Raw genomic sequence first — 271657 nt, 5'->3', positions numbered from 1 at the left:
GTAAAGGTATCTAACTTTTAAATTTTTAAACATTTTCTGGCTGTGTTGGGTCTTCATTGCTGGGTCTTCACTGCTGCTCCCTAGTCGCTCTAGCGCATGCGCGCTTCACTAGCTGCGACACATGGGCTGCACAGGTAGGATCTTCCTGAACCAGGGATCGAACCCATTTCCCCTGCACTGGCAAGCGGATTCTTAACCACTGCCCCTCCAGGGAAGTCCCCAAGGTATCTACGTCAAAGTGCATAAACAATCCAGCTTGATTGATATTTACACATGGATATACCTGTATGATCACCACCCAGGTGTAGGTGAGCAACATTTTCCAGCCCTCTAGGAAGCGCTGCCAGTCAATAATCACCGGAGATAATCACCATGCTGCCTCTATTAACCAGAGATTTATTTTGCCTGTTTTTGGCCTCCATAGAAATGGAAGGTACTTTCTGGGTCTGGCTTCTTTTGTTCAGCCTTATGCATGTGAGCTTCATCATGCTGTTGTGTGTGGCAGTGGCTTATTCTTTTCATTGCCTTGCAGCAGGGTTTCATTGTATGAATATTCTACAATTGATATATTCTGTTGATAGATGTTTGGGTCATTTCCAGTTTTTAGCTTCATGCATCAAGCTGTGCAGCACTGTTTTAAATGAATTGGGAGAGACAGTGAAGAGAGCTAACATTTACTCAGGCATTAACTGTCCTGAACAATGGGCTATGAACTAGAGATAAGAAATGACAAAACTCCCATATTTTTCTCCCCAAAGCTCACAGCTTAGGAAGGGAGAGAGATGAGTGTGCAAACATGGGACAGCATGACCAGCATGGAGATGGAGACCCATGTATGTGGCTGAGGGGACAATGAGCAAGTCAGGGAGGACTTGCCAGAGGAGGGGGTTATGTGAGTGGAGGCATGAAGGGTAGGAGGAACTCGTGGCTTGAGTGAGTGGGCTTCTTGAACAGATCATATTGCCTGGAACACAGGGCTCATGTGACAAGCAATGAGGGCAGTGGTGAGCAGAATGGTAGGATCCTGACCTTCTTGTTCATGTGTGTGTGTGTTGTGTGTGTGTGTGTTGCGTGTGTGTGAAAGAGACCAATCATGAATAATCATGCAGCTGAGACAAGTGTGAAGGAGATTAGTATAAGAGGCCGTGTCAGGAGGGCTTGCCCTGGTCAGGGAGGCAGAAGAGGCTTCTCTGGGGGAAATGAAGCTTGAGATGAGGTTGGAATGATGGCTAGAGGTTAACAACAAGGAGAAGGAAGGAAGAGTGTTCCAGGCAGAGGGAACAGAATGGACAATTGTCCTGGGGCTGGAGCGGGGAGCAAGGGTCATCAAAGAGCCAGGTATAGCCAGGGCCGAGTCAGGGGAGAGGCTGGGCAGAGGCAGGTATGGTCTTGGAGGCCAAGGTGAGGATCCTGGCCTGTTCCGCCAACACCAGGAAGATAGAGATGGGTTTTAAGTAGGGCTGTGACAATCAGATTTATGGTGTTTGGAGAGGATCACTGTGGCGTTGGTGGGGACAAAGGGGGACAAAGGCAGGTGTAGGAAGGCTGGTGCAGAGGCCACTGTCAGAGTCCAGACAAGAGATAATGGTGGGCAGCCTTGGGAGGACGGATGTGGGGGGATGTAGATGTGGTACAACTGACTGGATGGAGTGAGGGTTAGACCCGGGGGATGAGGGAGAGGGAGGCGACAAGAGCAAATCCTGGGACTGTGGCTTTAGATGCTGGGTTGACAGTGAGACAGGAAACGCTGTGCTGGGTGAGAGTGGAGGGAAACCTCCTGAGTTCAGGTTTGGGCATGTAGAGTCCAAGGTGCCTTTGAGCCATACAAGTGGCTAGGTGGGTCTGCGGTCAGAGAAGCGGGCAGGGCCAGAGATGCACTCGTGTGAGTCACTTGGGTGTCCTTGGGAATGGAGGCTGGGAGGCTGGATGGGAGCTCCGGGAAAGACTAATAAGTGGGAGAGAAGAGGGCTCAGGACTGGGAGCCTCACGTGGCACTGGAGAGTGCTGTGAAGTGGGCAGAGGCAGGGAGATGAGTTTGGAGCCTGTGAGAGAAAACGAGGGAGTTTGCGAGGAGAAGGAGAGGAGAGGCCTTTATAAAGCAGAACTGTAGGCCTTGGTGATGGGTGAAGTGTGGGGTGAAGGCGGGAGGAGTCTAGCTTGAATCTCAACTTTTGGCCCTGGTGCCCAGGTGGGTCTGCTGTTCAAGAGAGAGGTTTGGGTTAGGGATAGAAGTGTTTGGAGTCATCAGTGTATGACTGAACAGGAATGATCAGGAAATGTGTGTCCAGTGGAAAGATCCAAGAATAGAACCCTGAGGGGCGTTAACTAAGATGACAGAAAGGATGGGGAGGGGCGCCACGGAAGCTTTGGCGACCCCTGCTGGTCATCCACCGAAGTCTGCGCCCGGAGGCTGCCCAGGTGGACTTGCTTCCCAGTTCCCCCCTGCCAAGCCTGGCTGTGTGATTTCACCCGACCAGTGGGAGGCCAAGGGAGGCAGTGTGAGCCCTTCTCTGCCTGGGCTGTAAGACTCTAGGTATATCCTCCCTACATTCGCTTTCTTCTTCCTGAAGCTGCAGCCCCACAGGGCGGTCACCCAGCTTTGGTCTTGAGTCACTGGTAAGCCCTAGGGGGCAGTGCAGGAACACCACAGGAAGAACCTGGGTCTCCAAATGACTATGTGAGGGGGGCTCCTCACTGACCAGGAACATTCACTCAGACTGTGAGCGAGACTGACAATTTCTATTAGGCTAACCAGTTACAGTAGCTGAGTTAGGCTAAATTGTATTAGCCTATTTAAGTTGTATTAGTTAGGCTAAACTCCTAGAACAGAGAGACCCAAATAAGACAGCAGCTCAAAGAATGTACGGTTTCTTTCTTTCTCTGGTGGCTCAGCCAGTAAAGAATCCGCCTGCCAACGCAGGAGACCCCAGTTTGATCCCTAGGTCAGGAATGTCCCCTGGAGAAGGGAATGGCTACCCACTCCAGTATTCTTGTCTGGAGACTTCCATGGACAGAGGAGCCTGATGGGCTACAGTCCACAGAGTTGCAAAGAGTCAGACACCACTGAGCTACTAATGTTTTCACTTTTTCTTTTCTCACTTTTCAACCTGACTAGTACAACAGAAAAAATAGAAAGCCTAGCGAATACAGTATAACTTATCCTATCTAACAAGAGAACCAAGTGGAAAGCGCATCAAGAACGAGAAAGTGGGAAACCGTGCTGAGTGCTGCCTGTGCGTGTGCGCTCCGTTGCTTCAGTCATGTCCAGCTCTGCGTTCACCACTTTGTGACTAGCCTGCAAAGTTCCTCTGTCCATGGGGTTCTCCAGAAAAGAATAATGGAGTGGGTTGCCATGTCCTCCTCCAGGAGTGAGCTTGCACCTCCTGTGGCTCCTGCATTGCAGGCAGATTCTTCACTGCTGAGCCACAGGGGAAGCCTCACCAGGATCAGCTAAAATAATGGATGAAGATCATCTGCCAGCTTTGGCAACCAGGAAGTGACTGATGACTCTAGTGGCCCCTTCCAGTGCAGCCCTGGGGGGCGGGCTGGGGGATGGACGGATGGATGAAATAGGCAGTAAAGAAGTAGATTCACCAAGTTCAGACATCTCTTTGGAGGAAGCTGGATGTGAAGGAAAGAGATGGGGAAGGATCTAAAGGGGACTCAGGATCAAGCAAGATTACAGTGGAGCTGGGGGAGAGGGTAGGGTTAAAGATGCTGGAAAAACGATGAGTGAGGGAGTGGGGCCTCTGCTGACGGGGAGGAGCTGGGACCCAGAACTCGGTGACAGGGCAGGAAATGTGGGTTCTCAAACACGTGCGTGCGTGTGTGTGTGTGTGCACATGCACATACACATGTACATTCAAGGCATGTTGGCAGCTGTGGGAGAGGGAGGGAGTACTTTCTGGAGAGCTTCCATTTTCTCTGAGAAGCAGGACTAAGTTAAGGAGTACAGTGTGGGGCGGGGAAGGGCTGGGTGGAGGATTGAAGGGACCAGAAGAAGTAAAGTTGAGAGAAGGGATCTGCTTACAATGCAGAGACAGTTGGAAACTGGGAATTGGTGGAGACACCGAACTTCCCAGATGAGGGTGCTCTTTCTGCAGCTGAGTTGGGGTCTGGGGCTGGGGTCCAGGATTGCAGCCGGCAGGCGGTGGACCCAGCGCAGAGGAAGTGCAGGACCAGAAGCAATGCCTTCAGGGGATGGACGGGACAAGGTTGAAGGCCAAGTAGGGGCAAGATCTCAGTAGGAAATGGAGAAGTGTGAGAGGGTTAGGGTACCCAGAGGGCACAGGGCAGCTACCGAGGAAGCAGGGAGGCTGAGGGCCGGAAGGAGGGGAGGGTGGCCAGAGGAGGCTGCCTACTTTTGGGGTTCTGCAGGAACCCCATGGCTGCCCAGGATGACAGCAGAACTTGAATTGGAGAGGCATTCTGGGAATTAAAAGCCAGAGTCTTTGAAATTAGAGGGATATGGGCAAGGTGGCTGATGGCCTGAGCCTTCCTTTGGCCCACCACACAGACATCACATCAGCAGGCAGAATAAACAGTGACTTCTCGCATTTGTGTCATGGAGCCTAACCATTTACAGAGGCTTTCATTTTCCTACCTGCGCAATTTGGCATTTAACAGAGGAACAGCTGAGAGGGATTAAGAGTCTAAAGGCCCCACAGTGCAGCTGCCTCACTCCACTTCCTGTGATCGCCACAGACCCAGGTCACAGGACCTTGTCCATTGCTATGAAAACAGATGGGAAGCGTCCGCCACCTTTGGTTCTTCCCATGGAGGTACAGGGTCTTGTTGTAGGAAAATAAGGTATTACTGCCTACAGTTCTAAAAGGTGGGCACCCTGGAGAGAAGAGAGGAGACTGGAGAGAGGAGGATACATTCCCAGGTTGGGAGTGATTGGATCTCATGGCTCGAGAAACCCTGAGCCTCCTTTGGTGTTATTTTGGCTAAGAGGATGGGGACTCAGAAGCAGGCTCTGGAGACAGTAAGGGCTGCGGGGAGGCCCCTTGGTGCCCCCGTGGGGAATTACCTATGGCTTATGGGGACCTGTATGCCTGTCCGCAGGTCTGTTGGTCCTGTGTGTGTCTGTGAGCGGGTCCCTCACAAGTTCCTGAGTTGCGGAGGTGTCTCTGGAGGTGCGCACGGGTACGCGTTGAATCTCGGTATGTTTCAAGGAACAACGTAAGTTCCTGCGTCAGGCTATCCTGAACGCATGGAGCATGCATTTCTCGGCCAAGCACGGCTCTACGTGTAAGGACGTGTCCCTTCTGCACTGAGGCAGAAACTAGGTCAGTGTGCGGCGAAGTGGAACTAGGAATCGATTCTCCAGTAGTAACAGGCTGAGTGGGGAAAGAGGGCAGGGTGGAGGAAGGGGAGAGGGCAGAGAAAGGTACCCTTGGAACCTGGGAGCCTCCTAGCCTCTTTGGAACACCTGCCCTTGGGGGAGGGCACCAAAGAAGGGAGTGTGAGCCGTGGAGAACCTAACCACCCAGGGACCAGGACTCGGGGTTGGGAGGCAGGCCCAGAGGCAGAGATGGTGAGCATCTCTTGGCCTGGGGCTGGTGGGATTCGGGGGAGGGTGCAGATGTTGCATGGAATAGCCAGCTGTCTGGGGCTTTGGTTAAGAAAAATGTCTTTTTCCCTGGTGTTCCTCCTGCCTGACACCACCAGGTCTGCTGTAGCAAGAACCCATAGCAACACACCTCCCTCCATCCCTTCCTCCTCTGCCTCCCCCTGGGCATAAAGAGAAGCTGCAGGTGGACCCGGAGTAGCCCCTCACCTGGCTGGAGAAGGGGGCTGAGGGCCGTCTGATCAGTGGGAGGGTGAGGGTTAGATTTGGTTAAGAAAAAGATGGTCAGCATCTGCCTCCAGATGTTGTTGGGGGGTCTTTGGGGACCTGGGGAGGCAGAAGTTCCATTTTTTCCCCTGGGGAAGGGCACGATAGTGTAGGGCACCCTGCCCGGGGCCTGGTTGCATGGGAAAGGTCTCTTACCCCAGGGAGGGAGAATCTTTGCTCCTCTGGGACCTGAGTCCCCCGCCCCAACCAAGGGAGATGCTCTTTTGTTGGCTCCCATAGTGCTAGACACCCCTTGATCTGGGATCCCTAAGCCCATGACTCCCCACGTCCTTGTGTATAATGGGATCAGGGAGTGTGAATACCAGGGCCCTGGAGAGGTCAGTGGGCCCTTTAAATGCCAAGCGTTTCTAGGAGGATGTGCTCGCCCCGTGTCAGGGCCCCGTGCCTGCCCTGCCTCCAGCTTCCCACTTCCTCCTCCATCTGAGCTGTTGCAGCAGCAGCAGCAACTTCTCTCTCAACACCTTCCAACCCGGGGCCCAGCCAAGTACCACCCAGCCCACGGCAAGCAGGCACACAGCAGCCCCAGAGCTGGCACGTTCCTTGGCTCCTGCCCCTCCCCTCTGCAGGCTCCTCCAGCCCCTCCCTTCCTCCCTTCTGCATCTTGGAGGGGCCGTGAAGAGCCCCCTGCTCTGTCAGGACTCCACTTCAGGTCTCTTTAGAGCTGGAGCTTTGTTTCCAAGGCCATGCCAACCCTTGTGAGCTCCGTGTCAACTTGGGCGCCAGTGTGGCATCACCTTCGTCCTTAATGGTTCCAAGTCAGTGCAGACCCCTGTAACTACTGTAGGCTCCATCTCACTCTGGGCCGAAGCAGGCTCCACTTGGATCTACTTCCTTGTGGGCTTCATGATATTCTGAAAAAACATAGGCCCTGTATTAGTTAGTTCAAGACCACCCTCCATCAATGCTCACTGCCCGCCCCCCCCGCCCCCCCGCAAGCTCCATGTCACTCCAGGTCCCGTGGGTGCCTTAGTGTGGACTGCTGTGGGCTCTTTGACGTTCTGGACTAGGAGTTCAGTGTTAGCTTGGGCCCAGGCAGGTGCCATATTATTCTAATTCCTTGATCCACTGGACACCATGGATATGCACCATCTTTATCAGCACCCTAGGCCTCTCAGGACTACTGTGGGTTCTTTGTCCATTGAGCCAAAGTGAGCTCCGTGTCCTTCCTTGCAGATCATGCTTGCGCAGTTTGACCAGCAACACTGGCATCACCTAAGACTTGCTGAAAATGCAGAATCTCAGGCCCCACGCAGATCATCTGAATCAGAACCTGCACTGTTAACAAGACCTTTGATGCATATGCACATTAAAGTTTGAGCAGCACCGTCGTCAAGTTCATGTCAATCTGGATCAAAGTGGAAGCACACTGACCCCACGCTATGTGAGCTCCATAACCCCCCGGGCCAATGTGGGTGCCGTATTAAAGAGCCCCCGTGCCACATGGGAGTTAAGGTGTTCTCCCTGTGGTCCCCCAGGCCTCTGTTTCCTCCATCTCTCACCTTTCTTTACTTACTCCTTGAGACCTCATCTCTAACCAACATCCTTCTTCAAAACCAAATGCTCTTCCCTCTGTCCTGAGTCTCTGGCCTCCTCCGCACAGAACCCAAGCACAGAGGGCTTTTGTCATCCTTCTCTGAGCTGGGCTTTGGGGATACTCCTGACCCTCCCTCCCCACCAGCCTCCTGCCGACCTCAGGCCACCCGAGCTGGAGGCTGCTGCTGTAGTTTTCCATCCCTGCTGTTCTCTGCCTTATACACACGTTGCACGGATAGATCCAAAGTCTATATCTATATATACTTCTCACCCCCCCACCCCCGGACGGCGTGCGTCTCCTTTGCCAGGCTGTGGTCGTGCAGTCTGTCGCTCGTTAAGGCACTGTCTCAGATTTGCATCTTTAATATTTTATCCAGGAAGCGCTCCTGGCTGGGGCCCTGGGAGCTGGTGTGAAGCCGACAGAATGTCAGGCCCCGGAATGGTTGCTCACGGGTGGTGGCGGTGGGACGAGCGTCTGGGGGACAGGAGAATGGTGACGCCAGTTCTTGGCTGCCGGTCTAGACGTCAGTATTAAGGTGGGGGTGGGGAGAACACATCAGAGATCAGCAGCTCCAGCCTGCACAGAGAGCCCCCTTCCTGGGGCAGAGCCATCGACCTCTGATGTGAGCGTGCTGTTTAGGTTCAGTGACTCCTCCAGGTCTTGGTCAATTTCAGTGTCTGGGGATTTTCCAGAGGAGAGAAGCCCTTACTCCATGGGGAAGCTGCGAAAAACTCATCCTCTTATCTGGCTTCCCCCAGACCCAGGGTAAACCATGGAGGACAGAGGACGACAGAGTGGGAGGGAGGAGCCAGCAGGAGAATGGCAGGTCTGGCTGGTGCTGTGTGACCTTGAGGTGTCATTGAGCTAGCTGGTTTCTGTGAGTGACAGGGACCAATCATCAGCATCTTCCCTCCCTGGCATGTTGGAGATCTGAGTTAGTAGCAAGCAGTGCAGAATATTGACAGCGATCCCTTCTGTTCCCAGATATTTGTTAAGAATTTAGCTGGCAGGAGGGGGAGAGGAGGGAGAAAGATGAGGCTCTGGCCCTAGGGCAGATGGAAAAATCTGAAGATGGAAGAGGGGGAGGGGAGAGCAGACAGACACAGGGCTTTCATTCTGACCCTTACAGGCATGAAATGCCTGATTGTGCCTGTGTCCTGAGGGTTCAGGGAGGCCTGGAGGTCGGGAGGCGGGGGGCAGGGGAAGGAGAGCCTGCTCCATCCCCTAAGCCTCTGGGGAACAAGATCCCCACTCTTTCTGCTACAGTCTGGCAAGACAGGGCTTCTCAGAGAAGGAGGATGGGGCGTGGTCCCAGGCCCTGCTCCCCGACCCCTTGCCAAGTTTCCAGGCCTTGAGGTTTGTCTGTGCCGGACTCAGCCCTGGTTGGGGGCAGGGCTCAGTGTGTGTGAGAGGGTGTGTGTGATTATCCCTCAGCCTGCAGCTGGGACACCCCTCTGCCCCAGAGCTGGCTGTTCCACCCCCAGGGGCTACATGGGAAAGTTCTTCCTGGTGTCTTGCCTCAGTTTTTTGTGCTGCCACTTCAGAGCAATTACTCTCTATTTTGCTCTCTGGGGGGATTAGAGCCCTCATTTCCTGAGGTTTATTCTGCCTCCTCTACTCAGGAAGAGGCATCATGATTTAACAGGGAAGCCTGAAGGCCTGGTCTGCTTCTCCAGTCCATACCTACATACCTAGAGGGCTTGGCCTCTGTGTAAAGTGATAGCCTCCAGTGAGCATCTCCAGCATCCACTCACTAATAAGGAGCTCAGACACCCATGAAGGACAGCACTGAGCTGCACACCAGAACACAGACATTGTACATGTTAGGGAGCCCTCCACTTCTGCAATGTTCCCTATCTCCATCAACAGTTTGCAAATGCCTTTTACCTTGGATTTTTGGTCCAAAGGATATTGCATAAAAGCAGAGAGAAACTAAACCGAGAAAAGTACAGCTGCTGTGGCAGAAGTCAGGGGTGGAGGGCCAGGGAGACCTGCCTGCCCTGCTCCTTGGAAACCTTTCCAACCGCTCCCACCATCCCCTAGGGGCTCCTGAGAGGCCCTGCAGGACTCCCAGCACTTGGCAGAGCACAGTTAGAAAAACACTGATCTGCAAATCTAGTTTCTTAACTCTTGGAAGCTGCCAATCAAAGGGAATGGGGGCCGGCAGAGATAGGAGTGTGTGTGACAGTCCCACAGGTGACAACTTGATGACAAAGGAAAATGAGGCAGAATAATGCTAAAAAGCAGACATGCAAAGCCTGAAGGGCTAAAGGCTGAGGCCATTTAGTTTTGGGGCGATCTTGATTGCTCAAGAATCTCTGGGGCCTGGACTTATGCTCAGAGTAGGGGCCTGGTACATCTGGGAGCCTGCATGTTTGGTGGAAAGGAATTAGATGAGAAATTTGAGAAACTGCTCTCCACAATGGTTAAAATATAAAAATATGGAACAATGTGGATCCTTGAAGGTGAGTCCTGAGCTCAGTGAGTATGTTAACTCATTCAAAGAGCTCATGACAGTGGTTCTCAGCTGGGGTAATTTTGGTCCCCCACCCCCAACCCAGGAGAAATTTGACACTGTCTGGGGACAGCTTTGGTTTTCACAACTGGAAAGAGGGTGCTACTGGCATCTAAGGGATAGAGAGAAACCAGGGATGCTGCTAAACATCCTATGATGCATAGGACAGTCCCCCTCAATAACGAATTGCCCAGCACATAGAAACCTTGGTCTAGACTCAAGATGATACCAGACTCTTTACTGTATCTATTTATCCCCCAACCAGACTATGTTCCCAGAAGCTGGAAATAATGCCTTCTATTTGTCGAGAGCATCTGCCTCTGGACTTTATGCAGAGAAGGCATGTTGTGCTGTGCTTAGTTGCTCAGTTGTGTTTGACTCTTTGCGACCCCATGGACTGTAGCCCACCAGGGTCCTCTGTCCATGGGGATTCTCCAGACAAGAATACTAGAGTGGGTTGCTGCGCCTTCCTCTAGGGGATCTTCCCAACTCAGGGATCGAACCCAGGTCTCCCGCACTGCAGGTGGATTCTTTACCGTCTGAGCCACCAGGGAAGCCCAAGAATACTGGAGTGGGTAGCCTATCCTTTCCTCAGGGGAATCTTCCTGACCCAGGAATCGAACTGGGGTCTCAAGTACTGCAGGCGGATTCTTTACCAGCTGAGCTACCAGGAAGCCCCAGGCATAGTAGGTGCTTTACAAGTATTTATTAGGTGAATGTGTGAATAAATGACCTTCCTGGACATGGTGAGCAGTCCTCTTCTTCCAATCCAGAGCCCAGTTTGCCTTGGAGAAGGCATATGCTACTTCTTCACTTTAGTTAATAGATCTTGGAAAGGATCTTGACCCTGGGCAACCCTGGGAGAAAGCTGGGGAGGGCTCACCCAAAAGTGCCTGAGCTGTTGACTCAAAAAGAGCAGATGCTCATTTGTAATGCAATTTACATATCATCTGCATATTGCTTTGAATATAATTTACATGCTGCTCCTTTAAAGTCAAAAGGCACAGATTTGGCCTGGGACTGCCTTTTCCACCTCTGTCCCTCCACTCTTTTTTGCTCACTCTCTGGGGAAACATTCACCTGTTGGGTCCATATTTGCTTAGATTCCCCAGGGCCTGGCACAAAAATCTTAGGAAACCCATTCATGGTGAGGTGCAAAAAAAAAAAGAGAAGAAAACCAGCAGACCCATTGCATTTTGCCCATTTCTTGTGGTCCAGATTCTGGCCTTTGGTGTCCCACATGTTTGAGTTTCAACTCAGCCTCTGCTGCTCCACAAACTGCATGATTTTGAGCAAATTATTTACTCTCGGGCCCTCAATTCCCTCATCTGTGAAATGGGAATAATGATGGAGTTAATGGGATGATTCAATGAGAGAATCTATTATTAAAGTGCCAAGCATCTGGTAGGCACACAAGAAATTGTGACTGTTGTCCTTACTATTAAACCTGGGTTCTTTGAAGCAGCTGTCACCAGGAGAAGTTGCTTTTCTGAACTTCTTGCTCTGCTGCTGGTCCCTTAGCTGATCTCTTTTTCCTTTTTGAAACTCTCCTTGCTCTTGGCTTTGTATTCTGGATTTCCTCCCACCTTGCTGGCCACTTTTTCTTATTCTGAGTCCTTCTTCCCTGTCTACCTCTAAGGTTTGGAGGGTCCTAGGGCCCCTCACCTTTTCTCCCTGGGTGTCCCTGGCTTCAAGCACTGACTCCATGGCAGGAACTCTCAATTATTTTTCCAGCCTGGAGACTTATAATCCACACCTACACGGCATCTCCACTTGATGTCTGAAAGGCATCTTAAAATCAACATTGTGATTTCTAATCCTTTTCCTTTCTCAGGCATCCCTACTTAGGAAAACGATACTGTCATCTCCCCAGTTGCTCAAGCCCAGAAGCCCAGAATAAGTCTTTGATTCCTTTCTCCCTCATCCCCTGTTTTAGTTATCTCTTGCTATGGAACACATTATTCCCAAATTTAGTGGCTTAAAGTAATAAGCATTTGCTATCTCAAATAATACATGCTTCTGTGAGTCAGGAATCCAGAAATAACTTAGCTGGGTTCAGGGTCTCTCATGATGTTGCACTCAAGGTGTTAGTGAAGGGGACTTCCCTGGTGGTCCAGAGGTTGAGAGTCTGCCTGCCAATGCAAGGGACATGGAATCAGCTCAGTTGGTAAAGAATCCACCTGCAATAAAGGAGACCCCAGTTCAATTCTTGGGTTGGGAAGATCTGCTGGAGAAGGGATAGGCTACCCACTTCAGTATTCTTGGGCTTCCCTTGTGACTCAGCTGGTAAAGAATCTGCCTGCAATTCGGAAGACCTGGGCTCAATCCCTGGGTTGGGAAGATCCCCTGGAGTAGGGAATGGCTACCCACTACAGTATTCAGGCCTGGAGAATTCCATGGACTGTACAGTCCATGGGGTTGCAAAAAGTTGGACACAGCTGAGCAACTTTCCCTTCCCTTCACTTCCGAGAAGATTTCACATGCTGTGGAGCAGCTAAGCCTGTGCACCGCAACTACTGAAGCCTGTGTGCTCTGGAGCCCATGCTCTGCAATAAGAGAAGCCACCACAGTGAGAAATCGGCACGCGGCAACTAGAGAAAGCCCTCACATGGCAACGGAGACCGATGCAAAGAAAAGCAAATCAATAATAAATAAAATTTAAAAAGATGTCGTTCAGGATGCAGTCATTAAAAGGCTTGCCTGGGCTGGAGGATCTGCTTCCAAAGGGACTCACTCACATGCCTGTTAAGTTGATGCTGATTGTTGGCAGGAAGCCTACATTCCTTGCCATGCGGACATCACAGAGGCGCTTGAGTGTCCTCATACCACAGTGGCTGACTTTCTCAGAACAAGTGATCTAAGAGGGAGCAGAGAGCAAGATGCAGTCCCTTCTCTGATCTTGTCTTGAAAGTCTCACACTGTTAACTTCTGTCATGTTCTATTCATTAGATATGAGTCACTAAGTCCAGCTCGCATTCAAGTGGAGGAGAATTAAGTTCTGTTTCTTGAAGGAAGGCATGTCAAAGAATTCATGGGCATATTTTAAAACTCTACCTAAGTGTATCCTGGAAAGATATAGGCATCTAAATGCAGAGTTCCAAAGAATAGCAAGAAGAGATAAGAAAGCCTTCTTCAGCGATCGATGCAAAGAAATCGAGGAAAACAACAGATTGGGAAAGACTAGAGATCTCTTCAAGAAAATTAGAGATACCAAGGGAACATTTCATGCAAAGATGGGCTCGATAAAGGACAGAAATGGTATGGACCTAATAGAAACAGAAGATATTAAGAAGAGGTGGCAAGAATACACGGAAGAACTGTACAAAAAAGATCTTCATGACCCAGATAGTCATGATGATGTGATCACTAATCTAGAACCAGTCATCTTGGAATGTGAAGTCAAGTGGGCCTTAGAAAGCCTCACTACGAACAAAGCTAGTGGAGGTGATGGAATTCCAGCTGAGCTGTTTCAAATCCTGAAAGATGATGCTGTGAAAGTGCTGCACTCAGTATGCCAACAAATTTGGAAAACTCAGCAGTGGCCACAGGACTGGAAAAGGTCAGTTTTCATTCCAATCCCAAAGAAAGGCAATGCCAAAGAATGCTCAAACTACCTCACAATTGCACTCATCTCACATGCTAGTAAAGTAATGCTCAAAATTCTCCAAGCCAGGCTTCAGCAATACGTGAACCATGAACTCCCTGACGTTCAAGCAGGTTTTGGAAAAGGCATAGGAACCAGAGATCAAATTGCCAACATCTGCTGGATCATGGAAAAAGCAAGAGAGTTCCAGAAAAAACATCTATTTCTGCTTTATTGACTATTCCAAAGCCTTTGACTGTGGATCACAATAAACTGTGGAGAATTCTGAAAGAGATGGGAATAGCAGACCACCTGACCTGCCCCTTGAGAAATCTGTATGCAGGTCAGGAAGCAACAGTTAGAACTGGACATGGAACAACAGACTGGTTCCAAATAGGAAAAGGAGTACGGCAAGGCTGTATATTGTCACCCTGCTTATTTAACTTATATGCAGAGTACATCATGAGAAATGCTGGACTGGAAGAAACACAAGCTGGAATCAAGATTGCTGGGAGAAATATCAATAACCTCAGATATGCAGATGATACCACCCTTATGGCAGAAAGTGAAGAGGAGCTAAAAAGCCTCTTGATGAAAGTGAAAGAGGAGAGTGAAAAAGTTGGCTTAAAGCTCAACATTCAGAAAATGAAGATCATGGCATCTGGTCCCATCACTTCATGGGAAATAGATGGGGAAACAGTGGAAACAGTGTCAGGCTTTGTTTTGGGGGGCTCCAGAATCACTGCAGATGGTGACTGCAGCCATGAAATTAAAAGACGCTTACTCCTTGGAAGAAAAGTTATGACCAACCTAGATAGCATATTCAAAAGCAGGGACATTACTTTGCCGACTAAGGTCCGTCTAGTCAAGGCTATGGTTTTTCCTATGGTCATGTATGGATGTGAGAGTTGGACTGTGAAGAAAGCTGAGCGCTGAAGAATTGATGCTTTTGAACTGTGGTGTTGGAGAAGACTCTTGAGAGTCCCTTGGACTGCAAGGAGATCCAACCAGTCCATTCTGAAGGAGATCAAACCTGGGATTTCTTTGGAAGGAATGATGCTAAAGCTGAAACTCCAATACTTTGACCACCTCATGGGAAGAGTTGACTCATTGGAAAAGACTCTGATGCTGGGAGGGATTGGGGGCAGGAGGAGAAGGGGACGACCGAGGATGGGATGGCTGGGTGGCATCACGGACTTGATGGACATGAGTCTGAGTGAACTCCGGGAGATGGTGATGAACAGGGAGGCCTGGCGTGCTGCGATTCATGGGGTCGCAAAGAGTCGGACACGACTGAGCGACTGAACTGACCTGAACTGAACTGAAGTGTATCCTGAATTATCTACTCTGCCACCACCATTCCAGTCTTAATCACCGTCATCACTCACCTCTGCTATGGCAGTGGCCTCCAGACTGACTTTTTTTTGAAAAATATTTTAAAACTTTTAATTTTATATTGGAGTATAGCCGATGAACAATGTCGTGATAGTTTTAAGTGCACAGCAGAGCAACTCAGCCACACATATACACGTATCCATTCTCCCTCAAACTCCCCTCTCACTCATGCTGCCACATAACATTGAGCAGAGTTCCTAGTGATAGACAGTAAGCCCTTGTTGGCTGTCCATTTTAAATATAGCAGCGTGGATATGCTGATTGACTTTCTTGCTACTACTCATGCCCCTCTACAATCCGTTCTCCACAAAGCAGCAGGATGACTGTGCGGCCGTGGCACTCCCATGTGGGGGCTCTAGTTACCGATGATGAATTGCATCTCCTTTCCCTTTTCAGATCCCACGAAGATGGTAGCAAAGAAAGAAGGGAGGTGTAAATCCATAAGGACAGAGAAAACGGTATCTCAGCAGATAAAGGATTTTAGCAAGGTTTTGGAAGATTAGAAGTGGATTGAGGAATAGTCATAGATTTAGTGATGAGGACAGAGGAAGACAGATGATAATAAGGGGTAAGGGGATTCAGAAGTATCAGTGTAGGCAGAGGTGCAGAGGTGAGTCATGGGATGGACGAAGTTGACCTTCTGCACAGCTGCTCTGCACAGAAAGGCAGAAGATTAGAATTTTCTCACCTGGAGAAACTGAAAGGCTCTGAAGAAAAATTCCATAGAGGAATATTTGGAGGGTTTCCAGCGAAACAGTTGGCTCTTTGCCCAATCACTAAAAACCAAAATCCACCAGTAAAAAAAAAACCCTTACCCCGCCTGTGGAACTTCCACTCTGCTTTTTAAAGCTTTTCATTAAATAGAAATGGTTGAGCAAAGATCACCTGACGAATAAAGAAAACTCTTGTGTCCTAGGAAAGACATCAAGTGGAGTTAGAAGTGCACCAAATTTATTGTGGGTAATGCTGGTGGAAAATCTTCAGAGTGTGATGCAGGACCGACATGTGAGAAAGAAGTGGAGGAAGGAGAGAGGACTGGGGAGGGTGTGTTTCAGTCTGTGGTGGGAAGCAGAGTCTCAGCCAGAGCTTCAGAGTGACAATTGCCCACTAGGGGAGACCCTGCTGGGCCCACTAGGGGAGACCCTGCTGGGCTGAAATGTCCGGGTGGTAAAACCCCACTGTGCTGGGTAATTGGCTGGAGTTGCCTGAGGAGAGTATGTCCTCAGTTCAAACACTACAGTTGATTCAGAAATCATGGAAGCTGACGTTTGTCAGCTGACAGCCTTTGTCAAGGATGGCTTTCTTGAAGTGAGATCTGAGTGGTGCATTTCCATGGCTGCTACAATCCCAGCATGAAAGAGAAAGACAAAAAAGGAAAAGCTGAGGAAATAGGGAAAAAAACCAAGCCAACTTAAGCACACCCCTCCCGATAATTAGTATCCTCTTCATGGCTAGATGGAGAAACAGTGGAAACAATGTCAGACTTTGTTTTTTTGGGCTCCAAAATCACTGCAGATGGTGACTGCAGCCATGAAATTAAAAGACGCTTACTCCTTGGAAGAAAAGTTATGACCAACCTAGATAGCATATTCAAAAGCAGAGACATTACTTTGCTAACAAAGGTCCATCTAGTCAAGGCTATGGTTTTTCCAGTGGTCATGTATGGATGTGAGAGTTGGATGGTGAAGAAAGCTGAGCGCTGAAAAATTGATGCTTTTGAACTGTGGTGTTGGAGAAGACTCTTGAGAGTCCCTTGGACTGCAAGGAGATCCAACCAGTCCATTCTGAAGGAGATCAAACCTGGGATTTCTTTGGAGGGAATGATGCTAAAGCTGAAACTCCAGTACTTTGGCCACCTCATACGAAGAGTTGACTCATTGGAAAAGACTCTGATGCTGGGAGGGATTGGGGGCAGGAGGAGAAGGGGACGACAGAGGATGAGATGGCTGGATGGCATCACGGACTCGATGGACATGAGTCTGAGTGAACTCCGGGAGATGGTGATGGACAGGGAGGCCTGGAGTGCTGCGATTCATGGGGTCACAAAGAGTCGGACACAACTGAGCGACTGAACTGAACTGAACTGAATAATTATTCTAAAAAGAATAAAATGCAGTAAAAAAGAGCTATAAAGAATGAGGGAGAGAGAGAGAGAGAATGGTTGGAGAAGTAAAATAAACAAAAATCACTTGGAGAGTAGCAGAACAAAAAGACAGAGATGAGATTCATTGAGCGCTGCTATGTTCTAGTCTCTGATGATAAACAGCAGACAGAATCCAAAGGGCTTGCACTTGAGAGACTCCCAAGAAGAGAAACAGGTGGGGAAGAAGGTACAGAATACTTGGGTGGACCAGTCCAGTAGGTTCAATGTTCGACTGATAGGGGTTTCAGAAAAAGAAGGCCGAAATGAAGAGGGAAGGAAATAGACAAAAAGTTAATACAAGAAAATTTCACAGACTTGAGGGACATGAATGTCTGAAATAAATGATCTGAACTTCTGCATTGGCCCAAGATGGAGCAACAGGGAATAGGTTTACTCTCCCATCTGTAACACCTGAAAAGCCAGGCAAAACATGTGAGACAATAAAGCTCAGATGTTAGGAATCAGGCAGCACAGGGCAATGATCCCTGAGAGAAGAGGAAGCTATAAGCTCTGCAGTTGTCCCCGCCTACTGCCTGGAGTGAGTTTCCAGGCCACAGGACAGGGAAGGGTAACTCAAGTAGAGTTAAATTTTAGTAAATTCATACAGTTGTGTACCTGAGATGGCAGGTTTAAACTCAACCATTTCAATGATTACAACCAGCATACACGGTCCAGGGCTTCCCTGGCAGCTCCGTGGTCAAGAATCTGCCTGCCAATACCAGAGACATGGTTCTATCCCTGGGTTGGGAAGATCCCCTGGAGAAGGAAATGGCAACCCATGACAGTATTCTCGCCTGGGAAATCCCATGGACAGAGGAGCTTGGCTGGTTAAGGCCCATGGAGTTGCAAAAGGGTAGGACACAACTTAGTGACTAAACAACAGCAGATAAAAGGAAAGACTCAACTATATGCTGTCTATAGGAAGCCCACTTAAAGACACAAGCAGATAAAAAGTAAGAAGATATACCATGCTAACACTAATCAAAAGAATGTTGAAATGGCTATATTAATATAGGATATGTCATGCTAATACTAATCAAAAGGGCTATATTAACATCTGATAAAATAAATTGCAGAACAAAGATCATCACAAAGGATTAAGAGGGCCATTTCATAACGATAATAGGGTCATTTCAATGAGAGGACGTGTTAGTTGCTCAGTTGTGTCCGACTCTGTATGACTCCATGGACTGTAGCCCATCAGGCTCCTCTCTCTATGAGATTCTCCCAGCAAGAATACTGGAGTAGGTCGCCATTCTCTTCTCCAGCAGATCTTCCAGACCCAGGAATCGAAGCCAAGTTTCCTGCGTCGTAAGCAGATAATTTTTTAATTTAACTATAGTTGATTTACAATATTATGTTAGTTTCGGATGTTCGACTTCAGGTTCTTTTCCATTATAGGTTTTTACAAGATATTAAATATTGTTTATACAGTGAATCCTTGTTGTTTATTTTACATGTAGTGGTATGTACCTATTAATCCCATATTCCTAATTTATCTCTCTGCCTCCTCTTTCCCCTTGGTAACCATAAGTTTGTTTTCTGTATTTGTGAGTTTGTTTCTGTTTTGTAACTAAGTTGATTTGTATTACTTTTTCAGATTCTACATATCAGTGATATCACACAATATCTGTCCTTCTCTGTTTGACCATCTCAAGGTCTGTTCAGGTGCTACAAACGGCAATGTTTCATCCTCTTTCATGGCTGGGCAATATTCCATTGTGTATGTATCCACTCTGTCTTCTTTATCAGTTCACCCGTTTATGGACATTTAGATTGCTTCCATGTCTGGGCTGTTGTAAGCAGTGCTGCTATGAACATTGGGGTATATGTATCTTTTTAAAAAATATTTATTCATTTTCCTTGACTGCGCTGGGTCTTGATTGCAGTACACGGTATCTTCACTGAGGAGCGTGGACTTCTGTCTAGTTGTGGCACACAGGCTCCAGAGCGCGTGGCCTCTGTGGTTGGCGGCAGGCAGGCTTAGTTGTCCCACGGCATGTGAGATCTTAGTTCCCCAACCAGGGATAGGACCTGAGTCCCTTGGGAGGTGGATTCTGAACCACTGAACCACGGTGGATATCCCTGAGGTATATGTATCTTTTTAAATTAGAGTCTTCATCTTTTCTGGATATATGCCCAGGAGTGGGATTGCTGGATCATACGGTAATTCTATTTTTAGTTTTGAAAGGAACTTCCATACTGCTTTCCATAGTGGCTACACCAACTTACTTTCCCACAAGTAGTTTCGGAGGGTTCCCTTTTTCTCACACTCTCTCCAGCATTTTTTATTTGTAGACTTTTTGATGATGATCCTGACTGGTGTTAGGTGATACCTCATTGTAGTTTTGATTTTCATTTCTCTAATAATTAGTGATGTGGAGCATATTTACATATGCCTATTAGCCATCTGTATGCCTTCTTTGGAGAAATGTCTATTTAGGTCTTCCGAAGAGGACATAATTCTAAAGGTTTATTTGCAAAGCTTCAAAATACATAAAACAAATACTGATAGAAATAGACATTTATAAGTACAGTCAGAGATTTAAACATTCTTCTCTCAACAAGTGATGAAATGAGAGAAAATCAGTAAGAATATAGAAGGTTTGACCAGTACTGTTAACTAATTTGACATATATACATAATACATATTTATATTATGCTTGGGCTTCCTGGGTGTCTCAGTTGGTAAAGAATTTTTCTGCAGTGCAGGAGACCTGGGTTCAGTCCTTAAATTGGGAAGATCCCCTGGAGAAGGAAATGACAACCCACTCCAGTATTCTTGCCTAGAGAATTCCATGGACAGAGGAGCCTGGCTGGCTATAAAACATGTGGTCACAAAGAGTTGGACACCACTAAGTGACTACCACTTTCTTCATATTTATATTATATAGTTTTCTATGTGAGTATTAAAAGACGCTTGCTCCTTGGAAGAAAAGCTGTGACAAACTAACTAGACAGGACATTAAAAAGCAGAGACATTACTTTGCCAACAAAGGTCCATATAGTCAAAGCTATGATTTTTCCGGTAATCATATATGAATGTGAGAATTGGACCATAAAGAAAGCTGAGCGCTGAAGAATTGATGCTTTTGAACTGTGGTGTTGGAGAAGATTCTTGAGAGTCCTTAAGGCTACAAGAAGATCAAACCAATCAATCCTAAAGGAAATCAATCCTGAATCATTGGAAGGACTGATGCTGAAGCTGAAGCGCCAGTACTTTGGCCACCTGACGTGAAGAGCTGACTCATTAGAAAAGACCCTGATGCTGGGAAAGATTGAAGGCAGGAGGAGAAGGGGACGACAGAGGATGAGATGGTTGGATGGCATCACTGACTCAGTGGACATGAATTTGAGCAAGCTCCAAGAGATGGTGAAGGCAGGGAGACATGGTGTGCTGCAGTCCATGGGGTCACAAAGAGCTGGACATGACTGAGCCACTGAAAAGCAACAGCGTGCGCACTGTTATGTTATCTGTGGAAATGATTCTTTCTTCCTTTTTAATCCTTATACCTGTTATATAATTTTCTTGGGTTATTGTGTTGACTAGAATTTCCAGTACAATATTAAGTAGTGGTGATAGAGACATCCTTGTCGTGTTTCTTATCTCAGAAGTAGGCTTTTGATAGTTTGGCATTTATCAGATTAAGGAAATTTTCTTTTCCTACTTGCGAAGAGTTTTTTTTTTTTTTTTTAAAGATCATGTAGAATTTTTTCAAGTTCTTCTGCATCTACTGAGATAATCAGATGGGTTTTGTACTTTATTCTGATAAAGAGATAAGTAACTATTTGATTTTCTAATATTAAATAAGTCTTGTACTCCTGGAATAAACCCAATTTGGTAGGTATGTATTATTCTTTTATGTATTATTATATTGGCTATGCTAATATTTGGTTTAAATTTTTCCCATTTCTGTTCAACAGAGAGACTGATTTGTATTTTTCTTTTCTTTGTAATATCTTTATCATGTTTCAATATCAAGGTTATAATAGCCTTATATAATGGATTGAGAACTGCCTCTTTTCTTTCTCATTTTGGAAGAGTTTCTTGAATAAGTTTTATATCTCTCCTTTAAATATTTGGAAGAATTTACTAGTGAAGCCATCTGGGCCTGGGGTTTTCTTTGTGACTAGGCTTTCAATTACTGATTCAATTTCCTTCATGGATATGGAACTAGGCAGATTTTAAAATTTATTCTTGTTTCAGTTTAGGTAAGTTGTGCTTTTTAAAGAATTTTCTCAGTTTTTCCAAAATTACAAATTTAGTCATATAGTAATTAATAACATCCTCATTATCTTTTTAAAACTTTTTAGTGGAGGCACAACATGCAAAGTGGACACATCTTACAGCTTGATGAACTTTTCCCTTGGTATATGGTGTAATTACTCCCAGATAAAGATGTAGAACTTTTAAATTTATTTATTTTTTTGGCCACATGCTGCGCAGTGTGTGAGATTTTAGTTCCCTGACCAGGGATTGAACCTGGGCCCTCTGCAGTGAGAGGATGATGTCCTAATCACTGGATAACCTGGGAATTCCCTTCTTTTTCGTTATATCCACTAGTTCATTTTATTATTTCAGTTCAGTTCAGTTCAGTTGCTCAGTCATGATCGACTCTGTGATCCCATGGACTGCAGCACGCCAGGCTTCCCTGTCCATCACCAGCTCTTGGAGCATGCTCAAACTCATGTACATCAAGTCGGTGATGCCATCCAACCATCTCATCCTCTGTTGTCCCTTTCTCCTCCCGCCTTCAATCCTTCCTAGCATCAGGGTCTTTTCCAATGAGTCAGTTCTTCGCATTAGGTGGCCAAAGTATTGGAGTTTCATTAGCATCAGTCCTTCCAACGAATATTCAGGACTGATTTTCTTTAGGGTGGACTAGTTGGATCTCCTTGCAGTCCAAGGAACTCTCAAGAGTCTTCAACACCACAGTTCAAAAGCATCAGTTCTTCTGCGCTCAGTTTTCTTTATAGTCCAACTCTCACATCCATACATGACTACTGGAAAAACCATAGCTTTGACCAGATGGACCTTTGCTGGTAAAGTAATATCTCTGGTTTTTAATATGCTGTCTAGGTTGGTCATAGCTTTTCTTTCAAGGAGCAAGTGTCTTTTAACTTCATGGCTGCAATCACCATCTGCAGTGATTTTGGAGCCCCCCAAAATAAAGTATCTCACAGTTTCCATTGTTTCCCCATATTTGCCATGAAGAGATGGGCCTGGATGCCATGATCTTAGTTTTCTGAATGTTGAGTTTTAAGCCAACTTTTTCACTCTCCTCTTTCAGTTTCATCAAGAGGCTCTTTAGTTCTTCTTAACTTTCTGCCATAAGGGTGATGTCATCTGCATATCTGAGGTTATTGATATTTCTCCCGGCAATCTTGATTCCAGCTTGTGCTTCATCCAGCCCAGCATTTCTCATGATGTACTCTGCATATAAGTTAAATAGCAGGGTGACAATATACAGCCTTGACATACTCCTTTCCCGATTTGGAACCAGTCTGTTGTTCTATGTCTAGTTCTAACTGTTGCTTCTTGACCTGCATACAAATTTTTCAGGAAGCAGGTCAGGTAGTTTGGTATTCCCATCTCTTGAAGAATTTTCCACAGTTTGTTGTGATCCACACAGTCAAAGGCTTTGGTGTAGTCAATAAAGCAAAATGTTTTTCTGGAACTCTCTTGCATTTTCAATGATCCAGTGGATGTTGGCCATTTGATCTCTGGTTCCTCTGCCTTTTCTAAATCTAGCTTGAACATCTGGAATTTCATGGTTCATGCACTGTTGAAGCCTGGCTTGGAGAATTTTGAGCATTACTTTACTAGCGTGTGAGATGAGTGCAATTGTGCAGTAGTTTGAACATCCTTTGGCATTGCCTTTCTTTGGGATTGGAATGAAAACCGATCTTTTCCAGTCCTGTGGCCACTGCTGAGTTTTCCAGATTTTCTGGCATATTGAGTGCAGCACTTTCACAGCATCATCTTTTAGGATTTGAAATAGCTCAGCTGGAATTTGGTCACCTCCACTAGCTTTGTTTGTAGGGATGCTTCCTAAGGCCCACTTGACTTTGCATTCCAGGATGTCTGTCTCTAGATGAGTGATCAAACCATCATGGTTATCTGGGTCATGAAGATCTCTTTTGTTCAGTTCTTCTGTGTATTCTTGCCACCTCTTAATATCTTCTGTTTCTGTTAGGTCCCTACCATTTCTGTCCTTTATTGTGCTCATCTTTGCATGAAATGTTCCCTTGGTATCTCTCATTTTTCCTGAAGAGATCTCTAGTCTTTCCCATTCTGTTGTTTTCCTCTATTTCTTTGCAGTGATTACTGAGGAAGGCTTTCTTATCTCTCCTTGCTGTTCTTTGGAACTCTACATTTAAATGGGTATCTTTCCTTTTCTCCTTTGCCTTTAGCTTCCCTTCTTTTCTCAGCTGTTTGTAAGGCCTTGTCAGACAACCATTTTGCCTTTTTGCATTTCTTTTTCTTGGGAATGGTCTTGATCATTGCCTCCTGTACAATGTCATGAGCCTTCATCCATAGTTTTACAGGCACTCTGCCTATCAGATCTAATCCCTTGAATCTATTTCTCACTTCCATTGTATAATTGTAAGGGATTTGATTGAGGTCATACCTGAATGGTCTAGTGGTTTTCCCTATTTTCTCCAATTTAAGTCTGAATTTGGCAATAAGGAATTCATGATCTGAGCCACAGACAGCTCCCGGTCTTGTTTTTGCTGACTGTATAGAGCTTCTCCATCTTCGGCTGCAAAGAGTATAATCAGTCTAATTTTGGTATTGACCATCTGGTGATGTCCATGTGTAGAGTCTTCTCTTGTGTTGTTGGAAGAGGGTGTTTGCTATGACCAGTGCATTTATTATTTAGATTCCACATATTGATGATACCATACAGTATTTGTCTTTCTTTGTCTGACATTTCATTTAACATAACACCCTCCAAGGCCATCCATCTTGCTGCAAATGGCAAAATTTCATTCTTTTTTTATGGCTGAGTAGTAATCCATTGTATATATATCCCACAGCTTTTTTATTTGTTCATCTGTTGATGGACACTTTCATAGCTTCCATATCTTGACAGTTGTAAATAATGGTGCTATGAACACTGAAGTATGTATATCTTTTCAAATTAGAGTTTTTGTATTTTCTGGAAATATGCCCAGGAGTGAAATTGCTGAGTCATATATTAGGTCTATTTTTAGTTTTTTTGAGAAACCTCCATTTTGTTTTCCACAGTGGTTGCACCAATTTACATTCTCACCAATAGTAAATGAGGGTTGGTCCATATTCTTTTGAATCTAGTTTCTTTCATTTAACATTATGTTTGTGAGATTCACCCGTTTTATTATATGCAGCAAAATTTCATTCATTTTCATTGTTGTATAACATTTCATTGCATGAGTGTTATACATTTATCCATTCTACTGTTGATGGACACTTGTCTTTTTTTCCCCAGTTTTTGGCTCTACATTTTTTTTACTAGAAATATACATTCATATTTCTCATATATCTAGGAGTGGAGTTGCTACATCATAGGGTAAGCTATGTTTATCTTTCACGAAAGTCGTCAAGTAGATTTCCAGAGTGATTATGTCAATTCACACTCCCATCATAAATTCTAAGTTTTAAAAATTTTAGCCATGCTTGCAAATGTGCATTGGTATCTCACTGTGGTTGTAACTTGCATTTTCCTGATGCCTAGTGATTTGAGCACTTTTCCATATGTATCTGTTGATATTTGAATATTCTCTTTTTAAAATGTATTCAGGTGTTTTTTTTTTTAATTGGCTTGCTTGATTTTTAAAAGTAATTAGTAAGAATTGTTCATGTGTTCTGGGGTTTGCGTTTTCAGCTTTCTTTATGGGGTCTTTTTATTTTTCAAATGTATTTATTTATTTATGACTACACTGGGCCTTCATAGCTGCTTGAGGGCTTTCTCTAACTGCAGTGAGCGGGGGCTACTCTCTAGGTGAGGTGCACAGGCTCCTCATTAAGATGACTTCTTTCGTTGTGGAGCATGGGCCCTAGGCACACAGGCTTCAGTTGTTGTGGGTCGTGGACTGCAGCGTGCTGGCTCAGTAGTTGTAGTTCACGGATTTAGTTGCTCTGTGGCATGTAGGATCTTCCTGGACCAGGGATCGAACCTGTGTCTTCTACATTAGCAGGTGGATTCTTAACCACTGGACCACCGGGGAAATCCTGTGATATCTTTTGATGCACAGAGTTAAAAATTTATTTTTATTAACTTTGTTTTGGCTGCACCATGCAGCATGTAGGATCCTAAGGTCCTTGACTAAAGATTGAACCCACACATCCAGCACTGGAAATGTGGTATCTTAACCTCTGGACCATCGGAGAATTCCCGAGGTTTTTAATTTTAGTGACGTCAAACACATCAATGCTTCATTTGATCTCTAGTGTTTATTGTGCCTTGATTAAGAAATATTTGCCTTCCCCAAAGCCATGTAAATTCCTTTCTAAAATCTTTTTTTTTTTTCAGAAGCTTTATTTGTTTTCTCTTCTGCGTGCATATCTATGATCCATCTCAAGTAAAATTTTGGATATGTTAGATGTAGGAGCCAAAGTTTCATTTTTCCTGTGTGGATATTCTATTACACTAGCACCATTTATTGAAAAGTACCATCTTTTCTCCCACTGAATTGCAGCTGTGCCTTTGCTGTATATTAGATAATGGTATATGTGTTGGTCTGTTTCTGGGCTATATTCTGTACCAATGGTCTATTTGCCTACCCTTGTGCTCATATATTACTGTAGATTTATCTATCATCTATCTTTTTTTTTTTAATTAATTTTGGTCATGCTGGGTCTTCGCTGTCATGCGCAGGCTTTCTCTAGTTTTGGTGAGCGGGACTCCTCTTCGCTGGGGTGCACAGGCTCCCCATTGCGGTGGCTTCTCTTGTCACAGAGTCTGGGGGCTCTTGGCACTCGGGCTTCAGCAGCTGTGACTCTTGGGCCCTAGCACACAGGCTCAGCAGTTGTGGCACACCGGCTTCAGTTGCCCGCAGCATGTGACATCTTCCCAGACCAGGGGTGGAAGCTGTGCCCCCTGTATGGGCAGGCGGATTCTTAGGCAGAGGACCACCAGGGAAGTTGTCTTTATCGCTTATAATAAGTGCTGCTACCCGATCCTGTAAGTCTTTCAACTTTGCACTTCAAGATTTCCTTGGTTAATCTAGTGCCTTTGCATTTCCATGTAAATTTTAGAATCAATTTGTCAATATCTTCAAGAGGAAGTCCTTTCAGGATTTTGATTGGTATTTCATTCAATTTACTCAAAATTAAGAAAATAATTGACATCTTTACAATATTGAATCTCCTGATTGTTAACATGGTATTGCTAGTTAGGTCTTCTTTCATTTCTCAGACCAGTTACTACTTTTCATCAGTATTTTGCACATCTTTTGTTATGTTTATTCCTACATATTTGATTTTTATGTTGTACTTTCTGTTAAACTCTATTTTCTAATTATTTATTGTTAGTATATAGAAAATTAATTGATTGGATATTGATCTTATTAATTCTACTTATCAGTTCTAATAGTTTATCTACAGGTTTGGTTAGATTTTCTACATACAAAGTTATATCATCTATTAATTACAGTTTTGCTTTTTTCATTCCTTCATATCCTTTCCTTGCCTAATTGCACTGGCTAAAATCCAATGTCATGTGGAATAAATGCCTTGTTCTTAAATTAAGAGAAGAACTTTCAATATTTTTCATTAAGTATGAAGCTAATTGTAATTTTTTTAACCAATGGTTTTAAGCTCCTTGAGTGAGTGGAAGTCGCTCAGTCATGTCCGACTCTTTGTGACCTCATTGACTATTCAGTCCACGGAATTCTCCAGGCCAGAGTACTGGAGTGAGTAGCTTTTTCCTTCTCCAGGGGATCTTCCCAACCCAGGGATCGAACCCAGGTCTCCCACATTGCAGGCAGATCCTTTACCAGCTGAGCCACCAGGGAAACCTAAGAATACTGCAGTGGGCAGCCTATCCCTTCTCCAGGGCATCTTCCCAACCCAGGAACCAAACCCGGGTCTCCTGCATTGCAGGTGGATTCTTCACCAAATGAGCTATCGTATCCTAAAACAATTTGTACATAATTGACATGCTACTTATATATATGATTAAACTTTTATTGAAGCCTAATTTGTAATAAAATGCAGATTTTCAAGTATATAGTTTTGATAAAAGTATATATCTCTCATATGTATATCACTACCTCCAATTAAAAAGTAGAACATTTCCATCACCCTAGTAAGTTCCCTTATGCCCCATTTCCAGTTGATCTCCAGGGGAGGACTTTGCTGGTGATCCAGTGGTTAAGAATCTACCTTGTAATACAGGGGACACCAGTTCAATCCCTGGTCAGGAAATTTCCCACTTGCTGCGGGGCAAGTAGGGGGCCAGTGTGCGACAACTACTGAAGCCTGTGCGCCCTAGACCCTGCGCTCTGCAACAAGAGAAATCCGCAAACTGTGGCTGGAGAGTAGTCCCTGCTCACCGCAACTGGAGAAAGCCTGCATGCAGCAACAAAGACCCCAAAATAAATAAGTAAATGAAATAAAACAATAAAAAGAACTAAAAAATGTTCAAAAGAAACTGCTCTTCTTATCCTTCTCCCCACAGGTTGAAACTTGCCTATTTTAGAACCTCATATAAATGGAATCATTCAATATGTACTCTCTGTGTCCGGCCTTTTTACTAATCATAATATTTAGAAATTGATCATATTCTTGCATGCAACAGTAATTAATTCCTTTTTATTGATGAGTACTGTTACATCTTATGAATTTCTCACAGTTTATTCACTTACCTGTTGATGAACCTTGAGTTGATTCCAGTTTGGGGCTATTCTGAATACAGGTGCTATGAACATTCTTGTACAAGTCTTTGTGTCGACATATGTTTTCAGTCCTCTTGGATAAGACCTAGACATGCTGGGTTATAGAGCTGACATATGTTTATTTCCCCAACTATTTTCCAAACTGGTTGTACTATTTTACGTGTAGGAGAGTTCTAATCGTTTGCATCTTCTCAATATGTGGTATTTTTAGACTTTAATTTTAGTTATTTTGATATGCATACTGTTGTGCTTTCAGTTTGAATTTCACTGGTGACTGAGGACCTTGAACATTTTTTCATTTGCTTATTAGCAATTCCAGTATCTTTCATGAAGTGCTTCTTCTTTTGCCTATTTGAAAAATGGATTGTTTGTCTTTCTATTACTGAGTTATGCAACTTATTTACTTATTCTGTATGTAAATTTTAGATCAGATATATGTTATGATTATTTTCATAATCATTTCATCACTCAGTGGCTTAGTTTTTATTTGGATGATATCCTTATTTGGTGAACAGAAATTAAAATTTTTTAAAAATATTTTTTTATTTGGCTGTGCCAGGTCTTAGTGTGGCACACAGAATCTTCGATCTTGGTTGTGGAATGTGGGATCTTTAGTTGTGGTAGGCGAACTCTTAGTTGCGGCATGTGGGGTCCAGTTCCCTGACCAGGGATGGAACCCAGGCTCAGTGCATTGGGAATGTGCAGTCTTAGCCACTGGACCACCAAGGAAGTCCCAGAAATTTTAATGAAATCCACTTTATAATTTTTTTTCTCTTTTATGGTTAGGACTTTTTGTCCTAAGAAAATTTGTCCTACTCTGAGGCTTCAAAAATATTTTTCTCTGTCTTTCTGTAGAAGCTTTATAGTTTTAGCTTTTGATATTTTGGTTTATGACCTATTTTGATTTCGTGCATGGTGTGAGGTGAGGGCTGGGGCTTATTTCATTGTTTCAGCATCAGAACTTTCGTTTTCCCATTGAATTCCCTTTATGGCTTGTCAAAAACTGATTTTCATCATATGTCTATGAACATGCTGTTCCACTGATCTATCTGTCTATCCTACACTACTATTACACTATCTTAATTGTTATAACTTCGTGGTAAGTCTTAAAATTTGATAGTGTAAGTTTTCTAAGTTTGTTCTTCAAAATTGTTTTGATTATTTTAGGTCCTTTGCATTTCCCTACACATGATAGAATCAGTTTGTCAATTTCTATTTTAAAAAATCTGCCAAGATTTTGTTTATGATGGCACTGAATTTATCGATCAACATAGGAATCATGACACCTTAACAATGTATCTTCCAGTCTATGAACATGAGGTGTCTCTTTATTTGTCTTTTATTTCTTTAAGTAATATTTTGTATTTTTGGTGTAGAGATCTCACACATTTTCCATGAAATTTGTTTATTAGTATTTTATGTTTTTTTTTAATATTGTCAATGGTATTTTTAAATTTTAATTTTCCTGCTGTCAGCTTGTAGAAAGACAACTGATTTTTGTATGTTGACAATGTTGTTGCTAAGTTCACTCATCAGCTCTAATAGTTTTTGCAGATGCCTTAGCATTTTGTGTGTACACAATCATGATGTATACAAGTCCAGATTTATTTCCTCTCCAACCATTTCTTCAAGTTGTTTTCCTTCTTTATTGAGCTAGCTAGGATAATGTTGAGATAGAAGAAATAAAAGGAGATCTCTTCATTTCTTCCAAATATTAGGGAAAAAGCACTCAATATTGCGCTATTTAATATGATCTCAACTATAGGGGTTTTCCTGAGACAATGGTTGTCAAATTGAGGAAATTTCCTTTTATTTCAGTTATCTAGGAGTTTTAAAGTTCATGAATGGGTATGACATTTTGTCAAGTGCTTTTTCTGAGTCTATCGAAAATGGTCAGGTAGTTTTTCTACTTTATTTTGTTAATATGATGAGTTACATAGGTTGATTTTGGAATAACAAACCAACTTTCATTGCTGGACAAAACTGCATTTGGTCATTACTCTGAATAATGATAATAAATAAAAACGAATTTGATTTGGTATTTTTGTGTAGGATTTTTGTGTCTCTGTTTATTAGAGATATTGGCCATAACTTGCCTGTCTTGAAAGAAGCTTATCAGATTTTGGTACCAAGGTTATTCAAGTCTCAGAATATGAGATGAGAAATGTTCCTTTTTTCTCTATTTTCTGAGTTTGGGTAAGGTGGTGTATGTCTTGCTTAAATGCTTGGAAGAATTCTCCAGAAAAGCCATCTGGCCCTGGAGTTATCTCTGTGGGAAGAGTTTAAATGAAGAATTCAGTTTCTTTATTAGATGTAGGCCTCTTGTAACCTCAAAATTCAGAGTATTCTTTTGATATTTTTGGATATTCCTGTGACAGTTTTGGTAAGTTGTGGCTTTTTCTTTTGGAGGAATTTTCCCATGTTACTAAAATGTTAAAATGTTGACATGAGGTTGTTTTTAATATCCTTATATTATTTTTTAACATCTGTAGGGTCAATAGTAATATTTTCATTTTTATTCCTAATATTACTTATTTGTGATACTCCCCCCACCACAGTTTTTTTTTTTAATCAGTTTTAGTGGTCTTTTCAAAGAACCAAATATTTGATTTTTTTTGACTTTTTTATTGCATTTTTTTTTTCTATTTTGTTGATTTATACTCTTGTCTTTACCATTTTCTTTCTTCTGCTTTTTTCTGAAAGGGTGGTTAATTGCTGTTTGGTTTTTTTTTTCTAAAGGTTTTTTAAATAGAAGCTTGTCATTGATTTTTATCTTTTATGCTTTTCTAATATATAAATTTAAGTCTATACATTTCTCTTTAAGCATGGTTTTAGCTGTATCCCATTATGGTTCAGTTAAAAATATTTTGTAATTTTCATTGTGGTTTCTTCTTTGGCTCCATTGGTTAGAGGCTTGTTAATTAGTTTCTAAACTTTGGTAGAGGGAGGTTTCTAGTTATCTTTCAGTTACTAATTTCAATTTCACTGAGTTCAAAGAATACACTACATAACTTGAAATTTGTTAAGACTTGTTTTACGGCCCAGAATATAGGCAATTTCGTTAAGTGTGAAAGTTGATATTTGAGAAGAATGTGCCTTCTGTAGTTGGTGAGTGAGTGAGTGAGTGAAGTCGCTCAGTCGTGTCCGACTCTTTTCGACCCCATGGACTGTAGCCTACCAGGCTCCTCGGCCCGTGGAATTCTCCAGGCAAGAATACTGAAGTGGGTTGCCATTTCCTTCTCCAGGGGATCTTCCCCACCCAGGGATCGAACCCGGGTCTCCTGCATTGTAGGCAGATGCTTTACTATAGCTTCCTCTTTTTTTCATCAGCTCAGTTCAGTTCAGTCACTCAGTCATGTCCGACTCTTTGTGACCCCACGAACCGCAGCACGCCAGGCTTCCCTGTCCATCACCAACTCCCGGAGTCTACCCAAACCTATGTGCATTGAGTTGGTGATGCCATCCAACCATCTCATCCTCTGCCATCCCCTTCTCCTCCTGCCCTCAATCTTTCCTAGCATCAGGGTCTTTTCCAATGAGTCAGCTCTTCGCTGACTCAGGTGGCCAAAGTATTGGAGTTTCAGCTTCAACATCAGTCCTTCCAATGAACACCCAGGACTGATCTCCTTTAGGATGGACTAGTTGGATTTCCTTGCAGTCCAAGGGACTCTCAAGTGTCTTCTCCAACACCACAGTTCAAAATTCTTCTGTGCTCAGCTTTCTTTTGAAAAGAAACTGACTCTCACATCCATACATGACCACTGGAAAAACCACAGCCTTGACTAGACGAACCTTTGTTGACAAAGTAACGTCTCTGCTTTTTAATATGCTGTCTAGGCTGGTCATAACTTTCCTTCCAAGGAGTAAGCGTCTTTTAATTTCATGGCTGGAATCACCATCTCCAGCGGTTTTGGAGCCCAGAAAAATAAAGTCACCCACTGTTTCCCCTGTTTCCCCATCTATCTTTTTTTAATAGTAGTCTATAAATGTCAGGGAAATTCATTAATTATGTTGTTCAAATCATCCATTTCTCTACCAATTAAAGAAATCTGTTTGTTCTATCAGTTGCTGAGAGAAAGATGTCAAAAATATAAACTAAAATGGAAGGGTTAGCCATTTCTCCTTTAATTCTGTCAGATTTTGCTTTATGTATTTTGAAATTATATTGTTAGGTGCATATAAATTTAGGACTGTCAGATATTTCTGTTGCATTAACGCTTTTATCATCATAAAATGTACGTTTGTTTTTAGTAGTACTACATGGTGATGGACAGGGAGGCCTGGCGTGCTGCAATTCATGGAGTCGCAAAGAGTCGGACACGACTGAGGGACTGAACTGAACTGGACTAGTCATAAAATTTACTTTGTCTGATATATAAAAATATCTTAATCAAAATAAACACCAACTTTATTTTGGTTGGTGCTTGCATTGTATCTTTTTTCATCCTTTAACCTTTCTGTATTTTTATATTTAAGATATGTCTCTTGTAAGTAGCATATAATTGGATTACTTGTTATAGTTTCATATCTGTCTCTTTTAACTGGAGTATTTAGCCCACTTACATTTCACGTAAGTACTAATATGTGTGTGTGTGTTGCTCAGTCATGTTCAGTTCTTTGTGATTCCATGGACTGTAGCCTGCCAGGCTCCTCTCTCCATGGATTTCCCAGGCAAGAATACTGGAGTGGGTTGCCATTTCCTACTGCAGGGGATCTTCCCAACCCAGGGATCAAACCCGAGTCTCTAGTGTCTCCTGCATTGACAGATGGATTCTGCACCACCTGGGAAACCCAAGTACTAATATAGTGAGGTTAAATCTATCATAATCTATTTGTCTCCTACTTGGTCCTATATTCCCACTGGCAAAGGTCACAGATTGAAGTGTGAGGATTTGATTGGAGAAACACTTGAACAGAAACAGGAATACCAGTTAAGAGATTGTAGCAGTTGTTTGGGTGAATAAAAAGGGCAGCTTGGATTAGATTCATGGCAATAAGTTTAGAAGAGATGTGGACAAATTAGTTTTTTTTTTTTTTTTGACAAATTAGTTTTTACAGGTAAGAAATACAGAACTTAGTGATTGGATTTAGGTGTGGGGTGAAAGAGAATAAAGAATCAAAGAAGACTCTTAGATTTCTGGTATAAGCAGATTGGCAGATGATAACTACCATTTAATTTAAAGATTCAGGAGGAGAGAGAGGATTAAGGGAAAAGATGATGAGATTGGTTTTAAGAGAGGCCTGGTGTGCAGTTGAATATGGGCTTCCCTGGTAGCTTAGACGGCAAAGAATCTACCTGCACTGGAGGAGATCTGGGTTCGATCCCTGGGTCAGGAAGATCCCCTGGAGAAGGGAATGGCAACCCACTCTAGTATTCTTGCCTGGAGAATTCCATGGACAGAGGGGCCTGGTGGGTACAGTCCATGGGGTTACAAAGAGTCAGTCGCGACTGAGTGACTAACATTTTCACTTTCATGTAGGACTGGAGGTAACATCTGAGCTGGAGATATTTTTAAAATAGTTATTTATTTATTTGGCTGCATAGAGTCTTAGTTGTGGCATGTGGATCTTTCAGCTGCAGCATCTGGGACCTGGGCCCCCTTCATTGGGAATGCGGAGTCTTAGCCACCAGGGAAGTCCTGGAGCTGGAGATATTAAATTGGGAACTACGAGACTATGTGGTGGGCTTCCCTGGTGGCTCAGAGGTAAAAGCGTCTGCCTCCAATGCGGGAGACCCGGCTTCGATCCCTGGGTCGGAAAGATCCCCTGGAGAAGGAAATGGCAACCCACTCCACTATTCTTGCATGGAGAATCCCATGGACTGAGGAGTCTGGTGGGCTGCAATCCATGGGGTCGCAAAGAGTCGGACACGACGGAGTGACTTTACTTACTAGACTAGGTGATAATTAAAGCCACAGAATGTTAGGGAATGAGGATAGAAGCAGGAACTTGGAACAAAAACTTGAGGAACATCTAATATTCGAGTTGAGCCAAGGAAACTAAGAAAAAGTGGTCAAAGAGATAATAAAAGGAGAACCAAGAAAGTATAGTGTACAGGAGGCTGGGATGAGAGTATGTTTTAAGAAGAGCACAATAGGGACTTCCCTGGCAATCCAGTGCTTGGGAATTCGCCTTCCAGTGCAGGGGGCACGGTTTGATCCCTGGTCAGGGAACTAAGATCCCACAGGCCTCAGGGCGCAGCCATAAGGTAAAGAAAAATAGAACTGGGCAATAGGTAATTGCTGTATGCTGCTGAGAGTTCAAATGAGACAGGAACTAGAACAACGGGGAATTCCCTGGTGGTTCAGTAGTTAGGACTCTGAAATTCCCGTGCAGGGAGCATAGGTTTGATCCCGACTTAGGGGAACTAAGATCCTGTATACTGCAGGGCACAGTCAAAAAAAACAAACAAAAACGACTAAAACAGGTATTCTACAGCATTAGAAAGAGTAGTTTGATTGGAGTCGAGGGGAGGGGGAGGTGTGGCACAAGGCTGGAGTAGGTGGTGGAAGGGGAGGTGAGGAAAGAAGATACACTGAGATCACTACACCAGTCAGAACAGTCAGAATAGGCTAGGTTTTACTATGGCAAGAAACAACCCTCAAATTGCAGTAGGTTAAAGCAGAAACTGGCAACCTTTCCTGCCAAGGGTCACCTAGTAAATATTTTAAGATCTGCAAGCTGCAACGATTATCACAGGCTACAGAGACTATAATCTCTGTCACAACTTCTCAACTTGGCCATTGTAATGTAAGAGTAGCCAAAGTGTTAGCAAAAGGGTGTGGCTATGTCCCAACAAACCTATGTTTAGGGAAAACGGCAGCAGGGTGGACTTGGCCAGTGGGCTGTAGTTTGCTGACCCCTGGATTAAAGAACTCTGCTGCTGCTGCTGCTGCTGAGTCACTTCAGTCATGTCCAACTCTGTGAGACCCCATAGACAGCAGCCAAACAGGCTCCCCCGTCCCTGGGATTCTCCAGGCGAGAACACTGGAGTGGCTTGCCATTTCCTTCTCCAATGCATGAAAGTGAAAAGTGAAAGTGAAGTCATTCAGTCGGCTCTGACTCTTAGTGACCCCACGGACTGCAGCCTACCAGGCTCCCCCGTCCCTGGGATTCTCCAGGCGAGAACACTGGAGTGGGTTGCCATTTCCTTCTCCAATGCATGAAAGTGAAAAGTGAAAGTGAAGTCGTTCAGTCGGCTCTGACTCTTAGTGACCCCACGGACTGCAGCCTACCAGGCTCCTCCGTCCATGGGATTTTCCAGGCAAGAGTACTGGAGTGGGGTGCCACTTTCGCCTTCTCCGAAAGAACTCTGAGGATCACTGAAAAGTGCTGCTCAGATTTCCTTCAGGTAAACCTGCCATGTGGAGCATAGTTGATGGACAGCCCCAGCTGCCACCCCTATGAATCCTTTGCTTTGTATTTAGATTGTGTCTCCCCTCTGCTTCTCAGTCACTGGGGTACTAGTGCTGGCCGATTCCTGTGGGGTTTGGGACTCTTCTAATGGGTAATCCCTCCATCATATTTCTGAAAGCTTCTCTTTCTGCCCAATCTTTCTTGCCTCTCGACGTGTCAGATTTTCCTTGTGGTCTGATGACTCTCCACGCCTACTGTGGCTCCTAACCCTTTCTCCTTCACAGGCATTTGCCCAGATAAATGTCTTACACATCTAACCCTGTCAAGAATTCTGCTTTTTAGAGAATCTATCACAGCATCTTGGCTTGTTTCCTGCTTGGGCTTCGTGGCCATCATGGGTTGACACGAGGCTCTGATTCACAGCATTCTCACATCAACCCTGGTTGGATGGAGCCTCCATCAGCTAGATTACTGATGTTCACTCTGGCAGGGGGAATGGAACATGGCAAATTGTGCATTAGTTCTTAAAAGCATCCACCTGCAAAGTGTTAGTTGCTCAGTTGTGTCCACTGTTTGCAACCCATGGACTGCATGTAGCCTGCCAGTCTCCTCTGTCCATGGAATTCTCCGGGCAAGAATGCTGGAGTAGATAGCCATTCTCTTCTCCAGGGTATCATCCCAACTCAGGGATCAAACCCAGGTTTCCTGAATTTCAGGTAGATTCTTTACCACTGAGCCACCAGGGAAGCCCAAAGAATCCACTTGGGAGTAACACATGTAACTTCCATCCACCTTTCATTGGCCAAGGCAGGCGACATGGCGATCCCTAACTTCAAAGACTGGTGCGGTGGAATCTTACCATGTGCCAGGAAAAAAGAGACACTGTCCTCGTGACAACTGCAATCAGTCTTCTAAAAGTATCAGAAGTGGGAGACATGGAAAGTGCTTTAGAGATCAAGAGACCATCAAACATAGGAAGATTGTCAAACCATGTTCAGGCTCCATGTAACATCAAGAACCGTCCTTTCCTTTGGTCCCTGTCTTTTCAGCTGTGAGTTTTTGTCTACTAATACTCAGGTGCTTGGATGCAGGCATAGTGAAAGCAGAGAGTTGGATTCATTCATTTTTTTGATACTTTTTTTTTTAATGATGCCTCCACCTACTATCGGAGAAGGCAATGGCACCCCACTCCAATACTCTTGCCTGGAAAATCCCATGGACAGAGGAGCCTGGAAGGCTGCAGTCCATGGGGTCGCTGAGGGTTGGACATGACTGAGGGACTACACTTTCACTTTTCACTTTCATACATTGGAGAAGGAAATGGCAACCCACTCCAGTGTTCTTGCCTGGAGAATCCCAGGGACGGGGGAGCCTGTTGGGCTGCCATCTTGGGGTCGCACAGAGTCGAACACGACTGAAGTGACTTAGCAGCCACCTACTAAGAAAGTGGGGGTTTTGTTTCTTTTGTTTACTTTTATGCCCCAAGCCTAGAACAATGATTGGTCAGTAAAGGTACTTAAGGGTTAAAAGTGGATTCCCTCTCATTGCCACTTTCTTCAGTTCAGTTCAGTTCAGTCGCTCAGTCGTGTCCGACTCTGCGACCCCATGAATCGCAGCACTCCAGGCCTCCCTGTCCATCACCATCTCCCGGAGTTCACTCAGACTCATGTCCATCGAGTCCATGATGCCATCCAGCCATCTCATCCTCTGTCGTCCCCTTCTCCTCCTGCTCCCAATCCCTCCCAGCATCAGAGTCTTTTCCAATGAGTCAACTCTTCGTATGAGGTGGCCAAAGTACTGGAGTTTCAGCTTTAGCATCATTCCCTCCAAAGAAATCCCAGGTTTGATCTCCTTCAGAATGGACTGGTTGGATCTCCTTGCAGTCCAAGGGACTCTCAAGAGTCTTCTCCAATACCACAGTTCAAAAGCATCAATTCTTCAGTGCTCAGCCTTCTTCACAGTCCAACTCTCACATCCATACATGACCACAGGAAAAACCATAGCCTTGACTAGACGGAACTTAGTCGGCAAAGTAATGTCTCTGCTTTTGAATATGCTGTCTAGGTTGGTCATAACTTTTCTTCCAAGGAGTAAGCGTCTTTTAATTTCATGACTGCAGTCACCATCTGTGGTGATTTTAGAGCCCCCAAAAATAAAGTCTGACACTGTTTCCACTGTTTCCCCATCTATTTCCCATGAAGTGATGGGACCAGATGCCATGATCTTCATTTTCTGAATGTTGAGCTTTAAGCCAACTTTTTCACTCTCCTCTTTCACTTTCATCAAGAGGCTTTTTAGCTCCTCTTCACTTTCTGTCATAAGGGTGGTGTCATCTGCATATCTGAGGTTATTGATATTTCTCCCGGCAATCTTGATTCCAGCTTGTGTTTCTTCCAGTCCAGCGTTTCTCATGATGTACTCTGCATAGAAGTTAAATAAGCAGGGTGACAATATACAGCCTTGACGTACCCTTTTTCCTATTTGGAACCAGTCTGTTGTTCCATGTCCAGTTCTAACTGTTGCTTCCTGACCTGCATACAGATTTCTCAAGAGGAATGTTAGGTGGTCTGGTATTCCCATCTCTTTCAGAATTTTCCACAGTTTATTGTGATCCACACAGTCAAAGGCTTTGGCATAGTCAATAAAGCAGAAATAGATGTTTTTCTGGAACTCTCTTGCTTTTTCCATGATCCAGCGGATGTTGGCAATTTGATCTCTGGTTCTTCTGCCTTTTCTAAAACCAGCTTGAACATCAGGGAGTTCATGGTTCACGTATTGCTGAAGCCTGGCTTGGAGAATTTTGAGCATTACTTTACTAGCATGTGAGATGAGTGCAATTGTGAGGTAGTTTGAGCATTCTTTGGCATTGCCTTTCTTTGGGATTGGAATGAAAACTGACCTTTTCCAGTCCTGTGGCCACTGCTGAGTTTTCCAAATTTGTTGGCATATTGAGTGCAGCACTTTCACAGCATCATCTTTCAGGATTTGAAATAGCTCAACTGGAATTCCATCACCTCCACTAGCTTTGTTTGTAGTGATGCTTCCTAAGGCCCACTTGACTTCACATTCCAGGATGTCTGGCTCTAGATGAGTGATCACATCATCATGATTATCTGGGTCGTGAAGATCTTTTTTGTACAGTTCTTCTGTGTATTCTTGCCACCTCTTCTTAATATCTTCTGCTTCTGTTAGGTCCATACAATGTCTGTCCTTTATCGAGCCCATCTTTGCATGAAATGTTCCCTTGGTATCTCTAATTTTCTTGAAGAGATCTCTAGTCTTTCCCAATCTGTTGTTTTCCTCGATTTCTTTGCATTGATCGCTGAAGAAGGCTTTCTTATCTCTTCTTGCTATTCTTTGGAACTCTGCATTCAGATGCTTCTATCTTTCCTTTTCTCCTTTGCTTTTTGCCTCTCTCCTTTTCACAGCTATTTTCAAGGCCTCCCCAACAGCCATTTTGCTTTTTTGCATTTCTTTTCCATGGGGATGGTCTTGATCCCTGTCTCCTGTACAATGTCACGAACCTCATTCCATAGTTCATCAGGCACTCTATCTATCAGATCTAGGTCCTTAAATCTATTTCTCACTTCCACTGTATAATCATAAGGGATTTGATTTAGGTCATACCTGAATGGTCTAGCGGTTTTCCCTACTTTCTTCACTTTCAGTCTGAATTTGGTAATAAGGAGTTCATGATCTGAGCCACAGTCAGCTCCTGGTCTTGTTTTTGTTGACTGTATAGAGCTTCTCCATCTTTGGCTGCAGAGAATATAATCAATCTGATTTCAGTGTTGACCATCTGGTGATGTCCATGTGTAGAGTCTTCTCTTGTGTTGTCGGAAGAGGGTGTTTGCTATGACCAGTGCGTTTTGTTGGCAAAACTCTATTAGTCTTTGCCCTGCTTCATTCTGCATTCCAAGGCCAAATTTGCCTGTTACTCCGGGTGTTTCTTGACTTCCTACTTTGGCATTCCAGTCCCCTATAATGAAAAGGACATCTTTTTTGGGTGTTAGTTCTAAAAGGTCTTGTAGGTCTTCATAAAACCGTTCAACTTCAGCTTCTTTAGCATTACTGGTTGGGGCATAGACTTGGATAACTGTGATATTGAATGGTTTGCCTTGGAGACGAACAGAGATCATTCTGTCGTTTTTTAGATTGCATCCAAGTACTGCATTTTGGACTCTTTTGTTGACCATGATGGCTACCCCATTTCTTCTGAGAGATTCCTGCCCGCAGTAGTAGATATAATGGTCATCTGAGTTAAATTCACCCATTCCAGTCCATTTTAGTTCGCTGATTCCTAGAATGTTGACGTTCACCCTTGCCATCTCTTGTTTGACCACTTCCAATTTGCCTTGATTCATGGACCTGACATTCCAGGTTCCTATGCAATATTGCTCTTTACAGCACTGAGCGCAGGCGCCACTTTCTTAGGGATTACAAATTGTGTGGTGTATGAGTCCTTCCAAACCTTTTTATATGCATAGACATATATTTAAAAATTAAAAACAGAACTTTATAGTTTTCTGAAACCCCTTCTTCAAAAAAAACTGAGTAAATATATATATTTTTTGTTTTTTACATGCATGCATTGCTTTATTTACTTATTTCATTTATTTGGTTGAGCTGGGTCTTTGTTGCTGCACGTGGGCTCTCTCTAGTTGCAGAGAGCAGGGGCTACTCTCTAGGTACAGTGCAAAGGCTTCTCCTTGTGGTTGCATGGACTTCAGTAGTTGCAGTACAGTGGCTCATTAGCTGTGGCTCGCAGACCCTAGAGTATGCAGGTTTCAGTAATTGCGACTTGAGGGCTCTAGAGCATGGGCTCCGTTGTTTCAAGGCATGTGGAATCATCCCCGACCAGGGATCGAACTTGTGTCTCCTGCCAATGCAGGGGATTCCTATCCACTGTGCCACCAGGGAAGTCCCTGAGTAAATATTTTAAAGGATCGATTCAATATTAGAATCCTTTGGTTTGCAAGGGACAGAAATGTAATTTAAATTGGCTTCAGCAGAAAAAAACATGGGCGGAAAGGCTTTATTTATTCACATACTAAATTCCTATGGACAGCTGACTTTAGGCCCAATTGGGTCCAGCTGCCCAAACTTTATCTTCATGAATTTTTCACCAGTTCATGGCTTTGAGTTCCTTTGTTTGGCTTCTTGGATCAACTGTTCTATGTGAAGTCAAGATGGCCATTGACGTTCCAGACGCACTCCACTGGCTCTTCTTTCTGGAAGACTGGAAAAGTCACAGGGTGTTCTCTAATTTGATCCTCATTCTGACCACATGCCCTCCCCTAAACCATTCAGTTTGCTTGAAGGAGGATGACTACACTGATTGATGAGGCTGAAGTTGCATTTCTGGGGCTGGGAGATGGAGCCGGCCCCACCTAAGGGGTCTGTGAATAGGAGAGGGGGGGTTCTCCAGAGAATGTTGGGTGGAGGGGGGCTGTTTCTAGCAGGAAGGGAAACAAGTGCCAGAAAGCTGAAACAAGAGATTTCCATTAAAAGTGAAGTTGTTTTTCTCAAAGGATTTATTTCACATTTTGATGAGTACTAATAAATTGCCTCCAAAAGTGTTATGCCAGTTCATATTCCCACCAACAGCAATGTATGTATTCTTTTTTTATCCTTACTCATGTGAGCACTGAACATTATCAGCTGCATTAATTTTTTGCCAATTTAATGGACAAAAATGGTAGTTCATTATTGTCTTAATTTGCACTTCCCTGACCCTAGTGAATATGAGCAACTTTTCTTATGTTTATTAGCCTTTTGTATTTAGTCTATAATTTGTCTTATTACTTTTGCCCTTCTTTTCAATTGGGTTTTCTAACTTTTTCTTACTGACTTACAGGAGCTTGTTGTATATTAAGGGTGGTAATTAACCTTATCTATGTCTTAAATGTTGCCAACACTCCCAGCTTAGCATTCAGTTTTTAACTTTGTGGGGCTTCTCACTGTAATCAAATCTGTTATATTTTTCCTTATGGTTTATGAATTTTATGTCTCATAGAAGTCCTTCCCATCCCCAAATTATAAAAAAAAAATCCTTCTATATTTCTTTTTGGTGCTTTTAAGTTTGACTCTTCATACTTGGATATTTAATCCATCTGGAATTCATTTTTATGTATGGATTTCACTTTTTTTTTTCCATAGATAGATAGCCACTTGTTCTAGCACAGTCTCCTTTCCTTGTTGGTTTGAAATGCTGTTTTTATCCTGTGCTAAATTCCCATGTGGTGGGAGGGGGAGACTGAGGGACAACTCAGAAGATAAACTGAATGAGAGTGAGGGGGAGAGGGGGGTACAGGGTGAGCACAGGGCAAAGGTGTGAAACTGTGAAGCAGGGAGAGGAACATGATAGGGAAAGGGAGTCAGGTGTTTAGGTCAGTTGGGGGCACGTTACCTTGAAGCGTTCGTGGACATGAAGGACTTTTTAATAGAAAAACATAATAGAGGTTTATCTTATTATACAATATTCACCATACACAGACTGCTTCTGGATCTTTCTGTTGACCTATTTGCCTATTCAGGTACTTGGTCATTCTGAGACAGGCTGGCCCCTGAGCCCTTTTGCTGCAGAGCTACAGTACTTGCGCCTGGACAAACGTCTCCTTGAGCAACAAAATACAAAGAAATTATAAGGGACTAAAAATAACTGCATGCATACGCAGATGGGGCAAATTCTGGATAACAAGATACAAAAAGCTAAAAAAAAAAAAACAACAAAAAAACAACCAACCCAACCACCACTTCTGAAGAGCTAGGAACAAAAGCAGAGTACTGTGAATGCCCCTTGCTCTCAACACCACCCAAGGGGTGGGCAAACCACCCAAGTAACCCCTCTGCGCCAACCCCTAGACACACCCCAACCCCCTCCCCATATAGGGAACCAGCCTGCCCCCCTCCTTGGGGAGCGAGCAAGGGAAATTTTCTCTTGCTTTTGCTCCCCGCTGCTAGAGCAGGGGCCCCAATAAAGCCTTGCCTGAATTTCTTGTCTGGCCTCTAATAAATTTCTATTGACTGAGGAAGGCTTAAGACCCCTGGTCGGTGTCAATTCTACAAATGTTTGGATCTACTATGGTTGAAGATAAATCTTGTTCTTACGGTAATAGCAACTGTTTGATGGTACATTTCGATTAGTGGTAATGCAAGCAATCTGCACCCAGTCCATTATCCACATTTTTAAAAAACATTTTTTCCTCTTGGTACTCATTTATCCTTCCAGATGAATTTTAGAGTTATCTTTCTAGTTTTCATCAAAGGAATTGGAATTTTCATCTGAAGTGCACTGGATTTATAGAGTAATTTGGAGAGAATTGACAGCTTTACCAAAGTTTTCTTCCGTTGTAAGAAAGTGGCATACATCTCTCCATTTATTCAGGTCTTCTTGTATGTCCTCAGTAAAATTTATTCCTCTGTATTTCGGCTTTAATTGCTGTTATGAATAAAATCATTTTTCTAACATTTTAAAATTGGTTTTTGTCGGTAAAAAAGAAAGCTATTGATTTTTCTATATTTTTCTCTTAACTGGCCATTTTATTGAACTTGCTGATTAGATCTACAAGGCTTCAGTTGAATCATTGACTTTTCTAAGTAGATGATAATATAATCAGCTTGTAGTGATTATTTTACTCTTTTTCCAATATCTATATCTCATTTCTTTTTTCAGATTAACTCTTTTGTTTTGATTATTTCTTTTTATTGACCTTTGTATAGCTTTATTGATGAATAATTGATAATACAAGGAACTGCTTGTATTTAAAATGTACACTTTGATAAGTTTTCATATATGAGTATACCTGTGAAGGGGCTTCTCTGATGTCTTAGTGATAAAGAATCCACCTGCCAATGCAGAAGTCTCGGGTTCGATCCCTGGGTCTGGAAGATCCCCTGGAGAAGAAAATAGCAACCCACTCCGGTATTCTTGCCTGGGAAATCCCAAGGACAGAGGAGACTGGCTGGCTACTGTCCATGGGGGTCACAGAGAGTCAGACATAACTAAGAGACTAAATAGCAACACCACCTATAAAGCTATCACCAAGTCAAGATAATGAGCGTATCCATTGCCCCAAGAAGATTCCTTGTTTCCCCTTTTAATCTCTTGCTCTTACTGTCCTCTACCTTTTCCTCGCATCTGTAGGTAACCACAGATGTGTTATCTGTCCCTATAGATTAGTTTGCATTTTCCAGATATTATTAATTCATGGAATCATACAGGACATACTGTTTGTTGCCTGGCTTCTTTCGTGTAGCATAATCATTTTGAGATTCATCTATGTTGTTGTGTGTATCAACAGTCCATTGCTTCTTGTTGCTGAGTAGTATTCCATGGTATGGATATTATAATTTGTTTATTCATTCACTTGTTGATGGGCATTTGGGTTTCCAGTGTTGGCTATTACAAACAAAGCTGCTGTGAATGTTTCCATAGAAGTCTTTGTGTGGTTATATGCTTTCATTTCTCTTGGGTTGATAACTTGTGAGTGGAATTGCTGGTCATAGGGTAGGTATCTGTTTAACGTTTTAAGACACTGGCAAACTGGTTTCCACAGTGATTGTACCACTTTACATTTTTGCCAGCAGTGTATGAGAGTTCCATTTGCTCCACATTCTAACCAACACTTGGTACTGTCATTAAAAAAAATGTTTAAAGCTATTCCAGTATTGATATATCACTGTAGTTTTCATGTGCATTTCCCTAATGACTGATAATGAACATCCTTCCATATGCTTATTTGCCATCTGTATATCTTCATGGTTTAAGTGTTTGTTCAAATCTTCTGCCCTTTAAAAAAAAATTCAGTTATTTGTTTTCTAATGAAGTTTTAGCGTTCTTTATATATTCTGAATGAAACTCCTATATCACATACATACTTTGCAAATACTCTCTCCTAGTCTGAGACCTGTCTTTTTATTCCTATAACAGTGTCTTTCAGATAGCAGACAGCTTTAATTTTTATAAAGTCCAATTTTTCAACTTTTTCTTTTAAAGTGTTTTATCTGAGAAATCCTTGCCTAACTGAAGGTGGCAAAGATTTTCTCCTATGTTTTCTAGAAATTTTATACTTTTGGGCTTATGTTTAGGTCTTAGATGAACTTTGAATTAATTTTTATATTTGATGTGAGGTATTTTATTTTGAATGTGGATATCTACTTCTCCCAGAACCATTTGTTGAAAAGATTATCCTTCTTCCCCTTAGACTGCCTTTGCATCTGTGTTAAAAATCAATTAATCATACGTGTGTGAGTCTACTTATAGACTTTCTACTCTCTTTCTTTGGTCTATTTGTCTATCTTGATGCCAACATGCAATAGCTTCCTGATAACCTTGAGTTTATGTAGTGTAAGTCTTCCAACTTGTTTTCCTTTTTATTTATTTATTTGGCTGCATCAGGTCTTAGTTTCAGCTCCAGTTGAGGTACGTGGCCTCAGCAGCCCTGCAGCATGTGGGATCTTGGTTCTTTTGTAGGGAATCAAACCCACGTCCCTTGCACCAAAAGGCAGATTCTTAACCACTGGACTACCAAGGAAGTCCCAACTTGTTTTCTTTTTAAGTGAGGCAGTTTATTAACCCAGCATTTGTTCTGGAAATGTTTTTTAAATTTTTATTTATTTATTTATTTTGGCTGTCCTGGGGCTTCATTGCTTCTTGGGTTTTGCTCTAGTTGCAGTGAGTGGGGGGAAATCTCTAGTTAAGATGTGCAGGCTTCTCACCGAAATGGCTTCTCTTGTTGTGAAGCAAGGGCTCTAGGGCACATGGGCTTCAGTAGTTGTGGTTCCCGGGCTCTAGACCACAGGATCAACAGTTACGGCCCATGGGCTTGGTTGCTCTGAGGCATGTGGGATCTTCCCTGATCAGGGATGGAACCCCTGTCTCCTGCATTGGCAGGTGGATTCTCTACCACTGAGCCACCAGGGAAGCCCCCAAGCATTTGTTCTAATGCTTCTCATTGGCAGCTGCCCTGTCTGGCATTCTGTCCATATCTCTCTATCTTTGAGGTACCAGCTTGTGACCCCCATTTGCTCCTTGTCCACCATTTTCAGCCCTTCTAGGGCTTGGAGGAATTGGCAGGCCACACTCTTGGAGCCCCAGTGAAGTTGCTGGATGTGAGGTGGCTGCTCTGATGTCCCCATAGATCTTGGTCATGGAACCTATCTTGCACATCTCCAGAGACAGAGGTGCAGCACCGTGGAAGCCATTCCACAGCTCTCGCTGTAGTTAGTAAGGTCTTTATGCTTGGCCATCTTGATGGTGTCTGCCCATCCAAGGGCTTTCAGCTTCCTGGAAAAAGGCTGCCAAAGCCCTGATGAACTCCTGCTGGTTCACCTCTTTTACAGTAACTCCAGGCACTGTGGCTTCCTTGCTGCCAACCATAGGGAAGGGCTCTCCAATGTTCCCCTCCTCCTTCCTTTTTGAGGCTGTTTTGTCTATTCTAAGTCCCTTGTGTTTCCCTTAGAATTTTAGAATCAGCTTTCCAGTTTCTAAAAAAAAATCCTGCTGGGAATTTGACTGGGGTTTTATTGAATTTATAGGCTAACTGGGGGGAAATTGATATTTTAACAATATCAAGTCTTCTGATCCATGAGCATGGTATATCTCCATCTTATTGAGTCTCTTGATTTTTCTAAGCAGTGTTTTGTAGTTTTCAGTGTACAGGTCTTCTGTATTCTTTGTCAAACTTATCTCTAAGTAGTTCATATTTTTTGATGCTAACTTCCAGATGTTCAAGCTGGTTTTAGAAAAGGCAGAAGAACCAGAGATCAAATTGCCAACATCCGCTGGATCATGGAAAAAGCAAGAGAGTTCCAGAAAAACATCTATTTCTGCTTTATTGACTATGCCAAAGCCTTTGACTGCGTGGATCACAATAAACTGTGGAAAATTCTTCAAGAGATGGGAATACCAGACCACCTGATCTGCCTTTTGAGAAACCTATATGCAGGTCAGGAAGCAACAGTTAGAACTGGACATGAAACAACAGACTGGTTCCAAATAGGAAAAGGACTACGTCAAGGCTGTATATTGTCACCGTGCTTATTTAACTTATATGCAGAGTACATCATGAGAAATGCTGGGCTGGAAGAAGCACAAGCTGGAATCAAGATTGCTGGGAGAAATATCAATAACCTCAGATATGCAGATGACACCACCCTTATGGCAGAAAGCAAAGAAGAACTAGAAAGCCTCTTGATGAAAGTGAAAGAGGAGAGTGAAAAAGTTGGCTTAAAGCTCAACATTCAGAAAACGAAGATCATGGCATCTGATCCCATCACTTCATGGGAAATAGATGGGAAAACAGTGGAAACAGTGTCAGACTTTATTTCTGGGGGTTCCAAAATCACCACAGATGGTGATTGCAGCCATGAAATTAAAAGACGCTTACTCCTTGGAAGAAAAGTTATGACCAACCTAGATAGCATATTGAAAAGCAGAGACATTACTTTGCCAACAAAGGTCCATTTAGTCAAGGCTATGGTTTTTCCTGTGGTCATGTATGGGTGTGAGAGTTGGACTGTGAAGAAGGCTGAGCGCCGAAGAATGGATGCTTTTGAACTGTGGCGTTGGAGAAGACTCTTGCGACTGCAAGGAGATCCAACCAGTCCATTCTAAAGGAGATCAGCCCTGGGATTTCTTTGGAGGGAATGATGCTGAAGCTGAAACTCCAGTACTTTGGCCACCTCATGCAAAGAGTTAACTCATTGGAAAAGACCCTGATGCTGGGAGGGATTGGGGGCAGGAGGAGAAGGGGACGACAGGGGATGAGATGGCTGGATGGCATCACTGACTGGATGGACGTGAGTCTGAGTGAACTCTGGGAATTGGTGATGGACAGGGAGGCCTGGTGTGCTGATTCACGGGGTTGCAAAGAGTCGGACATGACTGAGCGACTGAACTGAACTGAACTGTACATATTTTTTTAATTTAAAATTTTTTATTATTATTTTTTGGCTGCATCACATGGCATTCAGGATGTTAGGTCCCCCATCAGGGATTGAACCCACACCCCGTGCAGTGAAAGCATGAAGTCTTAACCACTGAACCACCAGGGAAGTCCTGGGTTGTTTTTTTTTTTAATTGCAATTTCCACATGTTCATTGCTAGACTATAGCATTGCTAGACTATTGATTTTGTAGACTGGTCTTACATCTCACATGCATGTGTGCTAAGTCGCTTGAGTTGTGTCCAACTCTCTGAGACCCTATGAACTATAGCCCCCAAGGCTCCTCTGTCCATGGGGATTCTCCAGGCAAGAATACTGGAGTGGGTTGCCATGCCCTCCTCCAGGGGCTCTTCCTGACCCGGGGATAGAACCCGAGTCTCTTATGTCTCCTGCATTGACAGGTGGGTTCTTTACCACTAGCGCCTCCTGGGAAGCCCCATCTCAGTCTTGCTAAACTCATCTATTAGTTCTAGTATCTAATTTTTTTAGGTTCCATCAGATTTTGTACATGGACATTCACACTGTCTTCACATAAAGACAGTTTTAAGTCTTCTTTTCAATTCTAGACGCTTTTCCCCCTTGCCTTAGCACACTGGCTAGAACCTCCAGAACACTGAATTATGATAATGGGAATAACATCTTTGCTTTATTCTTGATGTTAGCAGGAAATCTGAGGTCCTGTTAGGAAAATTCACACTTTGGGTAGCTCCCTCTATGGGGTCTTGGATTCCTCTTCTCTGTTGAGTCTTCCTATTAGTACAATGCAATGTGCTTTAAAACTCCAGTATATTTTTTCTCCATCATTTTCAAACAGATTTTTGAAGATGGTGTGGTAAACATATATAGCCTTCCTGAATCAGAAGTCCAGGGCTTTGTCAGGCAAATGTAAACACAAAAGACTGAAGGTAGAGAGTTAGATGATCTTATAAAATAAGAGACTTTGGGCTGAAAAAGGAAGAGAATGAAGACAGAAGGGAGCTGATGGATGGGGAAAACATCTCCGGGTGAATTGTCAGGGGGTTGAAGAACAGTTGTCCAAAGAATAAGTGAACAAAAGGAGCAGAAATGAGGTCAGAGAAGAAAATGTGAGCGCTTACAGGTTGGTGAAAATGTCCAGGATATGAACAAGGGTGTAGGCAGAGGAGAAAGTGATTAGACATGTGAGGGTTGTAGAATGCAGAGGCTGGGACTTTAGAGTTACCCAGGATGCACTAGGGGGTGCAATGCCAAAATACTTCAATAAACTGAAAAGGCAAGGTCGGTAGAGAGCACCAGTGAAAAGGGTAGAGGGTGGCACAGGGCTTTTACAGAAAGTGACAGAGTGATGGAAGCAGCAATGGGGAGCCAGGAAGGACCTGACCTCACCTTCCAACCCTGGCCCTACTTTCTGACCCTGAGGTTGGGGATGAGATTGAGTGGGTGGCTGCCCCCAAGAGTGGGTGACAGGACCAGCAATACCTAGGGAGGTTGCAAGACTTTTTCCCCATTTCTTGGGTCCCAGCTCCCCTGTCTTTGGTTATACTTGAAGATTAGAGTCCAGCCCTGACTCAGAGCCCAGGGAAAGCAGGGCTGAGCTCAGCTGGCCAGCAGCTAAAAGCAGAGAAGAGCAGGCTCTTTTGTTTCCCTCAGGGGCTCACTTCACTTTCCTGAGCCTCAGTTTCATCAGCTCTAAAATGGAAAGGTTTTAGGGAACTCCTTGGCAGTCCAGCGGTTGGGACTCCACCCTTCCATTGCAGAGGGCAGGGTTCAATTCCTGGGTGGTGCGGGGGGCGCTCTGCAGAAAGAGAGAGGCAGTGGAACTTCCCTCAACAAAGCCAAGGGGTCCCGAGGAGAGGTGAGCCTGCTGTCCACCAACCCAGCCCCTACCGCTATCGAGAAACAACCAGACGCGACACGGGTTCTGCCTAAGCAGTTCTGCTTTATTGCCACAAACTCTTGGTTTATATAGGCAAGCAAGGGGCGGGGGGGTGGGGGGGTGGGGGGGGTGGGGGGGTGGGGGGGGTGGGGGGTGGGGGGGGTGGGGGGGTTTACGAGGGACTTTCTATAGTTGCACCAATCACGTTAAAGTTCAAATCTTAATATGCCATAGTTGCACCAATCACGTTAAAGGTCAAGTCATGTGCTTCATTGTAACGGGTCTATGGTGATCACGTGCTGTCCACGTGCACGGAAATCAAGAGAGCCAATCAAAAGTTTTAACAAACAACTTAGGCCGCGCCCTCATCTCTTCCGGAAAAAAAAAATAAACTGTTGTTAATAAATAGGATTTTATACACAGAGGATTAAATAAAAGTGTCCTAAGTGCTTAGGAATGGCCCCGACTATGATTATGTTATATTCCTTAGGTTAGACTCTAATTTCCTTGTTTCCCTACAAAGAGCTCTCTGATTTTGACCAGAAGCCCATCCACCCCTGACTCAGGCTGAATCCACCTCACCTCTTGACAGTAAAAAGCTGGGGCCCATTCCTCAGGGCTGCTTCTGAGCCTTGAAGGTCATCCCTGAACCACCAGCTGTCACAACCTCTAAGATACTAGCATCAGATTTTGGGCTGGACCTGGATGGAATCCACCACAGGACCAGGAGCGAGGGCTGCACGTCCTGTGAGGAGAGGAACCAGGAAGCAAAGTGACCATCCAGGCCACAGGGGTAGTCTAGGCCGGTGTGGTGGATGAGGAGGGAGCTTTGCTGGTCCCGCAGCCGGTGGAGGAGGGCTGCTCTCCTAGGGGACTGGCAGTGACAGAGTTCAGGGCTGGTTACTCTGTGTGAAGCGCCTCCTCTCTGCGATCCTCCTGTGTTCTATATCCACAAGCACAGAAGTCCAGAGAGAATTGCCCAAGAACTCAGTGGGAGCAGTGATGGAGCCTGGCCTCTGTGCCTACGGCTCACTCCCCTCTCAATCCTTGCCTTCGTATCCACCTCGAGACAGCAGAGGCTGGCTTCTTTTCCTCTTACCTCCCAATGGCTAGAAGAGGGGTCCTGCTTCTCGTAGATGCTCAGAAAACATTTCTTGGTCACTGAAGGACTGTTGGGCACTGTACCAAATGGCTTATACCTGCGTGCTCTCTCTCTAATCTTTCCTCATTTTACAGATGAGGAAACTGGGGAACAAAGAAGCTAAGTGCTTAGAAAGGTGAGTAGGTGTGAGAAGAGATCTGGGTTTAAATCCTGCCTCTGCCACTAATTAGCTTTGTGTCCTTGGGCAAGTCACTTCACTTCTCTGAGCCTTGGTTTTCTCATCTGAAAGTGGCTCATCTCATGGGATTGGTGTGGGGCCCAAGAGTCCTGGCTCAGGGTGGAGACAGAGAGGGCTGAAGACTGGGGCTTGAATCATTTCTTTGGGAGGGAGCCTTGCTTCTTTCCTGGGAGGTGGTGAAAGGTAAAGGAAACGGGTTTGGGGAATGGACAGACCTGAATTCTTATCCCATGCACACGTTGTGGGACCTTAGGGAAGGGACTTACACTTCTTTTTACTTTCCTATTGAAATTTAAATTCAGTTTCCACATCAGTAAAAAGGGGGAAAGCCTCTTAGGTTTATTGTGAGGATTAAATGAGGCCATCTTGCGAGTGCCCATAGTAGGTGATTAATAAACACAGTTTCCAGGTGTCCCCTCTACCAACCTTCCAGAAGAATCTCTCCAATGCAGCCTCTGTCCTGACCTTGTCTCCTTTAAACCTGGCAAGTCTCTAACAGCTCTATAAAGAGTTCATTTCTTGCTTTGGTCTCCCCTTCCCCAATCTTGTCTGCTCCCCCAGCCAGCCAGCTGGAAGAGGACATGCTCTAGGTGGCTGGCAGCTCGAAGAGAATGCCCGCGTGCTCACTCACTCCCCTGCCCCCCAGCCCCTCCTTGGGCGACTCCTCCCTGTCCACTGCTATGGGTTCTTTCTGAATCGTGGCACTTAAAAGCCACATGAGCATATGCAGGGCGCACCCCAAGCTTCTTATCTGGGCATTTACCATTAACAGCCCCTTCTCCAATGTTAACCTACCCCCATCCAGTCTCTCTTGCTGCCATTCCTGCTCAGCCTTCTATACCCCTCATCTCCCACTTCAGGCATGCCCCTTGGCTGAGAACACCCTCCTCCATCTTCTCCACCCAGTGAAGTCCTGCTCTCCTTTCAAGGCCCACCTCCAGTATCAATTCTCTCTCTAATAAAGCTTTTCAGACCCATTTCCCTGTAGGAAATTGCTCAACCTCCGGGCTGGCCATCCACACTGTTCACAAGGGCAGCGGGATGGAGTCCAGGGTGACAGCTGCTCAGCTCTAGCTTCTCTGGGAGGAGGACAGGTACGACTGGCCTCCTGTCCATTCCCCTTCACCCCTACCCCGTCCAGGCAGCTGAAACTGGCGCAGAGCCCTGCATGGTCCCCTGTGTTTGTCCTAACCCCCCATGTGGGCTCTGAGCCCCAGAGGTAGCAGGTGTACCTTTCATCCGGCAGGGAGGCTCCGACTCCACCCCACTTGGCTGAGTGCAAAGCTGTGTAGTACAGATGGGGATGTTGAAAATATCCGTGACATATTCCAAACTGGCCTACTTTCCTATCACGAGAGTCTGAGATGGAGACGGGCGAGGATGAGTGAGATGGGAGCTTGGGACCTGTTCCCACCTCCTTCCTCTCTTGGCTCAGTTGTTAGATAGGAGAGGGGTTTGCAACCTTTTCCAGCCATCTCAGCCTCATTCTGGGGCCGTGTGGTTGGGGTGTGGTGGGGAGGCAGGCTTGGAGGAGTGAGGCTGCAGTGGGCCTGGGGAGGAGGGTAGAGGAACCAAGGCCTGGGTCCTCTCTTGGGAAGCTTCTAGCCTCGGAGGTAGGACAGTGGAGGCCATCTCATTGGACTTGGGGGCTGAAGGCTTGGGTTCTAGTCCTGGTTCACATGTGAAGACTCAGGCAATTTTCTTAACTTCTCTGGGCTTTGCTTTTCTAATCAGCAAAATGAGCTACTCAATCCTTGCTTTCCCTCCTTGAACCCTTGAGTATGGGGTTGCTTTGAAGACTGTTAAGGGCCCTGCCTTAATTAATCCACTTCTCCGCCTTTCCACCTTGGCTAGGCTGTGCCCCGACATAGTGGTTTAAGGGGTCACCAGTTCCAGCCTTCGGCCTCCCAGCAGGCCTGGCAAGGCCTCCACCCTTAATCCTGGCTTAATGATCCCTGAGTAGGGAGTCACCCACTGTCCCTGCCTAGTGCCAGGACTGTGCCTTGGACAAGAAGTTCACAATGGGAGCTGACTTCAGTCTCTCTTGCTGACATGGAACCCTTTGGATGTCCTCTGGCTTGTCTCCTTCATGTACGAGGTGATCATTATTTTAGGTTTTCTCTTTTGAGGCTAGAAAGTGAAAGTGAAGCCGCTCAGTCATGTTTGACTCTTTGCTACCCAATGGACTGTAGCCTGCCAGGCTCCTCCATCCATGGGATTCTCCAAGCAAGAATACTGGAGTGGGTTGTCATTTTCTTACATCCCCTTTTTCCCTGTTTCTCAAGATAGGCAGGATCCTTGGGGCATTTTTCTGACTCTGAGAAGCTGAATGTCTTCTTGCTTACAGATTCCTTGCACAACTTTGGATTCTCCCAGGAGCAGGGTGAGGAGGTTGTTTGCGTCTCTGCCTCAGTTTTTCCAGCTCACACACCACAAGAGAAATAAGTGGCCAAATTAGGAAAAACTGGTTGCTATGGGGCCACTTCCCTAACCCGGGTTCAATCCCTGGGTTGGGAAGATCTCCTGGAGAAGGAAATGGCAACCCACTCTAGTATTCTTGCCTGGAAAATCCCATGGATGGAAGAGCCTGGTAGGCTACAGTCCATGGGATCGCAAAGAGTCGGACATGACTGAACCACTTCACCTGTGCCATTAGTCAGGGGAAAACATACCCCTTATCCAGCTATTCTGCTTCTAGGAATTTATTGTACATATAAACTCACATTGTGTAAAATAAGGTAGCAGGGTATCTCTTGCACCACAGCCTAAACACCTGTCAACAGGGCCCCTTCATATGTGCTTGTGCAGAACAATCTCTAGTTTGTGTTGTTGAGTGTGTATTGTCTGCTGCCATTGGGATAAAACAACACAAAAGAAATGCTTGTGAACATATAGGCAAGCCCTGAAAGACCAAAGAAGCTGGGACTGATGTTTGTTTCTGGGCCTGGAGCTGGGTGACTGGGAACAGAGGCAGTGACAGGGAAATTGACTTTTCCTTTTGCACCTGTTGAATTTTGCATCACATACAAATAGAATTTCCTATTAAGCAACAAATCAAGGACTTCCATGGTGGTATACTGGATAAGAATCTGCCTGCCAATGCAGGGGACACAGGTTCCATCCCTGGTCTGGGAAGATTCCATGTGCCGCGGGGCAACTAAGCCTGTGCCTTGCAACTACTGAGCCCGTGTACCTAGAGCCTGTGCTCCTTAACAAGAGAAGCCACCGCAGTGAGAAGCCCGTGCACAGCAGTGAAGACCCAGGGCAACAAGAACCCATACAAAACAAAACAAGAAAACCAGTCAAATTAATTTTCCCAGCCCTTAAAGTCTTGTATGTATTAATATTTGGCCCCAGTCATATACCAGTGGTTTTTGCTGAGAAAGTCTGACCTCTAATAAGGCGAGTGAAGTCAGGGATGGATGGTGCAGGGAGTGGTATATGGGCCTGGATCCTATCTTGGGAAGATGCCCAAAGCTCCCCCAGCATGGAAGGGGGACACATGGAGGCGCAGCCACAGGAGGACCCCAGAGAATCAGGGCAGCAGTTTGCCCTGAATCCATAAGCACAGAAGCTCTGGAGGGTGGAGAAGACAGGGGGACCAAGAGGACGAAAGCTCTGCCCCCAGAGAAGCAAACCAGATGGTCACAAATAAAGCTAAGTGAGTGTAAAGAAAACCCAGGGGACAGGGACTGTCAACTAGAATGTGTTTGTGTCCATGTGCCTGTGTGTGAGGAGGGCAGGGCTGGAATTGGGAAGGCTTTATTGAAGACGTGGAACTTGAGCTGGGCCTGGAAGTGGATGTCAGATGTCCACAGGTGCAAAGGAAGGAAAGGACAACCCCAAGGTGGGGAACAGTATGGACAAGGGCATGGAGTGTAAAGGGAAGACACAGGACGTGCGTGTAAGTGAGTATTATTGCTGGAGGTAGCCAGAGATGAGGCTGCAAAGACTGGGGCTAGAGCAAAACATTTCCAGCTGTGAACTCAGGTTGTTTTTTATAAAACACCGCAAAAATGATCATGCCCTAGGTTGTGTGGCAACGTCAAGTCATGATAAAGGTTTCTCAAAGATGAGCCTTCATTTCTGTACTCATCTTGTGGACCACACTTTGAGAAGCCCTGCCCTAGGGGTCCTAGGATGGGCTGCAGAGCTCAGGGAGGCCCACAGATTTCTTGCAGCTGGTCATGTATATTCATTTGTTTAGGGAAGGGGGCAAAACTCTTGTCAGGACCTCAAAAGTTTCAAGATCTCCAAAGGACACAACCCTCTGCTCTAGGGAGTGGTCACTGAAGGTCTTTGAGCAGAATGATCTAGTGAGGCTTTAGAGCTGAGGGGAGCAGAAAATGTGCCTGATTCAGCCTGAGACCCCTCCCTTCCCTGCCCATACCCAGAGAGGCTAGCCCGGGCCAAGCTCAAGGGAAAAGGATTTGGGGGGGAGTGAAAGATGCCAGAGAACAAGGGGCCCATTTAGGGGGTAATTAAAATAATCTGTGGGAAAGAAAACTGGAGGACTTTTTCAAGCTATGCTTGGAGCAAGATGATCAGGGAGCGGGGGGCCAGCCTCGAGGGCAGATGGCACGATGTTAGCAGAAGATGGGAAGCTGAGCTCCTCAACACTTGATCAGGCATCTGCTGCCTGCCTGGGAAGCAGGAACCTGAAAGGGAGGCTCCCTTGGGATGGGAGCCAGGCAGAGCAGGAGGCTGTCAAGATGCAGTCTGGGTCCAAAACAACTGCATCTTGGGGTCCTGTGAGCATCTTCCAAGTGTTCAGAGTGGATGCCTGGTGCCCCAAACCCTGGGGAGTGGCTGTAACTTACGTGGGCACGAGCTTCTGTTTCCAAAAAAAGTAGACTCTGAAATCTGCAGATGGGTCTACTTAATGAACTCCCTGAAAAATGCCTACTACATTTTTTTTTTTTTGAGGTGAAATTCACATAACATGAAATTCACCATTATAAAATGAGCGACTCAGTGGCGTTTAGTGCATTCACCCTGTTGAGCAACCACCACCTCCACCTGGCTCCAAAACATTTTCCCAAAAGGAAACCCCATATCCATTAGGCAATTGCACCCCATTTCTTCCTTCTCCAGACAAATCTCTATGGATTTACCTATTCTGAATATTTCCTATAAATGGAATCATACAATACCTGACCTTTTGCATATGGCTTCTTTCACTTGGCACAATGTTGAGGTTCATCCACATTGAATCGTGTATTAATACTTTATTCCTTTTTATGAAAGAATAGTACTCCATTCTATGGATACATCACAAATTGTTTATTCATCCATTGAAGGACATTTGGGCTGTTGGGTCATATAGTAATTATATGTTTATCTTTTTCAGGAATTGCCAAACAGTTTCCTATAGCTACTGAGCCATTTTATATTCCCACCAGCAATAGATGAGTTTCATTATTAAATAGGTAATTCTGTGACCCTGGAAGGTGGAGAGGGTTTCCAGGTGCTACCATGGATAAAATAAGTGAGGATGGATCCAGTGCCCACCATAGGCTTATAAGGCTGGTTGGCAAGTCTGGGAAGGATGCTGGCTAGAGTTGGAAGGCTGTCTTTCCTTTCTTTCCCAAAGCAGGTAGATCAGGTGGTGAAGTCTAGAGCCTAAAAGCCAGCTGGGTATGGCCCTGCAGGAGTTGGGCTTGTGGTCCGCCTGGGCCCCAGTGGCTCACAATATGTCCTCTCAAGGAGAGATGCAGAGTGCCTTCTTTCTCCCTGCTCTAGTCTGGTCTTATCTTTCTTCTCTCTTTGCTTTCTGTGTCTAGACAGCTGAGTAGGAAGGAAGGAGATGGGATGCTACATGCATGTTCATGGACTCCATCCACAAGCCCCTCTGTCTACTTAGGCCCCAGGAGGTCATCCCAAAGTGAGATGGGGTGCTGGGACCCCTCTCCCTCACCTTTATTCCCTCCTCCCACGAGAGGGGACCCACTGGCTTCTGCAGCACCAGCATTGCGCATGCCGCTGGGGAGCAGGAGATCCAGCTCTGGCCATCTCCAGCCCTCAAAGGTCAAGGTTGGGGGAGGAAGGAGTCACCAGGGGCACTTATGGAGACTGGGGTTGGCTTTGGTGTTGGTTTAAGGAAAGGAGGGGGAGGTACATTCATCTGTGTTACAGAGTTCTCCTGGACATTCCCTGTGCACCAGGCCCTGCGGTGGCTTGCCAGGTGAGCTCCACTAGCAGGCAAAGCCTGAAACTGGGCAAGCAAGAAGGTGGTCTCGACCCCACTGGTTCTCAAAGTGTGGTTCCCCCACAGCAGCAGTAGCATCAGCAGTAGCCACACTAGAGAACTTTGTCAAAATGCAAATTCTCAGGCCTCTCCTCAGACTTATTGAATCAGGAACTTTGTCACAAGTCCTCCAGGTGATTCTTATTCTTGCTTTGATTTAAGAACTGCTGCCCTGCCCTGAGAGAGAGTCCTAGTTAACAGAGAGGGACTCAATGCTCCCAGTCTGATGGGAGAGATAGGACACTCACTGACCATCTGACAGGGAAGACAGAGTCTTGTGCTCAGAAAATTCTCAATCGGAAGGGGACATCTAGGTTTCTCAGTGCAAGTCTCTCTAGTGGGGTCCCTCCCTGCTGGAAGCACCACCATGAGTTTCTTTGGAGGGAGCTGGCTACAGTTAGGACCCCAGAGAAACCCCCTCTCTTCCACTTTTTCTCTCCATTCTTCAGAAAGCGGGTTTGATGTGCTAATGAGGACATCAATTATTGAGCTTCATTAGCATTCATTACAATAACAAGCAAGGGAGAGGGGACCGCAGGGAACAGAGGAGGGTCTTTTAAAACTTCCTGCCATTTACTCCTTTCCTTGGGGTGGGAGGGGGGATGGGAGAGTGAGGCACACTGGAGGAGAGGCTTGGGGTTCCTGGAGACTTGGCTGTGGTCAGAAGTCGGCAGCCTTCACCTCCTCGGCTCCCCAACCCAAACCAGAGGCCAGCTTACTGCCCTGGTCATTCTTTCCTGGGAAGAGGGCTCTTCACAGCCCCCTCACTGCCTTTGGGCCACCCTGGTGGAGTCTGGATGATCCAAATGGGGCTTATGATGTGCCCTAGCCAGACAGTCACCCTCCTGGCAGGGGGCTTTCTCAGGGATCTGAGCTGGGGGCCTCCAAGGTGGCTGAATGAGCAGTTTGGGGTTTCCCACTATCATTTTTCACATCACCTTTTCCCTTGTGGCTTTCCCTAGAGGCCCGTGTGCCCCTCAGCCCACACCAGTCCCCTTCTCTCTCTTCCTGCCCAGATGTTTGTCCAGGTGCAACCCTGGCTCTGAACACCCTTGGGGAAGGAGAAGTGATGCTGAGAATTTTCACTTCTAGGGTGCTCCCTCTTAACTTTGCTCCCTTGGTCTGGGTGGAGTGAGAAGGGCCAGGTAGGTGGTTAACGATCTGCTGCTGATCTGCTGATCTGCTGTTCCAACATCTCAAACAAGCCAGCAGCCCCCTTTCAACCAAGAGGTAGTCAGAGATGCAGGGGAGGAAGGCCAGAGAGAAGTTACCTGTTGAGGAATGAGGGTAGGGGTGGGGTGGCACCTGAAGCATCTCAGGTGGAGGCAGCTGGCACATTTCTTGTGCCTGGGCACCACGCCAGCTTCCAGGAGCAATTCTGGTTTCTCAGCTGGAGAAATAATACCTGTGTTTCTCTCACTCTGATCAGAGGCGATGGCTTCCTCCAGACTTCTCCCTAGGAGAAGGAACCTTGGCTTTTGAGATTGGATAGGAAGGGGAGCAGGCACCTATCTTCCCTGGGGGGTGGGGACGGAGAATTTGTTGCTGCTATTGTTCAGTTGCTAAGTCATGTCTGACTCTGTGACCCCTTGGACTGCAGCACACCAGGCTTCCCAGTCCTTCACCATCTCCCAGCAGTTTGCTCAAAGTCCTGTCCAGTGAGTCGGTGATATTAGAGGATTGGGTGGGGTCAATGAGGGTGGCTGGTGTCAGGCCATCTGCTCTCTGGCTCAACTCGGGCCTCAAGGGTCTGTGTTTCCATTCACAGCTGCATTCCTTCTCACCTCTCAACGGGACCCATGGAGTCCTGGATTAAGTGGAGGAAATCCTGGATTGAGAGAAGAAGGGGTTCAAATGAGCTCACAGCTATGAAGATGATCAGAAATGTTTAGGATCCATCTGTAACAAGTGAGCCACACAAAAAATGATACCTGAATCTGATTTAAGCCCCTCACTATGGAGTGGCTTTCATGTGGGAGGTCACCTTAGGGTGATGACTGATGGATGCATTGTCCTGCTAACACGCTTGAAATTATTCCCAATTTCTGGGGGCTAATTCACAGAGTCCCCCTCCCCAAGTCCCCAAGCCCGTGGCTTATTGCAATGTAGTGTAAAGGCCAGAAAATCCTCCATGTGACAAGACAAGCATCTTTCCAGTCTTCATACAGGAGATAATGCCCAGTTCCTCAACTCTGACATAAATAACTAGTTTTAAGCTTCAGTCATGTTCCTGCGCCCAGTTCTCTTCCTTTCCTTTAAGGTCATGAGAGTGTGTCAGATGTTAGGCCTCACCTTCAGGCAGCCCACCGGCTAAGGAGATGGTGGTGGTGATATAAAATGAGGCTGGGAGCTTTGGAGTCAGGCATGTCGGGATTTGAATTTCACCTTTGCTACTCTTAGATTAGGCAAGCGGTTATGCCTCTCTGATCCTCGACTCCTTTCTCTCTGAAATGGGGCTGAAAACAGCCACTTTTGCAGGGTTGTTGAGATGCTTAAATTAGAGAACATGAATAAAGCATATTAGGTGGCACGGGAAGGGGGGTGCTTCCCCTTTGGCTCAACAGGTAAAGAATCCACCTGCAATGCAGGAGCCACAGAAGACACAGGTTTGATCCTTGGGTCAGGAAGATGTCCTGGAGGAGAGCATGGCAACCCACTCCAGTATTCTTGCCTGGAGTATCCCATGGACAGAGGAACCTGGCAGGCCACAGTCCACGGAGTTGCAAAGAGTTGGACAAGACTGAATTGACTTAGCATGCACGCATATTAGGTGGGCACAATATGGAGGAGAGGAGACCTTGTCTCATGGTGTGGCGGGGTAACCTGAGGGGGAAGGGAGGGGCAGCATCCTGTGTGGTTGAGTTGGGGGCCTGGATGGAGGAGGAGGAGCAGCAGCATCAGTCCCTAGCCTCTGGGCTCTGAGAGGCTTGGGAGGTGGTGTCCATGCAGCTGAAGGGAAGCCATCCCTCCCCTTGCCGACCCTGCCTCTACACAGGGCCTGCTGCCTGCCATGCCCATCCTGGGCAGGCAGCCAACCCGAGAGCTGGATGAGTGCCCGCAGCATGCTCAAAGGCAAAAAGATGGGCACCGTCCAGTTGGCAGAGGGAGAGGCAGCTGGCCCAGGAGGGGAGAAGTCAGGGAGCCGACTGCTGGGGTCGTGTGCCCCGACGGTGTGTCCAGGACGCACTTGGCTGCCCTCCTGAGCTGTCTGTCTGGAGCCCCTCCTCTTCCTACCCTGGCCCGGCCACCTAAGTTACTGTAGCTGGAGAGAAATTTCTAAGGGGCATCAGAGTTGCCCTGAGCCAGGCAGTGTGCTTGGCTCAGGGCAGGCCTGGGGGCGGGAAGGAAAGTGGAAGAGAGAGTCTGGATTAAGGCTGCAACTGGGTAGACCAGGAAGTGGGGAAACCGGTTTGTCATTCGGCCACTTGGGGTGGGGTCTCCTCTTCTGTCTCTCGCCAGCCGGCCTGCCACTCTGCCTGGTGGCCTGCAGCGAAGAGAGCCACTGTGTATCTTCCTTGCTCATCTAAGCTGGCTTTGCGAATGCCAGGAGGAAGCAAAAGGGCCAGGGGTCTTGGCCCACTTTCCCCTCCCCAAGAGAAGTTTGGGAGAGAGGGGACAGGACAGAGAATCAGAGAGAGAGAGGTAGCAAGCAACCAGGACGGGAGGAGGGGACAGAGTCACCTGGAGAAGTCTGTGGAACCAACAGGTAGGCTATGGTGGGACAGGGAGGGGGTGGGAGTACGGCAGGGGTGGGGTAGAGCTGGCGCTTTGCAGGTTTCCTGGAGGTGACTACGACGTCGCCAAGTGAGGTGTGAGAGGGGCGGGAGCTGGAGCGCCCTCTTTTGGGGTCCTACTTGGCAGATGGGCGGAGACTCCCCTCACTCACAGCGCCGGCCCCTGCAGTTTCAGCAGACGCCTGCAGGAGGGGCCGCAACCCGAGCTGGGGGGAGGGGGGAGGAGACAGCCCAGCAGGGGGCGCCGGGGGACTGGGTCCCCTTGGCCGAGCCAGGTCTAAGGAGGGGACAAGGGGAGCGTCCCGGCAGAGGAAGATCCAGACTCTGTCTGCATAGGGAGCTGTGGCTTTCGGAGGTCACCTTGGCTGAAGAGTAACCCCTGGTCCCTCCCTGCCCCGTACCTCCCCCAATGTTTCTTCATCCCACGGCGCGCCAGGGCTTGGAGAACAAGTTCCCACACCCTCGAGATGCACCCCCCTCCTTCGAGGCCGGCTCCCGGCTTTAGGCAATTGTCTCTATCATGGCTTGAGGACTGCTCAGGGTATGAGAAGCAGGTGCAGCGGCGGGGAGGCCTGAGCGCGCCCCGCATCCGCGGCCAGGCCGCGAGCCGCGGGATCCAGCCGCACAACTGGAGGGCTGGAGGCTCCGGCCCCCTCCCCTCCCAGCTCCCTGCCACCCCAGAGGCCCTTTGTACGTTCCAGCCACACGCGCGTGCTCGCGCCGCGCGCGCTCCCGCCCGCAGTGACACACCCGCACCGGCCCCCGCGCGCGCGCGCGCACACACACACACATACACACTCGCTCTCGCACACTCGGTGACACGCCCGCGCGCGCGCGCGCGTACCCACACGCCCGGCCGCCGGCGCCCTCCCAGCTGGTCCACCCCGGCGGGGCCCGCGCCCCCGGCCCGCCCGCCTGGCACCGCGCCCCGGGGCTGGGGCCCAGCGAGGAGCCCGCGAGGCGGCGAGAGGGCAAGCGCCAGGCAGGCCGGCCCGGGGCCCCCGCCCCCCGCGCCCCCGCCCGATGGGGAACGCTCCGTCCCAAGGCATGTCCCTGTCTCTCTCCTTCCTAATGTGCCTCCATGCTTAAGTGGAAGGTATTTCTGTTTTCTTTGTGTGTTTTCCCCTCGGCCGGGGGCGGGGGCGGCGACCGGGCCGGGGAGGCGGCGGCCGGCGGGGCAAGGGGTGCTCGGGTCGCAGGTGTGTAGGGGGGCAGGGGACCGCGGCGTGCCGGGCTCCGGAGAAGGACCGGGCGAGAAGAGTGCTGGGTCCAGAGAAGGGGTCCGGCGTTGGCGAGGCTGGAGACCGGGTGGGGAGGGCCTCGTGAGGCCCGGGGAAGGGAGCCCCGGAGAGGTGGGGGGTTCAATTTTAAAGAGGTTTGCGCGGGGCAGGGAAGGAAGGAGAGAAGAGAAAGGGGAATGGATGGTGAAGGGAGTGGGGGAGGGAGTGGTCCATCCGAGGTGGATGAAGAGGAGGATGCCGAGAGGCGAAGGGGATGGAGAGGTGGTGGGAGCATCAAGGGCCTCTCTTTCCCCCCAGGTCCCAGAATGGGGTGCACGCCCTTGGATGGTGGTGGTAGGCGCTTTGCGCCAGCCCCCCAGGGAAGGAAGGGGATGAATGTATTCTGGGATTGGCTGTGTTGCCAGGATACCAGCCTGTGTTCCCGCCCCCTTCCCCTTTCCTTCCCCCCAACACCTCCCCACCCTCCCGTCACCTCGAGGCCCTAGCCCTGGAGACCTGGGAGCCTAGGTAGCAAGGTAGCAGCTGCAGAAACTGGGGACCCGCTCCCATCTCGACTGGCGGGTAGGGAGGGGCCCCGAGAGGGAGGGACTGGGGGAGGGGCCATGTGCTCTTAAGTCGGGGTGAAGAGGCCAGAGGGCGGGAGACGGCGCCCCCAGCTGGGGAGAGTGTCTAGGGTGAATGAGGAGGTAGGGACTGAGGGAAGCTGAGCGGCAGAGGGCGGGGCTGGGGAGGGGCCGCGCTAAGCTCCCCCCTCCCCTCCCACGCACCCCCTTGCTACGTCAGAAGCTCCTGGGCCAGCTCCGAGTCCTGTCGGTGGGGGCAGCAGGATGCTGGTGGAAGCAGAGGGGGCCGGCCGGGTGCCTCCGCAGCTCGGCTGGCAGGGCCCGGCGGGGCGTGTGCGGCTGCTGGTGCAAGCCCCCCCGCCCCACCCCTCCCCATGCAGCCCTGGCAGTGCCTCCGGCGCTTTGCCCTGGCCTGGTGGGAGAGGACAGCGGAGGGCAGAGCCCGATCTCCCAGGGAGGAGGCCGGACCGAGGGACCCCGGGGGCCGAGGGGAGCCAGGTGAGCAAGAACAGGGAATGTGCGAGGACATCCCGGCCTGGCAGTCCCTCTTCTCCAATACTAGGGAACCAGCAGGTCTTGTAGCCCCCAACTTGAAGGGAAGTGGGTTCCTGCCTGGAGCCTTACAGAAGATGTTCGAACTCCTGTTGTTTTGGGAAGGGAAAAACAGATGAGGGCTGGGAGAGGGGATAGGTAATCAGACTTCCAGGCTTGTGAGTCTGAATATTAATTGGTGCTGAGTTTGAGCACTTTGGGGCGGGGATAGGATGCCTTCTTTCCAACTCTGAATATCTTGGTCTGGGTGACCTTGAGCCAGCTGCTTTGCTGTCTAACTCAGTGCCTCAGTTTCTCATATTCCTTTCCCTGTCCCTCTTGCTATCTTAAAGAACTGATGAGGGATTTGATGGACACTGTCACTGTGAAAATGTGGGGCTCCGTCGTCACTGGTGGCAGCTGTGGTGGTGGTGGTTTCTGGCATGGCTGTGCATGTGTACGAATGTGGGGGGCAGTTGTGGTTTCTGTGTGAGGTCTTCTGCTGGCTGGGGCCACTGTGGGCAAGTGTCAGGGTCCTGCATTCATACAGGAAGGAAGGCTCTGGGCAAGCTGGGAGTTGTTGAGGCAGAGACTTAACTGGTGGCCTAGTGTAGAAGCAAGGGATAAGGCATAAGGGGAGGGTGTTCCAAGAATAAGATTCCCCCTCCACCCAGACTGCCTGGCACCCAGGCACCGTTGGCAGCGAGTGCAAAGGCTTTGCCCTGGCTTCCTGCCACCGTGCCTTGGGGACAAGAGGGTCTTTGTCCAGTGTCGCCCCCCACCCCAGCCCTGCTCCTTCCGCCCTTACCACGATGGCCAGGTCTCTGTGTTGACCCTCAGGGCTGGGATGGAGATGCAAGTGTGCTCTGGAGATCTGGAAGAAGCAGCTGTGGTCTTCAGGCAGTGCTGAATGGAGACCGGGAGCCCTCCTAGGGGAAAGTCCCTGGGAATTGGGAGGCTTGTCCCCTGCTCCATTCTTTCTGCTTGCCTCCTTTTCTCCTTGCCTAATGAAGAGGGGATGGTGTCTGGGGTCTTCATGGCCTGATTCCTGCTGGGAATCCAGGGTTCCAGGTCTCTTAAATATATACAGGGTACAGAGTTGGGTGCTGTGATGCAAAGCCTCAGGTGATCTCTCTTTTTCTCTCTCTGGCCAGGGACCCACCCTGGAAAAAAGGTTTAATTAGAACCATTGATTTCTTCTTTGGCTGTGGGCATCGATCTCACCGGTGTGGTCAGAGCCGGGGCTAATGGTGGCACGGCTGCCCAGTTCGAACAGGGAGGGGGCTGGGCTCTTGGAGGTATCACATCTGTTTTAGTCCCGTGTCTACTCCAGGTTAGGTCTTGGGGAAGGAAAGGAGACGGGGTTTTGACCTTAGGGAGCTGTGTTTGGAGTCCGAGAATCATCCCGAGTAGTGGGGCCAGGCTCTAGAAGGGAGGGGCTGCTCCGTTGGAAGGGAGACAGTAGGCCCTTGAGGGGGCAGGCAGAGAGTTCAGGGATGGATCTGGAGCTTGCCATGAAAGCTTTGCTTTCGAGGAATCCCAAGCACTTATCTCCTCCAACCCCTGGCAAGGAGATCCGATTTCTTCCTTCGTCTGTGTCTTCAAGGTCCAGAGAGGGACAGAGACTGCCTCCGAGGCCCAGTGGGCCGGCATCTGGCCTCTGAGCCTGGCAGTCTGACCTAACAGCCCCTGACTAGGCACAGGGAGCTGAGGGTGAGGCTCCTGGCAGCCTCCCACTGGCCTCTGGGTTTGGTGGGAGGTGGGGGACAGGTTGTGCCCCCCTAGGCCCTGGCTGCCTGTCGTGGGTGGGCTGGTGCAGGTGCAGGCTTCAATGAGCCACTCAGATGCTCTTTGAAGAATCCCTTGTTGGCTTCCTAGGGCCCATTCGAGCAAAGATAATAAAAATCTGGCCGTCAGCGGGTTTGAGGGCTGCATTTGCTTCCCCTTCTTTCATTCCCAGCTCTGAAAAGCGGAGATGAAGGCTTTGGATTTGGCTGGGAAGCTGCGCTTGCCTGCCCCGAGGGAGGGAGGGGAGGAGAGCGGAGGGAGGCAGAGAAGGGAGGACCGATTTCCTGGCAGCCGAGGGATTTGCTGGGGAGATGGGCAGAGGGGCAGGGACATGGTCCCAGACTCCCTCGGGCCTCGATGGGGCTCCCATGACCCTCAGCCGGGCTCCAGCCTTGCCCATCAGGTCTGGAGACTGGGGGCCCCTCAGCTTCACCGTTCCTACATTCAGGAACAGCTCTGCTTCTCAGACTCTCCGCTTTCTTCCCCCGTCCCCTCCGCCCCTCCATCTCTCCCGCTCTGCCCTTCCTGCGCTCTCTCCTCTTTGTCTCCTTCACTCGACTCCCGAGTCTCCCCTTTTCTCCCCGTCTGCCCCCTCCGATCTGTCTGTCTTCTTTCCATAGCATCTGTCCTGCTTTCTAGGACCGACTGGAAGGCTGAGAAGCCAAGTTGGTGGGGAGGGGTGGGGAAGGGGAGTTGCAGCCACAGAAGGGATGGGCTTGAATGGACTATTATGGTCTGTCAGGTGTCATAGTTACCAGAGGCCAGGCGGAAGGGGGCTGCAGAGCACTTAGAGATGTGTGTGTGGTGAGGGCGCTGTCCCCCTCCCCGAACACAGCGGGCACCTTGCCCTGACATTGGGCTTTAGACACTCAACTTCTCCTGCCACCTACTGCTGTCTGGCTGACGGGAAACCAGCGCTTCGGCCTCTGGCCCTGTCACCCCTCTGGTCACCCACTGCCCCAGGCATCATTGCCGCCCTGGCCCACGGTTCCCCCACACCCACTACCCAGGCTAAGATGGGGAAGGGAGGCGGCCAAGGGAACCCTGTACAGACCCTGAGACCCCTGCACCATCCTGTAAGCCCCCCATATGGAAAACAAGACTGTCATGGAAAGAGCACCGGGCTGAGTAAAGAGACCTTCTTAGGATCCTTCGTTCATTAGCGCCCAAATGTCCGCGTGACCTTGAGCAAGTCCCTTCCTGGCAAGGGCCTCTCCTCACCTGTGAAAAAAGGGGGCGGGCTGGCTCCTCTCCAAGGTCTCTTCTGTCATTCCACCGATGTTGTGTCTCTCTTCTGGGTGATTTGCATATGCTTTGCATACATTAATGGTGCCTGCTTGAAAGGGGAGGGTGCCGCCCACAGGGACCAGAGCCCAACCCACCACTCAGACTCCCCTTGCCCATTGGCCCAGGCTGTCACTGCGGGAATCTCCCAGAGGGATGGAAGCTGGGGTCTGAGAATTCCCTAGGGAGGTGGCTCCTGTGTTCCAGCCCTGCTAGAGGCAGAATAAGGGGGTAGCCCTAGTGGAGGGGACCCCTGCCCTTGTCAGTCCTGCTCCGAGAAGTCCAACAGGAAAGCCAAGTGGTGTGAATTCACTGCAGTTGCTTGTGGCTACCACTAGTTGTATGAAACCCCAGTGAGATGGGCAGAGGGGCTTGGAGGTCTCCATCCTCTGTTCTCAGGGCCTAAGTACCCTCTACATGCCAGGAGCTTAGCTAGGTGTAACAGTACCTCTTTCTGGCTTCAGCTGCCTCCCACAGCCCAGGACAGGTCCTGCCATCTTATGCCCCTACTCACTTCTGCTCAGGCACCTGGGCTCTAAGTATATGTGGGTAGGAACTTGGACCTGAGAGATGGTCACCGAGACCAGGATCATTGCATGTCGGGCGCTGCCCAGTCAGCACACTGCCTGACCTCACGGGCCTCCTCCCCTGCCACCTGCTAAGTGCTGTGTTTGGTACAGGCCAGTGTCCTGCTTCTCAACCCTCAACCTGCCTCAGTTTCTTTCACCCATCCCCTCATAATGCCCATCACATGGGGCAATACTGGGGTAAAGGTTGGCAGCCTGGGCAAGATAAGGTGGGCCACTGAGTAAGATGGGATTTCTGAAGACAGGAGCAAAAATCACCTCTCCACCGCCATGGAGGACAGACCAGAGGAAATGCAGCAAGAGGGATCCAGGTTAGATTTAGTCTCAGGGAGGAACTGGCCCAGCAGGCAAATTAGTTTCTGACTACAGAATTGTTGTGAAGCTTAAGTGGAACAACGGATGAAAATGTCCAGCACAGTGCCTGTCACGTAAGAAACAATGAACGGTATGGGGAGGGGATGGCTATCTCTGAACGCAGTGGAGACCCTCCCCTAACGCGAGATGCAGGAGTTTGCAGGGAATGAGAAGCTGGAAGGACAATTCCAAGAAGAGCTGTTTCTCCCACATTCAAGCTGCCACCGCAGCCCTCCTGCCCCTCGCACAGCGCACTGGGCTCAGGGCCCAGCCACCCTGGGACACTCTGCCCTCATCCTCTCTGCTGTAGGTGGGCAGACAGAGGGTTTGGAGGCTGGGAATCCTGTTCTTCTTCCCCTCCCCCTGTCTTTGCTCAGGACAGCTTGAGAAGAAACAGGCCCACGCTGCAGCAGGAGGAATCGAGGTTAGATGGGAAGGAAATCTCCCGGTGCATGAAGGGTGGCTTCTCTGAGGTGCTGTGTGTGCATCTTTCCCTCGATGATAGGCATATATGAACGCAAGTAGGCTAGTGTTGTACCTAGGTGGAGGGGACTGGTTAATATGACCTTTGAGATGACCTTTGGGCTATTGAAAGGAGCTTGGTAGGTCCAGTTCAATCTCGTGTGGCCGTGACGGCTGGCAGAGTGCAGGGGGCCATGATGGAGGGGGGTTCAGAGCTGCTGGGGACGAGAAGGGACAGGGAAATCCGGCTTTGACCCCCCAGGGCAGAGAGGTCAAGTGCACGGTGAAGAACACGCATTGCATGGTGCCAGGTTGCCTGCCTCCCTACTGCTGTGTGACATCGGGCAAGTTAGTTGCCTCCTCTGGTCTTCAGTGTCCCTGGTGTGAGAAAGAGGATGGAACTAGAAAATCCAAGGTCCCTTCAAGCTGTCACAGGTTCTACCCATCTCCTCTCTCCTGAGATAATACAGGCCTTGCCATACAGAGAGTGGGAATAATACTTCCCAGCTCCAGAAAAACCAGGAAAAATGGAGATTTGGCCCAAGAGAATACGGGTGCTTTTGTGTGCCTGCACATGTCTTACAAACAGTCCTTCCTGTTCCAAAGGCACACCTTGTCTAAATCTGTCCATTGGGCCCAGAGGATGGGTAAGGGAGAGGCTATAGGATTCCGCTACGTCCATTTTCCTCCCACCCCAGAAAGGCTTTGCTCCACTCCATTCCAACCAGGGACTATAATCCAGTCCATATTTTCTTCTGCGGAGGCACTTCCAGCTGGTGGCTCATCTCCCCCACAACCTTTTCCTGGTTCCTGGTAGCCTCAGCCACCTGGCCCAGTTGCTTGCATATCCCGGAGTGGAGTGGCGTTAAGACTGGGAAGGAGCTGGGTTTTTCACGTGCCTGCCTGCCACACCTTGGCAAACATCATTATCCCAGCACGCTGGCCTCTTTTCCACCCTAGCCACAGAGCGTGCTGGAGACCTCAGACCCAGGGGCCCACATCAGGGGCAGGGGGCCCAGAGCCAGAGACCCCCATGTAGCGGCCCTAGCTGGAGATGTTTGTGCAAAGCCTAGGAGGCAGAGAAGGTGTGCGTCCTGCCTTCTTCCACCCCAGGGCAACTGATAATTGCAGGCACAGCAGGCATCTGTGGCATCACCCCAGGCCCAGCATCTGCCTCATTGGGGAAGAATTAACGATCCCAGTTCACTGGGAAGGCATGCCACGGCTCACTGAAGCCCTTGCAGATACATCCGGGCCTCTCTGCCTCCTCTCCTGGGCTGTCCCCATGCCAGTCCAGCCCCTCCCCATGGTCAGGCTGGCCTGAATGAGTCCCCATTCTTGCCTCAGCCTCCTTCTAAGTTGAAAACTGGAACTCTGAGGAAAAGCCAGGGCTACTAGGACTGACAGTGACTCTCGCTTTGCTGCCCCTGACTTTATAGACACTCCCTAGTCTGGGTGCTCAGGAGGATTTCTGGATGTTAAAATGAGAAGAGACCTTTGAGGGGCTTCCTGGAGCTTCTTCCATCGTGGCGACTGGAAAGTAGGAAAGGGCTCCTGGAAAGCCAGAAGTCATTTAATGATGAAGCTTGGGAGATCCTGAACCCGCTTCTGAACCCAACAGCTCATCCCCTTCCCCTGATCCCTGGTCCATCTGCAGCCGAAAGTTAGAGTACTGAATGGGAGACAGACAAATCCTGGGGGAGGATGGATGGGAAGCAGTTCAGATCTACAGTCAAGAGCTCAGGCTCTGGATTCGGACAGATCTGGGCTGGCATTCCAGCCCTGACACTCACTGTGTGTCTTGGGGCAAGTCACCTCACCTCTCTGAAGTTCAGTTTCCTCGTCTGTAAATTCGGGCTGATCGCGGTGGTTTCCTCACAGGGTGGACCAGGATTAAATGAGGTAATTTAGGCAGAGTTCCTGGCACATTGTGAACTTTCAGTAAATAGTAATCTTTGTTCTCATCCTCCTCCTTACTGTCCAATTGAGAGTGAAAAGTGGGTGGCTGTTCCCCCAGGAAGAAGGGGCATATATGAGAAAGTCTCTTTAGTCTTCCTTAAAACCCAGATTCTCACCTCAGCCTGGTTGGGGCTGGGCCCCTGGAGCTGCCACTTAAGGCTAGCGGTAAGGAGGGAGCTAGGGCTCTTGAGCCTTCGTGCCCCAGCTGGTGCCCCTCTGTGCCCCACCCCTAACCCCACTGCCTGTCCAGGAAGCCCTCTGGGGTTAGATATGTTAGTGAACATTTTTGATTTCTTCACCCAGCCAAGGTCCCAACATCTGGGTACAACAGTTGCTTCTCCCCAGGGTGCCTGCATCTTGGGTAATCAGTGGGAAAATTGGAACCATGAGATTGGCAGGGGGCTCTGAGGATGCTTGCAGCCAGACGTGATGTGGGCGTGGATGGGTCTGAACCAGCCCAGTGAGAGCTGGGCCCAAGAGGACGTCCAGGCCACAGTGTCTCCAGGCAGGCAGGTCGTAGTGCTGCGCACCCCCAGATGCAAGGCAGAAGATGGGCAGCGTGGCCTGGGGGGCAGGCAGTGCAGTTAGAAGGGCTTCCAGCGAGTGAGAGGGAGGCAGCAGGATGCGCAGCTGAGAGGGACCCTGCTCTGGCAGGCTGAGGGTTGGGCGAGCGTGGAAGCAGGAGCTGGGCACAGGGCTTTGGGCGGTATGGGCAGGGGTGCCATTCTCCGGCACGGTCCCCATCACAGCGAGCGTGCGCGCGCTTGTCGGGTATGAAGAACCTCTGCTTCCTCTGCTACAGACAGAGGAGGGGGCCTTCCTCAAGGTTAGTTGGTGAGTGGAGCCGATGGGGGTCTCTTGGGCTGGGAGGGGGTTTCAGCAGAGCAATGAAGGGAGGCCCTCAGACTCTGAACCCACCAACCTTCCTGAATGGGGTGGCCTTGGCTGGGGGAGGCAGATGGGCCCTCCAAGGTGCTCTCATCTGGGGTCTTGTGTGGGCCCCCAGTAAAGAGGCTGTCCTCGTTTCTGGGAGGAGAACCAGGCCTGGCTTGTTGGCTGTCTGTCCTGGGGACCCCACTCTGAGGAACCCCATGTTTTTTGTGTTGTCCTGCTGTCTGTCTCCTGTCTGTCTCCCACCAATGTTTCTGTCCCTTCAGCCCCAGCTCTTGACCCAGCACCCCATCTCTGTCCTGCCTGCCCCCCAGCCCTCAGGGACCCCCAAAGGGGCAGCTCTGAAGGCTCTGCCTTGCTCTGTCCCTGTCCCCTCCTGCCCCACGGCCAAGGCCCCTGTCCGGCTGGCCCATCCCGATGTGGGAGCCCGGCCCCCGCCCCCGCCCCCGCCCCATCCTTTCTCCAGCTCCTGTCCTCCGGCTCTGGGCCTTCGTTCACACTTTCCTCCTTTCCTGTCCCTCGCCCAGGGCTCCAGCGTGCAGCGGGAGGGAAGGCTCCAGGACTCTGCTCCCTCTGTTTAAAGTCTCCAGGTTGGTAAGCCAGGAGGGGGGACCTCTCCCTACCATCCTGCCTCCCACTGCTCCCCAGCGAAATGGGGGAGGGGGCTATCCCTGGTGGGCCCAGGCCTTTGCCTGGGGAGAGGGCAGCAGAGACTTGACTCTGGGGAGGGCACCTTGCCTGGCAGAGAATGTGTCTATGTGTGCACGTGTGTGCATGTGAGTTAGTATGTGCGAGCAAACGTGTGCACGTATATGTGTGTGCTCGCTGCAAAGCTCCGTGCAGTGGGGGCTGGGCAGGGGGAGGAGGAGGGAACCCTCTGTCGAGGGAACTGGAGCCCTGGGGAGAGGGGTCAGGAGCAAGGGGCCTTTCTTATGGGGGACAACCCGTGTTCCACCATCAGCCAGCAGAGGGGGATGGGAGAAGATGGGACCATGTAGACCTCAGTACAGCTTTGTTGCGTTTATAGGTACTTGTAAATCTGTGATCTCATTTCATTTACTTAATCGTTTATTCGTTTATCCATCCATTTCTTCATTCAATATGGACTTATCGAACACCTTCTCTGTGCCAGGCGCTGGGCTAGGCTCAGAGGCCAACAGTGACGAAGACAGTGAAAGTTCTTCTGTTGCTCAAGTGGTGTGGGGATAGAGGTTAAGGGGTTGGCAGAGTTCACTGGCTTTGGGGCCTGAGGCTGTGGCCTGGCCCCCTGACTCTAAAGGGCAGTGACCGTCTGTCCACTGATGCCCATCCGCCCCTGCTCCCCCTGCTGGCGGCTGCTCCTCACTGCATGTCTCCGTTGAGCATCCTAATGGCACTCCTCTCCTAATGTGTTCCCGCCAAGCAGGCAGTGACTGGACGTCTCAATCCATGCAACCTGGGGACTGTGAGCAGCACTGCTGGGCCAGAGCAGAGGCCACTTCAGAGGGCCTCTGGGAGCCCACCTCCCACTTCTGTGCCCGGGACCAGCAGCCTAGAGCACTGGACTTGAGAGTCAGCCTGATCTGGGTTCAAATGCTCACTTAAGCCATGTTTGAGCTGCTGGCCTTGGACAAGCCACTTTCCCTCTCTGAGCCTCAATATCTTTGCCTATAAAATGGCAGGCTTGTTGAGAAGAGTATAGGAAAAGCAGCAGCCAGACCAGAGCCTGGCCCATAGCAGGGGCTGCCCCATTGTGGTTCCCTTTCTGTACCTCCCCCAGCCCCTCCCTAGGGTGGGGCAGCTCCAGCCGGGTAGTGTCTGAGTGCTGCGCCTGTCTCACCTTGAAGAGGGGTTGCAGAGTCCCTGTCTTGGCTGTTTGCAGGCTCCGTGTCCCCCAGCCCTTCTCCACTCTCTGAGGGATGCTTCGGCCCCGGGCGGGCAGATGGGGCAGGCAGCCCTCCTTGCCACTGTGGCTGCTGCCGCCTTGATGGCTTTTTAATAACTTTGCTCGGAGACAATCTGCAGAGCGCTCGTTTGTCTGCCTCTTAATTAAAATTACCGTTTTCCTAAAAGAGCAACGACGCTGCTCCCCTCCCTCCCCTATCAGTGGCTGCTGCCAGGAGAAGGCAGAAGTGACTTGAAATTGCTGCCTTTCCCCTCGGCCCCTGTCCTGGTCACACAAGCCACCCCCCACCCCCGCCGCCCCACTTCTGCACACAAACAGATGGGCCAAGGCTGAGGGTCAGGAACTAGGAAAAGAGGAAAGACTGAATGTCTTCCTCTTTCACTTACCCTCTTCCAGAATACTCCCAGAGACAGCTAGCTCAGTCCCTCCCAAGACTTACTTTCTACATCTGTAAAGAACCAGGGCAACCCCTATCTGGCTTTACCACCCAGAGTGGAATAACATGTGGGGAGGGGGGTTGAAAATGTGCTGTGAAGGGTTATTAGATTGTTTGTGGTGGGGCAGGCATCATCCGGGTCCAGAGGCCTCCTTGGAAGTGGGCCCTGTGGGGTCAGCTCCTCTCTGCCGACTCTGGTTAGAAGATACCTCCACGCTCCCTCTGTGGCTCAGCGAGAGCAAGGGAGTGCAGGGCTGGAGAGGTATGGGGGGTTCATTTAGTCATTACTGAGTTTGGGGGGGAAAGTATTCCTGGTGATAATAAAAATACAAATGACCAATATTTACTGAATTTTGCTCAAAACTGTATGAGCCATATGCTGGATCAGGCCCTGTACCTCTGTCCCTTCATTTCATCCTCATAGCTGTCATGTGAGCTCCGTGCTGTAGTCTCTGTTTTACAAAGGCGGTGACAGACGAGAGAGGTTAAGTAACATGCCCAGGGTCACCGTGGTGACTTCAGCCCCGCTCCCCCTCCTGCCGTTGTGCCTTCCACCTGAAGTCCAGCCTCTGTCCCTCATGCTGCATGTACAGGGCTGTGCCTTTTGCCTCACTCTCTGCACCCCCGCAAGCACGGTTCCCTGTGATTCAAGCCACTGGGAATCCACTTCCCTCCCCCTACTGCATTCCTGGGTCCACCCCTGGGGAAGTCTCGGCAGGGCGGGGGCGGAGGGGGGGGTGGTTTCCTGACCCTGAAGTCAGGGGTCAGAAGTGGATTGGAGGTTAGAGAATTCTCATGTGCATACCTCCTTTCGATTCTAGCCAGAGTCCTTTTCCACTCTAGTGAGGGTGGGCTGCGTGGGGCCAGGGAAGAGACCCAGTGACGAGGCTGGGGCAGCAGATGCTGCTCCTGGGGCGAGGGGATGTGTTCGTATGTCATAGCTCCACCAGCAGGACCCACCTGGGAAACTAGCGGAGGCGCTGCAGCCAGGCGGAAATCCGGCACCAGGAAAGACCCCTTGAGATGCCTATGTCTCCTTCAGCTCCGAGTGGGCTTCGCCTTTCCCTCTGGGACCCTCTGCTCCTGCGCCTCCTCTTCCAGGAAGGCCCTGCCTTTGTCACCTCCCACCTCTGCTCCTCCCTGAAGTGTCCCTCCCTGACCACCTCCAGGCTTGCTCCTCTGAGCACTGCAAGATGTTTGGTGCCTTAAATGCAATGAGCTTTCTGTTTCTGGAGGTATCCAAGTCCTGGCTGGGTGGCGTTCTGGAATAGGGAGGACTTGCAGTTTGCTGTCGCCCCTCTGAGTTCACACTCGCTCCTGGGGCAGGAAATCCAGTTCTTTCAGGGGCCGGAAATGAGTGAAGCAGTGGATAAGGACCGTAGAGAAACGTGCTTATGTTCCTTAAAGGCATTAAAATCAAAGAAACAAAATAAAACACTACCAGCCAAACAGAATGCCTACACCCCAGTGTGGCCAGGACCCATGCCTAGACCCAGCGTGCTCTTTGCTAAACTGCGATTCACTTACCTTGGCATCTTCATATTCCCCAGCACACAGTAGGTGTGTTTATTAATTTATTATTATGCATTGTTTATTAATGAATACATGATCATCTGTGTGCCAGCCACTGGGCTAGACACTCTACATATTTATTTCTTCCCCTCTGCTCAAGGTGGGCACTATTTTCCCCATTAGAGAAACTGATCTCCAGTGAAGTCAAACAACTTGTTCCGTGTCACACTTATGGGAAGGGGCATTTTTTGATTTGAACCTCGGCATGCTGTGTCCTTCCTCGACACACCTGTGTGTGACCCAGAGCACGTGCATTCCATACCTGGCCTGGCTAACAGGGAGCTCTGGAGTGGCCACTGGCCACCTGGTTGACATGCGCTGCACACCTGTGGGGAGGTAGGGTTGAAGGAAGTGAGGGCTGCGGAGGCGAGGAGGGAGCAGATGCCCCTCAGCCCAGTAAACCCTTCCTCCCTCAGCTTCCGGTCCCAGCCCAGCAGCCTGGGGATGGTGGCGTGGTGACAGGTGCCGAGCTGCAGAGATGACAGTGCTGCTGATTCCCCCATAATTACTGTCTGATGAGATGCCAGAATTAGCCACCGTGCGAGCGTGGCATGCAGATACAGGGCAGAATGCTGGGAGAAGCGGGGGGTGAGGGAGCCTCTCCTTCCAATCCAGGGCCCTCTGGCAGTAGGGCAGAGTCTGGTGAGGAGGAAGTAGGTTAACAAGGAGGAAGCACTGTGTGGTTAACATGCTTCAGATGTTATCGTGTGGGCTGTGGTTTTCCAGTCCTTAGAGTGGCTGGACACACCCCTGCAATGGCTGGCTGCTCAGCAGGGTATCAAGGGCCTCAGGCCACTAACCAGAGAATTATGGGCAGAGCAGGCTGCCCACTCAAACTCCTGGGCAAAGGCTTTGGTGTTTGGAGCTGGAATACGCCTGGCTGCGGCTGACAGGGCCATAGTTGCTAGGAAGGGGCTAAGACCCCAAGCAGACTCCTGGAACCGCATTAGTGAGGCCAGGCATCAGAAGGCAGAGGGAGGTGCCTCGAAGGAGCCAGCAGGTTGAACTCACTTAGCCAGGAATCATCTATCCCCGGCAGGAAGAGTCAAGCTGGCCCTGAGGCCCGAGGGCAGGGGAGGCCTGAAAGTTAGGAGCAGGGGACAAGGAAGGTCTGTCTTGGTCCCAGAGCAGGGCTGGGTCTGCCCTGGCATTGATTTCTCCTGGCACACAGGCTGGGGCCAGGAGGAGGGCTGGCGAGTGCAGACGCAGTGGGGTCACCTGGGCTGCTCAGACCTCGTCTGGACAATTGGAGCCATTCTGAAGGCCACCAGCTAACAGGAAAGGTGACAACATGAGGCTGACCCAGCAGAGGGCAGTGCTGGTAGCCCAGGGCTGAAGCCAGGCCACAGACGGAGGGACTTGAGGTGTCGGGCTGGGGAGAGAAGATTTGGGTTCAGGAGCCTTCATTCTGGCCCCAAGGGAAAAGTCGTGACCCACCCCAGGTCCCTCTGAGGGCCGTGGGCACAGACTCTGGCTCACTTTAAGGAAGGAGGGATTCCACAAGGTATCTGGTGCCTTAGACACAATGAGCTCTCTGTTTCTGGAGGTATCCAAGCCCCTGCTGGATGGCATTCCTGAAATATGGAGGACTTGCAGTTTGGTGTTGGCACAGCCTGTGGCAGGGCCTGGGGGGGAGAGGCTCTGCACCAAATTGAGGTATGGGGGAGGGTTGTGGAAAAGTGGGACCTCCTTCCCATCCTGGGCTTCGGGGGCCCTGGGGCTGCCCTGCTCCCTGCCCCTCATCCTCTCTCAGCCCTGCCCTAGGGAAGGGTCCCTGCTCTTCTGGTGTGTGGTCTCCCCAGAAAGGATGGTGCTGAGGGTCTCTGTGCTTCACTAGGGAGGGGGCTGTTCGAAGCTTCCTCCTTCTTAGGAAGCTAGATAGACTGAGGGGATATAAGGAGCTCTGGCCCAGGGGCTGAGACGAAGATTCAGGGATGAATCAGCAGGGCATCGAGGAGGGAAGGGGTATCCTGGCTGAGAACCCCAGAGTTGAGACCAGGTCTTCTCCACTTACCAGCTCTGACCGTGGGCAAGTCACCCCTTCCTGAGTCTCTGCTTTCTCATCTGTAAAATGGGGGAGAACCTCACAAGGTGTATCTGAGAACTGAATGAAGAGTGGCTCTCAGAGCTCCTTGGGGACCGTCCTGAGTGTATGCCTGGTGGGAGGGAGGGAATCAGGAGTGCTGTCTTTCACGGTTGGTCCGTCTCCCCCAGAGCACCCAGCAAGCCTGGTGCTGAGTTCACATCTCGTCACTCCACACAGATGGGTGGATTTAACTGAGATGGGAGGCTGGAGTTTTCAAGTCTTTTGCAGATGGAAGGCGAGACTGTGCATTTCTCCCCTCCCTTCCAGCTCATGCGCCACCTTCCCAGATGCTGCTCTGGTGGGACGGTTCAGTCTAGACACCAGGGAGAACTGAAAGATGCCCCTGGAATCTGAGCAGGCTTCCAGGTCAGTGTGGACCCAGCAGTCAGGCAGGAAACCCTGAGTCTCCTCCTGCCTTCTCAGGCTTCGCCTCTTCCACCCTCCAGAGTCTCTCCCGGTACTAACCTCAGCATCCCTAGGGAGGGAACCTGATGGGATGCACATTTGCTGTTTGTTCTCAGTCGGCTTGCAGGGCAGTAGAGTAATTACCTTGTGAGGTGAGGGCTGAAACTCGCAGTCCTGTCCACCCTCCGGCAGCAGGTGGAAGTGGGTCCAAGGCCCGCCAGCTCCTTGCAGGAGGCTGAGAACCTGTACAGGGAGACAGGGCTGGGCATACCAGGTCTTGAACCGGCCTCCTTGGCATTGCCTGGCTGGGTAAACATTGGTGAGAGTGGAGTGGCTTTTATGTCAAGACGAAGTGTAAACACTTTCAGAGACCCTGAACTTGGCAAAGCAAGAGAGGGGCCACGGAAATCGCGTCTCTGAGAAGGCGTGGCTGGATTCAGGATGGCCAATGGGGTTCCCAGTGTCTCTCAGTCCAAACTGGAGATGCCTGAGACTAACACTCGAGGGAGCTCCCACGTGCAGTGACTCTGTCAGGGGATGGTAAATGTACGCAATGTGTGTCCGGGCACCGTGCCCTGTCTGTCTGCATGGCATCCAAGATGGCACAGTGGTGGGTCAGGGTGGCGGCTCTGGGGTGACCCAGTCCCGGCGGGGCCAGGTGTGCCCTTCTGTGTGTGGATGCCTGTGGTAGGTGCAGGGGAGCCCCTCGTGACTGGGCACGGGTCTGTGAGCCTGTGCTGGGCATGTCGACCTGCACCACGGGGCTCAGGCGTTGACGAGCGGAAGCGTGGCCTGTGGTTGCAGACTGCAGACACCAGGACCCCGTCGTCCTGGTGGCTGAGGGAGCTGTCTGGGTGTTGGGGTGTGGGGCTGGGAAAAGCTCCCTGAGAGAACTTGACCCCACAAAGGGCGGTGTCTTAGAGGAGGATGTGGAAGGATCCAGCTGGGCTGGGGCTCGTGTCCAACATTTGTGAGACCCTCGAGGAAGCCTGGGTGTTGATGACACTTCCCTCTGGGGAGCTGGGGTGCATGGTGAGGCTTCCACTCCCTCGCGTCCAGCGGATTGGGGTCCCTCTTCCTGGGAACAGGATGCCTCCCTCTGGGCTTGCTTTCAGCCCAAGGCAGCTTCAGGGGTATGGTAAAGTTCCCCTCGCCCACACCAGCTGCCCAGGCCTTAGCACCCCGAGGCTCAAGATCCCGCCGCCCTCAGGGGATGGAAGGTGCTCTGGCAGCCTCCCCAGAGCAGTGGCAGAGCTGGAGCACAGGCGTCTGCTTTCCCGCCTCCCCCCACCTCCCTCCCTTCCTCCCTGCCTATGTTCCTCTCCGCTGCCTCTCCAAGGAGATGTGGGGCTGACAGGACACCTTCCCTGGGCGCGTGATGGTGGTGGAGATGCCAGGCAGGAGTTAGCTTGTTAGCGCGGGCTGTGTGGGCACACGCCAGGGCTGTTCCCAGCTTCTCCAGCGAGGGCCTGAGGGCTTCAGACTAGGGGTGACGTGCTCCCCTCTGCATCCCCGCCCCCGCCCTTCCTGGGGAAACCAATTAGCCAGACCTTCATCAGTCACTGAAAATGCAACCCCCTACCATCCTGGTTGTGATGACTGTAGAGTGAAAGGAGATCAAGGGATTGGGCAGATCAGGAAGAGCCTGTCCCCCACCCACGCCCCTAGCCGGTGCCTTTGTGCAGTGTGCAACCTGCACACCCGTCTGAGTGTTAATAGCTTTTTTAAAAAAAAACAAAAACAAATGAAATGACTGAGGCTCCAAGAGGCTGCTAACATTCTCAAGGTTACACAGCCAGACAGTGGCAGAGCTGGGTTTGAACAGAGCTCTTTCTCCCCTCCTAGTTGAGTGATTTTTGGTCATGCCATAGCTTCACCTGCAGTGGGGGAGGGTTGCATATCTGAAATTCTGAGCAGGAGGCTGGCTTGTCAGCTCTTTCGCCAGGAGGGGGTCTTGTCTGAGGAGTATGATTCAGGTGCCACATGGGGACCCTGGTTTCTGTGCGGTGAGCAGCTGCTGGGCCGGGATGGGCACCTGAGGGGGTGGCTGGACTGTGCCTCATGGCCCGTCTCTCTCTGGGGCCCAGGGTGCCATGGCGTTTGCCTCCTTGCTGCTGATCTCTCCTAAGGAGCTTGTTAGTCTTGCCCTCCTGGGGTCTGGGGCCTGGAGAAGGGATCCCCTGGCAATTGCTTTCTGGGAAGTGGCAGAGAGGGCTGGGACAGTCCTTGTCCCCGGGGGCCAGGACACTCAGGTTCCAGTCCCAGCTCTGCTTCCAGCTCCTGTGTGACTCGGGTTCACTCTCCGTGCCTCGGTTCCCTTCCCCGTGAGAGGCATTTGGCTGGAGTGAAAGCAGACGCAGGCCGGGCTTAGCTGAACAGTCTGGAGACATCACTCTGCTTTGCTAAGAGAGAAGAGCCGTCACCTCACCAGAGAGAGGGCTGTCCTATGGTTGTGGGGAGTCATGGAGAGAGGGCAGCAGGTCGAAGGGGACAAGGACTCCACTGCCACGCAGAGCCAGGGCACTGGCAGAGATGGCACTGAGGTCAAGCTTGGCATCTTTTTCTGTCCCTGGGCCCCACCCCACTCCTGAGGTGGCCTGTGAGTCTCTTCACCCCACCTAATTCTGTCCTGCAAGACCACCCAGTCTGGGTAGGGGAGGGGGTACCTCTGCCTTCAAGGAGGCCCCAGTCTAAGGGGGGAGACAAGGGCCTTTCCCTGAGGGAGCTTCTAATCCAAAGGGGTAAATGGGGGCCCTATCTAGTGCCCCCACAGAGGAGGCCCAGGTCTTGCCCAGTCTAAGGGGAGACAAGGCTCTGTCCTAGGCGAGCCCCTAGTCTGATGGGGGAGACAGGGGCCCTGCTCTGGGGTGTCCCCAGTCTAAGGGGGGGACACAAAGGCTCTCAGTCTGAGGGAGGAGGCATGGGCCCTGTCCTGCGATGTGCCCAGTTGGAGGGAAGAAGCCCTGCCCTACGGCGCTCCCGGGCTGAGCAAGTGGACAGGGTCACAGGGCAGAGTCGGCCTGTGGAACAGTGGGAGGGAAGAGTTGGCTCAGGAAGCCTCTGGCTGGGGCAGTGCCCGCCCCACCCCCAGGGAGCCTGACACCCTCCCTCTCTCAGATACCCTCTCCCTAGGGAAAGCTCCAGAAGCCCTGCTGGGAGCAGCTGAGACCCAGGCAGGTGAGCTCTCCCTCCCCCAGGCCTGACAGGTCCTTTAATTAGATTCCGACTCGTTTACCAACTAAGTGGCCTTTGGTGGGTTTTAAATCTGTGCAAATTGGTTCGTGTTTTTCTGCCTGCATGAAGCTGTGACTGACAGTGCCCTAGCCCCGCCCCGTCTCCTGGCTCCCTCCCTGGCAGACTCTCATCCCCACCCCACGCCCCCCTAGAGTCTAGATGCCCTCAGGGCTGGGGAGCAGGGGAGCAGGGTTCCCTGAGCAAGGAGTTAGAAGAGTCCAGAGGGGTCACAGTCCTCTTCCTCCTCTTCCCTCAGCCCGGGGAAGGGAGTCCACACAGTTAACTCACTCAGCCTCCCCCGTCCTCGATTTCCCTGCTGTACTGCCAGGAGAATCGACCCAACCCAGGCCCTTCTCTAGGGTGGCTCTGTAGATCAGTGCTGGGGGTTGGGGAGGGGACATCCGTGTCTCCAGCCAAGGACCATCCTGCCTCTGATACCCTCTCGCCTTGCACCTGTCCCCCAGCACTGCCCTGCCTTGGGGAAATGGTCCATCATGGGGATGGTCTCCCCCTGGCCTCTTCCCACATCTGTGTCTTCCTTCTCAACACCTCAGGAACAAGGGAACTGCCTTCCCTGGGGGCCCAGCGATGACAGCTTGCTTGTGCTTCCAGGTCCCAGGGAGTCACCTTTGTTGTCTGACCATCGCCCGCGTGCTTTCAAGCCCTCTCCCTTTCCTCCCAGGCCTCTCTGCCATAGGATCCCCTCCCCTTTCTTCTTTGTCATGCCTCCTGGCCCAGGCAGAGTCTCCTGAGGAGGCCTGACCTTCAGGGGAGTGGGGCTGGGTTGGTGGGGAATGGGGGAACACGGTGGGGGCAGGTGTGAGGGTTCCTGCCAGGAGCTGGACGTGAAGCCCTGTCCTTAATCCTCTCCCCCTGATGCCTGTTCCTCCCTCCGCCCGCCCCCACCTCGGAGGCTTTGGTTGGAGTGACGGGGAGACTCAACAGGGTGCTGGGCATTAGCAATTTGGGGGGATATTACACAGGAATGTTTACAGAAAGGCAATTGCCCGGAAAATGACTTTGGTTGCTGTGGTATGGGGCGGAAAAGATGGTTTTAGAAAACAGACACAGATGGGCTTCTGCTCCAAGGACCCACAGGCAGAGGGCCTGGGCACACAGGGGGCCAGAGCCAGGGGTGCCTGGAGACTGAGGGGTCAGCTTCTTCACTGAGGGAGGGGTGGGAAGGGATGATCCCTTCGCCTCATCCAGGTTCTTGAAGCCTCTGCCAAGCTTGACCTTTGTCCTCTGGCCTCTGACCTCCCAGCACAGTGCGCTTCCTGACTGCGCAGCCAGCCACCCAGCAGGATGGAATTGTCAGGCACAATCGATGGTGGCAGTCGCCTCAGGGCTCCTCAGGGTGACTTGGGCTCCTCTTGCTTTGGCTGAAGATGGTGGGACTTGTGCCGCACGCATTCAAGTGTGTGTGTGGACGCGGACGGGGCACTTCGGGGTCTGAGCCAGGCCCTCCACCTTTCTGGCAGTCTCCATGCACCGCCTTCCCCACTGCTTGCCCTGACTGCCGACCTCACTGGGATCTAGCCCCAGGCCCTCTGGACTCCCTGAGCTGGTGCCCAGGCCCCAGTTGGGGTCACGCCTGTGAGACCTCAGGTCCCCACGGGAGGGGCCTTGTCCAGCCCTCCCAATCTCTGGGGAGAAGGACCCAGAGACCTAAACTCTGGTCCTCCCAGCAGGGGCCCCAGTGAGACCCTTCTCTTTTTTGTAGCTCCTGGCTTTGTTCTTCCATTTCCTCCCCTTCCTCTTTCTTCTTCCCTCTCCCTCCCCCCTCCCCTTCTCCACACTCTCCTCCTCGGAAGATGATGTCATGTGTAACTGTTGCCCAGTGGCAGCCAGAGGACAGAGGGTGGTGACATCTGGGGTAAAGATGCAAGGTGGGGAGGGGCTGGATGGCTTATGAGACAGTGTCACTGAAACCTTGGGATCCTAATTCTCATCATGAGTTACAGTGATCTCATGTGAAAGAATGCAGTGAGGATAAAAATAAATTGGGCTCATAAATAAACGTGGAATTTGGAATTGGTGGAGCAAATAACAATGTCGCTCTCTTCCCAAGCACCTGCGCCTTTATCCGCAGCTGGCCACTTGGGGGCGCCCACTGCTCCCTGGTCATCCCAGCCTCCAGACAGGTTCGCTTCCCCATTGCCCAGGCAGGGAAGGCAGAGCTAAGGGAGGCGACAGCACCCCCTTCTCCACCTTCCCTTTCCCCTCATTCTGAGCTGGATTCCGCTAGTCCTGGGCATCTCTCCTGTAGCTTGAACCTCTGACTCAAAAATTATAGCCGGCCTTGCACACGGAGGATTCTTGGAGAGATAGCAAGACCTCCAACTTGTCTCTCCGACTCCTCCCACCCCCACGCTTCAGGGGCTGTCTGTCCCAAGGCCCCTTCCAGCTGTACTCCAGCTCTGCTTCTCCATCCAGGGTCTCCCACTTTTCCCCTGCATCCCCTGTCTCTCCACCCTGCCCCAGCAGAATCCAGTCTGCTTACCGCCTTCAGGCCTCCCTGTCCCATCTGCCTCCCCAGGTCCCCCTACCCACAAGACTCCTGCCCAGATAGATCCCTCAGCAGCCTCTGCCGGTGAACAGAAGCATCGATCTGCTCAGGGCCGCTGCCACCCAGAGCCACTGCTTGCTAGATTGGAATTGATCTCCTTGGCTTTTCACCGAGCTGCTCTGTCTGGGGAGGGTCAGGGCCACTTGAGGCCTTGGTGGTGGCTGGACCAGGCCCGGGGCAATGGGAAGGCTGTCCTGCTGTCTCACAGCCCACATGCCAGGAATGTCTTTAGTTCAAAATGTGCTTTCTCCTCATTGTCTTGCTAGCTTCTCACCCACTGCCCAGGAGAGGGGTTTAGAGATGTTGTCCCCATTTTACAGATCAGTACCCTCAGGCTCTGAGAGAGAAGAGGCTTTTAGGGTGGAGAACTGAAAGAATGGCTAACCTGGGACCCCGCAGAGGAAGAGCTGACTCTAAACCCAGGAGGTCTCTGGTCTGGGCTTTTGTTCTCCCAGTGTTCTGGCTCAGATAAATTCTTGCCTGAGCCCTCCGAGCCCCCAAGGGCCCTTTATCCCCAGGCAACAGGATGGTGCCCTGACCAAGAATCCCAGGCCAGTTGTCTCAGCCTACTGGGGCCCCACAGAGAGGAAAGAGCTCTGCACAGAGCAGGGAGCTAGGACTCCTGGGTCAGGCAGGTACCTCACCTCTTTCCCTGAGTTTCTTTGTTAAAGAAAGCCAAGGATCTTGAAGGTTCTTAGTTTTCAAAAGAGCCTAAAGATTTCAAATCAAAGCCCCACGTCCCCTCAGAGACAGCCCATTGTCTCTCCTACTTCCTCCTCTCTCCCTGCCACCCCCTAGAATCCAGGTCCTGCCTCACCCATGGCCCTGCGTGCACCTGCCAGTGTCCGGGCACCTGAGGCTGAGCCCTGTCATGGAGGAGGCAGGGAGGAGTTGGTCCTTGCTCCACCGTCTCTGGGCCTGCTCAGCGGCCTCCTCCCTACCCTCAGTGCCATCCACTCCTGAGGTTTACGGGCTGTAGTCATCAATAGGGCTGTGGGCACACATTCACTGTCTGGAGCCTCTGCCTCTCTGCTGCCTGCTCTGGCAGCCTGGACCCCTCCCTGCCAGCCCCACCTCGGCCCCTTTAATCGACCTGGGAGAGCCTGGGTGACCCTGGGCCTCCCCACCCTCCCTGCTTCTCTCAGGCTGGCATACCACCTGCCCCACCCCCAGGAGCCAGGCAAGGACACTGGCATAGAAGCCAGGGAAGGACGCTGGCACAGCTCCCCAGCAGCTGGCACAGAGGGTGCAGGTGGGCATGAGGAGCTCTTCTGAGTCCAGGGGCGTGGAAGGGCAGGAAGGCAGATGAGAACTGACCTTTCCCAGTGCGCCTAGGTATCCAGAGCCCTAGGCGGCACAGTGAGCCTGGCTGGCTGGCACAGGCAGGGGGTGGGGGGGTACCCTCTGGCTCAGGCAGGGCTCAAACTGAGCTTGAAAGCTGGGCTTCCAGCAGTGAGGCTGTGGGCAGAGTCCACCCCACACTGGGCAAAGGAAGATAACAAAGTATCCAGGGCGCTCCGCCATGGAGGGTCTCTTCCAGCTCAGTTGGTCCCGTGAGGTAGCAGTCCTCCAGCTGGTGGTGAGGGTGAGTGGAAGACAGAATTTAAGGGTCATGGGAGGCAATCCCCTGACTCCAGTTGGGGCTATTTTCCGGCACCCAGAGCAGCCCCTCATCCCGGGCATCCTTCTTCTGGATGATTTTCAGGTCACTTCTTTTCAGCCATATTCACTGGCCACCATGGCTGCCACTGGCGCCTTAAGAGCAAGGGCTGGATCCCCATCAGGATGGCCCTGGGGCTCCCAGCCTCAGGCAGGTGCCAGCTTCAGAAATTTCCTCACTACCAGGGAACCTTCATACTGTATTAATGCAAACTCAATTTGTTCTTTGCTAACTAACTTTGAACTTAATGCATTCACTTAAAAGGAAACCTTAGCTCACTGCCATCCCAAGGAATGATACCCCTGAAATCAGGAGTTGGGCCTTGTTGTTTTTTCTTTTTTAATCCTTGAAAATTAAAGTATAACTATTAAGCTCTGAAACAGCACTCCTCCCATAGTCATCTCTTGAGTGTCTGGACCTCACTTTGGGGAGTACAACCAAGGGACAGATGTCTAGGGGAGGGAAGGACCCCAGACCCAGTGCCAGGGTGGGGAGACAGCAGGTAAACAAGGAGTGCCAATGGTATTATTGTTCCATCAGCAAACAGTTTTCCTCTGGCCAGGAAGGTGTGGTGAGAAGGGGTGAGGTGAATCTAATAAATATTGGAGTCAGCTCTGGCCTCTGCCACTTACTGCAGCTTTGGGCATGTCACTGCACTTCACTGACCTCAATTGTCCCATCTCTGAAGTGGGATTACAGTAATACCCCCACAGCAGTGCAGCGAGGTTTGAAGGCTATGATAAGTGATCAGTCAGACCCTTGGAAATTTCAGAACTCTGGGTCTATGGGAGCCATTCTTCCCTTGGTTTTGGGGGGAGGTGCTGAGTCGACTGGGGCTGCCAGAGAACTCATGCCTCGGCCACATCCCGGGAGGAGTGTATGTGTGTGTTGGGCGAGGGGCGGCTTTCTCTGGAATGTGGCTGAATGTCCTCTTGCCTCCTGTGGTGGACAGGAGGGGCCTGAGGAACAGTGGGTGTGTGGAGGGAGGGGCCCAAGAGAGTTGCACTGGAGGGAACCTGGTCGGGTCCCAGAACCCTCAGCGCCCCCGACTTGTGCCCCCTTCGGTTTCTGGGAGTTAGCCCCTGCGTTGGGCTGCCTGTGTCTGCTACGGTGCTTGATGCTTCCAGACCGAGGCTACCCTGAGGATTTCACCTTTGAGACTAGTGGATTGTGAGGCTGGGGGTATGCCGGGAAAACCGTGTTTGTCTGCTAAGTGGGTGATTTCTGGAAACGAGGGAGGGCAAATGCGTGTTATGACCAGGAATATGGCTCAAGTAAGCCCCAGCAGTCCCTCCCATCCCTGGTGTGGGTGGCACCTTGGAACCACCGTCCCTGCTGGGCTATGGGAAGGTCAGCATGGAGGCTGGAGGGTGCGAGACTGCAGAACTGGGCCCGGGGAGGCCAGGGGAGGGCTTAGGGCTGGTGGGCAAGTGGGGACGGGCTTCAGAGTTCTGCATGGAGACCTCAACCCCCGGCCTTCTCTTTTTTTCGCTTCTGTACTGTCCTTTGTCCCCTGTGCGTCCCTTACAGGTCTTGAACTTGTGTACGTTGGGAGGGAGACTGAAGGAAGGGCGGGAGGAGGGTCCCAGCGGGGAAAGCTTGAGCTGTTCTGTCTGCTTTCTTTCAGTTTGTCCCCAGTCCATCTCTCACTGTCTTCTCTGTGCCCAGCCTCTCCTGTCTGTCTGTCTGTCTGTCTCGGGGGGTGGGGGAGGGGTGGAGAGGGGAAAGGGGGTCCCAAGCCCCAGACCCTGGACCTGCATCTTCTTGGAAGGGTGATTTTTGCCCTCACTCCCCCCACCCCCATTGTTCCCTAGTCCTGGCCCTTTTCCAAGCCAACCCCCAGCCTAAACACGTGTGTCCTAGACGTGCTAGTCTGAGGGAGGAGGTTAGCCTCCACCCCACTCCCAGGAGGATGCTCTTGAAAGAAAGACAGTGCAGGCTCCTTTCCACAGTTTGCAGGAAGCATCTAACAGGAACCCCGCTTCCCTCCCCTGTTCACCCCAGCTTAAGGAAGGAGGAAGGGGATGTGCGGCTGGAGAGGTGCCTGGGACACCTGCTCTCAACCCCTCCTTGGCTCCTAAGGCCAGCGCCTAACCCGCATCATTATCCTCCAAACCCTGCAGAAGAGCAGGAAGCTGGACACTGCCTTTGCCCCCTAGCCTTCTTGGAGCCCCCGTTCTACCTCTTCTGTTCCTAGTGCCCGTCGGGCAGCCCCTGCTTCACCCCAGGTGCCTCTTGCCGCCCCCCTTAGGCCAGCCCCTCCTCGCAGCGACCACAGTGGGGGATGGGCAGTCCCAGGCCGAGCACGCACCGTGACCCCGCCGAACCCCCTCTCCCCTCTCGCAGATCCGGAGCGGAGCAGCCCCCCCATGCTGTCTGCAGACGATGCCGAGTACCCGCGGGAGTACCGGACCCTGGGGGGCGGGGGCGGCGGGGGCAGCGGGGGCCGGCGCTTCTCCAACGTGGGGCTGGTGCATACGTCCGAGCGGCGGCACACGGTGATCGCAGCCCAGAGCCTGGAGGCGCTCAGCGGGCTCCAGAAGGCCGATGCCGACCGCAAGCGCGATGCCTTCATGGACCACCTGAAGAGCAAGTACCCGCAGCATGCCCTAGCCCTGCGGGGTCAGCAAGACAGGATGCGGGAGCAGGTGAGTGGGGCCGGCCGCGGGCTGGGGAGGGGGTCTGCCTTGTGCGGCCCTGCCGCCAGGCTCATCCTGATTCTGAGACGCCTCTGGGGAAGAGGAGGGGACGCCGAAATCTGCTAGTTGGCTCTTGGGAACCTGAGGAGGAAAGAGATGGGGGCTCAGAGCCCAGACCTCTGCCTGCAGTCTTGGAATTTGGAGCGTGGGACTGGGCAGAGAAAGCTCAGCCTCCACCTGGGGCTGGTAGGCTGAGCAGAGGGAAGGCTGTCTGGGAGGTCAAGAGAGTGGTGGGGAGGAAGAGGGGACAGCCTCCAGGACTGACTGTTCTGAGGGTCCATCTGGCGCTGGAGTACCTTGGGGTGGGCACCTCTGTGATGTGGCCCCTAAGGGAAGGTCAGACCTTGGGAGGAGCTTCAGAAGGCTGGGTGGGCTGTGCCCCAACAGAGCCCAGCATTCCTGGCGCCTTTCCCTCCTCCCCCATTCTTCACCCTGTTCCTTCCCCCAAGACTTGCTGTGTGAGTTTGAGCTAGAGGACTCCCCACTCTGTGCCTGGTTTCGTTCGGTCCTGTCTTCAGTAAGCCTTAGAGGGGAGTCAGGACTCCAGCTTCCCTGGTCCAGGACTTGTCTCCTTCTACATGAGGTGCGATGCTTCCTTTGTAAAGCTCTCCCAGCCCCTTGGTTCCTGGATGCACCTCTGCATCTGAGTAAGGCCTTCTTGTCTACAAGTAAGGCCTGTCTTGTCTTGGCCTTCTACTTACAGTCCCACATCGGTGTGGGGCCTTGACAGCTGCTGCATGCTGGTTGTTGAGACTCAGCTGGGAAAGAGTGGAGGGGAAGGGAGTTGTTCCCATCAGCACGCCAGCATCCTTTCAGTCAAGCCTTGGGGTGTCAGTCCCTGCTCCCACAGTTGTCTGGCTCTGTCCCCCTTTCCAAGTACTGCTGGGTGTGGCTGGGTAGGAGGAAGACTGTGCCCACCTCCATCTTCACTGCAGGGAACAAGGATACATTGGAACATATCTGGTACTTTATCTGCCTCTCATATCACCTCCAGTTCTGTCCAGCTCTTACCTTTTCCCCTCTCCGGAGCCCTCCCAGGAGCAGAGTTCCAACTGGGATAAGGGAGAGTTGCGGATGAAAGACATCAGGCCCTCCCCCTCAGGGGTCCCTCTCAGTGGATTCCTTCTGCTGCTCTGGCTTAGGAGGAGGGGGCAAGGCCCTTTGTGATCTAGATGGGGTGAGACTTAAATATAGGGAGCACAGTGAGTCGAAGGGGGTTTGGAGGAAGAGAGATCAGGTGGACAGCCCTGGTCAGGGAAGGCTTCATGGAGGAAGAGGTAGTTAAACTAGACTTAGAAGGATGAAAGGGGTCTGAATGGTCATGGAGGAAGAGAACAGTTTTAGGAGGTAAGAAGATGGGAGGTGGGTATAGATCTGAGTTGCTTTGCGGACTGGCATAGAGGTCCAACAGGCTGATGCAGAAAGCTCAGGGTGGGAGGCCGTGGGAGGTGTGGGAGCCAGATGGTGGAGACTAGGAGGGCCATGGTTGTTTTTAGATGGTGAATAGGAGGGGACGGGGGAGTGGCTGGAGCCAGGGGCAGGAAAGGAGGAAGAGAGTGTGTTAGGGAGGATGAAGGGAAAGGGATGGGGTGGGGGTGGGGTGGAAGGAAGATGAGCAAGGCTTGTTTGCTGTCTGGATCCAGAAGGCAAAGACAGAAGAACCTGGGTGACAGGGAGATGTTGGTGCTTCAGGGGAAATAAGATGGTTGGGAGGGAAACATTTGGGAGGGTGAGGGACTGGAAGAGGGGAGATGAGTTAGAGGGGACATAGGGGTGTTTCACGGGGATGTCTGCTAGGCACTGAATATACAACTCAAGACTCTAGAAAGGGGGTTGAGCACGAGGTGGGCAGAAATGGAAGTGGGACCTGGGGTAAGTGTAGTCACCAAGGCAGAATGGAGTCTGAGAAGAGAGAGGGCCCAGGATGAATGGGGAGAGGGGACCAGGAATGTCCTATATCCCTGAGGAAGGGGCAGAAGGCCCAGCAGGAGGGCCCTCTGCACTTCTGAAGTCTGGAAACAGCCACTGGCACCATCCAGGATCTGTGGATCCATAGGGTATAGAGAACTCCTTTCTCAAGCCAGGATAATGTAATGGTTAGTGTCAGGGGTTGGAGGTGGTGAGGGAACAGGACTCCTGGGCTGCAGACCTGTCTGGGGAGGTCTGGCCAGAAAAAAAAACATGGAGACAGACTGGATGGCAGCCTCAAGGGGCAGCAGGCCTGGGAGAGAGGATGTGGGCATGTCTGAGGGCCTCCTATGTGCCTGGCATGGTCACTGGCACAGGGCAGGCACTCAGTAAATACTTAGTGAATCAATCAGAGCACAGCCACTCACAGATTCAGGCCTTTATTCCTTCACTCTCATTCCCTGCCATGCACGCAAGTGGGTAGGACCTACAGACGTTTCATTTGTATCTAAGGCGCAGAGGCTAAGCCTAGCTGGGGCTCTGTACATGTTTGTGGGGTGACCAAATGAGAGATGGACGACTTTGAGGATGCTGAGGGGAAAGAGGGCCTGGAGGAACCAGGGGGGGATGGGTTTCCAGTCTCCGGTGTGGTGTGGGAGAGGAAAGCAGCCTCCCTGAGATGGCAGGGAGGAAAGCCGTGCTGCAGGGCCAGAGGTACACTGGGGTGAGGCCCCCTCCTTCCCGTGTCTGGCTTCAGCCAGGAGGGAGTGAAGAGCTGGAAGAGGGAAGAGGTGAGGGGCAGCTCCCATGCAGAATGTCCAGAAAGGCAGTGAAGAATTGACGAACAGGACTTCAGGAGTATCTGCTGGGGAAGGCTTTGACCTGGGCTCAGAGAGCCCCCAGCCTGACCCGGAAACAGATGGAGGGGACCTAGACTTGGTAAGGGACTAGCCACCGTTGCAGGGTCCCTCTGCAGTGTGAGCTCAGTGCCAAACTTGCCCCAGGACCTCCCCTCCCCGCCCTGTCACAGTCCTCCAGCGGCTCCTGCCCGCTCCCCCTAATGGGGTGTCCCCCCCTTCGCACACACAGGTTGGCGGCTGGACCGTGGACCCCGTGTGCCTCCTCAGCTCCCTCTGCTCCCACCTCCATGGCGACTCCGCCCCCTCCGGGGCTGGCCAGCCGGCCCAGGTGAGTCACCCGCCTCCTCTCACCCCCCAAACCCATAGCAGACTTGGGCTTTGGGGAGAATATTTTTTTGGAAAGGGGAGATCCAGGATTTTAGTTTTGCACCCCTTTCTCTTATGTGGAGCCTGCATTTTCAGAAGACTCCAATGCCCTGTACTCGACCCTGATAGTCTAATTCCTAGCGTACCCTCCCTAAAGGGAAAGGGAAAGTGTTAGTCACTCAGTTGTGAGTGATTCTTTGCGACCCCATGGACTGTAGCCCACCAGGCTTCTCTGTCCGTGGAATTTTCCAGGCAAGAATACTGGAGTGGGTTGCCATTTCCTTCTCCAATTACCTCCCCGAACCTGTGCCAAAGCTTGGCTCTGGGGAAGGAATTTTTTTGAGGGGGAATAGGTTAAAAAAAATTTTTTTTTTAATTCTTCTCTCTTTTAAACAGAAGTATGTCTCTCCTACCCTCCCCCACTGGTTTTCAGGAATCTCTTGTGCCCGATTCCCGCCCCCACTGCAGACCATCTCATTTCGCTATCCCGACCCACCCTCCATCTCTGAGCAGACCTAGCCTTTCCCTGATGTCTCATCAGCAGGAAGTCCTTCATGATGTCTCTCTCTCACCCCTCTCGCTATGTCCGATGCTTAATTTCAAAATTTGAAGACAACCTTGGCATCTAGCCACTTGTTCTAAACTGATTGCCTGGTTCTTCATCAAGCCTCAGTTTCCCTGATGGGAAGATGGACAGGGACACCCTGAGACAGTATCTTAAGGGCTCAGCCTCCCAGCTCAGGCCTGGACATTTCTGTGGGAGAAAAACAGGCATCTGAAGCCCCAGAGGGGAGGAGGGACCAGAGAGTCAGAGTTGGAACAGGCCAGGGGCAGCCCTGAGGAGGCCTTGATGTGAGGGTGGCAGAGGAGGTTCTGTGGCAGAGAATCTAAGAGGGAACCATTTCTCTTCCTTGTGCATCCTGCTTCCTTCCCCTAGAGAAGGGCAGGAAGTCTTGAGTTTTTCAATGAGAATGAGGAGAAGGAAAAATGTGACAGCCTAGGAACCGGCTCCAGAGCAGGGACTCTTAGCTGTGTGTGACTCAAGTCTAGCGTGAGATTGGCATGCTCGGCATCATTCACAGGGCACCCAGCTCACTGCCCTTCCCAGCTCTTGGCCCAGTATTGACTGAACTTAGGGACCAGAGATGTGTCTACCCCCAAGGCTAGACAGCAAGTGGAATGGGCTCATCTAGAGTGGTCACATGTGCGATGGAGGTCAGACTGGGACAGGGATGGGGAGGAGGTGTGAGCCCCAAGTGGAGCAGATGGAATGTCTTGAGTTGGAGTGATGGAGGGAAGTGAGGCTGGATTTGGTGAACTTGATGTCCCAGGTTATGGGGCCCCAGGCCTGTCCACATCTGGAATCTACTCTGTTGGAAGGAAGGGGAGAGCTTGAAGGGGTCTTCACCCCAGGGTTCTGAAGTCAGAGAACAGGGGCTGTGAACGGGGTCTCGTCATCACTTTATACCTAGCCCTCATCGAACTTTTTCCGGATGGCTGTGTCTGGGGCCCCTTTTTGTGAAGTGCAGGACCAGAGACGTTCAGCAAATGCCAGAGTCACACAGTCGGGCAGGATCAGATGTCACCGAGGACATTGAGGCATCCTAGGTCGCCCAGGCTTGGCTGGGAATTGAATCACTGGAGAGCTAGAAGGGTCACGGTGCACCGCGGAGACCCTGGTGGGGAGAGGCTGTAAGCTCAGAGGGTGGCTGGTCCAGAGAGGGGCCACTCTTCTCCCCGCCACCCTAGGCCAGATCGTTAGGGATGGAGGCCTGAAGAAGACCCTGGGAGGGGACCGAAGGCCAGACTCCCAAGTCACAGCCCCTCCCCCGCTTCCACTAAGCTGTCTAACCTCCCTCTCTCCTGCTGCAACCCGAGTCCCGGGCGGCGGGCCGGCGTATCGGGTGACCGCGGCGACGCAGCCACCAGCCTCCGTTCCTCGGCGGGGCTGCGCCGGCGGGGCCGCGCCGGGGAGGGGGCCGGAGAGAGGATGTGCACGGCGGCGCGCCGTGCCGCGCCAGGTGGAGTCGCGGTTACCGGGGCGACCGGGGCCCGGGCCGGCTCGGCGGCGGCGGCTCTCGCATTGCAGCAAAGGGCACCGGCGGCGGCGGCTGCGGAGGCGGCCGGGGGAGGGGAGAGCCCGGGTGGGTGGGAGTAGGGGGCCGCCCTCTCTCGCCTCGCCCGACGCGCGACCGGGGGCTGGGGGCCCCCGCATATACACCTGTGGCCGCAGGTAAGGGGGAGCGGCTGCGGGGGCCGGGGTCGCCGCCTCGGGTTCCGCGGGGCGGGGGCGCGGAGACGGGAGGCCCTCCCACCCGGTTCGGAGGGGCGGTCTGGGGCTGGGGGCGCGCAGGCCGCTGAGGTTCCCGATCCCTGAGAAACGCCCCCTCCCCTCCGCCATCGCGTTCGCAGCTTTCCGCAGGGGACCGGCCCCTACCCCGAAATGCGGCTGGCGCCCCCTCCCCCAGCCTCAGAAAGTCATGACCTTTTCGGGGTGCGCCCTCGCCTCCGGCTCAGCGCCGGGCCCGCAGCACCACCTCCCCCGCCCCCCACCCACACTCTGCATGGGGAAGGGGTAGGAGGCCGCCGGGTTCACAGGGGAGTCGGGCACGTGCGTCGCGGTGAGAGGCTGGAGCCCTCGGAGGGTGTTAAAGAGCCTCAGCCTGGGGCAGGGTGGCGGGGGCGAGTGTTTACGTGGACGCGTGTTCACTGGAGTTGAGAGGTGGGTGTGTGCGCTGCACGAGGATCCAAGGGACTGGAACTTGGGTGCGACCCATAGGGTCCCATCCCTCTCCGGAGGCTGCGTCGTCGTCGGGGCTTGAGGTCAGGGAGGGGTCATGTACTCACCTAGCCTGCAGGGGACGTCTGCCCAGGGGAGGGGAGAGACCTCAGCTGGCAGGGCTGAGGCTCCCAGGGGACACGCCCCGCCCTCCCAGGGCAAGAGATGGGGAGAAAGGACCAGCTGCAGGGGGAGGGAAGAACCACTCCCCCACAAGGGTGCCTCGGGTGGAGGAGGCAGGGTGTTAACTCCTTAGCCCCACCCCCAGCCCCACCCCCCGCAGGAAAGAAGTTGGTTCCTCTTCTCACCTGAGAGTTTGAGGATCCCCTGGCACTGCTTCTTTGGATCTCCAGGAAGCTCCCATCCCATATTACTGAAAGCCTGGTCCCTTCCATAGTATCCTCTTAGAAGCCATCTCACTTTGCCCCTGCTCCCCTCTGACTCTTCCCTACACGTGATGACCCTCAAGTAGCTTTGCTATGCAACCCTTCCTTTTCCCCACAGTCTCACTGTCCTCTGGAAAGATGAGACACCCCCTTTCTGAGTCTGGGGGGAGGGAGACAACTTTACCCTTGGGTTGGGGAGCCAGATCTCTCTGGGCCCTTCCTGCCCGCTGTCCTCATTCCAGGGGTTTCTGGTGCTGGGCAATTCCCAGGGAAAAGACCTAGAAGGCTGAGCAGTGCGGAGTGCCAGGAGATGGAGAGTGGTGCCAGGGAAGAGTACGCAGAGATATACCACCCCACCCCCTGCCCATGGCTGGTCCTGAGTTCTTGGCAATGGTTTGTGGCCAAATATTTGTTGAGAGGCCCTCTTATACCAGGCACCGTGTGGGCCAGGGCGGGAGGAGCTGACAGCCAGGAAGAGGGTGAAGAGGAAAAGGTGCTGGTGACTGGACAAGGAGAGCCCTGCCTTAGCAAAGGAGGAGCCTCTGCTCCTCTCAGTCACCCAAGGCTGTCCCAGGGGTTTAATACCCTGGAAAGAGCCAGACAGGGATGCACGGCATCCCCAAGGCCCTCTCCCTACCACGGTTTTCCTCTCCAAGGACACTGAGTTGCCAGGAGACTGTGTCTCACCCTGGTGGGGACAACCTGAGAGGACCATCCTTCCCACTTTCCAGAGGTGACGGAGGGGCAGCATTCTGCGTGTCCTACCAGCCAGTGCCCCAAGTCCCGGGACTCTGGTCCCAGCCTCACTCCAAGTTCACCAAGCACAAAGACAGCAACTCTGCCCTCTACCCGCTTGTGGGGCTTGGCTGGCCCGTCCTGTGGCACTGGTGCCACCCAGTCCTCTCCCGTGGCCCCAGCTAGTGATCTCCCCAGGTCTCAGTGCCCCAGGGATGTGCCTAGTGTTGCCCGAGGCAGGCCCACGCTGGGGGTACAGCTAGCATGGCTGTAGCCAGGACCCATCCCTCTTCCGCTCCCAGAGATGTGAGGTGGGCACCAGTCACATACTGAGCCTGGTATGTTGACTTTGGGGGCTGGGGGGGGAGGGGCATTTTCTGCTTCTTTTGAATCAGGACACATGATTGTCCTACCTGACACATGACGTCTGGGACATCACAGGCCTGGTACAGTGGCTGAAGTGGTCAGAGACACCGTGACCCAGCTAGTCGGGGGGGGGAGGGAGGCATGCGACTCTCTCTTTGTGTGTGTGCATAGTATGTGTGTGTGTGTGTGTGTGTGAGCACACGTTGCTTTGTGTGTCTCTGCAGTTGTTGTGTATGCGTATGCATATGTGTTAGTGGGCATCCATGTCTCTGTGTGTTTCCGTCACTCCCTAGGGGCTAAGGCTGGTGGGGGGTGGGGGTGCCTCTGTGATTCTGCTTGTAGAAGTGTGTGTGAGCAGGTCAGTGTCTGGTGTGGGGTGGGGGTGGGAATGGGCGGTGCATGTTTGTATGGATGGGGTTGGTCCACCTATGGGTATCTCTGTCTCTGAGTTTCTGTTTGTTTCTGACCGGGGCCGGCTCTTCTCCAAGTGTTTGTGTCCCTTTGTGGGTGTGTCTGTTGCTCTGGGTGTGTTTGTGGTGATGTCCTCATGGGAGGTTGTCTGAGAGTCTGTGCGCAGCTCTGTGGGTGGTCTGCACACCGGGGACGTTGCAGCTGGATGAGGGACGGCGGCCTTCTCTGCAGAGCCGTCCATCACCACTGGGGCTGCAGACATGACTCTCATCATAAACCTTCCCCTGCCCTCTGCCTGGCTCTGCCTCCCCGCCCCAATCTTGATCACATGTCCACTCCCTCTGCTCCCCCTTCCTTCCCCAGGCCACAGGCAGTTGTGGCTAGAGCCTGGTACTCCAGCCCCTCGCCCCACCCTCCACTCAGCCCCCATGGGTGGCATGTGTCCATAGATGGTTCTAGATACTGGCTAGGGCACAGACTTCATTGTCCCTTTCCTCTGCCAGGCATGTGATTATTTTTTTGCATCTCTTGGATGCAATGCTGGGGGGAGGGGTGAGGCTGTGGCCCAAATGGGATGGTCCTGGTGAGTAATCCTCTTCATCCCAGCCCTAGTGGCATCTTCCCCACCCTAAAGGTCTGAAGCCTCCTCCCAGCAGGATCCCTCTCTGGCTCCTCCCTGCCATAAAGTATTCAGGTCCACAGGACACCCCACCGTGGTGCCCTCTGCCATCAGGGACCCTTGGTGTCCCTCTCCTCTGCCAGCGGCTCTGAGGCCTAGGGAATCTCATCTGCTGGTGCCAGGCACCCCAGGGCCAGGCCATCTGCTGCCTCTGTCTCCCTGCTGAGGCTGGCACCGGTCAGCAGGGTGCCCTCAGCTTTGCCAAGAACCAGCCCAGCCTCCGGGCCACTCCTCCCTTGTCCTTAGCCATCTGGAGGGGCCTTCTGGTCTCTGGAGAAGGGTGACTCTAGGTTATTGTGAATGAGGAGAAACCTAACACACCCATTCTGGGGGAGCAAGGAGCCCTACTCTCTCATCTGTCTGCCCACAGGACATCGTTGACGATCCCTTGCTGCCTGTGGCTTCCCATCCATTGCCCAGGGCTATGGGGTGACGGGCATCTGTCCACTTTCTCTGAAACCTGGGTCCATCATGTCACACAGGCCTCCTTGCCCTGGCCTTGGCTCCCTGCCTCCCTCTTCCACTCCCTGCCCTGTCAACCTTCCTGTGGTCCACTTCCCACCCCACCTGGGTTCACTGAAATACTTTCTGCTTGTCCACCTCGTTTAGTTAAGTCTAAATTCTTTCACTCAGCATTTAAGGGTGCCTCTCTAGCCCAAGCCCCTCTGTAGCTTAATATGCTACTTTCCCAGGTTCTGCCCCAACCAAACTGGACTGTCCCCTCAACACACCCAGCACATGCCTACCCCAGGCCCTCTGCCCATGCCCTTCCTCCCAACCTCCAGCTGCTCATTTGTTTAAGCCCCAGCTCCAATGCCACCTCTTTCGGGAAGTTTCTCTCAGCTGGCACAAGCAGATGTCGTTTCATCCCGCAGCTCTGATTCATCCCTGCCAGCATCTCACGTGTTCTCATATCATGGTCATCTGCCTCTTTTTCTGCCTGTAACTCTCCGAGGACTGTTACCGTGACTAGATTGCGTGACTTAGAAACATCTGGAATGGTTCTCCCCTCCCCCACTAGCACGCCTGGAGCCTGCTCAGGGCCATCCCCGGTCTCCAAAGAGAGTGGGATGTACCAGGCATGGCTTCCTTCCTGTTCCTGGGAGGGTGGAGGGCCCAGGGCTGAAAGCTGAGTGCCAAGGGTCTCTTAACCTACCCCTGGCCCTACTCTCCTCTCCCAGCCCCCACATAACCATCTCTTCTCTTATTTCCATCAGCAGCCAAACTACTGGAGTTTCAAGGTCAGTGGTGGTGCTTCTGCTTCCGTGACAACTGCATGTGCTGCCCCGCCCTCCCCCCTCCCTGCACATGCTTTCACAGGGGTGTGCGTCTGCAGGGGACCATCTGGTGTGGGTGGTGGGCCTTGGGGCTGCAGGCTGAGGCTGCTGCTTTGAGAGAGCCTGGGTTCGCCTGCCAGGGGCTTGTGGAGCCAGTGTGGCAGTTTGGGCCATCCCTACTGGGAATCTGGGTCGGGGATGCTCAGGCTTACCCTGAGACACAAGGGCATTTAGGAATGAGAGAGGTATTTTCCCCTGCTTGGAGAGATAGCTGGCTCAGAGGGAGGGACTTGGATCCTATGATCTTACTGAGGGCCTTGTCCTCTGAACTCAGACTTCATTTTCCAAGCCTGGAGGAGGAAGGCCCCTCCAGATGGGAGGCCCCGTGACTACAATAGGTCCCTCATCCCTTTCTTACTTTCCACTGTGGAGAGAGCTGGTCATGCCAGGCAAGAGACTCGCGGCCCTGTACCCCCCAAACCTGTTGCCCAAGTGGAGGACTGAGCTCAAGGATGGTGCTCTCCTGCCTCCTCTGGAGAGTTCGGACCATGCACAGCTGGAGATCGGTCTGTGCCCTTCAAGGACATCCTGCTGACCCCTGGGGGAGCACACTCTGGGACCTCCGCATCTTCTTTGGCACCAGAGTTAGAACTGAACCATGTTAGCCTGCTGCTTGCATCCTGGAGTTCCCGGTTCCTCCAATCCTGGGGATCATGACAGGGGGTGGGAGGTATACATTCCACTCTGCCAGTGCCATCTTGCCCCAAACATCTTGTTTGCATGCATCCTCCCAAAGAGAAGTTCTTGAATCAGAGAACCACAGAATTGTAGATTCATGGTGTCAGGCATTATAGGCTTTTTGTAGGAAGCAGTACCACATAGTGGTTCAATGCATGTGGCCGAAGGCCAAACTGCCGGGTGGTGAATTCCAGTCAGCTACTAACTAGCTGAGTGACTTGGGCAAGTTACATAAATTCCCTAAGCCTTGGTTTCTCTTCCATAAAATGGAGCAGTATCTACATCATAGAGTTGATATAAAGTGAAGGGACAAGAGACTGCATGTTCTAAATACAATGCCTGGCTCATGGGGAGCCTTACCTCGTTAGCTGTTAGCATCATGGATGCTGACATGATTCTCCACTCAGAATCACCTTGGGAACTGTCAAAAACCTTGAACCCCAGGCTCTAACCTCCAGAGATTCAGATTCAGTGAATGTGAGCCCTGGAGAGAGTGTTTTTAAAAGCTCCCAGGTGATTCTGCCCCGATCTGTGGACAGCCTTTGGGAACCTCAGATCCTAGTCTGACCACCCCTACTCAAGGTTCCCTCCGTCTGATGTCTGACTAGGAGTCATCAGCTCCTCCCTGGAGCATCTCCAAGGACCAGTGCTCACTGCTTCCCATCTTTGGGAAGCCTTTTCCTATCTTTGTGGAGCTCTGTTTGAATTACTGTTTTGTTCTCTTCCCATCTCCCTTGTAGTCAGGAAGTCCTTCTGAATGTCTCACTTTTTCTCTGCACTGTTGTCCCAGCTCAGGGCTGGAGAGAAGCGCTATTGCACTGTCTCTCTTCTCAAGAGGGTTTTCTACAAAGGCTGTGAGAATGGAATAAGAGCCCAGAAGACCAGGATGGAGACTGGAACTGGTGGGGCAGCGAAAGAGGGTGTGTCTTCTCCCAGGGTTCCCTGGGCAAGGGGCTGCCTTCTCAGTCCCTAGGATCCCTACTCCCCTTCATTCTGGCTCCTGTTCCATCTTCTTATTGGCAACTCATTTGTGTCCCCCTGAGGCGCTGTGGCCACCCCCTGCTCTTCATCCCCGATAGCTGCCTCATCTTGCCCTGAATTCTGTAGCCCCTCATCCACACTAGCCTGGCAACCACTGACCTTCCAGTTGCCTGGCAACCTCATGACCACCAGACCAGGCCTGGTTCCCCACACTGTGAGGAAAGAGAAGGGCACAGGCCAGCCCTGGTGATCAGCCTAGAACTGAACTGCAGGCTCCAAAGTCTGGGGCCCAGGCATCCCCCAAGTGGGCCCAGTTCCTACGCAGCCTCCCTTCTCCCCAGATCCACGCCCACCTACTGATCAAAGCATTATGCTTGAAGCTGGATGCCCACTAATGTCCGCAAATCTGACCTGCAGCATCCCCAAGCTCTGAGGCCACTTTGGGGACCACTGGGCACATTGCTCGTCAGAAGATGCTTTCTCTTTTGAGAGTGCTAATCCGATTGGAACATTAAATTGAGTTAATAGGAAGATGGAGCTGAATTAGGGGTTAATCAGGATTTACGGAAGGAGGGAGCTGAGGAGAATAATTCCTTTTTAGAGATATTTTTACTGTTTGTTTGTTTGTTTTAATTATAAAAATGAGGACTTCCCTGGTGGTACAGTGGTTGAGAATCCACCTTCCATTGCAGGGGACGCAGGTCTGATCCCTAGTTGGGGAACTAAGATCCCGCCTGCTGTAGGGCAAGTAAGCGGGCATGCCGCAACTACTGAGCCCAAGAGCTGTAACTAGAGAGCTCCAAGCGCAGCAGTGAGAAATCCCCCATGCTGCAAAGACCCAACGCAGCCAAATAAATAAATATTTTTAAAAGACACTAGCATTATAAAAAACAAAAAATATAAAAATTATAATTCTAATTGTATAAAGTTGACACAGCCAGGCAATGTATAAAGAGAAAGGTGTGTCTCAGCCCCAAGATAGCCAGTGTTAATGGTTTTGAATGATTTGTGGTCATTAAAAATAGGCAATTTATTTTATTAAAAAAATACAACTGGGCAACATGGTCTTTTTCTTGATAACATATATATGTGATACATCTCATATATATATAATGTTGCATAACAGAATGATGTAGATCTGATTCATTATCTTTCTCCCTTAAATAAATGAGTTTCTGACAGCAACCAGGTTTGAGGGGAGGAGCTGGGGCAGACTGGAAGGAACTGTGGCTGAATGAGAGCTCCAGCCCTTCAGCCAAAAGTAGATTCTTGAAGTGCAATTGAAATCAGGGTGTCCCCTCTCCTAAAGAGAGGGTAATCGAACTGTCCCTGGGGCAGGGGATGGTCATTGGGTGACACCCTTCCCTAGCCCCAGGCAGATATATAGCTTCAGGACAAGGGCTGCTATGATGAACTGGAGGAGGCCTTTCTGGGCGGCTAGCCAGGCACGTTGGCCATGTGGCAGCACGTTCCATGCAGGGAGGGGCTGAGGCCTGGCACTTAGGCCATGTGCTTGTGTGGGCTGTGATGTGGGCTGCATGTACTAGGCAGGTAGTCTGAAACTGGGGTCCAACTGGTTTGGGGGGTTTTGAGGTGGTTCTTCCAGTCACCGTAGGTCCAGAACATTGTGCCCAGCTCTGTGAGGCACCATGCCTCCCAGAACTGGGATCCTGGGGTCCCTAGCTCTCTGCTTCCTTCCTGGACCCTGTTTCCCACCCCTCCCCACCCCTCTGAACTCCATGAAGGATAAATTCATCACTCACAAAACCGCCGCTTAATTAATGTCTGGAACTAATGCCCCAATTTGCTCAACGATTCTGCTGCTCACCTCGGTGACAAATTTGTGTTGTTGTTCTTTGGCAGCTTAAAATAGCAGGCGTGCCCATGGCTCCCTGCTCAGATGGTTTCTTATCTGGCTTCCCAGGGTGCCTGAGTCCTCTGCCCAGTCCTTACCTGCTGGGTGTCCTGGGGAGACCAAGGCCCCAAGAGTTTGGGGAACTCTCCTGCAGCCACACAAGTCTGAAATCCAGGAGACCCTCCTGTGCGTGTGTGTGTGTGTGTGTGTGTGTGTGTGTGTGTTTCTCGCTGGCTGGTTGGGGCTCCCCAGGCTGGGATGGGGGCAGTGGGCAGAGCAAAAGGGGCTCATGCCTGGTTTCTCTCGCCCCACCCCATCCCTGCAGACCCGCAGCTCACGCCACACTCAGGGAGCCCAGCCTGGGCTGGCCGACCAAGCGGCCAAGCTGTCTTACGCCTCAGCCGAGTCACTGGAGACCATGTCAGAGGCCGAGCTCCCCCTAGGCTTCAGTAGGATGAACCGCTTCCGACAAAGCCTGCCCCTCTCCCGCTCAGCCAGCCAGACCAAGCTGCGCTCACCAGGTACTGCCTGTCCATCCTCCCTCCTGGCCACTGGCTCCTCCCTCTGCTCTGCTCATCCCGGCATCCTCCCCCTCTCCTTGACCGCCTCGTCTCTCCTCAACCACCTTTCTAGGAAGACTCTGGCTCGCCTCCCCCAGCCCATCTTCCCGCCCACCCCTCCTCCTCCAGTCTCCCTTCAGGGCCTCTCCCTCCTCAGCTGCTCTCTCACCGCCTTCTCCACCTCTCTTCCCTCACTTCTCTCTGCCTCCGCACCCCCTTCCCTGTCCCTCTCTCCCTCTCTAAGCCTCCCCTCTCCCACCCCCTTCAGCGGCCCCCCTTTCCTTCATTCCCCGCTTCCTTCATCTCTCCCCCTCACTCTCAGTTTCTGCCCCAACTGCTCCGGCCCGCAATTCCATTTCCTCGTCTGGACTCCAACCTGCCTGGGGTGCCTTGAGAGGCCAGCAGCATGAGGAGTGCCTGGGTGCACCTGCACTCCGGGGCGGCGTCCGGCCTCAGACCCTGCCTCTGCGGGACCAGCGGGACTCCCGAAGGCTCCCCGAGCCGCCGGCGTGGTGGCGGTGGCGGCCCCGACACCGAGGGTGGCGTCTCCTTTGCAGGGGTGCTGTTCCTGCAATTCGGGGAGGAGACTCGGCGCGTGCACATCACGCACGAGGTTAGCAGCCTGGACACGCTGCACGCACTCATCGCGCACATGTTCCCGCAGAAGCTCACCATGGGCATGCTGAAGTCGCCCAACACAGCCATCCTTATCAAAGATGAGGCTCGCAACGTCTTCTACGAGCTGGAGGACGTCCGGTGGGCGTGGCCCCGGGGGGAATGGGGTGGGCTCCCCGTTACTCCTCCTCCGATGGGGGCTCGAAGCCACAGGTCATTCCCCAGCCGCCTCCTCACCTAGCCTCAGCCCTTTTCCCCTCTTCTCCCGGAGCCCTACCGCCCCGCCCCTTCTTCGGTCATCTCGGGCCCCACCGCCTCCCCTTTAGTTCATCCACTCCTGCTGGTTGGCCTTGGCTTGAGCTAAACTGAAAACAGTTCGTGAGGCCGAGGTAAACGGGGTAGAAGATGCTGGTTGTGTGTTGATGGCAGGCAGCCTGAGATCCGCTGAGTAAGGAGTTAAGGGGTTGGAGCTCGCGGCCCCTCTTGCCACCCCTCTCCCTTTTGCCTGGAGGTGCCCCCTTCTCATCGCAGGGCTGGGGGATGATGACCCTCTGCACCCCTTCCTCCCCCTAGGGACATCCAGGATCGCAGTATTATCAAAATCTATAGGAAGGAGCCACTCTACGCCGCTTTCCCTGGCTCACACCTCACCAACGGGGACCTTCGGGTATGGCTGGGGTGGCCCAGGGCCTGGGGGAGGCTGGGCAGATGGGTCCAGGAGCAGAGTCTAGCCACTTGTCACCAGGGACCAGGGACAGCTTTGGAGAAGGGAACGTGGAGGCAGAGGATGGGCTTCGTTAATTGTGGAGTCCTGGAGGTGTCCCTCGCCTCATCTGCCACTTTTCCCTCTGGTCAGATCAGGATTTCTGAAATCTGCCTCTAAATATCCTAGGAGACAGCTCTCAGGAACCGCCCTTTCCTTCTTTGCTTTCCATCCCCCACCATGGGGTGAGCTGGAGGTTGCTCTTCTCTCTGGTGCCTGGCCCTCTACCACTTCTTCTTCCGTCCTGGGAGCCCAGATGGGAAAGGGGTCGAAGATGCAGCAGGAGGGTGGGAAGGCAGAGAACAGAAGGGACTTCCTCAGCGTCTGGTTGGGGCGGGGAGCTGCTGACTCCTTAAGCAGGAGGCAAGGGATCCCCTTTGTGACCGGCTCGTGGGGTTCTGGGATTGTCTTCTGCACAGAGAGAGATGGTGTATGCGTCGCGGGAGTCGTCGCCCACTCGGCGCCTCAACAACCTGTCGCCGGCGCCACACCTGGCCTCAGGCTCGCCGCCGCCGGGGCTACCATCGGGGCTGCCGTCGGGCTCGCCGTCGCGCTCGCGCCTCTCGTACGCCGGGGGGCGCCCGCCCTCCTATGCCGGCAGCCCGGTGCACCACGCGGCTGAACGGCTGGGAGGCGCCCCCGCCGCCCCGGGCGTCAGCCCGAGCCCCAGCGCCATCCTGGAGCGGCGCGATGTGAAGCCGGACGAGGACCTGGCGGGCAAGGCGGGTGGCATGGTGCTGGTGAAGGGCGAGGGCCTCTACGCCGACCCCTACGGGCTGCTCCACGAAGGCCGCCTGAGCCTGGCCGCGGCCGCCGGCGACCCGTTCGCCTACCCGGGCGCCGGTGGCCTGTACAAGCGCGGCTCGGTACGCTCGCTCAGCACCTACTCGGCCGCCGCGCTGCAGTCCGACCTGGAGGACTCGCTGTACAAGGCGGCGGGCGGCGGCCCGCTCTACGGCGACGGCTACGGCTTCCGCCTGCCGCCCTCGTCGCCGCAGAAGCTGGCCGACGTGACCGCGCCCCCCGGTGGGCCCCCGCCGCCGCACAGCCCCTACTCGGGGCCGCCCAGCCGCGGCTCACCGGTGCGCCAGTCCTTCCGCAAAGACTCGGGCTCCTCGTCGGTCTTCGCCGAGAGCCCTGGAGGCAAGACCCGCAGCACCGGGGGCTCCTCGACGGCCGGAGCGCCCCCTCCCGAGCTCTTCCCCGGGCCTGGGGAGCGCCCGCTTGTTGGGTTCGGGCCGCCTGCGCCAGCCAAGGACACAGAAACCAGGTGAGGGAGGGAGCTAGCGAGGCTCGGGGCTGCGCGGCGGGGAGAGGGGGCACGGCAGAGTCCGTGGCAGACGGGGCTGTGTCTAAGATCCGGGAGTCCTAGACCCGGAGTATCCTTGCGGGGTCACCAGAGTATCTTGGCTGCGGCAGGGCAAGCACAGGACAGACATTTCATCTGCCAGCCCCAAGGGATGGATGAGAGGGCCCCAGACAAGGGGCCTGGAGACCTGGATTTGCGTCTGGTCCCTGAGCCTTAGTTTCCCCAATTAGAGTTGAGGCTGAAGCAGAACTCTTTTATTTAATGCCTTTCCTGCTCAGGCACGAAACGTGCCGCCATGAGAGCTGTCCAGCACAAGGCCGGCTGAAGTCCACTGGGGAGGGGGTGCTTTTAAGAAGTGGGGATGAGAGGGGCACATTTCTTTAAGTAGCCTCTGAGTTGGGGAACTCTTGCCTATCATCCAGCTTATTGCTAAGGGTGCAAGGCTGGAGGAGGTAACCATGGCACTGACCTGCCCCCCTCTGCCCTCAAGCAGCACCACTGAGAGGTGAGGAGAAATGATACATTCACATAGCTTTCTTGTGGCCTGTGTGCCAGGCACTGCACTGGGCACTGTTTATGCCAAGTTGGGCAAACCCAGCTCCTGCCCTGTCTAGTGGGGGAGACACAGTAAAAAAAAAAAAGTTCTTCCCTTGGTAGGTTGTACTTCTAAGGCAGTTGGGTACTCTGGGATGACTTCAGAGAAGAGGTAGGGAGAAGGGCGTGCCTAGCAGGAGGCATACATGTGCAGAGGTCCAGAGAGGCCTGGGTGGGGTCCATTAGGGAGCTAGTGATGAGAGATGAGTCTGGAGAGGGAGAGGGTGACTGTCAAATGGGGAAGGGCATTTCCATTGTTATGTGTGTGGGAGGGCTGTGGACTTGATCCTTAGGTGTTGAGGCCCTTTGAATTGTCTGTGTGCTGGTGGCTGTCTAATTATCAATCTTAGGAGAGGGGGGCTGGGCAGGAGGGACCCCATGCCCAGAGATGGGGTTGATCAAGGCTACCGTCTTCCCTAGGGAGCGCATGGAGGCCATGGAGAAGCAAATTGCCAGCCTCACAGGCCTGGTGCAGAGTGCCCTACTGCGAGGTTCGGAGCCTGAGACCCCCAGGTGAGGTTCTGTTCCCAACACCACTGCCAAAGGCCTGTGGTTGGGGCAAGAGGAAGGGAAAGTGAGCACCAAGAGCCCTGGACTCAGCTCTCCCCATGTCTCATCATGGTGCCCGGGGTGAATCCTTCCCTTCTCGGGGACTCCATCCTGAGACCAGGGGACTGGAGGAGTTTACATTGAAGTCTTACCCAGCTTTGACGGTCTGGGGCCAGCCTGGACCCCGTGATGGCCATCTTTTCCCTGTACCACAGTGAGAAGATTGAAGGCTCCAATGGAGCAGCCACCCCCTCAGCACGTGAGTGGCCCTTTCTCCCTCCCCCAGAGGTCCTTGCCCTCTCTTAGCCTCTCTGGTCTTCTAGTCGGTAAAGGGGCTATGTCACCAGGCTTCAATGGGTAAATGAGTAGTCACCTTAGCCCAAGATGTCTCACCTGGTGCTTTGCTCCCCTCAGAAAGCCTGGCCACTGGTTGGGGCAGGGAGCCAGAGCCATGCTTCTCCCTGGCTACTGTGTGGGGCCACGAGTGGGAAAGAACTTACCCCGATCTCTCCCAGCTCACGGTTTATTTCCTTTCTCCCATCTTTGTGGTCCCTGTCTGCAGCCTGCGGGTCAGGCAGCCGGAGCAGCGGGGCCACCCCAGTGTCCGGCCCTCCCCCGCCTCCGGCCAGCAGCACCCCTGCGGGGCAGCCCACTGCCATCAACCGTTTGCAGATGCAGCTGCACCTGCGTGGCCTGCAAAACAGCACGAATGACCTGCGCAGCCAGCTTCAGCAATTGCGAAAGCTCCAGGTACCACCACCTCTCCGGGGCCCCGCCCCCTCCAACCCTGCCCTACCAGAACCCACCTACTTGCCGAAACTCCTTCCCAAGTCTGCCCCGTCCCGAGTCCCCTTTACTGGGCTGCTCTCCGAAACCTTCCTCGAACTCCCGTCACCTCGCTGAATCTCTATTCCCTCACCAAGCCACCACCCCTGGCCCGTGTCCCCCTCGGCGTGCCCTCTTTCCCTTTCCCTGAATCCTTCCCGCCCTCCTGGAGCCCTAGCCTACCCCACTGAGCCCCCTCCTCCTGTCAGTATCCCTCAGGGCAGTCCCAGCCCCTTCCCTTCTCCCATTCTTTCCCCCTTCCCCTCCCTTGGGCGGAAGCCTTTCCCCCAGATCCCCTCAGCGCTACCTTCCTAAGCCCACACAGCCTTCCCCAGCCTACTCTGCTTGGCAGATGGTCCTACCAGTCAGGAGCCTGGCATCCGTGTGCCCGCTCCTCGAGAGTGCCCCGGGGCCCATCAGGTGAGAATAATGAATAGAGACAGGTTGGAGAAGGGGCAGAGAGTTGCCATCTGGGCAATGGGTAAGATGTCGGCTACCCCCCCACCGCTGCCTCAACTCGGCCTTAGAACTAGGTTCAAGTGTTAGAGTTATGTTCCGGTCCCAGCCAAGGAAACTCTGTCAAACCACAGTGCTTGAGTCCTTCATCGAAGCCACAGCCATGCAGTCCCAAGGTGGGCAGGGCCCTGTTAGGGTCATCTCTTGCCCTCAAATATCCCTTACCCCATTCCCCGGCCTCTATATTTCCCCAGAAACCTTGTCCTCTTCCCCCGACCCCTTCGCTGCAGCTAACTGCCACAGCGAAGCAGCCGCACCTTCTGCACTGCCCAACTTGGCACTCCTGTCTCCCTCCACCATCCCCAAGCCATTCGCCTCCTGCCTCTATGCTTCCCCAGAAAGTAACCCTCGGCCTGTAACCCCTACCACCCCACCCTTTCGCTGCTGCTCACGGCCACAGCCGAGCAGCAGTATCGTCCGTGGAGTTCGCCCCGCGGTCGGGCTGTCCTCTGCCCGCCTCCTGCCAGCCCTCTCCCCGCAGCGCGCCTCCATTCTTTCACACCCCCATCCACCGGCCCATCTGCGTCCCGCAGCTACAGAACCTGGAGTCTCTGCGCGCGCTGTTGAAGGGCACGGAGGCGGAGCTGAGCATGCGCGTGTCGGAGGCGGCGCGGCGGCAGGAGGACCCGCTGCAGCGGCAGCGCACCCTGGTGGAGGAGGAGCGGCTGCGCTACCTCAACGACGAGGAGCTCATTACCCAGCAGCTCAAGTGAGGCTGGGCGCAGCGGCTGCGGGGAGGGCTGGGAGTGCCGCCTCGCTGGCCCGCAACCTGGGATCACGGGGAGGCGCAACTCCCTTCTTTCTGACTCCCAGGTGACGTGGCTCTGTTCTGAAGCCTGGTTTTCATCTCCTCTGTGGTCTGATGTCTCTGTGACCCACAAACCTTTGACCATCTGGCAGGAGTCCTATTTTCTTTTGTTCTGGCTTGATGCCTGCTTTTGCTGTGGTCTTACTCCCTAATGGTCCAAGGTCCGGCTTCCCCATGGCCTGCAGCCTTACTCTCATGTTTCCAGATGCCCGATTTCACTTCTGTCCTCCGCCTGCTTTCATTCTGGCCTGTGATCCTTGCATACTGATCCTCGAGTAGAGTGTTCCGGTGGGCCAGCTTGGTCACTGTAGCCACTCTCACCAGCTCTTAGACCAGATGTAGCCAAGGAGAACCCTCCTCCCATCCCACTGCCGCTGAAACAGGGCTCCAGGAATAGAGAACACCCCGCCCCCAAAGACTTAGACATGCAAGGGTTAACAGAAGACAGTCCTCTGATCCAAATTTAGTAAATAGCTGTCTGGCCAAGATTCCATTGTCTGGCACCGATGCAAGGAGAGGCTGCCTTCCGCTGTCCGCTGTCCGTCCACTGAGTGAGCAGTCCCAGCCCCCTGCAGCTTTCCCTGGTCAGTCCCTGGGTCTGAGACAGAGGCCCTGCTCCTTCGCCTGGTCTCCCTCTTGGCAGCACAGGGCATGAGGGGCCGAGCTCCAGCTCCAGCTCTGAGCAGCTGGGCCATCAGAGCAGTTTCTGCCCTTCTCTGTGCTTCAGCTTCATCACCTGTGCCCAAGGTTAAGCTTTTCACAATTCTTTCCAGAGGGGGCTTTGGCTTCTACGGGTCAATGACTCAGAACCAAAGAAGACTGCTCAGAGGAACCCAGCTTCCTCACCAAAGTCATAATTGGCTGTATCACTTGCAAGGGGCTCCTTGAGAAGGGTCCCTGCTCCTCAGCCTCGAGCCCATACAGCCTGGAGGTCCATGTTCATTTCAGTGACGCACAGGGCAAGATTCCCATGACCCCTTGTGGTTGAAATGAAAGAAGGGGACATCTCACTTGGAAATAAGCTGGTGTGGCAGTCAACTGCATCACCCCTGCTGTGAAAGCTGAGTGACAGCTCCGGTCAGATCTCCAAGTAGACGGATGGCTACCACCACCTCCCCCGCCCTCACCCAGGGAATTCCATTGACCTAACGTACCTGTCCTCTTTTCCCCCTTTTTTATTCAGCACAGAGGAACTGGATTGGAATTTTCAAAGGGAACTTTACTGAGACATTAAAGGAAAATAAAAGGAAATATAAAAGTACAGAGGAGGCAGGAAGGATGAAAGAATGTATTTATGCTCTTGTCATATGGGTGTCTGGTCCTCAGCTTCCTGGGGCCTCAGTTCTCCAGGAATACACAGTCTCCCTATGGGTTGCCCTGCTATCAAACCCATTGCTCTGACTGCTCACTTTAGAGAGCTTGGGGGCTGATACATTGCTTCCGGCAGGATTCTCCATCTACTTCGAAGGTGGCTTTTGGGGTGGAATCTGGACTGGGCTGCACACCGGTGCTGCAGTGGCTTTGGCTTGACCAGGAGGGGCCTCCTTGCCTAGTTTCCATAGCCTCCCCAGGCACTGGATGGCCTGCTGGCCCATCCTTTCCCCTGCCCTAGCTTACCAGCCTCTGTCCACTTCCTCGGCTTCACTCTACCCCTTCCTTTTGCCCTGGCATCTTGCTGGAAGTTACAGCTGGTTCTGTGCTCCACTCAGCTTGGTTTATTCACCTGTAGCTCTAGCCAAGCGCATTGTTTAGATGTTGCCCTTAGAGGCAGCCTCCGCTGACTGAGACTTTTGGCCTTTGCAGTGTAACATGGCCCAGCCCAGCACCAACTTTATAGGCATGTGACCTGTTATTCACACGGGGCCCCATGCTTGTGAGGGTCCGTACTTGGTTCAGTGGTCTGCGGTCATTATCTTGAAATTCTTAATTTTTATATCAGGGGCAAAATCTTTATTTTGCTTTGGGCCATCTCACATTTTGTAGCTGGTTCTGCCCTGGTCCTCACCTCTCAACTGTTCCAGAACTAAACCTGGGTCTGGAAAACCCCACCACTTTCTGATCCCAATGTCTAGACTTGCTCTGATTTGGATTTTCTTGCAGAGCCTGCTCAGGTTATGGGCCCCCAAACTTTTGCAGATTGTATGATAGGAAGACTGAGGTGCTAATTGAGCCTAAGGGGGGCCTAATGGCTTTCCTCCCTGCAGTCACTCAGGGACCCAGCCTGATGCCTTCCAATAAGGCACGTCTTCAATATGTGCCTTCCAAGATTACCCACAGGGTCTCTGTCTTTCAGCCAACAGGAAGGGGAAGTGAGTGTGGAGGAGCCTACATGGGAGGATTTTAGGGAGCCAGACTTGGAAACAGCATGTACCATTTCCATTCATATTCCATTGGCTAGACCTTATTTGAATGGCACTTCTACATGCAAAGGAGGCTGGGGAATGTAGTTTAGTATCCGAGCTACTTGTTGTTTAGTTGCTAAGTTGTGTCTGACTCTTTGTGACCCCATATGCAGTACATCAGGTTTCTCTGTCTTTCACCATCTCCTGGAGTTTGCGCAAACTCATTTCCACTGAGTCGGTGATGCCATCCAACCATCTCATCCTCTGTTGTCCCCTTCTCCTCCTGACCTCAGTCTTCCCCAGCATCAGGGCCTCTTCCATTGAGTAGGCTCTTTGCATCAGGTGGCCAAAAGATTGGAGCTTCAACTTCAGCATCAGTCCTTCCAATGAATATTCAGGATTGATTTCCTTTAGGATTGACTGGTTTGATCTCCTTGCAGTCTAAAGGACTCTCAAGAGTCTTCTCCAACACCACAGTTCAAAAGCATCAATTCTTCCATGCTTAGCCTTCTTTATGGTTCAACTCTCACATCCATATGTGACTACTGGAAAAACCATAGCTTTGAGAATATGGACCTTTGTTGGCAAAGTAATGTCTCTGTTTTTAAATATGCTGTCTAGGTTTGTCAGAGCTTTTCTTCCAAGGAGCAAGTATCTTTTAATTTTGTGGCTGCAGTCACCATCCACAGTGATTTTGGAGCCAAGAAAATAAAGTCTGTCACTGTTTCCACTTTTTCTCCGTCTATTTGCCATGAAGTGATGGGACCAGGTGCCATGATCTTAGTTTTATGAATGTTGAGTTTTAAACCAGCTTTTTCACTCTCTATCAAGAGATTCCCTGATAGCTCAGCTGGTAAAGAATCCGCCTTCAATGTGGAAAACCTAGATTTGGTCCCTGGGTTGGGAAGATACTCTGGAGAAAGGAAAGGCTACCCACTCCAGTATTCTTCCCTGGAGAATTCTATGGACTGTATAGTCCATGGGGTCGCAGAGAGTCGGACGCGACTGAGTTGACTTTCACCTTTCACGGTCCTCTTTTAACCTCATCAAGAGGCTCTTCACTTTCTGCCATTAGTGTGGTGTCATCTGCATACCTGAGGTTGTTGATATTTCTCTCAGAAATCTTGATTCCAGCTTGTGATTCACCCAGCCCAGCATTTTACATGATGTATACTCTGCAAGTAAGTTAAATAATAAGTGGGGTGACAGTATACAGCCTGATGTACTCCTTTCCCGATGTTGAACAAATCCATTGTTTCATGTCCAGTTCTAACTGTTGCTTCTTGGCCTGCATACAGGTTTCTCAGGAGACAGGTCAGGTGGTCTGGTATTCCCATCCCTTTAAGAATTTTCCACAGTTTGTTGTGATCCACACAGTCAAAGGCTTTAGTGTAGTTAATGAAGTAGAAGTAGATTTTTTTTTTGAAATTCCTTTGCTTTTTCTATAATGCAGTGGATGCTGGCAGTTTGATCTCTGGTTCCTCTACCTTTTTTCTGGAAGTTCTCGGTTCATATACTGTTGAAGCCTAGCTTGAAGGATTTTGAGCATAACTTTGCTAGCATGTGAAATGAACTCAATCATACAGCAGTTTGAACATTCTTTGGCATTGTCTTTCTTTGGAATTAGAGTGAAAACTGACCTTTCCCAGTCCTGTGGCCACTGCTGAGTTTTCCAAATTTGCTGGCATATTGAGTGCAGCACTTTAACAGCATCATCTTTTAGAATTTGAAATAGTTCAGCTGGAGCTATTTGTTCCACTAGCTTTGTTCATAGTAATGCTTCCTGAGACCCACTTGACTTTGCACTCCAGGGTGTCTGGCTCTAGGTGAGTGCCGACACTATCGTGGTAATCTGGGTCATTAAGCCTTTTATGTATAATTCTTCTGTGTATTCTCGCCACCTCTTGTTAATCTCTTTTACTTCTGTTAGGTCTTTGCTGTTTCTGTCTTTTATTGTGTCCATCTTTGTATGAAATGTTCCTTTGGTATCTCCAGTTTTCTTGAAGAGATCTCTAGTCTTTCCCATTCTATTGTTTTCCTCTATTTCTTACTCTGAGCTACTATTTGTATGTAAACTGGAGGTAACAATGGTTCCCACTCCCAGGATTTGTTGTGAGGATAAAGTGAGGGGCTGAATGTGCGCCTGGCATGCTGTAGGCACTTAGTACAAGATACCTCTTTAACTGGTAGTGCTGACACACAGGATTTTGGCCTTGGCTCCAGTGTGGTCTGTTTTTTCACCCACTAGTTGGATGAAGATATATAAAGCATGCTGATAAGATTTGCTGATGACACAGAGCTTTGAGGGGGAGCAAATCTGTTGGATGGTAGAAATGAGATTCAAAAGTTGTTCCTTCCTGGACTGTTGAGCTGAAATCCAGCAGATGGGATTTGACAGGAATGTATGTGATGTCCTGCATGTGGATCAGGGATATCAGTGACTCAGATGCAGGACTGGGATGACCTACCTGGGCAGTAATTCCTTCTTCCACTTATTCATTCCTTCCATAATTACTTACCAGACCTCTGTTCTGCTCCAGGCACCCTGCCAGGTGCTGGGAATCAGAGAGGAATCAGAAAGACAGGGTATCTTATTTTCTGCCTAGAACTGCTTAGCCCAGCAAACAGGAGCTCCAGGCAGGAAGCAGACCCCCAACACCAAGTGTAAGGGGAGAGTTTCCCACTGGGACCAGAGGATGAGTGGGAGTTAGTCACACGTGTGTGTGGGGGGGGTGGGGAGGTGGTGGTAATGGAGTGTTCTGGGCAGACGAAATGGCATCATAGAAGTCCAGGGAGAGGGACTTTCCTGGTGGTCCAGTGGATAAGGTCCACGCTCCCAATGGAGGGGGCCTGGGTTTGATCCTTGGTCAAGGCAACTAAGCCTGCGTGCCGCAATGGAGACCTAGCGTGGCAAACAACAAGAATGACCAACAGGGAGAGCAGCACATACAAGGACCTCAGAGAAATTCTGGATGGTTCGAAACAGAAGCAAACCAGATGGGGAGGAAATGGTTGTGGCTAGAGAGGAAATAAGAGCAGCTCCCAGGGACTGACCCCATGCATTAGCTCATTTAATTGCTTTTCAGCTCATTTAATCCTCATAGTGGCCCCAGGAGGGAGGAACTCTTACCATCCCCATTTTGGGGGGATAAGGAAGCTGAGATCTGGAGACAGTCGGTAACTTCTCCAAGATCTCTTCTGGGTCACGCAGAGTGCAGGTTGGAATGTGGATCTGTCTGACTCCAGACCCAAATTTTCAGCTACTACCCCCATGCCCTTTGTGGCTGCACTTAAAGAGTTTGGATTTTACCCTCAGAATGTCGGGATCCATTTCGGGTTCAACACAGGCGGTGGTGACTTGGTCTGATTTACATTTCAGAAAGATGTAGGGTGTTAAAATGACACAAGCTCAGCATAAGCCATCTGAAAATAGGAAGCAGCTTTGTCATTGAGGAAAGAGGCTGTGTCTGGATCATTTGAGAAAAGGTGGACGCCTCCCCAAAAAGCACACACACCTGTCTCCAGTTCTTTGAAAAGCTGCCAATTTCTCTGCTGTGTCCTTGGCTAATGAGAATCAGAGGGTGTGAGTCCTAGGGAGGGAGATTCTGGCTGATACTGCCAAAGATGAGAACTTCAACACGAGGACCTGGGGCACCTGTTACGGAGTGCTTCTGAAGTCTCATCTCTGAGGTCTGGCTTTCTGATTTTACCTGGGCTTGTGGCCTGGTGGATGGCTTTTAATTTTGATCTGAGCAGTGGCCTGATTTGTTTCCAGCTATTCAGTTTCAAGGGGCTGGGCTGGGGCCTGAGGGGCTGAAAAGGTCTTTCTGTGACTGCAGTGACCTGGAGAAGTCGGTGGAGAAGATCCAGAGGGATGTGTCCCACAACCACCGACTGGTGCCCGGGCCCGAGCTGGAAGAGAAGGCACTGGTGCTGAAGCAGCTCGGGGAGACGCTGACCGAACTCAAGGGTGAGCCTGGGGGCACCCCCAGCCCCACCCCAGGCATTGCACCCCCACCCCACTGCCTGTCCTCCCCACTGTCCAGAGCTGCTCCCTCCTCCCGCTCACTCCTTCCCTTCGCCTCAGCTCACTTCCCAGGCCTGCAGAGCAAGATGCGGGTAGTGCTGCGTGTGGAGGTGGAGGCGGTGAAGTTCCTGAAGGAGGAGCCCCAGCGCCTGGATGGGCTACTCAAGCGGTGCCGGGGGGTCACGGACACCCTGGCCCAGATCCGAAGGTCATTCTATCCCTGACCTCCTATCTCTGACCTGCGATTTCCCATGGGGTCACACACCGGGCCCAGATCCCTTATCCCGACTCACCACAGAGGTCAGCGGTGTGCTGACTGGCTCTGCACTTTGACCTGTGACCCCTTGCATGTTGCAGGCTTGGCGCTCCCATTTCCCAGATGCAGTCACCCCTCCCCAGGCCCTTCCATCTGTCCTGCAAGATCCCAGAGCCCCCCTCACACCTTGCCTCCCCCATGCCAGGCTTCCCTCCCAGGGAGCCACGACCCTGCTGACCTCACAGCTGTCCCCAACTCTCCCACCCCAGGCAAGTGGACGAGGGTGTGTGGCCACCCCCCAGCAACCTCCTGAGTCAGTCCCCCAAGAAGATGACGGCTGAGACGGACTTCAACAAGAGCTTAGACTTCGAAATGCCACCCCCTAGCCCTCCGCTGAACCTCCACGAGCTGAGTGGGCCAACTGAGGGGGCCCCTCCAGCCCCCAAGGCGGGCAACCCCTCCAAAGGCCTGGACGCTCCTGGCAAGAGAAGCGTGGACAAGGCTGTGTCTGTTGAGGTGCTGGGCCCGGGATGGGGGGGCCGGAGCTAGGCTCACACATTCTCACCACCGACCTACGCTGGCCAGTGCCGACACATGGGGACTTGTTCCTGGGGGACAAGGGAATCTGAGAAGCATACTGAGGGTGACATCAGTCCTCCTAGGCAGGAAAGCATATCATAAACCTATGATAATCAAGGCAGTACGGGGTTAGCACAAGAAAAGATTATGTGCTCAGTGAAACAGAATAGAATGTCTAAGAGCAGGTCTAAATTTCTCCTGGGAGTACTTGGTTATGAAGTGGCATTCCAGGCTCGCAGCAAAGGCATGTAATACTCAAGAGAAGCCCGAGGCTCGGATCAAATGGGAGGCTTCCTTTGCATTCCTTGCATGTGTGACTGAGGCCCCAGAAGTCCAGGAGCAGGGCAGCTGCTTCAGTGCTGACTGTTGGCCCTCCTCTCAAGGCTGCTGAGCGGGACTGGGAGGAGAAGCGGGCAGCCCTGACCCAGTACAGCGCCAAGGACATCAACCGGCTGCTGGAGGAGACCCAGGCGGAGCTGCTGAAGGCCATCCCTGACCTAGACTGTGCGAGCAAGGCCCACCCAGGCCAAGCCCCCACCCCGGACCACAAACCCCCCAAGACCCCCCATGGCCAGAAGGCAGCCCCCCGGACGGAGCCCAGTGGGAGGAGAGGTTCAGGTATGGGGCAGGTAGGGGGTTGCAAAGAGCCCAGAGGAGGGGAGCCCCAGCCTCAGGAACTGTCAGGTTGATGAGGGAGGTGCTTGGGAGTGAAAATCTTTGTGGGTGGGCTATTAGAGAAGGACGGTGCTGGCCTGACCCTTGGTCACTCAGGGAAGACCGAGATGGATGGGATAGTGCTGGACTGCATTCAGGGATTTTCCCACAACTGCTGAGAGGACCACACTGGGAGGATGAGAAAGTTCAGCCAGAGGGTCATCCCCCTGCACGTTTTGTCCGAGCATGTGTGCCAGGAGCCAGGCTGTGCTGAGATGGGGTGCAGCCCTGAGTGATGTGGACGGGGTTCCTGTGCTCCCCAAGCCTGTGAGCTCACAGGGGAAGCAGAAACCCAAATAGGAAATGGCAGTTGTCACTCATTCATTTATTCGTTCTTGCCACCTGTATATTTGTTAAGTGTCCACTGTGTGCTAGGGCTTTCCAGGTGGCGCTAGTGGTAAAGAACCTGCCTGCCAGTGCAGAAGACATAAGAGGTACAGGTTCTATCCCTGGGTCGAGAAGATCCCCTGGAGAAGGGCATGGCAACCTACTCCAGTATTCTTACCTGGAGAATCCCACAGATAGAGGAGCTTGGCGGGCTACCATCTGTAGGGTTGCAAAGAGTCAGACACGATTGAAGTGACTTAGTATGCACACACACATGGGCTAGGTGCTGGGGATAAGGAGATGACTGCTTTCAAGGAGCTTAAAATGTAGTAGAATAATACTAACATCTGTGTTTCAGGCACTTACTGTGTGGCAAAAACAGCCCGAAATGCTTTCTATGTATTAATGTTTATAATTTTGCAACAAGTCCAGGAGGTGGATACAGTAATTATTCCCATTTTACAGATGAGGACGCTAAGGCTCCATGTGGTTAAGTAATCTGTCCCAGGCCATACCCAGTGTGTAAACCAGAAATAGGAGGCAGCTGCTAAATGCTGTTCTACAGGAGACCCTGAGAGGGCAGGAAGTCCTTCCCATGGGAGGGGGCTTTTCACTGGAGTCTTGCATTTCCCTGGCCAGTGAGAGAGGGCATTCCAGGGAGAAACATCATGTACCAATGCCTGGAGGTATGTGTTTGGTGTTGCTCAGCTGGGTCCAGGCCCGAGAGTAGCAAGCAGAGCTGAAGCTGAAAGTTTGGCAGGCACAGAGGTTGGGGGTTGTGGGGAATCACTGGGGGATCAAAGGGCGAGGAATGTCAGGCTTGAGTGACTTTTCTGCAGATTGCCCAGGAAATAGCCCCAAGGAAGAACTGGGGGCAGGGAGAGCCTGGTGGGCAGGGTCAGGCTCTTGCAATAGTACTAACTACTCTCTCTTAATGGAGGAAGGATGAAGATCTGTGCCAGGGCAGAGCTGAGGGGTGGGCGGGAAAGTGGTGGATTAGAGTAGCGATTCTCAGACTTGAATGTTCATGTGAAATCACCCAGGATCTGCTGGCATGTGGATTCTGACTCAGCAGCTCGGGGTGGGGCCTGAGCTTCTGCATTTCCAACAAGCTCCAGGTGCTGCCAGTGCTCTTGTTCCCTGGACCAGGCTTTGAGTAGAAGGGATGAGTGCTGTAAGCGGAAGAGTGACAGGGCTTGGGGCTGGATTGCACGGGGACGTAGGAGAGGAGGAGAGGGCCTGTGTCCTTTCCCTGAGATTTCCCCTCTCCTCCTCCCTGGAGGAGGAAGCCAGGTTTACCCTAACCTTGGAGTCAGATGTGGTGCACAGACTCCAGAGCTGACCCCAGCCCCTTGGCTGCCCACAGATGAGCTGACAGTGCCCCGATACCGCACCGAGAAGCCCTCCAAGTCCCCACCACCACCCCCTCCCCGCCGGAGCTTCCCCTCCTCCCATGGCCTGACCACCACACGCACTGGAGAGGTCGTGGTCACCAGCAAGAAGGATTCGGCCTTCATCAAGGTACCACCCCCGACCTTGGGTAGGGGACAGGTACGTGGGGTTGAGTGGGAGGGATGCCTGAGAGGACCTCTGGAGACCCTCTGGAGTGGTCCCCTCTCTCAGAGGAAGCGGAAGGAAAGAAAGGAGGCTGGCTGGTGGCGACTCTGCTTCTGGCTTGTGCTTCCTCCATGGGAAGGGGCCAGGCAGATAATGCCGAGCTAGGTGGGCAGGTGGGAGATGGTCTGGAAGGGATAGGACCTAAGAGGTGAGCTGGCTGGAGGCAGACAGAGCCTGGTCTAATGAGACCCGGGCCTTGCAGAAGGCCGAGTCCGAGGAGCTGGAGGTGCAGAAGCCCCAGGTGAAGCTGCGCCGGACTGTGTCCGAGGTGGCCCGCCCGGCCTCCACGCCCCCAATCATGGCCTCTGCCATCAAGGATGAGGACGATGAGGACCGCATCATCGCAGAGCTGGAGGTGGGTCAGGAGTCCCCATGTCATCAGCCAGGCTTCCCCCCTTTCCCTACCATGTGGATCTCAGGGTGGGGTGCTCAGGCTAGGATGAGGGGCTGGATTCCCGACTCCCCACTGAGGCTGGTTCTGGATTCTGTCCTTCTTGCCCCAGTTTCTTCTCCACTGTACAATGAGGGAGGGGGTGTAAGTTCCTCCCTGCATGTTTGAGTTTTTTATTGCAATCTCTGAGACCCTCTACTGCCCAGACACCACCTCTGCTCTGCAACCCCACTCCCTAGTATTCTGAGAACGAAGCTCTAACAATCTCCATCCGTGTGCCTTGAGCCCCTCTCAGTGCTGTGAGTCCCCCAGGCTCAAGTGTTCTCAGCGCCCCTCCCCGAGAGGCTGGAGACCTGGACCACCAGGGCCTCTGGGAAGAGGTGAATCGCAGGGCAGAGTGACCAGTGGCCGTGATGAGGGGCCAAGGAGTGAGGCTAGGGTCCCCGTGCCCGCCCAGGCCACCCCTCCTTCCTGTACCCCCTCCTCCAAACCTGCCCCCACCTTCTGCTCCCCAGGTGTTTGAAAGAAGCTCAGTGTCTCCCCTCCCCCCCACGCCCCGCCGCCAGCCGATCCCCACCTTGCTGTCCCCCCCGGACCTGGGCCCCCCCAGGGGCTCAGCCCCAGGCCCCACGTGGAAGGTAACGGGCTGCCCCCCACCTCTCACAGCGCTCTCTCTGCCTGTGCCTCCACGCTTCCTCTCCTCACTTCTCACGCTAACCCGCCAGAATGTGTCACGTGCCCAAGTCCCGCCACTGCCACAGCCTCACCCCGTGGACCACCCCTCCCCGCTCCCAGGACAGGAGCATCACCCTTCCTTCCCTCTCGAGACTCCAGCAGCCTGGCATCTGGTGGCCCCTTGGGTCTGCATTTCCTTACAGGCTTGATTCCGAGCCTGGTCCCTGGTGGCTTGGGTATTTCATTCCGATCTACAGCCAGAGTTTTAGGTCTGGATCGAAGCCCAGGTTCTGCCTGGGTCCAAGATTGGAGTTTGGATCTTGCTTGCTACATGACTTTAGGCCCAACTCAAAACCTGACTTCATCTTGAACTCTTGCCTAGTCCCTGCCCCCATCTCCCCACTCTGCTGCCTGTGCCAGGCGGGGGCTCTGTTTCTCCCCCTAGAATCTATGCCTTGTGCCCGGGGCCAGGACACCCAGGAGGAAGGCTCATTTACAGCCTCTCTCCCCACCCCATGGCCCCACCTGGTCAGAGAGCTTGGAATGGAAGAAATCCATGTGCTTCCTTGGCTGCTGGTTCTGTCTTTCAGCATTGGGAAGTTCTACCTTCACTCTAACTTCAGTCCTTGCTGCTGTCCTGCTGCACTTATTTCCTTTTTATTCCTTGTTGGGAATTTGCGGGTAACCTACTGTCTGCACCCCAGGGGACTTGCTTGGGGAGGGGGAGTCGGGGGGCAGTGGTCTGAGCATCTCTCCTTCTGCCCAGTCAGGTTGGAGCAGGAGGGCCTCTGGTCTGGGGAGGCACACACCTGGTCACCTGTCTTGTGTGGCTCTCTGGGCCCACAGTGCTGGCTTTCACCTGATCGCTAGCCTGGCTTGAGGCCTGGTTGTGCTTTGGTTCCCTGTTGGGGGGAGCAGATGGGCAGTGAACAGGTAGACAGGCTGTCTGCTGGGCAGAGGATGGGCATGGAGCAGCCCAAGGAGCCGTCTGGGGGTGAGTGGTGTGGCAGGGCTGCACTGGGCCGGCTGTGCCCTCAGCACCTGGGCATGCTGCACCCAGCCATTACTCCTTTCTGGCCCTGGAAGCTCCTGAAGGGGCCCAGCGGGCAGAGCCCCTCCACTGGCCCTTCGGGCTGGCTGCCCCCTGCATCCGGCGCCGGCAGGCAGTGGAGCCGGGTGGGCGTGGGCCGCCCTCACTGACTTCCCACTCTGCACCTCCCACATCCAGGTAAGCAGGCGGCAGAGTTGGGTGGGTTCCCTTGGGAGGGGGACTGGGGGTCCCTGCTGCCCCCCACATATCTCCCCATGGCTCATTTTATTGGCAAGAGTACTGGACTTGGAGTCAGACTTCCTGGGTTCAAGTCCTGGCTCTGCCACTAGCTAGCTGTGGGTAAGTGACCTTGAGTAAATTACAGGACACCCCCTCACACACCTGTTTGCTCATCTGTAAAGTGGTGAAATTAGTAGCCATTTCATGGGGAACAGAAAGGATTAAAGATGAAGGCATATGTGGCAGTTCCTGGTATAAGACTCCGCTCAGAGTTAGATCAGAGTTTACTCAGCTGTGGTAGGGGTGACTGGGGGCCTCTCTCTGTGCCCCCGTAAAAGCCAGAGCCAGGGACGCTCATACAGAGGCGGGTGCTCTAGCTTTGCCCAACCTGGAGCAGCAGAGGACTTGGCCGAGCCCTGCCCACTGTGGCTGTGAAGCCCTCAGAGAAAGCTCCAGAAGCAGGGTGGGGGAACGAGGAATCTCTGGCCTAAGATGAGGATGTCAGACCTGTTCTCTGAGGTCAGAGGCCAACACCTGGTCTCCACCCTCAAGGGGCTGTGGGTCTTGGACATTCAGTTCTATGTAACGAATAGTTAACATCTATCAAACACTTACACCGTGCCAGGCACTGTTCCAAGCACATGCCCACGTGAGCTCATTTCATCCTCCACCAGCCCTCTGTCATTGTTACCCCATCGCACAGATGGGCAAACTCCTGGCAGTAACCATGAGACCTGCTCCCAGAATTTAACATGGCTGCTGAGAAGTAAACATGTATAGTGGGACTTCCCAGGTGGTGCTAGTGGTAAAGAACCCACCTACCAATGCAGGAAACGTGAGAAGCTCAGGTTCAGTCCCTGGGTCGGGAAGATCCCCTGGAGGAGGGCATGACAACCCACTCCAGTGTTCTCGCCTGGAGAATCCTCACGGACAGAGAAGCCTGGCGGGCTGCCAGTCCATAGGGCCATAAAGAGTCGAACGCAACTGAAGTGACTTAGCACGCACGCATCTGTGCTTCTAAGTAAATTGGCATCTTTGCCAGGGGGTGGAGACGATAGGGTGTGGTGAAAAGAGGCCTGAGTTCTAGTCCAGCGTTGCCTCTAACTTGCTGGGTGAACTCAGTCAGGACCCTCCCCTGCCTCAGTTTCCCCATCTGCAACAGGAAGGGACTGGGCTCACCCACATGCACCCCCCTCCCAGCGCGGGGGTGTTTGGTTACAGGAATCACACCCTTCCTCATCTCTCTTCTCCCTTCAGGCTGCTGCAGACCCGAGGCCCTTCTCTGTCCCCCGGATCATCTTGACGGAATGTGCCCCCAACCCTCCTTCCCCACCAGAGACCAGGCTTGAGGAACCCGGGCTTAGAACAACCCCCACCCCACGACCCCGGACCCTGGCCAGCGGCCTCCTGGGCCGGGATAATCCACCGGCCCCGCCAGGGATGGTGGCTGTGGTTTCCCAGGCCTGGAACAGCCCGATGCTAGAGAAGAAAGGGGCGGCCCTGAAGACACCGGTGACAGGGGACTGCAGCCCAGAAAGGGGAGGAGCCGGGATCCCCAGTCCTTTGGGACCTGCCTCAGAGCGGACCCAAGAACCCTCCACTGCAGAGATGCCCCCAGAGGAGACCCGCAAGGACTCTGGCCGCCACACCCCACCCTGCAGTGGGGAGTGCAAGGCTCAGCGCGCTGCCATCACCCAGCGGACAGACAGCCTGCAGGAGACACTCCGGGAGCTAGAAGCCACTCTGAGCCAGATGGGCCTGGCCTCTGCCACGGGGCCCCCTGGCAGCCCCCCACCTCTGCCCCCTGGTCCCCAGGTGGCTGCCTGCCGCTCCAGTCTCTCTGTCTTCAGAGCTGGAGGGAGTTGGGGGCTGCAGGAGCACCACGCCAGCCCCCCTCCTCCTTCTAGCCTCTCTCAGCCCCGCCGCCCTCCGGGAGCCTGGTGCCAGGCTGAGTTTGCAAGCAGAGCCCCTGGCAGGCTGGGAAGCTGGCTTGCCCGGGGATCAGCCTAACCAGCTCTGGTGGGGACCAGGGCCTCTCCCCTTTGCTCTGTATCTGTAAACCAACAAATAAAGTTCTTTCCCCCTTTTCTATCCCCACACTCCCCTCCTCCTCTCCTGTCTGACTTTCTCTGTCTCTGGTTTCTCTGCCTGCGCTTCTGGATCCCCAAAGCCCTTCTGGGCGGGCCTGGTCCCTGGAGTTGTTCAAGGGGTCTGGACTGGTCCATCTCTAGGGAGACTTCGCCCCTATCCTCCCATTCAAAGGAAAATGTGGGCCTGGGGCTACCAATCCTACTTTGTTGGCAATTATAAAGACCCCTGGGCTTTCCTAATAGCGCAGTTGGTAAAGAATCCACCTGCAACGCAAGAGACCTGGGTTCGATTCCTTGGTCGGGAAGATCTGCTGGCCAAGGGATAGGCTACCCATTCCTGTATTCTTAGGCTTCCGTTGTGGCTCAGCTGGTAAAGAATCTGCCTGCAATGCAGGAGACCTGGATTCAATCCCTGGGTTGGGAAGATCCCCTAGAGAAGGGAAAGGCTACCCACTCCAGTATTCTGGCCTGGGGAATTCCATGGACAGTATAGTCCTTGGGGTCGCAAAGAGTCGGCCACAACTGAGCGACTTTCACTTTCACTTTCACTTTCACTTTCATAAAGACCTGTCTCCCAAATTTCGGCTATGTTCTCCAGGGCCCAGGATGGAGCCCCTTGCCAGGAGTGGGAATGATGCCAGGGACCCTTACTTTAAAAACCATTTCCCCAGAAGGGCACCAGCTGCTGCTGGGCCACTCAAGGAAACCACAAAAGAACTCTCACTTGGGAGTTCTGGGAATCTGACTGGGGTTCTGACCTCTCCCCTGCGGGGAAGCCTTAACCCTGGCCTCAGAGAGTGGGCCTGAGTCCTGGGTGGGGGTATGAAGCCGGGGAGGGTTCTCCAGGTCTCAGAGGGCCTACTGTACCTAGGGGGCCTGTGTGATCCCATCTCCAGCTCTGACCCTTTTCCTTTCCGTGCAGAGCGGCGGTGGCAGCGTGCCCCCCATGAAGGTGGTGACTCCAGGGGCCTCTCGGCTGAAGGCGGCCCAGGGCCAGGCAGGCAGCCCCGACAAAGGCAAGCATGGCAAGCAGAGGGCCGAGTACATGAGGATCCAGGCCCAGCAGCAGGTAAGCCTGGGCGCCTCAGGGGCAGGGCCGCGGCCCCACGCAGTCCCCACCCCCGACCTCACCTCCAGCCTCCAGCAGTGCTGTGCACTCCTGCTGGGCGCTGGCTGTCTCCTGCCAGTATTCCTGTGCCCACCATCCTGCGGCTGTCCAGGGAGGTCCTGCCGGTCAGGACTACCCCACTGGTCCCTCAAACCTTTTTCTCCTTCCTCTCTCCAGTACCCGTGCTCAGGATCTGGTTGAGAACATAGCCAGATCACTGATCACTCCTCTTGCAGAAGGCCCCTCACTCAGGGCCAGAGAGGACCACCTCCCCAGCTGCTCCTGGACAAGGCGGAGTGAGCGGACCCCAATGCCTGGGCCCTTCTAAGGCCGGTGCCCTGGGGTGGGGGAGGGGCCTTTGTTCCTGGTCTTCCTGCCACTCCTCCCCCTCCTCTGCCTCCTTCCTTCTGCGCTCAGGTCCCACCTGCTCCTTGGCCCTCTCAGCTCAGCCTCCCTCTTGGTTTTTCAGGCTACCTCCCAGCTGAGGGAGAAGCCAGTTTTGCATCTCCTTTTCAGTCCTGTGCTTGGGTTTAGCGGGGTGCATAGGAGTGGGGAGGGTCCTGCACCCTCTTTCAGATTAAAGGATGGTATGTAGAGGTGGCAGCCTCACCCATGGCCCACCTGTGGCCTGATCAGAAGATGCAGGGTGGTCCCCGGGCCTAGATGTCAGGAAAGACCTTTAGTTCACTCATGTGGTTCAGTATTTCCAAGCACCTCCTGTATTCTAAGTGCTGGGTGGGAGTGGGGGAAGGAAATGTCCAGATGCTATGACTTGAAGAAGGTTCTAGGCTCAGAGGCAGGAGGTTAGAGATGGGTGAATCCAGTCACCTCCTTGTCAGACCAGGGGACAGCTCAGGAAAGGAAGGGAACTTCCCAAGAGCCCACAGCAAGGTGGCAGCAGAGCCAGGACTGGGACCCCAGAATCTCAAAGCTCTTCCCACCACACAGCTCTGCAGCCACCTTGGGCACACAGGCCCACTGGTTCTCTCAGAGTCCAGTGGAGACGGGCCAGCCAGGCCCCTCACTAGCTCCCCGCTGGCCCGCTGTCTTCCTCGCGGGTCCGCAGACACACCCCAGCTCTTCTTGGTGTCACCACCGTGTTCCCTTGCCCTGTCCAGGCTGGTCTCTCCTCAGGGTCTAGAACAGCAGCTGACATTCTGCCAGACACACGTTGGTTAGCCCGCGGCACTCTCCCCACTCTGAGGAAGGGCCTTGTTATCCCCACTTGACAGATGAGGAAACTGAGGCTTTACCCAAGGTCACACAGCTGACACACGGTGGAGGGGGTTTCAAATCCAGCCTGCCTGACACCTCCGCCTCTCACCCTCCACCCCCCACCCCCCACCCCTCTACCCTGGCACACACTGCCTCAGTCTCTTCAGCGGGCCTCTCTCTCCTCTGTAATTAGGATCCCCATCTCTACCCCCGACTCCCGACTCCCCTGGCACCCAGCTCCTCTGCCTGCTGCCCTCTCTCCTGCCCCTCCAGTCACTTCCATCGCCCCTCCTCCGTTCATTCCTTGGCCGGGCCCACTCCGAGCTTCACGCCTGGGCTCGGCTAGGTCTCCGGTGGCCTCTTCACACCGCAGTCTGCTCACCTCTCTGCAGCGTGTTGAGCATAACAATCTGCCCCCCACACACTGGGGGCCATGGGACCCTCCTCCCCTTAGCATCCCCCTCCCTTGTCAGCCCTCACCCGCCTCCTGGCTCCTTTCTGGGAGACTCTCCTGTGCCCACCTCTTCACTCCTCTGCGCCCACCTTCCTCCTCAGCTTCTTCTCACACCACACACTCCTCTCCTTGGGCACCAGCTGCCATCTCTTCTGGCCCAGGTCTCTCTTCTGAGCTCAAGCCTGCCCCCTTGCTCTCCCCTCGGGAAAGTCACCTGCCCCAGGCATCCACCCATGCCCTGATTGAGCGGGGGGGCGGGTCTCCTGAGCTACCCCCTCCCTCAGGGATGCCGTGTTCTCTCTTCCCACATGACTGGTCTGGCTGTATCTCTCTCCCTTTCACTTCTCTAGTAAATGCTTTCTCTTTAAGAAAAAGCATCTTCTCTCTAATGAAGTATTGCATTTCTTGCAGAGATGTTTTAGTAAAGAGACATCATAAAGAGGCAGAGAAACAAAGCAGCCAGTGCGTCAGTACCCAGTGCAAGCCTTCCTGAGGTTTCCCTGCAAATTCGGTGACCTCTCTCCTATCCTCCCAGACCCGCGCGGTGGGGAGGGCTATTTTTAAATGCTGATTGGGTTGTATCACTGCCCCAGCTTGCCACCTGTGCCCTGCAGCCCCAGCTGGATTTAAAAAAAAATCAAAACTGCCTCACTGACTGCCCTGACGCTTCACCTCCATTCATTCCAGCCGCCCTGCATCACCTGGCCTTCCGTCCTCCATCTGGGGCACTGCTCCTCCCAGCTCTGTTTGTGACCCTGGTCAAAGTCCTCTGCCTTCTGCAGGCTCTTTTCTCATCTGTACAATGGGGACAAGAACCCAGGGGCAGGCTTCTGAGCTCCTGTAATACTGGGTGTGGAAAATAGCTTCGAAAGCCACAGAGTGCTCTCCAAAGAGGAGTCACCGCTGTGCTCGACTGCACGGTCCCTTTGGCAGGGCCAGGGGCTGGGCAGAGGCCTCTCCCTCACTTCTTGGCTTTGACACTAGGAGCTCCAAACTGCCTTGGCAGTGATGAAAGGGAGAAGAATAGAAGCGCCAGGGCCACAGAAACTGGGGTAGAAGAGTGGAGAAAGGGGTACAACTGTGCCTGGAATTACAGAGAAATCAGGGGAAATGACTGAGGAAAAGTGTTTGGATGTTGTGCTCAAGGAAGTGGGATAGACTTTCCTGATGGTCTGGTGGTTAAGAATCTGCCTGCCAATACGGGGGATATGGGTTCGATCCCTGGTCTGGGAAGATTCCACATGCCTCAGGGCGACTGAGCCCATGCTCCACAGCTGTTGATCGTGCACTCTAGAGCCCGTGTTCCACAACGAGAGAAACCATCTCAGTGAGAAGTCCACACACTGCAACTAGAGAGTAGCCCTCACTCGCTGCAACTGGGGAAAGCTAGTGTGCAGCAACAAAGACCCAGCGCTGTCTAAAATGAACAAATAACTACATTAAAAAAGATTCGGGGGTGGGATAAGAACCAGATTCCCAGGGGACAAGGATCAAGGGCTTGGTGCAGGCATGAAAACTGAACACCCCCTCTTCTACTTGGGCTAAGCAATCTGCTGAATACTTAGTGTGTCTCCTTGGATGACTCTAGTGATGAGGCTACAATGAAGTGAACAACAGGAGATGCTGAGGCACTCAGGGACCAGTGAGAGCTGGAAGCTGGACCTCCCTGGGGAGAGGGACCTCGGGTGTACAGTTTAGGGAGTCCTGTGAGAGCTAACCAGTAGGCGCTATAGTTACAGAGGGCACAACATGCCTGCAACACACACCGAGTGGGGAGGGAGTAGAGAAGAAACGTTCCCCCTTCTCTCTTCCCACCCCGTCCTAACCCCCATTGGCCAAACTCAACAAGAGGCCAGTCAGCCAAGGGATGGCGGGGTTGACCAACCTGGCCTCAGAGCAGAAATCAGTTGGGAATGTGAGGAAAAATAGAAAATAGCACTCCTTTTCTGTACCAATTTTAAGCATATATGTCTTATTTAATGCTCAGAACAACTTTATATCTTCATATGGGCATTAACCACTTTGTCACTGCAACATGCCTACAGCACCTAGAACAGTTCTCAGCACATGCAGGCACTCAGTAAATATTTGTTGGCTAGGTGAATGAGTGGTTGGATGAATGAATGAATTTGCCAGTGATCAGGCCCAATCCAAGTGGAAGTAGACAATGCAGACTTGAAATATTAATATACTAATGATATACTAACAGCTACCATTTATTGCCTGCATCCTGAGTGCAGGCACTGGGTCTTGGGCTCTGTGAACAGCATCTCAACCTGATTCTGATGCTGTAGGGTCTGTTATTCCTTGCTTAGAGGGTGAGAACATGAAGGTCCAGGGAGATACCTGCCACAGGTCGCACAGTTAGGAAGTGGCAGAGCTGGGACTTAAAGCCAGATTTGGCGGGTGCAACTCTTGCTGTCCTAATGCTGGATTCTGCTGCTTTGGCGGGAAGCATAACTTCGTGGGCGCCACCAAGCCTTGGGGGAGCTGCCACTCATGATGGGGATGCTGTTGACGAGAACATCAAGGGAGCAATTTTGGCCTCACTTGTGGCAGTGTGAGTCGTTTTAGCCACAAATAATAGAAACTCCAATTCACAATGGCTTAAACAGCAAGGAAAAGTTTTATCAGAAGCATCAGGTAAGGCTCCAGGGTTGGGGAATTCATATACTCAAGGACATCAGGACCTGGGTTCCTTCTCTATTTTGGTTCTGTTGGCCCATCCTCCCACCCGCCCCCCAGTACGGCTGCCTTCATTTCAGGGCTGTAAGCATACAGATCGTTTCTTTTTTAAAGCTTGACTTTAACTGACTTATTTAATTTTTCTGACTGCTGGGTCCTGGTTGTTGCCAGGGCTTCTGGTTGTAGCGAGTCAGGGCTTCTCTCTAATTGCGGCACACGGGCTTCTCACTGTGGCGGCTTCTCTTGTTGCAGAACGCAGGCTCTAGACACACAGGCTTCAGTAGTTGTGGCACACGGGTTTACTTGCCCTGTGTCTTGTGGGATCCTCCCAGACCAGGGATTGAACTGGTGTCCCCTGTGTTACAAGGCAGATTCTCAACCATCAGACTACCAGGGAAGCCCCACAGATCATTTTAGAAGCAGGAGAACCTTCCCCAGAGACTCCCAACTGATGTCCCCTCTCTTCTTATTGCCCATCCACAGATCAGTCACTGGCTAGAAGGGAACAGCCTGAAGGGCCATTGGTTCTATTCCCCCCCGGGCTAGAGGAAGCCCTGCCTCTTCTGGCAACCCAGTGCCTGATTCAGGCAAATAATAAGGAAGAAGGGCATGTGGGCTGGGGACAGTGGCCCTGGGAATGACCCTTGGGGAGGCACCAACCGGGTTGGCAGCATCAAGATGATCTATTATTACATGAGTAATGGTATTCTGTCATGTCTGACTCTTTGCCCCCGTGGACTGTAGCCTATCAGGCTCCTCTGTCCATGGAATTTTCCAGGCAAGAATACTGGAGTGGGTTGCCATATCCTACTCCAGGGGTTCTTCCCAACCCAGGGATCGAACCCGAGTCTTTTGTATCTCCTGCATTGGCAGGCAGAATTTTTACTCTTCAGCTACCTGGGAAGCCCCAAGATAACCTATACTTGCATGGGAATCTGTGTCTCATAGCCTGGAGGGACAGGTCAGCACACTCAGGGTGCCTGGAGAGGGCTAGACTGGCCCACAGGAAGAGGAGGGGTGTGGGGTTCAACCCTTTGGGTGGGTCTGGCTAATGATTCCTGTTTCCCCCAGCTAAAAGCTGACCATCTGTGTATGAGGTTTCTGCCTGTCACAAAGGTGGCAAAGCTCTTTCTCTGGACATAATTAAGAGCAACGGGGGGGGGGACTGGCTGGTGACAGGGAAGCAATGAAAACCTTCAGAGGCAGCAGCTGTATCAGTTGGGAACTCTGAGCAGCACAGGACAGGGTCACTGGGCACAGTTGGACACGTTCCCTCAGTTTCAGAAAAGTGGTGGGCACTCTCCTGGAAGGGAAGATGGCCTGAGAGGATGTTGCAAAACATGCTCACAGAGCAAGTAGAAGAGGTGTCCATGAAAAGCAGGGGTGTCCATGTAAGCTGGTGACCGCTGCTGCTCCATGAAGCTTAAAGGCCTTGCACCAGCTATGGGAAAGCAGGGAGGGGGCATCTTCCCAATGAGGACACCTCGCTTGAGTGAACGCAGGAGTCAGGGGGCAGCACAAGCTGGGAGGGAGGTGTTCGAGAGACCAAAGTTTGGGACAGAGTGAGGCTCTTGACAAATGCTAAAGGGAAGGAATGGGAAAAGCTCGTAACTAGAGAGGCAAGCTGAGATCAAAGAAGACCAACAGGAGGGAACCAACAGCTGACTTGGGACACAGAGGGATGTGAAGAGACTCAGGAGGAAGGGGACATGCCCCCTTGCCCCCCTGGGTTTGGGAGAAAAGACTCTAAATGGGAAATGCTGGGAGGGGAGGGGCGGGACTGGAGCCCACAGTTAAGTGACAAGGGAGTAAGAGAGCTCCTAGTTGTCTTTAAATGAGTCTGTCTCCAGGCCAGGGTCCCGGGACCCCTCCAGCACAGGCCATGCCAGGCACATGGGTTCCACAAAGGGCTGGATGATTCGAAGGATGTGGGGACTGTGGGCCTGGAACCCCTCTGAGAAAGGGGTGAGCAGCCACAGTCAGGATGAGAGGAGTTAGAAAACCCAAACAGTGAACTCATGCCTGGATTTTCATAAAGGGGAAAATGTAGACCGCAGACCACAGTGTGGTGAGCAAAATCCAGAGATAGTTCGCTGTGCCCATGTGGTAGAAGAAATGTGATCAGCAACCTCAAGGGCAGGCTGTTCACTGTCAGCCAGTCAGATGCCTGTGGTCACTTCCCTTCCTGGTGGCGGGGGGCACCTTGCTCTCCACCTCCCCACCCCGCTGCAAGGCATCTGATAGAGGCTGCCAAGCAGCCAGATAATTATGTAGGTCGAGGAGAAGTGGCGTGGCCATGCCCAGGCAGGACCTGCAGGACGTCTCTGGCAGTGTGCCACAGCACTCGGCTTCCAGTCCTCGTCCCTCTTTAATCAGGGCAGTTTGGTTATCACACTAGTAGTAGCTAAGCAAGGCAGGGAGGGACAGTGGGTGCAGCTACAGGGAGAAAACCTGGTCTATGTTACCCTAACCCAAGTGATCTCAGAGTTAACTGTGCGGCAGGATCACGTGGCGCGCTGGCCTAAAACCCAGATGCCTGAGCTCACAGGACAGATGGATCCTGGGGCAGGGTCCAGGAATCTGCATTTGTAAGAGGTCGTCCCCTCTAGGAGATGCAGACAGGTCTAGAACCCTCCCACATCTCCAGGACCAGTGTAGGTGCCAGGGGTCTGCCGGAGGTGGGGAAGGGGCACGGCTGTTTCTGACTCTCAGAGGTGACCTGTGAGTGCCAGACACGTCATGAGGGGTTGGCCCCCCATTACCCACAAGGCACAGCTCAAAGTTGGAGGGACACTTGTGGGGCAGGAGGTGGGGGTGGGCATGGGCATCCTGAGGGTCCAGGAGGACAAGTTCACTCTTCAGCTTCCACCAGAAGACCTCCTGCTGAAGTTGGAGGGGGCCCTGGTCGGGCTGCTTCTCCCCTCCTGCCTCCCCTTCGGCAGCTAATGTTTCATCCCTTCCTTCCCTTCCTTGCCCTCTCCCCCTCCCGACCTGGTCTGGTTCTGCTTCCAGTCCTACTCCCCCTTCTGGTCCTGGGCTGGCCTTCCTTGTGCTTCTCCGGTCTCTCTCCTGCCTTCTGTCTTTCCTGTCAGTAACCGTGGACTTACCACCCACCCTGGGCCCTTTGTTCCAACCCTGTGTTCCCCTTTCTACCCCTGCTCTGGCACCTTCTTCCCCTGTCTCAGAGGACCACTCTCTCCAGCTGCTCCTCTCGTTTCTGGTTTTTGCAGTTAATTTTCTCTTGGATTTGTGGAGATTTTTCATTTTTTAAAACTGTAGGGTAGGATAAATTGGGAGATTGGGCCTGACATGTAAATACTACTATGTATTAAAGATTGGGATTCCTTGGTGGCTCAGATGGTAAAGCATCTGCCTGCAATGCGGGAGACCCGGGTTCAATCCCTGGGTCGGGAAGAAACCCTGGAGAAGGAAATGGCAGTCCACTCCAGTACTCTTGCCTAGAAAATTCCATGGATAGACAAGCCTGGTGGGGCTACAGTCCATGGAATTGAGTCGCAAAGAGTCGGACACGACTGAGCGACTTCACTTTCTTTCACTTTCTATGTGTAAAACAGATAACTGAGAACCTAAAAAAAACTAACTGGGGGCCAGCACAAAGGCTCCCCTTCTTCCCTCTGACCCCAACCTCTGCTTTTGTTCTAGGCCACTAAACCGTCTAAAGAGATGAGTGGTTCGAATGAGACCTCAAGCCCAGTCTCAGAAAAGCCTTCGGCTTCCAGAACCTCCATCCCCGTATTGACTTCCTTTGGAGCGAGAAATTCTTCCATCTCCTTCTAGAAGCTTCCTTATAACCCCACCCCAGCCTGCCCTCCTCCCCTTTCCCTGCCATGTCTCTCTCTCCTCTGTTTCCCTTCATTTCCACCTCATTGTCCAGAATCTCTGAAGGGTTTGCCATGGATGTTGGCCCTCTCAGCTCTCTCTGCCCATCCCCTGTTGGTGTTTTTGGTTTTTTGAATGATTCACTTTCGTGTTTTTTTTCTTAAGGAAAGAAAAAAAAGCAAACCAGTAACACTAAAGACCAAAACACACCACCTTCCCTTGATTTCCGATTCCAAAATGGCGCACTTCCTGCCATCGCCCTTCCCTTGTCTCTTTGCCCACACTACCTCCCGGGTTCATCCTGAAGTTCCTGCACCCCTGCCCTCCCTTCTCACTTTCTCCCACCCTTCCCAAGAGCACTCCAAACAAACTCTGAGCCACGGAGACTTGGAGCAGCAAGACACCCCCTTTTCCCCTTCCTCAGAAACCTTCCTGGAGGAAAACCTGGACATTGGACCAACCCCAAAACCAGGCTAGAAAACTGGACGTAAGGAGACTCTGGCCCTGGAGGCGCCCCACCTGCCCACCCTCGGGACACGACTGAATTCTGCTGCTTCTCTGCTCCCATCCACTCATGCCCGGGTGGGCCTGGAGTCAAGACAGGTGGGCTGGAGAGGGAGGCCAGAGTCAGAGGGGCCTCAGGGTGGTGTGACGCCACTGAATCTGTGTGTCCCTGGAGAGGAGCTAGCTTCCCGGAACCACCTCCCTGCGGTGAGGAGCTGCCTGGCCCGTGCCAATGGGAGGAATGGGGCACCTTTGGACTGCTGGCTGTGGACGGTGGGTTGAGCAGACAGCCTGATGCTGGGGACACTGCCTTGGGAGAGGGCAGCCCCGAGGAGGGGTATCTGGTACTTTTAGTTTCCTAATTTAGCACTTTAAATGACATTAACTTATTTAATGGGGTGGGATGGACAAGAATGAAGGGCCTAGCAAATTAGACTTGGAGGCCTAGAGGGTGGGAAGGGTCTGGTTGTGAGGGAAGTGGGGGGCAATAGAGAGGGGGTTGATGGGGGGCAGCAAGGACAGCTCTGACCCCACAGGTGGGCTGACTTGACCTTTAACCATTCTCTCTGAGATTTGAGGGTTTTCAGGGAAGGCGTTAGAGATGGTTTTTAAAATGGGGAGCTGGTGACCCTGGTGAGATTCTCAAGGGTCCTCGAGGCCTGACCAGCCAGCCAGTGCCCCCAACCTCTGGCCCATGGGCACCCACCTTGCAGAGGCTGTGGGCAGTGAGGCTTTTGGTGGGGGTCCTGAGAAGGGGAGGGAGAGATCAGTTTTGGCTCTCAGCAACCCCCCCGCCACCCGCAGGGCACAGTGAGGGGCCAGCAGGGAGATTCTGTGGGTGGGGGAGGAGGAGGATGGAGAGAGGTCCCCAGGGAGCAGGATTCCTGTTTGGAGCACAAAGTGGACGAAGCACAGGGGAGGAGGGGGTTGGAATTAATCACCCCCTGCAGGAAGCACAGAGGGAAGGAGCCACTGGAGGAGCAGAACCTTCTGGGGCCTGGCACCTGAGGAGAGCCGGGGGAGCTGTTGAGGCTTGGGGAGGGAGGGGACACTGGGTTGTGTTACTTCATTTTCTTTTTTTGTTGTTGTTTTTGTTGGTTCATCCTTGTTTTCTAGCTTTGGATCATTTTTGTACAAAGGCAAGCAAGCCTTTTTGAAAAATAACAAAAGAAGAGGAAAAAAAAAATCCCTCCCCCTCAAAAAAAAAAACCCTGGAAAATAGGAAAAAAAAAAAAAAAAAGGACCTCATAAATGATGCAATTACTTTTAATTGCAGGCAACTCTTTACATTTAAGTGAAGTGTCTTAACATTTTATATTGTTTTAAAAATATATTTACATATTATATATATATAATATACGTAATATAAATATATATAAATATTTAAAAAAGAAAAAAAAAAAAGAAAACCACAGCACTCTCCCTGGCCGCTGTTTTGGCGGGGGAGGGGGCTGGAGGGTGGGCGCATCGGCCTGGTTTCTGTGGTCCAGTGAAATGGTTTGGTTTGATTCGGCTGTACAGAGACCCCCTGACCTGGGAGGGGAGGGGGGAGTGGTGCCCCCTCCTCCCTCCACTCCATTACTCTTTGCTTGCTACTTTTCCCTTGCCCCACCTCCCACCCTCAGCCCTGTGCCCTGAATGTTTGCCCCACCGTCATTGTCCTGAGTTGAATGTCCCTTTGTGGGGGAGGGGAAGGGGGGGCGTGTCCATCCATTAGGGGGCAAATGGAGGGAGTCATGTGCCCCACCCCACCCACTGCTAATGTGGAGCCCAGTGGAATCTGTACCTTTCACTTTGGTGCCAGCACATTTATAGGAGGAGTTGTGCGCAACTTCTGTGTGTGTGTGTATGTGTGTGTGTATCCACTGGCACTAGTCCATTTATCGGTGTGCAGAGGAAAGGAAGCATGAGCATGCACAGACATGACCTTCCACGTGTGTGCAGGGAGGCATGCCCACAGTGGTGCATGTGACCAGCCTGGGCATTGGCTGCACCTTGGCGTGGAGAAGCTTGGTGTGTAAGAACGTGTGTAGTATGTGTGTGCAGACATGGCAGCTGTGAGACCTGTATGTGTACATGGAGGGGTGTACATGGAGGTGCGTGCATGCACATGTGTGTAGACCCCAAGTGTAGAAGCGCCTGAGTGTGTGTTCCCTCATCCCTGCACCACTGGTTCTGGCTCCCCTCTCAAGCCCCCAGCCCCTGGGCCCTCTCAAAGTCCCCAGCACGTCAAAGCCCCCCCAGCTGCATGCGCCTCACTGCTCTGTCCATCAATGTGTGCTTGACCAAGAGAAAACCAAGACGTCTGGGGGGACCCCTGTACCTGGTCCCCCCAGCCCCTGCCCACTGTGCTGTGTTACTCGCATGGGGGGCTTCTCTCCCACCCCTTCCACAATATGCTGTTTCCCCAGGAGCCTCAGGCCTGAGGCTCTGCGAAGGGTCCCAGGTGGGACCCCCCAGGGCAAGCCCGGCTCACACCCACCCTGTCCCCCGTAGGGCCCATGTCGGTGTAGCAGTGATGGCTTCTGTGGGTATTCTGTGACCTCTGTCAGTGTAACTTGACAACTTCTAAATGGAAAAGGGTTGCTGTGTTTTCTCTGTCTCTTTTTTAATGTCCCTTTTCTTCCCCCACTTTCCTGCACTTTCCTTTTTGGTTTTTCTAGCTGAGTGTTTGGGGCTTAAATAAAACTTGTTTCTTTTTCCTCTCCTGGATCTCCTTCCTAGAGGCTGCTGTCTCATTATTTCTCATCTTCACCCTGGAAGGTGCTGGGGCGGGTGGCGGGGAGGGGGAGTTCCTGGCAGCCAACTGCCTTACAACTTAGCGGGCAGAAGACTTAGCAGGCAGAGCACGAAGTGGGAGAGGTGGAATCAGGGCCTGGGGGGGCTGTTGCTGCCCTCAAGGGCCCTTGAGAGCCAACATCATCTGGACGCTGGAGAGGAACACCACTAAGTCATGGGGTGCCAACTCCACCGTCAGCGAGGATGCTCCTGGCATCACTGACTCCTGCCAGTGACAAAGCCGGGCGTGGCAGGTGTCTTACCGACTATCACACAGCTAGTCAGATGCACAGTCAGCATTGGTGTCCAGCTCTGCCTGACTCCAAAACCAATGCCTTCCCCCCAAAACTAAATCCAGTCTGCTTACCTCCAGCTGTTCCCTGGAGCGGGCCTCAGCCTCCTGCCCTTTGGGTGAGCTGACCCTTTAATGGTCTCCATCCATCCTATCAAGAACATCAGCTTTCAAACTGATTTTCTCAGCTGTATCTCAGTAAGAAATCCATTTTTCATCTCAGTGATTTAGACATGTCCACACGTACACAAACACCCACATATTTAGCGAAATAGCACCTGCTGTATACTATGAACTCCACTATTTTCGGTTAAATTGTAAACATTTGGTCACAGCCCACTCTGGATTTCATGACCCTTGAAAGGGTCAGAACCCACAGTTTGCAAAATACTAGTCTGAAGATTTAGCTCCAGTCACATTGCATTTCTGCTTTGTCCTCCTCAGAGGCCTACTGGTTCCTCTTACACCATGGTTGCCTCTGAAATTGGAAGACCCCTGACAGGAGATTTACCCTAGATGCTGTTTGGGTGGGGCCCTGAGCCCTGACCCTATAGCCAGCAAGCTGCCTGAACCCTTCCAGGCTACCACATCTGAGTCTAGCCTGGCCTGCTGTCAAGTGGGCCAGCTGACCCGCTTGGGTTTCTCAGGTTTCCCTGGAGTCCTGAGGGCTGTGCCCCTGTCCCGGTGTGTTCTAATCATCCTTGAGGCTGCGTTGCTAGGCATTCTCCAGCGTGGCCGAGACCTGGGGTATTATTGGGTCTCCTCTACCTCCTCCTGTAAAACCATCCCTTCCATCCCATGAGATGATGGCAGTGGCCTAGAACCACCCTTTTCCAGGCCTCGCTGGAACCCAGTCACACTTAGGTTGAGGATGTGCTTGCTGTCCGCAGGGAATGCCCCCTCCCTGGGTCATCCACCTGCCAAGTAGCCCTTGAGATCTGACTGAAAGTCAGACCCCACCCCTTTTGTCCTTTTTAAAAGGCAGCAGATCTTGCCTTCTGTCTCCCATCCTATTTCCAGCAAGCTGGGCAAGTAGCCAAAACCCCTTCATCTTCCAGAATCACCCCATTCACCAACAGTTCAAGATCAAGTCATAAGTGAGACCATCCGTGCATGGCAGGAGTTAGGCCAGGCACTTCATTCGTCCTTCAAATACCTCCCAGCTGTCTACTCCTGGCTGGGTGCTGCTTATTGATTCACTGGGACTATGGCTCAGCGCCTAGGAGGAGACCCAGCCAAAACAGAAGTTCCTGAGCAAAATCATGACAGACAGTGAGCCATGCCCCAGGAAGGCAAGCAGGCCTGCAAAGGTGGTGGCTGAGTAAAGAAGACCACCTCAGAGAGTATGACCAGAGGCCCTGAGGTCACATGAGGGAAGGTCTTCAGAATCGACAAGGGAGCTGGTGGCTGGGTGTCCCCCACAGAAGGCCCTGAGGTAGGAAGTTATCTGTGGGTTCTAGAAAATGAATGAAAACCAAGTAGACTGAGAATTGGCAAGGGGGCACAGCGTCGCAGGAGGTCTTGGTCTTGGGCAAATGTAGCAAGGAAGGTATATTTCTTCTCAGGCCATTGAACCAATAGAAGGGTCGAGTCAGAAGGCGACATGATCTGATGCTGTTTTCAGAGTTTACCTATGGCTGTGGTGTGATGAGGTAGGGTGAGGGTGGGGTGCAGATGACGGCCAAACTCATTCACAGTGAACGATCCGATGGCTGAGGGAGGGGAACCTGAGTCTTAGAGACTTTGTAGCTACAGAGTGATGGAGCTAAGACTCAGACCCACGGCCCATCTCTCCTGTTAGCCATGCTTTCTTGGTGCTTTTAATACTCATCATTACACATATTAAGGACTTCCCAGGTGGCTCAGTGGGTAAAGAATCCACCTGCAATGCAGAAGACGCAGGAGACACAGGTTCAATCCCTGGGAGATCTCCAGGAAGATCCCCTGGAGATGGACACGGCAACCCTGTCCAGTATATATGCCTGGAGAATCCTATGGGCAGAGGAGCCTGGCAGGCTACAGTCCATGATTGCAAAGAGTTGGACACGATTAAAGCAACTGAGCACACAAACACACGTATTAAGTGTTCATTTAATCCTTACCATATGGGCTATTGGTATCATTACCTCCTGTCTACTGATGGGGAGAGTGACTGAGCAAAGGATTTGACTGACCTCAGGTTGGTCTCAGAGCCAGCTTCTAATTGCTAGTAGAAAGGGGGCTTCTTTACCAATAGGAACCTGGGAGGTCCACATATTTTCTCCCTCAGCATCTGCACATCTCTGAGTCCCCTGGCAGTGTTCTTCCTCTTTGATCTCTGAATGGCTTAAGTGACCCTAAACTCACAGGGCAGCAAAGCATCCTTTACCGCGCCAGGGCCTTGGGCCCAAGGCCACTGTACCCATTAGCTGACATAGGCTCCCTCAACATTCCCTAATGCCGACTGGTTGACAGCACTCTTAATGACATCTGGCAGGAAGCTCCACCCCATACCCCTGGCCACGTGCCAGGAATTTCACTCAAATCCACAGACTCTCTGCTTCAGCTCAGACCCACCACTGTAGTCCTTCCACCTGCCCATGTCAGAGAAAAATCCTTATTCCTTGAGTTCAACCCAAACAGATCTGGAGTTTTCCTATGAAGTATATGTCTAGCCTCATGCCTGTAGCACAATGTCTTGATTGGTGGTAAGTTTTGAAATTGGGAACTTTCTTTTTCACGATTGTTTTGATTGTTCTACGTCCCTCACATTTCCATAGGAATTTTAGGATCAGTTTGTCAATTTCTGCCGAAAAAGACCCCAAAAATGGGGATTTTAATAGGGATTGTGTTAAATCTGCCAACTTAACAACATAAGATCTTCTAAAACATGGAATATCCATTTATTAAGATCTTTTAAAATTTCTTTCACGATATTTTCATTTTCTTGGTACAAGTTTTGCACTTTTATTAAATCTATTCCTACATGTTTTATTATTTTTGATGCTATTATAAATAGAATGGTTTCCTTAATTTCATTTTTAGATTGTTCATCCTTATAGAAATAAGTGGGGTGAGTGATAAAGACTTCTTTATTGAGGTACAACTGACACACAACATTGTATCAGTTTCAGGTATACAACATAATGATGGAATATTGGGGTATATTCTAAAATGATCATCACAGTAAGTCTAGTTAACATCTCTCACCATCCATAGAGAAAATTTTGTTCTTGTGATGAGAATTCTTAAGATTTTCTCTCTTAGTAAAGATTTACTCTTTTGCTTTCAACTATGCAGTACAACAGTATAATTAACTATAGTTGCCACACTGTACATTACATCCCCAGGACTGACTTAAAGTATAACTGAAAGCTTGTGCCTTTCGACTCCCTTCTCCCATTTCACCCCATTCCCACCCCCACTTCTGTCAACCACCATTGGTTCTCTGTAAGATTTTTTTTTTTATTCCATATGTAATGAGAGCATATGGTATTTGTCCTTTCTATCTGACTTGTCTCCTGCAGCCTAATGTCCTCAAGATCTATCCATGTTGTCGCAAGTGGCAAGATTTCTTTCTTTCTATGGCTGAATACTATTTCATTTTATGTATATACAATGATTTGTTTATCTATTTATGGTATTTGAGCTATTTCCACCTTTTGGTTATGATGAACAATGCTGCTATAAATACTCAGGCACCAGTTTCTGCTGGGACATATGTTTTCATTTCTATTGGGTATGAAGCTGGATGTGGAGTTGCTGGATCATATGGTAATTTTATGTTTAATTTTTTGAGGAACCATCAAACTACTTTTCATAGTAGCTGTACTATTTTGCACTGCCTCCAGCAATATTCCAGGGTCCCTATTTCTCCATATCTTCAGCAACACTTGTTATTTTCTATTTTCTTGATTTAATCTATCCTGGTGAGTGTGAAATGGTATCTCATTGTGGTTGTGATTTGCATTTTTTTAAATGACAAATGAAAATAGAAAAAAAAGAAAATTAATTAAAAATTATAAAACTAAAAGTTAGTTATTGGAAAAGATTGACAAAACTGATGAATACCTAGTTAGACTGACCAAGAAAAAAAACTAAATATCTGTCAGTTTCGTTGACCTTCTCCAAGAACCAACTTTTAGATTAATCAGTTTTCTCTATTTTTTTGTATTTTCTGCTTCATTTATTTCCATTCTTTATTATTTCCATCCTTTGGCTTGTTTTGGGTTTAGTTTGCTTTTCTTTTTCTAGTTTCTTAAGATGCAAGGTTACGGTGTTGATTTGAAATCTCATTGCCAGTGACATTTACAGCTATAAAGTTCCCTCTCAGAGCTAATGTAGCTGCATCCCGTAAGCTTTGACATGCTGTGCTCTTGCTTTCGTTTATCTTAAAGTATTTCTAATTTTCCCTGTGATTTCTTTTTTGACTCATTAGATATTTAAGAGTGTACTTTTATATTGCCACATTTGTGAACTTCCCAAAACCTTCTGTTGCTAACTTCTAACTTAATTCCCTTGTGTTTGGAGAGCAAACTCTGTGTGATTTCAATCCTTTTAAATTTATTAAAATTTTAATTGTAATGTAAGTGTTCTGGGCATGTTTTATGGCCTAGCTTTTGGTCTATCCTGAAGAATGTTCCATGTACACTTGAGGAAAATGTATATTCTGTTGTTGTTGGGTGGAAGCTTCTTTGGAGATTGTTAGATCTAGTTGGCTCATAGTATTGTTCACACTTTCTACTTCCTTACTGATCTTCTGTCCAGTTGTTCTAGTCATTATTGAAAGTGACAATGTCCAACTATTGTTTTGATTTTTGTTTGCTTGTTGGCCACACCACACAACTTGAGGGGCCAAGGATTGAACCTGTGCCCTTGGCAGTGAAAGCATGGAGCTCTAACCACTGGAATTTTCTCCAACTATTGCTTCAAATTGTCTACTTTCCTTTCAATTCTGTTAGTTTCTGCTTCAGGTTTTGTTGTTAGAAAAATATATTGTTGTTGTTCAGTCACTCAGTCATGTCTGACTCTTTGTGACCCCAGGGCCTGCAGCATCCCAGGCTTCCCTGTCCTTCACCATCTCCCAGAGCTTGCTCAAACTCATGTCCATTGAGTCGGTGATGCCATCCAACCATCTCACCCTCTGTTGTCCCCTTCTCCTCCCACCTTCAATCTTTTCCAGCATCAGGGTCTTTTCTAATGAGTCAGCTCTTTGCCTCAGGTGGCCAAAGTATTGGAGCTTCAGCTTCAGTATCAGTCCTTCAAATGAATATTCAGGATTGATTTCCTTTAGGACTGACTGATTGAATCTCCTTGCAGTCCAAGCGACTCTCAAGAGTCTTCTCCAACACCACAGTTCAAAAGCATTAATTCTTCGGCACTCAGCTTTCTTCACAGTCCAACTCTCACATCCATACATGCTACTGGAAAAACCATAGATTGACTATACAGACCTTTGTTGGTAAAGTAATGTCTCTGCTTTTTAATACGCTGCCTATGTTTGTCATAGCTTTTCTTTTAAGGAGCATGCATCTTATAATTTCATGGCTGCAGTCACCATCTGCAGTGATTTGGGAACCCAAGAAAATAAAGTCTTTCACTGTTCCCATTGTTATCACATCTACTTGCCACGAAGTGATGGGACCAGATGCCATGATCTTCGTTTTTTGAAGATCTTTTTTTGAAGCATATATATTTATAATCATTTTATCTTGGTAGACTGACCCTTTTACTCTTATAAAACATCCTTCCTGTCTCTAGTAATGATTTTTTTTTAATCTTTAAAGCCTATTTTATCTCATACCTGTATAACCATTCAGGCTCTCTTTCATAACTCTTTCATCATTTTGTATCTTTTTCCATTCTTTCACTTTCAATTATTTTGTGTCTTTGAATCTAAAGTAGAGGTTTTGTGAACAGCATGTAGTTGGAGCATGTTTTTTAATCAATTCTTCCAGTCTCTGTCTTTTGATTAGGGTGTTTACTCCATTTACATTCAATATAATTACTGATAAGGTAGGATTTATGCCTGCCAGTTTGCTGTTTTTCATATGTCTTATGTTTTTGTTATTTTTCTAGTCCTTGACTCCTTCCCTTTTTTGTGTGAAACAGATATTTTCTACTGTACCTTTAAATTTGCTGTTTTTTCATTTATAATATTTTGAGAGAGTTATTTTCTTAGTGGTTGCCCTGGGGGTTACAATAAGTTTAGATTAATACTAACTTAATTTTCATAACATACAAAAGCTTTGCTTCATTATAACTCCATTCTCTCCTGACTCCTTTATGCTCTTATTGTCATAAAAATTTGATCTTCATACATTATAAGCCTGTCAACAGTTTTGTAATTATCATCTTATGCAACTACTTTTAAAAAACAGGGAGTTAAGGACAAAAAAATAGAAGAATTACAAATAAAGATGTTTATGGGAATTCCCTGGCAGTCCAGTGGTTAGGACTCTCTGCGGAGTCCTCCAGTGGAAACTGTAGAGGGCATAAATTCGATCCCTAGCTGGGGAACTAAAATGCCACAAACCATGTGATGTGGCCAATAAATAAATATATAAAAATGTTTATACTGTCTTTTATAATGCCTACATGTTCCTCTTAACGGTGTCCTTTATGTTTTCCTATGGATTCAAGTTACCATCTAGTGTATTTCATTTCAGCTCACCGGACTCCATTATTTCCTATAGGGCAGGCCTGCTGATGACAAATTGCCTGCTTTTCGTTACTGGGGATGTCTTCATTTCTGTTTAGTTTTGGAGGAAAGCACAGGGTTTTGATCTGTCGTTGTTTAGTTGCTACGTCGTGTCTGACACTTTTGTGACCCCGTGGACTATAAGCCTGCCAGGCTCCTCTGCTCGTGGGATTTTCCAGGCAAGAATCCTGGAGTGGGTTGCCATTTCCTTTTCCAGGGGATCCTCCTGGCCCAGTGCCCAAAGCTGTCTCCTGCATTGGCAGGCGGATTCTTTACCACTGAGCCACCAGAGAAACCTGGTTTTTGATCTATTCTCACGCAAAGCCTACTATAGCATGAAGGAAGCCCAGTGGGCAGCAACCCTGTCCTTATGTCTTTCTGGGCTTAGATTTATCCTGCCTTTACTGCTTATTAGCTGTGTGACCCTGGACAAGTATGTCATCTCTCTCTGCTTAAAATTTCCTCACATATAAAAATGGAGACAGCAATATTGTGACCATAGCTCCAAAGAGTTTTGGAGGATTAATTAAGGACATACAAAGCCGTTGGGGGCTGGTGTGAGCCCACAATAACAGTAGCTCTTAGCCCATGTGCCAATCAAAAACAACCTCCGGGACAGAGGTAGAAGAAGGAAGCAGATTTCAGTGAGCCACTAAGCTCTTCCCAGCTCCAAGGCTCCTCCCTAGGTTCTCTTTGATGACTGTCATCTGTTTTTCCTACAGATGGCTACTAGCGTCATCAGAGACAGCCTGAAGCTGGCAGGAGCGACTATAGAGACATGACGTGGAAGAAAGCCCATCCCAGGTTGTAAGCTTATGTATGTGAATAAGACAAAGGGCAAAATCCACACTGTCCTCTTTCTTGTCTGGATCCGGAGTGCCTGTGATGACAGCTGGCCAGGAGGGAGGGCCCTGGGCTTTCCCAAAGCCTCCTCTCTGCTGGCCAGCACCTCTGGACCATTCTGAAGGTCCAGACAGCCCTGAGAAGGAAGGTGCCTGTGCCCTTCCTGGTCTCTGCAGGAAAACAGAGCGGGTGCGTGAAAATCTTCTGCAGTGATGAGGGTCAGCACCCTTCCATCTTATCTTCTGTGCCCTAGTTATTGCTCAAGCCAGTCTCCCAGGACACCTCCAAGCTACCAGGAAGCAGAGGTTTGTCTTCTAAGTCACCACCTGGCCCAGCCCCACTGCCCCTGCTCCGTGGGCCAGGTACCTCACTTTCAACCCCTCCCAGCCCCACTCTGCCCCTCTCCTCCCTCCCAAACAAGTGAGACAGCTGACTCGTGCCTCAAGGAAGGCCATTTATTTCCAAGGTATAGACTATACTGTTCAGACAGGACTTTTCAGAAGCAGGAAATCTTAGTTGTCGCCTAGAGAGGTGTGTCAAGGACACAGTGAGAGGAGACATGCGGACGTCGGGCAGAGGCTTATTCAACACTGTTACAACACTTTTAAATGAGCAAAACATCTTTAAAAATCCTTATAAATTCTTTATAATATGTTACACATTTAGAGACAATATTTACAATAAAGGATGAGGGAGGGAGGATCAAGAAATCTACTTTACAGCAAATCTTTGCATAAAACAAGGGGACCGATCGACGTGGCAGTGGGTTCACAAGCCCCTGGGCTTCCCTGGGATGAGTGAGGACGTGGGTGGAGAGGCCTGTGATCTGAGATCTATTTACAACTGTGGGGGCAAGAGGGCGCTGGGTCCTGCCCTTCCTGAAGGAGCAGCCCAGCGCAGATCCCATCCATCTGTGTGTGTGTGTGAGAGAGAGAGTGAGTGAATGAGAGTGTGAGAGACAGACACTTAGACACCAAGGATGTTTTCTACCCTCCCTCTTAAGGGGAAGAAGGTGGGGCCCGTGTGCCTTAGCTGTGGAAGGAGCAGGCACAGCTGGAAGAACAAGAAGAGGGGCAAGAGGTCTAGCAGGGGGGACTCTGGACCCTCCCCAGACGGTCTGGGGCACAGGCAGCTCCCCATGGTCGTAATGTAAAGATTGGAAAAAGGTCGGTGAGTAACCCTGGTCAGTGTCAGTCCTGCCTCTGTGGAGGGGCCCCACCCCTCTTCTCTGGCTCTGACAAGCAGCAGGGGAGCAGGACCCCTGTGTGCGCGGAAGACAGGGAGCCCTGATGGGGGCGGGGCAGGAAAGGGGCAGGAGTGGCAGGAGTTGCTACGGAGACACTTGGACAGTGAGAACACACACTCGCGCACACACGCACACACACCCGCCCCCCACGGACACTATCGCCCTACCTCCTCTCCCCCAACATACACACACACACACCCCCACCTGAGCTGGCAGCTAGGGGCTAATGCGCGCGGCGAGGGCAGAGGAAAGGCGTGAGGAGCCAGCATCACCCAGTGTCTTCTTGGTCTGAGCCTTAGGGGCTCCCTATCCACACCCCATGGGCCGATAAGGGTCCCTAAGTGCAGACACAAGAGCCCAGAAGGGCAGACTTATCCAGGGGACAGAGACCCTCGCAGCCCTGCACGGAGCCGCAGTAGCCTAACCCTTCTCGGCCTCCTCAGCCTCGGAGTCCCTGCCTTCCACTCCCACTCCGTGTCCAGCCCCGGCTTCTTCCGACCAATTCCAGCGCACAAACCAGAGGCGCGGCCTCAGCGCCCCCCACTTGCACCCGGATGCTCCCATGGGCGACCAGAGAAGGGGTGCAGGCAAAGACGACTCCTGGGAAACCGGGGCGGGGGCGGGGTGACCGGCGCGGGCGGTGTCACAGACACTGATGGAGGCGGGAGGCGGCCGAGCGGCGCGGCGGCTGGCTCTGCGGGGCTCCCGGGTCCCCGGGCGCGGGGGGCAGAGAGGCGGCGGTCGACGGGGCCCGCGCCTTGGTGGACTCCAGGCTGCTGAGGCCCGAGTCCTTGTTGTCGCTGTGCGCCCGAGGGCCCGCGGACTCCGGGGGACCCCCGCCTCCCAGCTCCTTCCACTCGTTGAAGTTGAGGTCGGTCAGCGGGCTCTGCACAACCACTGTGTGGCGGCGCCAGCTGCTCCGGCGCCGCCGCGTCTCGGGGGACAGCGGCCGCCGCAGCCGCACGGCCAGCATGTCGTCGGCGGTGCCGCGGAGGCGCAGCCGCAGCGCCTCGAGGCGCGAGGGCCGCGAGCTCAGCGCCGCCGCCGCCGCCGCCACGGCCGCCGGGGGGCGCAGCGACTCCTGGCTGCTAGACGAGGCCGAGCCCGGCAGCCCGGCGGCCGCGCCCGCGCCCTCGCCGTCCGCGCGGCTCCGGGCCAGGCGGCGCCGCGCCAGGGTGTCGCCGGGCATCAGGTGGTGCGAGCTGAACGAGGGCCGGCGCGCCGGGCGCCCCCCGGACCCAGCGCCGCCCTCCGTGTCCGTCTCCACGTGGCTCAGCTCGCTGCGCTCGTCGTCCGCCTCGTCCCCCGCGCCCGCCCGCCGGCCCCCGGCGCCCGAGCACACGCTGCGGTCCATGGTGGACAGGGTGGAGTAGCCCGAGACGATCGAGCGCGTGTCCGCAGCCGGCCGCTCCTCCGGCGCCGCTGGGGGGCTGAGGCGTCCGGGGGCCTCGGGGGCGGCGGCTCCCGGCCGCTGCCCCTCCGGCCGGTCCTGGGCCCGCGGCGCCGGCGCCCCCGCCTCAGGCTTGTGCGCTTCCTGCTCCGAGTCGTCGTCTGTGCTGCTGCCCAGTCCCCGCGCCTCCCGCCGCTTCTTCCGCTTGCGGTTGACCGCCGAGATGAAGGAGATCGCCAGCATCTCCCGGGTGTACGGCTCCTTCTTGGGGGCCCATGAGCCCTGTGCGGGAGACAGGTCAGTGGGCCGGGGGCGCCCTCCAAGCTCCAGCCCCTACACCCCCCACACCACAGCACCTAATCTTGACAGGGCCAAGCCAAGCCCAGCACCCCCACCGGCACCGTCCGCTGTTTCCCCCCGGACGGCTGTCCCAAGCAGATCCTCTCTAGAGCCTACCACCCCCGCCCCCTCAATTCTGAAGCCTCCTTGGCGCCTCCTCTGGTCTTAATCCAGACTCTCAGCTTTTTCCTGCGAGCTGGGGGCTGGTTTCTCACCTCGCCCCAATTTTCATTCCATTCTCCACATCCAGTGTCGCATAAATCCTTTTAGACTCAAGCTCTACTAATTGGAGAAGGCACTGGCGACCCACTCCAGTACTCTTGCCTGGAAACTCCCATGGACGGAGGAACCTGGTAGGCTGCAGTCCATGGGATCGCTAAGAGTCAGTTGCGACTGAGCGACTTCACTTTCACTTTTCACTTTCATGCATTGGAGAAGGAAATGGCAACCCACTAAACAGACTCTAAACAGCGAAATGACACTTGACAGTTTGAACCCATTTCGCCTATACTATCCTGGGTTATGATACCAGAGCCTGCACCTTTCTCTGACCATAACTTCCTTCCCTTCCTCTCCACTCAGTCTCACCAGGAAACCTGCCTTTCTACTTATTCAGTAGGGACAGCCTCTCTGTGGCAACCCACCCAAACTCAGGTCCCTTCCCATAACACCCTAAGCATTTCTGTGGTCCCACCAGCACCCCACTGGTGGCTCAGATGGTAAAGAATCTGCCTGTCACACAGGAGACCAAGGTTGGATCCCTGGGTCAGAAAGATCCCCTGGAAAAGGGAATGGCACCCACTCTAGTATTCTTGCCTGGAGAATTCCACGAACAGAGGGCTACAGTCCATGGGGTCGCAAAGAGTCGGACAGGACTGAGTGACTAACATTTTCACTTTTTTTTTTTCCACCAGCTCTCCACCTCCACAGTCCCCAACTCCAGATCAATCCAACCACCAGTTCTGCTGCCAAAAGTGGCTTAAGAATCCTGCACAACCTGATGGTTTGGATTGAAGCCACTCCCAAATTGTGATCTACAGCTGCAACGTGGGCAGCTTTCTGCCACTGTTCTCACTGCTGAGCCCGTGGGTGTTTTTTGGTCCTGGCCTTCCATGATCCTCTAGCAGAGCCCAAGCTGCCCATCACTGCCTCCTCCACCTGGTTTTTAATCCTGCCTTTCTGGCCTCTCCTCTGTCTCCTGCGAGGCTCGTTTTCCTCTTCTTACCCCTTAAGAAGCCATGTTCTCAGGCCTCTGTTCTCAGCCCCTTTTTTCTTCTCTCTCCCTGGGAATATCCTGCCCCCGAGGTCTCCCTCTCCAACACCAAATTCTTTATTTCTCGAGCTCCATCCAGAACTCCTCTTCCAACTGCAAATCTGCCTCTACCAAGGGGTCTGCTAGCACCTGAAACTCACTACCTGGAGCCTCATTACGTTCCCTACCCCTGCCCTAGACTGCCAAGATTCACGTCCTCACCTCAGGTGACTCTGATTCCTCCCTCTCCCCTCCTTCCTCTAGATTCTCCAGAAATGACTCCCCAAGTGGTTCATCCCCATTATCCTATGTTCAGACCCTCACTCTGCCTTTTCTAGACCTTTCTGCCCTCTCCAAATAGGACTCCCTGCCTCCACCCTTGCCTCATCCTAGCCCCTCCTCCTCAAGAGCAGTCAGTCCTTCTAAGGCAAGAATCTGACTGCCTCCGGCCTCTGCAGGACGAGACCCCCATGAGGATAAAGCACAGACACAGGGCCCTCACAACCTGCCTGGGGCCCCTCTGCCCTGACCCCAACTGAACACAGCTGTCACTCAGGCGATTCAGACCCTTCCCTTGATAGGCCTTGCACCTTAACACTGGCAGCCCTTAGTCGCGCCCCCCTCCCCACCCTATTTATGGGATGAACTCTTAAGTCCACCTACTGGGCGCAGTGCAAACACAGCATCCTCTGTACAGCAGCCTCCCACCCAGCTCTCCCTTTGGCTGAGCTGGGAAATCCCTTCTCTCCCTGTTCCACAGACCTTTGAAAATACACATACAGCAGCTCTTTCTCACATCAGAATAGCTTTGTTTCCACATCATCTGTACCAAACCCCGAGTCCTTTGAGAGCAAGGTCGCATGGCTCGTGTTTGCATCCGTGACTCCCAGTACAGTGCCTGTCACATAACAGGCACTGGAGAAATGTTAAGTGATTAAACAAACAGGTGAATGAACGTAGGAGGCTCAGTAGAAGCAGATGCTGGGACTGGTCCCCTGCTGGGCTGGAATGAATGACCTGCCCTGCCACCCCTCTCACAGGCCACCTCCTGCTGCAGCGACAGTGTAACAGGCACACCTCAGAGACACCGCAGGCTCAGTTCCAGACTACAGCAATAAGGCAAATCTCACAATAAAGCGAGTCACATGAACTTTTTGGTTTCCCAAAGCATATGAAAGTTATGTTCACACAGCAGTCTATTAAGTGTGCACTAGCTCTGTGTCTAAAAGTGTACGTACCTTAATTTAAAAATACTTCATTGCTGAAAAACACTAAACAATACCTGTGCCTTCAGGGAGTCGTAATCTTTTTGGAAAAGTAACATCAAAGATCACTGATCACAGAACACCATAACGAATATAATTATCATGAAAAAGTTTGAAACAGCACAAGAAGTATGAACAGCAACACAAAGTGAGCAAATATTGTTGGAAAAAATGGTGTCAATAGACTTGCTCAACATAGTGTTGCCACAAACGTTCAATTTGTGTTTTTTTTTTAAAAAGCACAATAGCCGTAAAGCACAAAGGAAAGTGTAAGAAAACGAGGTCTGCCTGCAGGGGACGGAGACACAGCGCTGCCTCCCAGGACCGCAGCCCTCTCTCATACCAGTTAGCTCTGAGAAAACCGGAGTCTGCCAGGGATTCGGGATTCACAGGCCTGCAGCTCCTGGGCCACGGCTGCCCACATTGTGTGAGTCTAGAAGGCACTGCCTGAAGCTGCGTGACCTGCAGCACTGCTACAACCAGCGTGAGGCGCATGGGGGCCTCTTCCCTGGCCTTCCTTCCTGGCCTGTGCTCTCTGGGAGACTTGAGAGACCACTGGGCTCATCTGATCAAACTACACTCTCATCCTGGCAAGTTACAGAAGCAATGAGGTCAGAATGGTCACTTCTAGGGAATACAGAGGTCAGCAGGTTCACATAAAGGTTGAGGGGTCAGTCCAGAAGAGGCTACAGGAAACCAGGGGTCTGGCATGAGCAAGGGGTGGAGGGGACAAGGAACTAAATTCAGGTCACTATAATTAATTTGCTCCCTGCCAAAGAAGTCTTGTGCTGGAGTGAGCTCCCTGTCACCAGAGGTGTGCAAGCAGAGGCTCTATGGAGAGGTTACAGTGGACTTCTGCACTAGACTAGAGCAGGCTTCCTTCCTTCTGGGCTTTCATCTGACATATAATGAACTAATGAATATATATTATAAATAACAAATATATAATATATGTATATATATGTTAATATATAATGAATATAATGACTAGATAATATAATGCGCTTGGTGTCAGACACACTGATTTTGCTGGGACTCAGCCAGTGCTTAGAGATCCAAAAAGAAATAAGCCCAGTTTGACCAGACATTTAGCTGATTTCACTGATTACTATGGACAGAACTGTTCCCCCCACCAAATTCATGTGTTGAAGCCCTAAGCCCCCAGTGTTATGGTACTTGGGGCATTTGGGAGGTAATTTGGTTCATATGAGGTCATGAGTGTGGGGCCCTTATGGCTGCATTAGTGCCCTTATAAGCAGAGAAACCAGAGAGCTTGCTCTTTGTCTCACACACACACCTGTTCACTTTCTCTTTCTCACATGGTGAGAAGGCAGCCATCTACAAGCCAGGAAGACAGTTCTTACCAGAAACTGACCATGCTAACACCTTGATCTTGGACTTCTAGTCTCCAGAACCATGAGAAAATAAATTTCTGTTTAAGCCACCCAGTAGGTAGTATTTTGTTATGGCAGCCAGAGCTGATTAAGACACACCCCTGGCCTGCAAGCTCTAAACTAACAGTCAGGCAGGGCTCATCTGGGGCAGGCATCCTTGCCCTACTGGGCAGGCTCTGGAACAGGCAACTAGCTGCCTATGAGACCTGGTTCAGAGAACCAGCTTAGGCTTCGTTGTTTTCAGTTTCATTTATTTCTGTTCTTATCTTTATTATTTCCCTTCCATTGCTTTGGGCTCTGCAAAGACCTTAAAAACAATCATTATATCACTCATAGTTGTTGTTAACCCCATTTATGAGGGTAGATATTATCCTCATAAATAGTATGAGGAAGCTGAGGATCTTAAAGAAGTTAAATAACTTGCCTAACGTCCCAAAGCTACTAAGTGGTGGAGCCAGGACACGGGCCCACAACTGTCTGTGCTCCTAACCAGTAGGCATCACTGCCTCGGGCCACCAAACTCCCAAGCCAGAGCCTCTACTTCATCAGTTATCTCCCCAAGCACTGCCAAGGTGAGTGACCTCAGCTTACCTTGGACACTCAGGTGTTTCCCACCTTCCTTCCCAGTGACTAACAATCTTTAAGGTTCTAATCACAACTCTTCCAACTGTTGTGACCAAAAAGCAAATGGGCTGGCTTGTCCAGGGACATAACTTTCAGAATCGCCGTGGCACTCACCTTAGACTTGGCTGAACTACAGGTGGTGGAATCTGTTGGTAAGAAACAAAAGAAAAATGAAAGTTGGATTGGGCAAGAGAAGGCTGATTCTTGCGAACACAATTCCCTCTCCTCAAAGGCTTCAGAAACCAGGGAGTTCAGAAACCTGAGCTCTCCCCAGGTCCTGGGAGCGTAGTGGACTTCTGATGTCATTTCCTGGGGGATAAGGATGGAGCGGAGAAGGATGTCAATCACCACTTCCTTTTGAGGCAGGAAGTGACATCAGGCCCCTGGACCTGCATTTGCCCAGGGTTAAGGGCAAGGCGGACTTTTCTTTGGCCTCTCCCCTCCCCTCCTGTCCCTGTTACTCTGAAGCACTAGAGAGAAAACGCCAAACATCAGATGCAGTTCACAGAAACCACCACAACACACAGCAAATCACAGATGCTCTGGAGAAATGGAGACCACACAGTGCACAGGGAGGGGCACTCTACACCTACCCTCACCCCCCGACTTCAGGGACACGAGAGGGTAGAGGGACCACGTGAACGATGGGGTACAGGGCAGGCAGGAAATGAGTGGGGCAGGAGGTAGTCAGGGCTGGTGATTACAGCCTGGAAAGCGTCTACCTCCAGACCAGAGATCAGGCTGTCCTCAGGGGCAAAGCCCCTGTTTATTATCAGAGTTATGAAGGAATGCGGGTTCCACTCCCTTATTAACACTGGGGTAGGGAAGGACCCAGAAATAAGTCTTGCAGTGCTGTCCCCAGGACTGGGGAGGGAGCAGGCCCACCCAAGGATCTCTGGGGGTCTGAAGGGGGGCAGGTGCGGTTAATCCACACTCTCCAGCAAGCAAGTTAGGTGCCTCCCCCCCAGCCCTCCCCCGCACACAGTGAGAAGAGCAGACGGGCTGACCACACAGCGACGCACACGGGCAGGAGAGTGGCAGCAGGTGATTAGAAGAGACGGGGGGCTCCTCTCGGCCATGCCCACCCCCACATCCTCTGGCCCCCTCCCCAGCCTGCCTCTTGCAACTAGGGGTGCTGTGCTATGCCTCTGTCAGAGACACAAGGGGGGAGGTCACCCACAGAGTGGGAGGAGTTAGTGGCTAGAGCCAGAAGGTACCCTCTTGGCCCTGGACTCCTCTACTATGACAGCCAGAGGCCTGGGAGCAGGACTTAGGGGCTGAGTGACCAGGGGCTCTGGTTTCGGGAACAGGAAGAGCCAGCCTTCAGAGGCGGCTGACTCAGGGGCTATCGACGTACACAGGCTTCTGGGGCGGCATCACTGAAATCTGGAGAAGCTGGGTCCCACTACCAGCCAAGCCTCCTCCACCCAGATAATCAGAAGTGGCCGAGCTCAGCACAGAGAGAAAGTCATAGAGTGGGGGGGCGGCGGGGGGGGGATGTGGGGGGCAGCCATGTGGTGCCCAGGCTTCCTGGCAAGGGGCCCCGACTTGGCTCTAGCAAGTGCTTCCTTCCTCCTGAGAAGGGGCTTTCAGATGGGAGGCCGGTACGCTGTTAACAAGCGTGGGGAGCTGGACTGTCAGGGAGAGGTCCTCAACGCCCCGGATGGCTCTGCCTGCCCCGCGCCCCGTGCCTGCCCAGCCTTCTTATAATCACCCGCCACTGTTAGTGACCGAGGTCGCAATGCCACACTGTACCCTTTAAATCTCCAACAGGTCCGCTGGAGGAGGGAAGGGAGGAGAAGAGAAGAGCAGGATCCAGGGGATGGGAGGAGAGCAAGGGAGAAGAGGGAGGAGGGGGGAGGGGTGCAAGGAGAAAAGGAAGAAAAATTAAAAAGAGGCACGTGCCCAGGACACAGCCCTCGAGAAACAAAAAGCTCAGGAAAGAAACCGGTGAAAACAAAGCTCCTACCCAGCCCAGGGCAGCCGAGGGGGCAGAAGCCCCCACTACAGCCCAGCCCAGTGGTGGGGGCAGGGAGGGGCCCCGTGGGGCAGGAGCAGGGCAGCTGGGCGCCTGGCCAGGCATCTGGGGCCCCCAGGAATGCAGATCCCACGGCCTCTCCACCCCTTCCTGGGCCCGTGCTCTCACCTGAGCCCGGCTCTCCAGGCGGCACTGTCCTGCCAATGTTAGGCAGGAGGTACTCGATGTTTGGCACTGACTGAGGCTCCTTGTCATCCACGGGGGTCTGCAAACAGGAGGAGGGTCAGGCCCCACAGCCTCAGATGGGTGACTGCAGACCCCTCGGAACGGGAAACCCCGAAGACAGGGCGCAGGTCCCCTCCATCAGACGGGCTCCCCAGCTCAGGGAGTGTCCCCCTCATCAGCCAGGGACTCCAGGGCAGTCCTCCATGTCCCTGCCTTCCCCAGCACCTTGGCGGAACCCTAAAGGCCGCGCTGCTCCCTCCGCTGAGGGTAGGATCTGTGTCTCCTCCATCATCTGGACCTTCCTAAGCCCTCTATCCCCATAAGATTGGAGGGCATGGTCTGCCTTTGCCCTGGGCTCAGATTCCTTAGGGCACGGCCTCCAAATCCCCCTCAGACTTGGGGTTCACGAAAGCGAGGACTTTATCTGCCATCAGACTGGAGGCTCCTGAGGAGAGGGCCTATGCTTCCTCCATCAGCCTGGGATGTCCCAAGGGCAGGAACCTTCTCCCGCTTCAGACTTGCTGCCCACCCCACCCACCTGGGATGAGGGCCCACCACCAACCTGAGCCCACCCCCACGGCCCCTCTGCGTCACTCACTCTCTCTCCCTTGTCCTCGCTGTCGCTGAAGAACCAGTCTGACTGCAGGGGAGACAAAAGGAAGTGATGGAATCAGCGTGGGAAGGAGCTAAGGGAAGACAGGGAGACAAGAGCTCCCAAACTGCTGGGTTCAGAGGACCCACTCAGGCACCTGATGGAAACGTTGGGACCCAGTGTGGAAAGGAAACACAGCCTGGAGTGGGAGAGGGTCCGAGTACAGAGAGATGCCCGGCTCAGGACAGCTTCTCTCTGCCTGTTTTTCACCAGGCACAGTCCCTGCGCATCACCACAGCCACTCCCTATTGCAAACCAGAAGAAGGGGTGCAGCAGCGCCATCTAGTGCCAGCGAGTTCCGCTGCAGGGAGAAGGCCAGCCCCTGCGGCCGTGTGTATTCCACCCCAGGCTGGGCTCCACACTAACAGGGTTGGTGCCCCCAACCCCAGATAAGGCAAGCGCCTACAGCGAGGTGTCAGGAGGTTCCCTGAGGCTCAGGCAGGCAAGGGTGTTCTCATACATGCCAAACAGAATAGAAAATAAAAATCCCACTCAAATATATTTTGTGAAACTTGAGAATCTTGATGAAAACACCCTAAAAGTTTTCTGAAAAACAAAAACATTGCTTACATGTGAACAGGTATCAGCCTTAACTAGAACTTTTGGCAGCAACAGATACAAGATGACATGAAAGTAATATTTTTGATGTGTTTCTGAACTAAAATTTAAGAGATTTTGAATCTAGAATTTTATATCTTGCTAAACTCTCATTTAAATTTGAGTGTGAAATAAAGCTATTCTAACACATCAGAAAGTTTGCTACATGAAGATTCTCTTAGTTGAACACATGAGCAAATAAAGAAATAAATCCAGGAAAGAACAGGAAGTCCTAGTCAAGTGTTATCAAACTAAGCAATGATTGCACACATACAGATACAAACAGACACCAAGTATACCCATGACAATGTGGACCTCAAATTCATAAGGAGGAAGCAGTGACAGGTGAAAATATAGTAAGGTACGTGACTCTTAGATGTGGTGGAAGGAAGACGTGGATAGTGATAAACTTTAGAAATTGATAATAAAAATTAAACATGACTATAGGCTTTTTGCAATTGCATCATTCAACTTAAGTATGGGTTTTATAAATTGTGTAAGTTTTATATCAGGAAAATAAAATCAACCCATACAAAGGTAGGAAAGACCCAAAAAAGCAAATGAAATGAAAATATACTAGACAGGAGATGCCATTTAAGATGGCAGGAATAAGTCCTAACAGTACAGGAATTTAAACAAGTAAATGAGCTAAGCTCACTAACTGAAAGTTAAAACACACGGAGTCTTATTTATATTTATACTTAAAATTAGCATGTAGAAGGTAGATTGAAAAGACACACGTTAGCCTATTAGAGTGGTAATTATTGGGGGCTGCAGAGTGGGCTTTGGAATGAAGGGAGGAAACAAGGAGACTTGCAAAGTTGATTATGATCTTGGGTCATGAACCTCAGTTATTATTCATCATAATCGGGAATATGATTAACTCAAATAAGCAGCGCAGAACAGGAACAAGGAAGAGACAGAGGAAAAAAGAGAGAGGACGAGGGGGAAATGCAAACTCTGGAGTCAGTCACTCCGGGCTCCAGTTCCTCAGGTGAACCACCTCTCTGAGTCTACTTACTTATCTTTAAAATGGGCATGATACATGAGTATCTATTGAGAACTGTGCTGAGGATTAAAATAAAATACTGTATGGCCATTATCAAAATGACAAGAAATAAGTGTTGGCGAGGATGTGGCAAAAAGGGAACCCTTGCGCGGTGTTGGTGGGAATGTAAAGTGGTGCAGCCACTATGGAAAGCAGTACGGAGGCTTCTCAAAAAATTAAAAATAGAATTACCATATGATCCAGAAAATCCACTTCTGGGTATTTATCTGAAGGAAATGAAAACATATATGCACCTCCCTGTTTGTTGCAGCCTTATTTACCATAGCTAAGACACGGACGCAGCCTAAGTGTCCATCAGTGGATGGATGGATAAAGAAAATGCAGTATATATACACAGTGGAGTATTATCCAACAATAACAAAGAAGGAAACCTTGCCATTTGAAGCAACACGGATGGACCCTCAGGGCACTATGCTAAGTGAAATTCAAAGTCAGGCAGAGAAAGACCAATACTGTAAGATCTCACTTACACGTGGAATTTGAAAAAAAATAATCCAGGCTCATAGATACAGACAACAGATTGTTGGCTGCCAGAGGAAAAGGGATGGGGAGGTGACTGAAATGGGCAAAGGCGGTCAAAAGGCATAAATTTCCAATTGTAAAATGAATAAATGAGTCATAAAGATGTAATCATGGTGACTATAGCTAATAATACTATATTGTATATTTCAAAGATGCTAAGAGAGTAGATCTTAAAAGACTTCATCAAAGAAAAAATTTTCTACCTATGGTGTTGGATGTTAACTAGACTTATCATGCTGATCATTTCACAATCTATACAAATACTGAATCATCATTTTGTATACTTGAAACTAATACGTCAATACATCTTAATTTTTAAAAAAGCAAAAAAGAAATACTGTGTGTAAAGCACTTAAATGTTAGCTATTACTAAAAGGTGCAGTCCCTAGAGACAGACGGTCCAGAAGGAGCCCTAAAAACCCAGCCTCTAACTCAGGTTTAAGAGTACCTGAAAGTGCTCTGAGAACCCGGAAGGCCACAGGAAGCTTCTGGAAGTCTATGGGAAGCTTCCGGATGGCCCGCGGTTCTCTGGAAGAATTCACACCAGCTCAGGCCGCCCTGCTTTTGCACACGCTGTTCCCTCTGCCTGGAATGCTCATTCTCCCTTCTCTGCCTGGCTAACCCTAGTGTCTTTCAGGAACCCCCTGACTCTGGTCACAGCCCTGCACCCAGGGCTGGGCTGGGTCCTTCCATGTGGCTTCCCTGGACAGAGCCCAGAGCATGGAGGAGTGCTGCCCTCACTGGGCAGCGTGCCTTCAGAGGAGGGTCTGAGTTCCATTCCTCTCCGTGTTGCCAGCACCTGCATTTGTATCTGGTATGGAACAATGATAATGATGGTGATGAGGACAATGGTGATCAATAAGCTCACCCTTATATAATACTTACTACCTGCCAGGCACCATTTTAAGTGCTTTACAGATAATAACTCACGCAACCCTCACAATAACACTGTGAAACAAACAGGTGAGGAAACAGAGGCACAAAAAGGGTAACTAACTTGTCCAAGGCCCCACAGCATGTAAGGGGCAGAGCCAGGGTGCAGCCTCAGGCAGACTGGCTCCAGGGGCTGTATCCTGAGCCCCTGCATCAGTACTTCTCAACTGGGGTGACCGTGCCCTTCCAAGGGGGCATTTGGTGACATCTGGAGACATTTTCAATTGTCACAAGTGGAGGGAGGCTCCTGGCATCTGGCCAAGAGATGCCACGAAACATATTATCAGCCACAGGACAGCCCCCAACAAATAATGATCTGGCCCCAAAGGTCACTAGTGCTGGGTTGAGAAGTTCCAGTGCACGCACAGTGGGAATCACCACGTTTGCTGAGTGAATAAATGAACAAATGCCTCGGCATGGTCTTTGTTTCGGTTTCAGCCGGCTTAGTAACCATGGGTATGAGCTGGCTGGTGACTTGCTGCCGGGTGGCTAAACACTCAGGTTTGCTTATAACTCGGCCATATCTTGCTGTGGGACCCTGAGCAAGTCACCATTCCTCTTCAAGCCTCGGTTTCCACCCTCTGTACAATGCAAGGTCAGGTCTCATACCCTAAGGCCCCTTCCAGCTCTGCTGTCCAAAAATTCCATGGAACACAGGAGCCCCAGGCAGGGAGGCAGGGGTGGTCATAGCTGAAACTCCCAGTGGGATAGGAGGTCATGTCACCCACGAACTCCAACCACCCACTCACTGGCCAGGAGCTCAGAGCCAGAGCAACTGCTGCCACAAGTTCTGCCCTGCCTGGGCTCGGGACTCTAGTGGGATTACCCTGGCTCAAGAGTCTCTGTGCTAGACAGACCCTGGCCAACTTGGGTGGGTGAGCTCAGTGTGAATGAACAGGCAGCTCAATCTCTTGACAGCTGACAATCATCCAGGGCTGGTTACTTTAATGCCAACGGGGCAGAAAATGGAGAGGTGCATGTTTAGTCATTCCCCAGAAATGATTTCCTCAGTGGGAATGCCCAGACTGGCATACCTCAACAACAATTCATTCATTCATTCATTCATTCATTCAACCAATACTGAGGGTTCACTCTATGCAAGGCACAGGGTCAGTGCTGGGATTACACCTATGAAGGAGACCAGTGTACTCTACTTCTCCCACCCCACCCAGAAAAGATGCTGCCACTGACTGGGGATGTCCCCCTGAGACCCTAGGGTAGGGGAAATGGACACACTTTGGGCCTCCCATCTCCCTGAAGGTCCTGACACTCCAGCTGACCAAGGCTTTGGGCTTCTTTGGACTTTGCTAGGAGTCAGGGGGCCACTCTCCCTCTCTTCCTCACGACCTTCCCCACCAAGCATACACTCATGGGGGCTCCATGGGTTCCTTGTTTGTGGGGCTGAACTTTTCCAAGGGAGGAAAGCTTCTCTAGACCAAGGCCTCATCAGGATCCCTGACACTGCCCAGCAGCCTTGGCCTCCCCAGCAGCTCTGGCGTGGGCCTCTGGGCTGGTGGTTCCAATATTAGAGTGAGAACAGGCCTCAACATACCCTCCTATGGCTCAGAGCTCTGACACGCAGTCAAGGAAGGAAAGAAGCAGGCAAGGCCAGCCAGTGTGACCAAAGTCTACCTATGGCCTCGCTCAGCTAACTCTGACTACCTCAGTCACTCAAAAGCCAGCTCCAGGATGGAACCAGGAGTCAGCCCCCCAATTCGGTGGGGAGTAAAGCAGAGGAGTTGGTCAGACAGACCTGCCTTCAAATCCTGAGGCTGCTACTTAATAGCTGTGTGATCTTAAAGAAATCACTTTGCCCCTCTGAGCCCCAGTTTCCTCATCTGTAAAACAGGAGTAACATGACCTGGCTTATTCCCTTCCCTAAAGTGTCTACGAGGCGGGGGAGCTGCGGTTCCTTCCCTTGTCTGTTCTTGTTTGTTATGTATATGTGCTCAGCTGTGCCCGACTCTTTGCAGCCCCGTGGACTGTAGCCTTCCAGGCTCCTCTGTCTGTCGGATTTTCCAGGCAAGTATACTGGAGTGGGTTGCCATTTCCTACTGCAGGGGATCTTCCTAACCCAGGAATCGAAACCACATCTCCTGCATTAGCAGCTGGATTCTTTACTACTGAGCCACCAGGGAAGCAAACCCTTTTTTTGACCAGTTGCCCATCTTATTTCTCCTGGCAGGAGGATTCTGATTCCATTCTTTGTGGGTTAAACCACAGGTCCCACCAAGATTTGGAAATGGAAAAATCAATGATTCATAGAAACATCTCTTAGTACCCCCACAAGGGGGCAGTGCTGCCCTGGGTTTGGCGCTTACGAAAGTTTTTTTTTTTTTTTTTTTTTTTAAAAAAAGCCTCCTGCGCCTTCTGCTGGCCATTCTGGGTTCTCATCCTGTGGTGGATAATAATAAGACTCCTTAGAAACCACAGGCTCTTGTGGAGTCTCCAGGCAGCCTTAAGGAGGAAGGTGACCACGCAGCCAGGATCCTGCCCCAGCCCATCATCCGCCCTGCCCTATCTGCCTCCCCTTCCCCCAGGGAATTGCCATTTTCCCCTAAAGTCTCAGTGGGCCTGCAAGGAGAGTGCTGTCCCACCTGTCTGCCCGGTTCTGCTTGGACACCTCTCCCGCGGGTCACCTTCTGACGGCACCCCCCTTCTTTCACCCCTTCTGCCTCCAAACCAGCAGCACCTCTCCCTGACCTTCCTCCTCCCTCTGACCCACACACACATCCTGGAAACTCAGCGGCCTCCTGGTTGTCCCGCTGGGGACAGGCATTCAGGATTCATACCTGCCTGGCTCTAAAATGCAGGCTACTGCTTCTGAAGGGCTTCCTGCACCCCCGGAGCATTTTCCACATCCTTCTCTGGGCACACCCACCCGGTGAGCAGAAGCCAGCACCCAGGGAGGCCGCTTACGTGCTGGATCAGCGTCTCCACAATCTTGTAGCGGTCAGGCATGTGGGTCACCATATCTGCCATGTTGTCCTCAGACGTCCTCACCAGCGTCGGCCCGAAGACCAGGGCTAAGTTCCGGGGCTCCATCTGGGCAGGGGAGGGAAGAGGATCGGTGTTAGTATCCCTGTGAACTTTGACCTCCAGGCCCCTGGGCCCCTCTGGCCCCCAGCCTGACCACATCCTGAGCTGGTCCTGGCCTGGGGCCATGTGCCTCCTTGCTGGACATGGAGGTGCCTGGTAAGTAGAGAATAGGCCGGATTTCAGCCCCACTCAACCCCAGGCCCAGCTCTCATGGGCAGTTCCCCACCTGCACACCCACACTGTCTAGCAGTGGACGAGGCCAGAGTGAAGCCCCTCTGGACGTCCCAAGGGTGTTCTGGACTGGCAGGAGTCCTGTGTGTCCCCTCATTCTCCCCTCCTGCAGAACTAGAAGATATAGGGGTTTGCTTACGAAAACGCAACGCGAGGGACCCAAGCTCAGAGGGTAGATTCCACCAGACGCAGAGTCTGAGGCTCTCCGCCTCTGAAGACCCTCAGAAATTCAGGAGCCAGCTCAGGAAGAAGTACTGGCCAGTATGTGGGGACAGTGGGACAGAAGGACCCACTAGGTCGGAGGGCAGACCCTGTGAAGCTTGAGGTTATCTGACCTGGAGGAGCTTATTGAATAGAATATGCTGAGGCGACCCCAGTAGGCTTCCCTCCCCGACAATTCAAACTGGAGCTGGACCCACCTTGTTTTTCTCTGAGTGGTCGGCAATGGTCTTCAGATGACTCACGAGGAATTTGAGTGTTTCATAGTAGTGTCCCGGGAGATCCCGAATCTGGGTGGGAGAAAGCGGGGGCATGGGACCAGACCATGAGGGCTTCTGCCTCCCCACCGCCCCCCAAAGGGGCTCCACTGCCATGTCTCAGGGGGTCTGGAGCCCACTCTCTAACTGTCCCCCGTGAATAGATGGAGAAATTGAGGCCCAGTGGAGAGGGGCTTGCCAAGGTCACAGGGGAAGCTGGTGGCACTGGGCTTGGGCTCCTGGGGCCTCGGCGCTCGCCTGTCCAGTCTGCCCTTGGCCCAGGAGCAACCCCTCTCCTTACCAGCTTCCGCAGGGTCTTCAAGCGCTCCCTCGAGTCTTCAATGCGATTGGCCTCGATGAAGTCGTTGTATTTGTCTAGAACAGTGAGGATTCTTTAGAGAGGGGGGCCTCCAGGCTGAGGCGGCCCTGCGGGGAGGCCACGTTTGTGCTGAGGCTGTTCAGCTGGTGGCAGGGGGGGCTCCAGGACCCTGTGTTTATGTGACCAAGCCCGCCGCAGCTGCCCTCAGGGGTGCGCCTGACCTGGAGTAGCCCAGGGGTGCTTGTTTGGGAAGAAATGAGACCTCAGCTGCCTGTTGACCCTGGAGAGGGGTCCCTGCCCCAGGCTCCAGGACAAGGACACCACGAGGTTAGAAGAGAGGTTAGCTAGAAAGAGGGAGGGCCCTTTCAGCCTCCAAACACCCCTCCCCATCTGTATCAGGGTTCCCCCACCTCCCCTCAGAAGAAGTCCACGGGGAACTTTAAAAAAGGGAGCTGAAGTTCATCCTGAAACACACCTGGATGAGAGAATGTGCAAAGACAGCCAAGAATATTCTCCAAGGGAAGAATGATGAGGGAGGACCTGCCCTGTGAGAAACTGAGATGTACTAAAAAGATCGCACAGCTCAGGCAACGTGACGCTGACAGGGAAAGGGGACGAAGGGCCACGACTGAAAGCAGGATCTACATGAAAAAGTGTGTCCGACTCTTTGCGGCCCTCTGGACTGCAGCCCGCCAGGCTCCTCTGTCCATGGGATTCTCCTGGCAAGAACACTGGAGTGGCTTGCCATTCCCTTCTCCAGGGGATCTTCCCGATAGCACGTCAAGTCAGTAGGCAAGGATAGTGGTGTCAATAATGTCCCGGGGACTATTAGCTATCTTGTTGGGAAAATGAATCCATTTCTAGCTCACGTAATACAAACAAACTTAATTGCATTACAGAGTCAAAAATAATACTTATTCAAGTATTGGGAAAAATAAGAAAATATTTTCATAATCATAAGGTCTTCCTAAACACTCATGTGTATGTATGTATCTTAGTAGAGAATCCATTAAAGGTTAATCTCCCAGTAATGACAGAAATGAAAATGAAAACAATAGTGAGACGCATTTCCTCTCTCTGATCAGCAAAACTTTAAAATATTAATAACATCATCCAGTGTGATGGGGACATGGGAAGGTAAAGTATCTCACACTGCTAGTGGCAGTGGGAACTTGGGTCAGCTCCCCCGCATGCAACCTGACTTTAGCTTTCAAAAATGCTTTCCAGGACTCTGACCCAGCAAGTCCATGTCTAGGAATCTACCTCTGGGACCCTGGTCCAGGCATGCAGGGACACAATCAAGGAAAGTCATTATAACATGTACTGAAATAGCAAAAATGTGAAGACAATCTAAATATCCATCAGTAGGAGTGATTGAGCTTCCTAGGTGGCTCCGTGGTAAAGAATCTGCCTGCCAAGCAGGAGACATGGGTTCGATCCCTGGGTTGGGAAGAGCCCCTGAAGAAGGAAATAGCAACCCACTGCAGAATCCTTGGCTAGGAAATCCCATGGACAGAGGAGCTTGGTGGGCCACAGTCCATGGGGTACCAAACAGTCAGACACGACTCAGCAACTAAACAACAAGGGGAGGGATTAGACAACTCATTGTCTATTCAGGCTGGGAAACACTATGTGGTTGATTTAAAAGGAAAACAAGGTCGAGCTCTTTGTACTGACACGAATGAATCACATTAACGAGCCTCCTTCTGCTGAGAACCACTGAGCAGTGGAGCCACTCGCTCACAGGACTGACAGCTGGCTGTGTCTGTCTTGTCCCAGCTCGTGTGGGTGACAGCAGATTGGGATCCTGAAGCCGGCCATGGCAGGAGTTTCTATACTATAGAAACGGGAAAGTGCTACCGTCACAGCTTTACTCCTTTCAGAGCCAGATAAAACTGCCACCAGCACGCCGCTCGACTCACCCAGCTGCAAGCCCTATGGAGGCATGTGTGTCTTACATGCGTCTCACATGTGTAAGAGGAAAAAGGAAAGTGGAAGTCACTCAGCCATGTCCAACTCTTTGCGACCCAGGCCAGAATACTGAAGTGGGTAGCCTTTCCCTTCTCTAGGAGATCTTCCCAACCCAGGGATCGAACCCAGGTCTCCCACATTGCAGGAGGATTCTTTATCAGCTGAGTCACAAGACAAGCCCCGTGTAACAGGGTCTGGAAGCAAACACACTGCACTGTTAACAAGGAGCTCAGCAAACGGCCAGGAGCTAGGCGCTGGGGACAGACGCCTGGGGTCGAATTCTGGCTCTGACACTTACAACCACTGTGACCTTGGGCAAGTCACTTAACCTCTCTGCGCATCAGCTCCCTTGTCTATGGGGTGGAAATAATAGTACCTACTCATGGATTTGTAGGGAGTAGTGCATGGCACACAGTAAATGCCCAGAAAGTGTTAGGATAACCTCTGTGGACAGGAAATGGGAAGATGACTGTGTTCACTTTATTTATATCAGTACTGATGAAGTTTTTTTACAAGCATGTGTTTCTTTTGTATTAAACCCCCAAAGTAAAACCACACACTCAATTTAAAAAGCAGTCAGGATGCAGCATAGACAGGTATTCCCTCCCCCTTCCATCCTCCACGTCTGCCCCCAACTCACCATCGGTGAAAAGAGGCTCAGGTAGCTTTCGGAAGAAGGACTTGAGCAGGCTGCTGATCACATTGAGGTCTTGCCAGCGCTGGGGAGGGGGCAAAGACAAAAGGCTGCAGTCAGGCCCTGCCCTGGTGCCCATGCCTCCATGCTGGTCCAGCCCTAGAGCCCAGTCCAGCCTGGTTCTGGCCTTCTCCGGGATCTACTGATACCATACCCAGCTCTGCCCAGACCAGGGGTCACTGGGCTAAGAATATCCACTAAGCAGAACAGAGTCCCCAGCTAGGTCTAAGCCCCTTGAGCCCCTAGCCCCAGAGGCCCCTGGTCCAGTCAGCCCAGTGGGCTTGGACATTCATCCCTCCACAGAAAGAACATACCTTCCCTGGTGCAGGCACTGTGGGGGACAGAAGTGAGCAAAACCCACCCCCAACATGAGCCTGCCCATTGGACCTGCTGGTGCCAACTCCTGCTGGTCTAAATCACGAATTCTCAAGAAGGGATGTTGGAACTGTTTGGTTTTCACAACTGGGGCACGCCACTGGAATCGAGTGGACAGAAGCCTGGGATGCTGCTAAACTTCCTCCAGTACACAAGACAACCTCCCACAAAAAAAGAGTTATTCTGCCCAAAGTGTTAAGGTTGAGAAACTGGGCTAAACAAACGGTTGTTGAACTCAAGAATCAACAGCCGGGTCAGTGTCCCTTCTGTGCACCAGGGGGCACCATCACCCAATGCAAAGGCCTCCCTGGATAGGAGCTGCTCAGAATAACGCATGTTCAGAAAGCAACAGAATCCTCCAGCAAAGACACACAACTCAGCAATATAGTACTCATTACAATGGGTCCATAGCTCAAAGCTTTTTCCTTCTTAACTGATAGTTAATTGAATTTCCATCGACAAGCCCAAGTGCAACAGGTCGCTACATGGCATCCTCTTTCCTGTCCTACACCCCAGGTCTGCCAGGGACAGATACCACCAGTCTGCAGCTCAAATTTCTGGCTCCTTTCCTACCCTTCCTTCTTCCCTCTCATGCAGCCAAGTCCTAGAGCTGCTCCCATCCTCCTTATCCCCCTGGGACCACTGAGTCCTCCTGACCCCCTCTCCCACAAGATGGGTAATTTCTTCCCTAGACATCCTGCTCTGGGCCTCCTTAGTTTACATCCACTGAAGTTAAGTGAAAGGTGCTTAGTCGTGTCCAACTGTTTGCGACCGCAAACTCTTTGCGACCCCATGGACTATACAGTCCATGGAATTCTCATTGGAATTCTCCAGGCCAGAATACTGGAGTGGGTAGCCCTTCCCTTCTCCAGGGGATCTTCCCAACCCAGGGATCGAACCGGGGTCTCCCACATTGCAGGCCGATGCTTTATCAGCTGAGCCACCAGGGAAGCCCACACACCCATTAGGCATACGCTAAAGCCCTACTTCTCAAACCCTACTCTCATTTATGCCTTCCCAACTGAAGAACCATCCAAGGCTCCCCACTGTCCATTAGCTCAAGGTCAAAGGCTTTAGTGAAGCCACTAAAAGCCCTCTGTCCTCGGCCCTCGGCCTCACCCTCCCCACTGCCAAGCCCAAGAGGGGGGTCCGCTCTCTGTCCTGACACTCAGACCCTTCTCTGGGATACACAGTCTGGTCCCTGATAAGAACCAGTCTTTTCTCTTGTCCTTTATCTCACATGTGCTCATCTTGTCTCCTGAGCTCCTTCCCAAGGGCAGGAAGACTGTCTTATGTCTTCACATACAGCTTCAGAGTATGTGACTCAGGACTTTACTGCCCAAATTCATGGTTTTCTGAAACATCTTTTCCAGCAGAGTCTCTTTTGTCCAGTAAAATGATCCAAGAAAACCCAATGTGAAAAACATGGACATCGAAAAAAACAGACAGAAGGACTTCCCTGGTGGTCCGGGGTGAAGAGTCCGCCTGCCCCTTCAGGGGAGAGCAGGTTTGATCCCTGGCCTAGGAGGATTCCACATGATATGGGGCAACGAAGCCTGTGTGCCGTGGCTGCTGAGCCCACGCGCTGCAACCGCGGAAGCAATGCTAGTAAAGCCTGAGTTCCCGGGAGTTCCTGCTCCGCACCGAGAGAAGCCACTGCAATGAGAAGCCTGCACACGACAGGAAGAGGAGCCCCTGCTGGCGGCAACCAGAGAAAGCTCACCCAAAGCAACGAAGATGCAGCACCGCCAAAGATAAATAAACAAAAAGTAGACAGAGCAAAGCAGGTTACTCTAGTTCAGGCAGGGATGCAGGTCCTGACCTGCCCTCAGCCTCCCACAGCACCTCTAAGGAACCTTAGGATTCTGGGAAACACTGGCCCTACTGCAAACTCTTTTTTCAAATGGAAATGTTTATTTGGATATTTCCCCCAGTTTTATTGTGATAAAATTGACATTTAACCTGCTGCAAACTCTTTTTTTTTTTTTTTTTTTTGGCTTAAACAACAGAAATTTCTTTTCTCACAACTCTGGAGGCTGGGAAATCTAAGATCCAGGTGCTGGCCCATTCAGTTTTTGGTGAGGGCTCTCTTCCTGGTTTGCAGGCAGTCACCTTCTTGCTGTGTCCTCATGAGGTGGAGAGGGTGAAGACAGGAGCTCTTCGGTGTCTCCTTCCACAAGGACACTCACCCTATCATATTGCAGCCTGACTATTTCACCATAATTACCTCCCAATAGGCCCTACTCCCAAATACAGTCATGTTGGCAGTTTGGGTTTCAATGTATGAATTTTGGGAGGACATGATTGAGCTCACAGCACAAGAGAAAGGGGAGATGATACAGTAGAATTCTGGAGGAAATACCAAAACAGGATTATGAGCACAGAGACATTAACGTTTCTCTCTATAGCTGATGAGGACAAGTTGTAATGAAAGCACAGAAACATTTTTAGACAGGACACACATTTTGGGAGTTTGCATAAGATGGCCTTGACCTCTGGAAGGCTGCACTCTTCCTCCCCAGTCTGCTGCTACCCACCTTTCAGAGTTATTTGACATTTACTTTATATACCCTGTCCAGGAATTTTAGATGTAATCACTAGGAAAAACTGGTCAGAATGTGCTTTCTCTATCTTAACTGAACCAGAGTCCTTCTATGTAATTTTATTCCTGCTTTAAACAGGTCTTATCGTGAAAATTGAGGTATAATTGATGCTCAGTATTATATAAGTTTCAGGTGTATAGCATGTGTGTGCCAAGTTGCTTCAGTCATGTCCAACTCTTTGTGACCGCATGGACTGTAGCCCACCAGGCTCCTCTGTCCATGGGATTCTCCAGGCAAGAAAACTAGAGTGGGTTGCCATGCCCTCCTCCAGGGGATCTTCCGGACCCAGGGATCAAACTTGTATCTCTTACATCTCCTGCATTGGCAGGTGGGTTCTTTACCACTAGCACCCCCTGGGAAGCCCCCAGTGTAGAGCATAGTGATTCACAATTTTTAAAGGTTATATTCCATTGCTATTATAACATGTTTCAAACTCTTAAGTGTGGTTGTCAGATCCCTTCACAAGCTAGTCTTGTCTCATCTGATCAGCCACCCACATTGCTGGCCAGTCCAGCAAACACGATATACGCCCTTTCTTTTAACCAGGGGTCTGCAAACCATGGCCCGTAGGTCAAATCCAGCCAATGACCTGTTTTTGTGTGGCCCTCCAGGTAAGAATGGGTTTTGCATTTTCAAAATGTTGTGAAGAAGGGCTTCCCTGGTGGCTCAGTGGTAAAGAATCCACCTGCCAACGCAGGAGACGTGGGTTCAACCCCTGATCCGGGACGATGCCACATGCTGTGGTGCAAATAAACCCGTGTGCCACAACTACTGAGCCTATGCTCTAGAGCCCAGGAGCTGCAACTACTGAGCCCACGAGTCCTAGAGCCCGTGGGACGCAGCAAGAGAAGTCACGGCACTAAGAAGACCCCACACTGCAACTGGAAAGCAGCCCCCATGTGCTGCAACTGGAGAAGAGCCTGGGCAGTGACGAAACCCAACATAGCCAAAAACAAGTCAGTAAACAAACATTGTGAAGCTGAAGAAGGAAGAGAACAAGGGAGGAGGAGAGAGTACAGCAGACCACATAACCAAAGCCTGGAACACGTGCCACCTGGCCCTTTACAGAGAAGGCATGGTGACTGCCAGCAAGCCTTCAGGGCCACGCCTTTCCCCAGGCCATTTCCCTGCCAGCAGGGCCCTTTCCTGGCTTTCCCTGGCTTTCATGAACTCTACTCATCCTCCAGGCCCAAAAACCTGTCATCCGCCAGCCTCTGCTTCAGGGCTCCCAGGCCCTGACCGCATCCACCTGTTGGGCTGCAGCCGGGTGAGGCCCAGCCCTGCAGCTGGTCTGCAAAGGCAAGTCCCATCTTGCCCATCTTGGTGTCTTGGCCCAGTGCCGGGCACATCACAGGGTACAATGAACACACCACATTGGCCCCCTCCCATGGACCAACCTCCGAGTCAGACTCACCTCATCCTGCAGGTTGATGTCTCCGGGGCCACGGTTGAGCTGTTCCTGCAGGCTGGATACCACTGCATTGTTGCCTGGGACTCGGTAAATGCCCGTGGACTCCAGCCCCCGTGCCTCCACAATTCGACAGCATGCAGCCACGATCAAGGGGACACGCTGGAGACACAGGCAGGGCAGGGGTGTTAGGGAGGGTAAGAACAGCATTCTCCGGGAAAGGATACTTGCAAATGATATGACTGATCAATGAGGGATTAATAGCCAAAATACATAAACAGCTCATACAACTCAACATCAAAAATACAAACCACCTGAGAATTCCCTAGTGGTCCAGTAGTTAGGACTCCATGCATCCACTGCTGGGGACCCAGGTTTGGTCCCTGGTTGGGGAACTAAGATCCTGCAAGCCACAGGTCAAGGCCAAAAACAACACAGATGACCCAATTAAAAAATGGGCAGAAAAATTGAACAGACATTTTTCTAGAAATGCAAATGGCCAACAGGCACATGAAAAGATGCTCAACACCGCCAGCCATCAAGGAAATGCAAATCAAAACCACAGTGAGATATCACCTCAGACCTGTCAGAACGATTGTCATCAAAAAGACCACAAATAACAAAAGTTGGCGAGGATGAGAAGAAAAGGGAACCCTTGTACACTCTTGGTAATGTAAATTGATGCAGCCGTTGTGGAAAACAGCATGGCGATTTCTCAAAACACTAAAAACAGAGTTACTATACGACCCAGCGCCGAAGAACTGATGCTTTTGAACTGTGGTGTTGGAGAAGACTCTTGAGATTCCCTTGGACTGCAACGGGATCCAACCAGTCCATCCTAAAGGAAATCAGTCCTGAATAGTCATTGGAAGGACTGATGCTGAAGCTGAAACTCCAATACTTTGGCCACCTAATGCAAAGAACTGACTCATTGGAAAAGACCCTGATGCTGGGAAAGATTGAAGGTGGGAGGAGAAGGGGATAACAGAGGATGAGATGGTTGGATGGTATCACCAACTCAGTGGACATGAGTTTGAGTAAACTCTGGGAGTTGGTGATGGACAGGGAGCCTTGGCGTGCTGCAGTCCATGGGGTCGCAGAGAGTCAAAGATGACTGAGCGACTGAACTGAACTGAACTGACTGATGACCCAGCAATTCCGCTCCTGGATGTATATCCGGAAAACACAAAGCACACTAATTTGAAAAGATACATGCGCCCAGTGTTCATAGCAGCATTATTTAAAGCTTCCAAGATATGGAAGCAACCTAAATGTCCATCAACAGATGAATGGATATCGAAGCTGTGTTACATGTATACAATGTAATACTACACAGTCCCAACAAAGAACAAAATTTTGCCATTTGCAGCAACATGGATGGACTTGGAAAGCATTATGCTCTGAAATAAGTCAGAGAAAGGCAAATACTGTATATCACGTATATGTGGAATCTAAACATAAAATAGTGAATAGAACAACAGCAAAAAAGCAGACTCAGAGATGTAGAGAACAAAGCAGTGGTTATCAGTAGGGAGAGCGAGGCGGGCAGAGGCGAGACAGGGGTAGGGGATTCGAGGTACAAACTAGTGCGTAGAAAACAAGCTACAAGGATAGATTGTACGACACAGGGAGCATAGCCAATATTCCATAGTAATGATAAATGGAGCATGACCTTAAAAAATAGCGAATCACTACATTGTTCACCTATAACTTTCATAATATTGTACAACAACTATACTTCAATGAAATACAGTTTAAAAAAGAACAGTATTCTCCACCAGTGGGGCAGAGAAAGGCCAGAACCCCATGGAGGGTAGTTACTAAAGGCTCTCACTGCCTCCAGTCTGGGAGCCAGAAATCACAGCAAAGCCTTGCCATGATCTGGGGAGGAGCACCAGCTGGGAATCAGGGACTCTGACTCAGCTTTGTGCTCCCTCCTTGGGCGGCTTCCCCAGCTGTGTCCATAAGATGAGGTGGAGAGCTGGTTCCAAGGGCCCTGGCAGCTCTGACCCTCTGTGCCTCAGTCACCCCACTCCCCTCTGGCCCTGGAGTATGGCAGGAACCCACCTGGTTCTCCGTGGCTGGCTGGCACTCCTCCAGTCGGACCCCAAATGCCCTGGGAGCTGCCTTCTTGTTCTTCTTGATGATGTTGATGCCCCAGGGGGTTTTGGAGGTGGAGACACTGTCATCTGGGGTTGGAGGAGGCAGAGAGAGCCAGGGTGAGCTAGGGGCCCAGAGAGGGGCAGCAACCACACTTGGTCACAGACACTTGTACATCACATTCACACACTGGGGACTCCTTCAGAAAGGCAACCAGGATGCTGAGGGCCGATGGGAAATTATACTATCCAGAGAAGGCCAAAGTCATGAGGGTATTCACCCTGGGGAAGGAAGGCCTCAGAGTAATAAGGGGACTTCTGTATGGGCTCAGGGACTGACAACAAGGTGGGCGCCACAGATTCTGGTACAACCAAAGAAAGAACTTTCTAATGGTCAAAAGTGTGTGAAGTTGGAAAAGGCTGCCTCCTGCTCCTGAAAGGACACAAGCAGACTGGAGAACTACCCAGCTGGGATGTCCTGGAGGGAAATCAGGCTCCAGGCCCTTCCACCCCTGAGACCCTCAGAGCCCCCAGACCCTCACAGGCATACACACATGGGCAGATTACATGAGGATAACCACAGTACACACCCACATGCACACCACCCCCTTAGCAGCCACCTTCCTACCCTTGCTCCCTGCAGGCTGGTCCTGAGTTCTGAAGCCACGTGCTGTACTCTGTTTGAGGAACTCAGACTTGAGTCCCCCCAGGCCACGAGAGCCTTTGGGGGAAGAATCAGCTTTGGGCCCAGAGCTATGGCTGTGTAGGAAGAGGGGAGAGGTCTTCACTGGGGTGGCCCAGCATGCCACCTGCCCTGGCCTCCCATCTCTTCAGACCTCTCCTCCATCCCCAAGCCCATTCCCCCCATGCCCTTCTGGGGACTGGAGACCTCAATGCCCCTCTGCCCTCCCTGCCCCAAAGAGAGGGCGATTCAGGGGCTGCCCTCAGGTCTGGAGGTGGGCCAGGAGAATGACCTCTGCCTGGGGTGTCCCCCACCCCGTGGCCAGGACAAGGACTGGGCCTTACCTCACTTTGCGATAATCATTAAGCTTCTTGCTGATCAGAGCTTGGTTGGCACAGCCGGGGTCCTGGAGAAAGGAAAGAGAAAGTAGACTCCATCAGTGCCCATGGCCAACCCACCAGGACTTCTCCCTGGCCCCTGCCTCAGCTTTGCCTCCCCGTCTCCTCCATCTGCCAGCTGGAGGGGACAGACCCCGGAGCAAGAAAGACCAGGGCCGGACTCCCGAGCACCCCCTCACCAGCCGTGTGACCTTGGGTAATCCACTTAACCTCTCTGAGCCTCAATCTCCTCCTTGGAGAGATAATATGGCAACCTCAGGATTGGGGTGCAGAATTATGCATGTGGCATTCATCATAGTTCTGGCAAGGCACAGCCCAGCTGCCCCAGGAGGGGCAGCTGTTGCAATAATGCAGGTGACTTGGGGCCCCCAGCTCATACCCTGTTGGGGACAGCCCAGCCAGTCCCCGCAGAGAAGGGCCCCATATTTCAGGTGCTTTTCTCCCTGCAGCGAGGACAGACAATGTCCTGGGGCAGCAGAGCCTGGATCAGTGAGATGGTGGGCCTCAGTGGACTCTAGGACCCCCTCCTGTGGTCAGAGCAGGTCAACGCCTGGACCAGGGCCCAAGCCCACCATCCTCTTGGCAGAGGCCAGCCCCCAGCTCTCAGCCCAGGACCCCCACATAACTGCAGGTGTGCAGAGGCACCTTTGTGCAGCCACCTGGCAGCTGGAGTAAGTGGAGGCAGATACTCCAGCAGGAGCCCCTGGCATGCAGTGCCACCATGGAGGGGGCGCCATTTAAAACTTCTCCTGGATTCCCTGCCAAAGCCCTTGGCTCAGCCCTTGCTGCCTGCTGCCAAAGGCCAATCCTCTTGGCCTCCTCCCAAGGTCAATGTGTTTTTGCCCCTGCAGAAAGGCCAGCTCTGGCAGGGGCGTCCCCTACAGCTCTGGCCCAGGGGGACTTCTTTCTGTAATACATTTCACAGGAGATCCCCCTGCCTCCTGAAGCTCCACCAAGAGGCTGAGGTTTGGCCTGGACCTGACTCTCTGTGCCAGAGCCTGCCCAAGGCAGTCATAACAACGATGATAATAATAATAATTACTGTCACTCTGACAGCTATTATTGTTACTGCCTGTCGTGGAATACTAAGGACGCCAGGCTCTCTGTGAGCCACTGGCCCATGCATCGTCCCTTCACATCAAACCCTGGGCGGGCAGAGTCGCCAGGTATACTCCTGTTGGCCCATTTTATGCAAGAGGGGACTGAGGCTCCTAGCGGCGAAGGGAGGAGCCCGGCCGGTGAGAGGGGCCCGGAGCCTGCCCTGCCCTCCCTGGCCCGCCTGGGGCCGGGCCGGGCCCTCACCTCGCCCTCGGCCCTGCTGTTCTCTCGGATCGCTCTGATCCAGCCCAGCATGTCATCCCGGTCCTCAGCCTGAAAGAGATATTCACAGAAGTCAGCGGTGGTCAGCCGGAACACGTGCCTCCTCTTGGTCTCGCTGTAGGAGATGTCCACCAGGCAGGAGCCGATGCAGACGGGCGCCGCCTCGTCCTCACCTGCGACGGCCGCCGCCGCCCCCGCCGCCGCCGGCCCGGGCTCCCGCCGCTCCTTGCTCAGCGAGAGCGAGCGCGCCCGCAGCGCGGCGTACACCCGCTTCCACTGGCGCAGGCCGCCGCCCGCTTTCTGCAGGGAGACACGGGGAGGGGGAGAGAGGGGAGGGGGGCGGGGTGAGAGGCTGGGCCTGCCCTCCCCGCCCCCAGAGCCCGAGGGGGCCCTAAGAGCTGCAGGCGGTGGACAGCGGTGGGCACCCCACCCCACTGCCCGCCGGGAGCCCCCTGCTCTGCGCCACTCCCGCGGGCACCTGGGGCGGCCTTCTGCCCGCAGTCCCCACCTCTCTCAGCCCCGCAGCGGCCGGGACACCCCTACCCACTGTTCTCAGTGCCCTCAGGGGGTCCCCCCCTTCTCTTCAAGCACTAGCATCCACGCTCCTGCGGCATCGGCAATGCCCCCGGAGAACCGGCAGGGGGCTCCAGAGGGCAATCAGGCCCCCCACCAAGCAGGACCCACCTTCCGTAAAATCCTCCTGAAGCCATTCGGGGGCCACGTTCTGCTCCCCTTTGCGGGCAAAGCTAGTCAGAAGCTGTCAGCCACGCTTGCTCTCCCTGCTTCTCTGCCTCTCACTCAAGACTCCACTCCGTCTCCTCTTCCTGGGAAGCTGCCCACCAGGCCACCTGGGCCCGGTATTGCCAAAGCTTATGGCAGCGTCCAGGCCCTTCTCAGCCCTTTGCTTGGCCTCTTGGTGGTATAGGACCCAGCCAGCAGTCATTCCTTCCCTCCCCAAACTCTCTCTTGGCACCCAGGATCCTACGGTTTCTGGTTTTCCTCCTAATTTCACTGACTCCTTTTCTACCCCTCCACCCCGGCCCCCATCAACCAACCCTACACCAGCAGTTCTCAACCAGGAGATGTTTGTCTGGAGACATTTTCAATTGTCACACCTGGGGAAGTGCTATGGCACGTAGTGGGCAGAGTCAGGCCGAGGATGCTGCTAAACATGATGATGCCAGGCCAACACCACACCAAAAAGTCATCTGACCCAACGATGCTGAGCTGAGAGTCCTTCCCCTAAAGGAGGGGGCGCTCCAGAACGTTGTCCTGGGCCCCCACCCCCTGCACACCTCCCCAATGACACCATCCATGCCCGTTTTTAGAAAATCGTGTCTGTCTGCTGGTGCTGATGCCCAGACGTAGCCGTGGCCCAGCATCTCCCCAGAGCCACGTCCGGTGCCTCCCACCATCTGCTCAGCGTCTCCACCTGCATGTCCCACAGGCCCTGCAGATGCCGCTTGCTCACTATGGGGCACTTGATTTTTACCGTTCCCCTTCCATCCATCTTTTCCAGCTCAGTAAATCCACCTAGTTGTCTGTCCAGAAACCTGGGGATTGCTCTTGACTCCTCCTTGTTCCTCAACCTTGACTCCAACCCATCAGGAAACCACAACTGTTCTGCTTCCAGAATATCACCCCTCTCCATCTTTCCTGCCACCGCATCAACACCTCCTGCCTGGACCACTGCACAAACCTTCCCAGTCTCCACTCTCCCTCCTGCAGCCCACTCTGCAAGCAGCAGCTGCAGCCATCATTTCAAATGTAGGTGAGGTCCTGGCTCCCCCTGCTTGGTGCCCTCTCATGGCTTCCCATCACTGCTGGAATCAAATCTAAGGTCTTTCGTGATCAGGTCCCTGCTTCTCCTAACCCATCCCTCTTTTTTTCTCTTGACGCCGAGCCATAGGGGCCTTTTCTAGCGAACAAGCCAAGCCTTTCCTTTCTCCAGATCTTTGCACATGCTATTTTCCTTCTGCCCAGAGCCCCTGGTCTTTCTTCTTCATGTGGTTGTCTCCTTTTCACCCTTACGGTCTAAGCTCAAGTGTTACCAACATCACCTCCTTAGTGAAACCACCTCTAAGCACTTCTCCCCTAACGGCAGCTCCTCCTTCTTCCCCACTTGAAGGCAATCACATCGCCCTGTTCATCTTCTCTGAATGCCCACCGCAGCCTCAGGTTACCGGCTATGGGCAGCTTTCTCCGTATCGGGAAAGCTCGGAAAAGCTCCTGAGCCAGGGAACTCGTCTGCCCTCTTGCCTCCACACTCCAGAGCCTAGAGCCGTGCTGGCACAGGGGAAGCGCTCGTCGATACTTACTGAGTAAATGAATTAGTCGTTCTCGGAACGACACCCTGCGGGCTGGAGCTCCATCTCCCCCATTAGACAGAGGGCACCTTTCCTCTGGCTCATGGCCTACCTACGACTCTTCAGCCAGCATGAGCCTCTGTCCTCAGAACAAACCAGAGGAGGAGACTTCAAGGCTGGCAGGTGAACACAGCCACGTCTGGCCATGAGCCCTGCCCATCATCCCATACCTACTGGACCCAGGCAGGGATGTTCAAAGCAGGAAACAGCAGAGCCCTCCAAGAGAAGTTCAATGTCAGAGTGAGATTAAAGGAGCCCCTTTGGGACTAAACCACCTAGGTGACCTTGGACAAGTCAGGCCCCTGCCCCTAGCATCAGTATGCCATATTGGAAAAATAAGAGGTAACCCAGCTGGGTCACCAGCTGTGACCCAGCTCCAAGGTCACATCCAGCTCCAGTGCTGGGTCTGGCTCCAGGGACATGTCACACCCACCCATCCCATCCTCTGACCGATAGTCAGTGGCCTCCGAAAGGGCTGGGGGCCGGGGGAAGGCTGGACTTGGCTGGAGCAGACAACATCTGCCTGGCAATCTGGATCCTGGACAGACTGAAGCGCCCGGGAGGGGCCAGGTCCTTTCCTTGCCCAGGAGATCCTATGGCTGGGCTGCCAGAGGCCTCCCAGAGCGGGGGACAGCCTACTGTCAGGCAGGAGTCAGCAGCTATCACCTCAAGCCTTGGGCTGGACCATTCGTCCACACCTGCCTACTCCTCCTTGATCTCCATCCTCCACTTCCTCCTGAGGCCCAGCCGTTTCTTGTTTTCTCCCTCAATGTTCCTGTGCCTGTGGCTGCAGACACTCATGTCCTCTCTGATGGACAAGCACCCTCCCCAGGTGGATCGCCCTCCTGATACCACACCCTCAGAGTCTCTGTCACCAGGACACCTCCACTGGGGGATGCGCCAGGGCCTTCGGACGCCATAGGTCCCCAAAGAACCTCTTGGCTGCCTCTCCCCAGACCTGCCCCTCCAGCTGGGGGAAGGGTCCCACCATTCACTGACCCTCCAGCCCAAGCTGGGACCCCAGGAACCAACACTGCCTCCTCCACCCTCCCTCACCTCCCAGCCTGCAGCCCACCCAGCTTTCCTTCCCCCTCGCATCTCTCTAAATTGTCCCCTCTCCTCCACCCTGCTCCCCTCGCTCACCTGGACAACAGCAATGGCCTTGCCTCCGCCTGTCACAGATGCAACACTTACCTCCTGGGCTCCCACCTCCACCCCACCCCCTCACCTGCAAAGGCTTACCCCAAGGGATGGGCATGTGAGCGAGCGGGCACCCACCTCCACACCTGCCTTCCATCTCTCATCCTGGCTCCCAGACGCCCAGCACCCCCTGCCACCTTTCCCCCAGACTGCCCAGGAGGGCGTCTCCCCTGTCAGATCACACCCTTCCGGCTTCATGGATCCCTAAATACCCTTCACAGCTTTCCAGACACCCCCTCCCATCCCACTGAGGTCAGGGTCATAGGTTGCTACACGCTGCTCCCCTGAGCGCCCCCATCACAGCAGTCAAGCACTGTGCTTTCTCCACCCAGCATGAACCCCGGCAGGGCAGGACTGGCCTGGCTCCTTCACCCCTGAATCTGTAGAACCTCAGCAGAGAATTGGAGCCGAGCAGGCTGTCCAGCATCATGAACAGGCCAGACAAGGGTACGGAGGAGTGCCAGCCCTGCCTGGACTACACTCTCACTTCACTTTCACACGAGCCTTTGGAATAGAATAACACTGTCCCCATCTCACAGATTAGAAAAGTGAGATTCGGACATTAAGGGGGTTACCAGCTGCCTTGTGCCTGATAAGTGGCTGGGCAGGAATTCCAAGTGTGTCTGACTTTGAAGCTTAAGTTCCCACCAAGTACAAGACACCCTAGAAGGCAGGATAGAAAATTCAAACAATAGCAATAAGCAGAAGAGCAGCTCCCGAGGGCCAGGCACCCAGGTAAACTCTTGCTTAGATCATCTCATTTAATCTTCAGCAAAGATGCACGATCTGGGGATTAGCATTCACTCCACTTACAGACGAGGAAACTGGATCATAGGTCAGCGAGCAGCCTGAGCTTCACCAGCACAGTTAAGAGCCCAGCCCAGGTTCACACTAACCGCTCTGCTCGTCTCTGCCTGTGCTGCTGGGAGGCACAGCAGTGGGGCGGCTCCTCCTCCTGCTTCTGCAGCCCGCGGTGCTGCCTGGAGCCAGGGTTCATACTCCACAGATCCAGGGACTCCACCTTTGCCCCATGGGATCCTGCTTGTTCCCCCGCCGAGGCCCAGGCCCCCTTCATCTCTCACCTGAATCTGTTACTTGGCCTTCTTAGCTCCCTTTGACCCTGTCTAATTCATTCCCCCCAAGAAGCCCAGTGGAAGAGGCCCCAGGGGCTTTTAGTTGCCCCTTGTTGTTGTTGTTCAGTCGCTAAGTTATGTCTGATTCTTTGCAACCCCGTGAACTACAGCTCTTAGTATAAAGACTTCCATGGAGGCTCAGTCGGTAAAGAGCCAGCTTGCAGTGCAGGAGACCTGGGTTTGATCCCTGGGTAGGGAAGATCCCCTGGAGAAGGGAATGGCAACCCACTCCAGTATTCTTGCCTGGAGAATCCCATGGATAAAGGAGCCTGGCAGGCTACAGTCCATGGGATCTCAAAGAGTCAGACCCAACTGAGCTACTAACACTTTTCAGGATAAAGACTAACACCTCTGATGGTCTTGAAAAGGCTACACTCTGCTTTCTTCTGGGGCTTCAGCTCCCCTAAAAGAATCAACCTGGCTTTGTTCTGTCATTTTCCATGAGCCGCAGTGGCCATTTTGGGTGTGATCTGCCAGCCAAGGATCAACCATGGGGTAGTATTGTCAGAATTCCAAGCACAACTTGATCAGATCCACCCACAGCAAAGACCCGCTCTCTGATTAACTCTTTTTCATGAGTTCTTTAGGATCCCTGGGAAGTTCTTCCTGGCATCTAACCTCTACCCCTCACGTGGCAGTCTTAGCTCCAGAGGCAGTGGGGTGGGTGTAGGAAAAACTGGAGAGTTCTGCTGGAGCCAGCTTCCATCCACCTCCAGCTCATTCCTCCAGCCATCTTACCTTCCCTTTCTTGGTGAGGACCTGCTTATAATATAACCAGCCTTCTCTCCTGATGTCGCTGAAGGTCGCATCTGAGAGGTCAGAGGTTGAGTGTCGCTTGGAAGGAGCGTCAGCATCTTCGGAAGTGCCCCAGCTATCCAAGGACTGCAGAGAGACAACAGAGAGCAATTTAGGGTGGCTCCCACAGTACCAGCATCTCAGAAACCCCATGGACCACTTGCAGCCCCACGGGCCTGCTGTGTGCTACACTCCTCTGTGCTGTGTGGTCTCAGAGGCCTTGCTTGCCTTCTCTGATCTATCTGTGTTGCTGTCATGAGACATATGTGGTGGGGAAGCCAGAAAGGAGGAAAGGCTATGTGACCTGCAGGCCACCAGCCTCAGCACATTTAACTTTAGCACATTTAACTTTTTGAAGGAATTAAGGAAACAGGGGAAGTGATTGTGTCTGCATGGAGTTACATAAACAGGGGAAGTAGGAACATCAACAAAGGCTGAGTTAGTGGGGCAGGTGGTCATGCCCACAAGGAGTTAACAGAGGAAGTGACAGTGTCAGCAGGACTCCAGCAATAGCAGTGACAGGTTAAGGGAGGGTAAAGTAAGCAGAGGAAGTGATAAGGAGGAAGCCAGGTGACAGAACCATCAAGGTGTTAATGAAATCAAGATGCCAGGAATTCCCTGGTGGTTCAGTGGTCAGGACTACTCGCTTTCATTGCTGAGGGTGCAGGTTCAACTAAGATCCTACTTAGGGTCCTGAAATCAAGATGCCTTTTCCAGCCCATCTATAATCAAAAAGATTTAAGCCTGGACTTCCCTAGTGGTCCAGTGGTTGATAATCTGCCTGCCCTGTATAATACAGGGAGTCCAGCCCTGTGCTCTGACAACCTAGAGGGGTGCGATAGGGGTGGTAGGCGGGAGAGAGGCTCAAGAGGGAGGGAATATATATACATATATATAGTTATGACTGATTTGCCTTGTTGTACAGCAGAAACCAACACAACATTGTAAATTAAAAATAAAAAAAAGAATCTGCCTGCCAATGCAGGGGACATGGGTTCAATCCCTGGTCTGGGAAGATTCCACGTGCCAAAGGGCAATTAAACCTGTGCGCCACAACTACTGAAACCCGAGTTCCCTACAGCCCAAGCTCCATCACAACAGAGGCCACTGCAATGAGAAGCCTGCGCACCACAGTAAAGAGAAGCCCCCGCCCAGCACAACTAGAGAAAGCCCTCACACAGCAACAAAAGCCCCAGAGCTGCCAAAATAAAGAAATAAATCAAAATAAATAAATAAAATATTACCTCCAATTAAAATAAACATATTAAAAATAAATAAATAAATAGACACACTAAGAATAAATAAACAAATATTTTTTTAAAAAGACACTTAAGGCCATTTCAGAATTGATCCTGTGTCTCCCGAGGCCCTGAGGCTGGAAACTTTGGCCTCTCCATCACTCTCAACCCTGTGTCCCCGCCCCCCTTTCCAGGGTGTTCGCTGTCCCCTGAAGACACCACACAAATACGGACCCAGTGCCTCCCAGTGTGGGGACTGTGTTAGATACTCAGCAAGGTCAAACAGTGAATAAGACAAATGAAAGCCCTGTCCTCCTGGAGCTTACATTCTAGCTGGGGAGGCAGGCAAGAAAGGAGATGAGTGCATAAAGTGCTTAACAGAAGTGCTCAGAGGAGAGCACGGTGGTGGAGGGAGGCATGAAAGTCAGGGCTAGGCTGAAATCTGATGGAAGGCCTAAAAAAAAATCTAGAGAAAAAAAGTAAATCTAGAGAAAGTGAAAAAGTGAGTCCTGCGGCTATGGAGGTGGGCATGGAGAGGACCTTCTAGATGAGAGGTGGGAGCTTGGCAGGACAGTGCCAAGGCCTTGGGAGGGGGGCTCATGGTGTCTTTAGGGGAGACAGAGCCCCCAGAGAGGGTGGGTCTCATGGCTGGCACAAAGTGAGTGTGGGGAGAGCCAAGGTAGGAAGGAGACAGGAACCCGGGTGACCCATTTGGGATCGCAGGAGTCCCAGGCCAGGCCCTGCTGCTGAGGCTAGGCTCCAGAGCTGAGGGGTGGGACACCCCAGCCCTCCGACACCCTCACCAGCTCACACGTGCCACTCACCCCATCAGTGAAGAAGCTTCGAAGCATCCGCAGGCTGGGCACGCGGTTCGGCAGGCGCCTACGGGGTGAGGATCAAGGATGAGGCGTATGAGAGGCACCGCTTGGACCTCCCACAAGTCCCAAGGCTCAAAGGTCCTACAGGGGGAAGCCCACTGCCCCCGTGTGTAGAAGATCCCAGGGCCAAGAGCCCTGCCACACCCGGTCCTCACCGCAGAGCCCGGCCCTCGTCCCGGAAGGTGTTGAGCCCGTCGTCGCAGGACTTGGAGCGCTCGGTGGTGATGGCCAACAAGTAGGAAGAACGGCGGCCGGCCTTGATGCTGCCTGCAAAGCCACCCAGATCAGCAGGGCAGCGGAGCCGGCTTCCCTAGAGCCCTCCCATCCAGGCAGGGCCCGGGGACCTGGTCCCCAGGGGACCCCAGGAGGAGCAGAAGCCAGTCGGGGGAGGCCAGCCATCAGGCAGTGGGCCCAACAGGGACCAGTGGGGGCAGGCAGCAAGGGAGCGGCTGGGGCTGGGGTTGCGGGAAGCACTCACTGCAGTCCTGGGAGTAATGGCGGCCGAGGGCAAAGGTGAAGGTTGGGGAGGATGGGCTGGTGCCCAGGACAGGGGCGGAGTTCATGGCGCTGGAGACCACAGCAGAAGCAGGGACGTGCTTGGCTTGGAGGTCAATGCTGGGGCTGGTGGGCTCGTCTGCGAGAGCAGAGGGAGCGGTGGATGAAGGTCCCAGAAGCCTGAACCTGCCTGCCACCCCGGGGCCCCAACCTCACAGCCAGGCTGGGACCATATCCCCAGACTCCAAAAGCCCTCCAGGGCCCTCCTGGCAACACGCCCACTGCCAAGGGAACTGATCCACCACTGTGGTCACGCAAGCTCAGCTTCTGCCTCCTCCATCACACTGAGGGCACCGAGGAGTGGGGGCAAGTCACCCCTGGCTCCTAGAGGCAGGAACTGTGTCTGCCCCACCAGACTGATGGCTCTCTGAGGCCATGGTGTATGTCTCCCCCATCAGACTGGGAGCTTCTTGAGGATAAGGACCATCTATCTCCTCCACCAACTGGGGACTCCTTGAAGTGGGTGCCACGTCACCCCCTCAGACTGGAAGTACCTCCTACCTTCAGATTGGGAGCTTACTGAGATGAGAGGCTGCGTCTGCCCTGTTAGACAAGGCTGGCTCAGCGGACTTGGGGGCTGGGGTGCAGGGGGCAGGTCGTGCCTCCTCACCTGCCATGGCTGCCCTTGGGTGAGCTCACCACCCTCAGGTCTGGTTACCACCTCTGGGCTCCAGTTCCACGATCTTGCAGCCCAGTCTTCCCAAGCCCCCAGACCCAGCCCAGCTCATCCTGCTCCCTCATGAGCACCTCTTATTCAGCAAACCCGAAACCTTTCCCCGTCTCGCTCCTTTTCTTTCCCGATACGGAGGTGAGGCTCTACCGTCCAGCAAGGCCAGAAACCTGGGAATCACTGACCCTTCCACTGTCCCGTCTCTTCTTTACGCATCTATTCCTAACGAGTTTTCAGTAATCCCACTGCTCTCAAAGTAAAGTCCAAACTCCTCATCAACTAACGAGGCCCCTCGCGACCCACGTGGTGACCTGGAAGGACATCGTGACTCACGCTTCGGGGTCTTTGCACATTCTCGTCTCTCTCCTTGAACTTTCTTCCCCTGACTAACTCGTCCGTCTTAGCCAAAATCTCTTTTCTCTCCTTGGCCACTGTGCCCCAGCCCAGCCCTTCTCTGTCTCTCAGAGCTCCCCGACTCCTATCACACACCCGTTCACCTGGATCGTTCTCGTCTGATCGTATATTCCCATGGACCATGCGCTCCAGGAGAAGACAGAGCCTAGCACAGTACCTGGCACAACTCTGTGCTGGATGCGTGGAAGGATGGAGGATGGATGAAAGAAGAAAGAGTGAACGGAACAAAGGAAAGATAAAGAGTGGAAGGAAGAGTGAAAAGAAAGAAGGGAAGAACAGGACAAAGGAGGCAGGAGAGGGGGAGGGAAAGAACGAAGGGAGGGAGGGAGGGAGGGAGAGGGGAAGTAAAGGTGGATGGAAAGAGACTGGATGCGTCAACGAGTGGAGGAGGGATGACGGGATGATGGGAGAAAGATGGATGGACGAATGGATGGATGGCCACAGAAACGAGCTGATCCCATCAGCACCCACCCCAGAGTTTTGCCCGGGTGGCAGGTAGGTGGAGTACAACCGGGACACGGAAAAGCAAGTCTCCCAAGACAAGCCACCCGCACCATCACTCACCGATGAAGGGAATGGAAGCCAGAGAGTCTTCAGTAGTGGCCAAAGGGGCCACCTTCCTTGCCGAGCGTTCCCCTCGCCCACTGGCCTCTGGCTCTGGGGACTCGTCACCAAACCCAAGGTTCATCTGTCTTGCAGGGGGCAGCTGGACCTTGCGGCCCGTGGGAGGCTTCTGCCTCAGGATCACTTCATCACGGCGATCCTCGGAGGGAGGCTCCGAGGCCCGGGCGGTGGGTTCTGGTCGGACAACTCTTGGTGGTTCAGAGGCCTCCGGTGGGAACGGTGCCGGGGACTGGGCCAAGTTGAAGGTGGGCAGCCCCCCAAAGGGGGAGTCCCGGAAGGAGAGCGCCTGCAGGAGGCCAGTCCGGCGCTGGAATGATGGGCTATAGCTCCGGTACCCGATGTACCCGAGGTCGTCCAGGCCCTGCAGGCCAGGCGGGGCTGGGGCCTGGGGCCCGGGCAGGTCCCTGGGTGCGCAGGCAGGGGTACGGGCAGACGGTCGCTGGGAAGCCCAGCCACAGCGCTCGAAGCGGGGTGACACCAGCGCTCCTGGCCCCAGCGCCTCGGCAGAGCGGGTGGCCCGGCTCAGGTAGTCGTCTGAGCGTGCTCGGTGCCAGCCCTCCTGGCCCAGCTGGCTCAAGGCACCCTGGGAGGTGGAGCAGGGCCAAGGGCGATGGGCAGTCACCTCCTCCAGTCGGTCCTGGGAGGCACTGCGGGCCCGGGGGGGCATGGCGGGGCACCGTCTCTCCCCCGGCCTGCGGGGTACCTGGTTTGACAGCCAGTGTGACAAGGCCTGCTGGCACTCCAGTCTGCTGGGGGGTGCCCGGCTGCCAGGCTCCGGGAAGGCACGAGGCGTCCGGGGCTCTGGGGGGAGGCGGGGGAAGGCACCAGGGCTGGGGCGGGGCTGGCTCATCCCCAAGGAAGGGTGGTCCGGATGGGAGCGGGTGGTAGACGGAATGCGGGGCCCCGGGTCACTCCAGGCAGCAGGACTCCGGGGGTCACCGGGCAGTGCTGAGAGCGGCTCAGGAACCATAGTGGCCCAGGTGGAGACCCGGGCTGGCGGGGCGTAGGTCTTTCGGGGGTAGCAGATCGGGGGTGGCTCTGGGATGCTCCGGGCCTCTCCAGAATACGGCTCGTTCCCCTTCAGGTAGGCGTCCTGGGAGTAGGCCTGCCCGGGGACACAAAGGCAGGTGAGCAGGGCTGAACAAGCCCCACAGGGCAGGGTTACAGCAGCCCCTAGAGGTCAAGGCCCCCCAGAAAGGGGCCTGAAGGAAGGGGACCAAGCTGCGGGGGGGCGGTCCTGAGAGGGTGGGGGTGAGAAGGCGTGCTCCAAAGAGAGTCAAGGGGAGGACAAAGAAATAAGAGGCCTTTGAGTCTTACACACACACACACACACACACACACACACACACATTCACTCGAGAAAGAGCCAGGATTTTTCTAAGGCTTATGACAAGGACTGCCTTTAGCCACAAACATTCCAACATCTGTTTCCTGGGGTCCTCCTCTCATGCTGGCCTCAGCCGCCTCCCTGCCTCCTTGTGTCCCATGGTGCCCACAGACCCTCGGGCGGAGCTGGGAAACCCCACCAGAGACCAGTCAAGGTGGCAGATGCCAGGGGAGGGAGCCGCCTAAGGGGTGTGTCCAGGGTGGGGTGGCTGGGGGCTGGGAGAGCCCAGCTGTCCCTCCATCCCCCTGGATGGGAAGCTGAGGGCCTGGCTCCTGGGCCACTGGGGGGCAGGGGAGGGACTTGCTCACCCCCTGCTTCTCTGGACCAGGCTTGAGGGAGAGGCCAGACTGGTTGAGGGACCTTGCGCCACCTTCTGCCACCCCAGGCCTGGAATTTGGCGCTGGGAGCTGAGGCTGACGCTGCATTGCTGAGGAGTGGCAGGGCCAGCGCCCAGGCCCGGCCAAAAAAGGAGGCAGCCCCCAGGGACAGCGGCCTTGTGGCCCTGGCCTCGCCTGGCCCCTGAGGGGCTACCCAGGGGCCTAGCTCAGGGTGAAGTATCAAAGAGGGAGGGCGAAACCAAACACACACACACACACACACACACACACACATCACAAGGAGACATAGGAAAATACACACCCAGAGACACATACACACACAGAGAAGCACAATGAGACACACACACACACACACACAAATAACTACAGCTCCAGTCCTGGGCACACACATCACGTGACGAGGGTGAGTAAACCACACCCCGTACTCAGCCCCCTGAGGACCCACACACCAGCCAGGACACTCACGTACCTCTCCCTCCTGCCATCCTGCCGGCTCCCCGGACTCCCTGCATCACAGCGGCTGCGGCTGCGGCTGCGGTGGCATCCCGGCCCACCTCCACCCTCCCCGCCCCCACTAGCCCCCACTGATCACTGTGCCGGCCCTGGCCTGGGGCCCCCCAGCCTGCCCTCCCGGCGGCTGCCCTCGGCCCCCACCGACTCTCTCGCAGGCGGGAGGAGGAGGGAGGGGAGGATGGGTGTGGAGGGGCCTCGCCGCGTCGGCGGTGGCGTCAGCAGCTGCCGCAGCCCCATTGGCCTCCAGCCTTGGCTCCCAACCACAGGAATGCCTGGGCCCCACCCTCCAGCTAGCCAGGGAGAGGGGGGCCGGCGGAGGCCCCCAGATGCTGACAGCTGGGGCTGCTTGCCCACCCGAGCTGGGGCAGCAGAGCTCAAAGCTGTTGCCCCACCCTGCCCAGAGGAGAGAGCAACGCCCTAGGTCCCGCCCAGTCACACACAGTGCCCCACCCCACCACAGCCCGCCTCCCTCTGCCTGGAAAAGGTGCACATGGGCAGGACCTTTGAGACTTGGGAAGAGCCGACCACCTACCTCTCTGGGCCCCCATCCATCCCTGCCTCCCCCTCCCCAGAAAGGGCAAGGGGACGATCGAGGTCATGGGGTGGAGGTTCCCAGAGGGGCATGGTGCCAAGCATGGCACTGAGATTACAGTGATTATGAGCGCACATCCAGGGCAGAAGCCAGCACGGCGGCTCCCAAGGCCTCCAGGCTTGGCCCGCACCCCTCTCCCGGGGGACAGTGACCTTGGGGGCAAGCAAGCTGGCTTCTGGCTGGCACCCATGAGACGAGGGAACTGGGCACTGGGCAGAGAGGACTGCTCTGGGCTCTGGGTCAGAGCTGGGAGGGAACAGAGAGGCAGCATGTGTGTTGTGTGTGTGCACACATCAGGCATGGAGTGCATGGCATAAATGGGTACACACGTGAGTGCAGGGCACACTGTGTGCCACATCTGTGGTGCCTGCTTCTGTGAGGAGTGGGCTGAAGGAAGGGGCGTCTGCACTGCGTTTCATGATTGTGGACATTCGTGTGGTTGTTGCGCTGCTGAGCACACACATGCCGGTGCCGGGATGGAGCAGGCTGGGATGTCTGTGGGCACGTGTGTTGTGACAGCAGCAAGCATTTGTGATGTCCTAAATATTCGTGCTGCAGTGGTGAGAAGCCCGAGTGTGTGCTGTGACACACTGGTGGCGTGGCGTGGGGATCCGAGATGCTGAGGAGTGTGTGGTATGCTGTGATGCCTGTGGTCGTGAGTGTGGGGTAGTGGGTGCCTACGTACTGAGGGGTTGTGTGTGTGGTGTGTTGTGTCTGGGGTGCGTTATCACATAGGACAGGCTGGATAAAGGGTGGGCTACGGGCTGTGTGGTGTGGCTGTGTGCAGAGTGTGTCTGCTTGAGCATGGGGTGGTCCGTGGTATGCTGTGTGAATGGGAGCACACAACAGTATTTCATGTGTGTGTGTGTGTGTGTGTGTGTGTGTGTATCTACAGGAGACATGCTCACACGAGGCCAGGCGGGGAGGGGGCAGGGATCAGACATCTTACAGGAGCCACAGGAACGTGCCAGTCTGGCAGGGCCTGGTGGGCCACCTTCCTCCAGATACCCTGGCAGGAATCCTGCTGGTCAAAGCCAGTGCCCTCCTCCCTCAACACAACACAGCCCTGAATGAATCAGCCAGCAGCCCCAGCCCGGCGATGGGCCTGGCATTCCCAGTGGGGCAGTGCCAGGCTGGTGGTGCCCCCACACTCTCTCCTCTGCCTCCTAGAGGGGCCAACGTGGGAGAGAGGCCAAGGAGAAGGGCTGTATCCCGCCCTGCACCCAGGGACCTCCACCTCAGACAGCGGGGAGGACTCACCAGCTGGAGGATGTCCTCGTCCTTGGGCATGATGGAGAGTTCCAGGGTGTCATCGCTATGGAGACAGGGCAGGGGGTCAGGCCAGGCTGAGGCAACAGGGTCTGGGAGAACAGGGATCCTGGTCGCCAGGGCACCACCAGGGCCGAGGGGGAGGGTGTGGAGGGATTCGGGGAGTGGGCTGGGGGCTCTGATGGGAGAAGGGAGGCAAGGGCGCTCACCTATTCTGGATCAGAGCTATGACCTGGGAGTAGGTCTTCCCAATGACGCTCTCCCCATTCACCTTCACCAGCCGGTCTCCTGGGGACCAGGGGCAGGGTCACAGGTGAGCAGGTCAAAGGGTGTCAGTAGCCCCACCTGAAACCCCCTGCATCACATATGGATGACAATGAGCCAGGTAACTGAGACAGCTCACCTGTGCGAAGGCCCGCCCTATGGGCGGGGCCATCATCCTTCACATTCTTGACAAAGATGGTGTCCATGGGCTCCAGGCGGTGCCGGGGGGAGGGTCCTGCTGAGCAGCAGTCAGGTTAGCTGGGGATGGCTACTGAAGGTCACACCCATGCACAGCTACACACACAGGGGACACACACTCAGAGAATGAGCACACTCACACGGACACAAAACAGAGCCGCACTTCCACAGGGACACGGACACACAGGATCAGACAAAACACACTGCTGGGAGGATGGAAAGTTACACGGACGCACGGAGTCGCTCCTTAACTGGCTCCTGTGTCCTAGCACCATGCTAGAGACTAGACCTCAGAGGAAGGACAGACGTGGCCCCTGCCCTTCCCGAGCTCATTGTCTAGTGGGGCAGGCAGACAGGCATGCACACACATACACACACAAACATCACAAGACAAAAGAAGGGTGCCGTAAAAGTCCAGTAGGCAGAGACACCCGCATGCTCAGAGAGTGTCCACATCCAGACCCAGGGAGAGCTGAGCAAAGGCCCTGAGGCTCACAGACACCCTGACCTCCCACCCCACTCCCTTCCCCAGGGTCAGGGATGCAGAGGCCCGCAATCCCAGGACTGGCACTTGCTCCTTGATGACATCACGCTACATCCCAGCATTACTCCTCTGCTAAGTGCTGGATCCATCAGAGAAACAGGCCTGCACTAGGCCGGGTGGCTCCTCCCCCATCACAGGCCTCTGCAGTGGGGATTCAGAAAGACAGAGTCCCCACGCGCGCCCAGTAGAAGCCTCAGCGGCAGACAGGGAAGCCTGCCTATTCAAGGAGTTCTGCCTTGAACACCCTGGGAAGCCATTTGGGAGAGCAAGGGTGACAGCCAGGGGAGTTAGTCTCACATCTGGAAACAGAAGGACTTCAGGGCCGCCCTTATACCCCGAGAACCCTAGTGTCTCTGCCTCCAAGGACAGGCCTCAATCAGCCTTCCCACCCCCAGGGCCCTGCAGGTCCCACCTGAGCCTCCATCTAGGCTGGGAGTAACTCTAGGGCAGGGGCCAGGGCTTAGAAACCCATCTGGTCCCCAGAACACCACCCGCAGTATGAAATGGACAGGTCTGAGGAAGACAAATGTACAAAGAGTAAGCATATGTGCAAGTGGATACACAGGAAAGAGCAGACAGCGGCCGCAGTCAAGGGCGAGGGTGCAGCAGAATCCACGCCGACCCGCAGGAGAGGGCCAGACACAGAGCGGGACCCCAGCCCAGCCAGCCCAGCCCACTCCTTACCTCCTCCTCGGCCTCCATTCTCTTCCTCCTGCAGGGGACAGAGGCGGGTGTGGGCCCTCGGCAGCACAGGGGGAAGCCCAGCTTCGACGGGGTGGGCCCCTTCAAGCTCCCCCACCCATCAGCCTCCCCTCTTATCATTCTTCAACTAGCCCAGAAGCTAGAGGGGGAGGGAAGGGTGTCCATGGGGAGGTCACATCCCAGGCAGTGTCCCCCAGTCACAGGAGCCCTCTCTCATGCCTGCTAGTCCTACCACATCAGCCCATCTGAAAGCCCCCAACCTAGTGGGGGACTCAGGACCCCTTCCCTTGGAGAGCTCGAAGCCCAGTGGAGGAGGGGTCATACCCACTGAACACAGACAGGACCCAGGCGGACACAGATAAGCAGGCATGACAAGTGCAAACAGTGGCTATCAGCTCTCAGAGAATGGGGAGGAGAGGCCTGATTAGTCCCTCTGGGAGGGGGTGGTTTAAGGCAAGTTTCAGGCCGGTTGAAAGAAGGCATTAGGGTGAGGTGAGCACAGTACGCAGGCACTCAGTGGCAGAAATAGGACTCGGTCAGCTGAGCTGAAGCAGAAAGAGAGTCAACACCCGCAAGTGACAAGAGTCAGACTCAAGCTTTCAGGTCCGAAAGGAAAGAACGAGGGAGCCAGTGAAGCTCTTGAGTGGGGGAGAGTAGATATGAAAATGTTTCTAGCATCTAGGTGCAGAGCTAAGAAACGGCCTCAAGGAGACCCACGAGGGAGGTCTCTGGGCTCATCCTCGTGAGTGAGGAGGGAAGGGCACTGCATTTGGGGAGAAATCAGAAAAAGGCAAGAAGAAATCAGAGAGACAGGCCAGGCCAGCGGGGTGCAGCATCTTCCGACTGGATAGGACCTTTGGGGTCATCTTGTCTAATCTGTTCCACAGATCACCCACTTTACAGACGACAGGGTGTGATTTGTCCAGGGCCACTCGGGAGACAACAGAGCAGCCAGTGCTGGACCCCAGGAGTCTGGGGCACCTCAGCCAGGACAGGAAGCCGCGGGGCTCTGCTGGAGAGCAGTCCCTCGGCGCCCGCCTTCCCGAGCGGGGTGAGTGCCCGCTGATATGAGCTGACAGCACTATGAGCGGGCGGCAGCGGCAGATGGATGCATCTAGACGGGTGAGTGCCCTGCAGGCTCCCGGCCCTGGGCATGTTCTGGAAAGGGACGGAGCCCGTCCCTGGCTTGCCCTGCCCTGGGGTCTTCCACGTGAGCAAGGTCTCTCTGAGACATAGGCCGACCACCCAGCCTAGACCACTTGAGCTGCATCTGCAGGGCCACCCTCCGGAGGTCCCCGGAAAGAAGGAGGAAGGTCCAGAAAGGGGGGACATTCTGGGGAAGGAAGGACCCGAGGTTCCAGGGAACTGGGAGGCTGGTGTCCCTGGGCATAAGGAGTGAGGCAGTGCTCCTACCACACACCATCAGCCCCTCTTACAGCCAATGAGAAGATCTGGCTCACACCCAGACTCAAACACGGGTGCGAGAGCTATGCAGCGACACGCACACATGAAGCATATATATACACATGTCTAGATATACACACATGCGTGTACATGACTAGCATACCATGCACGCATGTGTGCATACAAAGAAACACGAGCAGGCACACGGACCCAGGCAGAGAAATCCAATGCCTTGATTCTCTGGCAGGTGGGACTAAGCTCCCTGTCCCTCAACAGCTGTGCAGGCTGGTCCCAGCCCTGGGGGAGGGGAGAAACAGGTTCATGGGCCCCAAAATAAATTGTTCTCCCCTCCTGCTGGGAGAGAGGAGGGGAAGGGAATTGGGCCCTCCTGGGGAGTCCTGGTTCCTGCCTAGGCCCCCCTCAAGCCTTCCTGTTAGGGACCACCCCCTGCCCCCAGCCCATACCGTGGCTCGGTTTGAGTAGCCCCAGTTCCTGGACTCAGAGAACCTGATATTTATATTAGGCCTGGAAGGGTTCCTAGGGGTCAAATAGATAAATACCCTCAGGTGACAGCAGCAGACATGGAGCCCAGAGAGGGTGAGACTACCCAAGATCCACCGTGAGTTAGAAGCTGTACCAGCACTGGGGCCCAGGTCCCCAGCCCAGCACAGGGCTCTTTCTAGGCCCAGAGCTGAGGCCAGCAAGGGCCGGGGGGCGCTCTGGGAGGGGCCCCGGAGGTCTGTGAGGACGACTGCCCTAGAGCTCAGGCCGCGGAGGGTCAACTAACCCAGCTCAGAAGTGGCCAGTAGGCAAAGGGTCCTTGGAAGCCCATCTCCTGAGAAGCTGTTCACCTTCCAGAGGCCGCGAGTCCCGGGGTTAGGGCAGCATCCTGACTGCCCTACGTCTAGCTCCTTGCCCCAAGCCAACCACCCATTCTCCTCAGAAGACTGAGCCCAGAGCAGATCGGGGGCTTGTCAGGTCACACAGGCGACCCAGCCAGGGCCGCCCCTGCCTCTCAGTGCCCCGCTTTCCCAGGCACAGAAGCACCTGGAGGAGAGCACAGAGGAGTCACTCTGAAAGCGCCCTCAGGGCAGGCAGCGGCACGGGCCTACCTTCAGGCTGCAGTGCACGGCGGACTCGGGTGGGTACACGATGAAGTGGCGCAGGGTGAAGCCGAAGCCATCCTGGAGGTTTTTGTGCAGGAGCAGCGTCCGTGGGCCCTGCCAGGGGAGGGAGCGCGCGGGAGAGCACCCATCCCTCGGGCCTGGAGGCAGCTGTGGGAGCAGAGCGAGCAAGGGTGAGATGCCAGTCCACACACAGCCTCCTGCAGCCTGGGGGACCTGGGGGGACCTGGGGGGACGGCCGGGGCCCACCGACCCGGCTGTGCCCAGACCCCTGCTCTCCTCTCCCTTCCTCTCCTACACTCATCAGCCCAACAGTTTCCTTTTCCTTTTTTTCCTCAGTCCCCTCAAGACACCTATGCATCCAGGGAAATGCCAGTGCAGCAAGTCAGGTGTCCGTTCTGTTCAGTTCAGCCAAAGTTCACTGACTCTGGACACACAGCCTTCCTGCCTGGGAAGTGCCCGCTGCACAATCTCACACACACACACGTGCACGCAGACACGGGCACAGACACACCCACACGCACTCACGTAGACAGGACACACCACAAACACCCAGACAAGAACGCTCATGTGCAAAGGTGCAGACACACCAATGAGCACACACGTGCTCACGGAGACACAGACATGTGCACACAACACACACAGGCACAGAAAGACTGACACACACACGCATCCTTCAAGAGCAGCAGTAAGAAGATGCGAAGAACCATGAGTCACAAGGGACAGTCCGCTGAAGGGGCCGAGCCCAGTTCCGGTTGGCTCACCAGAACTGAGTGGAGAGCCGGGTTGGGGAGACACTCCACTACCCTCTGGCCACCCCACTGGAGTACTTGGGATTCCCCAAGATGGCAGGGCAGAGGGTGTCTGAAGAGGGTTTGGGGGCACATGGGTGTGTTTCTGGGGCAAGAGACAGAGGAGGTTAGTGCCTGAGAGGAGGTTCCCTTCAGGTACCCTGCTCAGACACAGCGTTAAAGTGAAGGGCAGGTTTGCCTGCTGAACAGCCAGGACAGCTCCCTCAGGGGTTCACTAACCCCTGATCTCGGGCAGCCTAACCTACCTGGTGCCCCTAATCCAAACCCCTCGGAGAGCGAGAAGCCCCTCCCCTCCCTCAACAGTCCTCATCCCCTCGCTCTTCCTTGGCACCAGGCAGGAGGAGCCTTCAGCTGCAGAAGAAAGGCGCAGCTGGGTGCAGAGGGAAGAAGATTCCGGGGTGAGGAATTCACCCGGCAGGAATTTCACTACGAAATCCCCCTCATTCCCCACCTCTAATGTACTGCAACTCTAATGCACTCATCCTAAGCCCCTGCCTGCAGCCAGCCACCCTCCAAGATACACATATGGCAGAAGGCGTGGATCCTGTGCTCAGCCCGAAGCTAGGGATTTCTGTGTGGGGTAGGGGCTGGGCTCCACGGGGCAGGAGGTTTGAGGAGGGAATATCCTCAAATCTCAGAAGATTAAAGTACCACAGAAGTAACAGGCTTGCTTCATACAGTTCCAGAAGACACAGCCAGGTGGAAGATTTGACAAGGCCAAGCGAAGCTCCTAGCCAGGGAGATCATTCTAATATATACATCTGGAAAGTGACCCAGATGGGGCTGTGAGCGCTCTGTCCTCACAAGGGCCTAAGTGAAAGCTGGACGACCCCCATCAGGGAGGCCGTAGGAGGCCTCCGCCTTTTCTGGCATCAGGCGGAAGGTCTAATGATGCCCTCTCAGCTCCTTCCACTTGTGGCTATAGCCTGGACACTCCCACTGAGTCCCACACACCCATGGGGGTCTGAGGAGCCCAGAAGAGAAAATTCTCTGGGAATTCTGCTGAGATCTGAAATCCCCTGGATTTCCTATCTCTGCTGATCTGGCAAGGAACAGATGAGGAAGAGAAGAGGGCCTCTGGGGACCCTCCACTGCCCTTTCCTACCAAAACCCCTGCTCCTGCCTAGCGTGGAGTGCCTCCGCTGCACGTCCTCCACCAGGCTCTGAGCTGAGGCTGTGTGCAGGGCCTATTGTTTTGCTGGTGTCCTGGATTAAGGTTTAAGCCACCAGCTGCCCCAGTGATGAGAAGTGGCTGGGACAGGTCCCCGCACGCCCCCCGCCCCTCCCCCAGCATACATCCTGCCTGGAGCTGCCAGCTGCCTGGGGGTACCACTCCCCGGGGAGGAGGGGCCTGTAATCAAGGGCAGTGGGCATGCCTTTCTCTCTCGGGTCCTCTCCTCACCCAGGCACCACTGGCGCTCCCTCCCTTATCTCTGCCTCTCTTTCCTCTTTTCCTTCCTTCCAAGGCCCCTTCCCCCATCCCTGCCAACCAGGCGCCTGAGAATGTCAGTGTGGTAATCCCCCTGACACAGTAACCACAGCCCTGCCTGAAGAGGAGACACTGCAGCCCCCATCAATGACCAGATTTGGCAGCCCTTCTGTGGGAAGTTCTTCCTTAGGTTTAACCTCAGTCCTTCATGCTATGTAACCTCAGTACACATGCATGTTTCCTCTGCTCTCCTCCCATCTGGGACAGTGCTGGGTCTTGCTCTCATCTTGCCGGGGAGGGAGGTGACAGATGAAGAAACAGAGAAGGGACCAGCAGTGGAAAGTCATTAGACTGGGAAGAGGTACAGCTCACACACACATCCCCATTTGTGCTATCTGAGGTAGGTACAGAGACAAGAGGAAGGAGCGAGGCAGGCTCAGGGGACACAGGGACATCACCAAGTAATGCCCCCTAGTCCAGATCCACTTCCAAACGCTCCCACCCTCAGGTCAGGAGAGACATCCAGAAATTCCCACTGATGGTGGGAGAAGGGCAGGTGGCCCCAGGGCCACAAATAAGACAGAACTGGACATGTGATGGGCTGGCAACACCAGGAGCTAGAACCCAGGAGTCCAGCTCCTCCCCTCCCCCAGGAGCATAAAGAGGTCATTGCGGGGAGCACAGCATTCACGCTGGGCATGGTGCCCACTGTGACTCACACCCTGCCAGCCTGGTCGATCTCGGACCTCAGAAACACTGTCCCCACCCCAACCCCCCCCACCCCAGCCATGTCAGTCCTCACCCTGAGGTCACTCATTACCTCCTTGGCCCGCTTGAAAACCCTGTGTGTCTCTGTGCCCAGGTCCCCTCCCAGGGAGACGGCAGAGTTCTGACTCAGGGTCACTGTCAGCCCAAACTCTCCAGGATTCCATGCCCTGGCATCTCTCCAAACAACCCCGGTCCTTTCCATCTTTCTCCCTCCTGTAAACCAAGAGGCTTGAGCCCAATGCAGGCCACCACCAGACTGGGGGTTGTCATCCAGCACCCCCAGAAAAGGTCTCAGCCACCACTCTGCCGCCCTCACCTGCATCTCTCCAGCTCCTCACTCCCTCCCCACTCCGGGGCATGGGTCCCCGGAAGACTGGGCCCCTCGCCCCGCTGGCCCCCGCGGCGCTCACCCTGGCCGGAAGCGCCCCCGGTGCGCCGCGGTCGCTGTGGCTGAGGCAGGGCAGCCAGAGGCAGCGCGGCTCCGGGGCGCTGCAGTCCACGCCGACGGCGCGCTCCCAGCGCCAGCCCCCGGCCCCCGCGCGCTCCACGCGCCACACCGCGCTGCCCACGAGAGCTGCGGCTGGCGGGGGCTCCCGGGGCCGGCCGCCGCCCCGGCCCCAGCGCGCCGCGGGCCCTTCTTCCGGAGCCCGGCGCGCCGCGCGGGGGCCGGCGGCCGCTCCTCGGCGCCCGGCGGGCGGCGTCCTCGGTCCCCTCGGCGGCGGCGGCGGCGGCGGCGGCGGCGGCGGCGGCGGCGGCGGCGGCGGCGGCGGCGGCGGCGGGCGGGCCCCGGGGGTCCCCGCCCGCCCCCCGGAGCCGCGGGCCCGGGGCCCTGGGGCCCCGAGGGGACGGACGGCCCGCGCGGACAGCGGCAGGACGGCTGTAGCGGCTCCGCACCTCCCACGCCTCTCCGCCGAGCGCGCCTGAGCCCCGACACACCGGCGAGTCGCGCAGGGCAGACGCCTCCCCCTCCGGGGCGGCCCCTGTCCGCGGCCGCCCCATCCCACACACACACACACCCACACAGGAGAGGCCCTGCGCAGTGCCCCCGCAGTCACACACTGCACACCCCGTGCAGGCGCGCGCACATGCATACACACACACACACACTCACGCACACATCCCACTCACAGGAAAACTCTCCGTACCCGCACGCACCCGCTATACTCCTTCCAGTCCAAAGCTCACGCATCTTGCTGCGCCCCAGAGAAAATACACACTCGCATGGGTACACATGTAAACATACACCCAATCCACCTTGCCACACACACATCTAGGCACCCCACACCCTCCCCCCACAGGCACACTCATGCTCCCTAAGTCCACATGCCCCACAGAAACACACACACAAGCACACTACACCCCTCATACACATGGTGTGCATGGAGACCCTTCTTTATGCACACACGCTTTGGACACCCTCCCATGGATATAATGGCCCCCACCTCCCACTGAGACACATTTGCAAGCATATCCACTGTGCCCTTAAAAGCACACCAGGCCCCCTCCTACCCACCCATCCCTACCCACACTCACACACCCCACAGGGAGACTCACAAAACCCACAAAGGCACACACCTATAGGACTTGTACACACTACTCAGCACATCCACTCAAAGCATTGCTGCTGTGCCCCCGCAGGTCTCTCTCTTTCACACACACACACACACACACACACACACACACACACACACTCTCACACGCACTGCCCTGCACAGGGGGCAGCTCTCTCTTATACCACCCTGTTTCACAGTCATGTTGTACACTTCCCACCACCAGCCATGGGAACGTGTAGCCGCCCCACTTCCGCAGGACCCCCTGCCCGTTAGCTCGACCCAGAGGAGACACCACAAGCTGACAGCGGGCTCCAAGCTGGCCCCTTCACCCCCAGCACGTGAGTCAGACAGGAAGCTGGAGTCACGGCAGACCCTGTCCTCCGCCCCTTCCTGCTCCCTCTCTTCCCAGGCCCCTTCCCGGGTGGGGTCGGGAGAGGCCTGGGCTCGCGGGTGTCACCACCGCCGTTTCTATGCACTTGACTGTTCAGCGTGTGCTTGTCCCACACAGTGGCTTACTGGGGTCTGGGGCCGCTGCCCTGGCCGTTTTCAGAGAGGGAACCAATAGAAACCCAGGAGCACCCAGTCTGTGAGGGCGGCACTGGGACTCCAAGCCCAGAGCGCCTTCATTCCAACTTTGATCTCACCCCTAAACTCTAGCCAACACCAGGGAAGGAAGGCTGAGGGCAGCAGGGAAGAGACCAGCCAAACTCCGCTCTCAGATCTAGGAGTCAGGGAGGGAGAGGCATAGGGCTGGGCCCTTGCTGGGGAAGCCACCAGAAGGGAGAACCAGGCAGAAGAGCCAGCATCCCTTCCCTCCCTCATCTCCATCACCTGCTGTCCTGGGAAAGGACAGGCCAGGATGAGGATCATGTGGGAGGCAGAGGAGAGAGACAGAGGGGCACAGGGAGGACGCGAGACCCAGGGGCAGAGGGAGGAGAAATAAAGGCCCGTGCGGGTGGGCAGGAGCGAGGGAGGAGGCGGAAGGGTGAGGGTGAGGCGTGTGGGGCCGGGAGCGGTTTTGTTCTCCTGTTTCCTGTTTGCTGCTAGCTGGGCCCCCAGTGCAGGAGCCAGACCCCCACCCCCTCCCTGGCGGAAGCCAGACGGGAAGAGGGAGGCTGCCATCAGCGCTGCGTCAGGAGGGCTTGGGGCAGAGCTGGAAAGGACCATCCATGGTCAGGGGGAGCAGGGCTCCTGGCATCTCCATCAGCAAGCTCCCCATCATTAGAAAAGCAAGGCCTCTGGGTCAGGACCACTCCTGCCTTTGTCATGCCCTCCAAAAGACAGGGCCTCAGACCACCTGGACTGCCCAGATGTCCTCAGACTCTGCCACCCCAGATGAAGGGCTATGACCATAGGGACATCCTGACTCAAAGCCTGACCTGCCTTCCCAGAAGGCAGCCAGGTAGTCCCTCCAGCTGCCTGATTGCCTTTCCTCTTGCTGCAAGTCTGATCCTTGGTTCTGAGAAAATGGGCTCACTCTCCCCTCTCGTACCCCACGGAGTCTCATGGGCAACAGGTGCTGACATGTCCGTGTGTCCAGATCAAGAGCCCACCTCCCTCCCTCGAAACGGGTGAGGGTTCTGAGGGCTGTGGGGAGAGGCGAGGTGGACAAGCAGCACCAGGTTTGTGTTCTGGGCTGCAGAGACCTGGGAAATACAGGCCATCTGTGACACCCATCTCCTGGCAGGGGCAACAAGGCCCCCAAAAGCAGATAAGAGCCTCCTTCAACACAAACCAACACCTTCCCCATCCCACCCTCTCCACCCCAGCTTCCTCGGTAGGGATGTCAGGTGCAGGGTACATATAGTAGGGCCTAGAAATCTATACACAGCTTGAATAAATGATCCTCCAGGCCTGGGGAGCCTCTCAGCCACCTCCCCCATTTCCTTTGGGAAAGGAATGTGGGGTGGGCCCCAGAGTGCAGTCAGGGAGGGGGCCAAGGGCTGGGAAATACCAGGCGTAGCTGAGATTCTATTCCAAGCCTTCCTGCCTGGTGTGAGTCCTCCCCTACACCCTCCCGGCTTCCTCCCCCCAAATCAGGAATTACCCCGCTGAGCAGTCTCTCCCATCATCCTCTAGTTTGACCAGCTTGCAAAATCCATTCAACCTTATCTTCCTGAAGGTCCCTGGGGAGGACTTGGGGACTACACTCCCAAAGGGAGGGCATCCAGTCTTCCTCTCTCCAGATGAGATCATCCTTTACTGTTTGAAAGCACTTTCACTTTATCTCATTTGATCCTTACCCTAAGAACTGGATATGTGAAATTGTTTTTATACCCATTTTTCAGATGCAGGAACTGAGACTCAAAGAGGACAAATAACTGATTCAAGGCTGACTTTTACTAAGCTGGGACCATCCTAGGATTCTAACTGACTCAAATCTCTTTCCATTATCCTCTTATTTATCTATTCAGGAACCTGAGTGCCTGCTGAGGGCCAGGTGCTATGCTGGGGGCTGGGACACTTTAGAAGATAAGACGAATGCAGACCTCACCCTCAGGACACTTACAGTGCTATCCTAGCTCCTGAAATCTTCAGGGGTCTCCAGTTCTAGATTCAGGCCCAAGCCAGATGCCTTCACCCCCACACACACACCAAAGGAGCCCCTGTGTCAAGGATTCAAGGCCTCTTCTCTCTGGAAAGGGACAGCTTGTTTGAGGGTGGCATTCAGGGCCTCCCAAGTTAGCCTTTGAACCAGAGGGTGGACGGGGCTGGTGGAGCAGAAGGCTGCAGGGGCCAGCCTGACAACCGGGAGCTGGGGAAAGGAGAGCATCCTGGGGCCCAAGGGTCAAGTGAGAGGCGAAGGAGGGAACGGACACTGCTGAAGGGCATGTGGTTCAGGAAGTGAGAGAGAGGGGTCTCTGGGCAATTTGCCTGCTTTTACTTCCTCTGGCTTGCTTAGTGCCTCCTCCCAGAACATAGGCTCCAAACTCTGAGACAAGCAATGCAACCACCCTAAGAGAATCATGTGGAATTTCCAAAGGTCTGACTGGTTCCACATGCCCACTGCACATGACCAAACTGGGACCCACTGACACACGTTGGGACCTGGGACCCTTTGCTGCAGTGCTTGCCCCTGGACAAAACTCTCCTCCAGCAACAAAATGCAAAGAAACTATATGGGACTAAAAATAACTGTACACATTTACAGTTGGGGCAAAATTATGGACTAAAGATACAAAGAGACCAAAAAAACCCAACTGCCACTTTTGAAGAGCCCAGAAGAAAAGCAGGAGTTTGGGAGAAAAAAAAGGGTATTACGAATGCCCTCTATATTCAACACCACCAGAGGGGTGGGCAAAATACCTAAGACACCCTTCCAGCCTGACTCTTGGACACACCCCTCCCCTCCCCCCATATAAGGAACAGGCCTGCCCCTTCCTCAGGTAGCAGCAAGCAAGGGAACTTGTTTGTTCTCTCTAGACTGCTGCAGCAGGGGCCCTAATAAAGCTTTGCCTGAATTTCCTGTCTGGCTTCTAGTTAATTTTTATTGATTGGGGAAGGCTAAGAACCCTGGTCAGTATCACCATAACCACCCCACAACCTCACATACAGACAGAGCAAATCCTCTGCCAGCCGGTCCATCCCAGGCATGCAGGCAATGTGACACCAAGGCATGCCCGCCCGCCCACGCCTGGGCCTCTGACCCCTGCCCCAGTCTCCCCGCTCAAGGGTGGCGCCCCCTCCCTCCTCCTCCACCCTTCTGCCCCACTCGGATGCCTGATTCTCAGCACCGCTTGTGTGCAGCCTGACGTGCCCCAACAGGCGAAGCTGACAAGCCGGCCAGGCAGGCCCGGGTCTCCCCAACATTCTTCAGTGTGCAGATAACCCGCGTCACTGGGAACCTGAGGACCCCATACTTGGTCTCACCTGCAGGCAGTTGAGGGGGGTGGCTCAGAGGGTCTCTCCCTATCCAGGGTCAGTCTTGCCCTGAGTGGGGGTGTGGTGACACTCCTCTCCCACTCTGAAACTGGGCCCCAGGAAGGCTGGGGGAGGGGAAGTTGAGAGAAAAGGGAGGAGGAAGCATTTGTGATGCCAGAAATCCAGGGGGGACCGACAGTCTCAAGCAGCACCGAATCCCCTAGTTTTTCCAGGAGCAGTATGGCTTGGGCTTAGCACGTGGACTCCAGGGTCCTCTGGAGTCCAGAAGTTCTGGGTCTGTGTCCTGTCTCTACTACTTCCTGGCTGTGAGACCTTGGGCAAATTACTTAACCTCTTTGAGCCTCAGCTCCTCACCAATAAAAAGGGAATGACACTTAAGTTCCACCTCATAGGTTGTTGGGAAAATTAAGTCAATTAAAGGAAGTCCTGAGTAGGAATTCAATAAATGCAAGCTTTTGTTTGTTGCTTTTTCTTTTAAACGGCTTTTTTATTGAGGTATAACTGACGTGTAACATTATATTAGTTTCAGGTGTAAAGCATGATTGGATATTCACATATATTTTGAAGTGATCACTACAAGTCTAGTTAAACATGTTACCACACTGCAGATTTTTTTCCTGTGATGAGAACTTTTCAGATCTACTCTCTTAGCAACTTTCAAGCATATAATACTCTATTATTAACTGTGGTCGCCATGCTATACATGACATCCCCATGACTTTACTTTTTGACTCCTCCCACCCATTTCACCCGCCCCCCACTTCTGGCAACCACCAGTCTATGAACCTGGTTTGGTTTTTTGTTTGTTTGGAGGGTTTTCTTTTTAGATTCCACATATAAGTGAAATCATACTTACAGTATCTCTCTTTCTCTGATTTATTTCATTTGCCCTCAAGGTCAGTGCCAGATGTTTTCAGCATCTTTTGGATATTCACACTCTCACACACCCAACCACACTCACGTTCAGACATACAAACAGCTCAGCCCCACGTACACAAAGACACAGTAACATGTACAGACGCTCAAGAAGGTCTGTACAGACCCAGGTGAACCTATTCACGTGGACATCACCATCATCTCCACTGCCAGCCCCCTACGTGCCCCACCTCCCCCTAATAAGCAGGGAGGACTCATCAGGAGCCCCCACACTTTTGTAGCAGAACTTCTTCAGGCCCTGAACCTTGTCTGTAGGCCCTTTGGGAATGAGGCAGGAGCAGCCAACATGAGACCCCAGGACAGAGCCTGCTCCCAGCAGACAAGGAGCATAGCGAAGGTGCCAGGCTGGCAGGGCCTCCTCCCAGCAGGAGAGCCAGTGCCCTCCTCAGGGACACCAGAGGGAGGGGTCTTTCCTCGTAGTGGGAAATGAGCACTTCCAGAGCAGGGTGAGTCTGGAGCCAGCCACAAAGTAAACAGCTGGGCCATTGCCCAGGCAACCGTGGCCCCGGCGTGGGCTAGGGCGCACCACAGGCCCTCTCAACCCCTGATTTACTCCACTCAGCAGCCCCTCGACTGTCTCAAGGCATGCCCTTTCGGTAGCCATTCTGATCTCTGGGCCTGTCTGGGGACTCATCAGAAAGAAGAAGCCGTGCTTTCTCCATCAGATTGGGCTCTTTGAGAGCAGGCTTGTTGTTGTTCAGCCCTGTTAGTCCAGAGTCTCTTCCCAGCAGTCAAGGCCTGTGTCCTTCCCTCAGATTGGAGAGTGCTCCAGGGCCTGGCCTGAGTCTCTCCCACTAGACTGAGAGTTTCCTAAGGATCATAGCTACTACATTTTCAGAAATGTATTTGCACGGCTAGAGTGCTTTGTCTGTAGTAGGCTCTCAAGAAGTATTTGCCCAATGGTCAGAATGTGGACAAACTCGAACTCTTGCGCTTTGCTGGTGGGAATGCAAAATGGTTTATTCGCCTTTTCAGAGACTGGACATGTGGACGTAGAAGGTGAAGGAGAGGAGGGGATGAACTGAGAGAGTGGCGTTGACACTACCACGTGTAAAACAGATGGCTAGCAGGAAGCTGCTGTAAAACACAGGGAGCCCAGTCCCACTGCTCCGAGATGACCCAGTGGGTAGGGTGCGGGAGGTGGGAGGTAGGCTCCAGAGAAAGGGGATATGTGTATATTTATGCCTGATCTCCGTTATTGTTCATCAGGAATCAACACAACATTGTAAAACAATTATATTCCAATTTTTTAAATGGTAGAAAACAATATGGTGGTTATGAAAAAAATTAAACACAGAATCACGATATGATCCAACAACTCCACATCTGGCCATGTGCCCAAAAGAAGTGGAAGCAGGGACTCAGATACCTGTACAATGATGTTCACAGCAGCATATTTCATGAAGGTTCCCTTTATGGAAAGGTGGAAACAACCCATTACAGATGAATTGGATAAACAAAATGTGATATATATATATATATATATATATATACACACAATGGAATTTTATTGTCTTAAACTCTGACATATGCCACAATATGGATAATCCGTGAAGACATTGTGAATTGAAAGTGAAAGTCACTCAATCGTGTCTGTGACCCCACGGATTGTAGTCCACCAGGCTCCTCTGTCAATGGAATTCTCCAGGCAAGAATACTGGAATGGGTTGCCACTTCCTTCTCCAGGGGGTCTTCCCAACCCAGGGATGGAACCGGGGTCTCCTGCATTGTAGGCAGATTCTTTACCATCTGAGCTACAATGACCCGTGAAGACATTATATCTGTGAAGACATTATGCTACGTGAAATAAGCCAGATCAAAAAGACAAGTATTGGAGCATCCCTGGTGGTCCAGTGGTTAGGGCTCCACACTTTCACTGCAGGGGGCACGGGTTTGATCCTTGCTCTGGGAACTAAGATCTGACATGCCACGTGGTATGGTTAAAAAGCAAAAAAAAAAAAAAAAGGAGAGAGAGAGAGAGAGAGAGACAACACTGCTTTAAAAAAGAAAGATAAATATTGTATGATTCTGCTTTTATGAGATACCTAGATTCACAGAGACAGGAAATAGAATGGTGGCTACCAAGAGCTGGGGGAAAAGGGAATGTAAGTTATCCTTTAGGGGGTACAGAGTTTCAGTTTGGGAAGATGAATAGGTTCTGGAGGTTTGTGGTGGTGATGGCTGCACAACGATGTGGATGGACTTAATGCCACTGAACCATACACTTAAAAAATATATATATATATTATTGAAAGAAAATAGAACAAATGAACGGGTCCTCCAGTGGGGCCCAGGAGCAGGCCCTGCCCACAGTGGATGCCCAGGACAGCTGGGCACCGCATTCAGGGAGAACCTTTCCCTCCCATCCCTTTCCATTGTGTCCTCTCAGAACCCCCACTGTCATCTCTGGGGCCCTACTATTCCCCTGCAGGGGGAGTTCTCAGGACCAGGGGAGTCTGAACCTGGCACACAGTAGACCCTTGGCATTGGTATCAGGCTTCACTGGTGGCTTGGACGGTAAAGGATCTGCCTGCAATGTGGGGGAGCCAGGTTCGATCCCTGGGTTGGGAAGATCCGTTGGAGAAGGAAATCGCAACCCACTCCAGCATTCTTGCCTAGAGAATTCCATGGACAGAGGAGCCTGGTGGGCTATAGTCCATAGCGTCGCAAAGAGGCGTACATGACTAAGCGACTAACACTTTCACTTACCATCTATCAGAGGCCAGAGAGATGGATGCAGTGTCTTGAAATGCCACATTCCAAGGTGCCAGGACCTTGGAAGAGCTTTTCTAGCAAAGTCAGGCTGAGTATGGGGCTCCTGATCCCCTGAGGTCTGACCCTCCCCTCAAAGCCTACGTACATATGTTTACACACCACTTGTAACATGTATACACACACCAGAGTGTGCACAAAGAGGCAGATCCCTGTTCTCCCATGCTCTCTCAGGCACACACTCCAAGAAAACCACGCCCGCACGCTGAAGGATGCAGCCTTGGCAGAGACGCCGGCAGGTCCCACACGCGGCAGAGCCCCCTGCTGGCCCAGGTCTGGCACACTTATCTCCTTCACAGCCCAGACTGGGCAGGGAACCCTCATTCCCTCCACTCCCCTTCCCCGCGGCATTGTCCAGGCCCCTAACCAGGGCCCAGGGTCAGACTCCCTGCCTGTTACAGAAGAGCAGAAGGACAGAGTGACTGTGGACCCTCAGGAAGGGTCTCACTTTGGTTGGTCAAGTAGGCCTGGAGAGAGGCCAGAGCCCTTTCTCAGACTAGATCGTGTTAGGGGCAGCCATTCCTGAAGGCCAGAGGATGCCTGCAATGACTCTTCCCCAAAGTCATCATATCCGTTCTTTGACTCCACACTGAAAGGCTCATTCTGGAGGAGACTGGGGGAGAACCCTGGGTGTGGCTCTTCCTGTGGTCCCCTACTCCTCTCTCCAGAAGTTCTTCCTGTTGTCTGACCACCTGGGCAGAGACAACAGGTGCATCCACTGGTTTCTTTCAGGGGAGCGCTCAGTCCAAGTCAAGCTGAGACCACATCCCCTCCCAGGGCAGGTCTCAGCAGATTCTGAAAGTCTACCCAAGGGCACATGGGGCTCCCTACAGGGAGAGGTTCTCAGCTCCACCCCTGAAACCACCCACCCCCTCAGCCCAGGCCCTGCTCAACCTGCCCAGGTCATCCTACGCCCCAACGCACAGCACGCACAGCCGCACAGCGTAAGAGCTGAACCTCTCCCTAATCCAGCCCCTGTTGCCCCTGAGGCAGCTGGAAGGGTGGAGGGGACGGTGGCTCTGCAGGGACAAATAACCTCCCCTGGCTTCTGCCCAAGAGGGAGCTGGGATGGGTTCTGGGCTGGGCTCTGTGGTCTGAAGAGGACAGACGGCATTGCTTTCAGCCCCAGATCTCCCCCTCACCAGGTGCCAGGCTCTGCATTTGGGGACACTGTGACAGCCGCAGCAGTAATTAATATTTGTTGAGCCCTTGCTATAAGCCAGGCACGCTTCACATGCATTATTACCTCATTTAACAGCAGAGCAGCTTCTTAGGATAAGCGAGACACACACCCACACATCACCTTGCCCTCTGGGGCCCCCCACCCAGCCTGGTGCTGAGCTAAACCATAGGGCACCTAAGGGCATGGGATAGAAGGCTGGTGAGAAGGAGACTTCTGGCCCAGCCTTGAGAAAGCTGACCTGGAGAAAGGGTCACACTTGCCAACAGTTTTGACTCTAGTCCTTTTCTGGCTGTGTCCTCGAGTTCGCATAGGTTTTATTTCTTCAGTTACAAAACAAAGGTAGGTATTGCAGTCTGACAAAGTTGCTGGGAAAGCATCCTGGGAACCGATACGTGGGAGGGGTTATAGCCCGGGCCCTACATCCCACCATCCAAGAGTGGACTCTGTTTCCCACATGTCTCCTGAGCCCACCCACTTCACCATGTCTACCGCTCTGTTCAAGTCTCCGTCACCCCTCTGGCCCCTGACAGTCCGGATGCATTGTGTTAAATATAAGGACCACCAGGCCCTGTGCAATGAGCCTCTGGGTTCCATGCCCACCACACCCCCTTTCTCTGCGCTCTAGTTACCCTGGCCTCCTTCCAGTTCCTTTGAAGACTAGGCACCCTTCCAGCCTCAGGCCCTTTGCACATGCTGTTTCTGGAATGCTGTTCCCTCTTGCCCAGCTGCCTCCCTGCCTCATCAACCCACACCCTAATTAGTTCCAACCCACTCTGCAGTTCTCAGCAAAAGAGTCACTCCCCAGAGACACCTCCTCTGGCCCCCGGACCAGGTCAGATCTCACAGTACTCTTGAGATGGTGTCTATATATTTATGAGGTTATTTTGACCAACATCTCCCCCCGGGGCTGCAGGTTCTGGAAGGCTGGGACCGTGTCAGCTCCTGGCCCAGCATGGATGCTCAGCACACTTGTTTCTGAACGTTCAGGAATGAGTGAGCTTCTCCTCAGAGAGGGCAGATGGTTGGCAAATCCCCATTCCGAGGAAAGGTCTGTCTGGGGCAGAGGCTGCTTCAGATCTTTGTCCATCTTCTTGTACTGCCCCCCACCCAACTCCTTCCTCAGTAGGAACCAGATTCAGAAAGTGGGGTTGCTGGAAGAAGAGAGGCAGGGGTGAGGAGAAAAGGGAAGCTGCTTCGCCTCTTTTGCAGGGTCCACTGTCCCCTTACGCCAGCTGGCCAAGCCCTTGTCCACTCGGCGCTGGCCCACCACAGCCACAGCTCTCGCTCCCTGGAATTTAACGTTTGTCTTTCCCTCCCCCACCTTCCTTTAACTTCTCCCTTACCCTCCAGGTATCAGCTTGACTGTTTCTGAATAGCTTCCCAGACTGCAAGCTAAGGGACTTGCCAGGGAGCCACGGATAGCAGCAGCGCAGATTCAAGCCCAGGTCTGTCTGCCGGCAGAGTCCAGGCTCTCAGCCACCTCATCACACGCCTCATTACTACGTTTCTCCCTTGAGGCCCGGCTGAGAGACTCGCCCCCCTCTAGGCCTCAGTTTCCTCCCGAGGTTTCGGCCACCCCCAGACTTCAGGAAAACAGGCAGAGATGGAAAGTGGTGGAGGAGACACAGGAAGTTCAAGGGGAGGAAAGAGGAGTGGAGGGAAGGAGGAGCGCAGAGGGTGGCAACCTCGGACCAGCCAGACGTGAGTAACGCCAAGTATGCGAACTACGCCAGCCCCTGAGCTATGAATAGGGCGGTCACGCTGGACGCCCAGGACGGCCCTTCACGCCCGCAGCCCCCGAGCCCAGCCCTGCACAAGGTCCCGAAATGGGGCAGAGGCCAAGGAGTCACGCTTGGGGGCGGAGGCTGAGTGGCAGGATCGAAGAGGTGTGGTCATGCAGATGAAATGCAAATAGAGAGCAGCTGGCTTATCTGATTGGTGGGTCTCTGCCCTCCCGGAAGCGTGTCCCGAATGCGCTCGAGCATTGCACTGGGCCCCTGCTCACACTTGTTTTTGGCCCGGCAGTCCCGGTTCCCCAACAGTCCTTCCGGTCACCCCTTGGATGAGTCGCAATGATATGTGCAACCTCTCAACCTGTTCTGTCGAGGCCCTGGTTAGGCTCTGCAGTTGAGATACCATTCCCTGCCCACCTCAGGGCCAGGTCAGCCTCTCCTTGGAGCTCGTGTCTGACAGCTGGGCTTTTGGAAAATTATAGCAGCCCATCCCTGCCTCCCCTTTTCTCATCAATGACCAAAGTGGGGAGCACACTGGACCAGGAACAGGGCACTCAGTCCCCAGCCCAATGCAACCCCTTGTGTGCCCCTAAAAGATTCAGTCAACCTCAGAGCCTGGCTCCTCTTTCATTCTGGCATGAATGACTAGGTGTCCCCAAGGGCTAGGAGTCCAAGAGACCTAAGATCAGGTCCCAGCTGTATGACCCCAGTCAAAGACCATCTTTCCTTCATTATGCCAGCCGCTACCTGGACTTCAAGGCTCAGCTGGGGGCAGGGAAAAGTGGCCACCTTTCCAAGATGGGGACTGTGCTCCCAGGCTCTTTCTTGTCTGGGAAAGTAGCCATGACACACGATAGCCTTAGTTAGAATTCAGAAAGACCCAGATTTAAATTTGGATGCTGGATGACCTTTGGTGGAGTAATTTAGCCTCTCAGGGTCTTGGTTCTTATTATCTGTAAATGTACAACCACTTCAAGACAGTACTCGAAAACTGATCAAAAGAGGTTTCACCAAAGAATTCTCAACAATAGATTTGGAAAGAGGAGATGACAGAAAGGAGATGAATCATATCACCAACTGGTTTTTAACCAATCCCTACAGAAATTCTACCCAGTGGCACTGTTTCCACCTTTCAACTCCTGTCATCTCTTTTGTGACCACATTTACACTGAGATGATGTCGTGGTGAAGACACCATTTGAATCTTCTGTAGGTCTGTCTCTCTGGTTAGATCTGGCCAATTTTCATGGTAATATTATTTGAGGGGTGGCAAGGGGTGTCTGCACTGGTGGATAGTATACATGCACATCTCAGAACCCCTTATAAAACCTTAGTGGAGCTTTTGGCTGGTGGGGAAGCAGATAAGGAACCTCTTGAGGGCAGGGCTGTTTCATATTCATCCATAGAGAGAGCCTGGAACACAGACAGTGCACAGGAAACGGCCACCAAATGAACAAAGTCCGGTCTGGTCTGCATTAAGATCTTGCCACTGCCTGATTTTCCCAGGCACTGAGCCTCCAGTTCTTGGCGTCAGGTCCTTCTCCTGCCCCAGGCTGAAAGTAGGGAGAGGGACACTCTCATGCAAGCCAGGCCTGGGAATGTCCTCAGCACCCTGGGCCACACCCAGTCTCAGAGAATGCTTTCCCTAGCACTGTAGGGATCTAAGCACCTGGAAGCCACTGGAGGAGGAAAAGGTCCCAGTGGGACAGGGAGGGGGACCCATTTCTCATCCCACCAGCAATCTTGGCCTTGCTGAGTGACCCCCATTACCTGACTCCCACTCTCCCCTCTTGGAGACATGCCATCCCCTCCTGGACTGTGGGTCCAACCTCAGCTGCCCCCTTATCCCCTCACCCCCACCAGGTGCTGCAGGGCAGAGGGGGGCACAGTGCCAAGGCTTCATTAGAGCTAATGAGGGCTCAGCCCTTCAGATGCCAGTGCAAGATACAGGAAAGTACCAGAACCACCCGCAGCCCCCCCATCATGGTCTGGTGCAACCAGGGGCCACACCCTCGGAAGAGGAAAAGGAGATTTAGAAGTGTCTTCTCAAGTACAGAGAGTGCCGAGGTGCCAGGGGAAGATGGGGATGAGGGGCCTGAACCAGAAAAGAGTCTCAGGGTGAGGGAGGGGTCTCATCTGGGCTCCGAAGGCTCCACGGTCCACCGCTCAGTCCAAAACAACCCACCAACAGACCCTCGGTCCTTCCTTTCCTCCCTTTCATGGAACACAGCAGGTCAGAGCTGGGGAGACCATGGGATCTTGTCCACTCCCCTTGGGTCAGAACTGAGCAGCCCGAACCTGCTTCTCACCTGGCATCCAGCCTTCCTCTTCCTCCCACTTTTGCCTGTCCCTTCCCCTCTGCTTCTAGCGCCTCGGCCTTGGACTTTCTCTAGGCCCAGAGGTGGGGGCGGCCTCATATCCATTCTCTTTCAGAGAATGCTGGAAACTGCAGTGGCGGGTAGGGGTCTGCACTGCAGCTTCCCCTGCTAGCCTTTCGGGGGCTCTCGGACACAGCCTCTAAGTCCTGCATCTACACCCAATTCTCTCCAAGGAGCTCTCACACACTTTGAGGAAATAGAAAAGGAAGAAGCTGCAGACTTAGGAGCCCACAGTCAGATAGAAATCAAGCTAGGGACTGTTGGAAACCAGGCCAAAATGAGCTCTGTCCTTCCCTAATTAACCCCCACTTGGAGGCCAAGACCCTGGAGCGGCTGTCCTTCCACATGGCTCCCACATGTCCCCCTAGTCTGGCCACATTCCTCCGGCCCACACACCTCCCACCAGCCCTCCCACCCGAAGGGCCCGGCGCCGGGTCTGTTTCCATCTTGGCTGTGGGTCTGTCATCCCCGTGCTCCGCCCCAGTTCTCTCCTCCCAGGGATTCAGGCTGAGCTTTGAAAGGGTCACTTCAAAGAGGACCTGCCTGCCGAGGGCCCAGCCAGACCCAGGGCTGGCTGCTGGGCCAGATTCCCGGTGGCCGGGGACAAAGGCCCCACTGTTCCCTCGACCCCCGGACGCCCCCAAAGGCACTGGGCATGAGAAGTCTTTCTTTCCCCAGTTCTGTTCCTTACAGGCCCCGGCTCTTTGCCACAGGGAGTGGTCCTGATCCCTCGTCCAGCTAAGTCTCGAGGGTGGGGAGGTCAGAGAACTACCCATTTCCCACCCCCACCATTCACCCAGTACCTTTGGGCAGCCAGGATGTGGAGGCAGCTTTGGGCTGACTGCAGAGCCCGCGGTCCAGACACCTACTGCCCCTCCATCACCAAGCCCTTCCCAGGCCGCTTCTCACACCCATCAGAACCACACCCATCCTCCCAGGTCTCCTCCAGGCAGCCTTTCAGGACTCCCTTTCCTCAGAGGTGCCTCCCAGCCCAAACCACAGCAGCCAGCCTCTCACTCTTCTCCCCAGTTCCTGACAGCAGGGACCACATCTCACCTGCTCCTCTAATTTCTTACCACACAGCGCTGATCCCAAAGCAGGGTCCTTAGGTTTTTCTGTGTTGACTCCTCATGCAATGCCTGAATTCTCTCTAGTCCAATCTGTGCTTGCTTACCTCCACTGGTGGGGGCCTCATTACCTCCAAGGACAGCTCTTCAGATTTCTCCAACCATAAAGGGTTCTCTTTATTGAGCCCAAAGTGTGTCATTTTCATTTCTATCCACTGATTATTGTTTGTTTAATAACAGTTTCAGCTAATAGTTGCAATTATCAAATGTCGGCCACCAGGTAAAGTATTACCTCATTTAATCCTTTCAACAATTTTGAGGGATTATTTCAGGGACAAGAAAACGGAAACCAAAAACAACTAAGTGAGTTGGCCAAGGTCATACAGTTAATAAGGGGTAAAGCTGAAATTTGAACCCCCTCAGGCTGAAGGCAAGGCCAGACACCCAATGTGCCTCCCAGCACACAGAGGCCACGCCAGACCTGGGGCTCTCATCTCCCGCTGCCCTGTCTATATTAGAAGGCAGACCACACTCCCCACACTTCTTTTTTCTTAGTTAGCTCCCACCAGCCTTTGTCAGCAGATGAACTGTGGCCTGCAGATAGTGGCAGTTTGATGCTAATTCAAAAAAGTCCATGGGGAACAGAGGGAGTCAAAGGGGAAGAAGTCACCTCCCTTGGGGTACACAGGCTGGAGGAGGCTGGAGAAGTTGGCCTTGGGCTTCAGGTTTACAACTCGAGGTGACTGGAAACCCAACACCCCTTCCCATGAGAGATGGATAATTATTAGTTGTGCCAGGCCCTGTCCCAAACCTGCTACTCCATCCACCCTCCAACTTGAAAGGGAAGGAATCTTCCACCAAGATGGAGTGGGCATCTGGGCTGAGCATCTCAGGGCCAGAGAGATGAAAAGGGAACAGCCATCTTTAATCCAACTTGTCGTCTTTTTCCCACCTGCCCGTTGCTCTGCACCACTCCCTTAGAACTCTGGGGAAGGAAGGGAGGGAGTGAGAGCAAGAGAGAAGTCAGAAAGCTGGGGGGCCCCAGTGGCCTTGGAGGGCAGATGTGATAGGGTGTGGGTGAGCTTTTTTTTTGGCCAAGCCACACGACTTGCAGGATCTTAGCTCCCGTCCAGGTTCCGGGGGGCAAGCTCCTAACCACTGGACTGCCTGGTAAGTCCCCAGGGTGAGCTTTCCTTTCCTCTCCAGGTTTGGCTCAGGCAGTCCTGGCACAGAGAATAAGATGGTGCACCTCTAGGCTACCTTCCCAAGACTCTAACCCAGTTACCTCCAAAGGATTAGACTACAGGATTCCATGGTTTTTCCACACAGTCAGTCAGTCAGTCAGTCAACAAACATTCTCAGAGCTCTGGCTGTATACCAGGCTCTATGGATACCAAGATAAACACAGCACCTCTGAGGCTGCTAGAATAAGCATGGTCAACTCCCTAGCTCTTCCACTTACTAGCTGGGTGACCTCAGGAAGCCATATAATTCTTTGTGTCAGTGTCTTCATCCATCACATGGGATGGGGACAATGCACCCCCGTGGAAGTGGTGGGCGTGATTATTTTTCTTGCCCTCAAATAACTCCAGTCTGGCAGGGAGACTGATGTGTAGACCAAGCATCCCGATGCTGGGCAGAACTGGCACAGAGCACCCTAGAGGTCCAGGGAAGGGGTTGCTCCCCGGCCTGCATTTCACAAACATTTATGGAGGGCTGGCAGCTCTGTGCCAGGCACTGTGCTGGCCACTAGGGACATAGAGATGAAGAGGACACATTGTCCACTTGTCCCGGCTTCTCCCTGCCCTCCCTTTTCCCTCCCAGTGTCAGAACCCTGCATGGAATGGGGCACCCAGGACAGAGCTGTATGGGGAAAGGCACAGGCTGGGAGCCTGGGAGTCAGAACCCCTGGGTTCCCGTCCACCACTCTCTGGCCTCAGGCTCCCCACTGGTGGACAAGATGGCCCCTCTGGTCCTGACCCACTCTGACAGGTGACAAGCTCCACCCCGACAGAGATTTCAACTGGCCCCAGAGTCCATCCCAGCCTGCTGTCCCACTGAGGCAGTGAGGAGGAGACATCAGCCTGGTACTGACTGGCACTGCCCTGCTGACAAACTGGCACAATTTCACATGAAAGAGGGGGGCCTGGATCTAAAGGCGGGTATTCGAAGTGGGTGGAGGGTGCTAGGGGAAAGGCAGAGCCAGCTCCCACAGGCCCTATTCATGGTTCTCTCTGGGGAGGGAGAGAGAGCAGGATAATTAAAACCAGGCTTTGTCCAAACCCCTGACCAAGCCAATATCTCACCTTTGAACCCCTGCAGCCAACAGAGCACAGCTGATGCCCCTTTGGAAGGAAAACACCAATGAACCAAGCCACAGACCAAGTGTGGTGGGTTGGCATGGGGTGGGATGGGGGGCTGGAGGAGTAAATGAGCCAATTCTCCACCCATCAAACACGGATGGACACCTGAGGCTTGGCCATCCTGAGGCATCTTGTCCCCATTTCTGTCTCAGCTGAAAGACAAGCCACCAAGCTTCAATTCAGCAAGAGATTGACCTTGATCTTGGCCTGTGTCCAAGACAGACCCAGATTCAGGGTGGGAGTAACAGCAGACAAGTCAGGTCATGAGACGTAGGGTAGTGGAGTGAGATCGTGCACTTGAGCCAGGCTGCTGGGTTCCTGTCCTGGCTCTGCCACTCATTAGTAATGTGATTGTGGCCACGCTATTGGTTCTCTGTGCCTCAGTGTCTTCAACTGACAAGTGGGGATAATAAAATAATAGTACCCACATCACTGTGGTTTTGTGAGGACTGAAAGATGTAACATATAAATCCTGGCCCAGAGAAACTGCTATGTATGTCTTAGCTATCAGCTCTACTATTAAAGCAACTCCTCATCCTTACGACACGTTTTTTCAAGCACTAATGTATATGCTCATTTGAATATATTTGCATCTCCCATGAATATCTCCAGATTTTTACACTGGAATCCAACATCATAGGAATCTACCTAGCCCACTACACCAGAGGAAACTTCCCTGCATGATGCTCCAGCCTAGCCTGGGATGCTACAGCTTATAAACTTCTCCCTAGAAGTTCTCTCAAAGAGCTAACTGCAGTCCTTCATTTGGTAACTTACTCCATTCTCCTTTGTAGACTCTCTTTTAATCTGATACATCATGAAGTCCTTAAGTATCTCTGCAATACAGGATGAAGCAATAAATGCCTCTGCCCACTCCTGCACTCTCTGTTCTGTAACCAGCAGCCTCCCTCATCCCCCACTCAAAGTGCTGCACCCATGGTGGGCCCAGTCAGGCTTCCTGCACCCCTGGCCCATGAGCTCAGAGCTGGCCTGAGGCGGGAGCACAGAGGTCCCCGCCCAGGCTGCCTAAACACAGGGCCTATTCCCAGGGTCCAGTCCCTTTCTGCTTCAGCTGAGATCCTCAAAAGCCTGCCCCGTTCTCCATGGTGTCCCAAAGCCACCTTCCTAATACTACCCCCCTCCTCAGAGTTTCATCTCGCGCCGTGACTCCCATCAGAAGACCCGGCACTATTGTTGTATAGTCTCGGCCCCTAATATCCACCCTACCTGCTCCTAGGGCTTGGCTTTTGAAGCCTTCATATCCGGCATTGAAGGACTTATGTACTGAAACCTAGGGTGGACCCAAACACTTTCTGAGCAAGTACAAGAGTCTGGGGCGGGGGGGCCTTTGGGCTGTGTTTGGAGGTGAGATGACTGGTTATGTAACTGAGATTCAAACTGCATGCCAATGAGTGCATCTCAGTAAGAGTGGCCACTCTGAGGAATGGGGTTGTTGCCCTGGCAGAGGGGGAGAACCCCAGGAGATCAAATGCCATCCACCCTCAGCAGACAGGGTGGGGCTTGGGGTGGAGATAGTGGGGGGGGGCGGTGGGGATGAAGTAGGTGGTGGAGTGTGTGTGGAGGGGGCGATCCAAGGAACTCAAGGATAATGACCTCCACTTCCATCCCCTGTCCATCCTGAAATTCAAGTTTGTAATTAGGAAACACTTTTGGCTGAAAGGTAGAGGGGGAGTCGGGGATAGAGATGCAGATTAAGGGAGAACTGTGCACACATCCAGCTTCTGAGGTACACACCATGCTCAGAGATTCCAAAGCACCAGACCCCAGCTCAACACTGAGCAGATGGTTGGGGAGGAATAGCCCTAAATCTTCCAGCCGCATTAAAAGAGCAAGAGACCTCTGCCCAGGCCTTGATCCCAACCTGGACCCCCAGAGAACTTTTTTCCCCAGCTCCGAAAACCACTAACCTTACAGTGTTCAACTCTTCAGCTTGGAAAGAGGGGGATTGTGTTTTGGGGTGGTGCTCCAGCAGAACTGGGCAGTCAGGCTCAGAGGTATGGAGGGGGCTGGTCTCAATGGAGCCCGCAGGCCCCTGCTGGCCCCTCCCCAGCCTCAGCAGCTGGCAGATGAAAGAACCCAAGCAAAGCAGCCCAGCGCTGAGTAATGCCCCTGGCACCCCGTGCCCAGACCCACCCACAGCCAGCCTGAGAGGGCAGAAGGGAGGGCAGCTGTGCCTGAAGGACCGGGGGTCCCTGCCCTGTTTCTCTTCCTCAGGACCCAGTGGGGCGGTGGACCCGCGCCGGGCAGCTTGTCGGTGGTCCGGCCCGGCAGGAGGGGAGTGTGGCCCAGGGAGGGGGTGTCCGGCCACAGTGGCCAAGGACATCCCGCTCTGGGAACCCCCTCCCCCACTCCCTCTCCCTCCAGCTGTGCCGGGGCCTCGCCAACGGAAAACGAAAACTCGGGCAGAGGAAACGGCGGCAGGCGCCCCGCCTGAAAAACCCGGACAAAAGGCGCGGGCCTCCTGCCCTCGCTGCCCGGCCGCCGGCGGCCTGGCACCGCTGCCCGGGTCGCTGCCCCTGGCCCTGGCAGCCCAGTGCGTGTCCCGACCCCCTGACTACCTTCCTCCTTCCCGTCCTTTGCCCAGGGCAGCTCCCGCTCCAGCCCCCTTCCCGACCACCAGCGGATGTTTCTGCGGCCGTGCCCCGCGGTGCCCGCGCCGTGTGCCCCAGGCTGTGCCCACGGAGCGGGGACGCCGCGACCCCAGCCCTGCTGCCACCTCCCCGGCAGCGCCTGGATCCGCCCCCTTTCCTAGATCAGCGCCCTCACCTTGGGGGGCCGGGGCTCCGGGCGAGGCGGGATCCCGACCAGGCAGAAGGCGACTCCATTCATCGGGCGGCAGGGGAGGCTCTGTGGCCAGGGCACTGCTGGGGGCGCAGGCAGGGACCCGGGAGGGGCGGGACCGAAGGGGCGGGGTCGAACGCGGAGGGTGGGGTGTGTCTTCGCTCCGCCCCCTGCGCTCCAGACGGGGCGCACCCTCTGCCTCTTGCTGGGTTACAGATGCGTACCGCAGGGCTGAGGTCGGGGTTGTCGCTGACAGAGCCAGCAGAAGAGAGACGGTCTCAGGGAGACAGTTTGGGCTGGCCCAGCCCAGAAAAGACGATCCAGGCAGGCAAGCAAAGAGGATGCGGGCACAGAACACCGGACTAGCTAGCACCGAGAGAGGGAGGCAGGGAGGAAGAAACGGAAAGGGAAGCAGAGAGAAACAAAGCCAGACAGAGAGGATCAGAAACAGAGACGGAGAGATTCAGACAGCAGGAGAGAGGCAGAGACCAGACAGAGATAGAGAGAGGCAGAGAAAATCAGAGACAAGGATGAAGAGACTCAGGTCGGAAGAGAGGGAGAGACAGAAAAAAGACTTAGGGAGCCTTCCATTCAGAGACGCATGGCACTTGAGACAAGGGCAGAGATGGAGGAGGGGGAGGGGGTGAGGGTAACGGGACCTTTCAGTTTTTATGTTCCTCAATCTAGGACTCCCTTCCCAGTCTCAGCTCAGGCAGGCAGGGGAGAGGAAGGTATAAGAGAGAAGCAGAGCTTCACGCCCCCACCCAGCCAGCCTGTGGCTCACGCCTTTAGACAGCTCACAGACCCACTCTGCAGTGGGTGACAATAAAAGCAGAGGCCCTCCAGGCCTTCCAGTCACAAGCTCCCACAGCCTCCTTTCCCAGCCTCATTCTGAGCTGGGCCCAATGAACAAACCAGGGTCCTGAGTCCATTTCTCACTTCCCTGCCCCCAAGCAGCCCATCCCCTGATGATCCTGGAAGGGACAGTCTCCCAGTCTTTAGCTTTTGCTGGAAAGTTACTTCTGCTGTCTAACAACATCCTTCGTACCTCCTTTTATTTTACAGCCTATGCTTACCTCTTTCCCTTGCCTTCTTGTAGTTCTAAAGGGCTCCTGTATTTCTTCACCCAGATTGTGAAGAAAGGAAGGCAGAGGTCACAGATAAATAGGAATATGATTTGGATGAAGAAGGCAATGAAAGCGGGAAAGCCAACTCTGCCTACTGAAATGTCCCACCCCCTCTGGGGCAAGGAGCCTCATAAAACCTATTTGCTGTACCAACACCACTCTGACTCCTGAGAGCCGATCAGCCTCAAGTCCTAGATCCTCAGGATAAAGGACTCGGATCCTATGGGGGACAGTGTTGTCCAGACACCATCTAGACCACCCCTACTCCTATAAGCCTGAGGAAGGAGATATTGACTTGTTAAGTCTTTATGTTTTATTTTAAATTCTCTGCAAGTCAGTAGAAAAGGATGCTCTTGTAATGGTGGAGGGGCAGTCAATGACTCCTCTTCCTTCCTCACCTCTCTTCATCAAGGTCATATGAAGCCGGAATTATGCTCCACTTCTGAGACGTCTTTCCTGCTATCTAACTGTAACCCATCACACCACCTGTATTCTCTGGCTTAGTCTTCAACCAGGTCTCTCTGTCTGACTTTCTGCCCTGAAGCTCCAACAGTCCAAGCCTGGCTCAGGGGTTCTTTCCTCTCAAAACAAATGGGTTGTCTGTGTAAGGGGGGGAGCAGTGGCATCTGAGATCCAGACTGGACTGAGGGTGTGGGGAAGGGGGGAGGGTGGCCCCTGGGGTACCCCTGACTCACTTTTTCCAGAGCCTCCTGCCCTCAGACACTGCAGGAGGTGGTGAGAGGAAATGAGCTCACACTGGCCGGCAGGCAATTCCTCCCTCCACAATGCACTGCGCTCTCCTCCCCACCCTCTCCGCTTCCCAGAAAGCGCACTCTTCCCCCACCCTGCTGCCCCTCCCACCTCTTCCTGCACCTTGACCTGCACCCCCATCCGTCTTCTCCTGCATCTCTCTCATCTTTCCTTTTCACCTCAGTTCCCCATCCCCTCTGACATCTGTATCCCATTACCTGCATCCCACCATCCTCCCCGGAATCCACTCTATTCCTGGCACACTCTCTGGGGAATAGGGCAATAAAGTCCAACACGGGATGGAGGGTGCCCCTCACTGAGGATCCTCTTTATACTCCTCCCTTTCTAAATTCCTCTCTAAGCCCACTCAGCTTCTTTCCTTCACAAATGTTTATTGGGAGTCCTAATATACCTTGCGGTAGGAGAGTGGAGGTGGCCCCTGGGGATAGGAGGTAGGCTTGGCTCCTTCCCTTTAGGAGTCCTGGTCTTACCAATCCTGACTCTAGTGTGAGATCCCAAGAGAGGAAGGCTGCAGAAGCAGAGGAAGGCTTCCAGAAGCAAGCGGCTGTGATCTTTAGAGGGTGTCATGGATGGGACAGGGTGGGGTGGGCCATGGGAAGAAAGAAGATTGTGGACAAAAGCAGGGAGGCAGGAGAAAGCAGACTCCAGCAGGGTGGCTGGAGCCAAGTGGAAGTTTCGTGGGCAGGAAGCACGGAGGGATGAGGAAGGAAATGTGGGTGGGGATGTCACCGTGGAGTGACTGGGCCTGAGGCACTTAGACTCCAGCCTAGCTTGTGGCAGGGATTTAAGCAGAGATGTGCTAGGGCCACTGTAGCATGATGTGGGAAGGAACAGGGGGTGGGGGGCGGCAGTAAGGAGCCAGAGGTAAGGGATCAGACGGGAGGGCCCTGCACCTGGGCAGGGGGCACCAATCATCAGAGGCCCCCGGATCTTGTTAACCAACTAAGTATTATGGAAAGGAAATGGAAGAGTCTAGAACAACTCCCAGTAGGCTCCCCTGTGGCTCAGCTGATAAAGAATCTGCCTGCAATGCAGGAGACCTGAGTTCAATCCCTGGGTCAGGAAGATCCCCTGGAGAAGGGAACGGCTACCCACTCCAGTATTCTCACCTGGAGAATTCCATGGACTGTAAAGAGTCGGACATGACTGAGCAACTTTCATTACACTTCAGAACAACTCCAAGTTTTATGGCTCAGAGTATGAGATATTAGGTGTCTAGAGTGTTCTCAGGGAGAGGGGACATGCCAGGCGCTGGGCTAAGTAATCCTTTGTATATATTATTCCAATTCAGCCTTATAAAGGGTCTATGAAATAGGTATTATAATCTTCATTTACAGATAAGGAAACTGAGGCCCAGAGAACTTGAGCATCTTACCCGAGGCCACTCAGGATTTGAACCCAGGCATTTGGGCTCCCTACTCTAATATTCTTGCTTGGAGAATTCCATGGACAGAGGAGCCTGGTAGGCTACAGTCCATGGTGTCACAAGAGCTGGACACAACTGGGCGATTAACACACACCATTTGGGCTCAAGTCTACACACTTAACATACAGGCTGTGCTGCTGGTGGGGTAGTGATTGGCAGCTTGAACCCTGGGTCCTTCTCCCTGAAGAGAGGCCTGAGCTAGAGACATGGCTTTGGAAGTCATTCGTGGATCAGAAGTGAGGTTCAGATTCTCCAGGGACACTGCAGAGAGGAGGTGAGATGTGGAATGGGACCCGAGGAGCACCCACCTTTCAGGGCCGGCAGGAAGGAAGAGGCAGCAAGAAGGATTGAGGAGAGAGAGCTGGCGAGCAGGGGACAGGCGGGGCGGAGGCCAGAGCAGTCCGGAAGAGCATCAAGGGTGAAGAAATGGAATTGGGCCACTGAGAGAGTCAGCAGGAAGGGACAGGGGAGAGCACAGATGAGTGGGGTTGAGGCACAGCTCCAATTCCGGCGGGGGGCGGGGGGGGCACTTGAGCAGGCTTTTTGGTTGGGGAGCAGGAGCCAAGGGAGAGAGAGCCTGAGGGGGTGATAAGTGGAGTAGAGGAAAAGGAGCCCAGCGTCCTGCCAGGGGAAGAACCTGCCTTCCCCAGACCCGGGTAGGGCTAGGAGAGGAGCACGGCGGGGGATGTCAGGGAGCCCCCAGACCAGAGCATTCCAGGGCCAGGATCAGGCCTGGCCTAGGAGCCATTGCGGGGTTTTATGGTGTCATCAAGGAGACCCTAACCAAGAGCACATTCAAGTTCCCATCCTGCCCACATAGTAGCTGAATGTCTTTGAAGAAAAGTACATACTCTGAGCCTTAGTTTCACCCTCTGTAGATGAAAACAATAGGCCTTCTCCCCAATCTCCAACTGAGAGCTCACATTTGATAAAGAATCAAAGCAATGAGTGGAAGACTATAGGGGTGATGACCATAGGGGTTATGGTCATAGGGGTTATAGGCGTGATAACCGTACACCTGGCTACGGCTTCTGGCCTTTCCACGGAAGGGGAGAGAGCACCCCCTGGTGGAGAAGGGCAGGAGCGCAGGACTAGAAGGAAGGGCTGAAGAGAGAGCTGACCTGTTCCTCTGGCTTTCAGCCGCCAGGTTTTCTGCTTGTTCCCTTGAAGCAACTCATGCCCACCTAAATTTTCATCCCCAAGGTAGTGGCCCATAGGACTTCCCTGGTGGTCCAGTGGCTAAGACTCAGAGCTCCCAATGCAAGGGGTCCAGGTTCAATCGCTGATGGGGGAACTATTAATAGATCCCTCATGCCACAAATTAAGAGTCTGCATACCACAACTAAAGACTCTGCATGCTGCAATGAAGATCCTGGCACAGCCAAATAAATAAAAAATATGAATAAAAAAAAAGAAGGTGGTGGCCCAGTCCAGACAAGTTCAAAGACATTTACTGAGCTCCAGCTACATGCAAACTGCTGTGTGGGGTAGCAGGGAATGGACCAGGTGATGTGCTTGTCCTCAAAGAGCTCATTTTCCAGGGAGGGCAACAAGCACAGCAAAGGTTGCTGGGATGGTGCTACAGACAGCACTGGACAAAAACAGAGGGAGGCTTCCATAATGAGGGGAGAAGGCAGGGGCCTTGAGAGGTCGCGCTTGGCTTAGACCTTGACAGGTAACAGACAGGTCTCAGGGAAAGGAGGCCTGAAGGCTTGAGAGCTGGGGAAGGGTGGGGGACCCAGCTCTGGCAGAGCCCCAGGCATCCCGGAGAAGGGACCGCAGACCCCATCAAGTCCCTTGAACGGTGCAGGGTAGGGCCTCAGTCCACTCGAGTCCATGCCAGTCCTCACCCTCATCCCTGCTGCCAGGTCCCTGAGGAATCCTGGACAAGAGGGATCCCATTATCTGAAACTCCTTGAGAAGGGAGGTGCAGCCCTCTGGCCAGGCGAGGGCTGAGCGGCATTGGCAACCTGCCAAACATCTGGGGCCCCAGTCCAGAGGTTCAGTTCTGGACCTCTGACCCTGGTGGAGAGAGAGGTGGCTGCTTCCCTGGGCCGGCAGCAGGGCAAGCAAGCCACACTCTGTGAACCCTAGTATCAGGTCGGGGGTAGTCAAAAGACGCCCACCCCTGCCACTCTCAACTGGCAGCACCTCCCCCAGGGAATCATGTTGGAAAACCTATGTCATAGTTTGGCCCTGGGCTGGGGTCTCAGCCCCACAGGCTCTCCACTGCGTGATACCAGGCAGTTGGCCTGGTGGTGAGGACTGTGTGTGTGTGAGTGTGTGTGCAAGGCTAAGAGACAACTGATGAAGATTGTGACATCACCTAGCAGGGGCCTGAAAACGCCAAGATGGAGAGGAATGGAGTTAAAGTATGTTGAGCACCTACTATGTGTAAAGCTCTTTGCAAATATTATTTCTTTACCAACATGACTCCCCATGACAACACTATAAGGTAGGTATTATTAGCTTCACTCTATAATGAAGAAACAGGCTCAGAGAGCGTAAATAAATTGCTGAAGTCTGACACTGAGCCCTTACTCTTTCCACCAAGCACGATACCTCTGGGAGGAGCTAGGCCAGGTTGTCCCTTTTAGCTCCAGGATGCTAAATTCATGGTTCTGGGTGAGGGCTTTTAACTGCTGCCAGCAACTGGCCTGCATCCCTGCTTCTGCCACACGCCACCTGGACCCTGCCTCACACTACCTGGCCCGTGCACAGCCCTGCATGGAGCAGGGTTTGCTCCACTCTCCTCCCAGTCTCTCTGCCCTTCTGGGAGGATGAGGGGTGGTGAGGAGAGAGGAGGGGAATGTAGAAGCAGGGAAGAGATGGCAGGAGGAGAGGAACAGAGGGGAGCAGTGAAAGGAGGTGGGGAGGGGTAGCTCCCACCTCCCCCTGGAAGCTCTGGAAATCCCCGGCAGCTGCTTCCCTCTCTTCTGTCTGGCACCGAGCCAGCCTGGGGAAGGAGTGAGGGGAATTAAATGGAGAAAAAAAGAGGGGCAGGGCACTGACCACAGAGGGGCAAACCCCTCTGTCCTGGCACTCACTCCACCCGGCCATTCCAGCCCCTGTGAGAGATTCCAGGCATTCTCCCCTTTAAGGAAACCCTCCATGCCAAAATCCACACATACCAAACAGACACATCAGGGCGGTCCTTGCACTATAAAAGGATTCTTTGCTTTACAAGAGGGCTCCGCACATGGGAAACTTAAAATAGGAGCTTCCCCTGGGGTGGTGAAAGAAGCTCTGATTTCAGAAGCACCCCATAAACCTCATGCTTCTGACACATTCAGGAAGCTGGCAACACCCACAGGGCTGGCAGGGCCGTGGCTGCCTCCAGGCGCTGACATCAGCGTGGGCACCTCCACGGTTGTGTTGATCGTCAGAGTCCCCTTGTGGGGTGTCGAGGGGAGGGTGTGTCACGGTCCAGGGGACAGGCTGCCTGCTGCGCTTCTCAACAGGGCTGTTTTAGGACACCTAGAAAGGACTGGAAAGCCACCCCTCAGCACAGCTGGCAGGGATTTCACGGCAGCCCAGAGAGGACAGATATCCAAGGGTTCCCAGTGCCTCTTTGATGTCCTGACTCTCCTCCATGTTCTGTCCTCCCTTCCATAATGCCAGGGCACAGGAGAGCCAGGCTGTGCCTCTGGGAAAGGAAAGCAGCTGACCCCCAGAAGACGTACAAAAGGTGAATGGAGGAGCACCTCAGACTGAGCTACAGGCCCATTAAGATGTGTTTAGGGTCCTCCAGGCAGAAAGCAGTGGTGTTCCCTAGCCTTAGCTCTCCTTTCTTTAAAAAAAGAGAAATGGAGATGAAATTCACATAACATAAATTTAACTATTTTAATGCGAGCAATTCAGGGGCACTTAGTCCTGTCCCCCAACCCCTGCTTTTTTGTGCTCAGAGTGGAGTTGAAGGTAGAGTCAGTAATGACAACAGCAGAGAATGATGAATCCCTGCCAGGCCTGGTGCTCCAGGGAGCTGCCACGGGCGATTTAAATTAACAGCCAAGATGCCCAGCAGGCCTGGAGACTAGACCAGCCCACAGCCCTCCCCACACATAACGGCCAGCCCAGGGAAGATGCCGAGAGCCCTTCATGACTCCTCAGAGTCTCCCTCCAACCCCCAGAACTGAGGATCACCCCATCCCCTGACTCATGACCCTCCACCCCTCCGCGCCCCTTCTCACCACCGTCACAGGCAACTCAAGAGCCCCTCTGCCACAGAGGGGAGGGGTCTCAGAGCCCAGGCCCCAGACACAGCTTTAAGCTGAGCCTGGGAGCGTGGACATGTAAAGGCACACGCAGAAACAGAAAATCTTTCCACTCCAGACCCCACCCCAAGACCTCTCACTGAGTTGTGACCAGGAAGGGAGCAAGGCAGCCCCCTCCCTCCAGCCCACCTCAGGATGCTGCCCCTCTTAGAACTGGGGACAGCAAGTCAGGATAGAGGGGCCCTCCCACCCACCTAAGGGGACGGCCCCTCTTGTCCAGGATTTACTGAGCTCTGTGGAGGGAGTGAGGTGCTCTGACCTAAGGAGGCCATCACTGGGACCCCTCTGATGGAGACTGTGTGAAAGGAAGCCACCCAGGGCCTGGCTGGGGCAGCTTGTCTGTATTTAGGGGGCATGTGGACAAGCTGCCCAGCCCACCCCATCTCTTCACTGCCATGAAATGGTGGCGGCAGCTGCTGCAGCTGCTGTAACTGGGACTGGAGGGGGAGCCTGGCAGGGAGAAGCCCCTTGATGTGCAAGGGGGGAGGGGATGGTTGTATCGTGAGGTCCCACGGTGGGGAAGGGACAAGGTCGGGAGGGTCAGCGGTAGTTACATGCCCTGGGAGAGCCACCCCCACCTCTGCCACTCCTTATTATGCAGAGCTTGCTAGGATCCTGGTAGGGGCCAGGACCTTATCGAGTGGGAGGGGAGCTTCTAAATGTTCTCCTGGAGCAAGGATGGGGAGCGAGGGAGCGTGTGAGCCCTCGGTGAGCGCCTCCTTCTGTGTCAGTGGTGGGAGAGTACTCGTGTATGCGTGTGCGTGTGCGTGTGCGCGCGCGCACCAGCTCTATGTCACACCAGCCCTATCCCCTCCCCAGAGCTCTGGCCCCGCCCGGAGCTCCAAAGCCCCAAACCCCTCCCGCCGTGTCCTTCTCAGGGCGCCCACCCTCAGTCAGTCCTCCCGCACCCCGCCCTTCCCCCCCAAGACACGCACCCGAGCCCCGGGCCCCGCACCCGCTGACCTGCTCCATGCTGTTGCCAGCTATGCAGTCCTCGCCGCGCCAGCCCGGTGGGGCGCAGTGGGCGGCGGCCCCTCCATGCGCCCAGTCAGTGGTGCCGCACCGCACCCGGCCACCGCCGCGCGCGAGGAGCGCCCGGAGTCCGCCACTCAGGCCCCGCCCACAGGCCCCGCCCCTCCCGCCCCTCCCTCCACACCCCACCCGCGGGTAGAGGCGCCGCGCGCGCGCGCGCGCACACACACACACACACACACCTTACACACCACACACACACACACACACACTCCTCACACATCCAGGGGCGCATCCCTGCCAGCTTCTCCTGTTCTGCCTGTCCTGGGGGCACTGTTAGTCCAGAGAAGATCGCCTCCTACAGAAGCCCCTCTCCTCATTTCTGAGGTTATCAGAGTCGGAAGGGCCCCACCCCTTATTTTACAGAAGCCTCGGAGGGGCTGGCCCAAGGTCACAAGCAGCTTGATGACAGAGCTGACCCCTGGCTCAGACCACTGTGATTGCCCAAGAGCCGGCCAGAGAGATAGAGCCTGGACCACAGGGAGACCCCACCCTGATGAGCAGAGGTCTGAGCCCTGTGACCCCAGGAGGTCAGGAGCTGATGGGGAGAGGCCACTCCCTATTGCCTCTCTTCACACGTGTTCTGAGGCCCTTGGGTGGGTGTGGGGAACAGGAATGGAAATTCCTGTCGCCTACCGTGTTCCCTGCCCCAGGCATGTGCCAAGCAGAAGGAGGAGCTGAACTGTTTGTCTACTGCCAAAGAAGGGTCATCTGAAGCTCCAGATGCCAGTTGGGAACCTGCATTGTGGACAGTGGAGCCACCAACTCTGGTGAAAGCCAAGGAGGTGGCAAAAAGACTGCCTCCCACACTGAGACCCTCCTACCCCATCAGGGGTGGCTCATGACTGCCTGCTGCCCCTCTGTCCTGCTCCTGTGAGGGCAGGACCACACCAAGGGGTTATCACATGCGCAGGCATGTGAGAGGCAGGCATGCTGCCCAGGACAGGAGTGTGGAGTCCCAGGTGGACAGGGGTGGGAATTAATCTGCCCTGAGGTGGGCAGTGGGGCTGGGGCATTGGTGTCCAGGGGCTGGTGGCCCAACACCCCTGGGCCAGTGCCGGGAGGCATGAAGGGGATTGCAGGCTTCCCACTGCACCCTGGCCTCTTTGTTAGCACCAGGGGGTGAGGGAGCAGAGGGCTGGAAGCTGAGATGGGGAGAGTTAAGATCCTCAGTGGGCCCAGACAAAGGGGGCTTTATAGGCCGGGTGTAGGGGGCATGCTAGGGGGAGGAATTCAGGAATGCAGGCTGGGGAGGCCCTGAGCCCCCCGGGCAGCCCAGTTTGGGGCTGGGGTTGGACTCCCCCTGCCCTCCCATGCTTTGGCCCTGCAGAGCATTTGCTGCTTTGCTCCTGGGACTGCAGCCAGGAGTCCCGGCAGAACTTCATCCCCAGCCACCCCTCCTTTTGGGGATCTGGGGGGCACTACCCACACACTCCCAGTCTGCCCCACCCAGCTGGCAGCAGACTCTCTTGGCTTCCCAGCCATGCCCTCTCAGCGGCCTCGTGGCCCTGTCTGCTACCAGTGTGAGTGCCCTGCCGGCTGCCAGGGGAAGGGAGGGACAGACTTGGTGAGGTCACAAGGCTATGGGGTCAATGAGGCCCTTTGTCCCTTCAAATGGAGTCTGTCTTGGGATAAAGAGATGGGAGACAGAGAAGCATACTGCCCGGATCCTGATCTGACCTCTCCCAGGCTGTGGTGGAGCTGGGCTCTAGGCTGTGGAAGGCAGGCTCCATTCTTCCCAGAGCCCTCTGGTTCTCTTTCAGGGCTGAAGTAGCCACTGGAAGTAAAAACTGCGAGGTGGAGGAGATGGCCCATCGGCAGCAACTGCCCATGCTGGCCTCTGAAACAACTGTTGCTTGGCCAGGCCTAAGTTCTGGGCTTGGGCTTTGCAAGGCTGAGAACTGTCTGTCCCCTAAGATGCTGATCTGGCCCTAAAGAGTGGACTTCTACTGGCCAAAGTCATGGTGTCTAGATTGCTAGACACCAAAGCTATTTTATCAATGCACCCTGAGCACTACAGGAAGCTTCACAAACAGAGAATCCCAGTGCACAGAAGGGAAGGGATGATACTGCTCAGCTGTCTCTGCCCCAGCCTGCGAGGTCCGCATGTGCAGGCCCCCCTCTTGTCTGGCGGCTGGATCTCTGACAAGCTCCTACTCTGATTCCTGATTCCACACTGGACATGGTTCAGAACCTTCAACAGCAGCAGTACCTCAGGGCGGGGCGGTGGATGGGGATCGGGGCCTAGCTGAGGTTGTCTTATTTTATCTGCTTCATAAGATTAAGAAGAGAACAGTCTTATCTCTTGAAGAGTGTCTTGGGCCAAAACCTCCTTTTAGGGGGTAAAAAAAAATGTCCAAGTCTGGTCAGCGCCCTCCTTTCCATCTCATTGAGAAGTCAGGCTCAGGGGAAGCAGACCGAGATTCCAGTCCCGGGGCTGCTCTTCAGCAGCCCTGTGATCTCGAGCAGGTAATCTCGCCTCTCTGAGCTCCAGCTTCCACATCATGGGGTCGATGAAAGATTACATGAGATGGGAGTATAAAATGCCCGGTCCCCTGAAGGCCCCATAAATGATCAATAAAAGTTAAGTACCGTCTACAAAGAGCTGAATGAATTTATCTCATGTCAATTATTATTAGCCTTAGTTCAGCCAGTGACAATTTTTGACCTTGTTCCCAAGTTCTGGGAGGCCAAATGCTGTCTACAACCAGGCGCTCCTTTTGAAGGTGGCACCTGCCTTCAGCTGCGGTTTCCAGCCTGGTGCTGATCCCTGCCCCCTAGCCTCCTTCTCTTTGCCTCAGCAGCCTCCAGGGCTCCCTGGGGAGCAGAAGGAGTGGAAAGGGAACTGAGAGTCGCCAGGTAAGGCAGACCATCCCCGGGTGCCAGGGGCCTGAGAAGAGAGGAAGGAGGAGGAGTACCCAGGAGAGAGCAGGCAATGAGAGGGAAGAGGGGTGGGGGGCGGGGGGCTGGGGGCCTCGCTCCTCCACCTGCTGCTCTGCAAACAAAGCCAAGAATGATGCAACCGTGGCCTGGTGCAGCTGAGGCTACAAGGCCCTGAGAGGGAAAAGGGGGGGGGGGGCGGGGAGAGCAGGAGCAGCAGGGCAGATGCAAGGGCCCTATGGATGCTGGACTCTGGTTCCCTGCCCAACATGTGACTCCTTCCTGTGGCTCCTGGCTGCCTTCTGAAGCCCCACACCCAGGGTCAGACTCCGCCCCAAAGAGTCACAGCTGCCTTCAATGCAGGAGGAAGACATGATGCAACAAGGACATCAGCCCACAAGGGGCGGGAGATGACAAGAGCCCCAGACACCAAGCTGACTTGGAAGCCCCCACTGGGCCCTTCACCAGCAGGCCTGGGGCTGCAAGTCTCAGGGTCCCCTTCCTGCCTAGAGACAAAGGGCAGAATCCTCCAGAGAATGTGGGACGGGAAGAATCTCACCCAGGAGAATCTCACCCAGGCCCTGCACAAAGTAGTATATGTTTATAGAATTAAAGAAAAACCCAAGGCAGACAGTGATCCAGGTCTGGGTCCCCAGTGCCAGAAGACCCTGGGGCTTGGCATCCCCCTGGGGCAGTTGTACCATCAGCAACCATCAAGCCAGTGGGGGTGGGGGTGGGGTGGGAGGGTGCCTCCCCAACCTCGCTGGGTGTCTGCCTCAGCTCCCCACTGTGTTGGGAGCCAAGAGAACAAAGTTTCTCCCTCTTCCACCTGGAGAAAAGGGGCTTGTCCCATCCTCCAGGCCCATGGGGAGGATGGGTCACTGGCCAGGGTCCCCAAGGGGACAGTGCATATTAAATAGGGGCAGCAGAAGAGGATTGCTGAAACTGTGTTCAGGATATCTTAGCCCAACCTCCCCCCACCATCGCCCGGACCCAAGGGGACAGCTGGGTGGCCTAGCCCAGAGCAGCCACTAGGTGGCAGGAAAAGCCCAACAACTCAGCCAGCTCCACCTGCTCCCACCACCTGCTCCCACCACGATCCCCAGAGTCCTACCCACCCACAACCTCCTCTCCCCTCTCCTCCCTCCAGCCCATCCCTCACTGTGCCTCCTGCCTCCCATGATGGGGCCCCTGAAGTCTTTTCATTCTTCCTTTTTGCCTTTGGGAAGGGGAAATGCTACTAATAGCAATGATAATAATTAGTGCCCGTGATTGTTTGAGTGCTGAAGGGGTCCCAGGCATTTCACATGCATTATCTCATGTACTCACACATGAGGTAAGTAAAAAAAAAAAAAAAAAAAAAAAAAACACCTCTCTCTCTTTTCAAGAGGAGATAGAGAAAGCATAAATAGATGGCTCTCAAACCCAGGGTCCTGACTTGGGAGTGTTATCTAGCGGGTGTAGGCATGGGGAGGAGGGGAAGGACCCCTCAGATGCATCTGAGCTGTGTCCTTACCACCCCCGCTCCCCTCCCCCACCTCTCGAGATTCTAGGAAGGTGCCTTAGTCTCGGGGTGAGTGTGAGGTCTGAAAACTTTACATAAGTGATTCAGGCTCACAAAAACCCCTCCCTGGCTGAGAACCACGGCACCCTCAGCCCCTGGCTCTGCTCCAGGCTCCACAGGACACTCTGGGCTCTCCCCTTGCATTCACATGGCAGTGTGACTGCACCCCATTCAGGCCCAAAGGTAATCCCAGCCCAGAGGGCCTTTCCCCACTGCTGCTTCCACTTCCAGCCTGGCTGCCTTTGGCCTGCTCCAGGGTTTTCATGCATTCACGGGGCATCTCAGCATGCTGGCACACCACCAGGTTGTGGGGTGGAGGACAAGTTGACGATGAACAAGACACAAAACACTCTTTCGATGTGTTTCATTTGTCTAAAGCTGTCCTCCCATCACTTCTACGTATGGTGTCCCATTTAAAAAATAGCCTGATATCCAGAAGATAAGGATATCCATCTCTACTGCTGTTTTCGTCACATTAGGACATTGGAAAAGGTGGCAGTTACAGGGAAGGGGCACCAGGAGATGACACCCAGTCCACAGTGAAACTTCTTGAAATCTTCTTTAACTCTGCCAGTCTCTCAAACAAGAAAGCTGCTGCCCGATGCCCCTGCTCCATTCCACATCTTCCAAACTCCCTCAGGCTCAGCTGTGGACCTTCTCATACTTACTTTTTTAGGGATAAATCTAACAAGCCTCCCCTATTTTCCTGCTCATCCCATCACCCCTCATGATTGACAGAATAAAGGCCCAGAAACAAAGCCATATTTCTCAGAAGGGGGGAGGGAGAAAGCCAGGGATGAGATGAGAAGCCTGTGTGAAGGGCATCAGAGGAATTCCCTGGTGGTCCAGTGGTTAAGAATCCACCTCCCAATGCAGAGGACATAGGTTTGATCCCTTATAGGGGAACTTTTATATGAAAAGCCAAAAAGTTATGACACTGAAAGATGAACTTGCCAGGTTGGTAGGTGCCCAATTTGCTACCACAGAAGAGTGCAGAAATAGCTCCAGAAAGAATGAAGAGGCTGAGCCAAAGTGAAAACAAAGCCCGGTTGTGGATGTGACTGGTGATAGAAGTAAAGTCCAATGCTGTCAAGAACAATATTGTGTAGGATTCTGAAATGTTAGGTCCATGAATCAAGGTAAATTGGAAGTGGTCAAACAGGAGACGTCAAGAGTGAACATTGACATTTTGGAATCAGAGAACTAAAATGGACCAGAAAGGGCGAATTTAATTCAGATGACCATTACATCTACTACCGTGGACAAGAATACTTTAGAAGAAACAGAGTAGCCCTCATAGTGAACAAAAGAGTCTGAAATGAAGTACTGGGTGCAATCTCAAAAACGACAGAATGATCTCTGTTCATTTCCAAGGCAAACCATTCTATATCACAGTAACACAAGTCTATGCCCCAACCACTAATGTCGAAGAAGCTGAAGCTGAATGGTTCTATGAAGACCTACAAGACCTTGTAGAACTAATGCCAAAAAAAGCTGTCCTTTCCATCACAGGGGACTGGAATGCAAAAGTAGGAAGTCAAGAGATACCTGGAGTAACAGGTAAGTTTGGCCTTGGAGTACGAAATGAAGCAAGGCAAAGGCTAACAGGGTTTTGACAAGAGAATGCACTGGCCATAGCAAACACCCTCTTCCAACAACATGAGCCAACTCCCTACATGGATATCACCAGATGGTCAACACCGAGACCAGATTGATTATATTCTTTGAAGCCGAAGATGGAGAAGCTCTATACAGTCAGCAAAAACAAGACCAGGGGCTGCTTGTGGCTCACATCATGAACTCCTTATTGCAAAATACAGACACAAATTGAAGACAGTAGGGAAAATCACTAGACCATTCAAGTATGACCTAAATCAAATCCCTTATGATTATACAGTGGAAATCACAAATAGATTCAAGGGATTAGATGTGATAGAGTGCCTGAAGAACTATGGATGGAGGTTTGTGACATTGTACAGCAGGCAGTGATCAAAACCATCCCCAAGAAAAAGAAATGCAAAAGGACAAAATGATTGTCTGAGGAAGACTTACAAATAGCTGAGAAAAGAAAAAAAGTGAAAGGCAAAGAAGAAAAGGAAAGATGTGTGTGTATCAGTCGCTCAGTCGTGTCTGACTCTTGCGACCCCATGGGCTGTATGTAGCCCACCAGGCTCCTCTGTCCAAGGGATTCTCCAGGCAAGATATACCCATCTGAATACAGAATTCCAAAGAATAGCAAGGAGAGATAAGAAAGTCTTCCTAAGTGATCAATGCAAAGAAATAGAAGAAAACAATAGAATGGGAAAGACTAGAGATCTCTTCAAGAAAATTCGAGATACCAAGGGAACACTTCATGCAAAGATGGGCACAATAAAGGACAGAAATGGTAAGGACCTAACAGAAGCAGAAGATATTAAGAAGAGGTGGCAAGAATACACAGAAGTATACAGAAGAGATTTTAATGACCCAGATAACCACAATGGTGTGAGCACTCACCTAGAGCCAGATATCCTGGAATGTGAAGTCAAGTAGGCCTTAGGAAGCATCACTACAAACAAAGCTAGTGGGGGTGATGGGATTCCAGTTGAGCTATTTCAAATCCTAAAAGATGATGCTGTTAAAATGCTGCACACAACATGCCAGCAAATTTGGAAAACTCAGCAGTGGCCACAGGACTGCAAAAGGTGTTTTCATTCCAGTCCCCAAAAAAAGGCAATGTCAAAGAATGTTCAAACTACCACACAATTTCACTCATCTCACACACTAGCAAAGTAACGCTCAAAATTCTTCAAGCTAGACTTCAACAGTACATGAACCCAGAACTTCAGAAGTTCGAGCTGGATTTAGAAAAGGCAGAGGGAACCAGAGATCAAATTGCCAACATCCACTGGATCATCGAAAAAAGAGAGAGTTCCAGAAAAACATCTGCTTCATTGACTACACTAAAGCCTTTGACTGTGTGGATCACAACAAACTGGAAAATTCTTAAAGAGATGGGAATACCAGACCACCACCTTACCTGCCTTTGGATAAATCTGTATGCAGGTCAAGAAGCAATAGTTAGAACTGGACATGGAACAACAGACTGGTTCCAAATGGGGAAAGGAGTGTGTCAATGCTGTGTACTGTCACCCTGCTTATTTAACTTATGTGCAGAGCACATCATGAGAAATGCCAGAATGGATGAAGCACGAGCTGGAATCAAGATTGCAGGGAGAAATATCCATAACTTCAGATATGCAGATGATACCACCCTTATGGCAGAAAGTGAAGAGGAACTAAAGAGCCTCTTAATGAAAGTGAAAGAGGAGAGTGAAGAAGTTGGCTTAAAACTCAACATTCAAAAACCAAAGATCTTGGCATCACTTCATGGCAGATAGATTGGGAAACAATGGAAACAGTGACAGACTTTATTTTCTCGGGCTCCAAAATCACTGCAGATGGTGACTGCAGCCATGAAATTATAAGATGCTTACTTCTGGGAAGAAAAGCTATGACCAACCTAGACAGCATATTAAAAAGCAAGAGACATTACTTAACCGACAAAGATCTGTATAGTCAAGGCTATGGTTTTTCCAGTAGTCATGTATGGATGTGAGAGCTGGACCATAAGAAAGCTGAGTGCTAAAGAATTGATGATTTTGAACTGTGGTGTTGCACAAGATTCTTGAGGGTCCCTTGGACAGCAAGGAGATCTAACCAGTCCATCCTAAATGAAATCAGTCCTGAATATTCATTGGAAGGACTGATGCTGAAGTTGAAGCTCCAATGCTTCGGCCACCTGATGTGAACAATTGGCTCATTGAAAAAGACCCTGATACTGGGAAAGATCAAAGGCAGGAGGAGAAGGGGATGACAGAGGATGAGATGGTTGGATGGCATCACCGACTCCATGGACATGAGTTTGAGCAAGCTCCAGGAGTTGGTGATGGACAGGGAAGCTTGGTGTGTTGCAGTCCATGGGGTCGCAAAGGGTCAGACATGGCTGACTAAGGGGAACTAGGATCCCATGTGCTGTTGGGCCACTAAACCCGTGCAACATAACTACTGAGTCCATGCACTGCCACAGAGACCCACTGCAGTCAAAGTTTTTTTTAATGGAATAAAACTAAAAAAATGAGGTGTCTGAGCTGAGCTGTTTAACTGCAGGCTTTCTTATCCAGGAGGGGCCAGTGGGTGGTTCAGTGCAACCTCTGGTCACTGGACAAAGCCTGCTGACCCTACATTGGCAGCATCTTCCACCTAAAGGGCAGCACCTTTATCATTCTCTCTGACACCACTGACATGAGGAAGCGGTCCACATCCCCCTTGAAATATCTTACATTACAGCTACATCACTTAATCCATGCTTACTCCACCCACCAAAAGTCCAATCCCTTCCTTAAAATTCTCAAGAAGCCTGACAATGAGGGTCTAAACCCCTAACCCCCATGACTCCATATAACCAAATTGTCCTATGCAAACGATGAAAATACAGGTTCAAGGCTGGCTGACTAAAAACGAGGCTGCACTCCTGGGAGGGGGGCTGATCTCACCTTTCCTCAAGCACCACCACCTTGGCACTGTGCCAGCCCGGAGGCAGGGAGACAGCTGAATAGAAGACAGGTTCTGTCCTTCACAGAACAGATTATAGTCAAGTAACTGCAGACACATGAACAAATATTTTAACACAGAAAGGAGCATTTGTTTGGCTGAGAGTGGCTGGTGAGAATTCCAGAGGTGACTGGAGGGAAATCCTTGAAGGATAGCAGTGCTTCGGGTGAAGAGGGTAAGAAGTAATGGTCCTCCAGGTAGACAAGACAGCATGAGGGAAGATGGAGTGTCAGGAGAAGAGATGCCATGATCTGGGAACTTCAAGTCATGCATTGTGACCAAGTGCATCCAGTGTGGCGGGAGCAGCAGAAATGGCCTTGAACATTAGGTTGAGGAGTTAAGGTTTTCGTATCTAGTTTAAAAGTCATCAGTGATTTAGGGAAGTGACTTAAGCACATCTTTATTCTGGAAGGACTGGAGAGGGGAAACAGGAAGCAGGAAGAGCAGTTGGGAAGCTGCTGAAATCGTCCAGGTGAAAAAGGGGAAGGGCCTAAACTAGGGCATGGCAACAGAGGAGGGATGCATGACAGGTCATAGCTTCAGTGGGCATTGTGAACAGAGTAAAACTGCAGTCAAAATTCCTCCTGAGAACCTCTGGGGAAGGGGCTCCATTAGAGATTAATGATAACTCGGTTTTTAGTACTTCTTCAGAGCTGCAGTCAACTCTCGTGCCTTTGGCTGAGCACCAGAAGAAAACGGTTGGTCTTCAGAATCTGTATGGCACAAGATGCACTCTAAGAGACTGGAGAGGAACCAAAACAGAAAATTCACTTTTCCCATCTCACCCTCAACCGGGGGACACAGATGTGATGGAGGAGGAAATCTCCTGCAGTTTCTGTCGTGTGCTTATAACTGAATTCAAGTAGGTTGGGAATAGGCATGGTAAGACACAACTGCGGTGAGATGGAATGAAAGCAGAAGCTGAAAGCAGACAGGAAACAGGAATTGAAGGAGGTGGTTTCAGGTTTTGGGGGTGAGGAGGGAGGGAAGGGACTAGTTTATTTGGGGCTCCCTCTTTGCAAAAGAATGCCTTTTCTTCTATGGCTTTATCACTCAAGCCAGAGAGGACTAGTACCTCTTTCCCAACAAACCTCACACATCGTCACTAATATGAAGTGTTGATTTGAAATGATGAAAACCTATGTCTTCACTTTCAAGAAATGCCCACTAACACTCTTGACTGTTGGTGTTGGCAGAGATCCTTATGATCGACAAACTATCCAAATGGGGGACATTAGAGCACTGGAATTACTGATTCCATATTAGGATTAAACAATGTCTTAGTGATGTTAATAGCCATTCTGTGAAGGCATGAACTCCTGATGAAAATTCTCTTCCCTTTTGGAAGAAAAAATGCTCCAAACTATGAAGCAAGAGGAACATTACAAAGGAAAATGCTTAACATGGACTTGTGACTTGGGAGTGAGCTGAGTGGGGCCAGCGGGGATCCTGAAACTCCTTCCTAATCAACCCTAAGACAATGCCACGGCTGAGAACCAGGGTTTCAGCTCACTTGAGGGTGCTTTCCATGCTGAGGATGCAGAGAAACTGCAGAAAACTCTCCAAAATGTGCCAAGGTTAGTGCACCAACATTCTAAGTGGGGGACCTGGAGACAGACTGGGTGAGAAAGTTAAGAGGGAAGATTTGAGTGGCTCCAAGTAGCCACAATCATAAACATTTCTAGTCCTTTCCTCTCCAAAGAGGACCACTCAAGAGGGAGTAGGCTAGAAAGACAGGAGGGACACAGGTTAAACTCATGAAAAACCTTGACTGCCAGTCTAGATATAAACTAGGAATGACCAGTATGGTATGCAATATGAACTCTCCCAAAATAGAGCAGAAAGGCCCAGAAAGCTCTCTGGAATTCTCCTGCACTTTCTAGGGAAGGAGAAAGCAGCTATGAGCAATGGCCATCAGCCTCAAGAATTTTCTAGTCTCTCTAATTCTGACAAGATCACTTCTGGATGTGATCCGTTTAGCTGACATCACAGGGATTCCTCGAGTGCCAGGGTGGGCCATCTGACCCTAAGTGGATCGTTATGGTGTGAGGAGTCATGAGATGAGAGAGGGACTGAGAAACAACCACCCAAATAACATGAAACAATTTCTAAACATTTTTATTTCAAATCTCTTTTCACCCCTTCCGCAAAAAGACATGGGTCAGTACAGCAATCATAAAAAGGAGATACAAACACAAGAGTCAAATGTCTCCCGCACTGACACTTTACAAAAAACCGGGAATTGTACATGGGTTTTCCAAACAGGACCTGCAGCAGCTACTAATGTCCCTTTACAAGAGTCAAACATGCCTATTAATACAGTATATACAGACACCCCATTCTGGAACTAACCTACAGGGACATCCCAACACCCCCCATCTATCCCCAGAAAAATACCAAAACACATCCAAAGTGCATTTGTTTTGTTTATATCAAAACATCTTTCCCTTTCCCCACCCCACCCTCAGACCCTCCCACCCCATTTAAGATTGGCCTTCAAGTCTATTTTAACCATTTAGTAATTTTTTATAGTTTATGAAAATAAATTATACAGCAAATATTTTAATAAATTAAGCACAAAAGGTTGAGGAAAGGAGAAAAACTAAATGGGAAGACAAAAGCCAGGCTGCGCTTTGGCTTGGAGGAGGGTGGGGTGGCAGAAGAGGACGGAAGCGGTTGCAGGGGGATGTGGCTCCCCTTCTGGTGAAGAAGTGGCAACCACCCTGAGCCCAGATTGACACCCCTCTTCATTGAGTTCCTTAGAAACAACCAAAAATGTACAGCAGTGGCTGTGCCACGGGCAGCACCAGTTTGGGCATTCCAACAGGCCTGCCCACAGAGCGGTGCCTGGATTATGCTTGTCCCTTGGAAAAGGTTCTGGGCCTAACAGTGAGGGGCAGGTCCCTGTTCAAGGGAGCACCAGGGATGTAGTAGTCAGACCAGCCTTCCCGCTCCACCGGAGCTGAGCAGGGGGCTTAGGATGCAGCTTGTTGCGGGGCTGTGTGGTTTGTGATCTCCTGGGTTCTGACCAGAAGTGTCCTAAGTTCAATCACACTCCATCTCCAGGAGCAACTAGGATCGCAGTCCAGCTGCGAGCAGACATTCACTGCCCTGACTGGCTGCTGTTTGCGTGGCCCTCTCAGCATTTTGAAAGAGCGGGTAGAAGGGGGGAGGAAGCAATTCCAGGTACCCTCTTAAGAAGATGAAATGGGCGTGGAGGCATGTCACAGACTCAGCATGCAGGACTGGCTTCCTGGGAGGGGGACCAGAGCGGGAAGGAATGGGAGAAGGGGCAGAGATGGGAAACAGGAATTCAGGGGCACCTACCAGGAAGGTCAAGAAGCATGAAAAAGACAAAGACAGTATGGAATCTGCATGTAAAGAAAGGTCTTTCCCTGGCAGATTATAGAGAATTGGTAATTTAAATACAGTTCCTTACTCTGTTTTTCTAACTGCAGCATCTGAGTCCCCAGTGCCTCTGTCTCTATGCTCCAACTCTTACCTCACACCTCCCAAGGCTTCACTCTTATCTTCTCAAGGCCTCCTGCCATTTTGTGCTGAGCATGAAGACTTCAATGTCAAAACAGGATAGGTCACGGGGACTGGCAGATTAGACTTTGCCTTCTTGAGCTGTGTGGCCCAATAATCCTATAGCTATCATGGAGGGAGGGGGGCACGCTTTTTTTTTTCTTTTTCTTTTTTAATAAAAAAGGTTTTACTCCCCAGGAGCAAATAAATCATTTTGAACTACTGATAAACACTGCTGCAGTGAAAAGAAAGATGGCTCCATGTATGCAATAGCACAAATTCCGCGTAAGAACAGCTGTGTCGACAATTAGAGCTAAAAATCACTTCTCCACTTCCCCCTTTCCCATGAACCAAACCAAGAGGATTCCCATAGGGAAAATGTCTAACTCAAAAGCTCCTCCCTTAGGGACAGGGGCATGTCATTCTCTTAGAAGTGGACAACAAAAGCAGGTCTCCCCTCAGTGGAGATGCTCTCCACACCCCCATTAGTGGCAAGACTTCTGCAAATAAAGACACACACACACACACACACACACACACACACACACAGACTTTCAGACCTCCTTCCAGCAGCCACAGAGCTGTACATCCCAGTCCTGAGGCCTCTAACTTCAGGGCTCAACCCCTAGGGAGAGGTGGGAGGGCAGCTGGGAATCTAACCTAGGGGGCAAGTTCCTCCAATCGCCATTTCCCTAGCAGGGTCAAGGGTTTCAAGCAGGCCATGTTCTTCTGGGTCGCAGGGTGAGGCTTCAAGGCTGGCACCCAGCTTTGCGATAGTCTCTCCCCCCGGATCTGGGAAGACCAAACCACCCTGCCTCTCGCCAGTTCTTGCTGGAAGCGTAGGGGCTCTGTGGCCATCCCCACATCACTCCCAACCTTAATAAGGGGCTTGTGGAATCAGCCCCAGGGACAAGCATGAAAGCAGAAGAAACTGGTGACGGGCTCCCCACCACACCTCTGCCCTCACGAGGCTGGGAGCTACCACCCAGGGCTGGCTTTCCAGGGTGTCACAGGAAAGCCACTGTATCTAAGCACAGGCAGGCAACCAGGCCAAGGTCATCGCCAACTGTCCCTAAGACCTAGTCGTCACCTATTTATCTAGTCCCACACCAAAGACCCCATACCTCCTCACTCCTGTGTGACCACAGCACACAAAATTCAAGTAATGGCAAGTTGTAGCAGTAACTGTCACTAGATCACAGTGGCCCACACTGGTCCTGAGGAAGGTTACAGCAGATCAGTCATAAACGAGCGAAGGTTAAAAGGGCAGATCCGAGGTCCTGACATCACCTAGCCACAACCAATGACGGGTCCCTAGAAGTGAGAGCCTTCTCCAGTCTGTGACTTGAGAATATAACAACCAAAAAGGAACGAGTTCCTTCTGCAGACTGCTTTTCAGTTAGCACTACACAGAACTGGTAGAGGGCCGGGGGTACAGCCAGCGGGTGAAGGGGAGGTGCTGACGACAGCCAGCTGCTCCTGCTCCCTCTCCCTGTTGACTCTGACCAGGCTGGTGCCCTTCCTCCTCACCTCTGGATGGAGCCTGTCTCCTCTGGCACACTTCTGTTCTGTAGCCACTCTACTGAGGAAGAAGTAGGGTAGCGCCTGGGCTGTGACTCACGCACAGACAGATCATAGACACAGTCAACACTACCCTGCCCGGCAGGAGAAAGGATGGTGGTTGAGGGTGGGTCACGCCTCTTCAGCTGGTTTGGTTTTGTACCTGAGAGTACAGATTCTCCAGTGGAAACCGCTGGTACCACAAGGAGTCCAGGGCTCTGCCTCCCTCCCTCTGGCTATGCTGAGAGCAGTGAAGCCCCAGCCACGGGCAGGGGCACGGGCAGGGGCCCCTGGCTGACTTCTGGCTCTGGGCTCCACCTTGCCATCATAACCCCTCAGCATTCACGTCTACCTGGTGACCAGGAAGTCTTGGTCTAGCCCACAGCACAGGAAAAGGACTCTTTGATGCCACTGCTCTACCTTGGGGCTGTGCACTGCTCAGTACACGCTGTGCAGATGCCTGCTTCTGTGCTCTTGTTCCTGCACTTCTCAGTGTCCTCCCCTCACCTAAAAACCAAAGTCTCACAGCCCCAGAGCTTTCCTAGACCATCTGGCCTAGCATGATCATACCCACTCTGAATTTCTTTAGAGCCAGCCCTTGATTCTCCTTTGCTGCGCTGAGTCATTCTCCAAATGTGGCCGTCACCTAAAAGCTCCCTTGGGCCAGATAATATGTCTTCCAACTCTTGTGTTTTCCACAGTAGCTAGCCTAGAGCCAGGCAAATACACACTAAAATGTAATTTTTTAAAAAAAGATTTCAGGTAGCTGCAAAACAGCCACTTGAGGATCTCAGGAGATTCCAGTCAGTAGGCTTTTGGGGGGTGGCACTTTCTGCAAGATGGCAAGTTAATCTGCACATTCAAGAGGTTAAGACCCACTGGTTAAGACAATTCCTGTGATCACTATATTAACTGGTTGGTAATACTACCACGACAGCCAAAGAGAGAAGAGGTGCCACACAGCAAAGCAGAGGTGGGCTGTGTTTATGCTACAAAGCTCATTTTGTGCGTTACCTCTTGACAGCCAGGTAACAATGCAAGTTTCCAGCCTGTTCAGCTAAGAGGAGGAACGGTCATTCCACGCAGGACGTAAGGCAGAAGGTCAATGTTTCCAGGTGAGGCAGTCCTGTAAATTACCAAAACACTGGGGCCTCACCCTAAACCATCAGGAAACCACAAACCTGACATTATTTATCTCACTAGATGAGGCAGGTATAAACACAGGGGAACCAAAAGAGGCAGTCTACTGGAACACTTACTGCAAAAGAGTAATAAAGATCAAACAGCTCAATTTTCACATCTTAATAACAAACCTCTCCCCAGAGTAACTCTACAGAAAAGCAAACTCATACTGGTATGTGATTTGACAATGGCCCAGTTCGGAAAAGCATTGCCATTTTTTCTCCCTCTTCCTCTACTTCCATCTGGAAAAGAGGCAACTCTCCAATCAGCATCTGACAGACTTCCCAATGAAAGGAGGGCAAAACAAGATCTAACTCAGGAAAATGTCTGAGTTGCTAGAAAGAACTCAGGAAAATAAAGAAGCCTGTGCTGCCTCCCGTTTCAGACCAACGTAAGAAGATGAGCTGTAATGCTCTCTTGCCTCTCACTAACCTCAAACATCCCATTAAAGCTGAGCCATGAGGGAGCTTTCTCTAGGAAGAGCACAATAGTTTCCTTTCTCACCTTCCTCCACATTCCCTCTTACTAGCTGACAGACATATGGAGGTAAGGAACACTGACCCCTAAGTCATGGGTACCGTTTGCCATTAAGAATCTGGAAGCACGCTCCATTAACGGCAGCACCCCGCAACTGGAGCTCTGAACTGCTCAGGTGATGACAATACTACCGCCTTGACAGCTGGTAGAAGCAACAGGAATGATGTTACCATGACCAGAGTGAAATGAAGTTATCTCGAGGGAAGGGGCTGAGGGGAGAGGAACAGGGCTAACGTGAAGTCATAGAATTCAGTAGAACAGAAGGAATATAGCTTCTATGAGAGGTGATTCTGAAATTAGGTTCCTAAACCTTAGAAGGAAGGTATATGAGGAGTCACTACTTCCCCAGTGGGGCCATGTGCCAGGTTTTGTCCAGCATCTTCTATTTGAGACTCTCCACTTTCCTTTCTTTCCTGCTCCTGCTAAAGCTACCCATGCTTACAGAGAAGCAGGTTCTCCTCAATCAGAAACTCCCAACTTGATCTGCACTCTGACTCCTTCTTTCCCCTTCTTCAAGGTCAATGTGAAGGCTGGAATTCTGCCTTTGGCACCAGCTGAATGACCATCACTTGCAACCCGCTCTCCTCTCCTTCCCTCCCCCAGACCTGCTCACCCTCGGCACCACTTCCAATCCAATGGGCACAAACCCCAGGTGCCTTCAGGGTGAATCTTCTGTACTGAGAAATGCAAATATACAAAACAAAACTTCTGAAAAAGGAACAGTGTTGAGACTTCTTCCGGTTTTCCGGGGAGTTCATCCAGCTCCAGGAGCACAGGGCTGGATGTGACACGGTGAAGCCCTGCTCAGAGTTCGCTGGTGTGCTTCATCCAAGCCCCAGGGTGGTGAGGGGAACCAGTCTCTTGCACAGAGGATCCCAATCCTTCCTACTCTCTCCTGTTTTCCTCACTCTCCTTTTCATGGTAGCTTCATTTGGTTCTTTGAAACTGGAGCTTGGCAACCAAATGCCTAGGTTAAAAAAGGGGAAAATCAGAGAGGCTCAATACAGTGGAATCAAAACAGAGTCAAAGGACAGCCTCTGGAGGTAGAGAAGTACAGCTCAAAGGGAGAATGGAGCCTGGAAAGCCAAGCGCTTCCACAAACACTGCAGGTTGCTGGGGATGTAGCGTGGCCTTTGTCATGGAGACCTGAGCAGCCTACAGCCTGGCCACCAAAGGTCCTAAAGTGACAAAGAAAGATGCCCCTCACACCGCTTCCCTTCTCTCTTTCCCTTTCCCCTTTATTTTCCATTCACTTTCCCCTCTGCTTCTCCCCTAAGGCCCACCTGCTCTAGGGACCAAAAAAGGAACTGAGTCCCTGGAGGAATCCCTGGCGAGTCAGGCCAGAGACCGTTGCAAGCCTGCAGCTTCTGGCCAGTGAAGAGGGCTGACATATCATCACAAAGGCCAGTGCGGCGTCAACCTTCTGATTCAAGAAGGGCACTGTGCCAGCTGTCACTCTGTCCCAAAACTGCAAGCACCCTGGCAAGAAATTCTTCAGGAAACAGCATGCACAGACCAAGTAGCCACTAAGAACTCTGAAATTAAAACAAGTCTGACCAACGAGAAATCAAAATGGCCAAATTTCATATCTTAAAAGGCCTTTCCCTTGGGAAGTGTTCCCACGAGAACTTCCCTGTTTTTTCAAGGGGTCCTCAGAGCAAGCACAGCAGGGTGCTTATTCTCTGGTATAAGCAACAATCCCAGTGTCACAGCAAAAAAGAGACCCTGGGAGTTCAGTGCAATCCTCTACTAATACATGACTGCCCCTCCACGCTCATGACCAATGGCCAGCCCCAGCCTATGCCTGATCATATCAGGGCTTTTGTACTTAGAGGATCTCTTGCCTAGAATGCCTGCTCCCAGGTCCTCTCACAGTTAACTCCTTGATACTCACATCTCAGCTAAAATGTCACCTCCTCACAAGAGCCTTCCCTGATCATTCAAACTTAAGTATGAATGACATGTTACCACTAACCACTGAACTTCACCCAATTTAATTTCCCTCACAACATGTACAGTCTACTGAAACTAGCCTATTCACTTACTCACTGTTCCTATCTCTTCCTAAGAACTGCAGTTCTGTGAGAACAGGGCCTTTGACTATCTTGTTCAGCACTCTCTTCCCAATTCATACTGGCTACTTAATATATAGAGGTCTGCTGAATCAACAAATGGGGAACTCACTAACTCCTGGGGAAAACCATTCCATACTTGGATCTGTTCAAAAGGTTCTTCTAAAGATAAACTGAGGACTTCCCTGACAGTCCAGTGATTAAGAATCCGAGCTTCTGCTGCTTGGGGCACAGGTTCAATCCCTGGTCAGGAAAGTTCCATATGCTGCGCAGTGCGACCAAAAACAAAATAAAGCAGAAATAAAACTGGAGACTGAACTCTGTTTATAACTTACTCTGTGTTCCTGCCCTGCCCCCTGGAACCACACAGAATAAGTTTGATCACTCTTAGGAAAATCTATCAAACACTTCTTTTGGCCTCCAAGCCCCTCTCACCCTAAAACTTCTCTGGTCGGTGATAATCATTTATCCCCTGCATTATGAAGTGTGGACAGTCCACACCATCCCTAACCTTTCTCTGAATATGCACGTGCTCGAGTAGGCTCCTCCTAAAGCACAGCACCTACAGAAGCAATGCTCTAATTGAACGGTCCCAATTATTCTTCAACAGTGCAGATGAGTAGGTGGGTCCCCCTAGTTCCCTACCCTAATCACTGCAAAGCCACCAAACAGAGAAACCCTCCTAGACAACAGAGCCCTTAAATGTTTTAGGAGACACTTCTGAGCGCACACAACTTGCCAATACAGGCACACCTCATTTAACTTGTTTCGTTGCGCTTTTACAAGTTGAAGGTTTGTGGCAACTCCACGTTGTCAGATGATGGTTAGCATTTTTTAGCAATAAAATATTTTTAAATTAAGGTATGTAGATTTTTTAGATATGATGTTAGTGCACACTTAACAGACCACAGTATAGTGTAGATAAAACTCTTTATATGCGTTGGGAAACCAAAAGAATCATGTGACTTGCTTTATTGTGATACTTGCTTTTTTCCAGTGGTCTGGAACAGAACCCATGATACATCTCCCAGGTATGCCTCTAACTGAAGATTTGACACAGAAACTGCACATCCGGCCCAGGATCCTTTAAGTTAAAAGTTAACTGCCTCCCGGAGTTACCATTTCTTGATCTCTCTTCATTACTCTTCCCCTGGCTAGTCCTGGCTCACATGCTCTCCCCTCAAGAGGACAGGATCAGAGACATCCAGGGCCAAGAGGAGACACACAGCTGGGGTCATGTGAGCCATGGCCCAAAAACACCCATGGAACAAAAACACCAGTTGTCACTCTCTCCCATTATGAAGAGAGCTGAGAGGGTGGGAAGAGTTAAAGCCCCCTTTCCACTCTAAAGCTGTCACACCTATGGGTTTTCCCCCTTTGTTTTGTATGCGGGATGGGATTAGAAACAGATGAGGTTAGAATTCAGTGCTTAGAAAGGACACTCCCCACTGAGAGGGGTGAGGGTAGTCTTTGACTCCAGCAGTAGATCTCTAGAACGTGAGCTCTTACACATAACCCTTACTACCAAAGTCACCACTTTCTGGCTATTCTGTTCCCTACTTACCTCTACTTTCAATATTCACATAAATGTAACTTAAGAAGACTTTTTTTTTTTGGCTGAGCCCCGAGGCATGTGGGGATCTTAGTTTCCCAACCAGGGATCGAACCAGAGCCCTCAGTACTGGAAGCACAGAGCTCTAACCACTGGACCACTAGGGAATCCCCAAGACTAATTAGAATCTATCTGTACAAACCAGTATTCCAAGGTATTTTATGGGAAAACAAATAAATAAAATTCAGTATAGCAATGGGATACACTCTTATATAAATGAATTCCTTAGTTAATTCATTTATTCTTTTTACCAATTTACTTTTCAGTGGCCCAGATGGAGTTTTAAACAGAAGAGCAAGCTGTTTTTTCCTCATCCCCATATTCCAAGCCAGGGGACAGTGGAACTCTCACTGAAGTGCATGCTTATTGCAATTAAGGGCATTTTGTGTTCCCTTTGATGAAGTTTCCTTCCCCTTTGGTTTCCTGCTTTACATGTCATTTGTGCAGCAGCTGCACTTCTATGTCCTCCTCTTTATATATAGCCAGTGATTAGCACGCATGTTGCTTTGCAGATACTCAAGCCTCTCGTCAATTTGTTCTTCTCCCCTTTGGGGTATGTGCCCCCCCGGGACTCCGTAATCAGATGTGGCAACACTCTGGACAGATGCCTGGATTGGGGTATGTGCATGGGGTGGGAGGAAGGGGGCAAGGCCCAGTGCAGGATAACTGCCCAGGAAGAGACCAGGCCAGACAGTGAGGCGGAGTATGCATACCCTTGGTGGTGACCAGCAGGGGGGCCCTCGCTACGTGGAAGGTTCCAACACCTCTTGCTTCTGTTTGGAAATGAGCTGCGCTTCCTTTAGAGACAGGTATACCTCTTCCTGAGGATCATAGTAGTAGAACTTTCGGATATAAGAGATCAGAGGCCTACGAATAATACAAGAGGGGTACACACAAGTGTTATACAGAACTTAAAAAAGAAAGATCACCTTTATTCAACCCTCCCTTCTTTTCATTCCCTATATGGTTGAGACAACACCAAAGAGTCTCTGCCAACTTGAGAAAATTCCCACTTTCTCACTCATTATAGTTCTGTCTCCCTCCCTCTTACCATCTCCACTCTACGCTTCACAGAGTCTGCAGAGGGAAAGTGACACACGCACACAACTTCCTCCTTCTTGGCTGTATTGTGACATTTCTAAGTAAGTGCTAAGACACAGGAGAAGTGAAAAATGACGCCTGTGAATTGCCAGGCTCTGCCTGTACACTCCACTTGCAGGCCTCGCTGACACTGTGAGTAACCCTCCATCCCCGCTCCGGCTCTAAAGACCCCGTCATACTTAGGCAGTGGGAGATCCGGGATGTGATCGATCCGGACGAGCTGTCGGATTCGGAATCGGCAGAGGTGCTGGAGGGATTTGACGTTGCTGAAGCGGGACACTGGATAGAGCAGCTGGACTGGGGTTGGCGGCAGTCCTTCAAGAACAAACCGAGAGAAATATTCAGATGAGACAAGGCAGCTAACTGTATCTAATCTTCCTTATGAAGAGAGTCCAGGGAAGGGAAACGGTGCTTCTTTACAGTTCACATAGGTCTTCAGTGCAAAAGCGCCCTTCCACAAAACTTGGTTTCCATAGTACTGCTACCATATTTCATACTCAGGGGAGCCCACCCTCTGGCAGGGGGCTTCCCCAGCCTGACTTCTAACAACTGAGAGTCTTGCTCTTCAAACAGCTCAGTGAAAAATGCCGAGCTAGAGACTTTGCTTGGAGTCAAGTGGCCAATCTCAGGCCCAAGGACAACAGTCAAAGGCATCCTTGTTGGGAATGGGCGACACTTGTTTAGCATCTAGAGTATCTTGAAGGTGAGGACTCAAAAAGGCTGTTAAGAGGGGTCCCCACCAAATTCCAACTGAGAGACAGTAAGCAGAAGGCAGCAGCTAGGATCAAATTTTACAGGCCGGTCACACGGTCACTTACTTCAAGCTAGGACAGTCAGGTTTAGCTACCTTTTACTCCCTGCCAATCCTCCACCCCCACCAACCACCCTTCTTACTTCTGAAAATTTAGGTTGGGTACAGGAACAGAAAAAAAGATGATGATACTTTTTCTTTTTTAGATAAACAGCTTCCAAATAATATTCATATTGGTTATTTTTTTTAAAGGTTCACTTTAATTGTGTGTGCTCAGTTGTGTCCAACTCCTTGCAACCCCTTGGACTGTACCCCACCAGGCTCCTCTGTCCATGGAATTTTCCAGGCAACAATACTAGAGTGGGTTGACCATTTCCTTCTCCAACAGATCTTCCCAACCCAGGGATCAAACCAGCATCTCTTGTGTCTCCTGCTTGGCAAGTGGATTCTTTACCACTGCACCACCTGGGAAGCCCAGGATAATACTTTTAAAAGCAATTACAGTAGCTTGGGCAAGCTGGAAGTGGTACTGTTCTGTGTACAAGTGTCTGCTGACTAAAGCCAGTCAGGCCCAATGGAAGCCCCACACTCATGTTTCATCACAGTTATCAGCAGGCTCCATGCTGGGAAATTCCAACCCTCAGGGGTCAATGCCACAGCATGGAGACACCCACAATGGCAGGGACACTGAAACACTTCAAGAGAATAAAGAATACTCTTGTTTCAATAAACAAAGGACTATGGAAGGTAAACAAGCAAACTGCTCTCAGAAAGAATCTGAGTTGCAAAACCTTTGAAAGAATTCTTTTCTCAACCATTGTTGAATCAAATGAAACTCTGTAGACACAACTTGTTGGAAAATAAAATATCTATTTTTGGAGTTTAATTTCAAACAGTTTTAAAATGATGTTTGAAGCCATGAAAAGAAAAAAATTAAAGCTTACAGATTATCTCCCAAAACCTTTTCATGGTTGTTAATAACAGACTTTCTAAAAAAAATTGAAATACATTTCATGCTATATAAGTAAGCTTATCTTAAAATTATTTAGCTCAGTCTTCAAAGCTGTGCTCCCAAATAGATACCACTATTACCTGCCACTGCACAATGAAGAAACTGAGGCCTACTGAGCTTAGAGAATTTGCTCACAGCACAGAACCAACAGAGCTGGCCTTCCCAGAGCACTTGCTCTGTCTGAGGAAGAGTTTAGCCCAGGGAACCTCAAAGGAGGGCTCTCCAGGAGTTTCCCGGAGCACCTGCCCGTGCAGCTGTCCTAACGGGGGTGCTGTCAGACAGTCACAGCTTCCTGATTCAGGGCCAGTCTCTCTTGGTCCTTGACTTCTCACCCCTATCCCTTCAAATCGAGCACTTACATTTTTAAAGCACTGTAACCCTCATCCTCAGGGGCTGGTTTCCCTGGGGGTCGAAACCAGGACTTTCTGCATGTAAAGCTGACCTGCTAACCACTACACGATGGAAACACAAGCTCAGATCATGAGCTCCTTATTTCAAAATTCAGGCTTAAATCGAAGAATGTAGGGAAAATCACTAGGCCACTCAGGTATGATCTAAATCAAATCCCTTTTAATTATATGGTGGAGATGATGAATAGATTCAAGGAATTAGATCTGGCAGAGTGCCTGAAGCACTATAGAAGGAAGTTCGTAACTCGGTATAGAACGCAGTGGCCAAAACCATCCCAAAGAAAAAGAAATGCAACAAGGCAAAGTGGTTGTCTGAGGAGGCTTTACAAATAGCTGAGGAAAGGAGAAAAGCAAAAGACAAGGGAGCAAGGGAAAGATACACCCAGCTGAATGCAGAGTTCCAGAGAATAGCAAGGAGAGGTAAGAAGCCTTTCTTAAATGAACAAGCAAAGAAACAGGAAAACAACAGAATGAGAAAGACTAGAGATCTCTCCAAAAAAACTGGAGATATCAAGGGAACATTTCATGTAAGGATGAGGATGATAAAGGACAGGAACAGTAAGGACCTAACAGAAGCAGAAAAGATTAAAAAGAGGTGGCAAGAATACACAGAAGAACTATATAAAAAAGATCTTAATGACTCAGATAACCACAATAGTGTGGTCACTCCACCTACAGCCAGACATCCTGGAGTGTGAAGTCAAGTGGGCTTTAGGAAGTGTTATTATGAACAAAGATAGTGGAGGTGATGGAATTCCAGCTGAGCTATTTAAAATCCTAAAAGATGATGCTCTTCAAGTGCTGCCCTCAGTATGCCAGCAACTACAGAAAACTCAGCAGTGTCCACAGGACTGGAAAAGGTCAGTTTTCATTCCAATCTCAAAGAAGCGCAATGCCAAAGAATGTTCAAACTACCAAACAACAGTGTTCATTTCATATGCTAGCAAGGCTATGGCTCAAAATCCTTCAAGCTATGCCTCAGCAGTATGTGAACCGAGAATTTCCTGATGTACAAGCTGGGTTTACAAAAAGGCAGAGGAACCAGAGATCAAACTGTCATCATTTGTTAGATCATGGAGAAAGCAGGAGAATTCCAGAAAAACATGTAGTTCTGCTTCATTGACTATGCTAACGCATTGACTGTGTGTGTCACAACAAACTATGGAAAATTCTTACAGATGGGAATACCAGACCACTTTATCTGTCTCCTAAGAAACCTGTATGCAGGTCAAGAAGCAACAGGTAGGACCGGACGAGGAACAACTGACTGGTTCAAAATTGGGAAAGGAGTATGACAAGAGTGTATACTATCACCTGCTTATTTAACTTCTATGCAGAGTACATCATGTGAAATGCCGGGCTGGATGAATCACAAGCTGGAATCAAGATTCCAGGAGAAATATCAAAAACTTCAGATATGCAGATGATACCACTCTAATGGTAGAAAGTAAAGAAGAACTGAAGAGCCTTTTCTACTGCTACTGCTAAGTCGCTTCAGTCGTGTCCAACTCTGTGTGACCCCATAGACGGCAGCCCACCAGGCTCCCTTCGTCCCTGGGATTCTCCAGGAAAGAACACTGGAGTGGGTTGCCATTTCCTTCTCCAGTGCATGAAAGTGAAAAGTGAAAGTGAAGTTGCTCAGTCATGTCTGACTCTTTGCGACCCCATGGACTACAGCCTACCAGGCTCCTCTGTCCATGGGATTTTCCAGGCAAGAGTACTGGAGGGGGGTGCCATCGCCTTCTCCGAAAGAGCCTCTTGATGAGGGTCAAAAAAGGAGAGTGAAAAAGCTGGCTTAAAACTCAGCGTAAGAACAACTAGGTTCAGGGTATCCAGTCCCATCACTTCATGACAAATAAAAGGAGAAAAAGTGAAAGCAGCAACAGATTTTATTTTCCTGGGCTCCAAAATCACTGTGGATGGTGACTGCAGCCATGAAATTAAAAGACATTTGCTCTTTGGTAGAAAAGCTATAACAAACCTAGACAGTGTTTTCAAAAGCAGAGACATCACTTTAATAACAAAGGTCCATATATATTCAAAGCTATGGTTTTTCCAGTAGTCACGTATGAATGTGAGAGTTGGACCATAAAGAAGGCTGAGTGCTGAAGAATTGATGCTTTCAATTTGTGGTGCTGCAGAAGACTCTTGAGAGTCCCTTAGATACCAAGGAGATCAAACCAGTCAATCTTAAAGGAAATCAACCCTGAATATTCATTGGAAGGACTCATGCTGAAGCTGAAGCTCCAATACTCTGGCCACCTGATGCGAACAGATGACTCAGTGGAAAAGACCCTGATGCTGGGAAAGATTGAAGGCAGGAGAAGGGGACGACAAAGGATGAGTTGGTTATATCGTATCAGCAATTCAATGGACGTGAATTTGAGCAAATGATAGGAGATTAGTGGAGGACAGAGGAGCCTGGTGTGCTGTAGTTCATGGGGTCCCAAAGAGTTGGACACGACTTAGCAACCGAACAACAAAAGCCCTCCTCCACCCACACACACCACTGGTTGGCCCTCTCCTCATACACCATTAAAAAAAATTCACACATGCATTTCTCTCTTGCATATATTTAAACTCAAGTGGTTTTAAAATGATTCTGGGTTCAAATGCCTCTTTGAATTTTACCTTTTCACTCATATGCTTTAAATATAGTCTTTAGTAAATTAGACTATGATGAACAGAAAGCTTTTGGAAGGCTGGTTGTAATATTGCTAAACTCAACATGACGTTTCAGAGACAAAAGTAATTTATGTACCTAATTATTTATTCCCAAAGACAGTACTATAGGATTTGCACTTAAAGAGGTCAGGATAATAGTAGCATACAATTATTTGACTGTTTTCTTTTAATGACCATATATACTTGCCTATTTAATTGTGTTATTTTTAGACTTAGGTTCACAAACAGCAATTTGAAACCTGTTAATTCTCTGATATTCCCTAGTGCCAACTTGACTGTTTACTGTTTGCCCCCAAACACAGCAAACAACTGGAGCTCTGATATCCAAAGCATGTTCACAGAAGAGGTCAGAAATGGAGATAAGTCCAACATAAGACACCAATGCAACTGAAAGGGAAAGGCAAGATACAACAGTGGTCATTAAGAACTTTCCTCTCCTCATGCCAGGGTAGCGTGCACAAATCCAATTTTCAGCCACTTTGCTCTTTTCTCTTTCCCCTAAAAGCACCAGGGTTAGGCATGAGGGCTTCCCAGGTAGCTCAACTTGTAAAGAAACCAGCTGCCAATGCGAGAGACGTAAGAGACATGGGTTCGATCCCTGGGTTGGGAAGATCCTCTGGAGAAGGGCATGGCAACTCAGTCCAGTATTCTCGCCTGAAGAACCCCACTGAGAGAGGAGCCTCATGGGCTACAGTTCATGGGGCTGCAGAGTCAGACACAACTAACGCGAGTTAGCACGCATGCACACAGGCATGATGAATCTCTTTCAGAAAAAAAGTAAAAAGAATGTTTTTCAGGTCTTGAGCACCCAAACACCCAGGTCTGTCCCACAACAAACTATTCCCTGAAGACCAGAAATATCCAACCCCAAATGTCTGTTAACAGGACTGAATTGAGAAATCTGAGATACAAGGAAAACATATCACTGAACAATTAATTATAGTCTTAATGACGGTGCAAAAGAGGAAGCAATTGATTTCCTTAGAGTGTCCGACTCAAAGTGTGATTAAAAAAACAAAAAAATATTTTCTCTTTAGGCATTTCAGAGATGATGGAGATTCTTCCAACTAAGAAGGACACATTCAAGCTGAGTTCTAGCTCTCCCAGCATCAGAAGTTTTGTGCTAATCCAATCCCATTCTCTTTTGGAGACTGCTGCTTGGTGTTAGGTGTTTAGCTTACAACTGTGAATCGGACCAGACTGAGATAAATCAGCAACTTCAGATTTATCATGACCATGTTCCAACACTGTCATGAGAAGAGATAAGGGGCAAACCAAGCTCAGAGGCCATCCTTTTCACCAATGACCCCTCCCCCAATTGCTAGTTATTCTACTGATTAAATTCTTTCTGCTCCTCACTTGGTGCCATCTAGAACTTTCATTAGGCCTGGCTTTATAATCCCTATAATCCCTGGCCTCCTTTTACACTAGGCTGGATATGCTGCTAGTACATTCAGCTCTAGATTTGAGCCAGAAAAACCTGACTCTGCATCTTGACTGTAATTCACTGTGCATCGGTTTCTTAATCTGTATTTTTAAAAAGATAAAAAAGGAGGGAGAGACTGTAACATTCCCTCAAGGGATCTCATAAGGGTTAAATGAAACAATATGAGCCCCTTGTAGGCAGTTATCAGCATCCCAAAGTCTAAACAAAGGGCTCCTTTTACCATCCCCTGAGTTATAATCCCTGGTATAAGCTGACAGAGCTCAACCTAAATCTAATGACCACCATCTCCTCACGGGAATCCTCTCCCCTAATAAAGTCAGCCTCACAGAATGCCGAGAACGCTGATAAGCAAAGGGAGGCAGCAAACAGTGGTAAGGAGAACAATGACCTCGCCTTCTTTGTCCCAATCTTTCAAAGAGAAGTCACTTATGGTCTAGGGGCAAATATTAATTTGCTTTCCCTTCTCAACTTGACTACAATTTTAAGTGCAAATAGATATCCTACTTGTATCCTAGAAAGACACTCTCCACTCTCCACTGTGTTTATCCACAGATAAACACAATTCTGACTTCTTTATATCCTCCCCATAAATGCCAGGAAACTCAATCTGCAACTTGCTTACTGCTGTTTTTTTCCCATAGCAGAGGGTGGTAAGTAAAGCACAGGAGTTGGAGTCAGTTGGGCCTTGGTTTGAATCCTGGCTTCAGCACTGATTAGCTGAGTAACCTTTAGAGTAAGTGGCTTCACTTTTGAGACACCCTTAGTTTCTTCATTGACAAAATTTTAAAAAGAACTTTTTTTTTTTTCCAAGAGACCAATCTATTAGCTAACTTTGAGGCTGTTCCAAGAAATTAAGAGATATTTAAATAAAGATCCTGACAAAATACCTGGCACATGGTAAGTAGGCACATAACAAATAGCAGCAATCACTGCAGGTACTAACCTTCAGCAACGTTAAAAATCTTACTTAAAATTTTTTCTGCAGACAAGGCACATTTGTAGAATGAAATGAGCTATACCTGAGGAGTCCAAGATTCCATGAAGTCTCTCAATACTCTACAAGTGATACATGCTCCCAACTCCAGAATCCTCTGAGAGGATCCACCCACAAGCAGAAATGACTACCCACCCTGTCCCTGTCAATCACCACCAGGCTTTATATGGACTTTACCATGAGCTCTCGCCTTCTCTTCCTACCTGTCCCCTTTCTGAAGCTAAGAGCTCTCTGAGGGTAGCGTACGTGCTCAGTCGCATACGACTCTTGCGACCCCACGGGCTGTAGCCCGCCAGGCTCCTCTGTCCATGGGATTTTCCCAGCAACAATACTAGAATGGGTTGCCATTTCCTCTTCCAGGGGATCTTCCCAACCCAGGAATCAAACCTGTGTCTCCTACATTGGCAGGGGGATTCTTTACCATTGAGCCACTTGAGAATCCCTCTCTGAGGTACAGAAGTAGCTTATTTTTGATACTGAGTTTATTTGATACTGTTTGTTTATTAAATAAACACCCCCCAAAGCCACAAACTCTAAAAATGGCTAGGCAGAATCAGTTCCTATAAGAAAGGATTCTAACTTTTTCCATTTAACCAAGTCAACTGCATGAGACCCAACTGTGTCGACAGCACTGAGGCAAGTAGTTAATGAAGTGAGAATTAATACAGTTCACACCCTGTCATGCCTTATTTAAATCACCAAGATTATAAAACACATTCCTGTAACCTGGCTCAACTGATGTTCCTGATATCATCAGATGTTGCTGATGTTCTGCCGGAGGCTTCCCTATAACTTCTTTTTAGAGCAATTTCTTGACACCCAGTTTAAGAACCTTAATTTGATTCAGTGGGAAAGCATGATGTTCTCATTTTAAGTTCTGTTTCTATCTTACAAATTCCTCATTTTACTTTTTTCCAACATTATAAATGCAGATTCCTCCAAACCATCCCTTTGCCCCAGCCTTCAACAGAGATGATATAGATACCCCCTATTTAGTGGGCAGGATAGGTACTGCCAGTGCTCCCAAACTGAAACTAGTCTCTGAATTCAATACTGGCAGGGATACAGGACACAACAAAGTACTCTGACAGAAATTTTAGTACAAATGCACAGAATCCAGGGCAGACTGCTATTAAATTCAGCCTCCTTGACACTCCCATTTCTAGTGAAGACTCTTTTACTTTCCCAGTTTCCCATGAAAATGACCTGAGAGCCCTCTGTTTCGCTTGTAAACATGAGATGCCTGGATCAGGGACAAGGAAAGACCTCTGAAAGTTAAACGTGAATACATGACACCCAGACATCAGAAGCAGGATCAGTTTTCTCATTCATGTGATCAGAGAAGCAAAGATTCCTTCTCAATATGTGTGTTAGTCAGCTGTTAGTCCAACTCTTTGCGACCCTGTAGACTATAGCCCACCAGGCTCTTGGGGGACTAACGTATAAGGACAGGACATTACCCACTAGGCTCAAGGAAGAGTGGATGCTAAAAGAGCCAGGAAAAAAAGCTTTAAGTCTTTCTGGCTTGGGGGTTTTTTAGGTGAGTGGGTTCACTCATCTCACATGCTAGTGAAGTAATGCTCAAAATTCTCCAAGCCAGACTTCAGCAATATGTGAACTGTGAACTCCCTGACGTTCAAGCTGGTTTTAGAAAAGGCAAAGGAACCAGAGATCAAATTGCCAACATCAGCTGGATCATGGAAAAAGCAAGAGAGGTCCAGAAAAACATCTATTTCTGCTTTATTGACTATGCCAAAGCCTTTGACTCTGTGGATCACAATAAACTGTGGAAAATTCTGAAAGAGATGGCAATACCAGACCACCTGACCTGCCTCTTGAGAAATCTGTATGCAGGTCAGGAAGCGACAGTTAGAACTGGACATGGAACAACAGACTGGTTCCAAATAGGAAAAGGAGTACGTCAAGACTGTATATTGTCACCCTGCTTATTTAACTTCTATGCAGAGTACATCATGAGAAACGCTGGGCTGGAAGAAACACAAGCTGGAATTAAAATTGCCGGGAGAAATATCAATCACCTCAGATATGCAGATGATACCACTGTTATGGCAGAAAGTGAAGAGGAGCTAAAAAGCCTCTTGATGAAAGTGAAAGAGGAGAGCGAAAAAGTTGGCCTAAAGCTCAACATTCAGAAAACGAAGATCATGGCATCTGGTCCCATCATTTCATGGGAAATAGATGGGGAAACAGTGGAAACAATGTCAGACTTTATTTTTTGGGGCTCCAGAATCACTGCAGATGGTGACTGCAGCCATGAAATTAAAAGACGCTTACTCCTTGGAAGAAAAGTTATGACCAACCTAGATAGCATATTCAAAAGCAGAGACATTACTTTGCCGTCTAGTCAAGGCTATGGTTTTTCCTGTGGTCATGTATGGATGTGAGAGTTGGACTGTGGAGAAGGCTGAGCACTGAAGAATTGATGCTTTTGAACTGTGGTGTTGAAGAAGACTCTTGAGAGTCCCTTGGAGTGCAAGGAGATCCAACCAGTCCATTCTGAAGGAGATCAACCCTGGGATTTCTTGGGAAGGAATGATGCTAAAGCTGAAACTCCAGTACTTTGGCCACCTCATGAAAAGAGTTGACTCATTGGAAAAAACTCTGATGCTGAGAGGGATTGGGGGCAGGAGGAGAAGGGGACGACCGAGGATGAGATGGCTGGATGGCATCATGGATTCGATGGACGTGAGTCTGAGTGAACTCCGGGAGATGGTGATGGACAGGGAGGCCTGGCATGCTGTGATTCATGGGGTCACAAAGAGTCAGACACGACTGAGCGACTGAACTGAACTGAACTGGGTGCAGGAGTGGAGGTAGAGATCCTGCACAATCATACTCAAGTAAGTTAAATAATTAATATAAACCTTTGAATAACTGTGGGAGAAGAGGGAGGGGAGGGGTGGGGAGTGGATATTATGCTTGATCATACCCAAGTAAGTTAAATAATTAATGTAATGATAGCCTTACCTGGAACCCTGGATCTCAAGAAATAGAGAAACTTCCCATTCTTGGAGTGCATGATGGCCCTCTTAATGAACTCCACCACTGATTGGCAGCGATCCTCAAACTTGGGATGGCACCACAGGCTGAAGGTTCCTGCCACGGAAAGTTAAGGAGAGGTAAAAATGGAAACCTTGCTTCAGGGAGACGTGAGAAGCTGGCTCGAGCATTTTAATGATTTTCCCTCCTGGAAAGGTAGCTTGTGGTCAAGCTGAGTCAGAGGTCCCTGCTCCTGCTTGTTCTACAACTAATGGAAAGAAAGATGTTGCTTTTGATAATATATAAATTAGGTCTTACAATGTTTCTGTTAAACAATAATAAATTTGAGTCAGAAAAAAGATATAAAAAGATTTTGTTGAGTATGAACATTAATCTTTAAACCACAGACCATAAAGAAAAGGCAGCTATGCTAAAGTGAGTTTAAATGACATTCCCTCAAGAAGATTTAAATCTTCAAGTATGCACAGAATAGGAAAGATAGGAACAGCGGTTTTGTGGATCTCACTCATTCATGTATGTGTTAAGTACACAAATCAAATTCTAAGTCTTTTCCTTAGAATGTTACAAAGATCCCATCCCAAACTTTAGAATCCCAAAGGCAAAAAGCAATCTGAACTCCCATAACTTAAAAAAAAAACAAAAAACTTCAACAACTAAAGCACTAAACCCAAGAGTCACAAAAGGGAACTAATCACTCAGGAGAACTGCAGATTTGAGAACCTTGGCTACTCTTTCAGGATCACTTAAAAAGATGGAGACAAATGTTCCATTGCAAACTGGCAACTGAGAGGCCCAGGGCTTCTATTAAAACTTCCATTTATTCAAGGAAGAAAAGTTCCTTTGAACAAAAAGTAATTGGAGAACCATTTGAAAATACTCTCGGATAGGCATCTCGCCTATCTGGAACCTAGAGGTCAAGCATTTATTCATTTCCATGGCCTAGTCATTTATAATTTCAATAGGTTTATAAAAGCACTTCACTCTGAAATGCTATTTAATGCGTTTTGTTTTGTTTATTTGACTTTTGCTTTTAGGAGCAGCAAGAAAACAAGTAGCAGTCTACCCCACAGTCTCTAATTCTCTCAAGTCTTCGGACCGAAGTTCCTTTCTCTTCATGCATCTTGAAGGCAGAGGTGAGGGAAGAGGAAATCATGGACAAAGCTACGCTGACCTAAACAGCTACTTCCTGCCTAACAAGAGAAGGAAACCAAATTAATTCAGCAGAACGCAGCTGACAGCAGGAAAGATACAGTGGTGCCTGATTTGGTGAAGAGCATGAAAGAGCCCCTTACGTGAAATGCAGTATCTCATACAGTTCATTTAAGATTAATCACATGTGGGAAGAACAAGAGGAATCGGAGGGGCAAGTCCATAAAACTCCCCAGAGTTCTCCACATTTTTAAAATTTGTAGCATATTGCAGGTATTTTGACAAAGTATGTGTTAGCCAGCCCCGCCACCAATAACCATTACAAGTTTGGGGCCCAAATCAAATACCAAACATCCTGATGCAAAGTCCATCCAGACAGGAGTACTGAACAAGTCAGCTTCTCGACACGACTGTAATATTAAGCACAACCTGACCACAGAGGAAGGCAGACGGTACGTTGATTCCACAAATTCTCATAGTTTTGATGACTATTTCCTGCAAGACTACAAAGCTGACCAGAAAAAGACATAACTATCATTGATGTGACTGCCAGGCAAAGAAATTCAGAACAGAACAGTCACAGGAAAAACAAATTCTCCTCTTTATATACATGACTAATATCTCTAGATGGTAAGTTTAATCATGGACCAAAGCTTGGGAGAATTTGTCTCATGGTCCTAGGTTATTTCTTCCTGCTATGAAGAGTGTTACTGGCTTTATTCTATTCTTCAGTAGTCTTCTTCAGACTCTATTTAGGAGACAAGATGCTGGGAAAACTTTTAAATGGAACATGTATGCTCCTCACCATCTCCACCAATATTTCTCGTGATTGAAATCAGTGCCCATATATCAATATTCAGTTGAGTGCCTGAGATTTTCCTACCTACTCACATTTCCATTTCTGTGAATCATTCCAATGAGAAAGTCAGATACCAAAGGTAGAAAAAGTCAAAGGGGAAAGGCGGCTTCCTTCAAATGCCAGCACCTCTCACCTCTGTAGTGCTCCATTCTGGTGTGGTGAGTGATACCCTGTGATCGGAAACTGAGGCTCAGGATATAACGAGGATCGGAGCTGTCTCGTACCAGGAAAGAACCATCAGGCTTGCCTTTCAGCTTCATCTCTGCATCTTCCCAGTTCATCGGCCCCCAATACCAACCACACTATCAAAGAAGTGGCAAGGAGTTAGAACACAGAAGCGTCAAAGTTTTCAGCACAATTACTCTGACCACAAGAACCCCTCATTTCCAAAACACTGCAGTAGGTAGAAGCTGGTAGGAGTGCCTCAACCATTAGCAATGAATATCAGGTTCATCACACTTTCAGGCCTCCAAAGTAACAGAAAAACTTTACAGTTCCATTACCAAAGCCCTACAAAGAAAAGATGAAGGACCTAGGTCAGCTTAGACTATGTAAATATTTCTCCATAACCTTTCTCACCAGGTTCAGATGTTTTTTTCAGATTCAATTTTACAACATCTCATAGAACTAATGATAGCAACATATTGTTTTGTCACTGTAAATACAGAACCAAGGAAACTACTCTTCCTCTGAAAAAAATAAAAGGGGAGCCTGGCTTAGAATTAGGAGAATGTGAAAGGAGGCAAGCTGTCAGTCCTCAGGCACCACCTACCTTCTCCAGCTCTCGAAGGCTAGCTGCAAAGCTGCTCGAGTCAGGCCGGTAGAGGGGACACTGGAGGTGCTGCGGGGGCTGGCTGTGCAGAGATTCGGCTGCTCGAATGGGAGCGATCCGGGGAAATGCATCTGCAGGGCAAGAGCGCGGTGGTCACAGGTTGACTCTTATCGTTCCCAACCTCAAATAGACCCTCCCTCCCCCCAAAACAGAGATGCTAACTGAAGACGGGCAAGGCATTAGAAGCTAAGCTGGAAAGGGTGGAAGCCAAAGCAGTGGGGAAGAGCTGGATGGGCTGGGACAGAAAGCTGTGTGGGCTCGTGTAAGCTGTGAAGGGTGGGTGGGGGCGTTTAGCCCCAGGAAAGGGGGAGGCAGCAGCTCACTAACCTGACTAAGGCGACTACTTCAGGGCCTGCACCAGCCTAGAGCGATTCCAACTTCTCCCACCTCGAAGTGAAGTGCTGGTAAGGCAGCCTTGGAAATAGTGACTCGCTTAACTTGCCCAGGAAGAGCAACGATTTTGCCAAGCAAGTAGATTTTGTCAGGCAAGTAGAAAAGAATGCTGATTTCATTCATTTTATTCCTTGGGCACTGGGGGCTGGTCAAGCAGGTATGGGCTACTGAATGCTTGGTACTTATTTACAAGGCTGCAGTAAATGCTAAAAGCTTAGAAAGACCACAGAACTTTGAAAACCAGCAACATATTAAACCTCCTCACTCTACTGAAATTAAGGCAGTTTCCTAAGCGATACTGACTCAAGGATTGCAAACAAGTTTCAGTAACAAAGAGACAAAAAAAAAATCCAACAGTCTTTTATCTCTACCAAAAATCAGATTTGCCTCCATAAAGAAAACAGGCTAAAATAACTAGTGCTTGGCCTCATTTCCAAGGAGTTCTGGTCCAGCCAAGGGGATATGATTTAAGCTTTCTCCTAAGTTCTTTTATTTCCATAAATAGATCTTTCCCATCCGTCAAAAGTGTTTCACTTTGTACTCCCCACTCTTGCAAGTCTTGCCTCTAAGCTAAGCTAACCTGGGGCATGGGGTGGAGGAGGCGGAGGTAAGGGGAAAGACTGCAGGGAAGACCCCATCGGAGCCACAAGGACAGATGTAGGCAGCGTCCCACTGATATCATCTAGAAGAGAGAACAAAAGCAAGAGGTTCAGAAATATGGGCACAGAATGAGCACAGGGAAGGCAGAGGAGAGGGAAAAGGATCATCAGGCTGCCCTCTGGGGCAAAATGGCCTGAGCTTCACCCTGTCTTTTTTGCACAGAGGGCCACAATCATCTTAATCTGGTTTCCTTTGCTTGAAAGCAGGAAAGTAAGGATATCCCCAAAGCTGCCCACTGGCAGTAGATTCAGAACAAGATAAATACTCTTTATAAATAAATAAAGATTGAAATAATATATGGACAGGAGATGTTACAGCATGCAGGTAAGAGACCCATTTAACCACTTTGGAGATGAGAGGGGTGCTGAGAATGGGACAAGAAATATAATAACTGGGTCATCATTAGAAACCCAATAGTCTGTTTGGTTCCTGGCAAAGAACAACAGGTCGACAGAGCTCACCCTCCCACAGGGCAAGAAGGAAGAGGGGAGGAAACTATACCTAGGAGGCTGAGGCTTCGTCTTGGAGGAGGAGGGGGAGTTGGAGGGTGTGGAGAGGTCAGGCCCCGCTGAGAGATGTCCACGTCCACAAGTGACACTGTTTCACCTGAAGGATTCATGGAGCAACCATGTTACAGTAGCACCTTGCCCAAAGCCAAGGCCAGGAAACAAAAGGAGGCAGAGAGCAAGCAAGGGACGCCAGAGGTCCATGGCTCTCAGGAAGTGCAAAATCTAACGCTCCCATGGCTGGAATCCCCCCAGTCCAGATACCTAAGAAGTCAATTTTAAAATCCATTATTCCAAAAAAATAAAATAAAATCCATTATTCCTTTAAGAAGTCTTCTTTATTCAAATGGAACCCACACCATTTATTTTCACAGATTTGTGTATCAATTTTTGCCTCGGGGAGCAAGGCAAGCAACTTTTTACAAGCCCAAATGGACAAGGATAGCAAGCACCATTAAAATATAAGAACTGTTACGCTGAATCCAGATAAAGGTCCCAATGTTAGCCCCAACTTCTTCCTAAATGGGGCTTACCACATCGAGATTTTCCAGAATAGTCACTCCAAAGCGGCCCAACCATTTCAGATATCAACTAACTCCTAACAGTTGAGGCTACAAAGGCTGAAAAGTGCATTTACAATCCTGATAATTAATTACTTCCACAGTCAGGCAAAAGTCAGGTAAGCTTAGAGGAAGCTTCTCAGTAGGAACTGGGAGGAGGGGGGGAGGTACACATGGTTTCTCTTACTTTCCAGCATGGTATGCAGTTCTGTTCTCTACCATATTCACTCCTTGCCATCCAGCACAGCTACCCTCTCTCCTTATGAATCACCAGAGAATGAAGGCTATTTTATCAAGCTTCTATTGAAGGTCGCAAAGAGTCAGTTTGTTTTGGTAGATCTTATCCACAAGTCAGAATTTGGGATTTCTCTAATTTGGCCCTTAGGGTGTTATTTCCAACACCTTTTTCTTTTGTAGGAAGCTGAACTAGCCCCTAGCTAGAATCTTAATGTTTCCCAGTTAAGACAATGAGGTAACAAATATCTCTAAAAGACCAGAAACTGGGCATTCAGAATCTAATACAGTTTGTGGTGTTTTGTTTTGTTTTGTTTTCTCCCTCCAACAAACGTCTTGAACACTAAGATAAGCAGAAAAGCTCTTCCAAAAGTCATCAGTGGAACTTCTAGGAATTCATCACACAGCTTAATTACTGAGGGCCTAGCTGCCCAGGGCTTCCCTTGTGGCTCAGCTAGTAAAGAATCTGCCTGCAATGTGGGAGACTTGTGTTCCATCCCTGGGTAGGGAAGATCCCCTGGAGAAAGGAAAGGTTACCCACTCCAGTATTCTGGCCTAAAAAATTCCATGGACAGTCCAAGAGGTCTCAAAGAGTCAGACAGGAATGAGGGACTTTCACTTTCACTTTAGCTGCCCAGAGCAATGCAATGAGCCCAAGGTGCCGGAAGGGTCAGAGAGGTCTAGCTTGTAGGTAGTATAGCACTTAAAGGAAATAATTCAAGAGAGCTAAGGTTCTTTGAAATAAGAACATGGGACCTGAAACTACAAATGTGGGTTTCATCACTTTAAAAGGGAAACAACTACTAACTAGAAAGACATTCTGCTACAGGGTAAGATCCTTTAATTCCTTGCTTGGGCTAAGAACAGAGGACCTCCTTCTCCACCGGTGCCTATTACAGGCACCAAACTCACCTGTTCTGACAGTTCACAGCAGTCTACTCAGTAATGGGGGTTCCACTAGACTGTTGAACATTTTCCTGAAAATGTCCAGTCCCAGATCATAATTCTTGTAATCATCTTTTTCAAGGGACACAATATCCAAAAGAGTTTGAAACTAGGATTAAGTTTAAAGGATTCTCGGCCACACCCAGTGAGGAGCACTCAGTTTTTGAAACTTGAGGCTGTGTGCTTCAGATGTCCTTTTCTACAGCTCATTCAAGCAGAAACTCCACACCTGACTCACAGAACAAAAGGTTTCCCTCTCAGAAAAAGCTCCCCTTCAAAGGAGAAGGTGAAAGGATATTTGACCACTTTCTTACTTTAGCAACTGTGTTCCCCCGCTGCATGAGGAGAGACTTAAATTAGATCCAATAAGAACGCTTAACAGCTGCAAGAACTGTTAGCCCCCGAAAGGGGTAAGACAAGAGTTCATGTGATTCCTCTTTGCCCAAAGTCTTTAAAAATAGACCAGTTCATTGTGGATCATGTTTATTAGATAATCCATGAACTCCCTTTGGAAGCAGGCACAGGAACTGTATGTCTTCCAGAGTCCTTTATGTGCTATGAGCCTATAAATTTGTATTTCCTACTTTTAATTTACACGTGATGACCCTGAACTAAAGCCTGCATAACTGCCAGGGCCACCTAATTACCAGCAAGCAGTCTCTACCTCAAACTATAAAGCATCCAAAGTTAAGAACACATTCCACACCTTAAAAATAGTGTCACCCCAAACCCAGCAGGCACGGAATGAAGAAAATAACTGCAGACATGCCTGCAGCTCCCTCTGCGATGCATCTGCAAGTGTTTCCTGATACGTCTCAGAACAGTCCTGCTTTTAGATGTTAGAGGAAAAAGAAACAGATCACCTACCTGTGAACAGCGGGCTGAAGGAGACTGGAGAAAAGGCACTTTGAGTTCTTGTCAACCTGGGTTTCCTGAGGGGTGAGAAAGCACACAGAGAATGAGGTGGAGAATGCACACACATGCATTCAAATCACTGCAGCACTCAATCCCAGATGCACTGAAAAATAAAGCAAACCCGAGTCACTGTCAACCACACTTTAAAGACTAAAATTTAAAGAGGGAAAAATAATTAAGGCGATTCCTTAGATAGATTTGGCTACAGAATTCACCAGCCTACAAAGCAATAAGAAATCTCTTTGGAGCTTTCCACACTCATCACCTTAAAAGAGTAAAACATCTTGAGTGGTAATTAGTAAGTCCATTTCTAGAGGAAGAAATTCAGATGCAGAGTTGATTCTCACAGGAAAGCCAAGAGAAAGGCTGTTGACCTGAATAGGTGCCTCTTCAGAGCACCAGCTTTCCCTCTGGGCCTGCTCTTAGGAGCAGGAGGTCCCAAAGTGAACCAGGCAAGATTTTTGGATTTGAGAATAGAACTACAGGATATAATGCAATCTTCAACCAGTAAGGCCTCTGATTTTTGCAAAATGTCCCCAAGCCACGAGTCAAAGCCAAAGGCCAACAAGGGAGCCTCTTCAAGTTAAGATGCTCTGCCTGGCACCCAAAGAAGGTGGCCTCTTCTTTTTTGAGCTGCCAGTCATAGACTCCCCACCACCCCATGCCTGTTCTTGATGCTGCTCCCAAACCAGCTGGAAAACCCAGATCTCTGAAGACACACCAAAGGTAATTTCATATTGCACCAATTTCAATTGGTTTTGGGTGAGAAATGAAATGAAAGGAATCCAAAAGACTGATAAAAGTCTTTCTGGCTAGAAATGTGCTAATCACCTCAGGATGACTGAACTGACTATAAGGGAAAGAAGTGGAGGTGATGAAAATATGCTATATCTTGATTGTGGAAGAGGTTATGATTTTGACATCTGTCAAAATTAACAGAACTAAGCAACGAAAAAAAGGTGAATTTTAGGTGGTATATAAATTGTATCTCAACAAATCAGCCTTTAAAAAAAAAATCCACAGCCAAATTAAATGCCTGACTCCACACCTTAGAGCTGGCTCACTTTCCAAAATTACTCTCACCCAAAGGTTTAAATAAAACTTCAACTGCACCAAGAGATGGGAAAAAGCAAAGAAAATCCAAAATGAAATCCTACTTTGAATTATTTGACTTTGGAAGATCTTTATGCATTTATGTTTTAACACAGATGTCTGTGCTTCTCAGAACTCACTTCAAACAGAATTTCAAAACCATACTGTGAAGCCCTTACTCAGAAATAGCTGAGATGCTGGATTCCCTTTCCTGACCCATCTCACACTCCCTCTGTAGCCGCCTCCATGCTGAGACTTGAGAAGTCTAATGACGTGCCCACTGTGAACGCCCTGCCCACAGCACACACAGGAGAGGTGGCTGCACCAGAAAAAGACAGGAGCACACACATTCCCTCTATTTATAAAAGTTGCTTGTGGCAGTCTGCAGCTTAGTCCCAACACTCCAGAGGTCTGGGATGGAAAAAGAATTCCACTGGACATTAACTTTAAGACCGAAGAATGTCCAAGCTGATTTTTATTCGGTAACTTGCCGATACATTAAACTCAGCAAGCAGAAACCTGAAGCACTGGCCTCTCAGAGGGTTCACACCTCAGCCATTTGGCTGTTTGCCTCTTTTCAAAGGAAGCTGCAATGCTCTGCCATCTGCCCATCCTGAGGACGAAGCTCCTCAGTGCCAAGCGTTGAAGAACAGCAGCACCCAGTGCACACATCCTGCCGAGGCCTCCTCACTCCAGCTCATCTTCTCCCCACTCCCGACATTTTGAAGATGAAAATCATAGTTTCTAGGATCTAGAAAAAGAAATATATACGACTCTAAATCCAGGCAGAGCCATTTGAGGGTCTCAGAATGGTTTTTTTCTGACAAATAAGGAAGCTTAGAGAGGTAGAAGGTCTAAGAGGCTGACAGGCCAATAACAAATATGAGTGCTTCCTTCTCTCTTTGGGGAGATACTGTCTAACTAAAAATCCAAAGCAGTTTCTGTCTCAAGGATCCTGAGAGCACTCTAATGGCAGTCATTCATGAAAAGACCAATCTAGACAACTATAAAAAACAAAGCAAGGGAATGATTAACATAAAATTGAGGATGGTGGTTACACTGGGGAGGGGGGAGTTGTAATCAGGAAGCCACACTCAGGGGTCTTCAAAGATACTGATAACATTTTGTCAAGCTTAGTGATGGTTACCTAAATATACATTTCATTATTATTATAGTATATACATTTTATAAATTTCTTTTTGTATATCTGAAACATTTAAAATAACCATTCTAAGCTAGATATGCTGTTGTTTGGAAAGCAACAAGAATGATATGGCTTCATATAAAATTTTTAACTAACCCTTCTATACGACATTCCCATATTATTCTTCTCCCCAAATCACCTTGACAAGCATTAGGGTACAAAGTTAAGCCACTGTAACTCTGCCAGCGGACCACTTGCATCTTAGCAGCAGAAAGACCTGAAGGGTGATGTCGGGTAGGACATGGTGGGCTATACCTAAGGTGGCAAGCAGAAGACCTTAGGTCTTCTCTGCGGCTAGCAGTCCTTTGTGTCAGCTATGCACTGCTTGTGCTGTGAGTAACAAAGACATAGGATGTCTCTGTCCACTTCTGTTCTGCAAATTACTAATTAAATGGCAACAGATCTGTGGGATAAAAGGAGTTAAAAACATTAGACTAGACAGGCTGACAACACATTGCTATAACTACTGGCCACTTTTCAAATTCCTTGAAACCTAAAATACAAACAATGACATAGTAATGCTCTTTCTCTCTTGTCCATAAATCCCTTCTACAGTGTCCTAAGACTTACACATGTCCTTTGCTAACTTTTAAAGTAGGATCCAAATATCAGGTTTTGCAGCCGCAATTTACCTCTGCCCCCGTTAAAGCATACAATGCCAAGACAGCCAGCCTGTGCCATTTCCAACACATCACAAGCCAGTGTCTGTTCATGTGCTACAGGCACAAAAACCATGTGCTCATTTTTAGTTCCAATACACAGACATCTGTGCAACAAGGTCAGATCCAAAACTCCACCATAAACCAACTAAAGAACCTATGGCGGGAACTTCCAGGGAAAAGCCCAGAGGGGCAGCCAAAGGTCTAAAACCTTAGAAATGATGTCAGTGGGCAAAATGTAAAGGAGTAAAAGACGCAAGACTCAAATGGACAGAGATTTCTAAAGCCAGGTTGCTCATTCCAAAACAGAGCTGCCAACCACAACCACTTCATGGAAAAATAGTTGAAAAGATAACAGAATATGGACCCAAAACCTAAACATAAAGGCAGACCCTCTTCACCACACCATAAAATCATTTTTCTCTCAGGATGTCATGCTCTTTCTCAAAAAGACTCCCTTAGACCCAAAGACTCAAGAAAACAAGAGAAAAGGGTTTCTCATGTCTGCCAGGTCTATTCATGACAGCAGGGCCCCAAACTGATGCCAAGGCAGCCTCTCTTTCCAAAACTGTATCTTTTTCCCCAAACAAATAGATAGGAAACCACTACAAAACTGTTCTCCATTTTTCCACCTCACAACTATGAAGACTGCCAGCAATAGCCTCAACCGTTAAGATAAAAAAAAAAAAAAAAAAAAAACCTTGAGAAATGAACAAGGTACCCATTTCCAACCAAATGTGTATTATGGAATGCTTCAAAAAAAGTCGGGTTGAATGCTATTTCTCACCAAATACAAAGGAAGACAATCAGCTAAACATATGTGAACCAGACAAGGGAACTTCACTGGTTTTCCTGAAATAGCAATCCTATATAACACCGAAGCCCACAGGCATCAAGCCCAGCTCTCTGAATTTCAACATATGTGTGTTACACAGCCTAGCCCAGTTCTCCAGAACAGAAACCTGATTAGCTGGTGAGCCCATGTATTCCTTCACTTCAAGAGTTCTCTAAGCTAACTCACACTAGACCTCAGGACCTAAGACTCAGTGTATCCAGGAAGGCCAACTTAGCAGACTCCAAAGTATCTGAAAGGAACTAAAGTCTTGCTTAATGTTAAAATATGAGGGACTTCCCTGGTGGTCCAGTGGCTAAGACTGCAGGTGGCCTGGGTTCAACCCCTGGTCAAGGAACTAGATTCTTGTGTCCCGCAACTAAAGACAGCAGCCAAATAAATAAGTAATTTTTTTTTTAAATATGGAAACTGTTAAGCCTTGTAAAGTGACCATCGGGGGACTTCCCTTGTGGTTCAGCAAGACTCTGTGCTTCCACCGCAGGGGTGCAGGTTAGTTTCTCTGGTCAAGGAACTAAGATCCTACATGCCATGCAGCACTGCCAAAAAAATAAACAAAATTTAAAATAACGGCGTGAGGGCTTCCCTGGTGGTCCAGTGGTTGGGAGGCAGCCTGCCAGTGCAGGGAACACAGGTCCAATCCCTGCTCTGAGAAGATCCCATATACCCTGAGGCGACTGCTGACTCAGTGCTCCGGAGTCCACAAGCCACAACTACTGAAGCCTAGAGGCTGTGCTCCGGAACAAGAGAGGCCACAGCAACGAGAAGCCTGTGCACTGCAACGAAGAGTGGCCCCCGCTCACTGAAACTAGAGAAGCCTGGTGCATAGCAATGGAGACCCAACACAGCCAAAAAAAAAAAAAAAAAAAGACCGTTGGAGATACTTTCTTGTGACAGCTGTGGGAAAGGCAAATACTGAGAAGAGCAAAGAGAATCATGCCTAGAGGTTACTGCAAAAGCCCCAAATTATACAGCAAAGACTGCAGAGACTCATAATTAACTCCAACCAACAATAAGAAGGCAGACATACACCTTCTGGCAAAGGTCTGACATTTCTCATGGCTTCCAGGTCCTACCAATCGAAACAAGAGAACAAGCTAAAAATCCAAACTTATCCTTCCTCCCAACAGGGCAGACTTACTGAGGTGTAGATCCATAGAAATCACAACTACCCTGGCCAGACTTATCAAGTTTCTCACAGCTGCAAGACTGCCAGCAAGACTGGCACATAGTAAGCTATGGAAAAGCTAACAAGAAAATCTAACAGTACCAAATCCTAAGCATTTTAAAAAACTTCACCAGTTCTATTTTACTACCTCTCCTCCAAAGGCAAAAAATATATTCCATCTCAATTTCTCTTGTCTTCACTCTATTCCTATAAGGTCAGGAACAAGACAGGAATCACTTCCATTTTACAGATTAAAAAAGGAGGGAAGCGTGAAGAAAACAAAATTGGCCTGCATCTCACAGGTGATGTTGGAGTCCTACATGGAATCCAGATGTTCACATTCTCTGTACAACATGCTGCCTCCTAAGAGCAGTCAACCAAACGTTCATACATGAATACCTAGCTCTTCTCCAATTCATCAGAAAAAGTTCTTGGACCAAAAAATGTAATTCTCCAGTGCCCGGAACTCAGCTTCTTTGCAGAGCTACAGACCAATTCGCTCTGCAGGAGAAATCGGTATTGTGCTTAGCGTGACAGTTGGTGACAGAGCCGCCAATGACCATTAAATCCTGTTTGCAAAGGCAAAAACCGTATAATGTTATACGCCTTTTCCTCTTCCTAATCTATTAGACGTTGCAGCTAATTTCACGCCACACCTCATATTTGGTGTCTCTGGAATCTTAGACCAAGTCCTGGTCAATACGGAACAAAGGCAGGACAAACCACAAGAAAATTAGCAATCTATCCTAGGTCATTACCCACAGCTTCAATCCTGCCCTGCCCCCAGCAAATGAAAATTTCATCTACACCGCTAAGTGGAGCATCGAATGCAGAGTCTACCAGAAAAAAGCTGCTTCAGCAGCCACACGCTTTTTCAGACCTGAGCTCCCAGCATGAGTTTATTGGGAGGCAAATGGTGAAACATACGTTTACCTGAAGGGACAACACACATCAAATTACTGGTTTCTTCAGGGAGTTTAGGTTTTATCTGATCCCAAGATGAGACACTGGCAAGGTGTTCAGAAAAGACAACAAAATCAAACTGACCAGGAATTTCCTGGAGGTCCAGTGATTAGGACTCCACACTCCACTGCAGGGAACACAGGTTCCATCCCTGAGTCAAGGAACTAAGATTCCCCAGGCCATGCAGTCAACAAGAATAACAAAAAAGTGACCCCATACTTTCCTCTTGGAGTAAAGATTCTTTGAAAGGAGAAGTCCATGGATGAGTGATTTTCAGTCCAGATCATATGCGGGAGTTTTTTTTTTTTAATTCAAATCTTGGGGCCATCTGATCTTTTCCCAAAGCTCCCCACGTGATTCTGGTGCATAGTAAAATTCTCAATTTGTCTACCTGTTTTTCAGCCTTGGGTTGTGGCCACTGATGCATCTCATGAATCCATCACATGAGCTGCACCAAAACCAATTCCAAACGTTCTAAGAACCCATTCAGCAGTGCAAACCACAATGGCAGTTACCAAAAGAGAAAATCTAACACTGGATGTCAGAGAGCTGTCTGCACTTCAGAAATGCAGAAACAAAATCTACGTCTAAGTTTGGAATTTTCATCAACTGGGGTGGAATTCATGTACAGGTGGCCCAGTGGTATAGAATCTGCCTGCCAATGCAGGAGATGCAAGAAATGCAGTTTCGACCCCTGGGTGGGGAAAGATTCCCTGGAGGAGGAAATGGCAACCCATGCCAGTATTCTTGCCTGGAGAATTCCATGAACAGAGGAGCCTGGTGGGGGGCAAAGAGTCAGACAGGACTGAGTATGCATGCACACCATACTTAGAATTCTCATACAGGTTTGAGAACAAGGCTATTTTCTATTCTCACAGTGGTTAGCACACAGGCTTGAGATATCAAGTATGTCTAAGAAACCAATCAAGAAAACATTAAAATTTTGACTAGAGATGCCCAGTTGACTGCTGGCCTACAACTACACAAGTCTGTCACATCATTTGCATGCATGAGTGTGAAGGGGGTGTGTTGCTGGTACACAGAAAGAATAAGCAAGGTGGTCAAACTCAAACTTTCTGCCCCAAAGGCCACACCTTTCCAGCAAGCTTCCTGCCAGGGGTAAAGGTAGACACATACCTTGAAAAAACTTTAAAAGCTGGGCTGGGGCGGGGTGGTTTCAAATCATCGCCCAACTAGAGAAATGCTAACCAGCTGAGAAGTAGGGGTGGGGGTGGGAGGGAGTGAAGGCTGCTCCCACAAACAGCTCTGACCTAATGGGCGATATTACCACCTCTAGCCCCAAGTCTCTGCCTCCTGATGAAGGCCACATCTTAAGAACTGTCAGGATCTTTTTTTAGCAGTAGAATAAAAGGGAAATGAAATGAGAAAAGTAAGTTTGTCAGCCAACCCCAATGCCCCCGAGCCGGTCTCACCTCCCCGCGTCCAGCTCCCGGCCCGCAGAGCCGCCCATGTCTGTCAGGCTCGCAGCTGAAGCAGCCAGCTCTCCAGAAGGCCTCTTGCCGGCCCCATCCCCACCGCCAGAGCCACCGTTGCAGCTCTTGGTGCGAAAGAGGCGACTGAGGCGGATTTTGAGGGAGCCCTTCCGAGAAAGGCCGGCGAGTGGCCGGAGGGGCCCAGGAGGAGGCGGCGGCGGGGGAGGCTGCTGCGGCTGCTCCCCTCGACTCAAGCGCCCGGGAGGGACCAAGTCCTGCATCGGGAAGGGCACCGGGGGTAACTCAGGGCCAGGGGGCTGCAGTAGAAGCCGGCCGCCCCCTCCTCCTCCGCGGCCCGGGCTGCTGAGCTCCTCTTCCGAGCAGCTGTTAGTCTCCAGGCTTTCTGCCTCCGACTCCAAGCCCTCTAGGACCAGCAGCGCGTCGCTCGTTTCCGTGGGGTCCTCCCCGGCCTGCGGGGCGGCAGCAGGCGGCTGGGGCTGCGGAGGGGGCGGCTGAGGGGGACACGGGCACGGGCAGCAACCCCCGCCAACCGTCTTGACCCCCGGCCCCGCCGGCTGCCCGAGCCCCAGAGCGGCCAACTGCGCCTCTAGTCCAGCCGCCGGGCCCCAGGTCCGCTCCAGCGCCAACCCCGGCGGCAGGGCCTTGGGGTCCAGGGCACAGCGGTGCCGGGGACACAGCAGTTCCGAGGGTCCCGGCTCCTGGGCCGCCTCCGCGTCCTCCTCCTCCGGCGGCCGACCCACGTTGCGGAACACCATCAGCTGAGGTGGCCTGGAGCCCCGCGGGCCGGGCCGCGCGAGGAAGGGTGGCGGCGCAGGGCCATGGCCCGGGGGCGGCGGCGGCGGGCCTGGCTCGGGGGCCGCCTCTCCATAGCCGAGCAGGCGGCTCAGGACGCGGTACGAAGCGGCCGCCGCCGCCGCCTCGCCATCCCGGAGCTCGGCCCCCTGCATCGGAGAGAGGGAGGGCGGGCGGCTGGGAGCCGGGCTGGGGTGGGGACTACGGGCCCCGCCGGAGCCCCGCCCGCCGCGGCCCCCGGAGCGACAGCGCTAACGGCCTCCGCGGCCTCTGCCTCATAGAGGGGGCCGGGGGCGCGCGGAGCCCAGCGCGAGCCCAGGCCGCGCGTCGCCGCCAGCGAGCACCACCCCCCAGATGGCGTCACTTCCGGGAGATGGTGGTCACGCCCCGTCCCCCAGGGCTTGCTCGCCCTGGCCTCTTCAGAGAGTGACGTTGCGCGAAGCCTGGGCAGCTATTGGTCGTGAGCTGCTTCTCGCCTGGGCTTTAGTCCTCAACCCCGACCCTGGTTTTTCACTTCCCAGGCGCTCTGGGCGAAACCACCCCTTCGGGTGAGGGTAAGATGGGATGGCCCTGGAAAGCCTGGTATCGTCCTGGGAGAGAGCCGCTGGCCTTGGGAGGACAATACCTCTGGCTCTGGTCCTACCTATGCAGCTTGGGATGTGTGACCGTGGCCGGGTCATTTGTTCATTGACTGTATCCGCCTTGGCATCCAGTGAATATTTATAGAATGACACATGAGAAATATGTTCTAGAGCCAGGCTGTGCTGATAAATGTTGAACAGCCGACTGAAAAGGGGAATGTATGCATATAATATATACGTACATAAATTGTACTGATGCTTCCTGGTGGCTCAGAGGTTAAAGCGTCTACCTGCATCTGCCCGCAATGCGGGAGACCTGGGTTCGATTCCTGGGTCTGGAAGATCCCCTGGAGAAGGAAATGGCAACCCACTCCAGTATTCTTGCCTGGAGAATCCAATGGACAGAGGAGCCTGGTGGGCTGCAGTCCACGGGGTCGCAAAGAGTCGGACACGACTGAGCGACTTCACTCACTCACTCACTCAAAGGATATGTAGCACAGAATTTACAAATAATAATGTATATTTGCAAATTCTTTATAACCAATTTATTCTCACAAAGTACTTTCATTGATTTTTGCCAAACTCCTATATGGATGGGTAGCCATACTGGTTCCGGTTGAGGGGGGGAATTAATTGCCACATGGTTATTGGTTGATGTCCTCTGTGTCAGTGTAAGAAAAAAATGAATAAAAAGATACGTCTTAAGTGTCAATTATGGGAGCAACTTCCTCGCTGATCACCTCGCTGATCAGAAAACAGTTTTCAAATAACTGAAAGAATGTTTCCTCAAGCTTTGTCTATCCAGAACGTAGTGGCTACAGACATAATACATTCATTTAAAATCTGAATTATTCTTCATCACTTTCTTAAATCTAGATAAAGAAACAATAAATCAAGTCCCTTTCTGTAGTCTTTGCCAATTCTATGGTGCAAAGATTCCCACCAAGGCTGGTTTCAATCTACCATCCTGACTTTATTGAATACGGAGAATACTGTTATGTGGTAGTTTCATGTTATGTAGCAGAAACAGTAATACAAATAGCCTCAAGAGCATAGGTAAATAATAACAGATTATTAAGAAGTGATGAGTTTGGGGAATTTATTAACTTTGTTGTTAATACATTTAATTCTACGTTTGTATGGTGTAATTTTCAATAATTGGCTGTGTTTAATAACTGGCTTACAGAATTTCTGAAATTTTAACAGTTGTCTTTCACAAGCCAGTCCCACATCACCACTACACTTCAGTTTTCTCATCTGCAAACTCAGATAAGGATTGCTCCTTTGCTTACCTGCAAGCATGCTGTGAAGATCAAATAAAATCAAGCCTGTGTAGAGGAGGTGTGACTGGAGGCAGGGAGGCCAGTTTCTGCAGTCATCCCATGAAGAGATGTTGAGGATGCAAAGGATAAGGAGGAAGGATCATCTAGCAGTATTTAGCAACTTTAGTACCTGAAGGTGCATTGAGGGGTAGATAGTCTAGCCATCTGCTCTGAGTTTTACAGCCAGAGAGACCTTTTAAAACTGAATATTCACCAGTAGCCTGTGATTATAACCCTCTGTGTTTTTTCGTTGTTCTTAGGCTAAAGATAGAACTTCTTAAGGAGGCCTATGGGGTCCTGTGTGATCTGACCCCTGCTTCTCTGGCCTCATCTTTCACCAAGCTCCACCCTGTTCTCTCTGCCCTGCAGTTCCAGTAGCCCCCTGGGTCAGGCTCACACACTTTATGGCCATCGCATACGTGATTCCCTTTTCTTGAAAGGCCTTTTCCCTCCATTTTTTGCTTCCTACTCATCCTTCAAGTTAAGCTTACTCCTTCCTACCTCAGGGAAATCTCCTTGCCTGGGTAATTCCTCCTCACCGAGTCCTAAGACTACTCTTTTGCTGCACTTAATTGCACAAGTGTGATTTGTCATCTGTCTGTGGAGTTATTTGATTAAAGTCTGTCTTCCCTACTAAACCTTCAGCTCCGTGAGAGCAGGGGTCTAGTTTGCTTTTTGTCCATCATGGACTCTCCAGTGCCAAGGACTGCCTGGCACAGAGTAGGCCCTTGATACATGGAATGATTGTTCCATGCTTGTAAGAGACTCCTGATACAAACTGATCTCTGATTCTGCACAACAGAATTAATAAGCTCCCTTGCCTATGAAAAAAACTGAAGTTACTTGCCTAAGGTCACACAGTCCAAAAAGGTGCAGTGGAATTCAAAACCAGTTCTGATTCCAGACTATATTTTCTACCCTCTCTCCCTCAGCTCCCTCTTAGGTGTCACTTAAATTTCTGGAGAAAAGAAGAGAAATTGCTATAGGATCATAGAACACCACTCCAGTACTCTTGCCTGGAAAATCCCATGGACGGAGGAGCCTGGTAGGCTGCAGTCCATGGGATCGCGAAGAGCGGGACTCGACTGAGCAACTTCACTTTCACTTTCATGCATTGGAGAAGGAAATGGCAACCCACTCCAGTGTTCTTGCCTGGAGAATCCCAGGGACGGGGGAGCCTGGTGGGCTGCCGTCTATGGGGTCGCAGAGTCGGACACGACTGAAGCAAGTTAGCAGCAGCATAGAACACCAGAGGCCTAAGAAGATTACCCAAACAAAACCCTGGTTATTTCTGGAAAATTCTGGCTGGGGAACAGATGACCCCATCAATGCAAGGTCTTGAAGCTCTGCAGCACCCTCTGCTGTCCAGCTAATTTCTTGGCCCCAGAGGGAAGCCGGCCATGTCTGCCCCCTGGGTTATCTCCACCAGCCGAGATCACACAGAGGCCAGGGCAAGGAATGCTGCCTTTCTCCATTTCCCTTAATATCCAGGCCTGTAGCCCAGTTCCTGGGAAAAATATTGAAAAATAAGTTCCGAGTAAAGAAAGTGTATTTTTGTGTGAGTTGGATTTGTGTGAGTGTGTGTTGGGTGGATTTTGTGTCCATAGATACCTTTTTCTTGAGGGCTATATAAGTTGTCTCTGCAGTGGTAGAACCCTAGTTTTAAAGGTTTGCAAAGAACAACACAGAATCTAAACCAGTCTTGAGTCCACGCAGTCATTCAGCAGTGGCTTCAGGAGTGCAGTGACGAGTGAAACAGGCACAGTCTCTGCCCCTCTGGAGCTTGCCGTCTAGTTTGAGTCCTAGTCCTGCCACTTCCTGAACATATTACCAAGAGCAAATAATTAAACACCTTTGAACGTGTGTTTCATTTGTAAAAATAGGTCAATCCCCCCATGATGGGGCTGTTGTAGGGATTAAATGAAAACTTAACATGCAAATGCTACGTGCGTGTGTGCTAAGTCACCTCAGTTGTGTCAGACTCTTTGCAACCCTGTGGACTAGAGCCTACCAGGCAGGTCGGTTCTTTACCACTAGCGCCACCTGGGAAACAAATGCTACAGTGCTATACAAACATTAGTTGTTACTATGAAAAACTTCTTGGAGGAAAAAACAACTATTATGTCTTCACCAAAAGTGTCCTGTTGGCTCTTGGCTAACAGTAACCAGTAATACCAAGAACATGGAATGGGGCACTTGCTCACCACGCCTGCCCCCTGCCATCCCTCTCTCTGTTAGCACATGGAATCAGAGAGGCAAAGGAGGGAACTATGGATGTGTGATACGGTCTGACCGCAGTGTCCACTTGCTATAGGCATTATAGGGATTTTGTGGGGGGTTGTCCTCTAGCCTCCATCTTTTCCTCCACCCTTTACATTCCCAATGAAGGTTCCAAAGCAGAATTGATGTTTGTAGAGGCCACGTGTAAAGCAAGGGAAGTTTTTAGCAACCACCATCCAACCCTTCCTACCTGTACTCGGGGATCTGGGGCATCAAAGACTTCAGAAGGAGGGTGGGGCCGAGTGGGAAGGAAAGAAATGAACAGCACATGTGCAGGAGCCAAATCATTGGTTGTCGGATCAGCAATGGGAAGGTGGTGGAAGAAGGACAAGAGGACGGCTTAGGCTATGTTTGGTGGCTGACTTCAAGAATCCATACCCTTCTGGATCCGAGGAGGCTGCCTCAGACAGTGCTAACTCTGGGCTTTCCAGTTACTGTGTCCAACAGGGAGAGGGATGTGGTGGGTAAGAAGACTGGGAAAAGCAGGAGAGGTTAGCCACGGTCTTCACGA

At 51.4% G+C, this 271657-nt stretch overlaps 3 protein-coding genes and 1 pseudogene across 3 annotated transcripts; 1 reads left to right on the top strand and 3 right to left on the bottom strand.

Moving 5' to 3' along the window:
• Nucleotides 1–45210: 45210 nt before the first annotated feature.
• LOC138083641 (small ribosomal subunit protein eS19 pseudogene) lies at nucleotides 45211–45648 on the bottom strand (annotated as a pseudogene).
• A 38112-nt stretch (nucleotides 45649–83760) lies between these two features.
• Nucleotides 83761–130025, top strand: SRCIN1 (SRC kinase signaling inhibitor 1). Its single transcript, XM_068977472.1, has 21 exons — nucleotides 83761–83823; nucleotides 86096–86126; nucleotides 86245–86546; nucleotides 89595–89693; nucleotides 96305–96328; nucleotides 100264–100459; nucleotides 101056–101254; nucleotides 101687–101780; nucleotides 102296–103146; nucleotides 104200–104292; nucleotides 104544–104587; nucleotides 104891–105078; nucleotides 106203–106378; nucleotides 112659–112789; nucleotides 112907–113054; nucleotides 113372–113618; nucleotides 114065–114299; nucleotides 116089–116243; nucleotides 116542–116694; nucleotides 121688–121834; nucleotides 129891–130025. Exons 1-21 carry the CDS (start codon nucleotides 83761–83763, stop codon nucleotides 130023–130025), a joined length of 3711 nt encoding a protein of 1236 aa, XP_068833573.1.
• A 13027-nt stretch (nucleotides 130026–143052) lies between these two features.
• ARHGAP23 (Rho GTPase activating protein 23) lies at nucleotides 143053–212197 on the bottom strand. Its single transcript, XM_068977928.1, has 24 exons — nucleotides 212135–212197; nucleotides 188461–188622; nucleotides 185927–185954; nucleotides 184640–184735; nucleotides 184446–184524; nucleotides 184228–184282; nucleotides 180078–181242; nucleotides 178353–178508; nucleotides 178030–178141; nucleotides 177821–177878; nucleotides 175702–175845; nucleotides 170247–170564; nucleotides 168891–168952; nucleotides 168493–168623; nucleotides 167833–167954; nucleotides 165772–165927; nucleotides 161326–161404; nucleotides 158697–158770; nucleotides 158339–158428; nucleotides 157569–157694; nucleotides 151475–151516; nucleotides 150820–150916; nucleotides 148788–148819; nucleotides 143053–144081 (listed from the first exon to the last, which is right to left on the bottom strand). Exons 1-24 carry the CDS (start codon nucleotides 212195–212197, stop codon nucleotides 143053–143055), a joined length of 4476 nt encoding a protein of 1491 aa, XP_068834029.1.
• Nucleotides 212198–241050: 28853 nt separating this feature from the next.
• Nucleotides 241051–267118, bottom strand: SOCS7 (suppressor of cytokine signaling 7). The gene is made up of 9 exons (XM_068978754.1): nucleotides 266151–267118; nucleotides 258734–258798; nucleotides 256123–256227; nucleotides 255542–255643; nucleotides 254509–254639; nucleotides 253870–254038; nucleotides 251696–251824; nucleotides 241588–241723; nucleotides 241051–241174 (listed from the first exon to the last, which is right to left on the bottom strand). The coding sequence occupies exons 1-9, from the start codon at nucleotides 267116–267118 to the stop codon at nucleotides 241051–241053; spliced, it is 1929 nt and encodes a 642-aa protein (XP_068834855.1).
• Nucleotides 267119–271657: the final 4539 nt, after the last annotated feature.

The sequence above is a fragment of the Capricornis sumatraensis genome, chromosome 8 (genome assembly GCF_032405125.1).
Source record: "Capricornis sumatraensis isolate serow.1 chromosome 8, serow.2, whole genome shotgun sequence".
In the NCBI taxonomy this organism is placed as follows: Eukaryota; Metazoa; Chordata; class Mammalia; order Artiodactyla; family Bovidae; genus Capricornis; species Capricornis sumatraensis.
The sequence above is the reverse complement of the archived record's forward strand: the minus strand, read 5'-3'. Positions and strand labels throughout refer to the sequence as shown.

Bases quoted from the DNA above. Each gene is read 5' to 3' on its own strand.
- ARHGAP23 (XM_068977928.1), bottom strand. From the start codon at position 212,197: ATGAATGGAGTCGCCTTCTGCCTGGTCGGGATCCCGCCTCGCCCGGAG. The intron at 148,820-150,819 runs GTGAGAGCACGG...TCTTACCAACAG, and splicing joins GCCTGGAGAGCCGGGCTCAG to ATTCCACCACCTGTAGTTCA. The intron at 144,082-148,787 runs GTGAGTGCCACG...TCTCCCGCACAG, and splicing joins GTAGTTCAGCCAAGTCTAAG to GGCTCATGGGCCCCCAAGAA.
- SOCS7 (XM_068978754.1), bottom strand. From the start codon at position 267,118: ATGCAGGGGGCCGAGCTCCGGGATGGCGAGGCGGCGGCGGCGGCCGCT. The intron at 258,799-266,150 runs GTGAGACCGGCT...CTCACCCCTCAG, and splicing joins CGGGAGCTGGACGCGGGGAG to GAAACCCAGGTTGACAAGAA. The intron at 241,724-251,695 runs GTAAGGCTATCA...TTGTTCTTGAAG, and splicing joins CTTGAGATCCAGGGTTCCAG to GACTGCCGCCAACCCCAGTC.
- SRCIN1 (XM_068977472.1), top strand. From the start codon at position 83,761: ATGGAGGGTCTCTTCCAGCTCAGTTGGTCCCGTGAGGTAGCAGTCCTC. The intron at 105,079-106,202 runs GTACCACCACCT...TGCGTCCCGCAG, and splicing joins AGCAATTGCGAAAGCTCCAG to CTACAGAACCTGGAGTCTCT. The intron at 121,835-129,890 runs GTAAGCCTGGGC...CTTTTGTTCTAG, and splicing joins GGATCCAGGCCCAGCAGCAG to GCCACTAAACCGTCTAAAGA.